Source organism: Ailuropoda melanoleuca, chromosome 2 (genome assembly GCF_002007445.2).
Source record: "Ailuropoda melanoleuca isolate Jingjing chromosome 2, ASM200744v2, whole genome shotgun sequence".
Taxonomy (NCBI): Eukaryota; Metazoa; Chordata; class Mammalia; order Carnivora; family Ursidae; genus Ailuropoda; species Ailuropoda melanoleuca.
This window is the reverse complement of record NC_048219.1, coordinates 107,472,868-107,716,817: the sequence shown is the minus strand read 5'-3', so window position 1 is coordinate 107,716,817 and position 243,950 is coordinate 107,472,868. Positions and strand designations below refer to the sequence as shown.

Genomic DNA, 243,950 nt, shown 5'->3' with positions numbered 1-243,950 from the left:
CAGAAAGAATGATTACCCGACATTTGCAACAACATGGACGGGACTGGAGGAGATTATGCTAAGTGAAATAAGTCAAGCAGAGAAAGACAATTATCATATGGTTTCACTCATTTATGGAACATAGGAAATAGCAGGAAGATTGGTAGGAGAAGGAAGGGAAGAATGAAGGGGGGGTAAACAGAAGGGGGAATGAACCATGAGAGACTATGGACTCTGGGAAACAAACTGAGGGCTTCAGAGGGGAGGGGAGTGGGGAATTGGTATAGGCCAGTGATGGGTATTAAGGAGGGCACGTATTGCATGGTGCACTGGGTGTCATACGCAAGTAATGAATCATGGAACTTTACATCNAAGGAGGGCACGTATTGCATGGTGCACTGGGTGTCATACGCAAGTAATGAATCATGGAACATTACATAAAAAACTAGGGATGTATTGTATGGTGACTAACATAATAAAAAATTATTATTAAAAAAATAATTTTTTTAAAAAGGAAGATTCCTTAATAGGAACATTAGGACACCAAGTGAGATACGTATTCACATTATAGGGTTCCCAGAAGAAGGGAGAATGGACCAAAAAATTTTTTGAAGAAATACTAGCTGAAAACTTTCCTAATTTGGGGAAGGAAACAAGCATCCATGTCCAGGAAGTCCAAAGACTCCCAAATAAAATGAACCTCAGGAGATCCACACCAAGACACTTAATTGCAATGGCAAAAGTTAAAGAGAATCTGAAAAGCAGCAGAGGAAAACAACTTATCAGGTATAAGGCTTTCAGCATATTTCTCAGCAAAAACTTGGAGGCCAGAAGAGAGTGGCATGACATATTCAAAGTGCTGAAAGGAAAAAATTTCCAGTCAAGAACTCTCTACCCACCACAGTTACTCAGAATTAAAGGAGAGATCAAGAGTTTTCCAGGGGCATCTGGGTGGCTCAGTCATTTGAGCATCCAACTCTTGATCTCAGCTCATCTCAGGGTCGTGAGTTCAAGCCCTATGAGCCTACTAAAAAAAGAGTTTTCCAGAAAAGCAAAAGCTGAAGGAATTTATCACCACTAAACTGGCCTTACAAGAAATGTTATAGGGACTTCTTTGAGCTGAAAAGAAATGGTATTAATAACAACAACAACCAAAAAAAAAAATACAAAAGTAAAAAATCTCACTGGAAAAAATATATAGTAAAGGTAATGGATCAATCACTTACAAAGCAAGTGTGTTAAAATGTTAAATGTTAAGTGCGTTAAAAGAATGTTAAAAACCAAGAGCAGTAAATTTACAATAATTAGTTAAGGGACACATAAAATAAAAAGATGTAAAATGTGACATCAAAAATATGAATCATTGGGAGTGACTTATATAAAAATTATATAAAAATATAAGGGTTTGGAATGTATTCAAACTTAAATTGCTAAAGAATAAAACCAACTGTTATATACACAGGATCCTGTGTGAGACTCACGTAACCACAAGGCAAAAACTCATAGGTAAATGCACAAAAGAAAATGAGAAAGGATTCTAAACATCACATCAAAGAAAGTCATCAAACCACAAGGCACGAAAGAAAAAAAGGAAGAGTGAGGAACTATTAAAAAGCCAGAAAACAATTAACAAAATGGCATTTCGAAAAATGGCAATAGGTACATACTTACCAATAATTCTTTTAAATGTAAATGGACTAAACTCTTCAATCAAAAGACACAGAGTGGCTCAGTGAATAAAAATATAAGACCTATCAATATGCTGCCTAAAAGAGACTTCATTAGACAGACACACTAAGACTGGAAGTGAAGAGATGGAGAAAGATATTACATGCAAATGGAAATGAAAAGAAAGCTCATACTGCTATCTTATATCAGACAATATAGACTTTAAAACAAAGACTGTAATGAAGACAAAAGAGGGGCATTTCATAATGATAAACAGGTCAATCCATCTAGAAGATATAACGTTCGGTCAATCCATCTAGAAGATATAACGTTCACACACACACATACACACACACACACACACACACACACACACACACATGATCACCAAAATATATCAAGCAAAAATTAACATACCCAAAAGGAAAAACTGACAACAATGCAATAATAGTAAAGGATGTTAACATCCCACTTACATCAGTGAATAAATTAACCAGACAATCAATAAGGAAATATCAACCATAAATGGCACATTAAACCAAATGTACTTAACAGATATATAAAGAAGTCCATCCAAAAGCAGCAGAATACACATTCTCAAGGCACATGGAACGTTCTCCAGGATAGATCACATATTAGGCCACAAAGAAACATTCCAATAAATTTAAGAAGATTGAATCATAAGCACCATCTTCTTTGATCACAGTGATATGAAGCTAGAAATCAAGTACAAAAATAAAACTAGAAAAAAACACCAAAATGTGGAGATTAAACAACATACTACGGAACAACCAGTGAGTTACCAAAAAAATCAAAGAAGAATTTTTTTAAAATAATGACAATTTAAAACAGAAATAGAACATGCCAAAATCTATGGGATGTAGCTAAAGCATATCTAAGAGGGAAGTTCATAGCAATACAGCCTTACCTCAAGAAGCAAGAAAAATCTCAAAAAAGCTAACTATACACCAAAAGGAACTTGAAAAATAACAAATAAAACTTAAGTCAGTAGAAGGAAGGAAATACAGGGGTGGAAATAAATGAAATAGAAACTTAAAAAAACTATAGAAAAAATCAATGAAGGGGCACCTGGGTGGCTCAGTCAGTTGGGCATCTGACCCTTGATTTCGGCTCTGGTCATAATCTCAGGGTCTTGGGGTCAATCTCCACTTCAGGCTCCATGCTTAGTGAGGCGTATGCTCTTTCTCCTTTTCCCTCTGCCCCTCCTGCTGCTTGCTTGCTCCTCCTCTCTAAAATAAATAAATAAATCTTTAAAAAAGAAAATATCAATGAAACTTAAGAGCTGGTCCTTTGTAAAGATAAATACATTTCACAAACCTTTACCTAGAGTAACCAACACATAAAAGGAAGGGTCAAATAAAATCAGAAATTAAAGAGGAGAAGTTACAACTGATACCACAGAAATACAAAGGATAATAAAAGACTACTATGAATAATTACATACCATCAAACTGGACAACCTTAAAGAAAGTGAAAAATTCCCAGAAACATGCAATCTTCTAAGACTGAATCATGAAGAAATAGAAAATTTGAATAGACTGATTACTAGTAATGAAATTAAATAAGTAATCAAAACCTCCCAAAACACAAAAGTACAGGACCACATGGCTTCACTGGTGAATTCTACCAAACATTCAAAGAAGATTCAACACTTGTCCTTCTCAAAGTCATCCCAACAACAAAGAGGAGAGGAGGGAATGCTCCCCAACTCATTCTATGAGTCAAGCATTACCCTGATATCAAAACCAGACAAAAACAACACCAAAAAAAGAAAATTACAGGCCAATATTCTTAACACTGATACAAAAATACTCAACAAAATATTAGTAAAAAGAATTGAACAATATATTAAAAGGATTATATACCATGATCCAGTGGGATTTACTCCAAGAATGCAAGGTTGGTTCAACATCTGCAAATTTTTTTTGACATTACACACCACATGAAGGACCAAATGAAGGACAAAAATCAAATGATCATCTCAATAGATGCAGAAAAAGCATTTAACAAAATTCAACATTCATTTATGATGAAAACTCTCAACAACATGGGGATAGAGGGAATATACCTCAATGTGAGAAAGGCTATATGGGACAAAACCACCGCTAACTTTATACTCATTGGTGAAAGCTGAAAGATTTTCCTCTAAGATCAGGAACCAGACAAGGATGCTTACTCTTGCCACTTTTATTCAACATATTTTAATTCCTAGCTACAGTAACTAGATAAGAAAAAGAAATAAAAATCATCCAAATTAGAAAGGAAGAAGTAAAACTGTCAGTATTTGTAGATGATGTGGTACTATAAATAGAAAACCCTAAAGACTACACCAAAATACTGTTATAACTAATGAATGAATTTGGTAGAGTTGCAGGATACAAAATCATTATACAGAAATCAGTGGTGTGTCTAAACAATAATACTATCAGAAAGAAGAATTAAGAAAATGATCACATTTACAATTTCATCAAGAATAATAAAATACACAGCAATCAAATTAACCAAGGAGGTAAAAGACCTATGTACACTGAAAACTATAAGATACTGATGAAGAAGGAACAAATAAATTGAAAGATATTCTGTGCTCACGGATTGGAAGAATCAACGTTGTTAAAATGTCTATACTACCCAAAGCAAACTACAGGTTCAGTGCAATCGCTGTAAAAATTCCAGTGGCATTTTTCACAGAGCGAATAAATCAAAAATTTGTGGGGAACCACACAAGATCCCCAATAGCCAAAGCAATCTTGAGAAACAAGAACAAACATGGAGGTATCATACACCCTAACTTGAAACTATATTGCAACAGTATAATAATCAAAACAATATGGTATTAGCATAAAAAAGACACACAGACAAGCTCAATAAAAGTGATACCCCATAAATAAATAAATAAGCCCACACATATACACATAATTAATTTATGATAAAGGCACCAAGAATATACAATGTAGGAAGGACAGTCTCTTCAATAAATGGTGCTGGGGAAACCAAAGAGCCACATGTAAAAGAATGGAACTAAACCACTGTCTTCTCCCATACACAAAAATTAAGTCAAAATGGATTAAAGACTTGAATGTAAGACCTGAAATCAGAAAATTCCTAGAAGAAAACATAGGCAGTTAGTTCCTTGACCTCATTCTTAGTGATGTTTTTCTGGATCTGACTCCAAAGGCAAGAGAAACAAAAGCAAAAATAAATAAATGGGACCACATTAAAGTAAAATGTTTCTGCACAGCAAAGGAAACCATCATCAAACTGAAAGACAACTTGCAGAATGGAAGATGTTATTTGCAAGTCAAATATCCAACAAGGGTTTAATATCCAAACTATAAAGAGAACTCATACAGCTTAACAACCAAAAAAACCCCAAACAGCCTATTTAAAAAAATGGACAGAGGATCTGAATAGACATTTTTTCAATGAAGACATTCATCAGGTGGCCAACAGACTCATGAAAAGATGTTCAACATCTAATTGTTAGGGAAATGCAAATTAAAACCACAATGAGAGATTACTTCACAAGGATTAGATTGGCTATCATCAAAAAGACAAGAAATGACAAATGTTGGTGAGCGTTATCTTCTTTTTTTAGTGATAATGTTGAAGTTCTGTCAGCAAAATTCCTATAAGAAGAGAACCCTCATACTCTTGTTAATAGGAATGTAAATCCTATCAACCTACTCTTGATAGGAATGGAAAACAATATGGAGATTCCTCTAAACATTAACAATGGAACTACCATATGATCCAGCTATCCACTTCTGGGTATTTATCCAAAGAATACGAAAACACTATTCAAAAAGATGTATTCTGATATTCAGAGCAGCATTATTTACAATAGCCAAGATATGGAAACCACCTAAAATGTCCATTGACGGATAAATGTATAAAGAAGGTATGGTGTATATATACATCTATGGATATAAAAAAGAGTGATATATGACCATCTGCAACAACATGGATCGGCCTTGAGGGCATTATGTTAATGAAATAAGGCATAAGGGAAAAGAGAAAAAAACAGTACAGTGTCACTCATATGTGGAATCTCAAACACCACAAAACAAAGAAACAAAAAATAAAAGCAAAGACACAGACACAGAATAGATTGTTGATTACCAGAGGTAAGGGGATTTAGAGGGTAGGAGAAGTGGGCAAAGGGGTCAGAAAAATCATGATGGATGGTAACCAGACTTTGTAATGAGTACAGAGGCCGAATTACAATGTATACATGAAACTCATATGATGTTATAGTCCAATTTTACCTCAATGAAGAAAAAAAAGAATCCTGCCATTTGCAACAACATCAACTTGGAAGGCATTGTGCTAAGTGAAATAAGCCAAAGAAAGACACTGCATAGTACCACATGTATGTGTAATCTAAAAAAATAATTTTTAAAAGTCTAACTCGTATAGGGGCGCCTGGGTGGCACAGCGGTTAAGCGTCTGCCTTCGGCTCAGGGCGTGATCCCAGCATTCTGGGATCGAACCCCACATCAGGCTCCTCCACTGTGAGCCTGCTTCTTCCTCTCCCACTCCCCCTGCTTGTGTTCCCTCTCTCTCTGGCTGTCTCTATCTCTGTCAAATAAATAAATAAAATCTTTAAAAAAAATACATGAGGTGACAGATGTGTTAGTTAACTAGATGGTGGCCATCCTTTCACAATGTATATACATCCATCAAATCACCATGTTGTGCACTTTATATATCTCACAATTTTGTCAATTATACATCAGTACAGAAAAAAAAAAAAAAACACGCTATAAGGAACAAGCATTTGCCACACAGGATATTGACTGGCCTATCTCTCTCCCTTCCTGCCATGTCTCAGGTCTTTGTGCCCTGCCTGCCTAATTGTTCTCTACTTTGCAGCACATGGGAAGTATTCTGGGACTGAATATAACAGTAGAAATCCATCTAATAGCAATGACCTGAGAAGGTAAGTCCTGTGATGGGAAAGAGAAGCTGCCCTCTGTTGTGCAAATGGACGGTTCCAATGGAAGGAAAGTATCAGGGCAAGTGGTGGCCCCTGTGTGTGGAAAGAAGGGCAGAGGGACCTCTGAGGAAGAGGACAGCGGCTCCCACACAGGAGATGGTGACTACATGGAAAACAGTGGGATGGGCAGATATGCAGAAGGGAGGATCCTGCTCTGGAAAGTCTCAGAAGTTACCCGGCACAGATTAGGCTTAGAAAAGAAGGTGCAGGGCGCCTGGGTGGCTCAATCATTAAGCGTCTGCCTTCGGCTAAGGGCGTGATCCCGACGTTCTGGGATCGAGCCCCACATCAGGCTCCTCTGCTGGGAGCCTGCTTCTTCCTCTCCCACTCCTCCTGCCTGTGTTCCCTCTCTTGCTGGCTGTCTCTCTGTCAAATGAATAAATAAAAATCTTAATTAAAAATAAATAAATAAAAACCTTTACTTAAAAAAAGAAGGTGCAGGATCTGTGAAACAAAAATAGGAATAGCTGAAGAATGAACCAGTTTATAATATGGGAGCTGAGAGAATATGCCTGCACAGAGAAACATGGTTGCACCCATCAGTGAGGCTGTGCCCTCGCCCCGGCCTGGGAAGTACAGCTGACTGGACCCCAGGCTGCTGGCTGCAGGGCTCCAGGACCTCCTGAGGAGGGTGGTTCCCGCCCCCAGACTACCCACAGCTGGTGTCAGGCTGAGTGACCTCAATCTCCAGACACTCTGATGACTGACGGAGCAATTTTGGTAATCCCAGAGCCATGGAGAAGATCTTACTTGGAATCTCTAAAGAAATCATCTCTCAGCATTAACCACAGCCTAATGTACATTTCTTGGGGAGATTCTCCTGTGACAAATGAATACCTTTCTGTATTTCCTTAACTGATCATGGGAAAAAGATTTTCTGCCCACGTGTCTTTCTAATAAAGCTTCAGATGCTTGAGTGAAACATTTAAAATACAGTTTCTTTGGAAATAAAAGTATGAAGCACTTTAAATTATATGTTTAAGAAGTCAACATTCTTGAGCTCTTCAGAATAAAATGGAAAAATTGTGTTTACTTAAAGGATACAGAATCATGGAGATTGAACATCGGAAATAGGTTGTGGAAATAAAATCTCATTTTCTGTTGCATGTTATTAATCTGTCTCTCATTCCACCTTTTATTCTTTGAAACTGGAAAATGTGAGCTCCTAGTCATTGCACAAATCTATTTGAATTATCCAACCACCAGAAAAATGGCCCATCGCCTCTCCAGTTTGTCAGCTGCTCTACAGTGGTGAGGGGGCTTTGCCACTGTGCTTGTGTTTGTATTTACTACTGAGAAATGTTACTGGTACTGAAATGAACCCTGGGCTCTGGACCGCCTCTCTGCTTCAACGGCTTCTCTCCTATCTCTTTGAGATTACTGACTTCCTGTCTCATTAGTAGATACCAGCTTTTTTTTTTTTTAATAGAAACCAGCATAGGGAACAACTTAAAAATACTGTTAATTGTTCTACATGTCCTAAAATGTCCATATTTACGGTCTCTCTGCTTATAGCCTGACTTCCCTATAATCAGAGTTCTTCATCATCTTACAGAAACCCCAAACATCTGTATCTGTGTGACAGCTAAGGTCTGTCTAAGAAGGATCCCAACAAGGTTTTGACTTATTCTACAAAATGAGCTTTAAAAAAAACACTATCCCAGTAACTGACCCTAACAATTTCTCAACAAGTGTAGTTTACACACAGATGCCACACATAAAGCCCAATCTTCTTGGCTGTAAAGCCAGACTACTACAGTCCACCTGTGGAGCCCCCTGTTCAACCCTAAAAAATGTTCTACCTGCTTTCCACAGAATACTCCCTTGAAGAACCATGTCTTAACTCCAGCCTCAGACTTCATCAAACGGATATTTTCGAAGGCCATCAAAATAAAAAGCTTCTGTACAACAAAGGAAACAGTCAACAAAACTAAAAGATGGCCTCCTAATGGGAGAAGATACTTGCAAATTACATCTCTGATAAAGGGTAAGTATCCAAACTATATAAAGAACTTCTACAACTCTACACCAAAAAACAACTGAATTAAAAAATGAGTAGAAGATATGAACAGACATACAGATGGCCAAGAGACACACGAAAAATGCTCACCACCACTCATGATCAGGGAAATGCAAATCAAAACCACAATGAGATATCACCTCACACCTGTCACAATGGCTAAAATCAAAAACACAAGAAACAAGTTTTAACAAGGATGTGAAGAAAAAGGAACCTCTTGCACTGTTGGTGGGAATGCAAACTGTTGTAGCCACTATGAAGAACAGTATGGAGGTTCCTCAAAAAATTAAAAATAGAACTACCCTATGATCCAGTAATCACACTACTGCGTATTTACCTAAAGAATATAAAAACGTTAATTCAAATATAAAAACATGTTTATTGCAGCATTATTTACAATAGCCATATTGTGGAAGCAACCTAAGTGTCCATCAACTGAGGGATAAAGAAGATGTGGTAGATGTGTAGATGTGTGTAAGAGCCTAATGTATTTGGAGGGCAAGCACAACTCCCTGAAACCCTGACCCACAGCCACTTGGCTTCATCCTGGGGACAAGAGAAGCATCCCTAGGCCTATCTTTAGGGCCTATGTCCTCAGCAATGAAAGTGGTAGAGCAGCGGGGCGCCTGGGTGGCTCAGTTGGTTCAGTGTCTGCCTTTGGCCCAGGTCATGATCCCAGGGTCCTGAGATCAAGCCCCGCATCAGGCTCCCTGCTCAGTGGGAGGGGCCTGCTTCTCCCTCTTCCTCTGCCTGCTGCTCCCCCTGCTTGTGCTGTCTGTCAAATAAATAAATAAAATCTTAAAAAACAAAAAGTGGTAGAGCAGAAAGCCTGTCTTACAGACAGACTAATCAGAGAGGAGAAAAGACAGGCCACTTTCATGCTCTATACCTTCTCCTAAATTCTCCAAAGTCTCTATCAGGGAGGAAGGACTAAGGGAGCAGAAAGGCCAAACATTTCCCCTTTTAGCAGAATCTGAGGTGTGAGGCATTGGTGTGTCATTTCTCATCATTGTGTACTGTCTTATGTAGCACAATGACAAACTTAGTTCCTAATGAATGTTATCCTGTCCCTGAACCCTGGAAATGTATTCACTAGTTCCTGAATTCCCCTTGGGCTCTGGAAGCCATCTGCCGCCCTGAAATTGATTCCTGCCCTTATGTGCATCTCTGAGAACCATTTTGTTCTCCCATGCCTAAAGCAGCTTCGAGGTAAGTATGACTCACTTTAAGTACTAGTGACATAGTAACAACATTAAGTTTTCCAGCTCATGAACACAAAATGTCTTTCCATTTGTTTATGTCTTCTTTAATTTCTTTCAGCCATGTTTAATTTTTTAGTTTACAAATCTTCTTTTCCCTTGCCTAATTCTTATGTATTATTTTTGACGCTATTATAAATGGGATTTTTCTTAATTTCCAGATTGTTCATTGTTAGTACATAGAAATGTAACTGATTTTTATAGGTCGATTTTTTATCCTGCATTTTTGCTGTATTCATTTATTCTTCAGATTTTTTAAAGTTTTAATTTAAATTCCATTTAGTAAATGTACAGTGTTATATCAGTTTCAGGTGTACAGTATAGTGGTTACACACCTCCATACATCACCCAGTGCTCATCACAAGTGCCCTCCTTAATCCCCATAATTTATGATACCCATCCCCCTCTGGTAACATCAGTTTGTTCTCTATAGCTAAGAGTCCGCTTCCTGGTTTGCCCCCTCTTTTATCCATTGTTCATTTGTTTCATTTCTTAAACTCCACATGACTGAAATCATATGGTATTTGTCTTTTTTTGACGTATTTTGCTTCAGTCATGGAACAGAATGAAATCTTGCCATTTGCAAAGACACGGATGGAGCTAGAGAGTATTATGCTAAGCGAAGTAAGTTTATTCTGTGTGTGTGTATAATCTTTAGGGATTTTTTTTACATATAACATCATGTCATCTGCAAATAGATCATTTTACTTTATTCCTTTCCAATACAGATGCCTTTTATTTATTTTCTTTGCCTACTTGCTCCAGCCAGAGCTTCCAGTAGTTGAATAGATGTGCTAAAATTGGGCATGTGTTCTTCCTGAATTGGAGGGAAACCCTTCACTTTCACCATGAAGAATGATGTTAGTTGTGGGCTTTGCTATATATGGCCTTTATGATGTTGAGGTGGTTTCCTTTTATTCTGATTTTGTTGAAGTGTTCTTATCATGAAAGGGTGCTGAAGTTTGTCAAATACTTTTTCTGCATCAATTGAGATGATCATGTAGTTTTGGTCCTACATTCTGTTAATATGGTGAATTACACTGATTTTTTTGTATGTTGAACCATCCTTCCATTTCAGGGGTAAATTCCACTTGGTCATGGTGTATAGTCCTCTTAATATGCAGCTGAATTCGGTTTGTTAGTATTTCATAAGGGATATTGGTTTGTAGGTTTCTCTTCTTCTAGTGTCATTGTCTGGCTTTGGTGTCAGGACAGAGGTGATTCCATAGAACGAGTTAGTAAGTGTTTTTGGAATTGTCTGAGAAGGACTGGTGTCAGTTCTTTAACTATTTGGTAGAATTTATCAATGAAAGCATCAGGTTCAGGGTTTTTCTTTGTCAGGAGGTTTTTAATTATATATTTCATCTATTTCCTGTTATATAGGCCTATTCAGATTTTCTTTCTTCTTCATTCAGTCTTGGTAGGTTTTTTTTTTAAGATCGTATTTTTTAAGTAATCTCTACAACCAATATGGGGCTCAAACCGATTAAACTGAGATCAGGAGTTGCATGCTGTAGACTTAGTAGATTTTCTGTCTCTAACAATTTGCCCATTTCGTCTAGGTTATCCAGTTTGTTGGTGTGCAATTATTCACTGTGCTCTTATATACTCTTTTTATCACTGTAGAATCAGTAGTGAATGAACCCATTTCCATGTTCATTTAGTAATTTGAGTCTTCTTTTTTTCTTAGTCCATCTAGCTAAAAGCTATCAATTCCACTGATCTTCTGAATAACCAATTCTAGGTTTTGTTTATTTTTTTCTCTATTCCCTATTTTTTTAAATCTCTGCTCTAATATTTAGTATTTCCTTTCTTCTGCTAGCTTTGGTTTTAGTTTGCTCCTCCTTTTCTAGTTCCTCAAGGTATTAAGTTAGGTTGCTGACTTGAGAAATTTCTTCCTTTTTTATGTAAGCATTTACAGCTATAAATTAACCTCTTAGCACTACTTTGTGAGATCCTGTAAGTTCTGACAGGTTATGTTATTTTCAATCTTTAAGTATTTCCTAATTTCCCTTGTGATTTCTTCTTTGACCCTGTGGCTGCTTAAGAGTGTGTTATTTAATTTCCATAATTTTTTTAGTTTCCTAGTTTTCCTTCCATTAATAATTTCTAACTTCATCCCATTGTGGTCAGAGAGGATACTTTGTGGGACATCCATCTTTTTAAATATATTAAGATTTGATTTGTAGCCTAATTTATAACCTATCCTGAAGAATGTTCCATGTGCACCTGAAAAGGATGTGTATTCTGTTAATGTTCTTTGTTAGATCTAGTTGCTTTACAGTATTTTTTTAAAATTTCTCCTAACAAAGTAAATGAGTCTTCTCTTTCCATGCTCATCTTCTGTCTGGTTGTTCAGTCCACTGTGGAGAGTTGGATATTGAGATCTCCCAACTATTAAAACTGTCTCTTCTTCCCTTCAATTCAATCATTTTTGCTTTATGTTAATAATGTTTATAATTGATATATCATTGATTTACTGAAACTTTTATTAATATATAATGTCCTTCTTTGTCTCCTGTAACCATTTTTTACTTAAATAATACTAATTTTGTGTGACACTAATTTTGTGTATTAGGTATTAGTATGGCCACTCCTGCTGTCTTTGGTTATTAGGTATAATAAGTATGCTTTTTGTCATTTTACTTTCAACCTATGTGTCTTTGGATCTAAAGTGAGTTTCCTGAAAACAGTATAAAATTGATCTTTTTTTTTATCCTTTCCCCAATCTCCTTTGATTGAAGAGTTTAATCCACTTATATTTACAGTAATTAATGATGGGGAAGGGCTTCTGACATTTTGTTATGTCTTTTCTATATGCTTTATAGCTTTTTTGTCCCTCATTCTTGCATTACTATATTCTTTTGTATTCAGTTGATTTGTTCTAGTGAGAATATTTTTTTTTTAAATAGGCTTTACACCCAACGTGAGGCTTGAACTCACGACCCTGAGATCGAGACCTGAGCTGAGATCAAGAGTCAGACATTCAACCAACTGAGCCATCCAGGCACCCCTGTAGTGAAACGTTTTAATTCCTTCCTCCTTTCCTTTTCGGTATATTCTGTAACTATTTTCCTTGTAGTTACCTAAGGATTACATTTTCTATCCTAAGGTTATAACACTCTAATTTGACTTTATAACAGCTTAACTTCAATAACATACAAAAAATACTTTTATACAGTTCCATCCCCAACTCCTTTCAGTTACTGATGTTACAAAATTACATCTTTATGCACTGTGTGTCCAAGAACATAGACTAATAATTATTCTATTTATTAATCTTTTATATCATGTAGAAAAAGTGGTGTTACAAACCAAAGTTACAATTTACCAGCTTTTATATTTTCCCATGTATTTATCTTTACTGGAAATATTTATTTCTTCATATGGCTTTGAGTTACTTTATAGTATCCTTCATTTCAACCTGAAGGACTCCTTTTAGCAGTTCTTGGGGCAGTTCCAGTGGTAACAAACTCCTTCAGCTTATGTTACCTGAGGGTGTCTTAATTTCTTCCTCATTTTTTAAAAAGATTTATTTATTTGAGTGAGAGAGAGACCATGGAGGGGAGGATCAGAGGGAGAGGGAGAGAGAAACTTAAGCAGACTCTGCATGGAGCCTGACGTGGGCTCAATCTCATGACCCTGAGATCATGACCAGAGCAAAAACCAAGAGTTGGACACTTAACGAGCTGCACCATGCAGGCGCTCCTCTCCCTTATTTTTGAAGGACAGCCTCACCCAATTTGGTTTCTTAGTTGATAAGATTTTTTTTTTCATGCAGCACTTTAAATATATCAACCACTGCCTCCTATGAAAAATATGCTTATAATCTTATTGAGATCCCTTGTATGTAATGAATCACTTGTCTCCTGATGCTTTCAACAGTCTCTCATCTTTGATTTTTGACAGTTTGATTGAATGTGCCTGAATGTGGGTCTCTTTGAGTTATTCTATTTGGAGTTCACTGAGCTTCTTGGGTATTAATATTTATGTCTTTCATCAAATTTGAGGTTTGGGGCCATTATTTCTTCAGATAATCTCCTTGCCCTTTTGTCTGTTCTCATGGGACCACAATACATACGTTGGCCTGCTTTATGGTACCCCACATGTCCATAGGATCTACTTCTCTTCAATCTTTTTTCTTCCTGTTCCTCAACTCAATCATTTCACTCATATTTTTCTCAGGTTTGCAGATTCTTTTTTCCAGCTCAAATCTACTTTTGAATCCCTCTAGTAAATTTTTTCTTTCAGTTATTGTACTCCTCAGCCCCAAATTTTCTTTTCAGTTCCTTATGTTACCTCTTTATTGATATTCCTATATTATTAATACATCATTTTCTCGACTGTGTCCTCATCTTCCTATAGTTCTTTGAGCATCTATAAGATAGTTGTGGTCTCTGTGTAGTACATCTACCTCTGGGCTTTCTCAGGGATGGTTTCTGTTGGTTTAATTTCTTTACTTTGAATTGGTCATTGTTCTTTTTTTCTTTGTCTCACGATTTTTTGTTGAAAACCGGACATTTATTTATTTATTTAAGATTTTATTTTTAAGTAATCTCTATACCCAACATGGGGCTTGAACTCACAACCCTGAAATCAAGAGTCACATGTTCTACCAGGTGCCAGCCAGGTGCCCCAAAAACTGGACATTTAAATTGTATACTGTGTTAACCTTGGAAGTCAGCTTCTCCACCTGCCCCAGGGTTTACTGATTTTGCGGTTGTTACTGTATAGTACCTCTGTGCCTAGGACCAGAGAGACATAAACTTAAGATCTTCCCAAGTCTTTTCTAAGCCTGCACTTTCCCTAGGTATACACAGTGAGTTTCTAAATTCCCTATCTATGCAATTGCTTTTGAATGACCTAGTCCTTAAGTGTCTAGCTACCAAAAGGGAGAAAAGGGAAAATGAATGGGGAAAGAAAAATAACTCTGAGTCTTTAAATCCCCTGGAAACTACTTTAGATGGTGGGGTTGGAACAATGAGTACGCACCTCTATGTCTACACCTCTGGAATCACAAGCAATCATCAGAACACACATCGCTGATATCTGGAGGACAAGGTCCTTATTGCTCACCCTGGCTCCCGCAAGCTGTGCACAAGCTGCTCCAGGTACATGTGCACGGCTGCCTATCCTGGCAGTGAGAATGGGGGATACATAGCCACTAATGTGCTAAAAGCTGAAACTGACCAAAATTAACCAAATTTACTGTCCAAGACTTGCCCTGGAAGTTTCAAGCCTTTGAACAGTCTACAGAGCTCTAAAGTAGTTACATCAGACAGACTGTGCTGGTACAATTATGTAGCAGGGAGATGGCTTCCCGGTTCTTCCTACTTCACTATCCTCCCCAATGTCGTGCCACATCTGTACTTTTAAATTTTATAGTAACCACTTTTAAAAGCAAAAAGAAACACATAAAGCCTCTAACAAATTTAACCCAGTGTATCAAAAATACAATTATTCAATGTAATCAACATACAAATTTTTATACTATCTTCAAAAGTGTGTATTATACTTAGAGGAAATATCAACTCGGACAGTAATTTTCAATGGTTAAAGTGAAATGTCATACTGCCAAAACAATAATAGGTTTAAGAAAAAAATATTTCATTTGCTTTTGTTTTACAGTTTAACCTCAGTCACAATGAAACAAAATGTAAAATCCCGTTTCCCAGCTGCAGTAGCCACATTTCACTTGCTCAGTAGCCACACGTGGCAATGGCAGCTCTAGACTCCAATCTCCAAAAAAATGAGATTTGGAGGTGAAGTTTGGTTTAGTTTACCCTCTGTCCTTTACTGAAGGGCTTTCTATCCCTTGCTTTTCCAGAATGCCCCCTGGATTAGGTTAGACACTTACCTTGGCAGGCAGTCAAGTAATCTACAGAAGGCTGGCAGGTTGCTGTCGCCCTCTTAACGGCCACAATGCAGCATAGGCATGAGTAGCTGTCTCTTCCAGGCATGAGTTTCCAGAAGGCGAGAGAGGTATTTGGTACTTGTCTTCCATTCTAGAAGCAGCAGTGCATTCACACTTAATTCAGCAAAAACCCACCAGCTCTGAAGAGAATAAGAGGGCTGGCAGCACCCCTGAGGAAGTTCTGCTCTGTTTGTGGGGATCATGCTGTGAACATCCATGTGGTGGATACCAGCTGCTTCAGGGAAAACTGTTTCTAATATTGCTGAATGAGTGTGACAAAAAGAACTTCGGCATTTTTCCATTTTTCGGGTTTTTAAAAAAAATTTCAGATAACTAACACAGGATGGTGAATGTCAGCAAATGCAGGTTAAAACCATAAGAAGATACCACTTCACATACATCAAATTGGTAAAAAAAAAAAAAAAATTATCTTTGTCAATGTCAAGGGCTGGCATGAACAGGAAGTAAAACAAACTCTCATCCAGAACTAGTGGGAACGTACATTATTCCAGCCACTTTGGAAAAACATTTTGCCATTATCTGATCAAGCTGAAGGCACAGATCCCTCACCAGTACGTGCAGAAGTCCCTACTTATCCATGGGGGCTATTTTCCAAGAACCTCAGTGGATGCCTAAAACCGCAGATAGTACTAAACCCTATATATACTATGTTTTTTCCTACACATGCATACCTATACAAAGTTTAATTTATAAATTAGGCACAGTAGATTAGCAACAAGAATAATAAAAGAGAACAATTATAACAATATACTGTAATAAGAGATGTGAATGTGATCTCTCTCTCATACTGCTTTTTTCCTATGCAGATATATCTATGATCAATTTTAATTTATAAATTAGGCAGATTACTAAGAGATTAACAGTAACTAATAATAAAACAGAACATTTATAATAATACGCTGTAATAAAAGTTTTGTGAATGTGGTCTTTCTCTCGCACACAATATTTTATTATACGGTACTCACCCTAATTCTTCTTGTGATGTTGTGAGATGATAAAATGCCTACATGAGGAGATGAAGTGAGGGGAATGACACAGGCGCTGTGGTATAGTGTTTGGCTATTACTGACCTTCTGAAGATATACCAGGTGGACCCTCTGCTTCTGGACCACAGCTGACCACGGGTGACTGAAATCATGGAAAGTGGACCTGTGGATAAGGGGAGAAATGTAATAATAAATGCACTTTTGTATCATCTCTTCTCCTTGTTCACTTAATGTCATATGTAGTGCAGGAACTTGATGGATTTGAGAAAGATGTAATGGTCCCCACCCTTCAAAACTGTGTGATCTAGCAGATTCAAAGAGCTTGCATGCCTGTTGCTAATGTATCCTGACAATCACAACTGGCCTCCTTTATGCTAGGATGAAGTAATTCATTAGATTAGCAAAATCGCTTTGAAGGGTCGGGTAAATGTATTGATGGGTAGCTTACAGAGGGGGGTATATAAAGAACGGGACCAACCGGGTGGCAAATTGGATGACTAGTTTAGAGAGGAGGATACGATTCTCAAATAGCAGGATTTCAAATATATGCTTCGTCCATTATATGGTTTTGCTGAAAATCAGCCCTAAATCTTAGGAATTATATGTCAAGTAAAAGGAAGATATCATTTCATTTTGCCACTGGAAGAATTGACATTTTCCTGCTTACCATGTTCAGAAATATATGGTGGTATTTAGCCAGACTAGTCAAGAAAAAAAAACAGTGGTCAAATAAATGAAATCAGATATGAAAGAGAAGTTACAAAGAGAAGTTACCACAGAAATACAGATGATCATAAAACGCTACCATGAACAATTTTATGCCATCAAATTTTGTTCAACCTAGAAGAAATGGATAAATTTCTAGAAACACACAGTCTTCTGAGACTGAATCAGGAAGAACTAGAAACCTGTACATAAACAGACTGATTACTAGTAATGAAATTGACTCTATAATCCAAAAACTCCCAACAAACCAGTCTATGACCAGATGGTTTCACAGGTAAATTCTAGCAAACATTTAAAGAGTTAATATCTATTCTTCTCAAATTATTCCAAAAAACAGAAGAGGAAGGAATGCTTCCAAAATCATTCTATGAAGCCAGCATTACCTAGATAGGAAAACCAGACAAGGACGCTATAAAAAAGAAAATTACAGACTAATACCCCTGATGAACGGAGATGCAAAATTCCTCAAAATTTTAACAAAGTTCAAAAATATATTAAAATGATCATTCACCATGACCAAGTGGGACCTACTCCAGGGAAACAAGGATGGTTCAATATATACAAATTAATCAATATAATATACTCCATTAACAAAACAGATAAAAGTCACACCAGCATCTCAATAGATGCAGAAAAAACAGTTCACAAAATTCAAAAACTATTCATGATTAAAACTCTCAACAAAGTACAGAGGGAACATACCTCTTTTGCCATATATGACAAACGCATAGCTAAAATCCTCCTCAATGGTGCAAAGCTGAAAGCTAATTCTCAGGAAATGCAGGTCTCCCTGGGTACCGCTGGCTTCCCAGCTTGCTGGGGGCTTCGTTTTGGAGCTGAACCCATTATTTTATTGGTAACTTTTTCATCTAGCACCCTACTTCCTACCCACCCCAACCCCCACCATCCCTGATTCTGATGGGCTGTGGGCCAGGCCCTTATACCTAACATTTACATGTCAATAAGTATACTGCTGAAAAGGCTCATTTCTTCCCTAAAAGGAAGCAATTAGGATAACTGAAGAACAAAATACCAATTCCAGTGCTGGGCAAATGCAATTTATAATCCTACTAAGGCATCTGCTACATGGATTGTTCCATTGATCTGAAATAATAACAACCAAATGAATTATCACAGTTACTTGGCATGATTTGTCTTCTTTTATTATTTTTATAAATGTTTTCCTTGGAAAGCAGCCTATTGTTCCTAGTAAACTTAATGGATGGTGAGTATCAACTCAACAACTTGGGATATTTTCCCAAAGTGTCTTCCAATTGTTCCTTTGAAAAACGAGGGAGCATTTGATTGCTAGTCCCCTCTCTTCCTTTCCAGGCTAAGCCACAAGAACTATCAGCATAGGTATAAATATCTTTCAGCTGATTAAATGGTGTCCTGGCAAAAGGAGATCTGTTTTGGTGTAATTTCTTGGACACTCTTCCAAAGAAAGCTTTTTCTAGGGCATCTGGGTGGCTCTGTCAGTGAAGCGTCTGCCTTCCGGTCAGGTCATGATCCCAGGGTCCTGGGATAGAGTCTGGCATCAGGCTCCTTGCCCAGCGGGGAGTCTGCTTCTCCCTCTGCCTGCCACTCCCCCTACTTGTGTTCCCTCTCTCTCTCTCTGTCAAATAAATAAATAAATAAATAAATAAATAAATAAAATCTTTTAAAAAAAGAATGCTCTTTCTACATGAGAATCCAATGACATTTTCCATTCTTTGAGAGGAGGATAACAAAGGAATTATCTTCCTGCTGAAATGGTTCAAGAGTTCTTCACTCTGTACCACTGACTGAGCCAGCCTACAGTTCCAGGTTGGGATTTGGCATCTTTTTCAGCTTAAACTGTCGAGTCCAGGCAGAATGAATCTTGAGGTACAACGTGACCTTCAGACTCAAGGCCAGCAACGTAGGGTCTAGTCCCATCCTCTCTCCAAATGAGTAAAAGTGCTCAAAGCTAGATTTTAGGGTGATTTGAACAAACAAATCCTCATTCCATAGTGAGAACATTCCCATCTGGTAGGAGCTGGGATCTGTGGCAGAGTCGGAGGAAACAGGCTACAGTGTGGGGTCCCCCTCACTCTTCTGGCTGCCCTGCTTCTCATCCTGACCCCACACTCGGGTCTATACTCACAGAACTTAAACATGCCATTCTTCTACTTCCACCAGGACCCTTCTGTGGAAGAACACCCGGCTGAGGTTTCCCTGAGAAGCCTGCTCCTTCCCCAGGGGAAGCCTTCTGCTAGAGGCATGCCTGACTTGTTTGTCAGACAGCAAGATCTGCTAACAGCCCAGTGACAGGCTCTCTGACTAATCTCTTGACACTGGAAGGAGATGCTAGGGAAGGTCTTTCTGGAGACCTTCTCACCATGGTCCACCCAGTCCTCACAGAAATACTTTCCTTGGATGGAGTCCAGGAAGGCTGGATTTATCCTGAAAGGAGGGCAAACTTTCCTGAGCTCTAAACGACTTCCAGCTCGTTTACAAACTCCAAAGCTTTAACCTGAGCTACAAGCAATCAAATATTACCTATGAGAAACAAGTCAAGACCATGGTAGATTTTTTTGCAACACTTACTTACCTGTAGGATCCATTTACTTGGACAGCGACAGCCCCCAGGAAGACACTCCCAGAAGCCACACCACCAGCCTTGCCCTCTATTCCATCTGCACATGGCTGCCTGAGTGGTCATTATAAAACACCTGTGTGACCTGTTTTTTTCCTCCATTATTGGGATACTCAATACTAGCTGCCACATCAGAAAAAAAAATCCAGTTCTCAATAGCTTCACAAAATAAGGTTTATCCCTTAACTTGTGGAAAGCCCAAAGTGGGTCAGGCAACCCTCCTCCATGAACACCCACCTACACCAGACAGAAAGGGATCTTCCTGGGCTGTCAGGCAGCGAAAGGGATGGAGGGGGCCTGGGGCCCTTGACTGCCTCCTCACTTAGCTCACAGACCACTGCCCTAAACACCCTCATCACTAGGGGAAGTTTTCATGAGCTCTAACTCCTGCCTTGCTCATGGAGTATCCTGTCAACTTTTCTACCCTAGTACAGTACCTCTAATGGCAGAGCAAAGGGAACAATTTACTGTCAGGAAGTCTGAGAGGGTATAGCCTTAAGGGAGTCCCAACCAGTGCACACTTCTTTAAAGTGTTGTAACACATCATGCATATCTGCACCCTGCTCCATGTTCATTTCCATATGAAAGTCTTTCCTGACATCAGGAAAATACTGCCTCTCAGTTTTGCAATCCTACATCTTACAGAATTGAAATGTTCAGTTCCCACGCCATATACTGTCTTTTTGAGTAGTAAAACGAGTAGCAATATACCCACCACCTAGTTTTTAAAACACAGGATCTCTCCAGCACCTTTAATGCTTGTGTGCTGCTCCCCAGTTACACCCTCTTGCCTTCCCCACAAACAGAAGCACTGTTCTGACTTGGGTATAAATCATTCCCTTGCTTTCCTTATAGGAATACTACGTATGTACATATTCCTGAACAGCTTCCTGGTCAAGTTGCCTGGTTTGACTTTTAAATAAATGAAATCACACTGCATAGATGCCTTGACAAGCTTTTTATCCCGAGTTTTGTGTCATCCATGCTAGTAATTGCATACTGTAATAGGATTATCCTTTCTACTGCTGAAGGGTATCAGCGCTTCTAGTCTGCGGATTTTATGAAGTGCTGCTCCTATCTCCTGGTATACCCACACAAACGTTTCTTGAAAGCAGGGTTCCAAGCTTGAATGTGCATCAGAATCACGTGCAAGGTTTGCTCAAGCACACACTGCTGGCCCCAGACCCAGAGTCTCTGGTTCGGCAGGTCTGGGTGGCCGGAGGAAGCACATCGTTAACAAGCTCCCAGGAGATGCTGACGCTGCCAGTCTGGGGATCACACTGTGACAACCACCCCTGAAAGCACACACCCAGGAACAAGTTACTACACTGCAGGTTATGTATGTGTTCACATTTTATTCAGAAACGCAAATTATATTTCCAAAGTTGTACCAATTCACTGTTGCCAGCACTGAAATCCTTGTCAACACTTGAATATTGTCTAACTTGAAGATTGGTGCCCACTGGTTCTGTGTGAAATGGTATCTCACTATGATTTTAATCTGCATTTCTCAAATTACTAAAGAGGATAAACATCTCATAAATGTTTTGCTCATTCTTTTTTCTCTATGACCTGTTCATGTCTTTTTCTGCCTGTTTTGCTAATAGGTTTTCAGCACTATTTAACTAATTCATGGCATGGGGGGGGATTTTTAAATCTGTTCTGGACACCAATTCATGTTGGTCGTCTGTGTGCAAATCCCATTTCCCAGCCAGTGGTTTCTCTTCTCATATTCTTTATGGTGTTTGTTGAAAAGAAGTTCTTAATATTAATGTAGCCAAATTAATCTTTTCCATTATGGTTTGTATTATTTGTGTTTCTTTTTTTTTTAACAGTTTATTTATTTATTTGAGAGACAGAGATAACAAGAGACAGCATGAGCGAGGAGTCAGCAGAGAACCTGACGTGGGGGCTCGATCCCAGGACCGTGGGATCATGACCTGAGCCGAAGGCAGACGCTTAACTGACTGAGCCACCCAGGAGCCCCCTTTGTGTCTTATTAAGAAGATCTCCTTACACTAAAATTTTAAAGCCACTTTACCACATAATAGTCTAAACATTGTATGTGGGGGTTTTTTGTTGTTGTTGCTCCTTGTTCTTTGTATTTACATAAAAGTCTTATATCTGCCAGGAATTGATTTTTGAGTAGGGAGTGATGTAACAAGCATCCAACTTCATTTCTCTTCCCTCTTGGGATACAAGGACAACCTCTTGTCTGAGCACTATTTACTGAATACCCCATCATTTCCCCACTGATCTGCCTTACTGTCTTTTCCAGAACCTATGTTTCCTTGTGTGTCTCGGGCTCTCTCTGTTTTATTGAACTATGAGTCAATACCATACTCTTAATTACCATAGCATCATAATAAGTTTTAATATCTCATAAAGCAAGACCTCCTAATTTACTGTTCTTTTTCAAGTTTGGCTGTTCATGGCCTTTTGCTCTTCCATATACATTTCAGATTCAACTATTTTAGTTCCACCAAAACTCAAAAAAAAAGTCCCATTTGGGATTTTATTAGGAAGAGTATAGGTAGGTCATTGTGGGGAGAACTGACATCTTTGCGATACCAATTCCTTATATGCAAGTACAATGGCGTATCTCTCAATTTATGCCTTTTAATTTGTTTCATTCAAGTTTTTTTATTTTCTCCTCTAAAAAGTTTGCATATCTTACCTAAACAGACATTTGTCCAAAGAAGACATCCAGATGACCAACAGACACAGGAAATGATGCTTATTATCACTCATCACCAGGGAAATGCAAATGAGAACTACGATATCGTACCTCAGCCTGTCAGAATGGCTAACATCAAAAACACAAGAAACAAAAGTGTTGGTGAGGATGTGGAGGAAAAGGAACACTTGTGCACTGCTGGTGGGAACGCAAACTGTTGCACCCACTCCGGAAAACAGTATGGAGTTCCCTCAAAAAGTTAAAAATAGAGCTACACTATGTCCATAGATTGCACTACTGGGTATTTACTGAAAGAATACAAAAACACTAATTCAAAGGGATACATGCATCCCTATGTTTATAGCCAGCATTGTGTACAATAGCCAAACTATGGAAGCAGCCCAAGTGTCCATCAATTAACAAATGGATAAAGATGTGGTATACACACACACACACACACACACACACACACACACACAGTGGAATATTACTCAGCCATAAAAAAGAATGAACCTTGCCATTTACAACAACATGGATGGATCTACAAAATATAATGCTATGCAAAATGTCAGATAAAGACTAATACCAAATTATTTCACTCATATGTGGAATTTAAGAAGAAAAACAAATAAGCAAAGAGAAAAAAAAAAGAGGGGGCAAATTATGAAAGACTCTTAACTACAGAGAACACACTGGTGGTTACCAGAGGGGAGGTGGGTGGGGGATGGGTGAAATAGGTGATGGGGATTAAGGAGCACACCTGTGATGGGCACCAGGTGTTATATGGAAATGTTAGTCACTGTATTGTACACCTGAAACTAATATTGCACCGTATGTTAACTGGAAATAAAATTTAAAAACTTTTTTAAAAAGTACTTAACATTCTAAAACAAAAAAAAAAAAGTTTGCATATCTTTTGCCAAATTTACTGCTAGGTAAATTTTTTGTTATTGTAAATTGTGTCTTTAAAAAATTAAAATTTGTATAATATACACTTTAAAAGACATTTGATATTTAGTATTTCAATTGCTTTGCCTATGGTTTTTCAGAAAATCTAGATGCCATTTTCTTAAGCTTTATTTTACCTGCATGATTTTGTCATATGCAATAAAAATAACAAAAGATCTCTACCATGTCTGATAGGGTTCAAATTTGAGAAAACATATCTCCTAAATCAGCTCCATACTGTACTGACAACTTCTTTCCTGAGAATTGACCCAACACAGCTTTTGTCATTTCTATCACAACACAGGGGGGAAGAAAAGTTAAGTGGGCAGAGGGGAGATAGAGACAGTCATTATTTCTATTTAACACAGATTTATTAAAAACTAGGCTAGGAAACTAAAATGGCAAAATATTGACACGGGGTGAATCTGCATAATGGATTTACAGGATTTCTTTGTACTATTCTTTCAACTTTCTAAGTTTGAAATGATTTCTAAATAAAACATTAGATAGAAACTTTAAGGAATAACAAAAACCATGAACATGACCATACTAGAGTTACTGCCACACTTCCTGCCAAAGGATTCTTTCCTGTTCAAGACCTTCCTAAGAGGGCAATCCGCGGACATCCGTGAACATTTTCCAGCTATAGTTGAAGGGATAACTTGAGGAAGTTAATCTGTTGGCTGGCTAGTGGCCCACAAATTATGCCTAACGGGCTGGATGAAAAATGAACTGGGCTGCTCAGGTACTTTACAGAACTGGAAAAGTGAGAGACTAAGCTAGGAAGCAAGAGAAGCTGGTACTGAAAGGTGGTGATGCGGAAGGGAAGAGAAGCTCCCTTGGACCCTGAGCAGGCTCATCGTCCACAGGAACCAAACTATGAACAAGAAGCAGAGGCTAGCCGGTACCAGGACAGAAAGATGGTCACTTGGAGCCACATCACATTCATGGTCATACACAAGCAGGGGGTAAGCTGTGAATTCCTGCAGCTAAGTTTCTCTAGAGCCAACCCAAATTTTAAAACCTACTCCAGACTCTAGACTCCATGAGGTCAAGTCCTGTGATGGCTCAGTTTCATCTCATGGCCTTCACTGCTCCCCATGAATCCTTACTTTGGATCTTTATTTGTTACAATCTAAAGAACCCAAGTAAATACCACTAACCAGTAAGTTTCCCTGTGAAACCGAAAAACGTACAACCTTTAATGATTCTGTAAATAGAAGCCCAAAGTCGTATACAAAGTTCTGCCACTAAATGCTATATTATATTCATTGATATAACTACGTCACTAACCAAAGCCATTCTACCGTGGTCAGCTAGGGCTGTTATAACAAAATACCATAAACAGGATGTCTTGCCAACAACAGGAATCTGTATCTCATGGTTCTAGAAGCTGGAAGCCTCAGATCATGGAGCCAGCATGGCCAGGTTCTAGTGAAGGCCCTCATCTGGACTGCAGAATGCTGATTAATATGGCAGAAAGCACAAGACAGCTCTCTGGGGTCTCTTTTATAAAGACACTAATCCCATTCATGAGGGCTCTACCCTCATGACCTAATCGTGTCCCAAAGGCCCCACCTCCTAAAACCATCACACTGGAGGTTAGGACTTCAACATGAATTTTGGGGGGACATAAACATTCAGTCATCCTCTTATTAGCTTTCTTCTTTTTCCTCTCTGGCTTTCTTCCTTTACAGGGTCAATATTCCACATTGAATCTATGTGAACACAGACAGTAAGATACTGGGTAGCCAGCCAGTTATTCACTAGCCTTCTTGCCTCTAGGCAGGATTCAAACCCCTGCACCAGCCAAATGACAAGTACCACATGTCATGGCTACCACATGCTACATTGAGACCCATGAGTGAACCGAACCTCTGACCTTTCCATGCATCTGGCCAGGCCCTTCTGGCCTGCAGCACGCAGCCTGGTTGGGCTTCCACCTCCTCGATTCCACCCATCACTAACCCTGGAGAGCACATCGGATGGTCACAAACTTAGAATTGTCCTCTGCACAGAGTTGGGAGGAGGCTAGCAGAACACTTGCACCCATGGGCCCATGAACATTCCTTCACAGGCAGGGAGCATCTTCCATACAGTAAACCCTTGCAGTGGATGTATAAAGTTTCAGCTCAGTGTTGTCCATTTAATCTAGGATTGTGGTTACTAAACAAGCTAATGTGCGGTGTTTCTACCTGGAAATGGTTCTACCACATCTGACAGGTTCCACAGACCTTTCTCCCATCACAGCAACTAAGGATATGGTCTCCAGGGTCTTTTTGAGCTCTGTGATGCTTCTTAAGTGTTTTGTTTTGTTTTCATTTCGGTGGTAGGCTAAGCAATGACTATAAGCTATTCTGACTCACATGAAGACTGGGGTGCCCACATTTACAGGTGAAATTGCTCTCACTGTGCTGCTAACCGATCCAAAGATAAATGCCAGGGTCCATAAGAAGCTGTGCCTTTAAGACACACCATACATTATTTATGGTTGAGAAATTCTGGGCATTAGTTTATTTAATCATGGGACAATTACCTGCTCTAAGGTCATATATAATTTGAATATCTGAAAAAGTTTCAGACGAAATCTTCAGTGATAGAGGGTCACCTATATCCTGACTTTCTCACAGGACTTGCTGAGCTGAACTATCCCCGTTAGCACCGAGCGATCCTTCTTGGGAGAGCCAGCCCCCCTGTGCTTGGAGGTAGCTCAGCTTTTCCCACAGGTTGGTCCTACAACAGCTTCCAGAAACAGTTTCCAACCAGGATACTCTTGGGGAATCCCCTAAACCCATGAAGGAAACCTGTCTGACTCTCCAGCCAGATGACGTCAGATCTGAAACTCCTGGACTCTTCAGACAAATTCATCTTTATAGGCCTTCTGTGGCTAGCCGGACACATCCAGCTGGGACTAAGCAAGCAACTTCCGCACAGACCCATTCCAGGGAAGCTGCCTTCTTAGGCCATATCCAATCAAGCAACACAAGCCTCCTGATGGCTGGCCAGGAACAAGGTTTCAAACGTATTCAAAGAGCTTTTGCTCTTCTGGTTTGGCCCCCACAGGGGGTTCAGCCTGTCACTAGACTGCTTAAGAAGAGTGTTTCATTTGCTTGTGGTCATTTTTTCCCCCAATCTTTTGAATATCCTGAAGCAACAGAAATGAGAAACAGCAATTAAGAGTATTCCTAGGCACCTGAATCAGCTGCTAAAAATGTAAAACTCTGTGCAGAGAGGAGGTCTTGCCATTTGGCCGGAGAGGGCAGGGCACTCAGGAAGTTTCCTGCCAGCTCGCAAGGACCAGGTTTTGGCCTCAGCCAAGGAAGACTGGGCCCTCTCCCCACTGTAGTCCTCCCTCCATGACGTTATGCCTTCGGGCCCAGAATAGTTGAGAACGTTTGGGAAATTCACACTCCAAAAATATTTCCTTTTTTCGTGTAGGCAAGATAACACAGGAGTGACAGTGGGTTACTAAGAATGCAGTTCCCTCATTATGTAACACAGACAAAAATAAAGAGTGTTCTGGACCAAAAATAGGGCTGAGAAAGAAGAATGTGAATAAATAGCACCAAGAAGTCATTATTTACTCAAACTGTCAAATGGCTGAAGAACTTAAGATTTTGATCTGTGTCCCATCACTTGCTAGCCAGGTCTGACTAGCCCCTGGAGGGAGCCGATGTCACTTTCCTGACAAATGCTTAACAGAAGCAAATGTGTGTGCAGAGGCCGCTTAAGGAAAGGTGAGTAACACCGGTGCTCGCTGCCCTTCCCTGTCATTAGCAAACTGGTAAGACTGAGGATTCCTGGACACTGTATGTAATGGGCATTGCCTTATAGACATTGTTCTACCATGGGTCCTGTAACAGAAAGGGTGCCGATCTCACCAGAGTGTGGACAGAGCGTGGTGAGGGGAGGGGTGGCTACATGGCAAGTGGCTATGCTTAGGCTGATGATGTACCACAAATCTGTGCCAGGCGCTGCCTGTCACGACAGAGCAGCTGGCCCCTCAGGTCAGAGCTGGGCATCCAGAACACATGAGCCTTCACTAACCACGCCCTGCACACACCAAGTCCTGACAGTGTCACCTGCTGGATCTCTCACCCCACCACCACCACCGCAACTCAAGGCTGCTGCCATCTGGTGCGGGGATCACTGTGGCTCCTAAGGGTCTGAGTCTAATCTTGCTCCTCTCTCTCTACTGAAAACCTTTTGAGCTCCTCCACTATCACTTGACAAGGTCCAAGTTCTTACACAAGGAAGGCAGGCTCTGGAACCTACCACCACTTCCTCTGCTACCCTGCCTTTCTTTCCTCTCACTCTCTGCCCTGGCCACACTAACACCAACACTGTGTCTGTAGGACTCGGCAGAGAAGCCCCACAGCCTGGAATGTTCCTCGACTCTTCCCAACTTCCCACCCTGGTCCCCTGACTTGACAGAGTCTATTCGGCTGTTAAATATAGTTTCCTCCAGGGAGGCTGTGACCCAAGGAGGGGAAAAGGGATCAAAAGAAACCAGTTTATGTGATGAGATGGTAGGCGATTTTGGTCACTCTTCTCGTGACGGGGCTATTTGGGCCGTCATCTCTAGAACACTGGCTGGGTAGGTGTGTTCTCACTTTAAACAACAGCTAACCATTCATTCGCCCACAGCTGTACCACTATCCAGTACAGTTCCTATAAACAGTTTGTCTTTATTAAACAACCTATCCCATGCTGGGCATTTTTTAGATAGTATCTTGTTTAATTTCATTACAATATGCTGGATACTTATTTTTGTCTCCATTCTGGCAGAGGGAGACATTAGGTACCAGCCCAGGATCTTGTGGCTAATCAAGGAAGGCAGAGAATGAAACTCCTCTCTCCGGTGGTGGGCCCGTGCTTTACACGTCAGGCTCCGTGGCCTGCCACCAACTAGATGGGCACCTGTCCAACCGAATGGCTTCTGAATGATGCTTGTATGTGCTGAGTTATGAGCCCCACTCCCTTCCAAAAAAGAAAGGCATGTTGGAGTTCTAAACCCCTAGTACCTCAGAATGTGATGTTTGAAGCAGGGTCACTGCAGATGTAAGAGGTTCAGGTGAGGTCAAGCCAGTGTCACAGGAAGAGAACAGACAGAGACACACAGGAGAGAAGGCCACGTGACAACCAAGGCACAGACTCAAGTTCTGTCGCTGCAAGCCAAGAACAGCAAGGATTTCCGGCAACCACCCGAAGCTGGGAAAAGGCAAGGAAGGATTCTCCCTGACGGGTTTCAGAGGGAGCATGGGCCAGCTGACACCTTGATTTCATACTTGTAGCCTCCAGAACCGTGAGACAATAAATTTCTGCTGTTTTAAGCCACCCAGTTTGTGATACGTTGTTACAGAAGCCTTAGTGAACACACACAGTGATGCATTCTGGTTTTTTCCCTGGGGAGTACTTTTTTCACAAGCTGAGGTACTGCAGATAAACTCACCAGCTGTGACCCCAGCTAGCAGCTCCTCCAGCATGAGCCAGCCCGGCCCACACAGGTCTCCCTCACAGGCCATGCATCCGCCTTATTCCGGGACAAGATGAAGACAAACCTGCAAACTTAAAGGATATTCCATCATGGTTTTACCTGGGGAAAGAATCCAGCCGTTTATCAACTGGAGAGGGAAGAAATGTAGTTTCCTTAGAAAGGCTCATCCAGTTGGAAAGCATCAGGAGTATGTGTGCCTCTGTGATGACATCAAGGTCTCTGCCAAGAACTGCCAGATGCCCCTGCTGCCGAGGAGGGCCACATGGCGGGACAAGAGGAGTGATGCCCACGGACCAATCAGAGACTGGCCCACACGACTAGAGGCCAAGTAGGGGCCTTTTGTTCAGCCACCTTCCTTGGCTGGTAAGCTCACCCCAGGAATGCTCCCTGCAACAGATGAGACTGTCCATTTGAGGGAGATTTATCCATGACTGCCTGTCAGACATCGCAAGCCGCCAGGGGGAAAACTGCTGGCAAAGAAGGCATGCTAAGACGAACTCGCTTTATTCTGTATTTCAAGAATTAGCCATGCCCCACTTTCAGAGCTAGAGAAATGCTGGCACCAGTGCCCTGGCTTCCAGAAGCTCATATTCTTAAGTATTCTGGTTTCATGGTGCCCAATGGCCAAAAATTAGAGTCCAGAAGATTTGAACACAACAGTGGGCCTCCCTTGCCATCAAGAGGCACTCATCCATTATCCTGTGTGCCCAGAAGAAGGGAGTTGGCAGCGGGAGTGGGGCAGGGAAGAGGGGTACAGTTGGCTTGGAACAGTGGCTTCGTGCTCTTGCCCTCTACCATACCCTATGTACACCCCACCCCAGGGGACCCCTGCCCTCAAGTTCGGGGCAATGAACTGTGCACGGCCACCACAGCCCCATCTGGCTTGAGTAGAAGTGTTAAGTGCACCCAGCTTCCCTCCAGCCAGTCACTTCTCTGCTCTTCCCCCGTAAGAATAACCTTTCTGTGTGCAGTTGCTACTCTGCACCCACAGGTATGCAACAATCCATTCTGAGTTCTCGTCTTATTTGACGTCTCAGTGGCACTTGACACAGTTGATCAACTCCCACCTCCTTCAAATATTTCCCTTCCTAGCTTCTGAACCATCACACTTACCGTTTTCTTTCCCCCCTAACACCTGTTCCTCCTTCGTCTCCTCAGGCAGTCCTCCTCCCCTTCCTGACCTCTGGCTCCATCTCCAGACCTTCTCTTCCCACTGTATTCACTCCATAGGGCTCTCCTACTGTCTGTGCTTAAGTACTCTCTATATTTAAGTTTCTCGATTTACTGCACAAGTTCTAACCTTTTCCTGAAACCCCAAAATGACTTCATCACTTGGGTATTTTGTTATTTTGCTGTGAAATAAACTGTCCCCAAACTTCGTTTAAAATAAAAACATTATCTCACCCCATTTCTGAGGGTCAGCAATCCAGGGGCAGTGCAGCTGGGTACTTCTGGCTTGGGTGCCTCAGGAGGCCGCAGTCTTCGGAGACTGAGGAGAATCCACTTCCAAGCTCACTCCATAAGGCTGCTGGAAGAAACCCTCAATTCCTCACCATGTGGGCCTCTCCTTAGGGTTGTTTCTGGCATGGAAGTTGACTTCCCCCAGAGCAAGCGATGAGAGCAACAGAGAGAGAGCATGCAAACGAGACAGGCAGCCAGAAGTTGCAACATCTTTTATAACCTAATCTTGGAAGTGACAACACTTTCTCCATGTTCATTGGTCAAAATATAGGGGGTGGGGACTATATAAGGGTGTGAAGACCAAGAGGCAGGGATCAGTGGGGGCCATCTTCAAGGCTGGCTACATCACAGGTATCCAAATGCTCTCTCAAAATTAACACATCCTAACTCAGAACCTTACATCACCCCCCAAAATGCTCTTCCCTCAGTCTTCCCACTTGAGGAGATGACAGCATCATTCACTCAGTTACTCAGGCCCCAAATCTTCAAGTCATCCTTGACTTTGCCCTACCCTCATGCATTCCATCACCAAATTCTGCGCATTCTGCTTTGAAAATATACACCGTATCTGCTCACCTTTTATCACCTTCATTGTGACCATTCCAGTCCAAACCATCAGCTCTCCTAACTAGTTTCACTACTTCCACCCCCACCTCTGCCGTGTATTCTCCATACTGCAGCCAGGGGAAAGTTCTATCAATGTCAGATCATGACACTCCCTGTTCAAAATCTCCACTGGTTTCCTTTTCAATCAAGAAGCAAACCCAAATTCCGAATGCTTTGTGAAATTTGGTCCTTGCACATCTGTCCAACTTTCTTCCCTCCACTCTCTTCCCTTCACTTACTCTAACCACACTGGCCTTTCATCCGTGTCTTTAACTTCCCACGTTAACTTCCACCTCAGGGCTTCACGTTTGCTATTTCCTGTCTGGAATCATCTCCCAGAGTCTCACAAGGCCGGTTTGCTCACTTCCTTCAGGTCTCTGCTCAAACTTCACCATCTCACAGACGTTCCCTTATTACCTATCTAAAAAAACACGCTGCCTCTCCTTAGATAATTCATTTGTACTTGGTGTCCCTGAAAGCAGTATCTATGGGGGTCTTTTATCTGTCCTGTTCACTGCTGTATCCCCATTCCCAGGACTGTAAGTACCTGGTACACATTTGGCATTCAATTAACATTTGCTGGACTAATGAATAAAATACAAATAGAAATGCTTAGAAAATCTGAATTATTATGGTGCTATAAGAATTTATAGGTGTGGGAGGCTCCCAGATTGAGGAGGCTTCATGTTGGTTCCACAAGCATTTGTTGGGCTCTTTACAGCACATTATAAAGCACAGAGGAGGATTAAAACAACAACAACACTGATACACTATGACTTTCCAATTTAGTACAAGATCCAGGATGTGTACATACTTTCTTAGCCGCTCCAATCCATTTGCCCTCCTACAGTGTGGTCTGAAACCCACCATGTCATTCCCTTGCTTAAAACTCTTCAATGACTGGGCTGTCTTGGGTGTCGTGGTCAGTTAAGCAACTGACTCTTGGTTTCAGCTCGGGTTGTGATCTCAGGGTCATGAGACTGAGCCCTGCGTTGGGCTCCCCGCTCCAGGCAGAGTGTGCTTAAGACTCTGTTCCCTTCTCCCTCTGCCCCGCCTCCCCTTACCCCTACTCTCTTACATACTTTCTCTAAAAATAAACAAATAAATCTGTAAAAACAAAACTCTCCATGACTCACTAATGCCCTGAAGATAAGGCCCAAAATTGTGGCTGTGCTTAACAGAGAATTTGTCAGTCTCACATCACATGACCTAACCAGCTTCATTTCTTGTCTCTTTTCACTCCCAGCAAACTGAAAGGCTGGCCATACTCCAAAGATATGTTTTGTCTCTGAGTTTCTGCCCATTCTGTTTTCTCTACCTGTAACACTCTTCCCATCCCCTGAAGCATGAAGGGCAGATGCTATGTAACAAATCACCCAACTCTCTCTTCCTACATCAGGCTTCTCTGCGCATCTCAGGGTTCCCAGAGGAAGAGAGGCCAAGGCCCAAGTTGCAAGTACTTTTCAAGTCTCCACCTGTGTCACAATTGCTAATACTCCAGTGACCAAAGAGGCACAGCTAAGTCCAGATGGGAAGACAAGTAATGTCCAAATATACAAAGTAAACTCCACTTCATGGAAGCAGCAGCAAAATCACAATAAATTATCAGCAAGTGTACAGGATGCAGTTCTTCTTTGCAAGCAATTGACTATACTTCCCCAACTCTTTATTAGCTCCTACTCATCTTCTGGTCTCAATCTAGAAATTACCTCTAAGGGACCCCAGGGTGGCTCAGTCAGTTAAGCATTTGCCTTCAGCTCAGGTCATGATCCCAGGGTCCTGGGTTGGAGTGCAGCATTGGGCTCCCTGCTGAGCAGGGAGCCTGCTTCTCCCTCTGCCTGCTGCTCGCCCTGCTTGTGCTCTTTCTGACAAATAAATAAATAAAATCTTAAAAAAAAAAATTACCTCTAAAAAGATTTTCCTGATCCCTAAAGCCTGAGCGAAAAATCTCTCTCATAACACATTATTATACACATTACTCTATTCCCTAATATCGCATGTATTACTCTCTGTTGCCACTGAATAAATGAATGCATTTATACAATAAATGTTGGACTTCCAACTCATTCACATGAGTTGACCGTACTCTCCATTTTATGGCAATGTAACATCAACCCTCCCTACATGACAGAAAGGTCACTGAAAAGAAGGGAGTGTTCTGGTGTCTGTTTTATCTTTACGGCCTAGTACAGTACCTGATATAAAGTAGGTGAAATAAACCAACACGTACATATAATAAAAGTAAACTGGGGTAACTGCCACTAAAAAAGAAGGCACAAAGAATGTTCTTGAGATCCCTGCAAGCCTCAGCAGGCTGCAAATATTTAGGAAGATGTGAGACAGCATAAAACAAACTGAAATAAGACCAAGGTGCCCACGAGAGGAGAGAAAAGAAAAGTAGTCAGAGAAAGCAAGACTTTCCTTTTTATTAGATTCACAATGCCGTTTTAAAAGTCCAACCTCTCTTTGAAAAATGTTTCTTTGCTATTACTTCCTCACTGCAAAGCAGAAAACTCCTGTCCTTGAAAGACACACTTTCTACCTGGTACAGCGCTCAGTACTCAGGCCTGCATCCATACAGTTTACCAGCAGCAATCAAGTCCAGCATCTCAGAGAAAAGCACTGTGAAGGCTGGGAGGTCACCACCTAGGGCCTCCCCTACTTCGTATATACATATATACATATATATGCGCATATATATACATATATATGTACACGCACACTTTTTTTTTTTTTACAAAAATAATATAATAGGGTATACACAGCTCTATTAATTCTTTAAATTACATAGGCAAGGTCTATGCTTCAGTATAACCACTTTTTGCTTTGGATTAAAATGAGAATTTTCGGCCTAAAATTGATTGCAGATTACTGAACAGAGGCCATACAGCAACACAGACTTAATAAATCTTGATCACCACATAACTGGAAGTACTATTACCCCATGCTAGGTGATGTACATCTGCATCGGTTATTTTCATTTTAACTAAAACACAAAAGCAAAATAGTTCACTGAAATAATCTCGCATTCATTACATTAGCACATACACCAAATTACACTAAGTGCATGATAATCTCTATGTTCCAAAGCTATATTTGTAGCATGTGCTCATCGCTATTCCATTAAATATAGTATCTAGCCAACGATCACAAAAAAAGGAATGCATGCTGTACAGCAGGGAAGAGAACAATTTGCAGGTGGATATCTTACTGCCAACCAAAAACAAAACAAGAGAAACAAACCTTACAAGATAAGATACAACACTAATTTACAGTGACATTTAATATATTGTTTTATCAGAAGGAATACATTTAGGTCATAGTTACATGGAAAAACACATAAACTATGTGAAATTCTAAGTTTTCTCCTAGAATATTTAAAATACTCATCAAAAGTTAATTAATACAATCAACATGGCCACTAGATTGAATAAACAGGATGTCATTCAGTATTTCAAAAACACAGATTCTGGGAAAAGAAGCTACCACCAAAATATCCAGAAATCTCAATTAACAGATACTCTGTTTCGCATACCTGATACTAACAAATGTAACAAGTGTGTTTACACGACGATGAATGTAAGGCGACAGCCTAAGGGAGAGTCACAGGAAAGAATAAATGAGCACAATCCCACTGGAGTGAGTACAGAGAGCTCCTGCTGTTTTTCTGGTCCCTGCACATCCCACCACCTCCTACCCCCAACCCCTGGTCAAACAAGGGCCATCTCTTTGGGGAACAAATCTTTCAACAGCTCAAGTCCATTCTCTCTGACCCAACGAAGATACAACAAAGCCCAAGTATGGTGCTGGAAAGTCTTTCAGATGCTGGTATGATTCCTGACCATTGGACCGGACAGGTCCTCTTCATGACCTCTCAAGTTCTGACTGGCACAACCTCCCTTCCTCTGAAGCCATAAATGAGTGGCTTTAGAATTAGAAGAAGGAGGTATCTGACGAAAAGGCACCTGCAAGTCTGAAATCCTCTTTGGTGAGAACACTGTACATGCGCTGAGGCAGAGCTCGGGAGTATGGAGCCGGGCGCGGCACAGTGGTGCGCAAAATGAGTTCCCGGCCGGCAGGAGGCGGGAAGTCTGACACCGAGTTCTGCCTTCTCTCTTCTGGAGAGCCCATTCTCTTCAGTTCCTCCTCCGGTGGAGCCATGGCTGCAGCCTTGAACAGAATCAAATGCTAAATTCAAGAGCAAGTCCAATGCTAAACTTAGATCACGTTGAAGGACAGATGAGTAAACATGACAAATACATAAAAAAATGTTCTGTATTACTCAGTAATGCAGTCAGCCATGTTATGATTACTCAAAAACCAACACGGAAAAAGCAAGAAGCTTGACACTGCATGAACTGCCAGAGATTACAAATAAATTGGTGACAGAGACAAAAGAGATAATGACTGCCAGGCAATCTGCTTTGAAAAGTGAGGGCCATATTCCAACATCTGACGAAGAGGGAAAATGTAGCACTGGTTTCTAAACATTTCTTCTAGCAACAACCCAAGTTCAAGTCTGATGTCCTCAGTCCAGTAAGGAGCTGCTTCTTCCCCAGAGTCTGGAAAGATGGTTTTTATCTCCACTCTTTCATTTCTTTTTAAGGTTCAACTGCCAAATTAAAACTGGGGACACTGTTTTTGTTTGCTGACCAGCTAAGGTGATAAAGAAATGATAGAGGTCCATGTATTGTAGCAATGGCCACAAAAGAGAAGTTCTCAATATTAAAGGCATCTATTTTTTGCATTAAAATTGCATAAAAAACATTCAATTAGAGCCTTCATTTTAACCTTGATCACTATGCTTCTTTCATTTCTCTGATTACTAGATTTCTTTCACAATACCATCAATTTAGAAAAAGAAAAAAAAAGTACTGTTTTGGCAATGGAAATATGAAATTATGTTATACTAAACATCAGCATGAAAGGTATGCCAAATCCAGACTGTTAAAGAGGTGGTTAGTCTTAATGACCTTATGAAGTTAGAGGAATGGGAAGGAACAAGGAACTATGAGGGACAAAGGCTATTTTGTTACCTCATCAGAAGATTCAGTCAGCTTGAGAAAAGGTGAGAAAAGAAACAGTGATGAAAAGGAAACAAGCAAGATGGTTTAAAAAGAGCTAGACAAGAGATTTCAAGATCATTTCAGAGACAGCATGCACTACATTAAGGAACACGATCCTATCAAAAGAATATCAAGACAAACACACACCACATAAAACACACCTAGCTGTTAAAACTGAGCAGACATATCCTACTTCTCATGCATCTGATGGTTCAACAGGCAATGTACAGTGTCATTTAATGGGCAAAACTGATAAAACTGAAGCAAAATCCAATCTGCAGTTTATTTGCTGAATTCCAGTGGAATACACCACTGACACATGTAATCATGATGAAGTTTATTAAAACATGTAATTTTAAGCAAAGAGTTCTAAATAAGTAAAATTGCTGCATGCTATACAAAATTCTCACTGAAATTTCATTACTTTCTAAAAAGGTAAAAATCTTGATTAGCAAAATTGATATAAAGTGTCGATTAATTATAAAAAGTTACATGAATAAACTTTAATGGTTTACATCAACCAGACATTTAAGGTCTGAGTTCAAAAATGTACAAACCAGGTACTTGTTATATGGATTAAAGTCTGCCAATTCCCTAAAAACATTCCCTACAAGGTTTGGAAGTTTGAAATCTTTTACAATTACATAATGCAGGAAAAATGTACAATTTCAGTACCCCTTCAAGGGGATTAGCTATATACAAGACCACTGAAAAGATGATACACTCCTGTGTTTACTAACGTAATAAGATAAGTGAAAAACAAGAATAACAAAAGTAAATCACAGAATATAATCCTGTTTCTGTAAAATATACATGTATTTATATATACTTCCTGTCAAATGTTGATGATGACTGTCAGAGGGTGGTGAGATTAATGTGATTAAGTTTTCCTTTATAATTTTCTGTATTATCCTATGTTTTAGAATGCGCCTTTATTGACATTCTGGGAGGCGGAGGGGGTACAATTTTCATTCTGGGAAAAATAATTTTTTTTTTAAAGATTTTATTTATTTATTCAACAGAGATAGAGACAGCCAGTGAGAGAGGGAACACAAGCAGGGGGAGTGGGAGAGGAAGAAGCAGGCTCATAGCAGAGGAGCCTGATGTGGGGCTCGATCCCAGAACGCCGGGATCACGCCCTGAGCCGAAGGCAGACGCTTAACCGCTGTGCCACCCAGGCGCCCCTGGGAAAAATAATTTTGCTTAAATATTCAGAACAAGTAATACTCTCAGCATTAAAAATAAAAATGCTTTAGATTTCAAGTCCTCTTAAGTTGTTAAAAGTGAGCAGAAAGGAAAGAACTTCGGCAATAGGAGGAAAATTCATAGTGATGGTGAAAAGGAAATGTGGTTGTTAGCTTCTGGCTAGTGAGCTAGTGAAAAATAAAGGATGCAAAAAACAAACTTGGTTCCTGATTTCATGCCAGAGACAAAAACAAATAAATCAAAATAAGCATCTATTGTTTTCTAGAACTCTACTTTATAAAGAAATAAAATAATTGGTTTTTAAATTGAAATTCTTAAAGTTAGGGAACAATCCCATAAATAATCACAGGTTTCAATTCTTGCTAAAAATTCAGGTCAGTACATTTGGCTATAAAATGGAATATATTAACTAGATATGCTCCAGACAGACTCAAAAGAGATTATATAGTTTTTATTTTATATGTAAACCCATGAAAATTCTTCTTATTTGATGACTTATTTGATGAGTCTAGAAGGACCCACTTTTGAAAGTGTAATTCTCATTCTGAAGTCATCACAGTTCCAGGGACACCCTTTTATTTACGTATCTTCCTTGACTTACAATTGGGTTATATCCCAAAAAACCCATCCTAAGTTGAAAATACATTTACTACACCTAGCCTACCAAACATCATAGCTCAGCCTAGCCTACCTTACCCGAGCTCAGAACACTCACTTAAGCCTACAGTCGGGCAAAATCATCTAACACAAAGCCTATTTTATAATCAAGTGTTGACTACCTCATGTAATTTATTAAATACTGTACTGACAGTGAGATAAAGAACGGCTGTCTGGGTAGAGTAGTTGTAAGTATATTGGCTGTCTGCCCTGGGGATCTCACAGCTGACAGGGATCTGCCACTGCCCCTGCCCAGCATCATGAGGGGACTGTGCCGCACATACCGCTAGCCCAAAAAAAGACCAAAATCTGAGATTCAAAGTATGGTTTCTACTGAATACATATTTTTTTTTCCATCAATAAAACTGAAAATCCTAAGTCAAATTATCGTAAGTCAGAGACTGTCTCTGTAGTACACTCTATAATATTTTTATCATAATCTTTCATATTAATGAGCTCTGCCATGAAAATCATCTTAACGAGTAAACAAGATCATTACAGACAGTATCCACACAAAGTGTAACTAGCATCACCTTCACAAAAATTCAAATTTTAAGAGTTTCAGAGTGTCAGAAAGTACTACATATCTTTTGAACCTTTACTTTCAGTAGTAGAGGTAATAGCAAAGACAATTTTTCAAACTGGGCTTTCTTTCTGAGCTGAAGCCTGTTTCCATAGTCCTAAACATCTGAAGTCTTGCTCTTCCTTAGATCAATTCACCGTGACAAAAATAGATATACTAACTTCACAAGCAAAACTGTGAATCCATTTGCAGTACATGGAGTTTAAAATTGGTAAAATGAACTCTATTCTAATTTGAAAGTAGTCTACCTTTTTTCCTACTGCACAGCACTGGCCATTGCTAACCAAGTCCCTATTAGATTCTGTAACAATAGATCTCAGACCTTTCTTACTTTGGAAATTTATATCCTAAAATATACTTATTATTTTACTCAAACATGTAAGAAAGCAAATGGATTTCAAAGACTCAAAAGTCACTGTTGAAAGTCATTGATTTTTTTAATGTTCAAACCCAACGCCTAGACTTACTCAGCAGCTATATAACCAGTCAAGTGTGGGAATCAAAACAGCATCTTACTGAGTAGAGGTCTGGAGAGATCATGATCAGTCAATAAGGAAATCCACATACCCTCTGAGCATTCACAAACAGCTTGTGAATGATTTTGCCAGCATGTCCTCTTCCTGCACCCACGACTAACACTTCAGGCTGTTCCAAAAGGCAACTCACAAACCTAGGAGAGAGAAGTAATGAAAGGACAGAAAGCGAGCTGCTCAGTTCACACTGTGTCAGTCCTCCCAGATTAATTTTGTAGACAAACTCTCAAACTGATACTGGCTAAACCTACTAAGGCTAGAGTAGAACTTTTATAACAGAGTGACACTGGAATTGAAGTAGACTGAAATGACAATCTTACTGCCTTGCAACTGTTTTCATAAAAATTTTTTTAAAAACTCATCTCCTGGGGTGGCTGCGTGGCTCCACTGGTTAAGCATCGGACTCTAGATTTCAGCTCAGGTCATGACTTCAAGGTCGTGAGATCGAGCCCCGTGTCAGGCTCTGCATTCAGTGAGAATCTGCTTGGATATTCTCTCCCTCTGACCCTATCCCACTCTTGTGCCTCTCTCTCTCTCAAATAAACAAATAAATCTAAAATTAAAAAAAAAACAAAAAACACCTCACCTCTGTCAAAGGATAAAAAGAAATACTGAGTCTATTTCTTTCAAACTAGCAGCTTAGAAAATGCACTGGGTGTTATACGCCAGTAATGAATCATGGAACATTACATCAAAAACTAGAGATGTACTGTATGGTGACTAACATAACATAATAAAAAATTATTATAAAAAAAGAGAAAATACTACAGTAAATAAAAGATTAAAACAATATTTTGGGGGTGCCTGAGTGGCTCAGTCACTTAAGCAAGCAACTGTTGGTTTCAGCTCAGGTCATGATCTTTGGATTGAGTCCCACATTGGGCTCCACACTGTGTGTGGAGTCTGCTTGAGATTCTTTGCCTCTGCCCCCCCTTTTGCTTGCTCAGGTGCTCTCTCTCTCTCCCTCTCTCAAGTAAGTGAATAAATAAAATCTTAAAAACAAAAGAGTATTTTTGGACAACAAAAACCAATTTATACATATACAGCAAAGCGATAATCCGTACCTCTCATTTTTTTCTTTTAAAGTGGGTGTGTGTGTGCGTGTGCATGCATGTATGTTTAAAATACACATTTTGCTGGCAAAGCCTCAACTGTGCCATTATGTGCTGGAAACGCTACACCTCCAAGTACATCACAGAGAACATATGTGGAGCTACCTGAGTCGAAGGCACCACGCCTGCACCACTAACTCATACTGCTATTTTAGAAATGATTCCTTTGATTAGTGCTTATTCTTCTCATTTAAAAAGGAAGGAGTTTTCAAGAGAGAAGAAGGCTAAAACTTCACTCAACACAAGATAAAAAATTCTAACAAGAACTTGTTAAAACGAGCTATTGCACATGCCTTGTTATATTATCTTAATTATTTAGCATCAATAATGCCATTTCATTTCTGAAAAGGCTGATGAAGAATTTAAAGTTAATTTAAGTTGCTGAGGTAACAAATTTGGAAACACTTTATCACAATTAAAATAACATTGTTCTTTCAAATACCACAGGCAAAAATGGACCAGGACTCATACTGACAGGTAATGGTGCCAAGTCTCTCTCAGGGGGAGGAAAAGATTGACCCGGTCATCTGTATCATCCATCCTGAAGAGGCCATCTGGTCACTCTCTCAAAACATGTTCACAGGGTGCACAGGATATGCACCTTTGCTTTCAAAAATCTTGTTTAAAGTTAAATAAATAAGTAGGAATACTGAGCAGAAATACAATTTCAGAACACCTCAGACTGTGGTAAAGGAACAGTGAGAGCTAAGCAAAGAGAGCAAGCAAAGCTCTGCGGCATTGCAAATAACAAAGAGTGCTAGCCCTTCCACAGGAAACTGCAGGCACATCTCCAAGCAACAAGGACATTACTAGAAAAAAAGACTTGGTAGACTTGTTTCTAAATGTGGAAGGAATGGAAATGCCTTGCAAATACCCAGAAATATAGGAGAGGTCAAAGTCTATGATAAATAAATATTTCTCTGTCTCTAGCTGATGCTCGTTATATAGGGTACCACAAAAGACTCTCAATATTCTATTAAAATGTTCTATAAGACAATGATGGCTTTTCCTACTGCAGACAAAAGTTACTGAAATATCAATTACCTTTCAAGATCTTCTTTTTCCTCCTCTTGTTCACATTTCTCAGTTCCAAACTTGGCTTTCAGTGAGCGGGCTCTGGCAATTATAGCTTCTACATTAGTAATTTGAAGGATGATTTCCTANAAAAAAAAAAAAAAAAAAAAAAAAAAAAAAAAAAAAAAAAAAAAAAAAAAAAAAAAAAAAAAAAAAAAAAAAAAAAAAAAAAAAAAAAAAAGCAGCCTTTTAAAAATTTATCTTTAAAATAATCATTGTCAACTAGGAAGAACACTTGGCAAGATCCTGACACTATAGCAAACTTACTTCCAATTTCTTGTCTTCTGGATTGGGGAAGTGCAAAACTTTACTGGAATGGGTTATTATCTGCTTTATAATCTTCTTAACTGAAGAAATGTTTTCCAGATTTTCTATTTTTAAGAAGATNTGGAGGAGATAATGCTAAGTGAAATAAGTCAAGCAGAGAAAGACAATTATCATATGATTTCTCTCATCTATGGAACATAAGAACTAGGAGGATCGGTAGGGGAAGAAAGGGATAAAGAAAAGGGGGGTAATCAGAGGGGGGAATGAAACATGAGAGACTATGGACTGTGAGAGGCAAACTGAGGACTTCAGAGGGGAGGGGGTGGGGGAAGGGGATAGCCTGGTGATGGGTAGTAGGGAGGCATGTATTGCATGGTGCACTGGGTGTTATATGCAACTAATGAAGCATCAAACTTTACATGAATCTGGGGATGTACTGTATGGTGATTAACACAATATAATAAAATAAAATTAAAAAAAAAAAAAAAAAGAAGATCAAAACCATCATTAAAAAGTCAGGCAAAATATACTTTCATTTCGGAAATGAACTAATGACTAATCAAATAAGACATTTACCTTCTTCTTTTACCTTGAGTACAGCTGCATGAATTACACAAGGTAACAGGTGCCGAGCCAGGTCTGCAGGTTTCTGTACTGCCAGATAGTGCAGCACCTGAAGGAGGCATAAAGTTACATGAATGATCAATGGAGCTGTCAAAGAATAAAGCAGCCATTTATGAAAGAAGAAAAAAATCCTCTGCACCACTAAACTCACATCTATAACAAGAGTTAAGAACTCTCTTCTCTTAGTACCTTGCCCTAGTCATCCAGGTAAGTAGCTACTACCCACAATGGTAAGAATGTTACTGAGAACTGATAAGGACTTTAGTATTTTATAGTGTGAATATACCCGTTTTTTCCCCCTTGTTTCCAGTACGTCTTTGCTAACACTTACTATTCAACTTTGGTTTTCCTCAATTTACAGCAAAACAAATTTGCAAGAATACAAAATATATTTATACCCTTTGCCTAGACTCACCTTTTACCTCAATCACACCCATCTCTTTCCTCTGTATAAATACACATACAATATATACACACATTTTTTCTGAATGTGAAAGCAAGTTACATACATCATGTCCTTTAACACCCAAAGATCTCAGTATTTCCTGAAATTCAAAATGTTTTCTTATATAATCAAAAGATAAACTATTATGATTATATAAACTACCTTTAACACTGATCAAATACTTTTAACCTTGCCTACTATCCTTATTACAATTTCATCAACAGACCAAAATAATGACTTTTATAACCTTTTCCCACCACCATACAGGATCTAGTTAAAGATCAAACATAGCCTTCAGTTTTCATACCTCTTCAATCACAACAAATCTGGAAGTTTTCCAGTCTGTCTTTTATAACATGGACATTTTGAGTACAGTGTCCCCCCACCCCTTTCTGAATAACTGAATTCCATACTTTACTCATATTTCCTTAATTTTAAAAAAATTAGATACAATTTACATACCATAAAATTCACCACTTTATAATATATACACTTCAGTGGTCTTCAGCATACTTATAAGTTATACAACATCATGATTATCTAATTGCAGAACAATTTAGTCATACCAAAAAGAAACCCATTACCCAATAGCAGTCATTCCTCATTCTTCCCACCTCCTTCCCCGTGGTAACTACTAAACTAACTTTCCATACTTTAAACTAATTTGCCTATTCTGGTATTTCATATAAATGGTATCTTGTAACATGTGTCCTTCTATTTCTGATTTCTTTCACTTAACATAATACTTTTAAGGTTCATTTGTGCTTTACCATGTATCAGAACTTCATTCATTTTTACGGCTTACTATTCCATTGTATGAATATGCCATACTTTACTTATCCATTCATCAGCTGACCGATATTTAGCTTGGTTTCACTTTTTTGCTATTATGAATCATCCTGTCAATTTCTGTATATTCAATTGCCTCAGTTTTTATTTCATGTCCTTTTCCCATTCCAGGATACATTATATTTAGTAGTTATATTTCTAGGCTCCCCTCCCATGTGAAACTTTCTTAGACTTTCCTTATGTTTTTATTTAAGATTTTATTTATTCATTTATTTAAAAGAAAGAAAAAGTGAGTGTGGAGCTCAACACAGGGACCCTGAGATCATGACCTGAAGTCAAGATTCAGACGCTTAACCAACTGAGCCACCCAGGTGCCCCTGACCTCGATGGTTTTAAGGAATTCTAGTCAGGTAGTTTGTAAAAAGTGCCTCAACTGGAACTTATTTAATGTTTTTCTCATGATCCAACTGGGGTTAGGGATTTTTGAGAGAAGGATGAGAGAGTTGTGAAGTGCTATTTTCATCACCTCCTATCAAGAATACAAGAAACTCATCCATGTTGCTAACCTTGCTTACCTGGCTGAGTCACTATTTGTTGGGTTTCTGCACTGTAAAGTTACTCATTTTCCCCAATCTGCAAACTGCACTCTTTGGAAGGAAGTCACTATGCACAGCCCACGCTTGCACAGTGGGGAGTTCTGCTCCATCTCCTTGTGGGCAGAGCAGGCTTGGAGTTCTTCTGCATAGATTTGTCTCTTCTCGCCAATTTATTCAATGATTTATTTGCAACACTACAGACTCAAGGATGTTTATTTTACACTTTGAGTTACAGTCCAACAGTACTTTATTTTGTTGCTCAAATTGTTCTAATACTGGCCACTGGGTAATGTTTCAGTTGATTCCTATGTCCGTTTAATATACTCCTAGAATTGTGTGTTGTGGATTTTTTTTTTTTTAGCTCTTTTTTAGAACAGAATGTTTCTCATTTTGGTTTTACCTAATGCTTCCTCATGATTAGATGCAGAATATGCACTCACGGATCAGGGCATAAGTGCTGCTGGATCCTTCAGGGTATCACATCTCAATGCAGATGATCTGCATCTACACCCCTTGTTAGTAATATTAATTTTGACCATCCACTCAAGGGATTGCCCCATTTCTCTACTACATAGTTATTATTTCTTGCAATTCTCCAGTTGTCTTGGAGAGACACTTTAAAACCATGCAAGAACGATGCTCCTCACCCTGATTTCCACCCAGACATCTACTGACAATTCTCACCTGACCAGTCTTTAGTATGAATATGGATGTAAAATGAAGAGTTTCCTACTTCAGCATATCCTCCATATTTATTGGTCATCTTTGAGCTAAAACACCTCCCTTCTCTCCCATTTCTTTATCTGCAAATTGTCAATGTGGACCCATGGGTTCCAATTTTTTCCCAAAAGTTTATAATTCATTACTGTCCTTAGTTATTTGCCATTCAAATTGTCCAGATTTGGCGAGTAAGAGTCCCTTCAAACTATCTCCTTATGATATACCTCTCTCTTTTTTTAAGCAGTTCCTTATTTTCTGGCAACATACAATGTTCCACACTCATCTTATACCTTCCTTCTCCCAATTCTGAAATCAGCCATATCTCTGAGGAAAGTATGGTTCCTTTTAATGAGAAATATTCTAGAAATCAATATATATGTGTGTTCACTGCTAAAGATGTCACTGTTTCTAGACCCCTTCAGAAAAAAGCTAGGAAATATATATACACATACGTACATACCCACATATCTATCTATGGGTTCACACCAATACCACCAACTCCAATGCACTGCCATTTGGTCTTCCTTGCTTTCCTCAATTCCATGTTCGCATCTCACTTCCACAGTGAGAATTCTGGCTTCCAACAATACCAACACATTTAATTACTCATTTGCTCAAATAATAATCCACCTAAAAGTTTAGGAATTAGGGGCGCCTGGGTGGCACAGCGGTTGGGCATCTGCCTACGGCTCAGGGCGTGATCCCAGCGTTCTGGGATCGAGCCCCACATCGGGCTCCTCCGCTAGGAGCCTGCTTCTTCCTCTCCCACTCCCCCTGCTTGTGTTCCCTCTCTCGCTGGCTGTGTCTATCTCTGTCAAATAAATAAATAAAATCTTAAAAAAAAAAAAAGTTTAGGAATTACATACCCAACACCACTACAAAAAACAAATATAGAATATAGAGTTTAGGATTTGTTTGCAGTGCTATCCCACCTCTCCCCATACCTAAGGGTATACAGTCAAACATGTCCTATGTGATCATAAATTACGGAATTAGATCCTCCTCCCAACCCTGACCCCGTTTCAGTGTGGTTATGTTATTCATTTAAAATACACCTGGACAGGGGGGCCTGGGCAGCTCAGTTGGTTAAGCGTCTGCCTTCGGCTCAGGTCATGATCCCAGGGCCCTAGGATGGAGCCCCCCATTGGGCTCCTTGCTCAGCAGGGAGCCTGCTTTTCCCTCTGCCTGCTCTGCCTGCAGCTCCTGCTGCTTGTGCTCTCCTCTCTGACAAACAAAACCTTAAAAAAAAAAAACAAAAAAAAACACACACACACACCTAGATTAATTTATCTCAGTTTGCTTTGGTCATTCCCCTCTTTCCATTCTTGCTGATTTAATTTTTCAATATATAGACAATTAACATTTTTCCAGGAGTCAAAAGTATACAGAAAGAATACTCTTTCCTAAATGTCATTCCCTCCCATATTCCTTTTACTCTATTTTTTCCTCCCCTTTCAAACATTTGGGTAACTAATTTCAGTGTTTTCTGTTTTGTGAAGATAATTTTCTTTTTGTGAAGATAAACAGACACATGTTTTCTTAATCTCCCTTTTTTACACAAAATGAAGCATATTATATATGTTAATTCGCACTTTAATTTCCTCTTAAAAACATATCCTAGAAATCACTATCAGGTAACAGATATCTTCCTCATTTTAACAGCTGCATAGTCCTCAGTTATGTAGATGAACCACAGTATTCAATAAAGCTCCTAAGTTTGGGCATATAGAGAGTTTCCACTATTTTCTAATTACAATTAATGCAGCAATGAACAACTTAGTACATCTTTATTTTTGTACTGTTGAAAATACTAGGGTAAATTCCTAGAAGTGGAATTGCTTTTGGGGGAAAGGGTAAATGCATATGTAAATTTTATTAAATATTGCCAAATTCCTCTCCACAGGCGGTTGTACCATCCAGCCTCTAACCAGTATGTATAACAGGTATTGCCTCAGGGCCTCATTGAGTATTAATTAAGCTGTTAAATTTTTACAAATGTGATGTGTGAGAAATGGTTATCTCAGTGAAGTTATTTAATTTGCATTTCTCTTATTATGAATGAAGTTGAATGTCTTTTGAAAAGTTTAAGGGTAATTATATTTTTGGGGGATGAGTTATCTCCTCAGACCTCTTGCCCATATTTCTAGAGTATTTTGGCCCTTTACCTGTAATACATATATTTCTCCCAGTTTACAAATATTTCTCTCAGTTTATCATTTGCCTTCTGACTTTTCTTTTTCAGTCCATTCTTGTGCGTGGTATAAGAAACAGATCTAATTTTATCTTTTGCCAAATGGTTGTATTCAGTTATCCCAAAACAATTTATTAATAGGGCCATCTAGGGGAGCCTGGGTGGCTCAGTCAGTTAAGCGCCCAACTCTTGATTTCACTTCAGGTCATGCCTGATCTCAGGGTTGTGAGATTAAGCCCCTCATCATGCCCCAAGTCAGACTCCACGTACAGCATGCTTAAGATTCTCTCCCTCTCCCTCTGCCCCTCCATCCCCCCCTAAAAAATAAAGTAAAATAAAATAAAAGAGCTATCTATACCAGTGATATGAGATGCCATCTTTATCATATACTAGATTTCCACGTGTGTCTATGGACTTTCTATTTGGTTTCACTGGGCTGTCTAGTTATGCACCATTATCACATTATTTAAATAGTGAGGCTGTGAACTATGCTTTAGTATCTGGTCAGGTTAGTTGGCCCCCCACCCACCAATTCACCTACCTCACAGCTCTTTCTTTTCAATCTATTCTTAGCTACTTTTGCATGCTTTTTTAAAGTAACAAATCACCCATTTGAAGTGTACAATCCAATGGTTTTAGGTATATTCAGAGTTGTACAACCAAAACCACAATCAATTTTAGAACATTTCCATCACCCAAAAAAGAAACCCATTAACAGTCACTCCCCAAACCCATAAGTCCTAAGCCTGCATATTTATTTTTCCAAATAAATTTGAGTATCAACTTGTCTGGCTCCATAGTAAAGACTTTTGGTATTTTATTGGGACTGCATTAAATTTATAAATTAATTTAAAGAGAACTTACCTTAATGATGTTGAGACTTCCTAACCAAGAATAAGCAATAGCTATTGTTCAAGAGTGTTTTACTTTTTTTATTCATATTTCTAGTATTTCTGGTTAAGTTTATTTCTACGTATTTAACCATTTTTTTCTCTTATAATGAAGAGAAACTCATTTACATCTTCAGAGTGGTTATTATTTGTGTACATGAATACTACTAGATATATTAACTTTACATCCTGCTGCCTTGCTGAATTCTTCTGTATGAATTACTTTTATCACTGATTCTTTAGATTTTTCCAGGTACACCGTCACTTCATCTACAAATAAAAAGTTCTTCTTTTCAAGTCCTATGCTTCTGCTTTCTCTTTTCTAATTATAGTGGGTAATAACTTCCGAATAACATTAAATGGAAATAGAGATGGTAGGCACCATTGCCCCACTCCTGACCTTAGTGAGAATAACTCTAGGGTTCCCCCCATTAAGATGCTGTGTTTAGAACTGAGGTCTACATATATTTTTCATTTTAAGAAAATATGCATTCTTATTTCTCAATTTTATTAGGAATGAGTATTAAATTTTATCAAAGATTTTTTGAGTATATATGGGAATATTTTCTGTTTAAACCTATTAATGAAATTAATAAGTAGATTTCCAAATAATCATTGTTGCACTCAGTCAACATGTATTATTTTCTTAAAGTGGTGAGAGTCTGTTCACTTAGGATTTTGCATTCAATTTCTTAAGTACTACTGATCTGTACTTTTTTTATATGCTACTTTTATCAGACTTAGGGACCAATGTTATAGTCAATGTTTCCAATAAAAGATTTTGGGAAATTTCCTCCAACTGCTACGAACCAAAACAATTTAAGCAGCACTGGGACAGTCTGGTCTCTCAACATTTAGGTGAATTCACCTGTGAAACCATCTAGGCCTGGTGGTTTTTTTATGGGGTCATTTCTTGGTTAACTGTGTCTATTTCTTCTATGGAAATGTCTGTTTACATTTTCTATCTTTAGTCATTTTTAATATACTGTATTTTCCTAGGATATCATCTGTTTCATCTTCGTTTTCAAATTTATACAAATTTATACATAGAATCATACAAAGTATTGTTTTTTCCTACTATTTACTCCATATCAATAGTTATTGGCACTTTTTGTCATTTCTTATTTTGTATATGCATGCTTTTCCCTCTCTTGTGATTAAAGCAGTCAACCATGTGTCTATTTTGATTTTAATAAAACCAGATTAATTTGATCTTTGTTCTCTACTTCATCACTCTTTGCTTTTATCTTTATCACTGCCTTCCTTTCATTTTCTTTTTGTTTTACTTTGTTCTTCCTCTAACTTCTTAAGTTAGAAATTTGTTAATTCAGTAATTTTCATTCTTCTGTTTTTTCTTGACACAGGTATTTAAGTCTATGGATTTTCCTTTGATGACTTCTAAAATATATCTGATAGGTTTGGGTGTATAGCGTTTTCATTATTTTTCAGAAATTTGTCTTAGCATTTCTCCTTTACCCAAGAGTTAATATAAGGCTTTTACATTTCCAAGTAGAAGGCCCAATTTTTTGTTGTTGTTTCATTTTTAATTCCTAGTTTTATTCCAGAGATCAGAGTACTGGTTATGTTTCTATCATGAATCCTATATTCTTTTGGCCCTAATATACTATCAGTTTTTGTAAATTTTCCCTGTGCACATGAAAAAAAAAGGTACAGTCTCTACTGTCAAGGTGAGTGTTTGGGATATACGTAAAAGATCAACCTTACTGCCTTGTTTTGATCTTTCTTTAGTTTTGTCTACTCAACTGTCTTGTATTAAGAGTAATGTGTTCACTGTAATGTGTTCAATGTCCTCTGTTATTAGTGTGTTTCAATCTGTTTCTACCCTTATCTCCTGTGGTTTCCTATTTTTATAGATCGCTGTGTTATCTAGTGTATAAACATTGACAAATGTTATATCCTCATTGTGAAATACCACTTTTAGATTATAAAGCATCTCTGTGTCATCATTTAATGCTTTTCTGTTTTACTTCTGCTTTATTTCGTATCAGGATCATAACCCCTGCTTTCTTTATTGCTCTCATGTACCTGGCAAATCTCTGTCCATTGTTTACTTCGTAACCTTTTGTGTGTGTGATAAAATAAAATTTAATTATAAAATTAAGCATTGGAAGAAAACTGAAGGAATAACTTGGTTATACCCTCACTCTGATCATATCCCTATTCTACGTATTTTATTTATTTCATTATTTTTTTGAAGCACAATATACAGTGTTATATTAGTTTCAGGTGTACAATATAGTGATGAACAATTTTATCTACTTCTCAGTGATCATCAAGATAAGTACTCTCAATCCCCTCAATCCCCTTTATCTATTTCACTCACATCCCCACAAGGGATCTTCCCTCTGGCATCTTCCCTCTGGCAACCATTTGTTTGTTCTCTATCTTTAAGAGCCGTCTTTTTTTTTTTTTCCCCTCCTTTTTCTTTGTTTCTTAAATTCCACTTATGTGAAAAATCATATGGTATTTGTCTTTCTCTGACTAACTTATTTCACTCAGCATTACATTCTCTAGGTCCATCCATGTTGCTGCAAATGCCAAGATTTCATTCTTCGGGGCTGAGTAATATTCTATTGTAGATATATATCACATCTTCTTTATTCATTCATCTCTCAATAGACACTTCGGCTGCTTCCATATCTTGCTATTGTAAATAATGCTGCAATAAACATAGGAGTGCATGCATCTTTTCAAATTAGTGATTTCATTTCCTTTGGGAAAATACCCAGTAGTGGAATTATTTGATCATATTGTTAATTGAGGAAACAATGGATGTACCTATTTGCATTTCCACCAACCTCGCATGAGAGTTCCTTTTTCTCCACATCCTTGTCAACACTTCCTATTTCTTGTCTTTCTTATTTTATCCATTCTGACTTTGTAGCCTTTTTAAACCACTGAAACCCTTGTTTGTAGCAGTTTGGGTTTTATATGACTTATTATTCTGGTTTGATTGTTATTACGTGTGTTTCTCAAGTTGGTATGTTCTCTGCTTTTTAAAAAAACTCTGTTGGTACTTCAGAAGGTTTATATTTTTACTCTAGTAGAGATCTTTACAGTAATACTTTTTATGCTGTCCTTAATTCCCTCACTTTAAGTGTTTTATAATCTGGTCTGACAATTTTAAATGGTATCCTCTGATTACCATCTTCTTTTTCTACTCATATCCTCACCTAGGTTTATTTAGTCTTAGCTCTAAAATTAAAGAAAGAAAATGCTCACCACTGGCCTTTTGTCAGTTTCTCATCTCTTGATTGTTCGATACGAACAAGGCAGAAACTAGCCACATGCAGCCACTTAAAAATTCAGTTCCTATGTTATACTAGCCACATTTCAAGTGTTCATTAGAGCCACAAATGGCCAGTGGCTGTAATTCTGAACATCACAGCTGTAGAATGTTTCTAACACTGCAGAAAGTTCTATTAGGGCAACTCTGATGGATTCCTCGAAAGGGTGCATGTGTACAAAATTTATATGTGCAAAACCTCAGAGAAAATATTCTTAGAGACTTATTTGGACACCTTGGTAGGATATAAATCTTTGGTTTGCACTTTTTGTTTACATTTCCTGAAAATGCTTTCCCATGTTGCCTTGCTTTTGAGAAATATGACACCTCTTTCCCTTGTAAGTTATTTTCATCTTTTTGCCTAGAAATCCTGAAAATCTTTTTTTCTTTAAATATTTAAGTTTTAGTAGTTTCACAATGATGTATTTTGGAGTTCATTATTTATGGTGCATTTTCCCTGCACCTAGTGAAAGGGCCCTTTCAATATGTAAACTCAGGTTTTCTTTTATTTCCAGAAAGTTTTCTTGGATTGCAGTTTCAAATATTACTTCTGTTCCAATGTTTTGGTTGTTCCTCTTCAAAGACTCTGATAAAATGAGTATTATTCCTACTTTCCCTGTCTTTCACTTCTACTAGTTTCTCTTCAACTTCTTTTACTTGTCATCCATTTTCACTCTCTTGGCTGTTTTTGCTGCTTTTCCTTGTACCTTTTATTAAATTTAAGTGTAAATCCATTCTCCTTTGGGCCCTTTGTAATTTAGTCTTTATTTTTGATATGGTTGGCTTATTCTTATACTTCTATCCTGGGTTAAACCAGCTGTGGTTTCATTTCTTTGTGGGGTTTTTTGGTACATTTCTGCTCTTGGCTTTAGTAATTCTAATTAAACATGATTTTTTATATCCTTCATGCTGGTTTGAGGACATCTGACTCCTTTTGGATTGTTACAATTTTTTTCTCCTTCATGGTCAATCTTCTGGGAAATGTTTTTATTAGCTCAATTAATCGTATCTGTATTTTCTGCTTTTTTATAGTAGTTTTGTATGGATATGGCTGCTCTTTACCAATCCTAGTCATATCACAGTTTAAAAGTGCCCTCTTTTGTACCATTTGTCTGGATGGGGGAGGGGGTGACAAAGGCCGATCCTGCATTTCTGCAGGATCCGTAATTTTCCCCTTATTCCTTTTTCCCCATCACTGCTTTATCTCAAATGGTATCATTCTGTCTCTATATATCTGTTTCTTGCCAAGGCAGTGTCTCTCCGAGTGTCCACTTATATTTCTGCCCACTTCAAGCCCCTTCTCTATAGCCAGTGCTGTGAACTATCAAGCCATATTTGCATTATTTTGCACTGAGTATTAATGTTAAGTTCTCTCCTTCTGGGGTGACTGTGCTCCATCTAAGTCTTCCATATCTTTTGGCTCTTTTTTTTTTTTAATAAAAGAGAATTTTATTTATTTTTTTTAATGTTTTTTTTTTTTATTATATTATGTTAGTCACCATACAGTACATATGCAACTAATGAATCATCGAACTTTACATCGGAAACCGGGGATGTACTGTTTGGCTCTTCTTTTTAAGACTCCCTGCCCCCACTCTCTATATACAGGCTTACAGCACTAGGAACTACTGAAATTTGGCTTATTTCTCTACTTAAAGTTAATTCAAAGGTCACTATAGTCTCTATATCTTAATGCTGAAGGCATAGATTTATCTTCTTACTAATATCATGGGGCTTAGGGGGAGCTGAGTGGGAGAGTGTGTAGGACAATTTGTTATCAGGTGGCTGCCACTATTCTCCAGAACTCTAAATATTTTTTAATAATTACAAAGCAGTCCACCAAATGATTATACCATATTTACTGAACCAAGCCTTATTTCTGGAAACTTTTGTTGTATCTAACTTTTCACTAGAAAACTTTGTTGAACATTGTTTTTACACATTAATATTTATGCATTTCTTATTATTTCCTTAATAAATTTTTTGGTAGTTGAACTGCTAGGTCAAAGGATGTGACCATCTTTAAGGCTTTTGACATATGCTGTAAGACAGTCCAATGGTAAGCATTTTATATAAAATATACACTTCTTATATTCTCCAGCCTATTTGCAAATAGTTCTAAAATCTTTTTTTTTTTTTTTTAAGATTTTATTTATTTATTTGACAGAGATAGAGACAGCCAGCAAGAGAGGGGAACACAAGCAGGGGGAGTGGGAGAGGAAGAAGCAGGCTCATAGCGGAGGAGCCTGATGTGGCTCGATCCCATAACGCCGGGATCACGCCCTGAGCCGAAGGCAGACGCTCAACCGCTGTGCCACCCAGGCGCCCCTGCAAATAGTTCTAAAATCTTACATGTGAATAGCAGATATATAAAAGGCCCATTAAATTTCAAAGCTTTGCTTCTCAAGTGTGTCCAAAGCTTTAACGTCTATTATAGTGAGTTTTTAAAATGCTAGAACAATTGTTAGCTTTTTAGTATTAGATACTCAAACCTCAGTTACCTTTTCTGCTTCCCGTGTATCATCAAAAAGTCTCCTCTGCCTTCTAGCAGGAATTGGCTTAGCTGTTTCCCAGGCTTCTACCCACATATTGCTTGGAATCTTCATTCGGGCACTCAGTTCTCCTTTCAGAACCATGTTGCCCTTTTCATCAATGACTTCCTCTTCAATATAATCCCGGGGTGAGTACCACCTCACAAAATCTTCCAGAAAACAACCTGGATTAGCTGCCTAAAATAAGGCAAAAAAATTCAGAAGAACCAAATAAAAATCAACAGGTAGTGATAAACCTGTTTACAAAATCATACTTTCACAAAAAGCTTATCTAATCTTTACAAAATCTAATATGTGACATAAGCCTGAATGTCACCTTTAAAACAGGTCAGATGTTCAAGTACCAAAAGCATTTTCTTTTGTTGTCTCCATTTTACAGAACAAGAAAACATTTGATGAATTTAGAAATAAAAAGTTGATGTGAAGTGAAAATAATTCTCTTAAGTGTATTATAAGTTACATAAATAAGTTTAAAATTATAATATAGTAACTACTCAATACTTGGAAAAGTATCAAATAAGCTCAAGTCAAGTAATTAAATAATATACAATATGATCAGAATAATAACACAATAATAGAGAAGTTCTGTTTTTTCCCTCAATAAAACAATACTGATATGCAATAACTATCAGCTAACCTCAGGAATGTTCTATTCAGTCATCTAATTCTTGTGCTTTATATAACAAATCACCATCACATGAATTGCTTTTGTCCTGTTAAGGAACTGGAATTCAAACTATTGCTTTTCAGGTTTCTGAAACCAACTAATGAAACTTTTATTTAGTGGATAAGTCTAGACTTAATGATGATGCATGCTAAAATTCTTCAAGTAATTCTACAGTCAAGCTTGGAAAAAAGAAGGGCCTTCACAGTCTTAGTGGTAAGGCATGGAGGTCTTTTTTGCAAGGGTCCGTGATGTATCAGTAGAGTACTGAAGATGGATACACACATACACACACACTCACACACACACTCAAAGGATATGTGTGCACACATTGAACACATACCTTTTTGGTTAAATTCTCTACCACAACATATACTTCCTGCTATGAGTACTATTTTATTTTCCTGATAAAGTTAAGTGATATAAACATTAACAAGGAAGTGCTAATAAGCAGAAGATCATTTTCTTCCTTTTTTAAATTAAATTAACCTCTAACCAAAATGAAAACGGACATGGTAAGAATAGTCAGTCTTTAATGTAAAGAGCAAACTGCCCATTTCTCCTCATTGAGCTCACTGTCTCTCAGCTTCACCATCCCCATCAATTTAGGAAATCCCCCTGAGGGATGAGGACTCAGAAGAAGGTCCTTAACTAAGAGTCAACAACATAAACTTCTAAGGGCTATGGCATCGTGGCAACAAAAAAATGCTGTGAACTACAATGGATCAAGATTGCTGCATGACTCAGGATTCATGTACAAAGATCTAGTTATTAACCCGGCAATAACACACCCACATAAAAACATCTTAGGACCTAGAGATAGACCTTGAGAGAAGAGAATGAACTTGAAGAAAAAAATACTGAACTCCTGCACTACTGAAGTTTAAAAAAAAAAACAACTTTTCACACAAAAATTCTTCCTTCTGCCTGGCCTTATTATACCAGGCTGAACATACAGCTACCAGGAGAAAGTCAAGGCTCACTTCATCTATGGCTTATCTTCTTTCTACTGTTAAGGTATGTACTTGAAGGACATGCTCGAGAACAGGCCCCGTCCTATTGCGAGGTGTAGGACCTCAGGTACGTACCAGCATTGATCCAAAGCTCTGCAGACTCTCCTAAGAGCCCCTAATACCAAGTCACCCTCATATAAAAAGGGAAAGGCAACCATGTCTATTTTAGAATGACTTTATTTCCTTAAATATATTAACTGATTCCCACATAGAGACAGATGTGTAACTTGGCTATGTGAAATACAATCTTTTTATTAAAACCATGTTTAAAGAGATTTATAGGTACTCAAGTTAGTCTAGAACAGTCTAATGAACCCAGTTTTACTGAGGTACAGTGTTGGAATTATACAGAACCTTCCCATGAGGAGCCAATATGTTTCTATGAAGAAAACTTCTATAGTTCCAATTTGGAATTTTGTCTTCTAAGTGCCTCTGCAAGGATGCTGTAGCAGGATAGGGACAGATAAATATGAAGACAGCTAGAAGTCAGGTATGAAAACAGCTACTGCAGCGGTCCTACTATGCACATACACCCTTTTCTACCTTTTTAACACATGCCCTGAGAGTCAACTGTCTTCTCTTTTTCCACTACACCACCTATTTGTTTTAAAACAATATGTCTCTCTTTCTTGTCTCACAGCAGAACAAAATGCACAGATTTTCCGTATCTTTTTAATCTCTAAGAAAAACACATACCTCTCAAGAAGCTTCCTGAAGATTTTTTTTTCTTTTGGTAAAGATGGGGGAAATAAGCAGAGAATAAAAGCATTCCCTTTTACTGTCACTAAAATCTGCTAACAGGGAAGATAAAAGTGACATAGGTTTTCAAAAGGTATTTATATTGAAAAAAAAAATCAAACCCAGGCTGGCATACAGCATGAAAGCAGGACTGATTGGAGGCTACGGAATGGGGAGATGGAGGCCATCACAAATAGCAGCAGGTCAAGGAGGAAAATCTGGGCATGGGAGACAATTCAGAGTATCAGCAGGAGGCACAAGGAAGGCCTATGGCCAAACAGACTACCGACTTGGTTGTTTTGTTGTTGTTTTTAATATACGTGGCTTTACCTCAGCTTTCAAGAATAAGTAATTCAAAAACAAAAGACCTTTCTTCATCCCTGGGTTTTTAAGCTAATAAGCTAAATGTCACCATTCTCTGAACCCTCTATGTTCTAATACAGGCCTATATCTAAACTTAAAATATTCTTCTCCAGGGAGCAAATGCCTACTCATCCTAAATGATGCCTCTTCTGAGAAACTCTCCATGACCCACTCAGCAGAGTCAGTCACCTTTTTGACACTGCCTTCATAAGTGAACGCATCACATAATTATTTACATATCTCCCTCCACAACCAAAATAGACTATAACTGAGGATAAACATTGTATTTCCTACTTATCTAATCACAGTACAAGTCACAAAGAAGGCAATCAAAAGGTTTGTTGAATGAAGCAGCCTATGTTAAATTCTAAGGGTTTCCTAAAAGTCATGCATTAAATTGGGTAAACACACACAAAGGAGAAAAACATCCCAAAGCACATAAAGAAATGATTCAATTCTCAACTTTCGACTACTATTCAAAGATTTGTTCTTTTTTTAAATTTAAGAAACAAGTCTGGCTATGACCTTTAGGAGATAAATGTAGGTTGCTGTAACTACTAAGAAATCAAAACGTTTAATAAAAAAGACATTCAGGCCTTCACACTACTTTAGAGAGTGACTTTTACAGCTTCATCCCAGAATAGCTCAAAATAGACTCCCAAGCTCTGACAGCGTGACCCACCTTAAAAGACTCCATATCTGAAAGCAGACAGGCACTCTGCATGCGTGCTCGGAGGTGAGCCCCTTCTGCTGATGTACCTAATTTAGCCAGAACCTCCGACTGCTCTTCTAGCAGATCTTCTGTCATAGGTGCTGGTTCCTGTGAAGCACAAAAGGACAAAGCTCATGAACAGCTTTTTTTAGAAAAAGCAGAACTATAAAAATAGAATAAGGACAACAATTATATCAGCTCTAGCAGTCACAAGATCTGTATTTAAAAGAATTTAGAGAAATTCACAAGTTTTTTGGAACCTACATTAAAAAATTAACAAATTAATAATAAATATGACTTTCAGGACCCCCCCCCACAACAAATAAGATTATCATGTTTCCCTTGATAAGGGTTAATAAAAGAGGAATTTGGGTGCACTGAACATTTTCCTGCCTATAAATGATAAGAAGTCCTAATGATATGTTTATGTATGCCATCTTTAGTTATAAACAGGTTTTTATTGTAACTCATAAGAGAAAAAAATTGATAAATATGAAAATTAAAATAAAGGCAAATTAATTGAATCCCAACATAAAGACCCCAAATAACTAAGTTTTTTTTTTTTTTTAAAGATTTTATTTATTTATTTGACAGAGATAGAGACAGCCAGCAAGAGGAGGGAACACAAGCAGGGGGAGTGGGAGAGGAAGAAGCAGGCTCACAGCAGAGGAGCCTTGTGGGGCTCGATCCCACAATGCCGGGATCACGCCCTGAGCCGAAGGCAGAGGCTTAACCGCTGTGCCACCCAGGCGCCCCCCAAATAACTAAGTTTTATGTTGGAAAAGCTGCTTGGAGTTTAGGTTCCAAAGATATTCTAATTACTAATTCCGACAAGAAGTTTTTAGATTTTTGTTTTGAGAACCAGAGACATTATAGATTTTAACGGTAACCCCAAATAAAAAAGAAGGTAAGGCAAATCTAAAGGAAGACACAACTGTAGAATCATTACGAACATTCCAAGCTGTTCAAAGGGCTTAGGAGAGTTCTCTAAGAATTGATTCCATTAGATTTTATATATGAAATATGAAGCACTCAACAATCCAGAGACTAACCAAAGTTTGCCTGCTTCATGTTAAAGCCCCAAAAAATGGACTTTTCTATTCCTAGATAATAAGATAAAGCCCAATAGAAATAAGTGTTTAAAGCATCTTGCCAATAAATACATTTCTTCTAGATTTTAAGAGCTTACTATAAACCAGGGTTTTATAGCTAGCCTCAGCACTACTGACATGTTAGACCGGGTAATTCTTTGTGGTGGGCCTGTCCCATGCATTGTATTTAGCAGGATCTATGGCCTCTACTATTAGATGACTATAGCACCACTCCATCTCATGACAATCAAAAGTGTTTCCAGGGGCGCCTGGGTGGCACAGCGGTTAAGCGTCTGCCTTTGGCTCAGGGCGTGATCCCGGCGTTATGGGATCGAGCCCCACATCAGGCTCCTCCGCTATGAGCCTGCTTCTTCCTCCCCCACTCCCCCTGCTTGTGCTCCCTCTCTTGCTGGCTGTCTCTATCTCTGTCAAATAAATAAATAAAATCTTTAAAAAAAAAAAAAAGTGTTTCCAGACATTACCAAATGTCCCTGTCAAAAATAAAGTAGGAGCATGGTAAAGCTATGGCATTCAAAACACAGAGCAACAAACAAAAGAAAATAGCTTTTTTCTTCTATCACGCTCATTTTTGAAACAAACCTAAATGGGGCATTTTCACACACTGCTGAAGAGAACATAATGTATAAGCTTTTCTAGATGACAATCTGGGAATCAATACATGGCATTAATGATCATGCCCTCTGACCCAATAACCCACTTCTAGAAATAGCACTGTAGCAGTACTTAGAATAGTGTGAGAACTGGAAAGAATCTGAATGTACAACAGTAGGAAAATTGTTTGACATAGGAAAAATGGAAAGAAACTGCTCTAATGGTGATTATCTGTGGATTATGGAATTAAGAATTTTTGTTTTCTTTTTTATACAATAAACATGCATCGCTTTTAAAGTCTCACACTGATACTCAGGGCTGAATAATAATAAGTAAGGCAATATGACATAGTGGTTAAGAGCCTGGGCTCTAGAAACAATGTGCCTGTGTTTGAATCCCAGCTCTATGACCTTGGACAATCACTCGAGGTTTTTGTGACTCTTTCTTGTGAAGAAAAAATCCTGGCACATACTCAATAAATGCTAGCAATTAGAGACAAAATAGTTAGGTTTTAATTGTAACCTCCCACTGATATCAAAATATCACAAAAAAATTATATGAAGCCCCAATGAAGCAGTACTCAAGAGCAGAGGCCTTCAGTCTTTTCATTAGGAAGGAGCTACTTTTCATTGTCCTATAGCCCTGAAATCTCAGGATGCAAGAAAGGAACAAGACATCGAAAAGATACTGATACCCCTTCCACCTGGAAATCTCAGGCCAACTACAAGTAAAGAAGAACATGATTAAGAGGAATATAAGCAGCAAGTAGCCCAAGGACCATACACTTTCGTATCTACCACTTCTAAATATGCCAAAGCTTTCTCATATACATGATCACACGTGATCACTGAGAGGAGGTCACAGCATTTTACAACTGATGAAACTGAGACACAGAAATAAGTGACCTACCCAAAATCAAGTGGCAAAACTACCAAGTGCCAGAATGAAGACAGAATCTCAGACATCTGTTGCTGACTTTGAGAACTGCTAGTTTGGTTCAATCCACTAGGTAAGGACTCTTGCTCTAACAGATTTCGCCACAGGTTACTCTTCTACCGCTGGCTTTAGAATAGTAGGTACAGTTCTTAAGCTTTTCCTAGCCACAAATTTTAGGTTGAACTAAGCCTACATGAAAGAAATATGAAAAGTGTGCTTCAGCTCTTACGAAGCAAGGATCTATATAGTCTTATTTTTGTGTGTGTGAAGTGGGCAAATGATTAATGGCACATTTTAAGCTAACTTCTAAAGTGCGAAATTTTAAGCGTTTCAACTGAGATCATTTTGAATTCCAACCATTTTATGTAAGTACATGTACAATGATTATAATTCAAGTGAGATTAACTTTAAAGTAAGAAAGTAAAATAGACTAAAAATCTGCCCTGATTTGCCTAAATGTAAGACATAAAAATGAATTTTTAAATACACAGGATGCATGTTGAGAAAAAAGTAAGTTGAAATTATTCCAGATTTATATAATAAATTTGAATGTAAAAAATGAAGCATCTAAAATGAATGTGGGGGGCATAGCCTTTTGAAAAAAAATAAAGCTTGTGCTTCCAGAGTAACTTTCTTGGACTCTTCATTAACCCAAACCAAGACAACATATATACAAAACTAGTTCATTAAAAATAAGGAATACTGTTAATTAAAACTTGGAAAGAGAAACGATATAATAAATTAACCTTTGCTGGATACTTACATTCCAAATGCTTTTCAACATATGTGGTTTAATCCTTAACAAGCCAGAGTAATACAAACTATTATTAGCTATTAAAGCATTTAATATTTGATTATTAAATTAATAGATAGGGCTTTCAAACTGGAGATATGTTAGAACAGAAATACTTTCCTTTTCTTCCTGTCAATCGCTGATCACAAAACCACTTAACCTTTTTAACTGCTTTTGTGAAGTATAATCTACATATAGTGATTTAAAGGGTACATCTGATGAGTATACACCCATGAAACAATCACCAAAATGAAGATAATGAATATATCCATCACTCCTCAAACTTTCCTTATGACCGTTTTTGGAATGTCCATTAAAAAATGAATGGTATATCCATGCAATGGAACACTACCAAGCAATAAAATGAACTATTTATATAAACAGCAAAATAATTATGCTGAAAGAATTCCTACACACACAAAAATAAAAATGAATAAAATTTACTCAAAATTCTAAAAAATCCAAACCGACCTATTATTGTTATTAGAGAGCAAAACAAGGCTCAGAAAGTAAACAGCTTGTACTAGCAATACTGGGTTGGTTTTTATTTTTTTATAATTTTTATTTTGTTATATCAGTCACCATACAGTACATCCCCAGTTTTTGATGCAACATTCCATGATTCATTATTTGCATACAACACCCAGTGCACCATGCAATATGTGCCCTCCTTAATACCCATCACCGGTCTATCCCAATCCCCCACCCTCTCCTCTCTGAAGCCCTCAGTTTGTTTCCCAGAGTCCACAGTCTCTCATGGTTCATTCCCCCTTCTGTTTACTCCCCCTTCCTTCTTCCCTTCCTTCTCCTACCAATCTTCCTATCTCTTATGCTCCATAAATGAGTGAAACCGTACGATAGTTGTCTTTCTCTGCTTGACTTATTTCACTTAGCATAATCTCCTCCAGTCCCGTCCATGTTGTTGCAAATGTTGGGTAATCCTCCTTTCTGATGGCTGAGTAATATTCCATTGTATATATAGACCACATCTTCTTAATCCAGTCATCTGTTGAAGGGCATCTCGGCTCCTTCCACAATTTAGCTATTGTGGACAATGCTGCTACGAACACCGGGGTGCATATGGCCTTTCTCTTCACTACGTCTGTATCTTTGGGGTAAATACTCAGTAATGCAATTGCTGGGTCATAGGGCAGCTCTATTTTGAACTTTTTAAGGGACCTCCACACTGTTTTCCAAATTGGCTGTACCAACTGGCATTCCCACCAACAGTGTAAGAGGGTTTCCCCTTTCTCCACATCCTCTCCAACATTTGTTGTTTCCTGCCTTGTCAATTTTTGCCATTCTAACTGGTGTAAGGTGGTATCTCAAGGTGGTTTTGATTTGAATTTCCCCGATAGCTAATGATTTTGAACATTTTTTCATGTGTCTGTCAGCCATTTGTATGTCTTCATTGGAAAAGTGTCTGTTCATATCTTCTGCCCATTTTTTGATTTGATTATTTGTTTCACATGTATTGAGTTTAAGAAGTTCTTTGTAGATCTTGGATACCAGTCTTTTATCTGTAGTGTCATTTGCAAATATCTTCTCCCATTCCGTGGGCTGCCTCTTAGTTTTTTTTGACTGTTTCCTTGACCGTGCAGAAGCTTTTTATCTTGATGAAGTCCCACAAGTTCATTTTTTCTTTTGTTTCTCTTGCCTTTGGAGATGTGTCATGAAAGAAGTTGCTGTGGCCAAGAGGTTGCAGCCTATGTTCTCCTCTAGGATTTTGATGGATTCCTGTCTCACATCAAGGTCTTTCATCCATTTGGAGTTTACCTTTGTGTATGGTGTGAGAGAGTGGTCAAGCTTCATTCTTTTACATATAGCTGTCCAATTTTCCCAGCACCACTTCTTGAAGAGACTGTCTTTTTTCCACTGGATGTTTTTTCCTGCTTTGTCAAAGATTAGTTGCCCAAAGTGCCGAGGGTCCATTTCTGGGTTCTCTGTTCTGTTCCATTGGTCTATGTGTCTGTTTTTGTGCCAGTACCATGCCGTCTTGGTGATCACAGCTTTGCAGTATAGCTTGAAATCTGGCAACATGATGCCCCCAGCTTTGTTTTCCCTTTTCAACATTTCCTTGGTGATTCGGAGCCTTTTCTGTTTCCACACAAATTTAAGGGCTGTTTGTTCCAGCTCTTTGAAAACTGTCATTGGTATTTTGATCGGGATGGCATTGAAAGTATAGATTGCTCTGGGTAGCACAGACATGTTAACTATGTTTATTCTTCCGATCCATGAGCATGGAATATTTTTCCACCTTTTTGTGTCTTCTTCAATGTCTTTCAAGAGTGATTTGTAGTTTCTAGAATATAGATCCTTTACGTCTCTGGTTAATTCCGAGGTAATGTATGATTTTTGGTGCTATTGTAAATGGAATGGATTCCCTAATTTCTCTTTCTTCAGTCTTATTGTTCGTGTATAGAAATGCAACTGATTTCTGAGCATTGATTTTGTATCCCGCCACATTACTGAATTGCTCTGTAAGTTCTAGTAGTTTGGGGGTGGAGTCTTTTGGGTTTTCTATATAGAGTATCATGTCATCTGCGAAGAGAGACATTTTGACTTCTTCTTTAGCAATACTGTTAATAAGTGGTAGTGCCAGAATATAAATCTAGTTCTGGTAGATTCCACAACCAAGGTCTATACCACAAGAACTCAATGCCAACTACATGCTCCAAAACAAAATTAGATTAACTATACACTTGGTTTCTAGAATTAGAATATTCTGTCCTAATACTAAAATTTAACAATGAAATACCTAAAGAATATAATTTACTTTTAAAAGCATATAATGAGCAAAAAGCATAAGGCCTGTCAAACAAAAAAAACTAATCTTGTAAATGATAGCCACCTGGCAAAGAAACAGTAAAAGCATGGATAATAGAGTTAACAGAATCCATGCTTAAAATCGTCAAGCAAACATCCCAATATCCAACTGTATAATTATTAAAATTAATCAACCCATTTCAAAATATAAAAACTGCTTACAAACTTAAGCAAATTCTTGCATCTTGAGAAGGAATATTCACCACTTATGTCTTATAAGAAAAAGTCCTCAGAAGAATAACAGCTAAAAACTGCGTGCTTATTGTGGACTAGACATTGTATTCACTTATCACGTGCTATTTTACTTAAAATTCACAATTAGCTTAATGCTAACCTCAATACGTAGAAAAGCATTTCATAAAATATAACACGTGTTCATGATAAAAACTCTCAAAAACCAGAATAGAAGAGAATTTCCTTACTATGAATAATGATATCAACATCAGATACATTCAATGATTATTATATGCTTTCCTCCTGAAACTGAGAGAACAGGGTCCATACACTAATCAACACTATACTGGTGGTCCAGTACAATAAAGTATGAAAAAGAATTAAAAAGTATAATGGTTGGAAAATCAAAATTCAAACTGTCTATATTAACAGAGAACATGAGTGTGTATACAGAAAACTCCAAATAATCTACAAACTGCTAGAAATAGTAAGTAAATGTACTAAGATTGCTAGGTCCAAAGTCCACATACAAAAATCGACTATTTCTACATAACAGGGAAAAAAATTTTCAATGGAATTTTTTAAATGCCATTTAAGAAATTAAACATTTAAGAAATTACGAAGCCTATGAATTAAATCTAATAGAAGATATGCAAAACCTCTACACTGAAAACTATGAAACACTGATAAGGTAAAGTAAAAGAAACCTTAAATAAAATGAAAGGTATTTCATGGTCATGGGACTTAAAATTGTTAAGACATCAATTCTCCCTAAATTAATTTATAAATTCAATGCAATATGGATTAAAATCCCAACAGGATTATTTGATATGTAGAAAATGACAAGCTGATTCTCAAATTTACAAAAAATGCAACGGATAGCCAAGATATCCTGAAGAACAAAGTTAGAAGATTTATACTACAAGACAGAAAGACTGTAAGTTACAATAATAAGTATCTTATTGGTACAAGGACAGACAGAGACTAACAGAGTGAATAGTCCAGAAATAGACCAACACACATACGATCATATGATTTACAACAAAGACGCCACTGCCATTCTGTGGAAAAAATCAGTTCTTCTGAATAATGGTGTTGGAACATAATTATATATCCTTTTTAAGATTTTTTTTTTTTAATTTGACAGAGATAGAGACAGCCAGCGAGAGACGGAACACAAGCAGGGGGAGTGGGAGAGGAAGAAGCAGGCTCATAGCAGAGGAGCCTGATGTGGGGCTCGATCCCAGAACGCCAGGATCACGCCCCGAGCCGAAGGCAGACGCTTAACTGCTGTGCCACCCAGGCGCCCCCATAATTATATATCCTTACAGAGAAAAGACAATCAACCTTTTCCTCATACCAAACACACTCAATCTGAGGTGGGTCACAAACATAAATGCAACAGGTAAAACAATAAAGCCTCCAAAAGAAAACATAAGAGACTATCTCCAGGACACCAGGATAGAAAAAGATTTCTTAAAAGGGAGACAAAGGACTATCCACGTAAGAGAAACACTGACAGCTCAGACTTTGTTAAAATTAAGAGTATCTATTCAATAAAAGGCAACATTAAGAAAGTGAATAGACAAGCCATAGACTGGAGAAATTACGTATAATACATACATCTGACTGAAAACTCACATCCAGAATATATGAAAAAACCCGCAAAGCAATAAGAAAAATAACAACTAACTTTAAAAAATAGGCAAAGGCTTTGAATAGGTACTTCACCAAGAAGATATCCAAATGGACAATATATTATGAAATACAACATATGAAAATGTGTTCAGTAGCATTATTTACCAGGGAAATGTAAAAACCTGAGATACTGCTACATACCCACCAGAAGGCCAAAAATTTAAATGACTATAATCAAGCATGCAGAGAAGACTCAACATAGCAGACTTCAGGCTGCTATCCTTTGAAAGGCCTGTTCGCAAAGTTGACCCTTCGCTGGCATCTAGAAACTTGGATTTTGACAGGGTCCCCAACATCCTCAGAACTCGTAAAAATGGCACACTGTGCCTAAATTATTTGTGCAAACAATATGGTTTATGCTGAACACCTGCTTTCCTTCCGGAAATCTGGAATTATGGTACGTGCTAGGAGCTAGGCAGAGGGTACCAATGTGACCAGCCCCCCAGTAAAAACTCTGAGCACCGACATTCTAAAAAGTCCCTCGGGTAGACAACATTTCACATGTGATCACTATTCATTGCTGGACTGAGAATTAGGCATATCCTGTGTGATCACACTAGGAGAGGACTCTTGGAAGCCTGTGTTTGATATCCTCCAAACTTTGTCCCATGGGCCATTTCCTATTCCTGATTTTGCTTTGTATCCTTTTACTATAATAAATTATAGCTATGAGCACGACTACATGCTGAGTCCTGTGAGACCTCCTAGCAAGTCATCAAACCTGGGAGTGGTGACACACCAAATGTTAGGGATTATGTGGAATAAACCACAATTGTTATATATTATTGGAGGGAATATAAACCATTTAACCATTCTGGGAGACCATTTGGCAATATCTACTAAGGCAAAAACATATTTCTATCATATGGCAAAAACAATTCTACTCTTAGAAATTTATCCAAAAGAAAATGAATGCCTATGTTCACCAAAAGACACTTAAAAGAATGTTCGTGTAACAAAATATTACAAAGTAATAAAACACACACACACAAATAATGATTCATGTAACAATATGGATGAATCTCACACATGGTAGTTTAAAAAAGCTCAACGCAAGAGTAGGAAATGTATGATTGCATTTATACACAAAAGAGTAAGCAGAAGATAATTCCATTTATGAGATTCAAAAACTGACAAAATTAACCCATGGTGATAAAGTTAGAAAAAAACTTACCTGGATGGGAGTACCAGGCTATGCTATCCAATACCTGGCTTTTTAAATTTCAATAAATTTATTAAAATAAAAAAATCAGTTCCTTAGTTGCATTAGCCACCCTTCAAGCACTCAATGGCCACAAATGGGTAATGGCTATAGTACTGGACAGGAGAGAGAGAAAATGTCCATTTCTATTTTCAGAAAGTTCTACTGATCAGTACTATTCTAGAATGATGGCAATTTTCCACACCTTATTCTGGATGGTAGCTGAGTTTTTAAAAATGAAAAAACTCACTGAGCAGAATACTTTAGATTTGTGCACTTTATATATAGTTTATAAATCAATAAACAGGCAAATAAATGTCTTCAAAATGACGGGAGAAAACATGCACAATATATATAACAAAGGATTTGTATCTAAAATATAAAGGACTAATATAAATCAATAAGAACAAGTCAGGAACCTGAAGGAAAAATGACAGGCAAGTCAAAGGAAAAGATGGCCAATAAATATACTAAATGATACTTAAGTTCATCAAAAATCAGGGAAAACAATCTAAAACATTGAGATACTACTTTTGTCCATCATACTGGTAAAAATATATATGACTGGGAACATTGATTGTTTATAAAAAATTAAGTAAAATATGAATATAAGTTCCATGAGTACAAGAACCTTACTGTCCACTTTACTCCTAAATTCCCAAGTTCTAGAACAGTGGTTGGCATATATTAGGCACTCAATACAGATTTCTGTGAGGAAGGAATTGAGAAAGGGAAGGCGAGCAAAGAATAATATTCCCTTATTCCTATATATTCACCAGTGACCAGAGTATAAAAAGGTAAAGCCTTTTTGAACATTAATTTTGTAATTTGTGTATCTGCCTATCCAGCAAATCCACTTCATATTTTCTTCCTTAAGAAACATTCAAACGTGGGGGTGTCTGGGTAGCTCAGTCGATTAAGCATTTGCCTTTGGCTCAGGTCATGATCCCAGAGTCCTGGGATCGGGCCACACATTGGGCTCTCTGCTCAGCGGGGACTCTGCTCTCCCTCTCATTCTCCCTCTTTGCTCTCCCTCTCTCTCTCTCCCTCAAATAAATAAATGAAATCTTAAAAAAAAACACATTCAAATGTGAACACACAATATGTGAAAAACTACAAGAATTTGTCCTGTAGCACTATAATAACAAAAACTAGCAAATAACATATACTGTGCATTAAGAGGGGAATGGTTAAATAAGCTATGTCTCGTCTATGCCATAGAATATTACACAGCAATTAAAAAGGAATAAAGTAGACCTACATGTAATGACATGGAAAGATCTCTAAGACATACTAAACAAAAAGTTATACACCAATGCACACACTTAAAAACAAACAAAAAAGGGGCACCTGGGTGGCACAGTCAGTTGGGCTTCCAACTCTTGGCTCTGGCTCTGGTCATGACCTCAGGGTTGTGAGATCAAGCTAAGCACCGAATCTGCTTTCTCCCTCTCCCTCGGCCCCTCCCCACCACTCTCTCTCTCTAAAATAAATAAATAAAATCTTAAAAAAGCAAAAAACAAAAACCAAACCAAAAAATCCACAAAACTATGTATCTTATATATACACATATATGTACATCAAAATACAGTAACAGGTATATGAAATTATAACCCAAACCAGTAACAGTGGTTACTTGTAGAGATGACAGTTAAACTAGTGGGTAGTGGCTTTTATTTTTTCTAGGTTGAGTATTTCACAATAAAAAGTATTCACATACTTATGCAAAAACAACCCAACAAAACTATTGCTCTTCCACAGGTGTTGAGTTGCTGCTGTTCTACTTCCTAATGGTGTGAAGTGGCTTTGAACTGTATTTTTGAACAGATAAAACTAAGCATATAAATTAAAGGATTTTTACTTTTGTTCTTTCTTTATTTTTGGATTTTTTCTTTTCTTTTTTTTTTTTTAAAAGATTTTATTTATTTATTTGACAGAGATAGAGACAGCCAGTGAGAGAGGGAACACAAGCAGGGGGAATGGGAGAGGAAGAAGCAGGCTCATAGCGGAGGAGCCTGATGTGGCTCGATCCCATAACGCCAGGATCACGCCCTGAGCCGAAGGCAGACGCTTAACCGCTGTGCCACCCAGGCGCCCCTATTTTTGGATTTTTTCTTAAACACCTGTGTACACACGACTCATTTTAAGAAGTAACAGATCACCTTAACCATGATGAACTACTATCTTCCTTAACTTCAAAACATTTCTCAGTTTCAGAAATAATACCTGAAAGCCCCAATAGTTTATTTAGATTTGAAATCTTAGACCTTTGACCATAGATTGTTTAAAGAATTGCTCCTACACAAAGCAAACATTTCCTACTAGGATGAAGATAAAAAAATTAAAACAATTAAAACTTAAAGAGCCAGTCCATACCCTACCTGGGTCACTGGAATGTAGAGAGGTTCTCCATTATGCAGCAGGGTGAGTTTTCCATGCTGATATAGTCGTCCTTCCGGTTTTAAGCTTGTCATCTCCTTAGGTCCTCCTTTCTTGCCACTCTCTTGTCCATTTCCCTTAAGTTCTTCAGTATCACTTAGGCATTCAAAAAATTCTTCTTCACTGTCACTCCAAGAATCCCAAGATTTTCCTACCTCTCCCTTTTCCTTATCCATATCTTTTAGATTATCTGGCCCCAGCTGGTCTCCAGCTTTTCCAGCATCCCCTGGATACATATCTGAGGTATTTGTCTTTCTCCCCTCATCACGGGCCTTCTTTCTTTCAATACAACAATTTAACATCTTAAGAAAACAGAAATAACAATTATATTTAAATTAGTTACAGTAAAATAAAAATCTATCCAGTTCTTCAATATTTAATTTACCTTCTCCACCCCTTCCCTGGACTCTACTGTGAGTAACAGTGACTACAAGTAACCTACAGCAGCACAATGAGAATAGCCCATAATCCATTATTACATTTAGTATTAGAATAAACTTCAATTAAATTAAGACCGTATTTAGATACTGTCAATGGGAAATCTTTACCTGTAGTTTCTGATGCAGTAAACAACATCTTAGATCTGGGGGTCCACTTGCCAATCTATCAAATAAAGCAGTGGGAAAAGTTAGTTTTAGTAAAATGGCTTCAGGTATGTAAATTTCTAATGCTACTATAAATTTTAGCCATTTGATAAGAAATCAAAACTAGATTTTAACAGGTAAGATAACTAAGATGGAGCAAATAAGACTAAAAAATCAAAATTTATTTTATCCTCCTAGTACACCACAGCAAATATATTTTTCAAAGCATAATAGAAAACTAGTAATAGCTCTCACGTTAATAGAAACTTATAATGAAAAAATGTCTCTAAATCCACCCCAGGGAGTAGCTAACAGACAGTATTTCACACCATACAAAACAGCTTAGATTACATATTCAGTTTTCAATTATTATAGAGGTTTCTCAATATAAAAAAAAACACTGATTTCCATATCTCTTTTGCCAAGAGGAGCCTGAACTGCCTCTAGTTCTAAACCACTAAGTTTCCCAAAATCAGCCAAGAGATAATCCAGCTAAGCAGGGACTGGCAAAAGTTAAGACTTTTGGCTTAATCACCAATTTATATTACTCATATCATAATACTGCTTTAGCATATGCAGATGAGCATGTAATCCATGCATTATTGAAATATATGGTAACTAAAGTTTTCTACTTATTAAGTGAAATGTCAACATAAATTCCACAAAAAAATTGCAGGTAATATTGAGTATCTGAACTTACGAACTCTAAAAATGTTTTTTTCTTCAACTATAAAAATTTATGTTCACTACAGAAGACTTAGAAAATACACAAATGTATAAAGGACAAAATAAAAACATAATTTCACACCTGGGAAAAACTACTGTTAACATTTGGCTTTATTTCTTCCCAATTATATTTCTATAAATATAGATTAATAAAACTGAAAGCACTTGGTATACAAAACACCATATTCTACTTTACTACAAATATTATGATCATTTTCTCTTTTTAGAGACTCTTGGGGAAAAAAAACAAACTTGTAATAGATTCATAACTTTCCACTGTAGACATATATCATGATTTACACCATTCTTTTATGTTTGGTACTTAGGTTGCTTCACCTTTTTTCCCCCTATTATAAATTTGCTACAATGAACACCTTTAAGTATAAATCACGTCCAAAGTTTCTTACCACTTTCTTAGGGTGGATTTCCTAGAAGAGAAGAATTAATGGATCAAAAGACTAATTATGCTAACAAACAAAAAACCTACATACACAAACAAAAATTGAAATTCTTACCCTGGAATCAGAAAGTTGTTTTCCCATCTGAAACGCATTTCAAGAACAAATTCCTGCCAGAGGTGTGCCACTCCTTTCAATCCTCCATGGTAGAAATTGATCATACAAAGACACAAAGCCAATTTGTATGTTAAACTGTCAGATGGTGCAGATTTGAACTGATTGTAGAGATTCTGAATTTAACAAAATAGAAACAAAGCAAAATTTGTTAACAACATATTTGCAGGTATAACCAAAAACTGTATGGTTGGGAAGATTTTAATACTAAAATTAACCTATCCTGCTAAACTACCGCTTATCAAATGCTTAATATATTACTGCCTAAATTGTTCTTAGGCAGTCCCATGTTTTCAAAATTTCTGCAAGGATCAAAAGACTGACACTACAGTTCAGAAAAGTTAAAGTCACAACGTGCAATTTCTTCTGTGGAATCTTCAAGATGAATTCCAAATATGTTGTTTTTAAAATCTTTTTTTTTTAAGAATTTATTTATTTATTTGAGAAAGACAACACGAGAGAGAGAGAGAGAGAGAGAGCATGCGCACGTGTGCACATGGGAACATGAGTGGCAGGGGGCGGGGAGCACAGGAGAGGGAGAAGCAGACTCCCCACACTGAGCAGGAGGCAGATGTGGGGCTCCACCCCAGAACCCCAGAATCGTGACCTGAGTGGAAGGCAGATGCTTAACCAACTGAGCCACCCAGGAGCCCCTTAAAAATGTTTTAATTATAAATGAGTATACATTTTTTATCAAATCAGAAACATAAAACCAGAACTGTATAAATTGAAAATATAAAGCCTCTGCTTTTCTCATTTCATGAAATCTACTTCCCAAAAGTACCTACTGAAAACAGTTTGATTTATCTCTATGCCTGTCATTTAAACATCTCATTTCTCAATTTATTAAAGACCTGGATAAGGAACACATAAAAATTTTGCTTCATTTTACGCATTTTATTTCATTAAAGTGTTCCACTCACTGTCTGGTTTTGAAATCCAGAGAGCAATCTATTGCAAAACATCAATTTGATAATTATATAAGAAGTCTAAAATGAGGGAAATCCTAAAATCATACACAATATACTTATTTTTTCACCGTTTCCAGAAAAGTTCTTGCTACAGAAAATACATATGTATGGCCAGTGTGTCATAATCTGAGTGGAGGCCATGATCTCTACTAAAGCTTTCCTGAGATGATTTTTAAAATAAAAAGATCCCTGGGGCACCTGGGGTGGTTCAGTCCATAAAGTGACCAACTTTTTTTTTTTTTTTTGAGAGCAAGAGAGAGAGAGAGAGAAAGAGAGAAAGAAGGGCAAAGGGGCAGAGGGAAAAGCAGGCTCCCCACTGAGCGGGGAGCCCGACATGGGGCTCGATCCCAGGACCCTGGTATCATGACCTGAGCCAAAAGCAGACGCTTAACAGACAGAGCCAGCCAGGCACCCCAAAGTGGGCAACTCTTGATTTCCACTCAGGTCATGACCTCAGGACCCTGGGATGCCCTGCATCGGGCTCCATGCTCAGCAGGGAGACTGCTTGAGGAGGCTCTCTCCATCTCCCCCCACCCTGGCCGCATGAGTGTGAGCCTGCTCTCTCTCAAATAAATAAATATTTTTTTAAAAATTAAGTTAAAAAACAAAAAGATCCTTATACTACTAAACTAGCAATATCGCAATCCCTTAGAAATTCAATGCACTTTAAATATTTTAATATAAAACTACAACTTACATAATCTTCACTCTCTGATACAGGATTATTGCTGTCTATGGAAGAACTTCCATCTAATGGTTTCTCAGAAGCAGCATCAGGGAATAAGAACTTGGGGAGAAGAAAAAAAAATAACCACATTTCAACCAAATTTCCTACTTTGTTGATATAGTAACTCATATAAACACTATTTTATTTTTTAGTGGTTTTGCTACTAAAACAATGGAAATGTGCTTATTGTACTGGCCAGTGGGTTCTACACTATATCATTTTGTTTTTCTTTGAAAATACAGAATTTCAGTGATAAGCCAATTTTAGAAACCAGAGATGTTTCTTAAAACCACCTGGGTTTGTAGACTACACAATGCAAAACCAAAATCTCTTCACTATGATCCACGATCATTAAATTCCTTAAATAGTATTAGGCAAAACCTAGGAGAAAAATGTTAAATATGCATATATTCATTAGGCTCTATGAAGTTACATAATCCACAAGTTTTCATATATGAAATATTAAGAATATGATATTTAAGACCATAACTTTCCAAGATACCCCTAGAAAGTGGGAAGCAGTCTAAACCTGTAATGAATGACCAGTTCATCTTTTCCATGTGGTTTCTGTATACGTGTGTAGGAATGGTTAAAAAAAAAAAAAAAATCCAGTTCATATGACAACTAGACTAAAATCTCTAAGGATATATTCTTAAGAAGGAGCCTTTCCCGGGGCGGCTGGGTGGCTCAGTCGGTTAAGCATCTGACTCTTGATCTCAGCCCAGGTCTTGATCTCAGGGTTGTGGGTTCAGGCCCTGCATCTGGCTCCATGCCAAAAAAAAAAAGACGAGGCCTTCTCTGCAGAAATTTATTTTCAGTCCTTTCATCACTGTTCTTCCCAAGTGTTCTGTTGTACTGCTGACTTGTGCAGTCAGTCAGTCTTTTACTATGCATACTATGCCACATATTACAGAACGTGCTCAGGAGACTTTTTTAAACTTAGAGGAACTACTCTGTACCAACCCCCACTACTAGGTACATTTACAAACAATACCTTAACCTAAAACCACTGTGTAAGGTAAATACTACTGCCTACTTCTTACAGATATACAAGCTGAGAATCTGGTTAAGAGTCTTATTCAAATTAATGGCTGGGATGAGATTAACAGTAAGTTTCCAAGTCCAGTATTCTTTTCATTGCACTACTCAAAGTTTGTTCCCAAGACTGTCTTAATGCACAAACTGCCAGAAATACGATTATACCTACAATTATAGTAAGAACAGCTATCATTTACCAGAGGCCTATTATATGTCAAGTAGTGTAACAGATGGTCCTTCCATCCTCCAAACAATCTAACAGGGTTTTATTAGCCTAATTGATAGAAGATAAAACTGGTATTAAATGACTTATTCAAAATGATATAGTAAGTCAGGATTAACCCTGGTGTGTGTGGTTCCGAGGCTGGGCCTGTTCCACAATTCTATACCTAGGAGACACTTTAACTCCTTCTAGTACTTACTATAAAGCTTTCCCTAGACTTTTGTGAAAGGAAGGATTCAAAAGCCCAATTCTGATGTTGACCTTAAAACAATATTAAACTGCAAGATGAAGCTCGGTGTTTCAGCACTGTTCCTATTTCCAAACCTTCTTTCAAGAAGCAACTCAAGTGCCCCTCTTTACGACACATTCCCTGATTCCCACTGCCTAGACAGAGACAAACACATTCTCTGCTGTGTTCTCACAGCCACTTTGCCAGACTTCTCCTATGCAACATAGTACTGTAACTACGGTTTACTTTCCTTCTTCCCGTTAAACTCGGGGGAGTTCTCTGAATGTGGAGACATTGTTTTACTCGTTTTATATTCCCAATCCAGTGCTTGCCACATAGAAGGGACTGGAAAGATAATAAATAAATGCGTATGCATACAGACATACATAGACACTACATTTAGTTACCAAGAGAATAGTATTGAGGACATCATTATTCAGTGGTGACTCTTCTACACCTCTGTGTTTTCGTATTTTCTTCTTTGCAGTGTGTACCATATTTGAAACTGATAATTTATGAATTGGAACCGGTGCTGGCTCTGTCAATTTTGACAAAGCATGAGTTATATCAGCAATTTCTATAAAAAGAATAGAAATGAACAGAAATTATATCACCAACCTTAGCAAGTTAAAGTGATGAGTAAACTGTAGATTGTATAAAATATTTTAGTCACCCTTTTCACTGGTATATGGTCTCAGAACTATAAAATTTTAAGACACACATTCAGCTTTATATGCATCCACAATGACAAAGGTATAACACAAATTATTTCTCTCCAGAAGTTTAAAAATAAACCCCTAAAACCCTGCTTTTCAAAATCTCTCACATTTTTGGTAGAAAGAACTTATTAAATGTGCTTAATTTTTAAGCTCAGAGTATAGCCTGGAAAGAAATGGTAGCAGTCCAGTCCACAAAACTTGTTTTTCCAACTCAATTCAAATGTGAAAACAGATGAAAAGTTACTGGAAAAATGCCAAAGAAGAAGGGTTAGATGTTTGAAAGTAAATTAAAAAAAAAGAAAGTAGGTCACCTCTCCCTTCTTCTTCAAATGTGGATCGTCCAAGAATCTCATCAGTTGACTCCTTTCGACGGCAAATTTTAAAGAATTCAGTGACAAAATCACCTACATAGAAAAAATGTTACTCATTTTTGACGCTTAACTAAAAGAAATCAGTCCTACAAATTAAAAGTACATGTCTTTACGCAAGTAACGAATCATGGAACTTTACATCAAAAACTAGGCATGTACTGTATGGTGACTAATATAATAAAAAAAATTATTATTAAAAAAAAATAAATAAAGTACATGTCTTTTCACAACAGCTGTAAGAAAGATATGGTAGAAAAAGAAACCATTCAGTTTTTCCACCCAAGACAAAAGTTAATCCTGCTTCAAAGGTTGCCTTGTTCTTCCCTTCTCTCCATGTCCCAGGATATTAAAAAAGTTTTTCCTTAGAATGCCTTCTAGAATGAAAAGTAACTGTACCTAGTAATATTAAGCACTTACTATGTGTGCCTGAAGAAGACAAATAATATCCCTTCTCAGTGAGTTGTAAAAGTATTAAGAATATCACTATATGCACATAGTGCCACCTTAACTGCCACCCTTCTAGAATTCTGGGTCCACTAAAAAAATTAAAATTAAAAAGAAATTCTGGTCCTTTCACAAAGATGGTGCCAAAGGCCAAAAGGAAGCCCTGTCCCTCCCAAAGCCAAAGCCAAAGCTTTGAAGGCCAAATAAGCAGTGCTGAAAGGCGTCCACAGTCACCAAAACAAAAAAAAAGATCTACATGTCACCTAACATTCTGATGATCCAAGACACTGCATCTCCAAAGGCAGCCCAAATATCCAAAAGAGCACCCCCAAAAGAAACAAGCTTGATCACTATGCCATCATCAAGTTCCCCAACTACTGAGTCAGCCATGAAGAAAACAAAAGACAACACCACACTTGTTTTCACTGTGGATGTCAAGGCCCACAAGCACCAGATCAAACAGGCTGAAGAAGCTCTAGGACACTGATGTGGCCAAGGTCAACACCTTGATCAACCCTGATGGAGCAAAGGCATTTGTTCGACTGGCTCCTGACTATGATGCTTTGGATGTTGCCAATAAACTGAGTCCAGCTAGCTAAATCTAATTGTTTTCGCCATTTAAAAAAAAAAAGAAAGAAAGAAAGAAATTCTGAAGATATGTTTCTAGAGGATTAAGAAATCATGTAGCATAAAGTTATTTTAGCTTCAGCTGCATATTAATGGTACACTTCCTGTCATTATTATAAGGGGAAAAGGTTTGATATCTTCTGAAGAGCTGCAATGAAATGTTTGTACAAAGAAATTAAAGTTTACCAGGAACCATCAGTACTAAAACTATTACACAATACAAGATAGCAAGTACATCTAAGTTTTAGAATTCAACAACTAGTTCTGAATAAATCTAGAATATTTTCTGGACTTCTTCAGAAAAGTAAGATAATCCTGTAATTCAATCATATAAACTATATGACTCTATATATAACTACAACATATATAATTATGCATGACTACATAATTCTTTAATCCCATCATATAAACATATAAAGTCAAAGAGATAGGGTGCGATCATGGAACAATAACTTAAAATGAGAATACTTTAAATTCTAAGGTCCTCTGCAATTATCAAAGCAGTCAGTGGATGAGAAACAATAAGGAACTAAGAAACAATTTAGTAAATAAATTTAATAATCCAATGATTAAAGAGAAACTATTTATTGAGCATTTACTATACAAAAGGCACTGTATTAAATGTGATACACAAACACACACAATCTTACTTGATCCTCTCAATAACTCTATGCATATACTATTGTCTCTATTTTACCGAGACTTGAAGAAATTAACGAAACTTGTTCAAACTGGCAGACCTAGGATTTAGAGTAAGGTCTCACCAATTCTAAAACTCTCTACTGTCTCCCTAATACCCCAAGACAAATTCACCAGTGGCAGGAATTTTACCTTATACATCTTTGTATTCACCATTACGTAGTTAGCAAAAATGGCAAGTGCTAATTAGTATTTAATGAACAGTATATGATGAATTTTAAAGAACTCAAGAAAATAATACTTTAGAGAAATGCATCATTACTGTCATCAGTAAATATTTAGTAACTCCATTAGCTGAATGGTAATTTAATATCAGGTTATATGGAGTGAAGGTGGCTGATATGAAAACAGAAATGAAATATCTTTATATGTAGTAAATATGAAAGAAAAAGATGGAAGGACACATTGAGGAGACTTCATGAAAGACACACATCTACAAAAATGATAAAAAAAAAAAAAAAAAGAAGAAGAAGAAGAAGTGCCAGATATGGGATACAATAATCTTTTCTCAAAGGCAAATCAACATTTTTCCAAATATTTCTATTTATGATATTTCACTTGATCCTTCACACTTCTTTCCCTCTATCAGAAAATAAGTTTGCAGATATGGTACAACTTTACAGAAGGGCTCTAAAGACTGTCAACAAGAGCGTTCTTCCCCTCATATACCACAGATCCAGAGGATGGCAAAAGGTAGAAAGTACTGCACTAACAAGACTGGAAGATGCAACCTGCCACAAGAAGAAAAAAAGGGAGTGACATAAAAAGCCTTAGAAGAATAAAACTCAGATCATGAGAAAATATGTGAGAATTCTGAGGGGTAGACTGGTTAAAACTAAAAGACAAGAAAGAAATCCTGCTAGTGCTATTCAAGACTTACTTTGCTGTTGGCAAAGATTTCTTTTTTAATGGTATTAACTGAGAAGATCACAAATGTAAAAAAAAAAAAAAAAAAAAGTATCCTTTTGATAGGTGAAATAAAGCATAACGAATACAGTCTCCCTAATCTGGAAGATGGGCAGATTGGTGGGGAAGGAACATAATTTCAGGAAAGGAACATAACCATGTCTTACCCAGCAAACATTGAGGGTTCTCAGCTTTTCGAACTCTAACAGACCAATGGGGAGCCTGAATAGGATCCAAATCACTAAAATACAAAACAAAATAGACATAAGATCCTAATTATGACAATCTGCAACCCATTAATTTATTAAAGTGCAATCTAACTAATTATATAAAAGGACAAGCAATCCATTTTGCCTCCCTTAAACTCACTGTTATTCAGATGATAAGGCCACTTGGATAAGTTTTTTAAAAAACCCAGAATCTTAAGAAATCAAAGTTTGTAGACAAACAAGCACAAAAAGAAAAACCACAATCAAAACAGAATAATCAAAACACAGAATATAAAAATTATTCTGAACAGGCAATGTACACTGATAATCTAATAAAACATTAATTTTAGAAATAATAAAAAAGCACACTGGGTGTTATATGCAAAAAATGAATCATGAAACTTTACATCAAAAACTAGGGATGTACTATATTGGTGACTAACATAATATAGTTAAAAAATATTATTAAAAAAAGAAAAGAAATAATAAAAAAGAAATGAGAAACAAGCAAGTATGCACAATGATCTTAATCAGTTTTTTTATAGCACTAATAGTAAAAACAGAGACTACAAAAATTTGCACAAGGTCAAATGTGCCCTATTTTCTCAATTATATAGATTATTATACATCCACTTAATGGGTTATGCAGAAATTTTAAAAATAACAATACAGATCTTTATTGGCATAAAATATGTAAAGATACATACTAAATAAAGCAAATATATAAATCTAAACTTTAAAAAGATACGTTCCCATAAAAATACTGAATCATTATGCTGTACATGTGAAACTAATATAATGTTACATGCCAATTACATCTCAATTAAAAAAAAAAGTATACACCCCAAAATGTTAACTGGCTATTTTTTATGTAACAGGATCGTATGCAGTCCTTATTTTTTTCTTTATACCCATCTAAATTATCTGATTAAGAAAACTCATGTTACTTTTATCATCAACAAATACAACCCATTTATTTTCTGATTAAGAAAGCTCATGTTACTTTTATCATCAGCAAATACAACACATTTATTTTAATTACAACAAAAGTGTCCTACTTCTCACTGTTCTGCCTCATGCATGAGAAGGTACTAAAATTGTGTTCCTCTTTCTCCACATTCCTCCTAGATAATATCTGCTATAATTTTTGAGTTGTTTCCATTGCACAGGAGTATATGACTGGGACATTTCGTTATTTATGACATTTAATGTTCAAATATTATTTCCACACATTCTAATGACCATCACCTCTTCCAAGTATTTCATGAAATGCTTCTTACTAGCTAAGTTCAACAGAATTATGTACTGTATCCCTACTTAGAGACATCTTTGCTAAAACAAAGTAAGACTGAGATTGTTCAGGGTAGTGGGGATGGGTTAAACAGGTGATGGAAATTAAGGAGTGCACCTGTGATAAGCACAGGGTCATGTATGGAAGTGTGGAATTATTACATTGTACCACTTAGAACTAATATAACATTATATGTTAGCTAACTGGAATTAAAATAAAAACTTAAAAAAGGAGAGCCTGTTCATCATCTCTGAACCAAAGACCACATCCCCAAGGTCAACAGCTTAAAATATATCTCTAACACATATCTGATCAGCCCAAAAAGTGACCTTTAAAAGTAAAAAAAAATCAACCAACCTAATCAGAAACTGATAAGAAAGAAAAAGGAAAGTTACTAATCACTTGGCAGTTAATTTATTCTACTGAAATGTTTGAATCTCAATATACTACCCTTAACATACTTACGAATAAACATCATTATCCACAACGATACCTTCAGTCAGGTGAGGCCATGTAGTTGCTAAATGGAGTTCACTAAAATAAACAAAACATAAAATATATCCAAAAGCTTTAATGTTGTATGTATATCCTCTGACTCAGCAATTCTACTTCTAGAAATGTTTTCTAAGTAAACAACCAGAAATGCACATACAAGTATATTAAAAGTGGTGCTATTTATAATATAGTAAAACAGGAGATGACTAGTTTATTAACAAATGGTAACACACCTATATGAAGTTAATGTCTTGCAGACATTAAAAACACACACTATACCTAAGAGCCCCAAAGTATAAATAACTCCAATATCTATCAGCCGATCAATGGATAAATAAAATGTGGTATTAGCCATATAATGGCATATTCTACATCAATAAAAAGCAATGAAATACTGACCATGCTACAATACAGGTGAACCTCAAAAACGTTTTGCTAAGTGAAAGAAGTGGGTCACAAAAGGCCACATACTGCATAACACAATTCATATGCAATATCTGGAATAGGCAAATCCATAAGGAAAGAAGGTAGATTAGTATTTGCCTAGAGCTGGAGGGCCTGGGGGGATCAAGGGGATGACAGCTAAGAGGTGAAGGGTTTCTTTTTGGGATGATGAAAGTGCTGTGGTAGAATTAGAAAGAGATGATGATAGCACAACTTTGGAAACACTAAAAACCACTGAATCGTACACCTTATATGGTGAATTTTATGGTACATTAATTAAATCTCAATTTTGAAAAAATCATGTTATAGATCAGAGGTTAGCAAACATTTTCTACAAAGGACCACACAGCAAATATTCTAAGCTTTTCAGACCATGTAGTCCCTGTTATATTCTTGTTTTTTTCTTTTAAAACCCTAAAAAATATAAGTGATACACTAACAGGCTACTGGCCAGATATGATCCACACATCACTAATCTCTTAATACAGATAAATTTTAAGTTTCAAAAAGTATTCATGTAAAATAAAGAAAGCAAGCCACAAAACATATAGAGGATGACATATATTTATAAAATATATAAACACACCGAGCAAAGAAGAGTTACCATAACAGGCCTGATACTTAAAAAAGGACAACCTGCAAGGTTCACCCTTGGCTTGCCATCTGAGAACTTGGATTTTTGAGGGTTCCTATCATTCCCTGATAGGGGTGGCTCACTGTGCCTCAACTACTGGTGCAAACAACAGGGTTTATACTGAACACCTGCTTTCCTTCTGGTACATGTAGAGAGTGCCTAAGTCAACAGCCTCAGAAACACACCATGCGCTGAGCCTCTAGTGGGTTTCCCTGGTAGACAGCCTTTCACACATGTTGTCACGATTCATTGCTGGAAGAATTAAGTGTGTCCTGAGTGATTACACTGGGAAAGGAAGCTGGTCTTTCGTTGGCTCTGGACCTACGTGCCTTTTCCCTTTGCTGATCTTTGCACTGTATCCTTTCATATGTAATACACCATAGCCATGAGCGCAATTAAATGCTGTAAGTCCTCCTAGCAAATCACTGCACTCGGCAGAGACCAAGTTGCCATCAGTGACCATCTATGAGTTGTGGGATTATGAATTCAGTAAATATTTTTTTTCCTGTCGAGATTTTGAACCCACTTCTTAAAGAGTAAAGTTTGGAGAGTAAAGAAGCCAAAAGAAACAATTACTTATTTTCTCTGATCTTTAGAGTTGTTCAACTGCCTGGCAACTCCAGTCTGGACTCTACATTTTAGAATTCTCTGTGGTAACAGGGCCAGAATCTACAACAATATAGTATAATCTTGGTTAATAACTGGACAACTAGCCACCCTTGGCTCAAGCCTATTTTCTGAGCTGGGTCCTATAATGGTCCCAATTAAACCTCTGTGTTACTAAATACCTCTTCAGTAAGTTGATTTTTTGCTTGAATTAGTCACAGTTGACTACTATAGTTTACAACTAAGAAACTTGACAGCAAACATAGGATTTTTGCCTCCTTTTACATTTTCTAAATTTCCCTTACTTTGCTTAAATTTATTACTTTCATAATAGAACAAACTTCTCAGGTAAAAAAATGACTAGACAGTATATGATATTAAAGGACATGAATGATTACAAGTTTAAAACTCTAAGCTCTGAAATAATTTTAGGTATTAACCTCAGATTCAGTTCCTAAGCTTTTATGACTATGTTCTCTCCTCACCCTCTAACTACAGAACAACTTCTTGTGACACTGAAAAATGCCTCATTTCCTCTACCACCAAAGATTCCTTTTCAAAAGCACAAGTATTCCCACAGCATTTGCTAATCACCATGCGATTTAAATGGTCTACCATATACACCATCTCACCCTCACATTATTTTTGTACTCTTCTTTGATCATCTATTTCTCTGATTCCTCATCATGATTTAAAATTAAGAAATATTTAGGGGCGCCTGGGTGGCACAGCGGTTGGGCATCTGCCTTCGGCTCAGGGCGTGATCCCGGCGTTATGGGATCGAGCCCCATGTCAGGCTCCTCCGCTGTGAGCCTGCTTCTTCCTCTCCTACTCCCCCTGCTTGTGTTCCCTCTCTTGCTGGCTGTCTCTATCTCTGTCAAATAAATAAAATAAAAAATCTTTAAAAAAAATAATAAAATAAAAAATAAATAAATAAATAAAATAAAATTAAGAAATATTTAATAACTAATTCCTTCACATTTCTATTACCAGGTCAATTTTATTCTCTCTCCCTAAAACTTTCTCTAAGCAAAATCTATGAATTAGGGGAGCCCGGGTGGCACAGTCGTTAAGCATCTGCCTTCGGCTCAGGGCGTGATCCCAGCGTTCTGGGATTGAGCCCCACATCAGGCTCCTCCGCTAGGAGCCTGCTTCTTCCTCTCCCACTCTCCCTGCTTGTGTTCCCTCTCTCGCTGGTTGTCTCTCTGTCAAATAAATAAATAAAATCTTTAAAAAAAAATCTATGAATTAACCAGCTGGAGGGCCACAAATATATCATTTCCCCCTTGTTTATGCCATGATGGCCACCTTCTTTATCCTTTTATAAACTTGCCAAACTCTTTCCTGCATCAAGGGCTTTTCACAGTCTCTTCATTCTACCTGCAATGGTCATTTTCTCTCTCTCTCTGCCAGGCTAAATCCTCCCTAACTGATACACTTCCTTTGAGAACACTTTCCTGATGGCATCCCAATCCAAACTAGCTTCTCATTTTACTGTTATCATAACTTGTACATTTCCTTCAAATTACCCCACAGCTTCTAACTGTACACTTATTTAGGTGATTATTTTGTCCATTCCTTCAATCAGACTGTAAATGCCAAGAAGCCAGAAAGTGTTTTATTCACTTCCGTATCTTCCTAATTCAGCATAGTGCCTGGGCAGGTCATGATTTCAGGGTCCTGGAATGGAGCCCCATGTGGGGCTCCCTGCTCAACAGGGAGTCTGCTTCTCCCTCTGCCCCTCCCTCCTGTTCCTGCTCCTGCTCTCTCTCTCAAATAAATAAAATCTTAAAAAAAAAAAAAAAGTAAAGTCCCATAAGTCAAATGATAGATTGAAATTCCCACCTTATAGGATCTTCACAGGCACCAAATGGCAACTTGCCAAACTCCAGGCCTCCAACTTCTCCTCCTACAAGGGCATCTATATCTAAACAAAAGAAATATTTTTCCATTATTCAGCAAAAAATGAAGAAATAAGATTTCAATTTAGTTAGGTTAGCTCTTTGGGAGATCACAGATCTAAATGTGCCTATATCAAGAGTACACATAGAAAGTTAGAGAGCAAACAGTCTTTAACTTGACTGCTTGTAATAAAAGCAGTTATAAAAAAGACAATGTTTTAATAAAAGAACAATTCTTATTTGTACAGTGTTTCATTCAAGCCATGCATTCTACATTTTAGCCTTTTGAAATATTCCTTAAATAATGCTTGAGAGAACATTAATCCTGTATTTTTTTTTGCATTTTCTAAGAATATGATTACTATCATCTAAAAGATTATCCAAGCATTAAAAATTTTGATCACCAACCTACATTCATCTGTTTTGCTGTCAATAATTTCTGAATAGCAAATTAGTTATTAATAAATTTTTATTTCAGTTGGTAGTACATGGAAATATTTTCAGTTCAACAAAGAATAACCTTTCTGTTATGAATAGTATCTGAGATTAGAGGAGAATGTAGTGGGTAAATCATTCCCCTTAGCTCCACCCCTCTTAAAGAACTAATAAACACTTCTAAAAGACATCAAAAAGATTTATTTCTCTTTGAAATAATTCAGATGGTTGCTTTTCATAATTTGCACTATACTGGGAATTCCACAAATTAAAGTTTATTGTTGAGTTATGAATATAACCCAGATTTGCTAAAATCATGTTTGAAAATTATCTACAACCTAACTAAATTAAAATTAGTCATTAAATATGGCTCAATTACTTGATTCAGTAAATTTTCTCAAGTCAATTTCATTCCATTTTTCCAACTAAAGAATGCTTATAATAATAAAGATTACAATAACTAGCTTTATTACAAGATGTGAATTTTTAAGACCTTCAAAATGTGTAACAAGCATATTTTATAAATAAGCTAAAAATTATTACTAGATCATAACTGTGCAAAAGTTTTAATTCAATTAAAAGTTCCAAAGCGGGGCACAAGGGTGGCTCAGTCAGGCATCCAACTCTTGATTTTGGCTCAGGTCACGATCTCAGGGTTGTGAGATTGAGCCCCATGGTGAGCTCCACACTGGGAGTGTAGCCTGCTTAAAATTCTCTCTCTCCCTCTGCCCTCCATTCTCTCTCTCTTTTCTCCCTCTGTCCCTCTCTTTAAAAAAAAAAAAAAAAACAACCCACACACACACAAAGTTCAAAAGCAAAACTGTGGAATGAAAGTATCATGGGATTTGGAGTTTGACCAGTGTTTGAAAGCAAATTTTATCATTTAATGACCATGTGACCCTGGGCCAGTTACCTATGTTTTCTAAGATACATACGTTCTCTAAGAAACATGAGACCTATCTCAAAGATAAATGATAAATACATGAAATAACATAAAATGCCAAGCACAATTTGTGGCCCATATTACATATTCAAATCCCTTCCTTCCCTTTATAGGAGAAAATATTAAAAACGTATATGGCCTTCAATTCGCTGCGGAAGACGGTTAATATTTTGGTCACCATTAAAAAAGAATTGGCAAGAGAACATTAACAAAGGCCTTACTGGCAATCAAAATTATAATGCTAACATTTCTGGCTCTTGGGCTTCCTCTCAGATCACCACAGACTGTATCATCTTGGGAAATATTTAAAATTGACTAATATATAGAGCAGCCTTGGAAAAAAGGAAAAGGAGGGCAGGAATTGAAACTTTCACAGAGAAGCTGGCTACGAATTGTCTAGAGGGTATTGTCTGGAAACTAAAATTACCAAAATGAACATCTGAGTCTTTCTCCTAATTCTCAGCTTAGCTTTTATTTCCCTTTGCTATAGTTTAGTTGCAATTCTTTTATTGTACATTAGAATTTCAAATTATTCTGTGGTACATAAACAAAATACCAATAGCATATACAACTACCAAAGGCTAAGGATGTACTACATTAATTCTAGTATCATTTCAAAACTACCAATTTTCCATCCTATAAATAACCAACTACTTGGAACAAAAATAAAAAGTAAAGAATATTGTTCAATTCTAATTTATTCTTCTCTGAGGAGGTAGACTGAAAAATGTTTTCAGGCTAGTAAAATCCCTGTAATTATTTATAAGTTTGTATTATATTTCTTATTAGAGATACTGAATATAATTACACTTCTATGTGAGAGAAACACCCAGGAACCAAACCCTCACTTAATTAGGCTATATGTCCAGTAGGCTGAACTTTTCCAGAACTTACGTAATGTCTTGTTCACACCTGCAGCCCAAACATCCCAAGCTGGCCCATTATAGGCTAATAATTAATGATTACTGAATGAATCAGTATATTAGTATATATTGCTTTATGGCTAAGCGGGTAAATTGATTTTAATTACATCAAAAGCAAGTTAAAGTAAAATATTCTAGAGCTCTACCCATCATAAATATATGTGTATATACACTTTTTTTTTTCTTTTCTGCTTTCCTTATTTAGCACTCTTCTTCAATCTCTACTTTCCATAAGGTTCTCAGCTTATGAGGGTGGCTTCCGTTATTACATTCTAAAAACAGACATTTTAAAATCATTCACTACATACTAATTTGCAGCACATGATGTTCCACAGTAGAGGGACGCTTTATAAATAATGTTAGCTTTCAAAGACAGATTGTCACATATAGGGTAATACTGTTTCTAGAACAAACTTCAGAGCTTTTTTCAAGAGAAAAAAAATGATAAAGGCAACGAAATCAGCAATATTGCATTTAGAATGAATTACAAACATTTCAAATTTAAAACACTTGAAACACGCTGTTTAATTTCTGAATATATTTTCTTTTCCGTTTATATTTAGTAAGTTAAATATACTCTAAATTATCTCACCTGGAGGTTGCTGAGGCCAAAAATACTGCTGCCAATCCTGAAGTACGTACGTAAAGCGAATAGCAATACTAACTGGAGGCAAAGGAGTTAAAGGACATCCCTAGGAAATAAATACAAAGACAATATCGTAAAACTTTTTAAAAAAGTGGTTTGTTTTGTTTTGTTTTGGTAACAATGCAAATTACATGAATATGAAGCTGTTTAAACTACTAACTGGAGGTACGCCTAGGTGGTTCAGTGGTTAAGCCTCCGACTTAATTTCAGCTCAGGTCATGATCTCAGGATCCTGAGACTGAGCTCCTCATGTTGGGCCCCACACTGGACTGTGTCAGGTCCCTGGGTTCCCAGCTTGGAATGGAGGCTGCCTGTCCCTCTCCCTCTCCTTCTGCCTCTCCCCCAGCTCGTGCTCACTCGCACTCTTGCTCTCACTCTCTCTAAAATAAATAAATCTTTTTTAAAAACAAATAAATAAATAAACCGCTACCTGGAAATAAAATAAATGCTCCTTCAAAATATTTTAACAATTTTAATTATACAAATATAATTTCTTACTATTCTGTTCAGCCATAATGAATGTGAAAAAAATCGGATTCATTTTTTTAAATAAGTAAAACTATTATAAAGTATAAGACAAGGATTGAGGAGATAATGTCTTTTCTTTCTTTCAAATGAAAATAAACTCGAATTAAAGCCAGTCTTGAATATTTAATCATAATTTTAGACTAAGACAAATGGTCACTCATGCAAAATATATTAATGAATCAGTTAACAGAAAATTTAGATTCATCTTTACATTTATTAAAAATCATGAAAATTAATATCTAAATATCCTATGATCTCAGCTTGCCTTAATAATGGTTAATGTGGAATAGGACTTAAATATAAAAGGAATCACCTATGGAACATGTGAAACTATAAATTCAAGAGTATTCTGCATATCTAACCAGTTACCAAGTGTTGCTCATACTGCTGATCAGGAGGAATAAGAGACATTTAGCTCAGTAGCAGCATCTATAAATGTCACTAGTAGCTTTAACCAAATACAAACTCAATCTAAAGTCACAATACAAGGTGGCTGCCCAAAAAAAAGATAATTCAGTTTTGGACTGCTGTGTCCTAGACAAGCAAGGTAAGATTCTGGCTGGTTAGGAATAATAGATTTCTCAGTCAAGTGCAGACATTAAGTGAGTGTTCAACCATAATAAGATACAAATAGTCTAAAAACCATAACAAAGTTGCTTTGACACATAATCTCTGCTTAGTAACATAGCAACATAGATAAATACAGAAGAGATAACCAGAAGGGAATAGCTAGGATCACACATGACATAAATATATCTTTGTGGGCCCTAGAAAAGGTACACAAAATCCAAAGTTTTAAATGGGGCTCAAGGCACATGCCTGTTGAGTTCCAGGTGTGGAGGAAGGCAGTGACAGCCTAGCATTACAGACTGTATTAAGTGGAACTGGAAGTTCAACTCTGCGCAGAGTGAATGCACTGCAAGGCTCTGCTTAAGGCAGACACTGGGGCAGGGCACACCGGCTTGGTACAGTAGCTTTGTTGGAAGTCATAGGCTGGGGAGAGTTACTGAGTGACAGGGGGAAAAGACACTGAAAATCTAAGCAAGCAGTCCAATAATTCCAAGACCAGACATGCAATACCCCTAATATCACCACAGAGCAAGAGACTCCAAACACCATTTTAAACCCCAATTCTAAAATTTTCTAGGTAGCAACCACAAAATTACAGAGCCACAAGGGAGGATGGGAGAGAAAGTTAAAAATTTTAGATATAACATTCTTTCTAAATGAGCCGGCAAACAAAATTTCCACAAAACATGAAGAAATGTAGTTTTTTTTTTTTTTGAAGAAATGTAGTTCTAAAAGAGAAAAATATCCAAATCAACATTCAAGACTATAAAACCATGATATATAAAGAACATCTGAAAGAAGGAAGAATGTCTAAATGAAAAAGACTAGAGTATGAATTTTCACAAATTTAGAGGATTATGGCAGAACTTAAATTTAAATTTTAGGTACCCCAAAAGGCAAAACTGATCCCCCCACCCCTACCAGAAGGAAGCCTTTTCTAATAAACCAGATCTATGCAAAAATGAAATAAACTTCCAGTGAAGGGTGAGTACTCTGGAACATTGCAAGCAGGTGTTAAAGAGTAATTTTTATAAAGACAGCTTTAGAGAGATATTACAGTAAAGTCACATACCAGGTACCCTTAGCTATGTAAAACCCCTAAAGTACCCAAACAACTCTCAATTTTTATAAGTTCAACTCTTAACAAATCAATATTGAGGGGCGCCTGGCTGGCTCATCAGTAGAGCATGCGACTCTTGATTTCAGGGTAGTGAGTTCAAACTCCACATAGCACTTGGAGCCTACTTTTAAAAAATCAATTCTGAGAGATGTCTCATATCTAGATGAGTGAGTATTGTGAAAGTTCTGCCAGATGATGTGATGAACTGATGAAGAACACTTTTTTTAAAAAAGTACAACTAGCAAACTGTCATAATCTAAGTTAGGCTCTAGAGATCAAGTTGGTCCCTAGTTTCAGTACAGAAAAATTCAGCTACATAAGGGACATAAAAGATCCATGAAAATAATGTACACTAATGTTTTTGAAGAGGGACTAAAGTATTAATATTTGCATCTGACCAGAAACCTGATCTGACCAGAAACTTGATCTAAAAATATATAATCAAGACTTCTGGTGAGGGAGCAAAGGGAAACAAATGGGACAGAAATATATACATTATTTATCTTTTTCAATTATTTCTCAAAACACCACATGTAGAATGAAGCAGTACTTAAAGCTTTTCAAAGTTTTTGAAAAAAAATTACATACCCTCATGGAACTCTCTAAAGTGTATGCTTCTATGATCTTTTAGTGGAGATAAACACAAGAAACTACTAACAGTAGTTATTTTGGGGGGAAGAGATTGAAAGATGAAGGAAGCTTTTACTTCACTTAAATTTCTTAACATGGTGACATGCATTACTTTTTAAAGAAAAATGTCAAATGGATTTATCTGAGTGTAAATAATCCTACCACTACACTATTTAGAGCCTCAACACTGAGAACATTTTTATGAAATTAAGTTCTAATCCTAAATATCTACCATAACTATTAAAAGAGAAATTTCAGCATTTTTCTCGTTATTTTTCCCTTTTTAAAATTTTCCAACCTTCAGAAAGACTGCAAAACTAGTATAATTAACATCCATGTGACTTTCATTAAAGTTCACCAATTATTAACATTTTGATAGATACATACACACACATATATATAAATAATTTCTTGGGTGAACCTTTTGAAAGGAAGTTGTAAGTACCATAACAATTCACACCTAAATACTTCAGTGTATAATTACCATAAAACAACTGCCATTCTCAAGAAGCTTAATACTGACTCTATTTTCTAAGACACAGTCCATACTAAAATTGTCCCAATCATATCCTTTTTGGCTATTTTGTTTTGGTCAGGGATCCAATCAAGGATTATGTATTGCATTTAACTGTTATGTCACTTTAGTCTCCCTTAATTTAAACAGCTTCCAGTCTTAGTTTTGCCAATCATGGCACTGACTTTTTTGAAGAGTCTAAGCCAGTTACTTCGCAAAATATGGCTCATTTTGGAAATATGAGATTGTTCCCACATGTTTTGACTTATGTTAAGCATTTCAGGCAGAATGCAATACAGGTGATAATATATTCTATTCAATGTATCATACCAGGAAACACCTAATATCAGTTTATTAATAAAGTATGATCACTTTAGTGAGATGGGTGTCAACTTAAGCACTTAAAGGGAATATTTCCAAGTAGAGGACCCAATCCACCATTCCCTCATCTGGCTTTGCTCTAATAGCTCCTCAACTTAAATCCTAATTTTCTTCCCCCAGAATAACATAGGCAAGTCCTGAATATCTGTGTGATAGTGTTTTTATAGAACACCAAGGATGTACTAAGTACATTCCATTTAGCTTTATTGCTCTCAGTCATAAAATGTAAGCCAGATTAATCCTAAAAATCAAATACAATGAATATTTGGGGCTGGGGGAGAGGCAATTCAGAACCCAAAGTGCTGAGACCTCAAGGAACTCACAGTCAAAATCCCAAAAAAGCAGCTATCTGAAGCTGGGGAGGCTGGCAATTGCTGACCCCTGAACATGGGTGTGAACTATGCAAGTCCACTTAAAGATGAGCTTCTTACAGTACAGTACTGTAAATGTTTTCTCTTCCTTATGATTTTCTTAGTAACATTTTCTTTTCTCCAGCTTACTTTATTGTAAGAATATGACATATAATACATATAACACACAAAATCTGTGTTAATCAGGTGTTTATGTTACTGGTGTGGCTTCCAGTCAACAGCAGGCTAATGATAATCAAGTTTTGGGGGAGTCAAAAGTTGTAAGTGCATTTTTGACTGTGCACAGGGGAGGTGGGATATCAGGGCCCCAAACCACCATTATTGTTCCAGTGCCAACTGTTTTACTATTAGAGGAGAAGGAGTAGAAAGAGATAACACGGTAACTAAATGTTAACAAACTGAACAAAATTAGTTTAATTTTTGTTCTCTAGCATTAATACACTAAAAATCTAACTGGATACTGTTTCTTTGAACATACATAGTAATTTATGTAGTCAATTATATCTTTCTTCCATGTAATTACATTATCGATATTATAGAGAAATGTTTCTACATACTCAATAAAATTACTAAATTGCTACTTTTATCTGGATCCCAGATAAGGCTGACAATATCAATACAAACTCACAATCTTTGATTTGAAGATGTCCAGCAGACCTGATAAATGAGTGTACTGATTTGGCACTTTCCGAAGATGAACCATTTCAAAATCAGTTCGGACACCATGACCCTGACATTCGCCCACATACATTCGTCGCCATTTGTGATGAATTTGCACAAAGAGTGGCACCTGGCTGTAGGACATAATTAAATAAGAACAGACTTTAAGTTCATTAAACACTGAGTAATTCCTAAATCTAAAAATTTCCCCATTATTTTAATCTCAAATATTTAAAAACACTAAGCAAGGATCATTCATCAGACTTATAAGAGACACACTGTTAGTTTCTTTTCTCCTTACTAATAAGCTGAAGAAATGATCACCTAGTGGCACTTTATATGCAGAAAATTGTTTTAACATAGATGAGAGTAAAAAAAGGCACAATGAAAATTTTCTTGAATAAAAACAATCATTGAGATAGGGAAACTGATGGACTCCATAAAAATCTGGTTTTTGCTCCCTTTTCTGCTTCTATTCTTGCTAGGACCTGCACCCCCACTTTACACATGCCTCAGTAGTTTTTGTCCTTCTTGTAAGAGACAAGGAGTTAACGATTTCTCTAGAATAGATAACATCTAAGGGAGGAGCAGGTGAGAATGACCACACAAAGCTATCGCATGTGCATTCCAGACCACCAGCACCAACATCTCCATGCCAAGACACCCTGGCTCCAAGGAGTCACACCTGGGCCCTCGCTTTTGTTCTAACCAGTTCCTGGATGCCTAAGAGGACACATACATCAGACCATAATCCTCAATGAAAACCCTCAGACCCCAAGCAAAGATGAGACTTCCTCCTTTCCTGAGTCTCTCAGATACTGTCTGTACCTATACTCTCTCTGTGCCTTTAATTAACACTGCTTTCATCTCCTCCTGGTTCACATTTGATTTCTATCCTGCATGCATCCAGGGACCCCCTTGGTTGGTCCTGAGGGACCCTCTCTGGGTCCAGATCAGGCCTGCTGGCATCAGTATCATATTAGCCTTTCAAAGGCAAAATAAAATTTGATTCACAAGTAGGAAACAATACAAATCAAACCAAATTAGCGGTGAAATATTTTTTACTTGTCATTTGTAGAGCCAATCCTTATTATTCACAGATTTGCATGTTTACAAATAAGCCTACTCCCTAAAATTTATTTGTAACCCCCAAATGAATACTCTCAGCACTTCCAGTCATTTGCAGACATACATAGAGCAGCAAAAAGTTTCAGTCATCTGACATGGGCAATCTCAGTTGAGGTCGAACAACACAATGGTTTCTTTTTAAGTGTCAAAATTAGATTTTGGCACATATTACATGGTGCACTGGGTGTTATATGCAAATAATGAATCACGGAACATTGCATCAAAAACTGGGGATGTACTGTATGGTGACTAATATAACAAAATAAAAATTATTTTAAAAAATTAGATTTTGTAACAAAATTTAAATAAACTAAACATTTGAAAGCAAAACACAAAAAGAGTACAATTTACTCTTCATTTCAAATATTCACTGAATATTTCAGTAAATTCCCCTTTAGAAATGCACTCACTAAAGGTTTTGAGTTTGTCCTTCTATATGATATTCCAATATAATAATGCACAACTAGGAACCCTAAGAATTTTTTTAAAAAATCTAACTTAGGAACCATTTTCCTTAATAAATTATAATTAAAAATAGTTTTTAATTCATCATCTAGGTTTTTCCAAAATGTTCACCTACCAGCCAGTGTTTCCCAAAGCAATAGACACAGAACTCAGAAGAAGATTGCACTTAGATTCACTGAGAACTGCATCATGGTTTGCAGCAGGGGCAATCACCACAAACTCCCGCAGTCCATACCTTTAAAAAAAGAATCACTGCCATTAAACAGGGAAAATCTCAGAATACCAAACCATTATTTAAAAACTTGAAAAAATCTCCTTTAAGTTTAGCAACTTATGTCTGAGATACAGGTGTTTCTTTTTTCAATGGCAATTGAACTGATAACATAAATTTCCTTCATTTAGTAAAACACTTCCATTATTCACCTAATTCCTCTCAATTCTTGACAAATTAAAAGCAATTTGCTGAAATCACAAAAGAAAAAGCATTAACAGTTCTGCCTTAAAAGTTAAGTTTCCAAGACTGAAATTTTGCTTTAATTAACTGATAACATTAAGTCCACTGATGTGTAAAGATAAAGTTTGGTAGATTTCCTAAATGGGAGGAAAATAATTACCAGCCATCATGTATTTGTGCTGTCTAAATGTGAAAACATGGTTTACTCAATTAAATAATTATTATATATATATAAATATATATATTTATATAAAATATATAATTTTTTTTAAGAGGGGGGAGAGAGGGTAGGCGAGCAGCGGTGGGGGGGCGGAGAATCTTAAGCAGGCTCCACCCACAGCACAGAGCCTGAAACGGGGCTCAATCTCACAACCCCAAGATCACGACCTGAGCCAAAATCAAGAGTGGGATGCTTAACTGACTGAGACTTGCTGGCATTCCAATGAATTCTTATATTCTTTTACTCAATAACACATATCAGATAGGAGTCACAAAATTATAAGAGAATGGCTTACTCTTGCTACGATATCACACAAAAATGAAAGCTTCTCATTAGTTGTTAAGTCCTTTAAATACCATAAATTTGTGGCCAAACTTTATAAAAATATAAGGTCAAGTTAGTGATTTTGCCTATTTGAAATTCCTGTTCTAGTCACTCCTACATGTATTTTTATTTAATATTTTTAAAATTAATTTATGAAAGGCATTACCCATTTGCCTAATTTATTTTAACACTGGATATGTGGAGTTGTAAAGGCTTACTTTTATGAACATTCTCAAGAAATCCCACAATGATAAAGATCAAAAATAAAAACAGTCCAACCCATAATCTGTTTATTGCTTAGATGACAAAAATTTAGTTCATCTTCTCACCTTGCCTCCATCCTCCTACCCCTGAAATCAAAAATTAGTTATACAGAAATGGCATTAAATACTTGAAAGAATCCAGGGCTATGAATTTTAAGCTCTAAAGGTCTTTAAAAATACCTTTCTCTTTTTTTAATGTCCTTGGAAAAAAGAAAACAAAACAAGTGAACATTTTTCCCCATGCCATCACCCACAGTAGAGTGAAGCCAGTCAACGGTTCTTGGTTATTCCTCCAGAAATAATCTATGTACTCATCCTACCCTCTAAATAAGATTATAATACATATGCCTTCTGTACCTCCTTTTCAAAGGGTAATCCCCCACTGATCTGATCTCTCTCTCCAGTTTTATGCCACTGCAACAATACTACTACTGTCTATTTCTACAAATATAACTATAGGATAAAGTCCTATAAGTTGCTGGATAAAAGAACTTCTGTATCTGTTATAGCTGCTGCCAAACTATCTTCTCCCTCTCCACACACAAACTGTACCAGTGTATACTCCCACTAGTTACAAATAAGCCAAACTGAACTGCTTTCTGTATATATGCAATAAAATTAATTGTGTCCTCTATGTCTTTGTTTCCTCTAAGTTGGAATGTTTTCCCTCATTCTATCAGTATCTGATTGATACTTTCTTTGAAGATTTACCTCAAATACCACCCATTACTCCTGTTAAATATGCTCGCTTCTCTGAATTCTAATGCATTTTTCCAGGCACTATTATTATCTTTGAAGGATCAATATATATCACTGATTTACCATCTCTACTAGACCTACTTGAGGCCTGAGACGATGTCTTGAACTAAGCAAACATTAACTGGAGGCTTTAAAAAATGAGAAAAATCAACAACAAAAAACAAGCAACCAGATTAAAAACTGAACAAAGAACCTGAACAGGCATTAGTCCAGAAAACGTATACAATAGGAAAACAAGCACGTGAAAAGATGTGATCAACATCACTAATTAGGAAAATGTAAATCAAATCCACAATGAGATGACTTCACACCCACTAGGATGGCTACTGTAACAAGCAAAATAAAAACATGTAACAAATGTTAGCAAGGATACGGGGAAATGAGAACCACTGAGCAGGAATGGTGCGAATGTAAAATAGTACAGCCACTATGGAAAAACAGTACAGTGATTCTTCAAAAACTGAAACATAGAATGACCAGCAATTTCACAACTGAATATATACCCAGAAAAATTAAAAGTGGGGACACAAAGACATACTTGAACATGCCTGCTCACAGCACCTTAATCCACAACAGCCAAAAGGTAGAAACAACCCAAACGTCTATTAATAGATGAATGTGATACAGGTATACAGTGAAATATTATTCTGCATTGAAAGATAAAGAAACTCTGATACATGCTAAACACAGATGAACCTTGAAGACTTGATGCTAAGTGAAATAAGCCAGTCACAAAAGGATGAAAACCATATGATTATACTTATATGAGGTACACAGAGTAGTCAAACTTAGAGACAGAACACAGAATGGCGGTTACAGGGCCTGGCGATGAAGGATTGAGGAATTATCATTTAATGTGTACAGAGTTTCAATATGGGATGATGAAAAAGTTCTGGAGATGAATACTGGTAATGGCTGCACAAAAATATGAATGTACAATGCCAATGTACAATTAAAAATGGTTAAAATAGTACATTTTGTTATGTTTTACCACAACAAAAAATATTAAACAAATAAATGAGCAAAACTGATACACACTTTAAAGAATAAGAAATATCAACAGCTAAGAATTTTATTCAAAGATATTCAACCTTATTGGTGATTAGGAAAATAAAATTAAAAGAAGATAATCACTATTTACCAATTAAATTGGCAAAAAATACAAAAGACTGGTAAGACCCAGCATTGGCAAGAGTTTAGAACATGGTGGTATATATAAACATGGTTTATACCATAGGTGGTGGTATAAACTTTCAAAACATTTTTGGAGAATAAAAAGGCAGGATATATCAATATTTAAAATTCACAAACTTTGTACTACTTATATTTCCTTATATCTATTTTACAAAAACAGTCATACAAATGCCCAAAGCTATATAGACACACCTTGAAGATACTGCAGGTTCAGTTCCAGACCACCACAATAAAGCAAATATCAAAATCAAGCACACACGCCTTTTTTGGTTTCCCAAATTACATAAAAGTTATTTTTATAGTATATTGTAGTCTATTAAGTGTGCCAACAGCATCATGTCAAAAAAAAGGAATGTAAATACCTTAAATAAAAAACACTTTATTACTAATAAATGGTAACAATCTTCAGAGATTTCAGCAATCACAGATTACAATAACAAATAGAATAATGAAAAAGTTGGAAATACTGAAGGAATTATCAAATTATGACACCTAGACCAGAAGTGAATAAATGCTACTAGGAAAACAGACTTGCAGGTAGAGACTTGCTCAACACAGGGTTGTTATAAACCTTGAATTTGTAAAAGATGCAATATCTGCAAAATACAATAAAGCAAAATACAAAAATGAGGTATGCCTTTATGCATAATGATGTTCATTGTAACAGTTTAATTGTAAAAACTAAAAACAAACTAAATATCCTTTAATGGAAAAAAATGGGTACATAATTACAGAATCCTCTCATACTACTTGATACTTGACAGTCATTAAAAAAAAAAAAGGTATTAGAAAAAAGTTTACTGGGGTGCCTGGGTGGCTCAGTCTTTAAGCGTCTGCCTTCGGCTCAGGTCATGATCCCAGAGTCCTGGGATCGAGCCCCACATCGGGCTCACTGCTCAGCAGGAAGCCTGCTTCTCCCTCTCCCATGCCCCCAGCTTGTGTCCCCTCTCTTGCTGTGTCTCTCTCTGTCAAATAAATAAAATCTTAAAAAAAAAAAAAAAGTTTACTGACATAAAGGCAATCATGAAATGCTAAGACATATATCAGAATATGTAATCTAATTTATGAAAAAAGTTCACAAATCAAAAGCACAAAAATACATATACATATAACTGACACACTCATAAAATATCCAGATGGACATATCCCATATTTCCCATGATTTCCTGCTTGGTTGTCCAAAATTAATAAGTATGAGATGTTTAAGCCTCCTTTTTTATATGTGTATAGAAAGGGAAGGATGGGGAGGGGAGAATGGGAAAAGTGAAGGGGGAGTTTAATGGTAAGGTAAGCTTCATTAATAAATCCACATGTATCCTACAATATCTAGTCTAGTAATTTAAATTTATGAGGCACTCAAACGTATCAACACAAATAAAAATCCCACTAAGGCAATTTTTAATAATAGAACTGCTTTATCTAACAGATTATGTATGTACATGCTAAATACTAAATTTAAATATAAATGTGCCTTAGCATCACATTCTCCAACTGAGAAAGGTAGGACAATCATTCATTTTTATCTATTTTGTTCTAAGATATATTTTTCTTTCTTGCTCCAATAAAGACTGAAAGCAACAACAAATAACCAATATCTGTTGTTCTTATTGTTTATCTTGCATAGGAAAATCATAAAAACACACCACGAACTTCGAATGCTACCATTTTATATCTCTTACATGTAGAGTTTCTTTCTTACTTTAGAAAGAAATATATTCAGGGGCACCTGGGTGGCTCAGTCAGTTAAGCATCTAACTCTTGCTTTTGGCTCAGGTCATGATCTCAGGGTTGTAAGACTGAGTCTCACGTCATGCTCTGTGCTGAGTGTGGAGCCTGCTTAAGATTCTCTCTCTCTCGGGGCGCCTGGGTGGCACAGCGGTTAAGCGTCTGCCTTCGGCTCAGGGCGTTGATCCCCGCGTTATGGGATCGAGCCCCACATCAGGCTCCTCCGCTATGAGCCTGCTTCTTCCTCTCCCACTCCCCCTGCTTGTGTTCCCTCTCTCGCTGGCTGTCTCTATCTCTGTCGAATAAATAAATAAAATCTTNCCTCTTCTAATAGTATTAGAATATATGCATAAAATACTGTATCACCAAAAACAGTAATGATAAATAAAAAAATTTCTTGGACATATTTATACCTAGCATGTACAATATACCTGAGAAAATGGAGGTGTTCACCACCCAGGCACCCCGAATTAACAATTTCTTTTTTCAATTTCACCCTCCCAGACATCCTCGGATATTGCAATCTGTACCTTTAACTTATGATCTATTCAGATTAATTCTGGCAAAAATCTAACAATTTACACAGTATAGCTCCATTTCTCCCCTCTTCCTTTGTACAATACTGTCATATAAATTACATTTACATATGCTATAAACCCAACAGTACGGTGTTATAATTACTGCTTAAGCAATCTTAAGGGCTTTTTTGATTAAGAGAATATCCCTTTTGAATTTACGAGAGTATTTCCAATGCTGTTCATTCCTTCCTATGGATCCAAGTTACCATTTCTTTCTTTTAATACTGCCTATAAGGTAGGTCACCTGGCAATGAATTCTCTTTGTTTATACAACTGTGTTGTTATTTCATCTTTTTTTTGAAAGATAGTTTTGCTGGATATAGAATTCTTGGCTGGCAGTTTTTTTCTTTCAACACTCACTATGTCATTGCCATTTCTTTATGTTGTTGCTGCTGAGGGAATCCTCAAAGTGTGGTTGAGCTGAAGGTCCAAAGACTAGGCTGGACAAAGACAAAACCACAGAGCCAAAAATCGTCATGAGTTAAACTCAGCTATACTTTCAGTATATTTTTCCAATCTCAGTAGAGCGTCCCAGGCATATAGCATTTATGCCCTCACTTTCTGTGTTATTTCCATACTGTTGCTGTAACAAATTACCACAAAAATGCTGGCTTAAAACAAATGTATTACCTTATACCTCTACAGGTCAGAAGTCTAACAAATATCTCACCAAGCTAAAATCAACTTGTCAGCAAGGTTGTGTTCCTTTTGAAGCGTCACAAGCGGGAATTCATTCCTTCCCTTTCCTAGTTTCTAGAGGCTCCCTCATTCCTTAGTTCCTGGCTACCTTCTTGAAATCCAGCAATAGCAGGCCAAGTTCTCATATTACGCCACTCAGACACTGACTCTCTTCTGCCTTTTTTTCCACTTTAAAAACCTCTTATGGAGCACCTGGGTGGCTCAGTCAGTTAAGCATCCAACTCTTGAGTCAGATTCTTGATTTTGGCTCAAGTCTTGAGCTCAGGATCATGAAAGCCCCGTGTTGGGCTCCACGCTGAGCGTGGAGCCTGCTTAAGATTCTCTCTCTCTCTCTCTCTCTCTCTCTCTCTCTCTGCCACTACCCTCCCCCACCCCCAGCACACACAGGATCTAAAACAAACAAAAAAAGAACTCTTGTAATTACACTGGGCCCACCCAGATAATCCAGGATAAATCTCCCAATCTTAAAGTCAGTTTAATTAGCAACTCTAATTCCATCTGCTCCCTTGATCCCTTCTGGCCATGTAACCTAAATTCACAGGTTTTAGGATGTGGATATGTTTAGGTTGTAGAGAGGTTCATTATCCTGCCTACCATTCCTTTCTTATGTAAAACCTCTGCTCAGTAAAGATCTCACAAATTTACATTTGGGCATAAATGTCTCCTAGGTTAATGTCCATACCATTTGCAGGACTACTTATTCTATAAGGAGTAACAATCAAGGGAATAAATCTCTACTTATGGTTTCAGAAATCTGCCATTAGAAGATAAAGGATAGGTATATAAGGAGGTAGAGAGAAGTATCCAACCAATCACCACATAAACATCAATTACCTTGCCTAGACCATAAAAAATGATCATGCCCACATGTCTTTTAAAGACCAGTTTTATAAAATACCCTTAAAAAAGCTAAACAGGCTTAGAGCTTATCAGCAGGTACTTAAGATAAAAAGTGAAACTACAAGATTTCAAAACAGATGTAGATAGATCAACTATCAAAACTGAACACTGCCATAAATGCCAAAATTCTATTTTCTAAAGTTTGATTTGAAAATTTTAAGTTTTTTTTTTTTTAATATTTTATTTATTTATTTGACAGAGATAGAGACAGCCAGCGAGAGAGGGAACACAAGCAGGGGGAGTGGGAGAAGAAGAAGCAGGCTCATAGCAGAGGAGCCTGATGTGGGGCTCGAACCCATAACGCTGGGATCACGCCCTGAGCCGAAGGCAGACGCTTAACCGCTGTGCCACCCAGGCGCCCCTAAGTTTTGTTTTTTTAAGAGATTTTTTTATTATTCATTTGAGAGATAGAGAGCGCACAAGCGATCAAGAGCACGAGCAGGGGGTAGGGCCCAAGGGAGAGGGAGGAGCAGATTTCCCACTGAGCAGGGAAGCCTGGTGGGGGGCTTGATCCCAGGACCCCAGAATCATGACCTGAGCCAAAGGCAACTGCTTAACCAAGTCACCTGGGTGCCCTGAAAATATAAGTTAATCATACATTAATTTTATCTCATTCCAACATGAACAACCTATGCTAATTGTGTATGTATGGTATAAATGAATACTTTGCATAATAGTTCTCAAATTTTCAATGTCATTGTTATAGTATTAATTTAATTTTTTTAAAAGGCAATGTTTATAGGGGAACACTTCTGTGTTATGTTATTCTTCAGGGCTAAGAAGCATGGCAAGTAATTTATAACCTTGAAAATTGTAAAATTTTAATTTGCAACAATTATAATATTAAAATTCTATTTAAAAAACAAGTATAAAAACATTATGGGAGCACCTGGCTGGCTCAGTCAGTTAAGCATCTGCCTTCGGCTCAGGGTCCTGGACTGAACCCCACATTGGGCTCCCTGCTGACCAGGGAGTCTGCTTCTGCCTATCCCATTCCCCCTGCTCATGTTCTATCAAATAAATAAAATATTAAAAAAAAAACATTATGGGGGAAAAATTATGAAATATTCTTAAAATCCCCAGTTCACATTAGGCCCAAAATACACAGACATCCTCTCATCTTTTGTCATTCTCAACCCTCTGATGCTATACTCCAGGCTTAACCAAACTACTTGCAGGTTTAAAACTCTTAATTTAAGCATTAATATCTCTATCAATGCTCTTGTTTTGCCTTGAATATCTTTTGACGTAACTTCACTTGGCTTATTCTCACTTGTCTCTCAGGATTCAAGTGAGGTAATGCCTCCTCTGAAAATAATTTCCTGATTAGATCTATATTAAAAAGAGACACCTCCTTTGAGTTTGCATCAAGCCCTGTGCTGTCTTCCATGAGAGCATTTATCAACAGTGCTGCCATTGTTCCCTTATCTAGCCCCCTACTAATACCAAAGTTTACTGAGCCAGGGATCATATTTTATCCTGGTATCTCAGTATCTCCCTCACAGAAAATGTTTAAAAAATGATGCCTGCTGGATAAAAGAGAACACATATACCTTTAATATGGTTAATTGTCAAATAATTATCAAAAGTTTGGTTGCTGGCCTTCTAATCTTTAAGAAAGATCAAATTTAAAAAATGGAAGCAACATGGCTGACTGGCATGACACAGACCCACCCCCCAAACAAACTGAAACACTTATAAAATGTAACAATGTTTTAACATACATAGCTGAACTTCAAAGAAAATAAAAAGGAGATAAAAAGGGTGACAGAAAACAAAGAGGGAACTGAAAGGCAGAAGTAAGCACACAAGGTGAGTCTGAAGAAACCCAGGGGATTATCAACTCTGGATTACAGGCCCTAATAGCTAGGAACTGGGGATTGGGATTTTACAGGATAAGCCTTTTAGCTGCTAAAATCCTGTTAATATGACTCACAAAGATGTGTGCAAAACTGACCATGCTCTGATAGATTCAAGAAACAGAGAATTGCAAAAGAAAAGTCTGTTTATGTCTGCAAATACCACGTATTTTAGACTGGCAGTGGTAAAGTGAATTATAATAACTCTGAGATTGATAAGGTATACCCAGCCCCGGGGAGGTGGTCTCTCGCATGTATCTAGACAAGGCTATGTCCAAAATTATCCCAGCCTCATAGTAAATATAAATAAAGTGAGATCTCAAAACTATGATTCCAGAAGCATATCACTCAGGTTATTATCATCCACCATGCCCTTGCTTACAAAGCACCAGGAGTAGGAAGCTGCCTATCTTTTCAATGATGTCACCAATCTCTCCAAAGACCAGCTCTCTTCTATATCCTTTAGATTTATTCAAGCATTGCACACGGATTTCCATCAACCCAAATTAGGAGAGGCTGTAACGTTCTGAATGGCTCCTCAGGGATATGGGTGTACACATGAGGCAAGGAACTGTAACTGAGACTTCTGCTTAAAGCCTACCTAGAAGGGACTACTACTTCAATGAAATGAAAACTCCAGACCCCGATCGTTTTAATGGCAAATTCTACCAAACATTTAAAGAAGATAACATCAATTTTACACAATCTCTGCCAGAAAACAAGAACAAAATACTTCCCAACTCCTATTATAAGGCCAGTATTTCCCTGATATCAAGATAAAGTACAGCATTCCATCCTTATCAGTGGGGGACATGTGCCAAGACTTCCAGTGGATGCCTGAAACCACAGATAGTACCGAACCCTACATATACTGTTTTTTCCTATACACACATACGATGAAGTTTAATGTATAAACTAGGCACAGTAAGAAATTAATAACAATACCTAATAATAAAACAGAACAATTATAATACACTATAATAAAAGTTTTATGAATATTCTCTCTCTCAAAATATCTTACTGTACTGTAATCATCCTTGTGATATCAGATGATAAAATGCCTACATGATGAGATCAAATGAGGTGAATTACAGAGGCACTGTGACATAGCACTAGGCTACTACTGACCTTCTGATACATCAAAAGACCATTTACTTCTGGATTGCAGTTGACCTTGGAACTGAAACCATGGAAATCAAAACTGCAGAAGGAGGCAGATGGTGGGTAGGAACTACTGTATAAGAAAATTACAGACCAATATTCCTCATGAAAATAGACACTACAGTCCTCAACAAAATAATAGCATATTAAATCCAGCAATACATATAAGCACAAATACAAACTATAACACAAAAAAAGGGGGGGTTATCTTGGGAACACAAAAGTACTTAGATATCCAGGGGTGCCTGGGTGGCTCAGTCGTTAAGCGTCTGCCTTTGGCTCAGGGCGTGATCCCAGGGTCCTGGGATTGAGCCCCACATCGGGCTCCCCTGCTCTGCTGAGAGCCTGCTTCTTCCTCTCCCACTCCCCCTGCTTGTGTTCCCTCTCTCGCTGGCTGTCTCTCTGTCAAATAAATAAAATCTTAAAAAAAAAAAAAGTACTTAGATACCCAAAAATCAATGTAATCACCATATTAAAAATCTAAAGGGGCACCTGGGTGGCTCAGTTGGTTGAGCGTCTGCCTTCAGCTCAGGTCATGATCCCAGGCTGCTGGGATCCAGCCTTGTTTTGGGCTCTCTGCTTAGTGGGGAGTCTGCTTCTCCCCCTGTCCCTCCCCACACACTTGAGCACTCTCTCTTCCAAATATTTTTTAAAATCTAAAGAAAGAAATTATCATATCAATTTACACAGAAAAGGCATTTGACAAATTGAACATCCACTCATGATAAAAACTCAGCAAATGAGGAACAGAAGGGAATTTTCTCAACCTGATAAAGAACACCTATGATAAATCTACAGCTAACAGTACACTTAATGGTAAAGGACTAAATGTTTTCCCTCTGAGATCAGAGCAAGGCAAAAATGTCCACTCTCACCACTCCTATTCAATATTTTAATGGAAGTCCTAGCCAGTTTAAAAAGGCAAGAAACAAGGACACCTAGGTGGCTCAGTCGGTTAAGCACCTGCCTTCAGCTCAGGTCATGATTTCGGGGTCCTGGGATCAAGCCCTGCGTCAGGCTCCCTGCTCAGCGGGGAGCCTGCTTCCCCCTCTCCCTCTCCTTCTGCCTCTCCCCCTGCTTGTGCTCTCTTGCTCACTCTCTCAAATAAAATCTTAAAAAAAAAAAAAAAAAAGAATTAGAAAGNAAAAAAGGACTAGAAAGGAAGACACAAAACATTCCCCGTTTCACAAACAACGTGCTTGTTCACCTACAAAACCCAAAAGGCACTACAAAATTCCTCCTAGGATAATTAGATTTAGTTAAGTCATGGAATAGAAAGTGAATGCACAAAAATCATATTCCTAAAGACTAGTAACAAAGAGCTGGAAAAGAAAAAATTTTTAATAATACCATTACAATAGTACCCCCCAAAAAGAAAGCAATAATCAGGTACAAATGTGACAAAACAGGGAGAAGGAACTAAGATGGTAGGGTAGTAGGAAAACCCTGGGCTTGCCTCGTCCCTTGAACACAGCTAGACAAATATCAGATCATTCTGAATACCCAAGAAATCAATCTGAGAACTGACAAAACACAGAGACAAGAGGTCACATTGTACAAGGTAGGAGGTATGGAGATGTGATTTGGGGGAGAAACAGATCACAGGTGCTAAGGAGGGGAGGAAGGCCTGATCAGACAGAGAAGGAGAGGGAATACCAGCGCAGTCAGCTCCTTGCCCAGAAGACCAGCACAAACCTCCCACACAAACCATGTCTACTGATCACAGAGCGATGCAAAGCTCCAGCTCTAATGGAAATACCATCAGGTCTCTCTCTTTTTTAAATTCTTTTTTTTTAAAGATTATTAAATTTATTTAATTGAAAAGAGAGAATGAGAGAAAGAGAGAGAGCACAAGATGGGGGCAGGTCAGAGGGAGAAGCAGGAAGCCCAATGCGGGCCTCAATCCTGGGACTCCAGGATCATGACCTGAGCCAAAGGCTGTCGCTTAACCAACTGAGCCACCCAGGCGCCCCCACCAGGTCTCTTTTAACAAGCACTCCTGAAGCCACCAGGCCCTGAACAGTACATGACCTCCTCTTTATAAATCTGTAACTCTCAGGAGCAGGAAACGTAACAGGCTCTCCTAACACAGAGAAGATAGAGACCTAGACAAAATGCCAAGACAGGGGCGCCTGAGTGGCGCAGTTGTTAAGCATCTGCCTTCAGCTCAGGGCGTGATCCCAGCGTTCTGGGATCGAGCCCCACATCAGGCTCCTCTGCTAGGAGCCTGCTTCTTCCTCTCCCACTCCCCCTGCTTGTGTTCCCTCTCTCGCTGGCTGTCTCTCTCTGTCAAATAAATAAATAAAATCTTAAAAAAAAAAAAAAAGCCAAGACAGAGGAATTCGGCCAAAAGGAAGAACAGGAAAAGGTTATGGTCAGGGGTCTAATCCAAACAGATATAAGTAATATGTCTGATCCAGAATTTGAAGCAACAATCATAAGGATACTATCTGGGCTTGAGAAAACCTTAGAAAACAACAGGGAGTCCCTTACCGCAGACCTAAAAGACCTAAAAACTAGTCAGGCTGAAATGAAAAATGCAATAACCAAGATTCTAAACCAACTGGATGTAATGAATACAAGGATGGAAAAATCAGAGGAATGAATAAGTGACACAGTAGACAAAATTATGGAAAATAATGAGGGTGAAAGAAGACGGAAAGATAAATATTAGATCAGGATGTAGACTTAGGAAACCCAGGGGTTCCATAAAGCATAAGGACATTCATATCATAGGTATGATGAAGAAGAAAGAGAAGAAGAGAGGGAAAATGTATCAGAAGGTTTATTTGAGGAAATGATAGTTGAAAACCTCCCTAACGTGGGGAAGGAAACACATCCTAATCCAGGAGGCACAGAGAACTCCCAAAATCAACAAAGGCAGGCCAATACCAAGAAATACCATAGCTAAATTTGCAAAATATAAAGAAAAAAATCCTAAAAGCAGCATTATAAAAACAAGCCCCTAACTTACAAGGGAAGACAAATAAGGTTGGCAGCACATCTCTCCAGAGAAATTAGCAGGCCAGAAGGGAGTGGCATGATACATTCAACATGCTGAATGGGAAAAATACGCAGCCAAGAATACTCTATCCAGCAAGGCTGTCATTCAGAATATAAAAAGAGACAAAGAGTTTCCAAGATAAACAAAAACTAAAGGAGTTTCTAACCACTAAACCAGCCCGGAAAGAAATTTGAAAGGGAACTCTTTGAGTGGGAAAGACCAAAAGCAACAGAAACTATAAAGGAACAGAAAATCTTCAGAAACAACAAGAAAACAAGTAATAAAATGGCATTAAATTCATATTTATCAATAATTACTCTGTATGTAAATGGACTAAATGCTCCAATCTAAACACATGGGGTATAAGAATGAAAAAAAAAAAAAAGATCCATCTATATGTAGCCTACAAGAGATTCACTATAAACCTAATGACACCGGCAGATTGAAAGTGAGAGGACAGAGAACCATTTATCATGATAACAGACATCAAAAGAAGACAGAGTAGTCATATCAGACAAACTAGATTTTAAATGAAAGACTGTAACAAGAGATGAAGGACAGTATATAATAATAGAGGAGACAATCCAATAAGATCTAACAAGTGTAAACATTTATGCCCCCAACTTGGGAGCACCCAAATATATATATATAAAACAATTAATAAACATAAAGGAACTCATTGATAATAATATCATAATATAGGAGGGAACTTTAATACCTCACTTACATCAATGGATAGATCATCTATGCAGGAAATCAACAAGGAAACCAACGGCTATGAACGACACACTGGACCTGACAGACTTAACAGATACATTAAGAACGTTTCATCCTAAAGCAGCAGAATGCACATGTTTTCAAGTCCACAAGGGACATTCTCCAGAATAGATGACCTACTAGGTTACAAATCAGGCTTCAATAAGTATAATAAGACTGAGATCATACTATACATATTTTCCAACAACAACGCTATGAAACTTGAAGTCAATCACAAGAAAAAATGTGGAAAGGCAACAAATTGAGGTTAAAGAACGACTAAAAAATGAATGGGTTAACCAGGAAATTAAAGAAATTAAAAAATACATGGGAACAAATGAAAATGAAAACATGACAGTCTAAAACCTTTGGAGTGTAGCAAAAGTGGTCATTAGAGGGAAGTATACAGCACTACAGACCTACCACAAGAAACAAGAAAAATCTCAAATACACTCCCTAACGTTCACCTAAAAGAGCTAGAAAAAGAACAACAAAGGAAGCCTCAAGCCAGCAGAAGGGAAATAATAAAGATTAGGGCAGAATTAAATGATGTAGAAACAAATACACAAAAAACCAACAGAACAATGAAACCAGGAGCCGGTTTTTGACACAATTAATAAAACTGGTAAACCCCTAGTCAGACTTATCAAAAAGAAAAGAGAAAGGACCCAAATAAATAAAATCATGAATGAGAGAGGAGAGAAATCAACACTACAGAATATAAAAGACTATTATGAAAAATTATATGCCAACAAAGACAGCAATCTGCAAGAAATGGACAGACTCCTAGAAACTTATAAACCACCAAAACTGAAAAAGGAAGATAAAGAAAATTTGAACAGATCAATAACCAGAGAAGAAATTGAATCAGTAATCAAAAATCTCCCAACAAACAAAATTCCAGGGCCAGATGGCTTCCCAGGAGAATTGTACCAAACATTTAAAGAAGAGCTAATACTCTCAAAATGTTTCAACAAAAGAAATGGAAGAAAAACTTCCAAACTCATTCTATGAGGTCAGCATTACTTTGACTCCAAAACCAAAGAAAGACTCCACTAAAAAAGAGAATTATAGGCCAATATCCCTGATGAACATGGATGCAAAAATTCTCAACAAAATACTAGCAAATTGAATCCAATGGTACATTAAAAGAATCATTCAATTAATTAATTAATTAACTTAATAAAAGAATCATTCACCACGATGAAGTGGGATTTATTCCCAGGATGCAAGGGTGGTTCAGTGTTCGCAAATCAATCAAGGTGACATACCACATTAATAAAACAAAGGATAAGAACCATATGATTTTCTCAACTGATGGAGAAAAAGCATTTGACAAAGTACAGCATCCATTCCTCAACAAAGTAGGGATAGAAGGAACATACTTCAACATCATAAACAAAAGACCCACAGCTAATAACACTCTGAATGGGAAAAAAACTGAGAACTCTTCCTCTATGGTCAGAAACAAGACATGGATGTCTACTTACTACTGTTACTTAACACAGTATTGGAAGTCCTAGCCTCAGCAATCAGACAACAAAAAGAAAAAGAAGGCGTCCAAATCAGCAAGGAAGAAGTGAAACTTTTACTCTTCACAGACAACATAATACAGAAAACCAAACTAGAGAGAGAGAGAGAGAGAGAGAGAAAGAAAGAAAGACAGACTCCACCAAAAAATTGCTAGAACTGATACACGAATTCGGTCAAGTTGCAGGTTACAAAATCAACATACAGAAATCTATTGCATTTCTATATACCAGTAATGAAGCAACAGAAAGAATAGATCCCATTTACAATTGCACCAAAATCCATAAGATACCTAGGAATAAACCTAACCAAAGAGGTAAAAGATCTGTACTCTAAAAACTACAGAACACTTAGGACAGAAATGAGACAACACAAAGAAATGGAAAAGCATTCCATGCTCATGGACTGGAAGAAAAATATTGTTAAAATGTCTATTACTACCCAAAGCAATCTACACAGTTCATGCAATCCCTATCAAAATACTACCAGCATTTTCCATACAGCAATCCATTGTTTCAAAGAGCAAAGAATCCTAAAAATCCTAACAGACCCCAAATAGCCTAAACAATCTTGAAAAAGAAAAGCAAAGCTGGTGGCATCACAATTCCAGACTTCAAGTTATATTACAAAGCTGTAGTGATCAAGACAGTATGGTACTGGCACAAAAAAGACACATAGATCAATGGAACAGAACAGAAAACCCTGAAATGGACTCAACTATATGGTCAACTTATCTTCAACAGAGGAGGAAAGAATATCCACTGGAAGGAAGACAATCTCTTCCACAAACGGTGTTGAGAAAACCAGTCAGCAACATGCAGAAGAATGAAACTGGACCACTTTATATACCATACACAAAAATAAATTCAAAATGGATAAAAGACCTAAGGAAACCATCAAAATCCTACAGAACACAGGCAGCAACCTCTTTGACATCGGCCGTAGCAACCTTTTCCTAGATATGTCTCCTGAGGGACTGGAAACAAAAGCGTGAAAGATTCTGCACAGTGAAGCAAACAATCAACAGAACTAAAAGGTAACCTTCAGAATGGGAGAAGATATTTGCAAATGACATATGTGATAAAGGGTAGTATCCAAAATCTATAAAAAACTTGTCAAACTCAACACCCAAAAAGCAAATAATCTTAAGAAATGGACAGAGGAGGGGCGCCTGGGTGGCTCAGTTGTTTAAGCATCTGCCTTCAGCTCAAGTCATGATCCCAGGGTCCTAGGATGGAGCCCCTATCCAGGTTCCCTGCTCGGCAGGGGGCCTGCTTCTCCCTCTGCTGCTCCCCCTCCTTGTGCTCTTTCCTCTCTCTCAAATAAATAAAATCTTAAAAAAAAAACAAACTGACATCCCAATTCCTACTTTAAAAAGAAAGAAAGAAATGGGCAGAGGACATGAACAGACATTTTTCCAAAGAAGACATACAAATGTCTAACAGACACACGAAAAGATGCTCAACATCACCCATCATCAGGGAAACGCAAATCAAAACTACAGTGAGATATTACCTCACAGCTGTCTGAATGTCTAAAATTAACAGCACATGAAACAACAGATGTTGGTGAGGATGTAGAGAAAGAGGAATCCACCCACACTGTTGGCAGGAATGCAAACTGGTGCACTCACTCTGGAAAACAGTATGGAGGTTCCTCAAAAAGTTAAAAACAGAACTACACTACAATCTAGCAACTGCACTACCAGGTGTTTCCCAATTCGAAGGGACACATGCACCCATGTATTTATAGCAGCATTATCCACAATAGCTAAATTACAGACAGAGCCCAAATGTCCACTGACTGATGAATGGATAAAGAAGTTGTGGTTTAGCGGAGCCTGGGTGACTCAGTTGGTTAAGTGTCTGCCTTCAGCTCAGGTCAAGATCCCAGGGTCCTGGGATCGAGTCCCACATCGGGCTCCTTGCGCAGCGGGGAGCCTGCTTCTCCCTCACCTGCCTCTCCCTCTGTTAAAAAAAATAAATAAAATATTTAAAAAAGAAGTTGTAGGGCATACACACACACACACGAATATTATTCAGCCATAAAAAGGAATGAAATCTTGTAATTTACAATGACTTAGATGGAGCTAGAGTGTATTACACTAAGCAAAATAAGTCAGAGAAAAGCAAATACCATATGACTTCACTCATGTGTAATTTAATAAAAGAAAAATGAACATGGGGGAGAGGAAGAAGAGAGAGGAAAACCACAAAACAGACTCAACCACAGAGGACAAACTGAGGGTTGCTGGAGGTGAGGTGGGCAAGGGTATGGGTTAAAAGGGTAATGGGTATCGAGTGCACTTGCAATGAGCACTGAGCGCTGTATGTAAGTGATGAATCACTAACTTCTACCCCTGAAACATTACACTATATATTAACTGACTGGAATTTAAATAAAAACCTGGAGAAAAAAATCTGACAAAACACATATAGGATCTTTATGCTGAAAACAGTAAGACACTCATAAAAGAAATCAAAGAAGATGTAAATAACTGGAGAGACCATGTTCATAAAATGAACAACTCTGCATAGCAAAGAGGTCAATTCTCCCTAAACTATCCAGAGATTTAAGGCAATTATAATCAAATTTACAGCAGGACTTTTTGTAGATATAAATAAACCAATTCTAAAATGTAAATGGAAAAGCAAAGGAGCTAGAAAAGTCAAACAACTGTGAAAAGTAGAAATAGAGTTGGAGGAATCACACCACCTAAATTAAAACTACAGAAACCAAGAGCATCCAGACATATACCCAGACAAATATGGCCAAATGATTTTTGACAAAGACATAAAAGTCAGTCAATGGAGAAAGGAAGCTCGTTTCAACAAATGATACTAGAACTGAACATTCATTTGCAAAAGAAGAACCCTGACCCAAAACTCTCACCTTATACAAAAATTAACTTGAAACAGGTAACAGATCTACATACAAAATACAAAACTTCTAGAATAAAACACAGAATTGGCCATATGATCAAAATTAACATCACTAGTGATTAAGTCATGTTGATAACATGACCCTCTGATATGATGTGATGAAAAAGGCAATTCACCTCAATGGTATTCTCTCCAAAATCCCACAATCCAACTGTTATCAAAAGCAAAACAGAGACAAACCCAAACTCAAGGACATTTACAAAATACCTGACTCAAGCTCCTCGAAACTGTTAAGGAGATGAAAAATAAAGACTGAGAAATTTTCAAAGACCAGAGACGAAACAAACTAAAAAGACATGATGACTAAATGCTTGGATCCTAGAACAGAAAATGGACTTTAGTGGAAAAACTAGTTAAAGTTAAGCTAATAACAACACACCAATGTTGGTTTCTCAGTTTTGACACATATATCATGGTTAATATAAACTGCTAACGGCAGGGAGAGCTGGGTGAGGATATACCAGAACACACTGCACTATCTTTGCAACTTTCTATAACTGTAAAATACATCCAAAAAAATTTAAGTTTATTTTTAAAACATAGGAGAAAACTTTGGGACCTGGTGCAAAGGGTTCTTAGACATGGCACCAAAACAGGACCCATAAAGTAAAAAATTAGTAAACTGACAGAACACCACACCTATTACAATGGCTAAAATAAAAAACACTGGCACCAAGTGCTGATGAGTAAAACGAGCAACTGGAACTCTCATACATTGCTGGTGGAAATGCAAAATGGTTCAGTCACTCAGGAAATCAGTTTGGCCATTTCTTTTTTTTTTAATTAAGTTTTTAATTCCAGTATAGTTAACAATGTTATACTAGGTTCAGAAGTACAATACAGTAACTCAACAATTCCATACATCACCCAGGGCTCATCATGACATATGCACTCTTGAATCCCCATCACCTATTTATCCATCCCCCCACCCGCTTCCCCTCTGATAACTGTAAGTTTGTTCTCTATAATTAAGTCTGCTTCCTGATTTTTTTTCCCTCTTGCTTGCTTTTGTTCCTTAAATTCTGTGAGTGAAGTCGTGTGGTATTTGTCTTTCTGACTTATTTCACTTAGCATTATAACCTCTAGCTCCATTCATGATGTTGCAAATGGCAAGATTCACTTCTTTTTTAAGGCTGAATAATATTCCTCTCTGTGTCTGTGTGCATGCACATGCACACACGTGCCATATTTTCTTTATCCATTCATCTATGATTGGACACACTTGGGCTGCTTTCCTATTTTGGCTATTGTAAATGATGCTACTATAAACACAGGGATCCCTTTGAATAAGTGTTTTAGTATTTTGGGGGTAAATACCCAGTAGTGTGATTATTGGATCATAGGGTAGTTCCATTTTTAACTTTTTGAGGAACCTCCATACTGTTCTCCCCAATGGCTGCACCAGTTTGCATTCCCACCAACAGTGCAAGAGGGATCCTTTTTCTCCACATCCTCGTCAACACTTATCATTTCTTGTGTTTTTGACTTCAGTCCTTCTGACAGGTGTGAGGTGGTATCTCATTGTACTCTTGATTTGCATTTCCTTGATGATGAGCGATGTTGAGCATCTTTTCACATGTCTGTCTGGCCATCTGGATGTCTTTTTTGAAGAAAGGTCTGTTCATGCCTGCCCATTTTTTAATTGGGCTGTTTTTTGGGTGTTGAGTTGTATCAGATCTTTATATATTTTGGATGCTAACCCTTTATGGGATAGGTCATTTGCAAATACCTTTTCCCATTCAGAAGGCTGCCTTTTAGTTTTGTTGACTGTTTCCTTCATTGTGCAGAAGCTTTATATTTTGATGCAGTCCCAGTAACACATTTTGGCCATTTTTTATAAAGCTAAAAATAAAAATTCCCATATGACCAGCAATCTCAACTTAGGTATTTAGACCAGTGAACTAAAAACGTACTTTGACACAAAAATCTGTTCACATATATTTGTAACAGCTCTATTCATAAACGCCCAAACTTAGGAACAACCCTAATATCCCTCAACAAGTGAATGAATAAACAAACTGTGGTACACCCTTACAAGAGAATACTACTCAGCAATAAAAAGGAACAAGCTGCTGATACAGAATTACTTAAAAGAATCTTGAAAGCATTACATTGAAAGAAACGAGTCTCAAACAGTTACTATAACATTCCATCTCTATGACATTCTTGAAAGGACAAAGCTATCAAAACTAAAAATATATCAGTAATTGCCAGAAATAATGGACAAGAAGAGTTTTTTGGGAGGTTACACAACTGTTGTACATCCTGATTATGGTAGTAGTTTTAAAAAACCTATACATACGTGTTGAAGTTCAGTGAACTATTCATTTAAAAAAAAAGTCAATTTTACTATATGCTAATTTTTAAAATAAAAAATGTTTAAAGGTTAAAAAAAACTACAAACAAGTGATTTTCATTAATATAATAAAGAAATATATCACTAACAAATACTTCATTAATACATAGAAAGGTTTATTTACTCAACAAATATTTTTCAACTATGGACTATGTGTCAAACCCAATTTTTAGGAAATAAATATTAAAAAGCTGAGAATGAGTATGTTTTGTCTGTGGAATGGACATGAATTGGGGAAGAGTAGATGTCAGACTGTAGTGGGTTACATAATGTTCCCTCAAATTCATGTCTATCTAGAAGCTCTAAAAAAAAAAAAAGAACAGAAATTATATAACAGCATTTAAAGTTTGATAAACATGCTATGTACAATTATCTTACTAACTCCTCACAGTTACTCTTAAAGGTGCATATTATTTATTATTCTGTCTTTATCAACATAGAAACCAAATCAGAGAAATTAAGTAATTTGCCCAAAGTTGACAATAAGTACTTGAGCTAGAAATTAAACACAAATGTGTCTAATTCAGTGTCTGGCCAAACAGTAGGCATTCAATTAATGTTGAATGAAAGACTACATGCAAAGTCATGCTCTATGGTATCATACTGCCTTCTGATGTATTCTGTCATTTTAAATCTATATATTCTTATTTTAAAAGATCAGAAGAGAATCTGGATGGATTAAATTAAATGGCAATGTACTAAATTCTCTTATATTTGTTTAAGTTGTTTAAGTTCACAGTTTTTAAAAGATCACACTAAAATGACAGGCATACTTATGAAACAATATCCAGTTTATCTGCATTTGCAATTAGTTTTTTTTAGTGTGCTACAGTCTACTTGCTATAGTATCCACACTAGAATGAAGAAAAAAGAAGCAAAGATACCGTTTTTTCCTTTCTTAGAAATTCTTTAATAAAAAATGAAGGGTGCCTGGGTGGCTCAGGTGGTTAAGCATCCGACTCTTGATTTCAGCTCAGGTCGCGATCTCAGGGTCCTGGGATCAGGCCCCGCAATGGCTCCTTGCTTAGCCGGAAGTGTGCTTGAAGGCTCTCTCTCCCCCTCTCCCTTTGCCCTTCCCCCCACTTGCACATGCATTCTCTCTCAAATAAATAAACCTTGAAAAAAAAAATCAAGAGACCAACTCACACCAACAGACTAAATACAAATTTATTTTAACCAGGTCTCCTTTCTTGACCATACACATGTCACACTTGAGACATTTTGGTGGTGGTATGCTTCAGCACCACCCCTACCAAAGTAAGATAAAGACCTTTTAAGTGTGATGTACTTCTTATATTAATTTATCACATTTATAATTTACATACAACTGAGTCATGATGTTATCATGTAACTGAGATCAACATTTTATTTCAATTCAATTTTCAACAATACCTATTAAGTTTTCTATGATATGTAAATGCTCTATGCTAGTCCTCAGAATTATAGTTAGGCTCCACCTGAGATTATGAAATATACTGTGCAGAAAAGAGTTAACAGCAGGCCTGTGACTACTATCCTTAGAATGGCCTGCATGCAAGGCTGATCTTTGGCAGGCTTCTAGGAATTTGGATTTGGACAGGGTTCTCAAAAAATGCTCCGATAAGAGTTAACTGTGCTTAAATTGTTCATACAAACAATGTGGTTTATGCTAAACACCTGCTCTCCTTCTGGGAGTCTGAACTTTTGTTATGTACCAGTCACAGGGTACCAGCCCCAAAATATAAACCCTGAGAGCTGAGCCTCTATAACAAGCTTCCCTGGTAAAAAACATTTCATACGTGTTGTCACAACTTGTTGCTAAGGATTAAGTATGTTCTGTGTGACTCCATTAGGCAAGGACTCAAACACGAGTTCCTCCAAACTTTGCCTCAGGCACTTTTCCCTGTGTTGATTCTGTTTGCAGACTGTCGCTGTAATAAATCGTAGTTAAGTGCAACCATATGCTCAGTTTTAAGCGTCTTCCTAGCAAATCACTGAACCTGGGGGAGTTGTTGGGGTCTCCCCAACACACATACTAAAAGTTACCTGAGTAAAACGTATACCTACCATCTTACCAGGCAATGTGCTCTTGGAGGAAAGTCATTATTCATACACAACAAATCCTGCATAGATTGTGGAATAACATCTACAAAAACATTTAATAAGGAAAAAATTAGTATGTTCATTCTAAGGCAAAATTTTGTAACATGACTGAAAAAATCACATTATGTAACATGTCTTGCTAGTCCATGTAGTTTTGCAATTGCTTAAGGATTTATATCTAGGACTAGCTATAAAATTTGGGAGTGAGACAGATGTCTCTCTCCCATTGTCTTTCATTTTTAAAAAGCCAGCCTCTAAAAACAAAAACATTATTCCTACATGTATAATATTTTCTTTTCTTCTAAGTCATGACTCAAACGTTTCCTCATCCTTCCTAGAAAGCCATGTTTTATCTGTTCTTCTTGGTTTGCTCTTGTCTCTAGTTTTCTTCAAAATTCTACTTAAGAGTCCTGTCAACACCTTATCACCTCCTATGGCTAGTCTTTGCTGGCCTCTGGCCATCTTCAGTGTTCTTATTAAATCACTTACCAGCTTCCCACTTACTACGCATGCATCTTTAAGCACCTGTACTGCCATTTATAATAAGATAATGACATAAATGATCCTTATTTATTCATAAATGCATAATAAATTCAAAGCATAAAGAATATTTGTTCATAAAAAAACTTCCTTTTGCTGTATAGACATAATTCCTTACAAATTTATATTTTGTTAATTTTCAAAAAGAATAAATAGGAGAACACTGATAACTTGATGCTTTAACTGAAGCAATGAACAACCCCAACAAATAAAAGATCAGTGCTCAAATCTTCTGACCACTGATGCTATAGTTTTAAATGTGTATCTCCAAATTAAATGAGTTGATGGTTTACGTGTAACTTCTACCGTTAGGTACAGCTTTAATCACAACCAAATTAAAACTGCACAATACATATACACATGCAATAATGACTTTAACTAACTTAAATGCATTCATCTTCTTTCATATCACAGTCCCCTATGTGAGTTCATCTCAGAAACACTGATTCTTAGCCTCATCATTTTAACAGCTCTCCTTAATGTATGATCTTTCCTCAAATTAACAGCACTCAAGGGGCGCCTGGGTGGCTCAGTCCTTAAGCGTATGCCTTCAGCTCAGGTCATGATCCCAGCATTCTGGGATCCAGCCCCGCATCAGGCTCCCTGCTCAGCGGGAAGCCTGCTTCTCCCTCTCCCACTCCCCCTGCTTGTATTCCCGCTCTCGTTCTCTCTCTCTCTGTCAAATAAATAAATAAAATCTTTAAAAAAAAATTAACAGCACTCAAGATTTCTCTACCTTTAACAGTTTCTTCACATTGGTCAGCAGAGTGTTGGACCAGGAAATCTCTGGGCTATTATCAGACATCCCACCAGTTGCACATATTTCCCTCATCCCCTTACTCCTAAAGTACACATGTTCATATTCTAGTGTAATTATTTTATTTTACTGTATAATTGTCTTACATATGTGTATAGATGGTCAATGCTATCTGTCCTAGTTTATGAATCTAAATGCAGATGCTAACTACTTTATTGTTTCTAAGGAAAATGCATATAATACAAAAGGTAATGTAATTTTATTCCTATACAAGAAAAGGCACAAATATTTCAGGCCTACACTTAAAAATGATCATCTGTTTTGACGAGAAAAACTTTTTTTTTCTTAATTTATTTTTTCAATTGAAATATAATTGACATTTAACATTACATTACTGTCAGGTATACAACATAACAACTCATTAATCGTATACACTGCAAAACGATCACCATAAGTCTAGTCGAAATCTGTCACCAGTTAACAACAAAAATTTCCTTGTCTTAAGAACTTTTACAATTTACTCTCTGAGCAACTTTCAAATACACAATACAGTACTATTAACTACAGTTACCATGCTGTACATTAACTACATCCCCATGACTTATTTATTTTATAACTGTAAATGTGTACCTTTTGACCCCTTTCATCCATGTTGCGCAACCCTCAACCTCTGTCTCTGGGAACCACCAATCTGTTCTCATAAATATAAGCCTGGTAAGTTCAGTTTTCATTTTTGTTTTTTTTTTTTAGATTCTACATATAAGAGAGATCATACAATATCTGTCTTTCTCTTATTCCACTTAGCATAATGCCGTCAAATGCCCTGAAAAACTAACACATCCTGCATATTTATTTTTTGAGTGAGGGAAGAAGGGTATTTGACCGACAGCTCCAAAACTCATATTTTTTCAACACCCTGCTCTCTCACTATTATATGCTACTCTATCTCAAGACAAATTTTGGATGATTTGACCTATGAACAACTTTAAGAGCACCATTCAGAGATCTGGAGCAATGTAACCTATTAATAACCACAAGCACCATGTACTAAGTACCTAGCACAGGCCAGGTACTGATATAGGTGCTCACATACAGTATCTCATTAAATCTTCCCATTAATCTTCCAGATGTTATTACTTCATTTTACAAGTAAGATAATTCAGATTTAGAAAGGTCAAGTAACTAGTAAGAAGAACCTGAATTTTAATCCACTTGATCTGACTACAAACTCGGGGGTAAAACCAAAACACTACACTGACAAATCAGATAGTAACTTTTATTTTTACATCCTTCAAATTCCAGCTTAATTGCTTAATTCTTCATTACATCTTCTCTGCTCTCTCTCAATTAGAACTGATCGTTTCTTCTCCGAACTTCAGTAGCACTTTTTCTGTGCTCTGGGATGGCACTTTTCATTTTCTATCTTCCACTACTGTTAGTTATTTATAGACCATACCTTCCTTACTGGACTGTAAATTTCTTTTAACTCTGGGTTAAAAGTGCACTCAATAAATATTTGCTAATCTAATTAATTTTGAAATGAATGCTACTATGATTGTTCCTCTAAAAAGTTCATACTCTGTTTCATATGTAGTGAAACAAGTTGGCAAATATAAAACATCTCCAGGGGACACTACTTTTAAGTAAGAGAACTAAATTCATAATTCAAAATTATAATCACTCTTACAGTTCAAGAGTTTCAAAATATGTAGTTAACAACTTACCTTCCAATACTTCATCTTTTCCCTCTTTATCAGTGGAGTCTTGTACAAGATAATGATGAGTGACTGAGAACTTGAAGTCAGCAAAGGAAATTTCATCTGATTTCTCTTCCCATGTGCCAGAAGTAAATATACCCTATATTTAACAATAAAATGGGAAAACATCCATGTTTAAAAAGAAAATTCCCTTAGAATATCAACTATCAAGTGACATACAAAATTATAATTTTTGAATAATTTTTGTGAGACAAATATATAAAATCAAGATGATACAGTAAGTCCCATGCCTTACATACCATAAAAAAAAACCTCCCTACCATTAGCAAAATCTGACTTACTTTTAGCTGAAAATGGTAACATTTTATAAATTTTAAAATTTAGAAAAAAAATATGGCAATAAAATATACTTTCATTATAAAAATCTCAAATCCAGTAATACCACTACATAGTACAGAGCATTACTGGACATCAGAAATTGCTTAATAAAAAAACAGTTTGTAGAATCAACTTGAGTGACATGACATTTGTAGCATGTATTTGCTTAACATGTTTTTGCAACCATCTTTATCAAGCTTTGGTATTCAAATATTTTCACTTAAATAGCAACTCTGTGAGTGGAAAACATTTTAATTAAAAGTTCCAAAGAGTCCCCTCACTTATACAACATAATCATAAAAAAGGATTTTTCCCATGGGCCTCTGATCTCCCACAGCAATTCCTTCCACTAGAGAGGAGGAATATTATAGTCATTATAGCATAGTACCACTATGAGGCAGGAAATACCAACCCAGCAACTTGCCAAGCACAGGTAGTCCCAAACTAGACAGAAAATATGTAAGGAATGATTCTGTGAGTTGCTGGGTTTTTATTAAAAGTGTTTTCATGACCATACCTAATGTAGAACGCTCAAATTTTTTATACTGTTGCTGACAAAGTATTTATAATTCTGAATGGAGTTAAACCCTATTTTAAATGTCCTAAGGGTATCTTATTATGTTAATATATCAAATAGCAATCTTTTTATTAAGAGAAAAACCACCACGTATGATACATATCAAAACCAATAATTTTATATTTTGGGTTTCTCTAAAACGAGGTTAACCTGTATTGAATTAAGACATATATGGCCCATACTAAAATTCTCAAATTGTAATAAGCATTATAATGATATACCTAAGAGCTTGGTGTGCTACAAGGAATGCGCACTATAAAGCAGTTAAGGCTAAAACTAAGGACAAGGTCAAAGCCCAGAAAATTAGAGAAAAGCTCATTTATCAAGCTTGCAGAAAAGCTGAAATACTCTAATTAAATGATACAAAGAAACATTACCTGACCCTAATTTTGGATTCTGAGAACAACTGTCAACCTTACCAATAGCGATCTCAAGGAGGATTTGGTTGTATTCGATAAACAAGAGGTATCCAGGATCAGTCTACCAAACAGACTTTTAAAGATAACTAGTTCAACAGAAAACAACACTCTAATCTGCCTCCTTCGATTCCATTATGACGCAGTCCTTTGATACCAAATTTCAGTATGGTGTATATTTACCATCAGAATCAGAAATGACAAGACTAGTTCAAATTAATCTAGTGATTCATCAAAAATAACCTCTGTGGGCCCCAATCAGACAATAAAAAAAAATAAGCATTTATAATGGAAAGAAATAAAACTGTCTGCATTCACAATGATCTGATATGTACTAGAATATCCAAAGCAACCTACAAACTACTAAAACTAATCGACGAGCTTATGAAGTTGTGGAATTCAAGGTCAATATACAAAAACCATCTGTATTTTTATACACAGGCAGCAAACACTTGGAAAATGATTCTTTTTAAATACCACTCTTACAACATCAAAAATAAATTAACTAGAAATACATGTAACAAAAGATGAGCAAGAATTCTACCTAAGAATGTTTCAAAACATTGATGAGCAATTATTAAAGACCTAAACAGAGCTAAACGTACACAACAGCATTAAGATGTCATTCTCCTCAAACAGATCTATAAATTCAACACCATCCTAATCAAAATCCCAGCAGGCATTTTGTAGAAATTGACTAGCTGTTTCTAAAACTAATATGAAATCCAAAGGACCTAAAATACCTAAAATAATTCTGATGAAAAATATACTACCTTTTTTTAAGATTTTGCTATAGTAATTAAGACAGTATAGTAGTGGCATAAAGACAAATAAATCAGTAAGACATAGTAGTCCAGAAATACATTCACTCTTATACTCCATTTTACACCAGAGGAGCTACTGCAATTCAGTAGGGAAAGGGGAAAGGATGGTCTTTTCAACAAACACTCCTGGAATAATAAGATATTCACATAGAGGAAAACGGAGAACTGTCTTTACAACCTTGAGATAGGCAAAGGTTCCTTTGACAGGACACAAAAGGCACTAAGAATAAAATTTAAAATTAAGAAAATGAGGAACACCCAAATACATAAAATAGCTAATAACAAACATAAAGGAACTAATCAATAATACAATAATAGGAGGGGACTTTAACACCCCATTCACACCAATGGACAGATCATCTATCTAAACAGAAAATCAACAAGGAAACAATGGCTTTGAAAGACACTGGTACAAATGGATTTAACAGATATATTCAGGATATTCTATCATATGACAACAGAACACACCTTCTTTTTAAGTGCACATCCAACATTCTCCAAAACAGAGCACATAGTAGGCTACAAAATAAGCCTCAACAAATTCAAAAAGACTGTGAAGTCATACCATGCATCTTTTCTGACAACATTATGAAACTAGGAGTCAACCACAGGAAAAAATCTGGAAAGACCACAAATACATGGACAATAAATAACATGCTAATAAGCAATGAATGAGTCAACCAGGAAATAAACGAAATAATAAAGTACATGGGGAAAAAAAGAAAATGAAAACATAATGGTTAAAAACCTTTGGGATGTACCAAAAGCTCTTTTAAAAGTGAAGTTTGCTACAGGTCTACCTCAAGAAGCAAGAAAAATCTCTAACAATCTAACCTCACATGTAAGGGACCTTTTGTAAAAAGAATAATTAACAAAACCTAAAACCCACAGAAGGCAGGAAATAATAAAGATTAAAGCAGAAATAAATGAAATAGAAACCTAAAAAAAAAAAAAAACACATTAGAACAGACCAATGAAACCAGGAGCTGGTTCTTTAAAAAAAAAAAAAAATCAATAAAATTGATAAACTTCTAGCTAGGCTAATCAATAAAAAAGGACTCAAACAAATAAAATCATAAATTAGGAGAAATAACAAACATCAGAGAAATACAAACAATTATGAAAGAATATTATGAAAAACTATATGCCAACAAATCAGACAACCTAGAAGAAATGGATAAATTCCTAGAAACATATAAACTATCAAAACTGAAACAGGAATAAATAGAAAATTTGAACAGACAAATAACCAGCAAAGAAATTAAATCCATAATCAAAACCCTCCCAATGAACTAAAGTCAGGACCAGGCTTCACAGGTGAAATATACCAAATATTTAAAGAAGAGCTGGGATGCTTGGGTGGCTTGGTCATTACTCGTATGCCTTTGGCTCATGATCCTGGGGTCCTAGGATTGAGTCCCAAGTTGGGCTCCTTGCTCAGCAGGGAACCTGCTTCTCCCTCTGCCTGCTGCTCCCCCTGGCTTGTGCTCGCTCGCTCTCTCTCAATCTCTCTTTGACAAATAAATAAATAAAATCTTTTTAAAAAATTAAAAAACAAAAAATAAAGAAGAGTTAATATCTATTATTCTCGGGTGCTTAGGTGGCTCACTCAGTTCAGTGTCTGCCTTCAGCTCAGGTCATGATCCCAGGGTCCTGAGATGGAGTCCCTTATCAGGCTTCCTGCACAGCAGGGAGTCTGCTGCTCGCTCTCCTTTTGCCCTTCCCCCTCACTCATGTTCTCACTCATTCTGCTCTCTTTCTCCCAAATAATTTTTTTTAAAATCTTTAAAAAAAAATCTGTTCTTCTCAAACTACTCCAAAATACACCAGAGGAAAAATTCCAAATTCATTTCATCAGGCCAGCCTTATCCTGATACCAAAGCCAGACAGACACCACAAAAAAAAGAAAAATACAGGTAAATATCCTTGAAGAACACAGATGAAAAAATACAGAAGAGAATACTAGCAAACTGAATACGACAATACATTTTAAAAAATTATTCATCTCGAGCAAGTGGGATTTATTCCCAGGATGCAAGGGTGGTTAAATACTCACAAATCAATCAAAGTGATACATCACATCAATAAGAGGAAATATAAAATCCTTATGACCATTTCAAGAGTAGAAGAGTAGAGAAAAAGCATCTGACAAAGTACAACATCGACTCATAATAAAAACCCTCAACAAAGTAGGTTTAGAGGGAACTACATCAACATAATCAAGGCCATATATTAAAAACCCACAACATCATCCTTAATGGGGAAAGCACAAGATAAGGATGGCCACTCTCACCACTTTTACTCAACATCGTACTGGAAGTGCCAGCCACAGCAATTAGACAACAAAAAGAAATCAAAGGTTTCCACATCGGTAAGGAACAAATCAAACTTTCACTATTTGCAGATGACATGATATTATATCGAGGAAACCCAAAAGACTCCACCAAAAATACCCCAGAACTGATTAATCAATTCAGTATATTTGCAGGATGCAAAGTTAAGGTACAGAAATCTGTTGCACTTCTATATACCAATAGTGAAGCAGCAGAAAAAGAAATTAAGAAAACAACCCCATTTACAATTACATCAAAAATAATAAGACACCTAGGAAGAAACCTAACCAAAGAGGTGAAAGACCTATACTCTAAAACTAAAAAACACTAATGAAAAAAAAACCGAAGATAGAAAAAAATGGAAAAACATTCCGTGTTCATGGACTGGAAGAACATATATTGTTAAAATGTCTACACTACCCAAAGCAATCTACAGTTAATACAAATCTCTATCAAAATACCAACAGCATTTTTCACAAAACTAGAACAAATAATCCTACAATTTGTATGGAACCACAAAAGACCCCGACTAGCCAAAGCAATCTTTTTTTTTTTTTTAAAGATTTTATCTATTTATTTGACAGAGATAGAGACAGCCAGTGAGAGAGGGAACACAAGCAGGGGGAGAGGGAGAGGAAGAAGCAGGCTCCCAGCGGAGGAGCCTGATGTGGGGCTCGATCCCAGAATGAGGGGATCACGCCCTGAGCCAAAGGCAGACGCTTAACGACTGAGCCACCCAGGCGCCCCCCCCTTTTTTAAGATGTATTCATTTATTTTAGAGAGACAGCGTGTGTGTGCGTACAAGCAAGGGAGGGGGCAGAGGGTCAAAGAGAATCTCAAGCAGACTCCCCTCTGAGTGTGGAGCCCAACATGGAGCTCAATCCCACAACCCTGAGATTATGAGTTGAGCCAAAATCAAGAGTCAGACACTTAACTGACTGAGCCACCCAGGAGCCCCTAAACGAAGCAATCTTGAAAAAGAAAAATTAAGCTGGAGACATCACGATTCCAGATTTCATGTTATATTACAAAGCTCTAATGACCAAAACAGTATGGTCCTGGCACAAAAACAGACAAATAAATCAACAGAACAGAATAGAAAACCCAGCAATTAACCCACAACTGTATGGCCAACTAATCTTCAACAAAGCAGGAAAAAATATCCCATGATAAGAGATTGTCTCTTCAACAAATGGTGTTTGGGAAAAGTGGACAGCAACATGCAGAACAATGAAACTGAACCACTTTCTTACACCATACACAAAAATAAATTTAAAATGGATTAAAGACCTAAATGTGAGACCTAAAACCATAAAATTCCTAGAAGAGAACACAGGCAGTAACTTCTCTGACGTTGGCCATAGCAACTTTTTTCTAGATATGTCTGCTGAGGCAAGCGAAACAAAAACAAAAACAAACTACTGAGATTAAATCAAAATAAAAAGCTTCTGCACAATGAAGGAGACAGTCAACAAAACTAAAAGGTAACCTACTGAATGGGAGAAGATATTTGCAAATGACATATCCCACAAAGGGTGAGTATCCAAAATATATAAAGAACAGATACAACTCAACACCCAAAAAACAACCCAATTAAAACCGGGCAGACATGAACAGGCAATTCTCCAAAAAAAAAGACATCCAGATGGCCAATAGACACATGAAAAGATGTTCAACATTGCTCATTATCAGGGAAATGCAAATCAAATCCACAATGAGATACCACCTCACACCTATCAGAATGGCTAACGTCAAAAACACAAGAAAGAGTTAAGTGCTGACAAGGATGTGGAAAAAAAGGATCCCTCTTGCACTGTTGGTGGGAATGCAAACTGGTGCAGGCATTGGGGAGAACAGTATGGAGGCTCCCCAGAAAGTTAACAATAGAACTACCCTAAGATTCAGTAACTGAAGTACAGGCTATTTACCCAAAAACTACAAAAACACCAATTCACGGGGATACACGAACTCATGTTTATATAGCAACATTATTTACGATAGCCAAGATACGAAAGCAGCTCAAGTGCATCCATCAATAGATGAATGGAGAAAGAAAATGTGACATACTCTTAATTAATGAAACAGACTCTTAATTATAGGAGAACTGATGGTTACCAGAGGAGAGGTGATTGCAGGGATGGGACACAGAGGTGATGGGGATTAAGGAGTGCACTTGTTGTGATGAGCACCAGGTGATGTAGGGAATTGATGAATCACTATACTGTACACCTGAAACTAATATAACACTATGTTAACTAATTGGAATTAAAATAAAACTTTAAAAAAGTTTAAGAAAATGAACTTTATTAAAATAAACATGCTTACCCAAAGACAAGAAGAAAGTGTTTGGGAAGCCATGACTGGAGGAAAGACTCAAAATACATGTATCTGACAAAGGACTCACAACCAGATGATGATGATAATTTAAGAAACAAAACCACCTCATTTAAGGGAAAAAAAGGAACAAATGACTAAAACACTTAGCAAAAGAAGATATAAATGACCAATGAGGGTGCCTGGGTCAATGAGTCAATTAAGCATCAGCCTTTGGCTCAGGTCATGATCCAGGATCCAGGGATCAAGTCCCGCATCTGGCTCCCTGCCCAGCCCTGCCCAGCCCTGCCCAGCCAGGAGTCTGCTTCTCCCTCTGCCCCTTCCCCTGCTCGTGATCCCTCTCCCTCATGTGCACTCTCTCTCTCTCTCTCAAATAAATAAATAAAATCTTTTAAAAATAATAAAAATAGGGGCGCCTGGGTGGCACAGCGGTTGAGCATCTGCCTTCGGCTCAGGGCGTGATCCCGGCATTATGGGATCCAGCCCCACATCAGGCTCCTCGGCTGTGAGCCTGCTTCTTCCTCTCCCACTCCCCCTGCTTGTGTTCCCTCTCTCGCTGGCTGTCTCTATCTCTGTCGAAAAAATAAACAAAATCTTTTTAAAAAATAATAATAAAAATAATAAAAATAAATGACCAATGAACAGTTAACTATGATGAATTAGCAGATACTACGACATATTAGTCATCACTGAAATCCGAATTAAAAAACCACATTGATACACCACCTCATACCAAATGGAATGACTAAAAATAGAAATCTGACAATGCCACATGTCAGAAAGACTGGAATAACAAATCTCATACATTGCTAAGAACATAAAATGGTACAACCAGTTTAGAAAAACAGTTTGGCAGGTTTTTTTTTTTTTTNATACCCCAGAACTGATTAATCAATTCAGTATATTTGCAGGATGCAAAGTTAAGGTACAGAAATCTGTTGCACTTCTATATACCAATAGTGAAGCAGCAGAAAAAGAAATTAAGAAAACAACCCCATTTACAATTACATCAAAAATAATAAGACACCTAGGAAGAAACCTAACCAAAGAGGTGAAAGACCTATACTCTAAAACTAAAAAACACTAATGAAAAAAAAACCGAAGATAGAAAAAAATGGAAAAACATTCCGTGTTCATGGACTGGAAGAACATATATTGTTAAAATGTCTACACTACCCAAAGCAATCTACAGTTAATACAAATCTCTATCAAAATACCAACAGCATTTTTCACAAAACTAGAACAAATAATCCTACAATTTGTATGGAACCACAAAAGACCCCGACTAGCCAAAGCAATCTTTTTTTTTTTTTTAAAGATTTTATCTATTTATTTGACAGAGATAGAGACAGCCAGTGAGAGAGGGAACACAAGCAGGGGGAGAGGGAGAGGAAGAAGCAGGCTCCCAGCGGAGGAGCCTGATGTGGGGCTCGATCCCAGAATGAGGGGATCACGCCCTGAGCCAAAGGCAGACGCTTAACGACTGAGCCACCCAGGCGCCCCCCCCTTTTTTAAGATGTATTCATTTATTTTAGAGAGACAGCGTGTGTGTGCGTACAAGCAAGGGAGGGGGCAGAGGGTCAAAGAGAATCTCAAGCAGACTCCCCTCTGAGTGTGGAGCCCAACATGGAGCTCAATCCCACAACCCTGAGATTATGAGTTGAGCCAAAATCAAGAGTCAGACACTTAACTGACTGAGCCACCCAGGAGCCCCTAAACGAAGCAATCTTGAAAAAGAAAAATTAAGCTGGAGACATCACGATTCCAGATTTCATGTTATATTACAAAGCTCTAATGACCAAAACAGTATGGTCCTGGCACAAAAACAGACAAATAAATCAACAGAACAGAATAGAAAACCCAGCAATTAACCCACAACTGTATGGCCAACTAATCTTCAACAAAGCAGGAAAAAATATCCCATGATAAGAGATTGTCTCTTCAACAAATGGTGTTTGGGAAAAGTGGACAGCAACATGCAGAACAATGAAACTGAACCACTTTCTTACACCATACACAAAAATAAATTTAAAATGGATTAAAGACCTAAATGTGAGACCTAAAACCATAAAATTCCTAGAAGAGAACACAGGCAGTAACTTCTCTGACGTTGGCCATAGCAACTTTTTTCTAGATATGTCTGCTGAGGCAAGCGAAACAAAAACAAAAACAAACTACTGAGATTAAATCAAAATAAAAAGCTTCTGCACAATGAAGGAGACAGTCAACAAAACTAAAAGGTAACCTACTGAATGGGAGAAGATATTTGCAAATGACATATCCCACAAAGGGTGAGTATCCAAAATATATAAAGAACAGATACAACTCAACACCCAAAAAACAACCCAATTAAAACCGGGCAGACATGAACAGGCAATTCTCCAAAAAAAAAGACATCCAGATGGCCAATAGACACATGAAAAGATGTTCAACATTGCTCATTATCAGGGAAATGCAAATCAAATCCACAATGAGATACCACCTCACACCTATCAGAATGGCTAACGTCAAAAACACAAGAAAGAGTTAAGTGCTGACAAGGATGTGGAAAAAAAGGATCCCTCTTGCACTGTTGGTGGGAATGCAAACTGGTGCAGGCATTGGGGAGAACAGTATGGAGGCTCCCCAGAAAGTTAACAATAGAACTACCCTAAGATTCAGTAACTGAAGTACAGGCTATTTACCCAAAAACTACAAAAACACCAATTCACGGGGATACACGAACTCATGTTTATATAGCAACATTATTTACGATAGCCAAGATACGAAAGCAGCTCAAGTGCATCCATCAATAGATGAATGGAGAAAGAAAATGTGACATACTCTTAATTAATGAAACAGACTCTTAATTATAGAGAACTGATGGTTACCAGAGGAGAGGTGATTGCAGGGATGGGACACAGAGGTGATGGGGATTAAGGAGTGCACTTGTTGTGATGAGCACCAGGTGATGTAGGGAATTGATGAATCACTATACTGTACACCTGAAACTAATATAACACTATGTTAACTAATTGGAATTAAAATAAAACTTTAAAAAAGTTTAAGAAAATGAACTTTATTAAAATAAACATGCTTACCCAAAGACAAGAAGAAAGTGTTTGGGAAGCCATGACTGGAGGAAAGACTCAAAATACATGTATCTGACAAAGGACTCACAACCAGATGATGATGATAATTTAAGAAACAAAACCACCTCATTTAAGGGAAAAAAAGGAACAAATGACTAAAACACTTAGCAAAAGAAGATATAAATGACCAATGAGGGTGCCTGGGTCAATGAGTCAATTAAGCATCAGCCTTTGGCTCAGGTCATGATCCAGGATCCAGGGATCAAGTCCCGCATCTGGCTCCCTGCCCAGCCCTGCCCAGCCCTGCCCAGCCAGGAGTCTGCTTCTCCCTCTGCCCCTCCCCCTGCTCGTGATCCCTCTCCCTCATGTGCACTCTCTCTCTCTCTCTCAAATAAATAAATAAAATCTTTTAAAAATAATAAAAATAGGGGCGCCTGGGTGGCACAGCGGTTGAGCATCTGCCTTCGGCTCAGGGCGTGATCCCGGCATTATGGGATCCAGCCCCACATCAGGCTCCTCGGCTGTGAGCCTGCTTCTTCCTCTCCCACTCCCCCTGCTTGTGTTCCCTCTCTCGCTGGCTGTCTCTATCTCTGTCGAAAAAATAAACAAAATCTTTTTAAAAAATAATAATAAAAATAATAAAAATAAATGACCAATGAACAGTTAACTATGATGAATTAGCAGATACTACGACATATTAGTCATCACTGAAATCCGAATTAAAAAACCACATTGATACACCACCTCATACCAAATGGAATGACTAAAAATAGAAATCTGACAATGCCACATGTCAGAAAGACTGGAATAACAAATCTCATACATTGCTAAGAACATAAAATGGTACAACCAGTTTAGAAAAACAGTTTGGCAGGTTTTTTTTTTTTTTAAGATTTTATTTATTTATTTGACACAGAGAGAGAGCACACGCAGGAGGAGTGGCAGAGGGAGAGGGAGAAGGAGACTCCCAGCTGAGCAGGAAGCCCAATGCCAGGGAGCCCAATGCGGGGCTCGATCCAGACCCTGGGATCATGAGACCCCAGCCAAAGGCAGACGCTTAACCAACTGAGCCACCCAGGTGTCCCACTAATCATTTTTTATGTATTTATTTTCTCCAACAGATTGTAAAAAGGAAAGACTATGTTCTATTCTGCTTTGCATCACAGAACTCAACAGTGCCTACATACTTAACAAATATCTTAGGAATTACCTTAATATTTATAATAACCCCCATATGTCCCAAAGATGCTAGGAAATACGTAATACATTTTAAATACGTGACTATATTTAAATATGCTTATAAATATTTGTGGATGTATTAGAAATATGTGATATATTTGGATAACATATACACTGGGATCTATTCTAACAACCTGAAATAGCACACAACCCAGTTCAAAAGGTATTCTCTCTGACTGGAACTGACATATGTACATCAGAGTTCCCATGCTGTGTTTTTTGTGAAATTTATGTCCTCATTGCATGGGCTAAACACAGATGAGTAAACTCACTGCCTTTCTGGATTAAGAAATTTTCTCTAACACCTAAACACAAGTCATCTTTAGGATTTACTTGTTACCAGAATCTAATTTCACCTTAAATGGCCTATCGTGTAAAATATAATCCTTCATTTAAGAAATACAAATTTAACGAATTAATTGTTTAGCAAATTAAAAACCGTTTCTTGGGGCGCCTGGGTGGCACAGCGGTTAAGCATCTGCCTTCGGCTCAGGGCATGATCCCGGCGTTATGGGATTGAGCCCCACATCAGGCTCCTCTGCTATGAGCCTGCTTCTTCCTCTCCCACTCTCCCTGCTTGTGTTCCCTCTCTCGCTGGCTGTCTCTATCTCTGTCAAATAAATAAATAAAATCTTCAAAAAAAAATATTTTAAAAAAATAAAGTCTAATTAGGTTGAGAACCATAGCTATATCCTCCTTAAAAAAAGAAATGGAAAAAAATTCACATTTTTTTAACACTTTACTAAATTTTCTCCCTTTCAATAATGTGTTGCATTTGTCAATGGAAGAAACAGTTTTTATTTTTTTTTATTTATTTTTTTAAAATATTTTATTTATTTATTTGACAGAGATAGACACAGCCAGCGAGAGAGGGAACACANTAAGATTTTATTTATTTATTCGACAGAGATAGAGACAGCCAGCGAGAGAGGGAACACAAGCAGGGGGAGTGGGAGAGGAAGAAGCAGGCTCATAGCGGAGGAGCCTGATGTGGGGCTCGATCCCATAACGCCGGGATCACGCCCTGAGCTGAAGGCAGACGCTTAACCGCTGTGTCACCCAGGCGCCCCTCAACCTAATTAGACTTTAAAATCACTGAAGAGGCTTTAAAAAATATACTGATAACTAGGCTCCACAACAGACCAATTAAATCAAAATCTCTGAGGTTGTAGCTTAAATACCAGAATTTTTCAAAAGCTCCTCAAGTGATTCCAATGTGCAGCCAAGGCAGACAGCCACTTGATATGGAGCTAAAATTAAAGTTTTCATCCACGGGTATAAGAAATCCTTCTGACCACATACAGTATTAAAATATAAGCCATTAAAAAAATCATCTGTGCTGGGCGTGCCTAGGTGGCTCAGTTGTTAAGCATCTGCCTTCGGCCCAGGGCGTGACCCCAGGGTCCTGGGATCGAGCCTCGCATCGGGCTCCCTGCTCCACTAGGAGCCTGCTTCTTCCTCTCCCACTCCCCCTGCTTGTGTTCCCTCTCTCGCTGGCTGCACCTCTCTCTGTCAAATAAAGAAATAAAATCTTTAAAAAAAAAAAAATCATCTGTGCTGGAACAACTGGATATCCACATGCAAAAAAATGAAACTGGCTCCTGGGGCGCCGGGGTGGCTCAGTCGTTAAGCATCTGCCTTCAGCTCAGGGTGTGACCCCGGAGTCCTGGGATCGAGCCCCGCATCGGGCTCCTCCACTGGGAGCCTGCTTCTTCCCCTCCCACTCCCCCTGCTTGTGTTCCCTCTCTCGCTGGCTGTCTCTCTGTCAAATAATAAATAAAATCTTTTTAAAAAAAAGAAAAAGAAAAAAGAAAAGAAACTGGATCCTTTCCTTAGACTTGACATGAAAAGTAACTCAAAATGGATCATAGATCTAAATGTAAGAGCAAAAACTACAGATACCATCACGAAAGTTAAAAGATAACCCCCAATGATACATGCTACAACATGAAAAATAGGGGGAAATATCTGCAAATTATATAGCTCCTAAAGGACTTGTATCCAAAATGTATAAGCAACTCTTACACTGAATAATAAAAACACAAATAATCCAATTTACAAATGGGCAAAGGATCTGAATAGACATTTCCCTAAAGAAGATATAAAAATGGCAAATAAGGACATGAAAAGATGTTCAGTATCAACAGCCATTAGGCAAATGCAAATCAAAACAACGAAATACCACTGCACATCCACTAGGATGGCTATAATCAAAAAGATAACAAGTATTGGTGAGGAAGTGGAGAGACAGGACAAATACACTGCCGATAAAAATGACGCAGTCACTTTGGAAAACAGCCAGGCAATTCCTCAGAAGGTTAAAAATAAAGTTACCATATGAACCAACAATTACACTCAAAAGAAATGAAAATATCATCCACACAAAAAAACTTATACATGAAGGGTCACAGTAGCATTACTTATAATAGCCAAGAAGTAGAAACAATGTAAATGTCAATCAGCTGATAAATGGATAAGGTGAATCCTTACAATACAATAGTATATAGCAATAAAAAGAAACGAAAGACTAATAAAAGCTACAATATGGACCAATCTTTAAAGCTTTATGCTAAGCGAAAGAAATCTAATATACCAAAGGCTACATATTATATTATTTCATTTATACGAAATGTTCAAAAGAGACAAATCTACAGAGACAAACATTAAGTTAGTTGTTGCCTCAGGAAAGGAGAAAATAGTTAAGTGACTGCTAACAGGTATAGGGTTTCTTTTGGGAGTGATGGAACTGTTCTAAAATTGACTGTGGTAATGGTTGTACAGCTCAGTCAAATTACTAAAAATCACTGAATTATACACCTTAAACTGGGTAACTGTATAGTATATAAATCACATCCCAATAAAAAATTTAGACTGAGAAGATTTTCTTTTAATCGTATTATCTTACATCTATCTTCCTGAAAAAAATTCCAAGAAGTTTCAAATCTGAATGCACAAGAATTTTCTTTAAAAATAAAGAGGAGGTGCATGGATGGCTCAGTCGGTTAAGCGGCTGGCTCTTGGTTTCTGCTCAGGTCACAATCTCAGGGTCCTGTGATGGAGCCCAACGCCCAGCTCTGTGCTGGGCAGGGAGTCAGCCTGGGGATTCTCTCTCCCTCTCCCTCCACCCCCTCCCCTGTTCACACCCGCAAGCTCTCTCACGCTCTCCTGCTCTCTCTCTAAAATAAATAAATATTTAAAAAATAAAAATAAAAAATAAAAATAAAGAAGATTAAAAAAAAAACTCAATGAACAATTCATCCATTTACGGAATAAAACAAACCAAGTATTTCTCTAGTCACAATTGACTCTAAAACTATACGCTTTTCAAGTAGCTTTCCTAAAACAAAACAAATATGCTAATATGCTGGCAAAGTAGCATGCAAATAAACACCTAGTAGAGCAGTCGCCCCTCACCCGCAGTTTCACTTTCAATGGTTTCAGATAACCACAGTGAACGCTGGTCCAGAAGTAGATGATCCTCCTTCTGACATGTCGTCAGAAAATCGGTAGTAGACTAACACTACGTCACAATGCCTATGTCATTCGCTTCACTTCATCTCATCACGCACGCGTTTTATCATCTTACATCATCACAAGCAGGAAAAAACGGGTGAGCACAGTACAATACGAAAGACACTTACATAACTTATTACGGCATATTGTTAGAATTATTGTTTTATTATCAGTTGCTGTTAATCTCTTACTGTGCCTACTTCACAAATTAAACTTTATCAAACGTACATACAGGAAAAAATATCTATAGGATTCAGTATTATCCATGGTTTCAGGCAACCACAGGCATTTTTGTAACATATCCCCCATGGATAAGGGGGCACTACTGTAGAACTCAATTCCAAAAGATATCTGATGATTCCAAACAGTAACTCTAAAAGACAGCAAAAATGTGAAAGAACATATTTAATCTAGAAAACTGACATTCCATTCTCCATGTATTTTGTAAAAAAGGAGAGGAATTTGTGAAATGGATAGAAGTATGTAATATGGTTTGCAACAGTAATCAATGTTTCACGGCAAAGTTTCCAGTTCAGTGTATTTATTATAGTCATGGATACTGGCCATGACACCTTGAAATTAATAAAAAATTACATCTAATCTCATACACACACACACACACACACACACACACACACACACACACACACACAAGAACAGTCATCTATAACCTTCTACTCTTCACAGGTAGCCTAGCTGGCCCTCAGCCTGGATCAGGGTCATCCCACTAAAAGCACAGAAGTAAAGAGGGGAATGATATTAAGGAAAATCAGAAACAAAGGGGAACTTGACATTAGTCCCTCTTGAATCAATAAAGAGCCACAATTCATCCAGAGAACATTCAACTACCTAAGAACTCTAACAGTAAGATCTCCTAAGAAAAGGGGACACAGCCAACTACAAGTGAACCGTAACAAATATAACAGGCTAATCCTCAGGGAAAAGAACCAGCCAGCAGATTTATTTAAGTATGCATAAGACACACTGGTTGACACAAATAAGTCTGCTTTACAGGCAACAAGTACTCTTTACGACCACCTCAGGCACTCAGCTAATAGGAGTTTGGGCATACGTCCACAGCCAGAACTTAAAACTCAGATTCTGAGTCAGCATGGCTTGTAATTTAAGCCCAAGCATTTTATCTCTTAATCCGACCTCTCCATCTATAGAGATGACCTTCTCATTTGTTTATACAGTATTTGTTTAAACAGTGGCATAGGCCCTATACCAAAGTTCAAAATGTAATTCATGACGTACACTGAAAATTTTACTTCACACTGAAAGAATGTTGTGCTGTAACTCAATGGCAAGCAAAAATCTTTTTAAAATATACAAAAGAAAGAATTAGGAAGTAATAGAACTAAAAACATCTGAAGACGCCTCTAATCTATCTCAGATTAAACCTGAGTTTTTTCAGCCAGAATACATTACATAAAACTTCATTTCTCCCCAGCTGGATGCTAAATTTTTAACTTCTAGAAGCTCTAAGGGATCAGTGAATCAATTTTATTGCAAGAAAGTGTTAAGTAATTCTATGTGTTTATACTCTACTCTGCTTAAGCAGCTACCATTTTAAAGCCTCTGGTGAATACTGCCGGAGAGATGCAGCAGCAGCAGCAGCAGCTAACACTGGCTGAGAGGGGACAGTGCCACATGGGGTTACGGTAAGCAACGGAACTAGACTGCCAACACAAGAAGTATAGAACCCAGACTCCTCATCAATCAGATATCTCTTTAAAGGTTCCTACGGACATTTTATATTACAATACAAACTTTAACACAACAAAGAACTCCAAAAACTTTCAATTTGAAAGAAAAGGAAATATGATAAAATGCTAATTTTTTCCTTCTGTATAATATTCAGAAAAGTAACATACACTATGGTTTTTTTTTTTTTTAAAGATTTTATTTATTTATTTGACAGAGATAGAGACAGCCAGAGAGAGAGGGAACACAAGCAGGGGGAGTGGGAGAGGAAGAAGCAGGCTCATAGCAGAGGAGCCTGATGTGGGGCTCGATCCCAGAACGCCGGGATCACGCCCTGAGCCGAAGGCAGATGCTTAACCGCTGTGCCACCCAGGCGCCCCAACATACACTATGGTTATTACTGAAAGGAAAAACAAAAATGGAGGGGAAAAAAAAGACTATAAACCTTACCTTTAATAATCCTATTCCTAAAAACATTAAAGGCAGCTCAATGTTGCTTTGGTTTTGATTTACTTCATTTTAGAAACACTATTCTCATCACTGACTGATCCTCAACTGTCTAATTTCCAAAAACTTTGTCTTTAAAAAAGTCTAACCCATAGAACATTTAAATGTTCTGAAAGAATGCAAAAAAAAGGAATCTAAACTGTTTATAATGTTTCTATAAGTCTTAAGTTTGACCTATTGCTATAACGTAAGTTTAGAAGTTTCTCACACAAGAGAAAACCTGTAATTCAAATTTATTTTATATTTGCTAAATGAACTTTAAGTACTGAAGTGTCACTCCAATCTACTAAGTGGGTATGAAAAATCTGAACTCATTTCAATACGATTATAGTCAGTACTCGTCTTTTAATATTCTAAAGTAATGATTCTTCTACCATAAATTTTTAGTAAGAGTCAGTCATTGACTAACCAGTTCAATTACCAGATCATGCTATACCTAAACTTAATATCTCACAATAAGTACTTACAATTTTTGCTGGCTACATACAATCATAAAATTACAAGGCTAAAAAGAATTTAAAAGGTCATTTCTTTAAATACCCTGCCTTCAAGCAGATCATACTCATACCACCAAGACTTGTTAACTATTTTATTAAGCCCAAGACACTAAAAATTCCAAAACCTGCTTTAGAAACTTTTTCTAATACTTCCTCTACCTAAGTTTACATTTACTTAAATCTCTAAAACCAAAAAAGGCAGAGTAAAATAGAAACAACATGGGTTGTTGAAACAAGTGTGACCTTGGTGTAATCCTGTTTAAACCAACTACTGGCAGAAAGACCTTGAGAAAATTACTACAAGAATCCAAAGCCTTATTTCTTGTCCATAAAATGGGGTAACACTTAACCATTAAAAACTGCCTAAGAATTAGGATTAAGTAAATTAGCAGACACATTCCCTATTATATTGCATGGCACCCTAACTGATGCTCAGTAACTGCCATTTCCTCCTCTCTTAAAATCATTTCCCAGCACTTCAGGGTCTGTTATGGTAAAATAGCTTGGTCAGATTAACCATTCTTCAGATAAAAATTATAAAGTCTGGGGGCGCCTGGGTGGCTCAGTTGTTAGNATAAAATGGGGTAACACTTAACCATTAAAAACTGCCTAAGAATTAGGATTAAGTAAATTAGCAGACACATTCCCTATTATATTGCATGGCACCCTAACTGATGCTCAGTAACTGCCATTTCCTCCTCTCTTAAAATCATTTCCCAGCACTTCAGGGTCTGTTATGGTAAAATAGCTTGGTCAGATTAACCATTCTTCAGATAAAAATTATAAAGTCTGGACAAAAACAATTCAATTTTTCAAGGCTCCGAAGAGTGACCAAATGGAGGCAGAAACCAGGGTATCCATGGAAAAAAAGGAATTTTATCTGATGAGATGTGCCTGTTTGTATGCTTTTGTCTAAGATAGCAGTTCTCAAACTTTTTTGCCTCACGACTCCTTTGCTCTTTACTCTTAAAAATTACTGAGGAGGGGCACCTGGGTGGCTCAGCCGTTAAGCGTCTGCCTTCAGCTCAGATCGTGATCCCAGAGTCCTGGGACTGAGCCCTGCTTCAGGCTCCCTGCTCAGCGGGAAGCCTGCTTCTCCCTCTCCCGCTCCCCCTGCTTGTGTTCCCTCTCTCACTGTGGGTCTCTGTCTGTCAAATAAGTAAATAAAATCTTAAAAAAAAATTACTGAGGAGCCCAAATTAGAAATTAAAAAGGAAAAAATTATAAATTTTTTAGTTCATTTAAAAATGATAATGAACTTATTATATGTTAATGTTCTACCACTATTTTCCAGAACAAACAAAAATATGAATGAGGGGGGTGGCACTTCACATTTTGTAAATCTCTTTAATGTATAGTTTAAAAAAGACATTTCAATTTTCGTTTATCTGTACCTTCATGCAAGCTTTGCAATCCATTATTCTGACAGAAGTATATGAAGAAAACTGGCCTCAAATACATAATGTAGTTAGAAAAGGCTGGGCCTTCTCAACCACTGAAATGGTCTCTGAGACCAACAGGGGTCCTCAGGACACACACCATGAGAATTGCTGATCTAAGGGCACTCTATCCTGTGCACAACTCGGTTGCAGAATGATGGAGATTTACTGGATTTCAGGCAACAGAGGACAAACTTCGAAGATGACAGGAAAGTTCTAAAGTTAAGACATAAATTCTGGAAGGGAAGAAACCAATAGGGGATAAGCCCTGAAATTTGTATATAAACTCTGCCCCAAATTTTGGTTATCTGTTAAACCAGGCATAAACAGTTGAGACTCCACAGTACAGTGACAAACTAAAAGAAAAGATTTCAGGGGTGTCTGAGTGGCTCAGTCGGTAAGCATCCAACTCTTGACTTCATCTCAGGTGTTGATCTCAGGGTCATGAGTTTGGGCCCCACACTGGGCTCCACACCCAGCATGGAGTCTACTTATAAAAAAAAATATTTCAGTGGTGTCACCGATGAGAAGAGAGTGGAGTTTCAGTGCAGTCAAGTGAACTGCTTGCTATAACAAAAAAAATTACTTTTCAGAGGAACACAACAGAATCTAGACTCTACATTTCATTCAAAATTCAAGCATATAATTAAGAAACTACTGGATATGCACATGTACAAGACAAACTAAAAAACAACAACAAAAATACAGGAAAATATGACCTATACTCAAAAGAATATAGTGACTAGAAACCAACCCCAAGAAGGCCTAGATGTAGCAATTGGCTTTAGACTAGCTATAATAAATATGCTCAAGGACTAAAGGGAAATATTTTCAAAATAAATTTAGAGAGGAGGAACCTCAGAGACCTGGAAACTATGAGAAGAACCAAATGGAAACTCCAGACCTAAAAAGCACAATAACTAAATTGAGAAATATATCAAATGGTCTTAACAGCAAATCAGAGACAGAAGAATATCAGAGACAGAGTAAATGAATTCAAAAACAAACCAAGAGATATTACGAGAGAGAAAAAAAAAAGAGGACAGCAGAACCTCAGAGACCTGTGGAAAAGTATTAAGAGTTCAAATATAACTTAAGTCACAGAAAAAGAGTAGAGAATGGGGCAGAAAAGTATTTGAAGAAATAATAGCCAAAACTTCCCTAGTTTGGTGAAAAACAAAAATTTACATATCCAATATTAACAAATCTAAGAAAAATGATAAGTAAATACACCTAAGTACATAATAGTTACATGGCTTAAAAAGAAAACTGAAGGAAAAAAGCTTACAACCAGCCAGTGAGAAAAACACCAAAACAGAAAAAAAAATATGAACGACACCTAACTTGTAATCAGAAAGTACTGAAAGTAAAAACCAGAATCTATCTTTAAAGAACTGGAATGAATGAATGAATGAATGAATGATAAGTAAATGTCAAGCCAGAATTCTTCAGCAAAACTATCCTTCAAAAACAATGTAAAATAAAGGTATCTTCAAATAAACAAAACAGAATTTGCACACAGCCAAGAGTATAGCAATTCCTCAAAAAATTTAAAAAATTATCATATGACCCATCAATTCTATCCCTGGGTATATATACAAAAGAATCGAAAGCAGAGACTTGAACAGATATTTGTAAAACCACATTCACAGCAGCATTATTCATAATATAATTCATAATAGCCAAAAAGTGAATATGTTATTCATAATATTATTAATAGCCAAAAAATAGAAACCACTCAAATGTCCAACAGTTGAATGACTGGATTAACAAAATGTGGTATATACATACAATGGAGTATTATTCCATCCTTAGAAAAAAAATTCTGACACATTCTACAACATGAATGAACGCTGAAGACATTATGCTTAGTGAAACAAGCGAGACACAAAAGGACAAATACTCTATGATCCCAATTATATGTGATACTTAGACTACTCAAATTCATAGAAACAGAAATAGAATGGCGGTGGGGCGCCTGGGTGGCTCTGCCGGTTAAGCATCTGCCTTTAGCTCAGGTTATGATCTCAGCATCCTGGGATCAGGTCCTGCATCAGGCTCCCTGCTCAATGGGGAGTCTACTTCTCCCTCTCCCCCTCCCCTCTGCTCATGCTCTCTCTCTCCCAATCTCTCTCTCAAATAAATAAAATCTTTAAAAAAAAAAAAAAAAAAAAGAAAGAAAAGAAATAGAATAGGGGTTACCAGAGGCTTAGAGGAGGCAAGAGGAAGCTACTGCTTAAGGAGAATGAAGTTTTCAGTTTGGGATGATGAAAACTTCAACAATGTCAAAGTACTTAACGCCACTGAGTTTAACACCTAATGGTAATCTTATATATACTTTACCACAATAAAAAAAATTTTTTTAAATCAACATGATTTACCACATTTAGAAAACAAAAAGGAAAAGCCACGATTATTGTGACACAGAATAAGATTTCAAAAAATTAAACATCACTCATGATCATAAAAAAAAAAAACTTTCAGCAAACTAAGAAAAGAATTTCCTCAAAATTATAAAGGACACCTATGAAGAATCTATGACGTTCCTTATGTTGAAACACTGAACATTTCCCCCCTTACGATGGAAGAAGGCAAAAATGTCTGCTCTCAACAGCTCTCAACATGGTACTAAAAGTCCTGGTTAGGGGCACCTGGCAGGCTCAGCTGGTAGAGCATGTGCCTCTTGATCTCGGGGTCATGAATTCAAGCCCCATGTTTGGAACAGAGTTTACTTAAACAAACAAACAAACAAACAAAAAAAGACTGCCCTGATGACACTGTGCATGACTGTGTATAAGTGACAGGGGTCACTAGCTGTTTTAGTTGGAAAAAAAAAAAAAGTCCTGGTTAGTGCAGTATCAAATAATAAAAAGGACTAAAATTGAAAAAGAAATAAGTTTCCTATTTACAGGCAACATGATTATGAATGTAGAAAATGCAAAAGAATTAACAATAAGATTATGAATCTTTACTTTAGCCAGGTCTGAGGATACAAAGTCAACATACAACCTATAAATACAGAGAACAAACTAATGATTGCCAGAGGGGAGGTGGATGGGGGGATGGGCAAAATAAGTGAAGGGGAGACACGGTATGGAATAAGTCATGAGAATAAAAGGCACAGCATAAGGAATACAGTCAATGAAGCTGTAATAGGCTATATGGTGACAAATGATAGCTACATGTGTGAGCACAGCATAAACTCATCAAATCACTATGGTGTACACCTAAAACTAATATAACATTGTGTGTCAACTGTACTCAAAAAGAATTTTTTTAAAGTCAACATACAGGGGCGCCTGGGTGGCACAGCGGTTAAGCGTCTGCCTTGGGCTCAGGGCGTGATCCCGGCGTTATGGGATCAAGCCCCGCATCAGGCTCCTCTGCTGTGAGCCTGCTTCTTCCTCTCCCACTTCCCCTGCTTGTGTTCCCTCTCTCGCTGGCTGTCTCTATCTCTGTCAAATAAATAAATAAAATCTTTAAAAAATAAATAAATAAAGTCAACATACAAAATTTTATTGTATGTCTATGTGCTAGCAGTAAACAAAGAAAAATGAAACTAAAAAACAATTCCATTTACAACTACATACAACAGAAAATACTTAGTAATAAATTTAACAAAAGATATGCAAGGCCTCCACCAAAAACTTTAAAGCACTGCCAAGAAAAACTAAATACTTAAGTAAATGGAGAGATGTGCCATTTTCATGACTGGAAGCATCAAGACTGTCCAAATGTCACTTCTCCCCCAAAGTGTCCTATAAATTGAACACAAACCCGTTCAGTTCCAGCATAATCATAATTCTTTCTATAGAAACTGAGAAGCTCACTCTAAAATTCATAATGGAAACATGAAGGACCTAGAATAGACAAAACAATCCTGGGAAAACAACAAAAGCTAAAGAATTTACATTAACCTCAGGACTTCGTATAAAGCTCAGTTCTCAACTGACAGCAACTTCGTGTCTCAGAGGACATGTGACAGTGTCTAGATACAGTTTTGGTCGTTATCACTGGGAGAGTGCTATTGGCGTCTAGTAGTTAGAGGCTAGGGATACTACCAAATATTCTATACTGCCTGAGGCAGCCCCATAACAATCTGGCCCAAAATTTTAATAACGCCAAGGTTGGGAAACCCTAAACTACAGAGTCAAGACAATGTGGTAATGACATAGTAAAGTCAAACAGATTAATGAAACAGAATACAGATTCCAGAAGGTAACCCGCTACATCAACTGTCTGACAAATTTAATGGAAAAAGTGTTTGCAACAGAGGGTTCTAGAACAGAATCTCCACACGTAAACACTAAATGGTGATTCCTCACTTCAAACCATATCCAAATATTAGTTCAAGATGGATCACAGACCTAAAGGCTAAAATGATAAAGCCTGTAGAACATAAAAAGCTTATCTTCACAACCTACAAAACTACTATCTGAAAACACTTAAAAGCAGAATACATAAAAGAACTAAAAGACTCCTAAAACTCAATAAAAACTCAAACCAATTAAAACACGGACAAAAATTTGAGTATACATTCCACAAAGAAAGACAAAAGGCTAACAAGCACATAAAAAGTAGTCAATATTCATCACAGAAATACAAATAAAACCAGAATGAGAAATACAAATAATTCCACAAACTATACCCACTCCAACGACTAAAATTTTTAAGACTGAAAAACAAGCAATTGGTGAGAATGTAGAGCCACCCAAACTCTCATACATGTATTGCTGGTAGGTGAATAAAATGGTATAAAAACCTTAAGCAGTTCCTTAAAGTTAAACATACACCTATCCTATGATCCAGTAATTTCACTCCCAGGTGTTTATCTAAGAGAAATAAAAACATACGTCTCCAAAGGCCTCATACAAGAATGTTCTTCTTTATTCATAGCCAGTATGTCTGTCAACAAGTGAAACAAACTGCAGTATATTCATACAACAGAGTACTACTCAGCAATAAAAAGAAATAGTGATTCTCGCAGGCACAAAGAAGCCAGGCAGAAAGAGTATATACTGTATGATGCCATGTACATGAAATTCAAGATCCAGGCAAAAGTAATCTACAGTTTAAAAGAAAAAGAACAGCAGATGCCTGGAGAACATGAGTAAGGAGCACTGGGATTAACTGGCAAGGGTTGCTAGGGACCTTTCTGGGGTGACAGCAATGTTCAGTATTTGGAGTGAGGCGTGTTGTTACACTGATAAAAACATTTGTCAAAATTGACCAGTTTTGTGCATTACAATATATGTAAATTTTATTTTAAAAAACTATTAAAAAATCTAGTGGGGGATGGAGTTGACTGAGGTACTACTGAAACAAGAAAATAGGAGAACATTATTGAAACTAAGTGATGGGCACATGGGGGTTAATCATACTATTTTGTCTACTTAACAAATTTTCGACATTCTTCATAATTAAAGGGGTTTTTTAATTTCTCTAAATTGGTAATCCCGGTACTTCACATGAATTAAAATCTCTTCAGTCACTAAACTTTCTTTTATATGCTCAATAATCCCTGTCCTTTATACTTCTTTAATCCTATTCATCATAATTAACAGCTCACGGTTTATCTTCGATTAGAATTAAGAATCTTAATATCCAGCAATATCTTAGATTAGAATCAAAGTTCTACCTCAATTTTGAATGATTTCTTCATTCTTAAATTCCCTCAAAACTTCCATGAAGTTGAAAATCTGCTCATGTTTTACCTAACTCACTTATTTACCACTATCTACAGGGAGGAAAGGGTTGGAGAGTTAACCTTCCTTTAGCCCATGCCAGGCAGTATGCTACACACTTTGAATACATTATCCAATTTATATCCCAAAATTGAATTTAGCATCTAAAAATTTTAATCTTATTTACTTATTTATTACTTCTCTCCCTCATCAGAATTTATGCTCAATGGCCACATGGATCTTGTCTTGTTCATTATTTCTTCAGATCTGGCACACAGCAGATAATAAATATGCATAAATCCAAAGTATTAAGGAATACAAATAACATTAGAATTCACAAATACTCAGGCTTTTTGGTGCTGCAAATCATTTCCCATTCCAGTTATAGCTACCTTGTTTTGCCCTTAATTTTACTGTCATCTATATCAATTGTTGTTATGTATTTGTTTCAAGCGGAATAGAATGATGTGTTCAAAAATGTTTCTCTTTATTCAAAAATGTAATCATTAAAATATTTTAATAAATCAATTTATATTTCAGCATAGCTTTAAATGACTTTTAATGATGTGTGATTTCTATATGCAGTGTTACTTTTTCTGCTTATTCATATGAATAAAGAAGAAAATCCTAATGCTTTGATAATCTCAAATTCCGGTAACTTCACCATAAAGCTTAAAAACCCTCACAAATATTGAGAGTTCCTTACAGAGGGATAAACTGCAGTTAATAATAGACTTATAATAAAAATGATCACTTTTACTTCAAGATGATTATCTAACAAAACAAAGCATACATAAGCCTAAAATCAAATTGTTAATTCCCTTTAGTGAAAAACAGAAAATCTAGGTTTGTTCTGAGTATTCTTTGGTAATTATTTGGGGCACGGTTTATCTTTGATTAGAATTAAGAATCTTAATATCCAGCAATATCTTAGATTAGAATCAAAGTTCTACCGAAATTTTGAATGATTTCTTCATTCTTAAATTCCCTCAAACTTCCATGAAGTTGAAAAAAAGGGGTAAGGGGGGGACAAATACTATTCATGGTATTGTAAAATAAAAAACTTGAGTGAAATAGCTGCTAGTAACAGCAAGTCAGTTAAGACCAAGATTTTTCCTCGTTAGTTAAGCAAAATATTCTACCATGAAGTTGGTAATTGCAACGTTTCTCTGAAAACTTTTAAAAAGATTTTCTAATATTCCAAGGGGGAAGGCAAGAGAGAAGTAAACATCAGAAGAAACAAAATCACTCACAAAGAATGACATTATACATATAAAATTTTATTTAAAAACAGTTCACAAGTGTCTTACATACGTTTTTTGCCAGATTCAAATCCAAGTTCTTCCAGACGCCACTTTATGTTCATAGACCATACATAACTTGAAAAAAACATTTAATTCAAATGTACCGAATGCAGCAAAGGGCTTAAAAAAAGAAGCTTCAACATAAATACTTATTTAGAGACACCAGCAAATAGATCTGACCTTTTCAAGTGGTTTTCCCAAAGAGTTTCCAATCAGTTTCCAGTCATTTAAGACTTCTTCAACTTTGGAAATAAACCTAGGGAGGAACAAAAAACAAAAACAAAAAAAACTTTCTCAACGTTTAACAGCTTTTTTTTTTTTTTAAACTATTGTTACACAATTTCTTTAAAAAAGTATTTTTTAGGGGCGCCTGGGTGGCGCAGTCGTTAAGCGCCTGCCTTCAGCTCAGGGCGTTATCCTAGTGCTCTGGGATCGAGCCCCGCGTCAGGCTCCTCCGCTGGGAGCCTGCTTCTTCCTCTCCCACTCCCCCTGCTTGTGTTCCTCTCTCGCTGGCTGTCTCTCTCTGTCAAATAAATAAATAAAATCTTAAAATAAATAAATAAAATAAAAATTAAAAAATTAAAAAGTATTTTTTATATTTTAACATTTTTATCAGAGATAGCTCAATAAGTTTAGTATTAATAGTCTAATTTATGGATGTGGAATAAATGTGGAAATAATCTTCTCTAATCCAAGAATTCTTAAATTTTGATTTTTTTTAAATAAATTTTTTTTAAGTAAACTCTACCCTCAACATAGAACTCAAACTCACAACCCCAAATCAAGAGTTCCAACTGAGCCAGCTGGGCACCCCAAATTTTGACCTTTAAAGTCTACTGCTGGGGCGCCTGGGTGGCACAGCGGTTAAGCGTCTGCCTTCGGCTCAGGGCGTGATCCCAGCGTTATGGGATCGAGCCCCACATCAGGCTCTTCTGCTGTGAGCCTGCTTCTTCCTCTCCCACTCCCCCTGCTTGTGTTCCCTTTCTCGCTGGCTGTCTCTATCTCTGTAGAATAAATAAAATAAAAAAAAAAAAAATCTTAAAAATAAAGTCTACTGCTTACCCAACAAAGGCATTCTGCTTCTATAAAATATAAATTAAGAATTAATAAATCTCTCTATATATTTATGAATATAAATTTGGAACAGAAGTAAAAACTGACAGACTAAAAGGATACTATTTAAGGTAACTATGAAACTGGGACGCCTGGGTGGCTCAGTCGGTTAAGAGTCTGCCTTCGGCTCAGGTCATGATCCCAGAGTCCTGAGATCAAGTCCTACATCAGGCTCCTTGCTCAGCAGGGAGCCTGCTTCTCCCGCTGCCTGCGGCTCCCCCTGCTTATGCTCTCTCTCTGACAAATAAAATTAAAAAAAAAAAAATTATGAAACCAATAATCTTTTCCCTAACCTCAAAATAACTAATCTATTTAAATTAACTTTTCCTTTGAAGACACTTAGGAATTGATTTATCTCCCTCTTCTTCCAAAAATAAAACATTCAGGAACTTCGCTCATTAAAATAAACCATGTTTTGGGGCACCTGGGTGGCTCAGTCAGTTAAGCATCTGCCTTCGGCTAAGGTCATGATCCCAGGGTCCAGGGATCTAGCCCTGCATTTGGCTCCCCGCTCTGTGGGGAGCCTGCTTCTCCCTCTCCCTCTGCCTGCTGTTCCCCCTACTTGTTCTCTCTCTCTGTCAAATAAATAAAATCTTTAAAAAATAAACGTGAAAATGAAAATAAAATAAAATAGTGTTTTAAGGTTTGCTGGCAAGAAACTACAAGCAGATTTGTCAGCAATAAGGAACTGACGGATTTTAAAACTAATCACCATCTAATCTTTAAATCTACTGATGAAGCTGACCTATTAAAAAGAGAACGAATTTTGACTAATGACATAATATCAGCAAATTGAAAAGGTCAAATCTCAGTAGTAGCATTAAAAGACTCTTTCAGAAGGCTTTTATTACACTAAGAAGCTAACTTATATAAGTATGATGCAGTCTAATAGCAAAATTGCTCTCCTAAAACACCTACATCATATTGCTAGAGCAGTAGAGTTAATTCTAGTCAAAATATATTCACAGGCATCAGGTTTTTTCCTTCAGTGACATTCTAAGTTAATATTTACATCTGTTGTAAGACAGTAATGATAGTAATGATAAATCAGAGTTCTTATGATTTAAACGAACCTTCTAATTAAGTCCTCTTTAAAATTAAAGGCAGTATTAATAAATATACTAATTCACTGCTGTGTAGTTCAGTCAAAAGGCAATTACTAGTTATGAAGATAGAACACTCTAGAAATAAGTCAACATGTTTATCAAAAAAAGTAAGTAAAAATTTTAAATGCATCCACATGAGAGCAAAAATGTGCATGTGAGGGGGGCCTGCATGGCACAGTTGGTTAGACTGCCGACTCTTGGTTTCAGCTCAGATTGTGATCTCAGCATCCTGAGATCAAGCCCTATACCAGGCAGCAAGAAGTCTGTTTGTCTGTCTCCCTCTGCCCCACCCCCACTCTCTCTAAAATAAAAAAATAAATCTTTTTTTAAAATGTGCATGTGAAATGTACACTGCATTTAATAAGGTAAAAAACTGGAAGCCACCTAACTGTCCAATTGCAGCAAGTAGCTGTAAATTAAGGGTATATCCACTGAATGGATTAGTATGCATCCATTAAAAATCATGTTTGAAGGCCACTTGAGGAAATAAGAAAATGCTCATTTCATATATGAAATGAAAAAATGGAAGCTATAGAAATAAGTGTTAATATGTCTTGATACAAAACGTTTACAGTACACAGATTAGAAGAAATTTTCTCAAAATATCAGTAGTACCTACCTCCTAGTGGTACAATTATATAGGTTTCTGAGATTTTCTTTTTTCTTCTACTGTGAGGTATTATAATAAAAATCATTTAAAATAATACTGCTTCCACAGTAAAAGGAGCATATCAAAATACTTATTTTATGGTTTCTGTTGGTACTAGCTAAAAGAGAAAAATTGGAGTCTAGTGAAAGTATTAAGATTTGACAAGGAAATTAAATAACTATCCCTGAAAAATCTCAAGATCACAGCTGAAGGGTCATTTCCTCTGACTCCTCACTCTCTATCAGGTTACTTTGTTATATGCCCTTGTACGACCAGGTGTCTTTCCCTTCTCAGCTCTTATTTCAATTGTAATTACAGACTCATTTGTATTATTTGATTCACGTCCGTCTCTTCCACTAGACTATGTCAAGAGAAGGAATTGTCTATTTTTATTGACCACATCCCTACGTCCTGCACTGTATTTGACACATGGGCACTCAATAAATATTTCTGCAAAGGACAAAAGATTAAAAAGAGGGGGTTCTATTCAGTCCTCTCAATAAATTGTACGGCTCCTAACATATCAACAAGAACTTTCATTCACACATTAAACTCAAGGTTTAGTGAGACTCCAAAGTGTTAACATTTTCCTATGAGCTGTAAAACACTACTTTAGCTCTAGAAACAAGAGCATAAAAGCCAAAAACCAAATTTCCTACTTTTTGGTAGTTCTCATAACTGTGTTAACAATTATTTCTGTATCAGGAGCTACAGGACTTAATATTGCACTTCAGGATATTTTGAATATTTAACTAAAGGGAAAAAAATCCTGTTTCCATTCCATACTCTTGCTGCTTCCTCACCCCCACCCTCCAAGATTCAGGTTACATTTTTCTATCTACCTTCAAGACATCAAGCTATTATTTCAAATTCAACAGGTCTAAAACTGCGCTCTTCCCACTTGCCACCATATCTTCACTCTTTCAGGCAATGAACTCCAGTTGCATGTTTCTTTCTACTCTAACATTTCATCAAGTGTATCTATCTAAAAATCTTCTTTGCAATGTCTTATAATCCTCCCTCCTGTCCTCCCTTTCTCTCCAGTCTCCAAATTACCAACCTATTGATCAAAGTAAGTCACCTGGCTTCATTTTATCTAATCTCCTGAAACAACTCCCATGCTATCACTTTGCCACTCTAAAATCAAGGGTCTCTCACTACTGTTATTTAATGGTTCTAAGTGTGGTCTCCTGACCAGCAACATCAGCCTCACCTGAGAACTTGCTAGAAATGCACATTTTTATGTCCAACTCAGATATGATCAGAAACTATGATTCTGATACACACTAAAGTTTGAGAATCCCTGGTCTTAAAGCACAGAGTCTAGAGATTCCTTTACTCAGCTTTGGAGGCTGTCCATGACCTGTTACATTTTATTAATCTTATGTATTTCTCTTCAACAGATAGCCTTCACTCCAGTAAAGACATCTTCATGAAGTCTCAAAGGCTCACTTTTCACCAGTCTCTGCTCATGTTAATACCTTCTCATGTCTAACCAACCACCTCCCACTTTCAAGGCCCAGCTCATTTCCTATCTTTTCTATGAAAATATCTCCCTTAATTGTAATCCACAATATCATCCTTCCTTAAACTACTGTTTTCATAGTTAACACCAGCTGGCTTACAATTTATCCATTTGCTATTCTGTTTAACAAATGGATCAAAGGTTTTGTTTTATTCTTTGTTCTTTTCCCTTAGTTTAACTCTGGACACAATACCTGCTCAATAAAGCCTTGCCAGTATGGCTATGTCTTACTGACTTTTCTTTTTTGGAGGATACCACAAGTCAAACTATTATTCCAGCAGGGACTTTTTTTTTTTTTTTTAAAGTACGGGCCACATCCAGCATAGAGCCCAACACAGAGCTTGAACTCATGACCCTGAGATCAAGACCTGAACTGAGATCAAGAGCTGGCCACTTAACCAACTAAACCACCCAAGCGCCCCTCCAGCAGGGATCTTCTTTTTATATTTTCCTCTGTTATCTAATGACATAAAATGCACAAATTTCCTCTAAACCAGAAGGATTATAAAACATCGCAACAAGCTAAATACTGACCTCCATACCCAGAAGGGTCTCTGTGACACCGACCAGAAAAATTTCTCAATCTAAGGTATCGCTCCTTCACAGTTGGCTTTCAACTAATTTCAGTGATACAACAATTTCACTCAGCTGTTCAGTGAGGTTTAATAGTCACAGGAAGACTGGGCACATTAGGCACTGAAATGTAACAACTTGAATCAAAGAGTTCCACAGCCATCTGCAGCCTATCCATCTTAAAAGGTTATTCTAAAGGACAGAATGGAGATGGTGGGAGTGTGGCAGATGGACAACCACCGAAATTATGAAGGCCCCCTCCTAAAAGGGATATGCCAATGCACACGAGAGGAAAAAAGCAACTGCCAAGTTTACTGCTTATGATAACAAAATGAGTTAAACGGAAATGAGACCAGGAACGGAAGTGGTAACTACGGAAATTGTTTCCGTGGGTGGGCAACAACCAAGGTCTGAGGGAAGTGGTCTCAGAGTAAACAAAACTTTTTCTGAGAGCCGCATCTCAAGGGTTTGGCTGACGGGGTCGGACCGGGGCTTGTCAGACGCGAGACGCGGAAGAGGCTTGCAGCAGACTGGGGACTGGAGAAGACGCAGAGCCGGGGGTTCGCCGGTCTTGCTTTTCCCGCAGAAGTAGCATCACATGTGGTCTGCGTTGGGGAAGCGGCAGGGGGGCGCCGGGGCCCACGGTACTGATAACCAATGATATGACTCACTCACCTTTCCCATTCCGAAGCAGTAGTGAAGTCCGTTATCTCAAATACCTCGGACTCGGGCTACGGTAAAGGAAAGGAAAGAAAAAAAGATTGAGCCCCGGGCGTTGACACGAAGGAGCGAACTTACAGACAGGGATAGGTAGGGAGGAAAGACCTCACCTCGCTGTCTGCCGCCATCTTGAGGAGCGCCGGGCAAGGCGCTAGGGCTGCCGGGAAGAAGGGAAGGAGGAAAGGAGGGCGGGCAGGGGGCGGGGCCTCAGAGCAGACCCGTCTCGGAGGCCCCGCCCCCTAGTAGTTCGTCCGGCCTGGAAAAGTCCTCAGGCTGAAATCATTTGATTTAAAACAAACAAAAAAAGAAAAACTTTGAATTTGAAATTTTCCTTTAGAGTAATGAATTCCGGAAGAGAACAGAAGCAAGGAGGTAAGACAAGGCCCTAGATTCCTGTGGATAAAGTTGTATTAAAAAACCTAAACCACATTGAATTTGTTTTCATTCAACCTCTATTGACTGCAAGGCACAAAGCTAGATGCCGTAATATCCACCCTCTTCCGCCCCCCTCAAAGAATTTAGATAGTTTGGTTAAGTCATGAAATAAAATCGTTGTGCTAGTTATCTGGTTTCTGGGAAGAGCAACATACTGTTCAATGAACACTTCACTTTTTAAGCCGCTGAGAAACAGAAGGGGTAGCAGCTAGCACTTAATAATTATATCTCATACATACTGAAGTATATATCATGAAATGATACCGCATCCAGGATTTGCATGAAAATAATGGGGGGGAGGAAGTGGGCAGGGCTAGGAATAAAACCAGATTAGCTATGTGTGGGTAATAGTTTAAATTAGTGATGGTACCTGGGTGTTTATACTATTTTCTCTACTTCTGTTAGGTCTGAAAATTTTCATAATTAATTTGGAAAAAGATTAAATCTCATTTAATGAGTTTTGCAACCCACAGGAAGGAATTTAGTGGTAAAGGACTAAGAAATTCAGCTTCAGTGATTAAAAAAAAAAAATTAATCTTGTGGCTCAGTTGGTTAAGTGTCCAACTCTTGGTTTTGGCTCAGGTTATGATCTCAGGGTCTTGAGATTGAGCCCTGCTAGGGGTTCTGCACTCAGCATGGAGTCTGCTGGAGATTCTTTCCCTCTCCCTCTCCCTTCCCCTCTGCTTCTACCCCCATCCCACCCCCGCTGGCATTCTCTCTCTCTCTCTCTCTCTCAAGGAAATAAATAAATAAATAAATGAAGTCTTTTTTTTTAATTTTTAATCTTAAAAGGTTAGAGATATCAAAATTTCAGTGATATAGATAGGGCAGATGAGGAAACTAAGGTCAGAAGAATTATGACAACAGATAGTTATTGCTAGTGCCAAACCTTGAACCCCTGTGTTCTGATGTTCCTTCTAGTATCTATCTACTATACTAGTGGGGGACTGTGAGTTACTACTGCAGTAGTCTTTCCCAAGAGGTCTCAACTTGCATCCTCCACTCCACAGTTAGCTGTAAACAGCTAACTATAAGCCAATCGCTGTGTAAGCCAATACACAGAAGTATTGCAGATATAGTCCCTGACTTTAAGGAATTCAAGGTCTAGTAGGGAAACTGGAAATTCACTGCACAACAGAATGAAGAGGTACTACATGTATCGGCTTTAGTATTAGCAATGTAGAGGTTAATTGTAATCCTGACAAGAAGAATTTTGAAGGAGAGCTGAAGGATAAGATGGGGCAACCAGGTTGAGAATGGGGAAGGCTTCTAAGCATGTCTAGAGGCTTGAAGGTGGGAAAGTCTGATCCATCCAGTGAACAAAAAGGGGGCACTTAGAGCACAGTGTTTGTGATGAAGTTGGAGAGGTACAAATTGGCCAGACCAAATAGAGCACTTTGGCCAGAGTTGGACTTTATTTGAAGCACAACGAGAGTCACTGAAATGTTTTCAGCAAGAGAGCAATATGATCCAATTTACATCTTGCAAAAGTCTGGGTACTGTATGAACAGATTGGGGGTGGGGGCATTGCAAAAGAAGTAAGGACAGCTGGTGACTATTAATGCATCCAGTGAGAGATGATGGTGTGGAGTCTCGGACTGGGGTGGTCAGCTGACATGGTGAATTTATTTGACATGCACTTTGAAGACACAATATATGGGACTTGATGCTGGATTAAATGTAGAGATAAGGGAAAGGTAGGAATCAAAGATGATTTTCAGGTTTCTGGCCTAAGCAAATATGTGGGAAATGATGCCATTTCCTGAGATGAGCAAGACTGGAAGGAACAAGGAAATTAGTGTTTGGTTTGGGTAGTGTGAAGTTTGACAGGTTTGTACCCAAAGATACTCAAGGAGAGGTGTCCAGGAGAAAAATAAGTATAAGACTAGGACTCAGAGACAAGACCTGATGGGGAAGATTTTTGGGTGGATTTTAAATCACAAGAAGAGATGAGGTGATTCAAGGAAAAAATATAGAAAGAGAAGAAAAGAGCCTCATCTAAAGACCTGAGAACATTTTATATTTAGAGAATGAATAAAGGAAAAGTATCCAGTGAAAGAAGGAGGAAAGGAATGGCTTGAGAAATAGGAAACCAAAGAAAGAGTGATGGCACAGAACCTGAGAGAGGAAAATATTTCACGATGGTAAATATTGACTGCTGCTGAAAAGCGAGTGAGAGAGGAATCTAGGATCAAGGGTGATTGATTGTTGTTGTTTCTGGGGTTTTCCTTTGTTTGTCTTTAAGGCAGAGGAGAACAGGTATGTTTGCGTATGGGTAATAATCTAAGAGAGAGAGACCGATGATGAAGGGGAGCTGGGAGAGTTGAAGTTCCTGATAAGGTCAGAGAGGAGGAAATCCAGACCTGGTGATAACACAACTCCAGGGGGCACCATTCACTTTGCACTCAGCAGTCTTGCTTCAGGAGGTGCCCCCCACCCACTGAGATCACCTTTCGAGTAGCACTCCCTGGAGTGAGAGAGGAGCCCCATGCAGGACTCAATCCCAGGACCCTGGGATCATGACCTGAGCCGAAGGCAGAGACTTAACTGACTGAGCCACCCAGACATCCCAAGTCTGTAGATCTTAAGGTCAGACAAACCCAGGTTCAGCCATTTATTAACTACAGTGTATGACTTGGGGCAAATTACTTAACTCTTCCAAACCCCAGGGTCTTCATTAGTAAAATAAGACTTCTAAGAGCTCGTATTGCAAACGATTGTGGCAAAGCTTAAGTTCTAAGAACCCAGGTAAAATGGTTAGCACAATGTCCTGGCACGTAGTAGGTGATTAACTGTGGTAGGAACATTTATCATGAATTTACTATGCAAACCAGAAAATGCTACTCACATGTAAGGCGTTACTTTTTCTTCCTCCCCGCTTAGCCATGAAGAAGTTTCAGTATGTACCAAAATGAGAAACTAAAAAATCACAAACACTTTGCTGCGTGAAGTTAAATTTTAGAAACTGGATGAACAGCCTTACTGGGTTGCTAGGTAAAGTTTTCTTCCAAGATATTTTTGGCTTCTTGTCTTCTCCCTGGAGAGACTTTTAAAATAAGTTATTTGTTAAAGCAAAGTGTGAAGCCAGGATGTTAATGATGTAAAGTACCCAGGGGAGACACACTTTTATTAGATTTTCACTGGTTCACAAGGCACAAAAGATTTTGTTTCTTCAGTATTAAGAGCTCTTTGGCTACACGTCCAAAGGCAAGGGTTTTCCTGTTGCAAGCACGTTTCCTCACTGGCATAATTTTCAGTTATTTCAAGGTGTTAACCAATAATAGCCATGGGGAGAATTTTGACACTTAGGCAATTGAAGAGATTAGACGCCTGGAAAAAAAAATCACCTTGGCTTAGTCCTCAGAGGAATGTGGGGGCATAACAGTTTAATGAGGTCTTAGTGAAACAGCAAACATTGTGAGAGGAGCGACAGCAGTGGGACTAAACCATCCTCACCTGCCTGGGTGCCTCTGTGCAGGGAGAGCAGCTGTAACAGAAGGTACAGCTGGAAGACAAACACGTACTATGAAAAGAAGAAAGTCTTTAAAGTGAAATCTCTAAAGCAAAATTCTCCGACAGCATTTTTGCATGCATTCAGTAATATTTATCAAGTCATAGTATGGTGGTCAATCCTATGGAGGGATTCAAAGGATGATCCCTGCCCTCGAGGCGCTCACCGTCTGAGAAAAGACCTAAGTATGATACGGTTTAGGAAGAGATGCATGATGATTAATCCAACTTCAAACTCTTTTCAAAATCAGTAGTAGGAAAATATCCAAGTGACCTTTCAGAAAACACACACAATATTTTTTTAAGATTATTAATTTATTTGGGGGCACCTGGGTGGCTCAGTCGGTTAAGTATCTGCCTTCGACTCAGGTCATGATCCCAGGGTCCTGGGATGGAGCCCTGCATCAGGCTTCCCACTCAGTGGGGAGTCTCCTTCTCCCTCTGCCTGCTGCTCTCCTTGCTTGTGCTTTCTCTGTCTCTGTCTCTCTCAAATAAGTAAATAAAGTCTTCAAAAAAAAAAAAAGATAAAATCACTAATACTAGTTAAGCATGAATCCATCCTCTTCCTATGTTTTACATATGTGTTTATATATATGAAATATATAGTTTTACCTTCTTTTTAATCAATTTTTGCACAAATAAGAATGTGTAGTATTTAATATGCACGAAGTATTCTTCTGAGTGTTTTACTGGTATTAACTCATCTAATTCTTACAATTACCCTGTGAAGTTGATACTGTTCCTATCATATACCCTTACTTTACAGATGAGTAAACTGAAACAGACCATGGATAATGTGACCAAGCTCTACACTCCTAAGTGGTCGGGCTGGCTCCTGAGAGTGTGCTCTGAGCCTCATCATACCAGTACCATCCTACCATACGTGCATTATTCAGCAGCCCACTTTGTTTTACTGAACTATATAATTTGGAACCCATTCAGCACATGATATAAAGCTCTTTCTTCCTTTATTGAACTGTTGCACAGCATTCCAGAATTCAAAGTACAGATGTACTACTTTTCATTTAATTGTCTTCTGTGGCTTGACATATAAATGATCTACTATTGAAAGTTACTAATAATATCCTTAAATGGGTGACAAGTACATGGGCGCTCATTATACTATACTGTTTACTTTGCACATTTGAAGTTTTCCAAAATAAATTTTTTTAAAAAGTTTTCTAAAAAAATTCTAACTTCTCTCTAAAGAAAACAACAAACAAACAAAAAACCCAAAAGGGGTGCTTGGGTGTCTCAGTTGGTTAAGTGTCTTGCTCTTGATTTTGGCTCAGGTCATGATCTCAGGGTTGTGAAGTCGAGCCCCGCGTGGAGCCCTGCATCGGGCTCTGTGTTGAGATTGGAGCTAGCTTAAGATTCTCCCTCTCCTACGCAAACAATGAATCATGGAACACTACATCAAAAACTTATGAAGTACTGTATCGTGACTAACATAACATAATAAAAATAAAATTAAATTTAAAAAATTGAATAAAAAATAAAAAAAGATACTCTCTCCTCCCTCTGACCCTCCCCCCCACCAAATAAATAAATAAATAAATAAAATTTAAAAATAAAAACACTTTTAAAAAATAAAAAATTCTGGGGCGCCTGGGTGGCACCGCGGTTGGGCGTCTGCCTTCGGCTCAGGGCGTGATCCCTGCGTTGTGGGATCGAGCCCCACATCAGGCTCTTCTGCTGTGAGCCTGCTTCTTCCTCTCCCACTCCCCCTACTTGTGTTCCCTCTCTCGCTGGCTGTCTCTGTCTCTGTTGAATAAATAAATAAATTTAAAAAAAAAATAAAATAAATAAAAAGTAAAAAAAATAAATAAATAAATAAAAAATTCTAGGGTACAATTTTATTATACCTGCATCTTTGTAATCACCTGTCAGAATTACTCTAGGGTGAATACTGAGAAATGGAAACCAACTTGAAGAATGTGTGTGTTCTAAAAGGCAACAGATGGGGCGCCTGGGTGGCTCGAATGGTTGAGCGTCTGCCTTGGGCTCAGGTCATAATCCCAGGGTCCTGGGATTGAGATCCCCATTGGGCTCCCTACTCCTCGAGGAGCCTGCTTCTCCCTCTCCTTCTACTGCTCCACCTGCTTGTTCTCTCAGTCTCTCTGTAAAATAAATAAATAAAATCTTAAAAAATCAAATAAAAGGCAAAAGATAGCATGAGATTGCAATGTACAAAATGAGCATTACAAATGTATATACCCTCTAATAGTGTATAAGAGTTGCCATTTTCCCACACACTTAATATTATAAGTCTTTTAAATTTTTGTCTGTGTCCTAAACAAAACATGGTTTGATTTACATTTTCCTGATTCCCTAGTGAGGTTAATGTGTGATTTAAATGTGTTTCCTGGCCATTTGTATTCCTTTCCTATAAAGACTGATTTCAAATCTTTTGCTTGTTTTTCTGTGGTCATTTATCTTTTCTGTCATTGATTCAGGTTATGACTCCATCATTTGTTTCCTGACCCATTACAATAATCTTTTAACATTTCTTTCTGCCCCTTCCTTCAATTAATTTTCATTCCTGCTGTCAGGAGGATCTTCTTAAAATACAGATTTGATCATGTCTCCCCATGAATAAAATCTTCTAATGTCTCCCAGTTCAGCTGGAAACAGCCTCAATTTCCCTCTGCCCCTCTGCCACCCCCACGTATTCTGTGTTCCAACCGCACACATACATGCCAAACACAATGTTGTCAACATTTCCTGCTTTTATCTTTCCTCTTGTACATGCAATGTCCTTCTGTCTGTGGTTTACCTAGTGAACTATTTGTCCTTCAAATTTCAGCTCAGACAATTATCTCTTCTCTGAAGATTCCCTGTGCTGTTATGGGCTGAACCGTGTTCCCCCAGAATTCGTATGTTGAAGCCCTAATCCCTAGAACCTCAGCATGTGTTTATATTTGGAAGTAAGACTTGCACAGAGGTGAATAAATTAATGGGGCCATCAGGGTGGCCCCTAATCCAATCTATTGGCGTTCTTATTTTTAAAAGGAGATTACGCCACACGGAGAGACACCAAGGGGCTTGTGCACAAAGAAAAGCCCCTATGAGAACAGTGTGAATCAGCCACCTGCAAGCCGAGGAGAGGGGCCTCAGGAGACACCAAACCTGCCACCACGTTGATCTTGGATTCTTAGCCTGCAGAACTGTGAGGAAATAAACTTCAGTTGCCTAAGCCACCCAGTCTGTGGTATTTTGTTATAGAAGCCCTAGCAAACTAATATACCCCAGCACTTCCAACTGAGAAAGTTCCAGGCTTCCCTAGAGCCTTCTACATAGCTCTGTGGTGGCCTTATCACGTCATAGAGGAGTCCCCCCTCATACTCGGTGTCCATAGCTTTAGTTCCCCATGGTCAACCACCTTCAGGAAGCAGACGATCCTTCTGACAAATCCTCGGAAGGTCAGCAGTAGCCTAACTCTACCCCACAGCGCCTGTGTCATTCCCCTCACTTCATCTCCTCACGTAGGCATTTTATCATCTCACAGCATCACGAGAAAAAGGGTGAGTACAGTACAATAAGTTATTTCGAGACAGAGGAGACCACATTCAAGTAACTTTTATTACAGTGTAATAATGTCATAATTGTTCTAGTCCATTAGTAATTATTGTTGCTAATCTCTTACTCTGCCTAATTTATAAATTAAACTTTATTCCAGGCACATATGTAGAGGAAAAACCAGTATATAGAGGGATCGGTACTGTCTGAGGTTTCAGGCGTTGTCTGCAAGTCCTGACGCTTATCCCCTGAGGATAAGGAGTGAACACTGGATTCTCATTGTTTTTCATGCTTATCTTGCCCCTGCTTCTGAAAACTTAGGTTTCTTGAAAACACATGATTTGAATGAATGACTATTTCTCAAAATGAGAGACAAGGGGAAGACTGCTCTTGGAGGAACCAATAGAAAGATTCATGGATTGCAGACCAGCCTGAGCCCAAGGGTAACCCTGCAGAAACCCTAAACATCAGAAAGTACAGTACTTACAACTCTCTCTTGACATAAAAGCTAAGAAAGAGCCCTGTTCCTCCTGGCAGCAGAAACACAGAAGTCTGTAGAAGGTGAAACCGAGCAACAGCCTGCCTGTGCTTGGATTAGCGTGAAAGCGCTTCAGGCTGAATGCGGTGATGAAAGAGTGTACAGAAACCCAGCAATCTCTGAGTGGTCCTGTATCCTGAAGTGTTCACTGACTCGAGAAGTGTGTGAGTGTGTGTGTGTGGTGTGTTAGCATCATAAAAGTGGTGAATACTTCAACATTGCAGTCAGGCTGCTTTGGTTCAGTCCCTAGCTCTACCATTTATTAGCTTAAAATTTCCTCTAAGCCTCAGTGTTCTCATCTGTAACATGGGGAATGATGGTGATTACAAAATCAACTCCTTAGAGCTGTTGTGGGGGTTAAATGACATCATTAACGTAAAGGACTAAGCTAGTAAGAATTTAATGAATGCCACCTGTTGTTACAATAAAATATTTGCGCCCTATGCAGTTGAGTATCTATAACAAGTACATCTTTAGAAGAAAATCTCCTGTATCCTCCAGTAAGTGGCATAAAAAAATCTAGCAGTGCACAAATGGCAGACGACCCTATGTTTTAGAGGGCCTTGAGTCTACTTCCTCGTGAGTGTTTTTGTAGTCCGCAATTTAAAGTCTCTTTCGGCTGGGTTATTTAGCTTTTATGACTGAGACAAAAATACAGTCCATTTCCTAAAGACTTTGCTTGGGAATATCCCAAGTCTAGATAAGAAATATGTTCATGGGGCGCCTGGGTGGCACAGCGGTTAAGCGTCTGCCTTCGGCTCAGGGCGTGATCCCGGCGTTGTGGGATCCATCCCCACATCAGGCTCCTCTGCTATGAGCCTGCTTCTTCCTCTCCCACTCCCCCTGCTTGTGTTCCCTCTCTCACTGGCTGTCTCTATCTCTGTCAAATAAATAAATAAAATCTTTAAAAAAAATGTTCTGATGGAAGAAATTCCATTTACTGGTACTTTTTCAAACATGACTCTAAGAATACAACCAGTTTGGGGGGTAACCTGTTGGATTCTCCTGCTCTGTATCTTATATTTAGATTTGGAAAGAGATCTTTCTAGTACATTATGGCAATAACAAAGGTATGGCTTTCCTGGAGAAAGTCTCACTGGATAAGATGATAGCAGCAATTGTGCCAAGCATGGAAGTAGACTAGGGTCCAACTCTTTCAAGCACTTAAACAGCAACTTTGAAGAGTGTACAATGCTTGTTTTGCTTCCTGGATGAGACTGTCCTGCCTTCAATTCTCAAAGCTAAATGCACAGTGGATGGTTGCCTGGGTGACAACCCGTAAACTAAGCAGTCTCTTTGCAGCTAACTGAAGGGTTTGTGCACACAGAACCAGCTTTAATTATATTTTTAAGTTCTTTGAGCTGTGCAACATTGGGAAATAATCAAAGAAAAAAATCTGTATCTATGCTGCTTTTCAATGGATCCTTTACTGAAGTGTGGGTTGACAGCTGTCCCAGAAATCAGTGCCACAATAAATTAGGATGATGTTGACTGCTGTTTTTCTTGGTCTTTCTTCAACTGTGTATCGACTCCCTCGGCAAAACGCAACATAGGTAAGCCAAATCTCCACTTTTCAGCACATTTTAGGTATTGCCCTATGTTGCAACTTTTTTTCTTCTCCCTAAAGGAGGTCCCAGAGGAGGAACATCAGGTAAACTGAGAGAGGAAACTCTGTCCTAATCTCAAATAATTATATCCTTAGAGTTGCTGTAATAAACTATCTTTGATTTTTTGAATATCAAGACAATCCTTTCTAATACTTTACGCAAATACCTCTAGATCACAGGCTAAACTGGTAAGGGCAAGAAAAGTATACAAGAATACTTGCTTCAATATAATTATACCCAGGGACATCTTTTATTTCAGTTTAGTCATCTAAGTATGTGTTAACTCTAAGTGGTAATAGTCTTCTTGTAAACGCTCAGTACTGTATATATGTGACCTGGCCATATTTTCTCAACATGAAAAGGGATTCCCATTACTTTAAGTCTTAATTAACATAAGATTCCAAATGAAATGTACAGTGTAATAAAATGCTTGTTTTACAAGTAGACTAACCACGCACACAGTAAAAGATAAAACACACTGGCTTTTACTAGATGCCAAACCGGAAATCTTTGTGGAATGAAATACTGCTTAAAAATCACTGATCAAAACAATCCTGAAAGGAAAATTGAGAAACATTTTCTTACTAAAAACAAAACAAAAGCAAAACTAGGAAATGTGCAGATTGAAGATCAGAAGAAGAAATGGAACTCACTGATAAAAAGCAATGGGGGTCTGTCCATGTTAATTGAAAGAGCTTACCTGTGTATGGGCATACTGCTGTATGCTGATCCAATCTTCATGGTCTTCTTCCAGTCACAACTGAGTGTGTGAGACAATGAATGACCAAATAATGACCACATTGCCCAGTACAGTAGTAATTTGATTTGATAACTTTCAGGTTGCAATTTGGTTTAACTCTTTTTTAAAAAATTTTAATTCCAGGGGCGCCTGGCTGGCTGTTGATAGAACATGTGACTCTTGACCTCAGGGTCATGAGTTCAAGTCCCACGGTGGGCATAGAGCCTACTTTAAAAAAAAAAGTTAATTCCAGTAGAGTGAACATTATAGCCTTACAATAGTTTGGTTTAAATCTTAATGTGTATTTTTTATTGGAATGACAGATACTACTTGCGAAATGCTCTCACTTAAAGGTAACATTAAAGAATTAAGGCACAACTTCTGAACATCTGTCGTCATTTCATTGCTGGGGGTAATCTTGTGAAGAAATATCTTTGGGGTTTTATTCCCACTTTATGAATAAACTGGTGATATAAATATATATTTCTTGCCTAGTCATTATTTGAGTATCTGATTTTCAGCTTTGTTTCTGAAAGTGTTTCTTTTACCTGTGACATTGCAAATACTGTTGCATTTTCAAAAAGAAGTATATAAATCCAAGTTTCAAAGCCGTTTGCCAGGACAGATGTGTATGCTGATTTTAAATTTTTCTATGGCCTAATTTCGAGTGTATCGTTTGATCCTTCAGCCCCTAGCAATGTTCCAAGTACACTGCTTAATCAATGTTAATGATAACAATAATGATGATTAAGTGACAGCAATCAACTAAATGTCTGCTTCCCTCAGAAGAGCTTAAGGAAAACAGGCACTACTGGTGGGAGTATAAATTGGTGCAGCCATCCTGGGGAATAATCTGGCAATATTTCGTGAAATTAAATACATTCGACTCATTCACCTTAGAAAACAAGGTTTTGCACGGTTCGTAACAAGGCCTGAACAGGGATATTTCTTGCAGTGTTGTTTATGGAGTGGGAAGTTGGAGACAGCTTAGATGTCCATAACCAAGGGACAGGATAATGAAGTGTGGTGGAGGCATGCTATGCAGCCATTAGAAGCAAACAGCCAGAAATGCATGTAAGTACAAGGTTAAAGCTTTAAAACAAAGTATTAAGTTAAAAAGTAAGTAATAGTACCATTCGTGCAAATTTAAAGCATGTACACATACATAACAGCACTATATGCTTTTAAAGCTATCTACCTATCTGAGGATACCTCTTGGGCACATCAGATTGGGTCCTGTGAGGCAGAGGGGAGTGGGAGAGATCAGAGTTGAAAAAAGAAAAAATAAAGCAAGAGGAAAACTAGACCCCCCCCCCCAGTACTGCTAATGGGTAAGATTAACCCACCCCTCTCTACCTAGGATCCAAAGAAATGAAAATAGGCTTTTTTTTTTTTTTTACGAAAGTTCCTTTAAATACCACCTGTATTAAGTCTTTTTTGAGTGCTAGCACCCACATGTCTCCCGGGTGAGAGCCCATTTTGCCAACACCTATGCCTAATTCTCCTCATCTGTAAAATACGGATAGTAATACCACTACTGTTGTTAGGAATTAAATAGATAAAATATATGTAAAGCATTTAGAATAGCATATGGCATGTAGTAAACATTCAATAAATGTTGGACATTACTGCTGTTATATTATTATTATTATATAAGAGCGCTTTGAACAAGACTGGGGAGAGACTTAAGGAATTGATTCTCTATTTCAATTTATTCTCTTAGAAATTTAGGGGGGAAACCAGTATTTATTCTAAGAAATTGAAATCAAAAGAAATAAGTGGTAATGTTAAATGTCAATTAGGAAATAAAACGAGGGGCACCTGGGAGGCTCAGTCAGTTAAGTGTCTGACTCTTGGTTTCAGCTCAGGTCATGATCTCCTGGGTCATAGGATCAGCCCTGTGTCAGGCTCTGCAGTCAGTGGGAAGTCTGCTTGGAAATTCTCTCCCTCTGCTCTTTCCCCCACGCGCTTGCTCGTGCGCACGCTCTCTCTCTCTCTCTCAATTAAATAAACAAATCTTTAAAAGAAGAAAAGAAAAGAGAACAAAACGAATTGCAAGAAAGATTGTAGATTGGATTCTAACCACTAGGTCAATGTTTCCAGAAGTCTAATGATAGAAATCACCTGAATGCTTGGGGCGCCTGGGTGGCGCAGTCGTTGGGCGTCTGCCTTCGGCTCAGGGCGTGATCCCGGTGCCCTGGGATCGAGCCCCACATCAGGCTCCTCCGCTGGGAGCCTACTTCTTCCTCTCCCACCCCCCCTGCTTGTGTTCCCTCTCTCGCTGGCTATCTCTCTCTCTCTGTCAAATAAATAAATAAAATCTTAAAAAAAAAAAAAAAGAAAGAAATCACGTGAATGCTTGAGCAGAAAAAGGGGTGTCCCAGGGACAGTAAAAAGATAGGTGGGTGCCAGGGATTGAGGGTCAGGGGGTTGAATAGGTACAGCACAAAGGATTTTTAGGGGAAACTACTGTGATTAATAGTATTAAGGTGGGTACATATCATTATACATTTGTCCGAACCCTAGAGTGTACAACACCAAGAGTGAGCCCTAAGGATAAATGCTGAACTCTGGATGATAATGATGTGTCAGTGTAGGTTCATCAGGTGTAACAAATGTATCAATGTGGTGCTGGATGCTGATAATGGGGAGGCTGTGTATGTATGGTGTCAAGGGGTATATGGGAAATCTCTGCTCCTTCCACTCAATTTTTTGTCAACCTAAAACTACTCTAAAAAAATAAAGTCTATTTAAAGCAAGTCTATTTAAAAAATAACTAAATAAAATAAGTCTATTAAAAAAAATTTTAGGGACGCCTGGGTGGCTTAGTGGGTTAAGTATCTGTCTGTAGCTCAGGTCATGATCCCAAGATCCTGGGATCAAGTCCCGCATTAGGCTCCTTGCTCAGTGGGGAGCCTGCTTCTCCCTCTGCCTGCTGCTCTCTTTCTCTCTTGCTCTCTGACAAATAAATAAATAAAATCTTTAAAAAAAAATTTTTATTAAAACAAACAGTGGGGGAGTCTCTAGCCTCATTCCCTAGACGCTAAATCAAAAGGAACCTGGGAATCTTTATTCATAACAAGGGAACGGCATAACTCTTTTTTTTAAGATTTTTTATTTATTTATTCGACAAAGATAGAGACAGCCAGCGAGAGAGGGAACACAAGCAGGGGGAGTGGGAGAGGAAGAAGCAGGCTCATAGCAGAGGAGCCTGATGTGGGGCGATCCCATAACGCCGGGATCACGCCCTGAGCCGAAGGCAGATGCTTAACCGCTGTGCCACCCAGGCGCCCCGGGAATGGCATAATTCTTATGCTCAAGCTGGTTTAGGAAACTGCACTCGCCTACAGCCACATTTCTTGGAGACCCAAGGAAACAAGACACCCTACTTACATGCTGGCTCTGTTTCTGACCTCGTTGATTATCATTCTGCAAAGGCAAATGGCTGCCTACCCCAGCGTCAGGTCTTCCCTACTTGCCCAAACACGTCCTCTTGGACCCATTTTTCATTTTCTATGGCCAGTCAGTCACAAATCCTTTAAGCTTTACTTTCAATTTCTATTTTTGCCTTTCTATTCTCTATCATAATAATCTTCTCAAACTACCACTGTCCCTAAAAGGCATTACTCAAAACTCTCCATGGGCTTCCCAACCTGTTCAGAAGTAGTGTAAATTCCCATCTGGTCCACTCTCTCCCCATTGATCCTGTTTATGGGCCTCATTCATGCCCTTCCCCTTGTGAAAACTGTCCTTTCCTCTTCACTCCAGCTCTCCAAATATTATTGATACCCTTTTCCCCATGGAGTGCTCCAGTCACATGACCATCCCATTTCTCTGACATCATAAGATTCATTATTCATTGCTTGCTTTGACAATCAAATTTTTTTCTCCCATTTTGTCTTTGCTATTTTATGTTGTTTTCAATTGTGACAGGTAAATGAAAGCAACTGAAGGACATAGTATCCTCTTAAATGAATGGATGAATGTATGAAGTAGTACTATTTCTAGGGTGAAATACATGTTCTCTTTGAAAAAGAAGGCTCTATATAGTATGGCCTCTGATTTCTAAGGCATTTGTGTGTGTAGAAATTAAAGACCAATTCTAGACATTTTCTTGTTTATTTTTGTTAACTTTGATCCACAAAGTTGTACTATGAAATGGGCTTTTTGTTTTCTTGCTTTCAGCAAAACGCCAGTTCATTGCAAGTAAATTGCCAGCTCAATGAAATAGCATGTGCCTACACGCAGTGACTATGGTGTCAGAAGCTAAAGCTGGAGTACAGAGTCTGACAAACGATTTTGTGCTGTTTCCAACAGCAAGAGGCTCCATGGGGGAGATAATCTGGTGACTTCAAAAATTGCACTTACGATATTTCAATGATTTGGAAAACCGAGATGGCATATTTAAAATAAGGACTTTCCCAGGAAAGCTGAAGTGGTGGCCACCACGCTCTTCAATGACTCACATTGTACTAGAGCTATTGAGAGTACTAAAGTGTAAGGCATGGAATGTTCCGGCTACTGAGGAGTTTATGATATTGTTAGGAAAACAGAACTTCCGTAAAGAAAATAGTTACAGGGATTTTAATAAACAACATTAGAGAAAATAAAATCCTACAAGAATTTTCACCAATAGAATGTGCCAAAGCTTTTTTTAAAAATTATTATTATTTATTTAAATTCAATTACCCAACATATAGTACATCATTAGTTTCTGATGTAGTGTTCAATGGTTCATCAGTTGCACATAACACCCAGTGCTCATCACGTCACGTGCCCTCCTTAATGCCCATCACCCAGTTACCCCATCCCCCCACCCACCTCTCCTTCTGCAACCCTCAGTTTGTTTCCCAGAGTCAAGAGTCTCTCATGGTTTGTCTCCCTTTCTGATTTCTTCCCATTCAGCTTTCCCTCCCTTCCCCTATCCTTCTCTGCACTATTCCTTATGTTCCACATATGAGTGAAACCATATGATAATTGTCTTTCTCCAATTGACTTACTTCACTTAGCATAATACCCTCCAGTTCCATCCATGTCGATGTAAATGGTGGGTATTCATCCTTTCTGATGGCTGAGTAATATTCCATTGTATATGTGAACCACATCTTTATCCATTCATCTGCTGAAGGTGTGCCAAAGCTTTGTATAGTTATTTCAGATCCTCACCAACCATTTGAAGAAGTTGTTACTTCCATTTTAGAGATGAGGAAATTAAGCTTGGAGAAGTTGAGTGACATGCTCAAGGTTACACAGTTGGTAATCTGTGGAGGAGGGATTCAAACCCAGGTTCTTTCTATTCTGGTGTTGACCCATCCTTTCTTCTGTACCACAGCAGATCTCACAAAGTGATGGTGAAAATTGTTATTTATAGTTTAAAACATGTGCATAGAATCAAGACTGATGGGATTACTGAGTTTCCCCCTTTTCCAAATTGTCTTTAAAACTGTTATAATATTTTATACACAAGAGAGGAAAAGAGGTAACACTAAAGATAGAATATGTTACATGTGAACCACCCATGCTTCGTTGGCTCTCATTTAATTAAATTGTTTCTCTTCTTTGGCAGGCAATTATATGGAATTAACAAGATGAATAAAAATAAACTCATTCATGATTTCCTGGAAGTAGTTTCAAGGGGTGATGTGGAATTAATCTGCGACTATATTACTAAAGTCTATTCCATCCTTGGAAACCTTAACTTTCAGCATCCGAAGACTGGGAATACACCTCTCATTACTGCCGCAGAAGAAAATCTAACAGAGGTAACATGTGATGTCCTGGGGCCCATGGGTAATCTTCTAAGCTAAGGATTCCAAGAATGAGATGCTTACAAATAGCATAATCACTTACCTCCATGAAAGAACACCTGAAGGCAGGCTTCAAAGGGAATAGGAAAGGGCTTAGAATGGGGACACAAAGATGAAAAAGACAAATTTCACTCAACTGAGCATGTCGATGCCTCTGTAAATTCTTGAGAGTCTAAATGCAAGTGGACCCTCAATCCTGCCTAGCCATCTCAATAGCTTCTCTCTTGACTATACTCTTAGCTTTTTTCTCTTTTGATTCCTTTCTATTAACACTTTTTAAATAAATTATAAAATGTAACATATATGCTAAAAAATGTATATACAACTTAGAGAAAAATGGCACTAGCACCTATGTATCTACCATCTAAGCCAAAAATTAGAATGTTGCCATGCCTCAAAAGCCTTTTATATGCTCCTCCTGAATTGTGTCCCCCCCCTTCATAATCATTATCCTGAATTTTGGGTTAATCATTTTCTTTGTTTTGCCATCTCTGCTTATATTCCTAAATAATGCATTATTTACTTTTTCCTGTTTTTGAACTTTATAGAAACAAACTCATACTACATGTTTTCCTTTGTAACTTGCTCCTTCTCTTCATTTTTGTGTTTTTAATATTCAACCATTTTGAGACACGTAACTGTGGTTTTTCGTTTTTACTGCTATCTAGTATTCCATTTATGCCACAACTTATCTGTCTGTCCTACTTTGAAGGACACATGGGTGCTTTCCGTATTTATGTTATTACAGACAACAATGGTACTTTCCATTAGAACTCAAAATGCTTAGATATCTCCTTTCTGATGACACATAAATTAACGAAACCTCCACTGAACTCACATCCTCCTCCAACCACATTCTTTCCTCTCTCAGACTTCTTCATCTGCAGATCTATGTCAAGAACTATGAAAGACCTAAGATTTACCTTGCTTACAAGCTGACAAGTTAGCTTGCCTCAATTTTTTAGATTCTCGACATAAGAAACAAAACTGGGTCAGAGACAAAGGGCACTTTATTATTCATAGTAACAAGATTACCAGAGTATTATCAGTTTTGTATCATCTTCCTCATCCTAATTCCCACAGGATGGTAGGAAGAGGACCAGATGACCCCTGTTCAGACTTGGTTGGATTGCAGGAGAGGAACTGTAAATTTACGGGGCCCAAATCTTTTATAATGGGTAGTAAGCAAACCTACTCCTTTCTTCCAAGACTGTTCACAATACAAATAAGCTTGAAAAGAAAGTCTGGGGCAAAGGCAGTCAGTGCCTCTAATCATAAGACTTGTAGAAATGTGAGAGACCCAGAGAGTCTTGTTTCCTAAAAATATCTACCCTTCATTTGTACATTGTCTTGGCTCTTGGTGAATTTTCCCATGCGCACACCACTCTGATTAATCTGACCAACAGAGACTGGAACCACATCCATTAACTTGTCTCATACAGCATTCCGTTAAAGCTACTGTCAATAGAACTCCAAGCAGCAGAATGAGGCCATATTGTAAACTAGTGTCAACCATGCCATTCATGGTCCTGAACCCCTCCCGCTGAACAAATTCCACCAACCAGATGGCTTTCTCCTTAAGTTTCTCTGTTGATTGTCTCACTTGGTCCAAGGCATCAACCCAGGTATAGCAGTCTGTAATTATTGATTGCACAGACTTCACCTTCACCCACAAGGAGGAAGTCTAGGGCAGTTCTATCATTCATAACAACCCTGGCCAGTGATTTGACTGCTGACCTGAATGTTTTTGCAGGGATGAGGTGGTATCATTGATAACTTCAGCTAAAGGCAGAAACAAATTTGGTCCTACTTTTTCTAATTGGACATCTGTCTTATGGATAATGGCCCACAAGGGGCCCATCAGTGACATGTCAGCTATCCCTCTGGGAAGCTCCCTGAAGTGACCAATGGTAGCTTCATTTTGGGGAAAACTCTGAAGTCATCTGAGGCTACATCATCTACTGACAGTATTTACTTAAAGAATTGAAGGTCTCTTATGACCACCCCTAAAGCATAAGTCATTCTGTTTTCAGGGGACAAAAAGGTGGTGTTCTCAATTGTTGGGCTCCTCTGAGTGGGACCTACAATAGTCAGGGGGCACAGGTTGGCAGTGTCTCCATGTGATCTCTGAGCTGGCTGGTTGGACTTAGGATTCCCAATTCAATCTGAAGAGTCTTGTCCTTGATTTGGGAGGATTATCAGTCCTGTTTGTCCTTGCCAACAGCCAAGCAGCATTCATCCACCCCCACAGAATGAGGAGTGATGACTGTGGGAATGAGGGTGAGAAGAAATCTGGAGGTGTAGACAAGTGTTTTACATGGAAGGTGCAAGAGGTGGGGCTGTCGATTGTAGTTAGTAATAGACTTCTTGGTAAAGCTAAAGGAATTGGCAATCAAGTCACTATCAGGGCTGCCTGGCAAGGGATGGAAGACCCAGTAATCAGTTATATGCAAGGTGCTTTGAACAGTTTGGGAGAGACACTCGAGGACATTTTCTCTCATGAAGAAAATTTCCTGGGTGGTTCTAAAAAACAAAGGTCATCAATGTCCCTCCCTTCCCTGTACTTCATAAGATTGAAGATGCTCTCTCTTTAGGTACCCTCAACCACAACAAAGTGCACGTATCCTATTTCAGTGGCTACAACTTCACCCCATAACAGTTCTCTACTTTGTGCCCAGTCTGTGTTGGTGGCTGTGTTGCCATGTCTAATATGATGATGGATTCCGGCAGCAGTGGAGGAAATCTGGGTTGTATAGCATCAATCAGTAGTTTTATTCCAGTCTATCTCATCAGAGAATGGACTCTTGCCATGGGTTTCTACATGAGTTGACCCAGGCAGTTTGCTTCCACAGTTCACGACCCTGAAGAGAAGTGTTTTTAATCTGCCAGTCTGCAATTTTCTAAGTGGCAGACCCAACAGCCAGATCATTGGCAGCAGCCCAAGAATCAGTAAAATTATAACAAAGCTCATCAAGGGGAATATTGGCCAGAGCTACAAGAACAGCCTTGAGTTTTACCCACTGAGCGGAACAACCATGTCCATTGTCAGTTCTGCATAGCTGGCACCGAGGCCGACCAGCTGCAGTAGCCCAGTGCACACATCAGGTTTCATCTTGGCTGAACCATAATTGACATAGGCCCAGGCCCTTAGGGGAACCCCTGTGAAGTGAAGTACCCTAAGCCAGCAGTTTTGCTTCATGTGGTGGAGTGAGGGGATAGAATTTCCAGCAAAGGGAAAGCTATCATTTTTTCATGTCAAGCAGACTCCAATGTGCCCAGGCTGGTTACATTCTTAAATACACCATTTCCGGGGCGCCTGGGTGGCGCAGTCGTTGAGCGTCTGCCTTTGGCTCAGGGCGTGATTCCAGAGTCCTGGGATCGAGCCCCACATCAGGCTCCTCCACTGGGAGCCTGCTTCTTCCTCTCCCACTTCCCCTGCCTGTGTTCCCTCTCTTGCTGTCTGTCTCTCTCTGTCAAATAAATAATAAATAAAATCTTTAAAAAAAAAAATACACCATTTCCATTTGACAAATAATGCTTGTTGGGCCTTTCCTACCTTGTTAGTCATTGAGTTCTGGTTTCCCCCAATGGAAATATTGGACATGAGAGCCACAAGATCTCCTTGGAATAAGCATTCAGTTTTGACAAAAACCCACTAGCAAGCTAATATTTGCTTTTATTTATCTATTTATTATTTTTTAATCTACACCCAACATGGGACTTGAACTCACAACCCCAAGATAAAGAGTTGTATACTCTACCGACTAAGCCATCCAGGCACCCCTAATATCTGCTTTTTAAAAGTGGTATTCATAGTAGATATGCTGAGGAGGCAACAAGTCCAAATCCCCAAGAAATACCTTTGACAGAAGCTCCCCAGTTGGCAAAATTATCAGTCATAGGGACTCAAAAGGATCAGGAATTCTAAAGATACTAACACCTCTCTATGTACTAGCTCATCATGATGAGAAGAATCCTCTTGATACTTAATGGGATGGGGAAATATACATAATACATTAATTCCTATTACACATTCAGTTAGAAGCCACAGCAATAATCCATTGAACTGGCCCAAAGGGCCCCACCTACAGAATCATATTAGTTTTCCTTCCCTACTGCAAACTTTGCTCAAACACCATTAACTGAATTCAGACACCCACTTTTCCCAAGGGACTAGACAGGATGGTGACTTGAGAATCTGAATCTAAGCCATAAAAGTTTGAGTCTCTCCTTCCCCAATGTTCATCAACATAATCATGTCAGTGGCTATGATCTTCAGGCCCCTTTGAAGACTGGGTGTCCTTGGCCCCACGTAAAATGATCTTTCTCCTTAAAGCGGCTGAGGTCAAGGTACAGGGGGAGGGAGGGATTAGGAGCATGGTAAAAGAGAGTGGCTCCAGACCAATAAGCAGAGGATATTTACTTTTGGTTTCCAGAAGCATTGAGGCTTCTTGCTGTTCAACAAAATGAACTTCCAATGTTTTTGGTCCATACAAATTCTTTATCAGGTGGCAAGGTCATTATTACCGACATCATCTATTTCAGCCTCAGCGATCCTCTCTCTCCAATGGGTCATCTTCATCAGTATTATAACCCAATCCAGGCCAGTAAGAACCTGAACACCATTTCTATCATTATCATGGGAATTTGTCTGTCTCTACGAAATCTTCCCAGGAGGTTCAAAGCTCCCTTACAGTAGCTGAAACCCACTGCAAAAAAATTCCGAGACCTTTAGCATCATTAAATAGATCTAAGCTTGTCAGCAGGAATAGATCTAAGCTAATATATTACAGCTGAGCTGTAATATAACTATTATCACTCTTCCTTAATAAACGTAATTCATCTCACTACCCAGGTCCCAAATGAATGAGCCAAAGTTCAAAGTTTGCCTGGTTTTTGCCTGTATCAGTCATGAATTTTCCTTCTTTCCTGCTCAGTGGAGATATGCATCTCTGTAACCATTGTTTGAAAGGGAGTAGAATCTTCTGGCCACCCAGGACAAATCTTGTGTTATTTTGTATAGTGGCATGGACCTGAGTTTGACTGCCAGATTGGTGAGGAAGATAGTAGCTATAGAAAAATTATCAAAACCAGGGAACAGTTGTTTTTTGAACTTATTTCCTGGTACTCAGCCTTTAACTACCTCTCAGTTCCTTAAAGAGGCATTGGTAGTCAATAAAATGGAGGATCGTTTATTGCCCAATTGACCATACAATTTGGTCAACATATTTGCTACCACTTCCCATGAACTTTCTATAAATCTCATTAATTACCCCCATGAAGCCCTCATTCTTCCTCTGTCATTTCTGTCTCTCTCATCATCTCATCTTTTGCAAAAATTCGTAACTGTGAAGCATCTGAGATTTTTCCTTACTTGCCACCCATTAAGTTAGCCTACCACAGTTTTAGAGTCTGGCAGAAGACACGAGATTCGTGGGTCAGAGAAAAATGAGTTTACTATTCACAACAGAAATGGTCAGAGTATCAGCATTTGCTTCTGTTCCCTTAGCCCCAGTTGCCACAAGGCAACATGAAGAAGTGATACCCGTACATGCAGTGGGTTGAATAAAAAGAGGAGAAACCTGAGCTTAGGAAACCTGAGTTTTTTGTAATAGACAGTAAGCATGTTTTCCCAATGATCCAGAAAGAGACGCTAGCTCTATCTTGCAAAGTCATTCACTATATAAACATCTTTGAAAACATAGTCTAGAACAAAGGCAGTCAGCACCTCTGCTCACAAGACCTACAAAAATACAAGTTCCTGGAGTTTCTGGAGAGTGGTCTTTCAATAGTTCCTCTAAAGAGTGTTCCTCTGGTCAATCCTCACTGCCTCTATTTTCTCACTTCTTCCAACTACTGCAGTCTGGCATTGTTCTCTACCAGTCTATTGAAACTGTTCTTGCTGATGTGACCTATAATATCCTTTATGACCATTCAGGTATTAGCAGCATTAGACACCAATTTTTCTTGAAATGTTTTCTTCCACTAGCTTCCTTCTGATTTTTCCCCCACCTCCCAAACAATATCTCTCCAGCATCATTATGGATTCTTTCTTTTCATCCATTAAATATTTGCGTTCCTTAATAATATGGGGATGGCTCCTAATTCTGTACCTCATCCACCATCCCTCACCTGTATATAGATATATACCTACATACACACACACACACACAGAGGAATATATATATTATATATATTATGTTGAGTTTTCAACCATATATCTCCACTTACATGTCACAGATCTCAAATACAGCATGTCCACATTGTCTTCATTGTTTTTCTCCCCAAATCTAATTCTCCTGAGGAACACCAGCATCAGTGCTTTCTGTTTTATTAAATAGCATCAGCATCTATTTATCATAAATCATTCATTGCCTCATTCCTAAAACATTTATTCATGTGATAAGATCTCTTGCAAAGTGGACTTACATTCTAATGAAGGTGAAACACAACAAATAAGGAAACAAAAAGCACCTAATTACATTACAAATTGCTGTTAGTGCTTTGAAGTAACCAGTAGAGTGAATCCTCTTTTGATAAGGTGGTCAGGAAAATCCTCACTGATGTAGTTACATTTATGCTAAGACTGAAATAATGATAAAGGATGACATTGGAAGAACAGTTGGGAAAGAAGGGATAACAGAGATAAGCCTCTTGATTAGGAAAAAACTTTCATATTTGAGGTAAAAAGGTGACTAGAACTTACAGAGGAAGGGGGAAGAGTAGCATAAGATGAGGCTGGAAAGGAAGGCAGGGCCAAGATCCTGCAGGAACTAGGCATGCAAAGATATTTTTAAAAACTGCTTTAGTGAGATATAACTCACACATCATACAATTCACCCATTTAAGGTGTGGAATTCAGTGGATTTTAGTATATTCACATGAATGTGCAATCATCGCCACAGTCAATTTTAAAACATTTTCATCATCTCAAAAAGAACTACCTACCTCCCTGCCCCCCAAAAGAAACCCCAAACCCTTTAGCTATCACTTTCTATCTTTCTTCCTTTTCCCTGCCCTAGCCCTAAGCAACCACTAATCTACTTTCTGTCTCTACAGATCTTCCTATTCTGGACTTTCATATAAACGGAATCATACAGCATGTGGTCTTTTGTGATTGCCTTCTTTTACTTAGCATACTTTTTTCAAGGGTCAGGTTGCAGCATGTATCAGCACTTCATTCCTTTTCATAGCTGAATAATATTCCATTATATGGTAAACCACATTTTATTTATTCATTTGTTCATTGATGGAAACTTGGGCTGTTTCCATATTTTGGTTACTATGAATAAGGCTGCCACAAACATTTGTGCGTAAGTATTAAAGTGGTCATATGTTTTCATTTCTCCTTCATTCCACTTCAAGAATTCCTAGGGGTGGAATTACTGGGTCATATGGGAACTCTATGTTTACTCATTTGAGGAACTTACAGAATGTTTTTTAAAGTGGCTATACCATTTACAACAGTGTATAAGGGTTCTGATTTCTTCACATCCTTGTCAATAGTTACTATTTTCTGACTCTTTGAATCTACCCATTGTAATGGGTTTCAAACAAAGGTATTTGGAAATGGAGAGACCTATTAGAAGGTTGTTGCGTTGTTTCAGGCCAAAGATCATGGTGGCCTGGTCCGCAGTGGCAGTAGGGAAGCTAGACAAAAAAGGACTGAAGTGAAAAACCTGGGAATTATCTTGATTTCTGGCTCACCATCAACACCCACATCTAATCAGTTCTACCTTCTAAATGTTCCTGGATTATGCCCTCAGTCACCTCATTTCTACTACCACTTCCCTGATTTAGTCACCCTTTTCTTTCCGTGAGGCCACTGAGTAATCTCATTGGTCTCCCAACTTCTGCTCTGCCCAGTGATTTTTTTGAGGTGCTGATATGATCATGTCTTCTCTTTGTTTAAAATCTTTCACTGGCTTCCCCTTACCCTGAAGATACAACTCTAATTCCTAGAGGGAGTTGGTAAAGCCTTTCAGGATTTAGCTACTGTTGACTTCTCCATCACATTTCCTTGCCCTCCATCCCCCATCCTGAGCTCCAACCATGTCTAATTCTTTCCAGAATTTTGAATGTTATTTGTTCTTTTATCCTCCATATTAGTCACCTTGGGCTTTCCATAGCAACATACCATGGTTGAGTAGCTTAAACAATAGGAATTAATTTTTTCCTAGTTCTGGAAACTGGGAAGTCCAATATCAAGATTCTGGCCAATTTGATTTCTGGCAAGAGCTTTTCTCATGGATTGTAGATGGTCACCTTCTCTCTGTGTCCTCACTTGGCAGAGAGAAAGAGAACAAGGTCTCCTATGTCTCTTCTTATAATTACACTAATCCTATCAGATCAGGGCCCCATTTCTAGAACCTCATCTAACTTAGTTACTTCCTAGAGGCCCCCTCTCCAAACACAGTCACATTGGAGGTTAGGGCTTCAACATATGAATTTTGGGGAGATATAATTCAGTCCATAGCATCCACAGTACTTCATTTACACTATATCTTTGCTTGAAACAATCTTTCCCCTAGTCTTTGCCTAATTAACTGAGTCTGATCCCTCAGTTCTGAGCTTAGACATCATTTTCTCCACAAAGTCTTCCGGACTCCCCAAGACAGCTTAATTCATTTTTTTCTAAGTGACACCCTCAGTCTCCTATATATCATTGCAATTCTCACATTATGCCACAATTGCCTTTTTACCTGCCTTTGCTCCTCATTAGTGTGTACATGCCTTAAAGGCTGGTCTCTGCCTTGTTCATTGGTGGAGTCTCAGCACCAAGGACAGTTCTTGACCCTCACTAATCACTCAATCCTATTTGTTGAATGAATTATGCATTCAACATTTTGAATAGCATTTATTTGCTCCCTAGAAATACTTGTGGAAATACTTGCAACATTCAAGAATGTATGTCTAAATTTGGGGGGTTTATACATTTTTAAAAAGGTTTTATTTATTTATTTCAGAGAGAGAGAGAGAAGAGCAAGAGTGCAAGAGCAGGGGGAGGGAGAAGCAGAGTCCCTACAGAGCAGGGAGCCCGACACAGGGCTCAATCCCAGGATGCTGGGATCATGACCTGAGCCGAAGGCAGACGCTTAACTGACTGAGCCACCCAAGCGCCCTGGGTTTTATATTTTAAATTACAGATCATACTAATAGAACTTGGACGCTTTATGTGGGTTTAACATAATATACTCACAGACTTCTAGCTTTAAGAAAAGAATAGTATCAGTTGGTAGAGCATGTTACTCTTTTTTTTTTTTAAGATTTTATTTATTTATTTGAGAGAGAAAAAGAGAGAGAGAGAGAGAGAGAAAGAGAGAGAGGCAGCACAAGCATGGGGGAGGGGCAGAGGAAAGGGAGAAGCAGACTCCCTGCTGAGCGTGGAGCCCAATACAGGGCTCAATCCCAGGACCCTGAGATCATGACCTGAGCCAAAGGCAGCCGTTTGACCGACTGAGCCACCCAGGCACCCCAAGCATGTGACTCTTGATCTCAGGCTTGTGAGTTCAAGCCCCATGTTGTGTATAGAGATTACTTAAAAATAAAATCTTAAAAAAAATAAAGAATAATATCCCCAAATCATCCATGTCATGGAGATTTTTGTTTTCCTAATTTAAAAAAGGCAAATAGCAGTTTTCTGCATTCAAATCAATTCTTCATTTTTATGTCCCTCTTATTCTCCTTTCCTACATCATGAATCAAAGCCATGTCTAACTAAGTTTTCTGTGTAGCCCTGAAGATGTTATTTGCACTCAAAAATGCTAAATAAGAATGTTGTGGTGTTGCAGGTTGTTCAATTTCTTCTGGAAAAGGGAGCAGATATCACCCTTTGTAATTACAGCAATCAAACGGCTGTTCATGTGGCTAATTGCGATGTGCAAAGACAACTTTTGGCAATCAGTGGAATCCAGGCTCCCCAAATGCAACTTCTACAAAGTTCATGGCAAGGCGATCTTGAACAACTTCAACACTTGCTGGTCAGTTGAATTGATGTTTGCTTCTGCCTTTGGATCAGTGGGTGGGTAAATGGTAAGAAAAGCACGGACTACATAGGACTCCTTTTAAAGAAAAATAAGTTCTTTTCAAATGCAGTCCCAGAAAGTTTCAGGAAGAAAATAAGAGAAAGAAACAGGATCTAAAGAGGACACTGGGGTGGAAAACAGGGCAATAAAAGAAACAGCAGCAGCCTATTTCCACCTTCCTCCAGCTGGATGCTAGAAGTCACGGAGCACCCATGGGAAATGATATGCTCCCAAGATTCCCCTAGAGAACTGCTGTCAACTTGCTCAGAGGAGTTCCCTTGACATCATTGCCATTTGTACAATTGCTGTTTAGATCCCTTTGGACCAGCTGCACTTATTATCTTTATCCTGAAAAGGGAATCAGAGAGCCTATGCTTCGCATAATATTTAGTCGTAACTAAAGGAGTTAAGAGGATGTGTTTTTCAAGTGCTTTCTTCTCAAGGTATTGATCTTCCTGTTTAGATCGTCTAGCCACAGATATGCTTTCCCAAAGTAACTTACAAAATTATATGCATAACCAAGGACTTTAATTATTAGTGACCTGCAACTGTCTACTCTTGGTATTTACCTTCAGAGATACTGTCAGATCACATGACCTTCTAACTGAAAGAAAATCAATTGCTGCTAGGAAACAGTTTCTTCCAGTCCCTTACGGTAGAGACACAAACAGATAAAGAGAAAGTGAACAGAATTCGGGTCACCTAGAGTTCAAGGAAATCTACAACAAAATCCAAAGGACTCTTTGAATTCTTTTGTTTTGTTAAACCATAGTCTAAAATTACCATATGTCATAACTGAAGCTTAGAACACTTTTGAAACACAATAATTTTATTTCAGTGATATTTGTAACAGTTGTTATAATCCAATATGTTTTTATAACCACATTTTTCATCCTAAATATTAGCAGCCACTTTCTAACAAACTGGTGCCTATATCTGAATCCAAAACTTAATAAATAGATGCTGAATTAATGTGCTATTGCAAGACTATTCTCAGCTCAAACCTTTCATGTTGGTTCTAACTAATAATAAACATTGATATAAGAGGTAGTTTCTTTTCAGAGACTGAAAAAAAATATTAACTAATTAATTCCCACAGCACCCCTCTGAGGTAATATCATTATCTCTAGTTTGTCCCTAGAGAAACTGAGGTAGAGACATTGACTATACTGACATGGCATAAAGTGAAATAGAGATGGAAATTAGTGAGTTACTTTGGTTTATAAAATAAGCAATTTGGATAATTTGGCCTTACAGTGGTTTTTCAGTTCTGAATTATCCAAATTAAGTTTTACTTTCATTAAAAAAACAAATATCATCTATATACCCACTTCCATTTGACTGTATATATACAGTTAAATGAGCTACCTTATTATTGTGGATTATTCATTCATTCCACAAATGTTTATTAAGCATGTGTCCAACTCTACTCAGTGCTTTTCATATTCTATCTCCAGTCATCAAAACAATCCCGCAAAGGTGCCTGGGTGGCTCAGTCAGTCAAGCATATGCTTTGGGCTCAGGTCATGATCCCGGGGTCCGGGGATCGAGTCCTGCCCCCTGCATCCAGCTCCCTGCTCAGCAGGGAGTCTGCGTCTCCTCCCTCTGCCTCTCCCCCAGCTTGTGCTCTCTCTCTCACTTGCGCTCTCTCTCAAATAAATAAATAAATAAATAAATAAATAAATAAATAAATAAAATATTCAAAAAAAGAAAACGAAAAAACAACCCTGCAGAGAAGATACTGTTATTTTTACAGCTGAGGACTCTGAAGGTCAGTGAGTAGGACTGCCAGTTTGCAAACAAAAATATAGGACATTCAGTTAAGTTTGAATTTCAGATAAATACCAAACAAATCTTTCAATATAATTATGTCCCCATTGAAAATTATTCATCGCTTAACTGGATGTCCCTTATTTTATCGGGTGATTTTATCAAGTGTCGTTGATATAACCCTATCAGGGAGGTTAAAGAATGAGCTTAAGGAAGTAAAATTCAAACCCAAATCTGTCTGTCTCTCAGGCCTGCGTTCTTTCGATTCATCTACTCCTCCTCAATAGAGATACTGAGAAAGAATGTATTGAAGTTAAAATGGAAATTTGGCTAAACAAGGAAAATGCAAAGATTAGTATAAATAGTCACACGATAAAAACATAACGGAAATAAAGCTTCTTGTTTTTAAAGGCATCTGAAGAGTTCCTGGATATAAATTTCCCAAACCAACATGGCTTGACCCCTCTGATGCTGGCTGTGAGGGATGTGGATCTGTTTGAGGGTCTTGATATGCCCACAGTCTACAGACCTGTGGAGGTTCTGTCTGAGCTCCTCAGGCATCATGCGTGAGTATTGAGCAGTTAGTCAACATCCTTGGAAGAGCGCCTGTGTCACTGCTGTTTTCAGAAGTCACTTGTAAACCTAAACATATAGATTGCTTTTTAAAATTCTACCTATTGGGGCACCTGGCTGGCTCAGTCGGTAGAGGGTATGACTCGATCTCGGGGTTGTAAGTTCAAGCTCCGCATTAGGTGCAGAGAATGCTTAAAAATAAAATCTTAAAAAAAATTTTTATATTAAATTGAATGCACATGCATGTTCATAAAAGGGACTTAGCAGTTTCAAAGTGATGTACAGATGTTAGATGTTGCTATCTATTATTCTTATGATTTTGACCATTTGTTTTATTTGTTTAAATATTCTTTTGGGGGCGCCTGGGTGGCACAGCGGTTAAGCGTCTGCCTTCGGCTCAGGGCGTGATCCCGGCGTTATGGGGATCGAGCCCCACATCAGGCTCTTTCACTATGAGCCTGCTTCTTCCTCTCCCACTCCCCCTGCTTGTGTTCCCTCTCTCGCTGGCTGTCTCTATCTCTGTCAAATAAATAAATAAAATCTTTTAAAAAAAAATAATAAATAAATAAATAAATATTCTTTTGGTAGTTATGAGGAGGTCGAATATTTCTTGAGTATACAACTCCCTACCCCTGAGATGTTACTAATTATTTCAGAAAGCATTGTCAATTATCAAAAGCAATTTGTAGTAATGATTTCTAGCTATCTAAAAATTACTATACGCCAGGGGCGCCTGGCTGGCACAGCGGTTAAGCATCTGCCTTCGGCTCAGGGCGTGATCCCGGTGTTGTGGGATCGGGCCTCACATCAGGCTCTTCCGCTATGAGCCTGCTTCTTCCTCTCCCACTCCCCCTGCTTGTGTTCCCTCTCTCGCTGGCTGTCTCTATCTCTGTCAAATAAATAAAATAAAAATCTTAAAAAAAATTACTATACGCCAAAATGCTCTTTAGGAGGAAGGAAAGTAAACAATTAGCTTTAAAAAAAAAATCAGAGGGTTAATAAACAGTTTTTCGTGTTGGAATTTCAGTTTCCTAATGCTGTCACCTAGATATCTTGTCATTAAATAAGAACAGATGGCCCAAGTTCATTCTCAGTATTTCATATGAATTTTGTTCTGGAAATAAAAGAGGAAAAGGGAGCTTCAAGAACAAAAGTATAGTTAAGAACACAAGCTATTGTAAAAGGATCAGTTAGTATAATGGGATAAAAACAGAAGTTTGAAGCTACCTTAGACTTTAGTGTTAAGAAACATGGAGCACTCGGTATTATACACAAATAATGAATCATGGAGCACTACATCAAAAACTACGGATATACTGTATGGTGACTAACATAACATAATAAAAAATTATTTAAAAAAAAGAAACAACTAAAGAGATTGTTTAACATGGAGATTACCAGATACCATTCTCGAGATGGTGTTCAATAGGCCTGGAGTGGGGTCCACAATGCAGGCAATCAGAAAATGCCACATCGAGGGGCGCCTGGGTGGCACAGTGGTTAGGCGTCTGCCTTCGGCTCAGGGCGTGATCCCGGCGTTGTGGGATTGAGCCCCACATCAGGCTCCTCTGCTATGAGCCTGCTTCTTCCTCTCCCACTCTCCCTGCTTGTGTTCCCTCTCTCGCTGGCTGTCTCTATCTCTGTCAAATAAATAAATAAATAAAATCTTTAAAAAAAAAAAATGCCACATCGAGAAACACTAATCAAGACAAACAAGCAAACTCAACTTCCAGTGAGTTAAGTGACTTGCTTACAGCCACATATCAAGGCAGTGGCTGTCCCCTGATTCTTGGTCCTATGCTATTTTTTTTTTAATCATGACCTTTGATGGAGAAAAGAGATTTTTGTTACAGATGATAAAACAATACCCTGTCGCATAGCAATAAGGAGATTCAAATTCAGAGCTGTTACATTAGAGACCATGACTAACATGCTTCTTGTCCCAGATTGTGACTAGCGAAGCAAGTATAATCATTGTTTCCCTCACCATAATCTGTCTATAGGGCTCTCATCATTTACCTTCTGGATCTCTCTGAGCTGATGTCTAATCCTAGGATTCAGCACAACACAGAGAGGATATTTGTACTGTTAAAGGAGTGCTAAGTTCAGTCAGTTGGGCTTAACAATCACAGAGCAGGGCAAAGAGAAATGAAAAGAACATGTAGAGCGATTTTATGACAAGATCGCTCCATTCAACCAGAGCCTGTGAAAGAAATATAGCAGCCTAATTTTAAAGAGAGATTCCATGTCATTATACTATTTTGTACGGTAAAAAGCTAGCGGTTACTACTAGAAAAAAGAACTATCAAGAAAATAAGCAGTTAGCTAAATCATTGGAAAGAAAAAAATCAATCAAGTCAGCTATTTGGAATGATAAGACTACAGTTTACCAGGATGTTTCAATCTTTACTTGATTTACTCATCATTAAAGAACTATGAAAATTTTTGCCCAAAGTTGGACATTTTCTGCAAATATTGGAATGTTTTTAGGATGGGAGTGGGAATAAGATATACAGCATATTCCTTTTACTTAAAAATCTTGAAAAATTGTCACTCTCTCATACATTTTGAAGTTATTATTGTCAGCTCCAAACTATGTGATTACTTTTATTTATTTGATGTCAATGTTTTTCTTCTCATATTGGTTTTTTTCAATAGATTTAACTAAATTACCTTTGATGTTGATTCTATTCTCCCTAGAGATCCTAAACTCTGTGATTTTAGTGGAAAATCAGCAGTACATTATGTGTCACAAATACAAAGTTTTAGGAAACAGCAGTTATTGGACATTCTAATGAATTCTATGCCAAAACCAGGTAAATACTCCTATTCCACTTTCAAAATTCCCCCTACTGAAAAGTCTTATTAGAAATTGTTCTTTTTCTACATGTATTTGATGGATTCATTTAAAGATATTAAGGCAACAATTTATTGAGCAGTGACTATATACAAGGCCCACGACTAGGTATTCTGGGGGATGCAAAGAAATCTAAGACATGGTCCAAACTCCTGAAAGTGTTCATTATGGTCAGGGACACATCACATAAGTCAGGAGAGAAAGAGCTTGTTGTGAGCTTGAAAGGGGAAAAGGGACATACCATGGTCCTTAAGTGCTAGATAAGATTTGGAAGGAAGAGAGGGGCACCTGGGTAGCTTGGTTGGTTGGGCATCCAACTCTTGGTTTCTGCCCAGGTTCTGATCTCGTGGGCTGTGGGATTGAACCCCACCTCGGGGTACTTGCTTGGTGGGGAGTCTGCTTGAAAGATTCTCTCCCCCTTCCCCTGCTTGCTTGCAATCTCTCTCTCTCTCTCTCTCTGTCTCTCTCTAAAAATAAATAATAAATTCTTAAAAAAAGATTTGGAAGGAAGAGAAAAAGAGACAAGGTTTAATATAGGTGGGAAGAAAGAGTCTAAGCAAAGACATAGAAGAATTCACAGAACTTAGTGATGGAAAGCCAACGGAGACAAAAGTCGAGAGAGTTCAATCAATATGATTCCAAAGTTTCAGCCCTGGGAAGGGGGGAGATGGAAAGACAATCAACAAAAGAGAAGACCACTCTGGTTTGGTGAGAATATCGAAGGTAATGGGTTCTAAAGCATTGCATTTGTTGGAACCTTGGGACTTTTAAGTAGCGATGTTTTGTAGGACAGGGCAGTGGGAGGGGGATGAGTTGGTATGTTTGTTTGGGAGTTCACTACAAAAAGGAGATTATGAGGATCTGGAAGTGGGTAAGATCACTGGAGGATTGCAAGGGGCTGAGCTGAGGAGGCATACCCACAGTTAGAGAGTGGTGTGCACATAGGGACCCAGGGCAGTGAGACAGAGATGAGGGAACTGGGAGAGAGTTGCAAGAAGTAAGGAGTGGGAAAATGCCAAATTGAAAGGAGGTTGCAAAGCAGATATGGTAAGGAAGTGTGAATTTTCAATGACAGGATAGAGGCAGAGACAATTTCAAGGAGTAAGAAATGGAGGATCTGAGTAGAGATAAACCATGTGCAATTTTGTGTCAGTTACAAAATAAATGGAAGAGCCACTGGAAGAGGAAGAAGTTTTCATCGAAGAGTCTGTCCTTATTTGAAGAAGTCACAACAGCAGGAAGGGGATGCATATGAGAGCACAGTCCCTCAGGAGCTAACCGGGAGTTCACCATTTGGTGTTCAGAACTCTGCCAATTCAATGTGGCTTCAAGTGCTAGACAGAAAATATGCCTGGCCTTGGTAACCATGGAATAAATGTAATTTCCAAGCCCCTTGTTAGGGGTTTCACTTGGCAACTTTGCCTAACATTTGTTTTTTAAATAAACAAAAAGCCATCCATTCTGTGGACTCTTGTCCTCACATCCTTTCCTGTGAAAATTATTGCCTGAAGCTTCGTCAGGATCCCAGACCATGATTTTAGGAAAATCTTTGACAAAATGGAACTGATTTTAGAACCAAGAGCTGGATCTTCCTATGAAATTGATAGAGATGAGTCTTATCAAAACACATTATTCTGTTTCTTTTGGCAGAAAGACATGCTGAATCATTGCTTGACATTTGTCATGATACAAACTCTTCTCCAGCTGATACGATGGCAGTTTCTACAAACCAGAATATAATCTTGCAAAGCATCAGCAGCAGTGAGGTAAGATGTTCTCTTTAAAGAACCTGATAAAAAATGGATAACCTACTCCATCTACAACTTCATTTGTCTTGCTTGAATATTTTATAACAATCATATATTATAATATATTTCAATGCATTCACAAAGTAATTGAAAGCACAATTAATAAGACAGTGTTCCACTAATTAGTCAACTCAGTCTTATGCATTGTGTATGTACATAACACCACAGAATATTGAACCCATACTAAATAATAAAATATAGCTTGTGTTCATGTGTGTTAATGTAGAAAAAGAGAATACCATGAATCTGATCATGTCAAATCCATCAGAGGTCACCACAAAGAACGTGCCTCTTCTTGGCCCCAGTCACCACCATCCTCTGCCATGATGCATGACTCCCCAAAAAGTCCCTCACAGTACAGGAACAGCACTAGAAACAGTGCAATCCATAGAAAACTGTGGGCTGATAGACAATAAATACAACAAACTGGTAACAGTGGTTGCCTAACAGAGAGAGAACTGGAGACGAACTTTGCACTGTGTACTCATTTGTACCTTTTCTTTTCTTTTTTTTAAAGATTTTATTTATTCATTTGACGGAGAGAGAGACACACAGCGAGAGAAGGAACACAAGCAGGGGGAGTGGGAGAGGAAGAAGCAGGCTCCCAGCAGAGGAGCCTGATGTGGGGCTTGATCCCAGAATGCTGGGATCACGCCCTGAGCTGAAGGCAGACACTTAACAACTGAGCCACCCAGCCACCCCTCATTTGTGCCTTTTCAATTTTTATGAAAAAATATTGCTACACTACATATTGTTGGTAAGAAAAAAATATGGCCAGAAATTGTTTATTATTAAAAGTTAATGAGGGGAGTGCCTGGGTGGCTCAGTGGGTTAAGCGTCTGCCTACAGCTCAGGTCATGATCCCAGGGTCCTGGGATGGAGCCCCATGTTGGGCTCCCTGCTCAGTGGGGAGTCTGCTTCTCCCTCTTCCCCCCCCACCCTGCTTGTTCTCATTCTCTCAAATAAATAAATAAAATCTTTTAAAAAACTTTCTTGTTTTGAAATAATTATAGATTCATAGGAACTTATAAAAATAGTACAAAGACATCCTGTGTAAACTTCACCAGCTTCCCCCAATGGGAACTATTATCATAACTATAGCAGATTGTCAAAACTGGGAAGTTGACATTGACACATTACAATTAACTAAACCACAGACTTTGCTTGGATTTCACTAGAATTTGCATACATTCCTTTTCCTTTCTTTCTCTGTTTGTGTGTGTCTGAGAATACAATTCTGTGACCTTTTTTTTTAAGATTTTATTTATTTGTTTGTTTCTGAGAGAAAGGCCCCATGCTGAGCGGGGAGCCCCCTGGGGCTGATTCCATGACCCTGAGACCATGATCCTAGGTGAAACCAAGACTCGGTCACCCAACCAACTGAACCACCCAAGCACCCCTGGTTCTGTGACATTTCATTGCCTGAATCCCCGGAATCAAAATATGAAATTGTCACCACAAGGGAATCCCTCTCTTCCCTCTTTATAACCACACCTTCCTCTCTTCCCTAACCCCTGGCAACCACTGATCTGTACTCCAGCTCCATAATTTTGTCGTTTTGAGAAGGTCGTATAAATGGAATTACTATACATAAAAACTTTTGAGATTGGCTTTTTCTACTCAGCATAGTGCTCCTGATATAGATCCAAGTTGTATGTATGGTGACTAACATAATATAATAAAATAATATTATTATAAAAACAAGTCATATAAAGTTTCTTTACATTGCTAAGTAGTATTCTATGGCACAGTTTACTTAACCATTCACCTGTTGAGAGACATTTATGTTGTTTCCAGTTTGGGGCTATTAAATATAAAGCAACTATGAGCAATTGTGTATAGATTTCTGTATAAACATACATTTTCATTTCTATAGGATATATGTTCAGAAATCCATTTATTGGGTCATATGGTAAATATCTGTGTAATTTTTACAAAACTGTCAATTTTCCAGAGTGGCTCTATCATTTTATGTTCCCACCAGCAACGAATGAGACATCCAGTTTCTCTGTACCCTGACCAGCATTTAGCACTATCAGTATTTTTTATTTTAACCTTCTTAGTAGATGCGTGGTGGTATCTTATTGTGGTTTTAATTTGCATTTCCCTAATGACTAATGTTGAACATTTTTTCATGGGTTCATTATTCCCCATCAGCATAAATTGTTTGAACTTTTATCCATTTTCTGATTGGATTGTTTGCTTTCTTACTGTTGGTTTAGAGAATTCCGTATATATTCTGGATATGTGATTTGCAAATATTTTCTACTAGTCAATAGGAAGAACTGGCTTGTCACTTTCACCTTTGTAACATGGCTTTCATCGAACAAAAGTTTTTCATTTTGATGATAACCAGTTTATCTATTTTTTATGGGTCTTAATTCTCATGTTGTGTCCAAGAATTCTTTTGCTTGATCTGGGTCCTGGTTACACAAGTGTGTTCAGCTTATAAAAATTTATGAATCTATGCACTTTTCTGAATGTACACTACACTTATACTGAAAAGTAATGGCAAGGGGAGGGATATGCTTTCAAATATCTGAGAAAAGAACTGTTTTCAACCTAGGATTCCATATCCAGACAAACTATAAACCAAGTATGAGAGTTGAAGAAAGACATTTTTCAGACATACTAACACTCAAGCATTTTACTTCTCAAATACTTTTTAAGGAAGCTACTATGTGCCCTATTAAATTAAGGAAATAGAGGGGAACCTGGCTGGCTCAGTCAGTAGAGCATATGACTCTTGAAATTGGGATTGTAAGCTCAAGCCCCATGTTGGGTGTAGAGATTACCTAATAAATAAATAAATAAAATAATAATAAAATCTTTAAACAAAATAAGGGGGGGGGGGGCGCCTGGGTGGCACAGCGGTTAAGCGACTGCCTTCGGCTCAGGGCATGATCCCGGCGTTATGGGATCGAGCCCCACATCAGGCTCCTCCGCTATGAGCCTGCTTCTTCCTTTCCCCTTCCCCCAGCTTGTGTTCCCTCTCTCTCTGGCTGTCTCTATCTCTGTCAAATAAATAAATGAAATCTTAAAAAAAAAAAGGGAATAGATAAAAAGAAAGAAGGAAAATTGGACCCATGATTGAGGTGATCTGAAATCTAACACGAGAGAGAGAATCATTGGTATAATGGAGAAGGTAAGTTCCAGGGTGTCAGCCATGTATGAAGTCTAGGGAACAAAAAGCTGAGATAATTTGGGGGAGAGAGGGGAGAAAAGCAGGATAATGGAGATTTCCAGGAAATGAATGGAACTAATATATTATCTGATATATTTAACAAAGTAGAGAAACCTCTGGAGGTTGGGAAGATTTAGGCATTAAAAAATAGATAAGAAAATGAGGAAAATGAAACAAAAATAAAAATGGAGGTATAAGAATATGAAATTGTCTACTATAATAAAAAGTCAGTAGGTAATATTTCGCTTTCATGACTCAGGAGATAGCAGAACAGTTGTATTATTGAGACATATGGAAGAAAATACCAAAAGAAACAATTAAAAAGCTGGAAGTGGTTACTTCAGAGGGAAAAGGTGGGGAAGGAAACTGATGACCTTTTCATTAAAAGTTTTTTTACCATTATTTGACTTTTTAAAAATATGCAAGTTTGATAAACATTGAAATTAATTTAAAATTAAAATATAGAAATGGTTGGGGGTGCCTGGCTGGCTCAGTTGGTAGAGTATGTAACTCCTGATCTTGGGGTCGTGAGTTCAAGCCCCACATTGGGTGTAGAGATTACTTAAAAATAAAATTTTTAGGGGCTCCTGGATGGCTCAGTTGGTTAAGCATCTGCTTTCAGCTCAGGTCATGGTCTTGGAATCCAGTCCTACACCGGGCTCCCTGCTCAGGAGGGAGTCTTCTTCTCCCTCTCCCTCTGCTCCTCCCCCTGCTTGTGCTCTCTCTCTCTCTCTCAAATAGTAAATAAAATCTTTTTAAAAATCTTTAAAAATATACGCATAGAGATGGTTAAATCAGGATTCCTTTGGGGCATGGGATGCGGTGAGGTAGAATGGAAATATTTATTTTTTAATACTATTATTACTATTTTTTAATATTAAAAAACAGCATAGGGGTGTCTGGCTGGCTTAGTTGGTACAGCATGTGACTTTTGATCTCGGGGTTGTGAATTCAAGCCCCACTGGCTATACTTAAAATTAAAAAAAAATAAAAAACAGCATATTGAATACTATTTGAATATTTCCCTTTGTGAATTTATAGCTTTTTAAAAAAAGATTTATTTATTTATTTGACAGAGAGAGAGGGAGAGAGCACAAGCAGGGGGAGCATCAGGCAGAGGGGGAGGGAGAAGCAGTCTCCCCGCTGAGCAGGGAGCCCAACGTGGGCTCAATCCCAGGACCCTGAGATCGTGACCTGAGCCGAAGGCAGACGCTTCAGCCACTGAGCCACCCAGGTGCACCCATTTATAACTTTTTAAAACAGGTTAAAAACCAAAAACCAGCCAAAGTTGCTTTAGTATATTGGTTCTCCACTGGGGGGGATCTTGCATTTGGCAGCATTTGGAGACATTTTTCGTGTCGCAACTGGGGTGGAGGTGCAACTGGCATCCGGCGGGTAGAGGCGGGTGATGCTAGAGTGCACAGGATAGCCCCCACCATGGCGAGTTATCCAGCCCCAAATGTCAGTAGTGGTGAGACCGAGCAACCCTGCCCAGCAGGAGGGTTTGTCACAACATTGAAGTTTGTCTTGGTTTTGGTTACTATTACATAGTAATTGAAATAAAATACCTAGAGACCAATATTTAAAGCGACGATCATGCATTAGAAACTGATTTAAAAAACACATCTACTTTTCATTTTTTATGGTATGTTTAAGTAATTTTCTTCTGTAAAAGGACAAACATCGCTTTAGAGCAGTACATTTTTTTCCACACAATTTAAAAACATTTTTTGAGCCTTCACTCTATATTTTTCTTATTATGATTGAAATAACTTTGAACTCATTGCTGAGGGAGAAATAGACTGACTATTGAACTTGCCTTTTCTATCTCGTGCTTTCTCTAGGGTTTAAATGGTAAAATCCAAGGTCATCCTTCACTTCTTTTCTCTGAATGAAAGCTTGCTTTTCTTTGGCTGTCTGCAATAGGTTTTTCTAGTTTACGAATATAGACAGCTGCCTTGCTTATGGGATTGCCCCCTGAGAGACTTTACAGCCTCTCCCAATCTCCTTTCATCTAAGGAGAATCTTCCTTCCCAATTTAATTACATACGATTTCTCTGCCTCTTTTCTCTTCAGTATGTTTGGGATTCTGTTGTTTGCAGATTAGAATGCTATACTCTTTTTCTAGTGTATTGTTATCTCCTGCATCATTGTCAGTGGTTTATGAAATCCATTTATGTTGGGGATGTGCTCTTCTAATATTTTCTCTCCTTCACTCATGACTGAGTGTCATTATTTCAATTATCCTCCTTGTGGCACTCAAGTACATCAAAGTCTTTCACATTTAGCGTTCTAAAGGAAATTAGAAAATTCAGAACTGTTCTGTTTTAGAGTCTTCATTCCTGATAACCTTCAAAGTATATGTTATTCCGTACATCCTTTTTGTGTATGTGTGATGTTTACGGTTTTTCAGTTTATTCTAAGGAAGAAATTGTTGTCAGGTACTTACAGGTATCACATATCTTTTATTTTTTTTTCTTGTGCAAAACTTACAAATTGGGTTTTGGTATCCTTTCTCTTAATTTTGCTTACAGTTATCGATTCTTTTCTTTCTGGTCCTTTTTTTTTTTTAAGATTTTATTTATTTATTTGAGAGAGAGAGAAAGAGCATGAGCGGGGAGAAGGGGCGGGGGGGCAGGAGAGAAGGACAAGCAGACTCCCCGCTGAGCATGGAGCCCAACAGGACTCAATCCTGGGACCCTGGGATCATGACCTGAGCCAAAGGCAGACACTTAACTGACTGAGCCACCCAGGTGCCTTCTGGTTCTTTTTGAGATTCTTTATTTCAAATGTTTCATGGTAGCAAGAAAGCAGAGGGGTTAAGAGCTCTGGAACCAGACTTCAGAGTCTGAGTCTGATTCCTGGCTCTGCAATTGGCTAGCTACATGACCTTGATTAACCTCTCTGGGCCTGTGGGTAAAAAGAAAACAATAGCTCTTACCTTTGAGTTGGTGTGAGGATTAAATTAGCTAATACGTGTAAGTGGCATAGAGGAGTGTCTGGCACTGTATATGTAAATGCTAATCATCATCATGGATTTTTGTAGGTAGGTGTGCACGCACTCTGCATCTGATCGCAGCTCATTAAACAACAAAGACACCTGATGTGAGAACCCGTTGTGTATTAAGACTTCCATATGAAGGCTGCTATTTTCCAAAGTTTAGAATAAAAATGTCACCGAATCACTGTAATTATCTGAAATTGTAAAAATATATTTTGAGGTCTCATAGAGTGTTCCAGACTAAGGATCCAAGCAAAAACTATATATATGAAACATTTGAAATATATATATATATAAAGGAAAAATTCAGTAGTCAGTAAACATGTGAAACTATCTCTAAACTTTTTTACTAATCAAATTAGGCACATTCAAAAACAATAAGATGACCAATTCCATATATTACATCACTAAAAATGAAAAGTGAGGATAATTGATACGGGTGAAGATGTGGTAAAACACCCTCACACCCTGCTGGTGGAGTGTAAGTAGTAAGTGGAAACTTTACTTCTGAAGTAATGTGCAGGGGCGCCTGGGGGGCTCAGTTAGTTGAGCGTCTGCCTTCGGCTCAGGTCATGATCCCAGGGTCCTGGAATCTAGCCCTAAGTTGGGCTCCCTGCTCAGCCGGGAGTCTGCTTCTCCCTCTCCCTCTGCCTGCTGCTCTGCCTACTTGTGCACTCTGTCTCTCTCTCTCTATCAAATAAATAAATAAAATCTTTTAAAAATTTTAAAAATAAAGTAATGTGTGTAAAACAACTTAAAAATGTTCATACTCTTTGGATCAATAATTCCATCTCTAGAAATTTACTCTGAAGAAATAATACAAAATTCGGCTATTCGTTGCAAGGATGTTTGCAGCACTATGTGTAATAATGAAGAGTTAAAAACTGCCTAATAAGCATTATGGGCTTATATTGTAAGATGCATGGGGTTAACTAAACATTTTTATGACCCTCTGATAGATATTTGTTGAGGGAAAGAATTTACAATTACACTAAAATAACGTTTACTTAGTAAAATGCTATGTAATTTGTACTTGTCTTCAGTGAAAAAGCTGGATAAAACAATGTATGATGCAACTGTATTTTTAAATACTTAGGGAAAACGAGTAAGGAAATATTATTTCCATGTTAATAATGTTTGCTTTTTATTTGTAGGATGATAGGAGATTTTTTTTCTTCTGCATTTTTAAAGATGCTTTTTTTTATTTCTATATATTAAAAAGAGTCCCCTGCTCCCCTTTGTAATTGGATGGGAAGGAGAAGAAATTCTCCACATAGTGGTAGAATTTTTGAAATGCAGAGATAAAGCAGTGAAATTCACAACAGTCTAGTATCGGGATGAATCAGCCCACATCTCTTATTTGCCATTGACAACCGCGGTGGTCTGAAACAGGGTGCCTAACCTTTGCCAGGAGATAGAAAATGCTTTAAAAAGCAGGTACTGCTGAGTAAGGTATGACTATGAAGTTATTATGATTGAATACCTAAAACATTTTAATGGCAGTGTAAATAAAGGATTTTACTTTTAGTATTTTCTGTGATAATTAAAATGAACAAAGTGGGAAAGATTCCCAAGCTCGATTGGGAATGAATGAATGACATATCAGAGGCTTTGTGATAGACTGCTCACCTGTGTGACAGGCATCTGCGCTTAGGGCAAAGACTTTTTATCCAAGAGTTCCATATATGGGTGGCTCACCCACATAATAGAAGCCAGAGAGCTAATTGTAACTTCTGGGTTAGGAGGGGATATTTTAACTACTACTTGCCTCAATCACTGTTCTAGACATTAAATAGGGCAAAACCACCGGCAGCAACAATTTCTAAGGAAGGAACCAATCGACAACAATGAATTCTAATAAGAAAACACTTCTCATTTAGAGAGTTAGGATTACTTTTCATAAATCAAGCTGGTTTTCAACCATGGTTCTTAGCATAATGATTACTTTCTACAAGGTAGAAAGGAAGTTTTTCCTTCCTTGAGAGGTTGCATGCCATGATTAGATCAGAAAGCTGTCATAGTGAAAACTTTAATCAGCTTTGCTGCCTCCTTTCAGTCTAGAGTTATATCTGTAGCTTCCACATGGGGCAGGGATTTCCATCCTCACCAACTGTAAACGGTGCCCCAGGGAGGCATTACGGAAAAGATCATGTTCCTTTGGGGCTGTTCACTGCTGTGGCCAAAGGATTCTTTCCAGTTACCCCCCCAGATGGAATTTGTGGCGGTTTAGCAGCCTGGATGCTGACACAATAAAAAGTATAAGATATTGAATTTCTACGTGTCTATGTGATTTCAGCTTTGATCTTCATTTTTGATTATGCAATTAATCATGTCTATGTCTGTCTGAGCCTGGTGCTCCAGAAGGAGATACTTTTCCCATTATTTTAGTCTTTCTCCAATTAAAAAGGAATCCACAGTGTGTAACTTTAGCTTAGAAAAATCACCATTCATTTTGTCAACAAAGTAGTACATTGAATAACTGAGTTGCTATTTCATGATATTGCAGGAGTTTGACCAAGACGAGGACTGCAGTCATTCCATATTGGTTAGTGAAGGAGGAGATCCGAGTCGTGATGGACAAGATTGGCAACCCAGGACAGAAGGTATCTGGCTTCTGTCCTTGATGCGTTCACAAAGATAACACTGATTATTTGGCTCCCCCCACTCCCCGCCACCCCAATTTCAGTAGTGCTTGGTAGAGAACTTTGAAGACACAGAAAAGCACAAAGGTCAAGAAAACCCGATCACAGTCCTATCCTTTGGTCCTTACCTCAATCAGAGTCTTGGCCACTTGCCAGCCAAAATGGCCATCTCTCTTATGTCTCTCTCTTGACTCACCCCACTCCAGCTCAGCCAGCCATTCTCTTCCCCTCTCCCTTTTGTCTGATAATATCTTTCCCCCCATTTCTTTCCCCTCAGAATCTTCCATCAATTCCAGGGATCTGTTCTCTTCCAGAACCAAGCATTTCTCCATCAGCTGTTATCCCAGAGCTTCTCTCTTCAGGAGAAGATGGGGACTGAACAAGGCACTAAAGCCCCAAGTCTCAGTCTTTTATTCCGTGAGGACATAAGTCTGGAATTTTCCAGAACAACACCCATTCTAAATATGTTATCCTATCATATCCACAAGTGCCTTTGCATTTAACAGACCACAAGGTATTTGCAGATTCTCACTTCAGAAAATAGTCTCCACAGTGATCACAAGGATGTCATCTACTCACCTATACATTTCTTCAATTAAATGTTTATTCACACTGTTCCAGTTTCTCTTTGGCAATTTTCTGGCTTCTATTTCTAACTCTACAGGGAGGCTGCCCTCTTGGATTCTTTCCTCCGCAACCCTGTGAACCTCACCAAACACTGCAGTGCCATCCCAACCGCTACCTCCTTTGTCTCCCTTATGCGATGCTGCCCTCTCCTGGGGAGCTCCTGCCTCTCTCAAACTCCCTTGGAATCTTTCTCCAGGCTGAGGGCGGAGAATAATTTAGTAACATTTGAAATCATTAACACCATGAAACCTGAAAAACCTCATCAAAATTAAAGAATCCTGGCCCTCTTCCAAACACCCCTTGTGATCTAACTTTGGCTTTCAAACACTTCAAAGCAGAGTTCTCAGAACAATTGTGTCCCAAGTACATTCCAAGAGGTTAAATAATGTGTTTATTCTACTCAATTTGGAGATGACCTGCCATTTGAGGTGCAACTAATTCTTCTAAAATAATTTGGAATTTTTATAATTTTAAAATATATAGAATTTTCTTTGTATAGGAGCCATAGCACATATGTAGCAGCTCCACTAAGCTCTTGCTTAAAAATTCAGCTTTTATAAGGGGTTCCAAATTTGAAAGAAGCAGTTTTGTTTCTGATGAATTTTCTTCTCATAGTTGGTAGTCTTTACTAGTTACTCTTTTAAGTCACAAGTCTGAAATAAAAAATTTTGGGCACTACTGGGCACTGTATTCATCTTAAGAATCAATAAATCTCTTTAACCCCCATTTACGTGTTTCTAACATATTTGAAGCTGTTGATGTTTCAGTGCTTGAACACTTTATACAGACTTTATGCATATGCCATATGAATATCTATCCTGTTGTAGATATACACAGTTAACCGTTTCGTTTATCTCTGTTCACTGTATTCCATTCAAAAGAGAGCATCACTAAAGTATATATAAACACCCACAGACTTTCACAGCTAAAGATCCCTTCAGCATGCGTTGGCTTCATTATAGGATTTTATAGATGGTAATTTATAAAATACAATTTATGGCCCCCCTAAAAAAATCCCTCATCCTTTCCCTTAGTATAAAAATCTTCTTGCATTCGTCCATCAACTATGTTCTTGGAACAATTATCAGATGCAAACCTTGAAGACTACGTTGAGCATGTAAAATTACTCTTTTCATAAATGGAACAAGAACTTATTTCCTAAAATTACTGGGCTTAAATTTTTTTTAACAGTGTGTATCCTTCAGGATTCTTAGTTGTAGATAACAGAATCTACCTTAGTTGAGGCAGAAATGAAGGAAGTTTTTAAAAATATTAGAAAGCTCACGGACAGTTGAAAAGACAAAGGAGAAGAACAGACTCTAGGTTTGATTGTCAGGAGGAATTCTGGTACCCACATCTCAAAACTGGCTACTCACCTTCATATCACACTGCTCTGCCATGGCCAGGAAGTTGCTCTGATATCAATCTTGGAAACTCATTCACCTGCTGACAAGCACATCAGGAAAAACGATGACCGCATCTTTTTTCATGTAATTCACATGAATCTCTCTCCCAAGTGGGCTTTCTGAACTCTGGTGGCAAATGACACTGGAAAATGTAGTTTAAAAAAATCTGTGCTGAGATTCACAATTTAGGAAATTATAAAAATGTGGAGAGGGTGTCAAAATATTTTGAACTTTGATGCCCATCAATTTAAACAGAACGAGCAGAAAACACAGGAAAGAAAGCCATTTCTGGAGACAATAATTTTTCATCACTGAATGAATTAGACTGGGCCAATTTTCAGTTTCATTTTAATAATGGCTGGACATTAGTTATTTAATGACCATTTTCCCACTTTGAATATCATTTTCACCTTTTTTGCGAAATTACGTTTCTGGCTATATTTAAATGTTGCCTCTTAGTTTCTCTCTACTGTAACATTTTCTGGTGGAGTTCCTTTCCCTCTTCTTAAGTGAGAAGCAACTGTTTTACTTCTACATGTGACAGTGCCTCATCTTTTCTGGCCCACTGGGCAGGTTCAGAGGATCCCACGTCCATTCACGCTATTCCAGAGACAAAGCAGAGAACATTCATATGTTACCAACTAATTACAGACTAAGCAGGTTCTATAATCCCTCCCCACCCCCATTGAGGACCAACAGTTAGGATGGGGCCATTAGCTTTTAACAATTTCCACAAAGGCAGGTATTTCTTTTTTTTTTATTTTTTATTATGTTATGTTAGTCACCATACAGTACATCCTTAGTTTTTGATGTATTGTTCCATGATTCATTACTTGCGTATAACACCCAGTGCTCCATGCAATACGTGCCCTCCTTAATACCCATCACCGGTCTATCCCAATCCCCCACCGCCTCTCCTCTGAAGCCCTCAGTTTGTTTCCCAGAGTCCATAGTCTCTTGTGGTTCATTTCCCCTTCTGTTTACCCCCCCTTCATTCTTCCCTTCCTTCTCCTACCGATCTCCCTGCTATTTCTTATGTTCCATAAATGAGTGAAACCGTATGATAATTGTCTTTCTCTGCTTGACTTATTTCACTTAACATAATCTCCTCCAGTCCCATCCATGTTGCTGCAAATGTTGGGTAGTCGTTCTTTCTGATGGCTGAGTAATATTCCATTGTATATATGGGCCACATCGTCTTTATCCATTCGTCTGTTGAAGGGCATCTCGGCTCCTTCCACAATTTAGCTATTGTGGACAATGCTGCTACGAACATTGGGGTGCATATGGCCCTTCTCACTACGTCTGTATCTTTGGGGTAAATACCCAGTAATGCAATTGCTGGATCATAGGGTAGCTCAATTTTTAACTTTTTAAGGGATCTCCACACTGTTTTCCAAAGTGGCTGTACCAACTTGCATTCCCACCAACAGTGTAAGAGGGTTCCCCTTTCTCCACATCCTCTCCAACATTTGTTGTTTCCTGCCTTGTCAATTTTTGCTGTTCTAACTGGCGTAAGGTGGTATCTCAATGTGGTTTTGATTTGAATTTCCCTGATGGCTAATGATTTTGAACATTTTTTCATGCGTCTGTTAGCCATTTGTGTGTCTTCATTGGAAAAGTGTCTGTTCATATCTTCTGCCCGTTTTTTGATTTGATTATTTGTTTCTCATGTATTGAGTTTGAGAAGTTCTTTGTATATCTTGGATACCAGTCTTTTATCTGTAGTGTCATTTGCAAATATCTTCAGCCCATTCCATGGGCTGCCTCTTAGTTTTTTTGACTGTTTCCTTGGCTGTGCGGAAGCTTTTTATCTTGATGAAGTCCCGCAAGTTCATTTTTTTCTTTTGTTTCTCTTGCCTTTGGAGATGTGTCATGAAAGAAGTTGTTGTGGCTGATGTCAAAGAGGTTACAGCCTATGTTCTCCTCTAGGATTTTGATGGATTCCTGTCTCACATGGAGGTCTTTCATCCATTTGGAGTTTTTCCTTGTGAATGGAGTGAGAGAGTGGTCAAGTTTCATTCTTTTGCATATAGCTGTCTAATTTTCCCAGCACCATTTATTGAAAAGATTGTCTTTTTTCCACTGGATGTTTTTTCCTGCTTTGTCAAAGATTAGTTACCCATAGAGTTGAGGGTCCATTTCTGGAGTCTCTATTCTGTTCCATTGGTCTATGTGTCTGTTTTTGTGCCAGTACCATGCTGTCTTTGTGATCACAGCTTTGTAGTATAGCTTGAAATCACACAACATGATGCCCCCAGCTTTGTTTTTTCTTTTCAACATTTCCTTGGTGATTTGGAGTCTTTTCAGGTTCCATGCAAATTTAAGGGCTGTTTGTTCCAGCTTTTTGAAAACTGTCATTGATATTTTGATCAGGATGGCATTGAAAGTGTAGATTGCTCTGGTAGCACAGACATTTTAACTATGTTTATTCTTCCGATCCACGAGCATGGAATGTTGTTCCATCTTTTTGTGTCTTCTTCAATGTCTTTCAACAGTGATCTATAGTTTCTAATATAGACCCTTTACCTCTCTGGTTAAGTTAATTTCGAGATATCGTATGATTTTTGGTGCTATTGTAAATGGAATGGATTCCCTGATTTCTCTTTCTTCAGTCTCATTGTTCATGTATAGAAATGCAACTGATTTCTGAGCATTGATTTTGTATCCTGCCACATTGCTGAATTGTTTTATAAGTTCTAGTAATTTGGGGGTGGAGTCTTTTGGGTTTTCTATATAGAGTATCATGTCATCTGTGAAGAGAGAACAGTTTGACTTCTCCTTTGCCAATTTGGATACCTTTCATCCCTTTTTGTTGTCTGATTGCTGTTGCAAGGACTTCTAGTACTATGTTGAATAATAATGGTGAGNAATAATGGCAAGAGTGGGCATCCTTGTCGTGTTCCTGATCTTAAGGGAAAGGCTTTCAGCTTTTCCCCATTGAGAATGATATCCACTGTAGGCTTTTCATAGATGGTTTTTATCAAGTTGAGGAATGTACCCTCTATCCCTCCATTCTGAAGGATCTTAATCAGGAAAGGATGCTGTATTTTGTCAAATGCTTTTTCTGCATCAATTGAAAGATCATATGGTTCCTGACTCTTTTCTTGTTGATATAATCTATCACACTGATCAATTTGCGAATGCTGAACCACTCTTGCGTCCCAGGGATGAATCCCACTTGGTCGTGATGAATAATCCTTTTAATGTACTGTTGGATTCTATTAGCTAGGATCTTGTTGAGAAATTTGCATCCATATTCAACAGGAATATTGGTCTGTAATTCTCCTTTTTGATGGGGTCTTTGCCTGGTTTGGAGATCAAGGTAATACTGGCCTCATAGAATGAGTTTGGCAGTTTTCCTTCTGTTTCTATTTTTTGAAACAGCTACAGGAGAATAGGTATTATTTCCTCTTTGAAAGTTTGGTAGAATTCCCTGGGGAATCCGTCTGGCCCTGGACTCTTGTTTTTGGGGAGTTTTTTGATCACTGCTTCAATCTCTTCATAATTAATCGGTCTGTTTAGATAATCTATTTCTTCCTGCTTCAGACTTGGTAGTTTATAGGTTTCCAGGAAGGCATCCATTTCTTCCAGGTTGCTTAATTTATTGGCATATAGTTGTTGATAATAGTTTCTAATGATTGTTTCTATTTCCTTGATGCTAGTCGTGATCTCTCCCCTTTCATTCATAATTTTATGAATTTGGGTCCCTTCTCTATTCTTTTGAATAAGTCTGGCCAGTGGCTTATTGATCTTATTTATTCTTTTGAAGAACCAGCTTCTAGTTCTGTTGATCTGCTCTACTGTGCTCCTGATTTCTAATTCATTGATCTCTGCTCTCATCTTGATCAACTGCCTTCTCATGCGTGGGTTAGGCCTGTTCTTTTGTTCCAGCTCCAACTTCTTGAGGTGGGAATATAAAAACTGCATTTTAGATTTTTCTATTCTTTTGAGTGAGGCTTGGATGACTATGTATTTTCCCCTTAGGACTGCCTTTGCAATGTCCCATAGGTTTTGGACTGATGTGTTTTCATTCTCATTGGTTTCCATAAATTGCTTAAGCTCATCCTTAATTCCCTGGTTTACCCAATCATTCTTAAGCAGGATTGTTCTTAGTTTCCAAGTGTTTGAGTTTCCTCCAAATTTCTCCTTGTGATTGAGTTCCAGTTTCAGGGCATTGTGGTCTGAGAATATGCAGGGAATTATCTCAGTCTTTTGGTATTGGTTGAGACCTGTTTTGTGACCCAGTATATGGTCTATTCTGGAGAAAGTTCCATGTGCATTCGAAAAGAATGAGTAGTCTGTTGTTCTGGGGTGTAGTGTTCTGTATATATCTATGAGGTCCATCTGGTTCAGTATGTCATTCAAAGCTCTTGTTTCTTTGTTAATTTTCTGCTTAGGTGATCTGTCTATTGCTGAGAGCAGAGTGTTGAGGTCCCCTACTATTAACGTATTATTATCTATATGTCTCTTTATTCTGGTTAAGAGTTGGCTTGTGTATCTAGCTGCTCCCCTGTTGGGGGCATAGATATTTATAATTGTCATATCCACTTGTTGGATACATCCTTTAAGAATAATATAGTGTCCTTCTGTATCTCTAACTACAGTCTTTAGTTTAAAATCTAATCTGTCTAATATGAGAATTGCTACCCCAGCTTTCTTTTGAGGTCCATTGGCATGAAAAAATGGTTTTCCATCCCTTTTCTTTCAGTCTGGATGTAGCTTTAGGTTCAAAATGAGTCTCTTGTAGACAGCATATGGATGGGTCATGTCTTTTTAGCCAATCTGCAACCCTGTGGCGTTTTATGGGAGAGTTTAAGCCATTTAGATTGATAGAGATTATTGACAGATATGATTTTAATGATGCCATTTCTCTTTAAAGTCTTTGTATCGGTTGTNGCCTGTGAAGTCTGTTTCTATAGATTGTAAATTTCTGTTCTGTATCACTCTTGGGGTCTTTGTACTTTTATAGAACCCCCCTTAATATTTCTTGTAGGGCTGGCTTGGCAGTCTCATATTCTTTCAGTTTCTGCCGGTCTTGGAAGGTCCTTGTCTCTCCATCAATTCTGAATGACAGCCTTGCTGGATAAAGGATCCTTGGCTGCATGTTTTTCTCTGAAAGAGCTTTAAAAATGCCCCCCCAAGCCTTTCTCTCATTCCAGGTCTCTGTAGACAGGTCTGACGTAATCCTGATACCTTTGCCTTGGTACGTGAGAAATTTCTTTGCCCTGGCCGCTTTCAATACTGTATCCTTGGATCTAATATTTGCGAATTGCACTATGACATGCCGTGGCGTAGGTTTGTCCTGNACCACTTTCAAGATTGTATCCTTGGATCTAATATTTGCGAATTGTACTATTATGTGATGTGGTGTAGGTCTGTTCTCATTGATCTTGGGAGGGGTCCTCTCTGCCTCTTGGACATGAATGCTTGTTTCCCTTGCTNTCTTTGGCAGATTAGGGAAGTTCTCAGCTACAATTTGTTCAAGTATCTTCTAGACCTCTCTCTTTCTCCACCCCCTCGGGGATGCCGATGATTCTGACATTGGAACATTTCATTGAGTCAGTAATCTCCCGTAATCTACATTCGTGGGCGTGGATTTTTTTAAGACCAGCTTCTATTTTCGTTTTTTCNCTTCCATTTTTTCCTTCTTTTCAATCATCGCATCTTCCAATTCACTAATTCATTCTTCTGCCTCATTTACCCTGGCCGTCAGAGCATCCGGTTTAGACTGCATTTGATTCATAGCATTTTGTTGTTGTTGTTGTTTAAAGATTTTATTTATTTATTTGACAGAGATAGAGACAGCCAGCGAGAGAGGGAACACAAGCAGGGGGAGTAGGAGAGGAAGAAGCAGGCTCATAGCAGAGGAGCCTGATGTGGGACTCGATCCCATAACGCCGGGATCACGCCCTGAGCCGAAGGCAGACGCTTAACCGCTGTGCCACCCAGGTGCCCCTGATTCATAGCATTTTTAATTTCTGTCAGATTCACTCTCATTTCCACCCTTAGAGATTCTATATTCTCGTTAATATTTCCGTTAATATTTTTTTCAAGCCTACACATCATCTTGACCATTGTTACTCTGAACTCCATTTCTGACAATTTGGTTATATCCATATTCATTAGTTCTGTGGCAGAGGCCACAGTCTCTGTATCTTTTCTTTGTTGGGGGGTATTTCTCCTCCTCGTCATTCTGATGAGGAGAGGTTGTGGGGATGCACAGAGCCCAAATTATTGACCAGGACCCAAGCAATGGGCACTTGTTTTATAAGGACCTTCGGATGTGGGCTTCTTGATTTTTCAGCCTGCCTTCTGGGGGAGGGACCTGCCGCACTGATATTCGGGCAACCCTGTTTGGGTAGAGTCTCCGTGTCCCCTGCGAGGGGGGATGGGGATGGGCACACTGAGAGCCAGTATTTCCAGGCTTTTGTTCTCTGGCAGCTTTCCCTGGCGGTTTGCTGTGCCTCTTCTGAGAGTCAGAGCAGCAGTGGCCGTATCCTAGCCTCTGTCTCAGAACAGAGAGATCACAGTCTGCTCTCCACTGAGCTCTCTTGGCCTCTTTAACTCTGTTTCTGTTGGTGCTGCTAAAAACCCCACAGCGTCCCGGGTTGTGCGCCCCGCGGCCACTCTCCCAGTCCTCGTTCCCAGGGCCTGCACGTCTGTGTCCTTTGTGCTTCTAACACCGCCAGCCGCCCCTGGTTCCCACGTGCGTGTGCTTCTGAGCTCTCTGTTTCAGTGTGGTTCGAGTGTGTGCTCTGGAGCGCCGGTTTTCAGTCAGGTCTCGCATGCGCTCCCGAGTTCCCAGTTTCAGTCTGGTTCGAGGGAGCGCTCTGGAGCGCAGTCTGCTTTCTGGCAGCTACTGGTCCGAGAGTCCACCCGCTCCCCCGTGCAGGTGGCTACCGCTTCCCAGCGCCCAAGCAAGGCAGCTCCCTCCCCCTTCCGTTTATCTTCCGATATCTTTACGCAGATTCACGGTTCCCCGCTTCGTACCTCAATTCTCAGCGCTGGAGATGTTCATTTGTAGAGATCCAGAAGTATCTTCCTGCGTCTCAGGCTGATTTTGTGGGTGTTCAGGATGGTCTGGTAGATATCCAGCTCGACTCAGGGGACCAGGTGAAAAAAGGTCCCCTACTCCTCTGCCATCTTTTTTCTTCTCCAAGGCAGGTATTTCTTATACTTGGTTATTCTTTGTTCCTTGGTTTGAAAAAAGAAATCAACCAATGAACAAACTAGTGAACACATTACATTTGCTTAAAAACATTCTGGGTTTATGAGTTCTCAATAACTATAAAGTCATTCTTATGAACATGTTCGCATGAATACAGCAAAGTACTAACTGCACTCAGCCTTTGTGTAGAATATCCTTTTCATTGATGGTTTAGTTATTAGGAATGTACGCGGTATGGTTTTTCTCACTTTAACGTGTCAGCTAAGTTTTTGCACTCAGAGATGTTGACAAAAATGTTATGAAAGACATCCATCTTCCTTTCAAGTATGAGAGTGGCCTGAGCATGTCACATAACCTCATGGTTGTGTTTCCTTGTCTAGAACATGAAGGGCTTGGATTAGATGAGCTCTAAATTCCTTCTAGCTCTGTAATTCCAAGCCTCTCATTTTGTGCTGATAAATAGTGTGGTGGTAGGATCTTTGAAAAATGTTTAAGAATATATTGACCATCCCAGGGAAACCTCACTTTTAGAGACGTGCTCCTTGCTATTTTATTAGAAAATATGCAGTCATGTCATCATATTTGGAAAACATGGGGAAAACCGAAGGTAGGTCATTCAGTAATTTTCCCAAGGTCACCCATGAAGAATATGGAGAGATGTAGGTCCAGATCTGTCTGATTCATACCCCCTTTGATCTTCTCTGCTCTACTTCTTTCCTACCATTCCATCAGTGGGGCTGATTAAAACCATAGCTCCTCGGGGCGCCTGGGTGGCACATTCGTTAAGCGTCTGCCTTCGGCTCAGGGCGTGATCCCGGCATTCTGGGATCGAGCCCCACATCAGTCCCCTCCGCTATGAGCCTGCTTCTTCCTCTCCCACTCCCCCTGCTTGTGTTCCCTCTCTCGCTGGCTGTCTCTATCTCTGTCGAATAAATAAATAAAATCTTTAAAAAAAAAATAAAAAATAAAACCATAGCTCCTCTAGGCAAGGGAGACTCACTAAATGGCCCTGAGAAATACAGAGATAGAACTGAACACTGTGACAAACACTGGATTGTTCTAGAAGGATACGCCTCACTGTTCCCACAACACCATTTGTACACTCCTATCACAGTGTTTAACTTGATATACTCTTTGCTTTCTTATTTGCTGTCTTTACTAAGGTCACATTTGCACCTTGTTTATTTCTGTGTCTTGAGCACAGTTAGGTTTGGCATATACTTAATAAAAGTTTGTTGAATGGAAAAACATGAACAGATGAACAAACCTTAAAGTAACATGGTTCACACTAGTTTAACATAATTTAACATGTTCTATTGTAACCAAGCATTGATTCTACAAGTTGGAACTTTCTTTCTTAAAGGTTATACTGGGAATCATTCTGTAGAATCAGATAGAAGTTGACCAAAATTCATATACATGCAAGTTCCCATGGGGTAACATAAAAGATCATTTAAAGTTCACAGTGGTGGTGTGAAGATGTCATTAGCTGCACTTTACAAAAGGAGGTCTTGTTTTCTCCATCCGGGGAGAACGCATTGCTCATCACAAAACTTTATTTTGTACCTGGAAAGTTTTGTTACACACTTTGCTCAGGTATCTGTTAGTCTTTTGTATGTCTTCTTTGGAGAAATGTCTGTCTGTTCATGTCTACTGCCCATTTTAATTGGATTATTTGCTTTTTGGTGTTGAGTTGTATACATTCTTTATATATTTTGGATACTAACTCTTTTTCAGATATGTCATTTGCAAATACTTTCTCTCATTCACTAGGTGGTCTTTTAATTTTGTTGATTGTTTCCTTTGCTATTTGGAAGCATTTTGTTTTGGTACAGTCTCAATAGTTTATTTTTGCATTTGTTTCTTTTGCCTCAGGAGACAGATCTAGAGAAATGTTGCTATGGCCAATGTCAGAGATATTACCACCTGTGCTCCCTTCTATGGTTTTTTATGGTTTCAGGTTTCACATTTAGGTCCTTAATCCATTTTGAGTTTATTTTTGTGTATGGTGTAAGAAAGTCATCCAGTTTCATTCTTTTGCATGTAGCTGTCGAGTTTTCTCAACACCATTTGTTGAAGAAACTGTCTTTTTTCCCATTGCACATTCTTGCCTCCTTTGTCATAGATTAATTGACCATATAATTGTGGGTTTATTTCTGGGTTTTCTATTCTACTCCACATTCTGGAATTATTAAAAACAGATTAGCTAAATAACCAGAAATAAAATACTCAGTTTCCAGTTGCCACTGAAATTCATTACTTTCTTCTTTTTATTATTGTCATGTGTTTCTATAGGTGTTGAGATTATTGTTACTTTTCCAAGAGATGTCAGTTATTCCCAAGAAATGAGCCAAGAAGATTTACAAGAAAACAAGTAAGGAATATTCTTTGAAAGGTTAGACTGAAATTTAAATACGAAGTGATACTTGTGTGGTAGCCCCCATTTTAGTAATTCACCCCCCAAAAAAACAGGGATCATAATAGATATGATTGTGGCAGTAGCAGGATAATACATATTTTAGGCTTTATGGGTCATATGGTTTCTATTGCAATGATTCAGCTCTGTGATGGTAGCTTCAATGTAGTCACAGACAATATGAAAACAAATTAGTATGGCTGTGATCCAAAAAAATTGCAAAAACAGACTGAAGGCTGGATTTGGCCCCTAGGGCAGAGTTTGCTGACCCTGCAGTGGAGCTACTTAATATGCGATTCTGGGTCCTTCTGTTACTGGTCCATGATGAAGTCAGGACAGAAGGTGAAGATGTAAACATTTAAAAGGTTGTATTATAATTTGACCAAGTAATTTTAGGTTCACTGATCTGATCATGAAAAAACTGGGGTTTATTTTCATGGTTTTGATTTTTTGTTTTATTCTTCTAGTAATTCACTTTTATTATGAAAGTGCTACAAAAGTTTCATTCCACAATAGATTGGAAAATTTAAAAACCGGTCCTTTACCAAAGATAGTTCGAGAAGTCCTGAGCTGGCTAATGCCTTTAGAAAAGGAAAATAGTGCATCCCTTATGCCTTCACTTTGCTCCTCTGATTTCTCTGCTCAAGCAAATAGAGACTGGGGAAACTAAACTCTGGGGTGCAGAAGGCAGATGATGTGGGGGATGAGTTGGAGGGTAGAGAGGTCTTGCCCTTTCAAGAATACAGCTCTTCTACTCAGCAGCACCACTTGGAAATATTCTCCAACTTTTCTGCTGATGTCAGGCTGGACTGAGATGTAGAGATCAAGAAGACACAGGGAATGAGTTTTGAATGAAACTGTGTCCTCCTCCCTTTTAGTCAGATAACCCCAGTGCGTCGAGAATGGGCACAAGCCCATGCTATTTCTCTCCCAAATGAAATTGAGATGGAGGACTTCCGGACAAAGACGTTCACCATGGGGCCTTTACTTCTGAAGAAAGAGGAAAGTTCCAAGGAGCTCTGTGATGAGAATGTGGGCTTTTTGTTGTCAAGACCTTGCTTAGAACCAAACATCTCCACGTCTGTAGCCAGAGAAGATGTTCCTCACTTTCTGAAGGGGCAGCAAAGAAAATCTGAAGGTGAGTTCATTTAATTACAGTGATCCCTTTATTCTTCTGCCAACTCATATCTATCTATCATCTATCTATCATCTATCTATCTATCATCTATCTATCTATCTATCTATCTATCTATCTATCTATCATCATCTATCTATCATCTATCTATCATCATCTTTTTCTTGAATGTTTGAAAAATCTTTACCGTGAACTCATATTTAGTTGATGTTTACCTGTGGGAATCTTGGGGGCTTACACGGAGGATGCCTTCCTCCAAGATTTGAGTTTGCTACTCTTTTTAGCCCAAGACTTATTTACCAGATAGCAGCACCGTGCCAGTATTTTCCCTTAGGGCAATGCTGTCTTTGATACTTGCTTGCCGCTGTCCTCACTAAGTTGGCCTAAACCTCCGGGGACGAACCTATAGTCCAACAAGATGCATTGATTGGCTTACTGCAATAAGAGAGATCACATAGCAGAGAAACTCTTAGGGTAGCATTTTTAGTGCATTTCCAGTAGCTTCCTGAGAAAATGTGCATAAATTATATTAATGATAGTTTTTCATTGTCTCTGTTTCTTTTGAACTCTGTTCTTTTCATTTGTTTTCTTCTCTGTATTTTCACATTACAGGCTTTTCTCACGTGTCCATTGTTCCTTGGCTATCTCTTTGTATTTCTTGGCACTAAAAAGTGCTGTGTGCTCCAGGGAGTGTGTTGAATGGGCAGAGAGAGAGATCTAGATGGTTGAGTGAAGGATTCCCCAAGTGTCAGTGTGCACAGATGGGCTTTTCTCTTGGTCAGTTTTTCCTAGACAGGGATAAGCCAAGTCCCTGACTATGGGCTAAAAGGCTGGGACTCACCTGTCATTGTGCAGGCTTCACTTCATCCTTTTATTTTCACTTCAGCACCGTTTCTGCTCTCAGCTATACCTAGCTCCTTAGTATCTTTGTCCCAGACTCTCCGGAAAGTAATCTTCCAGCCATCTGCCAGGAACAGAGAAGAGCAACTCCTGATGAGTGGCGCAGGACAGGGAATCTGGAAACTACTTCTTCCACAGACTTACAAGTAACCCCTTGTTTCATCCTCACCTTCAGACGTACCTGGTATCTTCAACTCCCGCTCCTTTCTGGAGTTCTTATTTCTTATTGCGTTCTCTCCCTGCAGGCACTGAGCAGAACACGGAAGGCTGACAACCAGTCAATTATTACTCATCCACAAAGTTCTCATATCTAAAATTTGTTGACTTTGCTCATCTGCTGTCTTGTCCTCTGGGCTTTTGCTGTTGTTGCTGTTCCTGTTAACTCCTTTTTCATTTCCTTTACTATCATTTTAGTGAGGTTTGTGGAATGTAGAAAAGCTGGCACATTTCATCTTTTAACTGGAATTCTATACACATTGTAAAAGGCTTTCAACATATATTGCCAAAGTACCTACCAGAAAGATCTCACCTCTACATTCTCACCAGAAATGTTTGAATGTTTTTCTACCTCATGTCATGCATTCCCAACACTGGATAATATTTATCCAAATATTTATAATAGGTTTGGAAAGGTTTTTTTCTTTTTAAATCAGGGGGTTATATATATGCACCCAATTATACATTATATTCAGTTATATTTCTGGTATTAACTTGTAGAATCTTCTCAACAGGGAAACCTCAACCCCTAGAACATGACCTCTCAGAGGGCAAGGATTTTGTCTTTGTTTTTCACAACTATATTGCCATCTTCTGGGATGGTATCAGACAATCATCAGGCACTCAATAAGTATTTGTTGAATAAATGCATAAAGATTATGGGGGTGGTTTTGCTAGCTGTGGCTAAGGGGAATGCTCAAATCCCTCCTTTTGGTATTCTCTTCTTAGGTACCATTTTTCACCTGCTAAAATCTTCTTTACCTGTGTTACACCTAAGACAGGTTTGTTTATAAGTCAAATTTCAAAATGGCAGCCTGTGCCATATTGACTTGCACTATATTTTGTTTGACCTTCAAAGCACTAAAAAAAGAGGGGTGTGAAGGAAATTCCACATAAAGTCTCCAGCTCTCTGGCTTCTCTTGACAAGTGGAGAATCTAGCAGTATTAGATTATCCATCTGGAATGGACAGCATCACTTGGAACTGTGTAATGGATGCCTTTTTAGTTGGGGCACATAATTTCAGCTCACTACTGTCCCTATCTAACCCACTTCATCCATTTATGTGACCTGCTTTGACCCTGGACACATGGGAACTTTTGGCTTCAACTTCAAGCTGTGGTGGTGAGTGGAGCTTTAGGGGCCATTCTGACTTTTTGGTAAAAGGACAACAACTAGGTCTACACTACCTGGTAAATCCCATCTATGATCTACCCCATGTTTAAGTTCAAACAACTTCTCCTATCATATATGAACATTTATTTTCACATTTCTGTATGGCCCAAGCTTTATGAACAAAAAGCAGTAGGAAACTAGGTTAAAAGATGATTGAATGATAAGCATGTCTTGGAAATTAGAGTTAGAACACTGCTCCAGAGAGATTCAGACATTTATTTCCTCAGGAGCTGTTTGCTTACATTCTAGGATAATAAAACCCAGAGATACATTTCCCCTTTCTCCTGGAGACATTGCTTGCATTTCATAGTAAAGGTCTCTTAGGAGAGAAAGATGGGTCGAAGTACCAATCACTCTGAGTCTCATAATTTCAGGGTTCATTTTTGCGGTACTTCCCCAGAGGTGCTCACTGTGTTGCCCTGTGGGGAATTGGGGTGTGGGAAGCTGGTGCTGTGATGCTTTGTGAGTAACGAATACTCTGTTCTCTGATTCAGAAAGCTTGTATTTCCTACCAGAATGTAAACATAAACATGAACATAAATATAAGTATAATTATGAGTATGAATGTAAATATACAAATATAAGCATGTATAAAAATGTTATATGTATATCTATTTTTTAAAAAGATTTTATTTATTTATTCAACAGAGATAGAGACAGCCAGCGAGAGAGGGAACACAAGCAGGGGGAGTGGGAGAGGAAGAAGCAGGCTCATAGCAGAGGCCTGATGTGGGGCTTGATCCCATAACACCGGGATCACGCCCTGAGCCGAAGGCAGACGCTTAACCGCTATGCCACCCAGGCGCCCCTATATGTATATCTATATAATATACATTCACAGTTGGCCCTTGGACAATGTTGGGGTTGGGGACACTGACACAGAAAATCCATGTATAACTTTTGACTCCCCAAAAACGTCACTAGTCATAGCCTACGGTTAATTGAAAGCCTAATCAATCATGTAAACAGTCAAGTAACACATATTTTGTATGTTCTATGTATTATATACTGTATTCTTAGAATAAAATGAGCTAGAGAAAAGAAAATGTTATTAAGAAAATCATAAAGGGCACCTGGGTGGCTCAGTTGGTTAGGCATCCGACTCTTGGTTTCAGCTCGGGTCACGATCTTAGGCTCCTGGGATTGAGCCTGGTGTTGGGCTCCATGCTCAGCACAGGGTCTGCTTGAGAGTCTTTCCCTCTCCCTCCCCGTCTATCCCTCTATCTGCTCTCTCTCTCTCTCTCTTAAATAGATAAATAAATAAAATCTTTTTAAAAATCATAAGGAAAATACATTTACAGTACTGTCTTGTATTTATTGAAAAAATATTCACATATAAGTGGATGCACGCAGTTCACACTCATGTTGTTCAAGGGCCAACTGTATATAAAAAACAACATTATATATAAAACAACATCTCCCTTCAGTGGTGGTAGCCTTAAGTTTTGTATAATCATTCCATACTCACCTCCATATGTATTACACCTCGCAAAGCTCTTAATTTTAACTTTTCCTCACACCTTAGCACCACAATCACTCCCGCTTCAACTCTGGCTTACGACCTACTGTGTTCACTCTATTACTAAGACTATCTCATTATTTTATTTTTTCTTTTTATAGAGTTTTCTATTTCTGATACGAAGTACAGTAACCGAAGAATCGAGGTAAGATTAGTTTTAGCATTTCTGACTTAAGATTTAAAACCAAAGAACTTCCGTTGTTAGAGACAAACTCTATCAAAGAACTCATAACTAAAATCCTCAGCAACCATAGCTTGGAAAACAACAACTCACAGATAGTTTATAGAGTCGCAAATGACTACTGGGAGAGTTATACTTTGCCATCTACATTTCTTTTCTGGGGTGTTTTCTGGTCTCTACATACTGAGGTAAGTAACTCTTTTAGACATATTTTAATTTGTCTTCTTTTAACATGTCTAGAAATTAGGTAAAATTTTTCCCCAGTGGTAGAAAGGTTTTCCTAATTGTCTAGTTTGTAAGTACAGTTTTTGGAAAGATTCTTGTGAACTTCTCAACTGTCGGCCTCTTCTCTTCCCATGAGTCTGAGAAAGTGCTCAGTGTTGTAAAAGGGAGTTTATTGGCCTTAAAAACAAATAACAGCTGCTACTAGGGAGATGTTTAAGCTCTGGAAGAATCTGTCTTTATTTCTGATGTTACGTTTAAGTGATGGAAGAAAATCATCTAGACAATAGAAGCGGGGGATTGCACTGCATTTCATTATTTCTAGTGCCTAAGTCTCTAGTGTTGGCTTCTTTCCCTTTTTACGCACAGATAGCTGTACAATGACAAAAAACATATAGCTCTCAGTTGCCATGCACGATCCATGCCTGTAAGTATTCTAATGTAATTAGGTACCAAACTGGTACCAAGTGTGGGAAGAGCCACGGTGGAAAGTTAGTTTATAGCTTAATGACCATAAAGCTGAATTTTATATATTGGGTTACACTGACCTCTAGAGGTTGCTGATAATAAAAACTAACTTCATTTGAAAATAGTTGAGAGGGCAGAGAAGTAAAAATCATTCAGGGTTGCTAGCTTTCAAGTGTATAGTGTGGCAACTTTATAAGCCCCCCTCAACAAAGCAATTCAGCGAAACATTAACGAGTAGTGCTCCAGATACAAATTCTGAGTTAGTCTGTAACCTAATGATCATTGTTAAAGTAACAGAATTTTTTTTTTCTTTTTTTTAAGAGAGCATGAGCAATGATGGGGAGGATCAGAAGGAGAAAGACAGAATCCCAAGCAGGCTCCATGCCCAATGTAGAGCCCAAGACAGGGCTCGATCTCACAATCCTGATATCATGACCTGAGCCGAATTCAAGAGTCATACACTTAACCTTAAGACTGAGCCACCCAGGAGCCTCTGTAACAGAAATGTTAAGCTGTTCTAAGTGGGTGTTTATAAAAATCTTAGATCAATTCTATGGAAAGGAGAAAGAAAAGAAAAGAGAAATAAAATTTATCATATTAAAGTTTTTGTTTATATGGGGCGCCTGAGTGGCTCAGTTGATTAAGTGTTGGACTCTTGATTTCGGCTCAGGTCATGATCTCAGGCTCCTGGGATTGAGCCCCACACTGGGCTCCATAATCAGCGGGGAGTCTATATCTCTCCATCTCTCTTCCTCTGCCCCTCTCCCCGCTCACACTCTCTCTCTCCCTAAAATAAATATTTTTAAATATTTTAATGTTTGCATTATAGGGCCCTTATTTTATTTTAAATACATAAACATGAATCTTTATAGCTATAATAATATTGGTTTTTATTTTTTATTTATTTATTTTTTAAAATATTTTATTTTTAAGTAATCTGTACACCCAACATGGGGTTTGAACTCACCACCCCGAAATCGGGAGTCGCATGCTCCACCAAGTGAAGCAGCCAGGCACCCCCAATAATCTTGATTTTTAGAAGTATTGTTTTACCAAAAATAATAGGAATGAGCTTTTAGTTTTTAAAATTGGGATCTCTAGGGGACGCCTCGGTAGCTCAGTTGGTTAAGTGTCTACCTTCAGCTCAGATCATGATCCCAGGGTCCCGGAAGCAAGTGCCACATCGGACTCCTTGCTCAGCGTGGAGCCTGCTTCTCCCTCTGCCTGCTTTTCCCTTTGCCTGCCACCCTCCTCTGCTTGTGCACTTTCTCTGTCTGTCAAATAAATAAATAAAATCTTAAAAATAAATAAATAAATAAATAAATAAATAAATAAAGTTGGAATCTCTAGGATAGCCTTGTAAAGCCCTCTCTAAAGAGAATCTTAGGATCTCTCTGGATTGGGTGGGGGGATGGGGTAACAGAGTGATGGACATTAAGGAGGTCACACGATATGATGAGCCCAGGGTGTTATATGCAACTAATGAATTGTTGAACACCACATCTGAAACAAATGATGTACTATGTGTTGGCTAAATAATTTAAATTGAAAAAAAAAGAATCTCTTTGGATTAATTTAAACCAGTTAAAATGATATGCATGTATGTTGCTGCATTCATTAGCCTTTTCTCTTTCCTTTTAGTTTCCTCTGCCACCATTGTCACTCTTGTCCATGAAACCTGGTCGTCATACGATCCCCCCAAGTCACAAGGATCAAAAAAAGAGAGAAAGAAATATTCTGAACTTCATATCCTTCGTACCTAAGCTCTCAGAGCCCGGAAGTCGATCTGAGGAGTTTAGACCATCAAACAGGCTGCAGGAAGCTCCATTTAAGGTGTTTGTGGATCAGACGCTCAGGTCCTCTGATAGCTCTATTTGGTCCAGAAACATGTGCTCTTTTTGGAAGGCTAGCCATCACAGACAACACATGGAGATGGAGGAGAACAGGAAATCCAGGGAAACAGAAGGAAGTGACGAAATTGCCATCTCTCACCTCGAGAAAGGACAATCATTGGTGTCCTTTGAGAATTGTAAGGAAAGCAGTTTTCCTATGGATAGGGAAGTGGATATGGACTGCCTTGGTCGTGAAATGAGAAAAGCAGAAGAAGAGAATTCTCAACATCTTTCATCAGGAAAGAAAGAGGATTCAGTAGCCAGAAACTGTAAACAAGGTTGTGAAGTTGGATGTACCATGCCAGTCAAGTTCCAAGAAGGCCAGCATTCAGAAATAATTCTCAGCCATAATGAAGAGACTAGAAATGATCAGGCCGATTCCAAAAGTGCTTCAGTACATACAGGTGAAGCTGTCGAGCCGAATCGTATTTTAGAAGAGCATACTGTACTTAACAGTTTGTCCAGTGTGGTCCCTGATGGCCCCACTGAAAAGCTCCCACAAGGTCACAGAGGCATGGACACAAACATAAAAATATCAGTAGCAGAGGCCACCAAACCAGATATGAATGGAATGGTGCCTCTTATCCGCATCACTTTCCCTGGACATGGAACGCCCAAGGAACCGTCAATAGCCAAACCAAGCCTCCCAAAAAGAAAGGGTACTCTTCATAACCACAATAGCTTCAACATACTTGCACACCCAGAAAATGACGGGCATAAGATGAAAACCCACAGAAATAAGTTGGAGTCAAAGACCAAGACCAGTAACAGGACACCCCAGAATTTCACGATCTCCACTGAAGGTTCCATTAAGCCTACCATGCATAAAACCAGCACAAAAACTCAAGTGTTCCCTGCTTTGGGGCTTGTTGACCCCAGACCTCGGCAGTCACCCAAGATTCAAAGGCGAATTCCACAGGTGGAAAAGAAGCAATCAACTTACCGGGCTCTGAAACCTAAAATGCAATCTTTTCCTTGCATCTGTAGGAATCCAGGAATAAAAAAGTCTTCTGTTCCTTTCTCTGCTCAACCAAAAGAACCAAGACTAAATTACTTAGATCTTAAGTATAGTGACATGTTCAAAGAAATCAATTCAACTGCTAATGGGCCTGGAATCTATGAAATGTTTGGGACTCCTGTTTATTGTCACATGAGAGAGGCTGAACGTCATGAGAACAAATATTACCGAGAGATATGCTCAGCTCCATCTGGCAGATGTATTACCAATAAATGTCGATCTTCACACAGTGAGAGAAGCAGCAATAGCAGAACAAGATTTTCTCAGAAAAGACCACATATTAAACCTGCAAAGGCTTCGCTTGGCATTAAACAAAAGAACAAAAGTTTAATTTCTAAAGAAAAGGGTTACAAGGCCATAGGTAGCAACTTGCAAGGTGTCGAAAACGGTGATGGTATTTCAGATCCAGAGTGGCAGATAAAGTCTTCAGGAAATGACTTTCTTTCTTCCAGTGGTGAAGGTCAGCCCATGAACTTGGCTCAGCCTCACAAGCGGTCCACTGCACAGAATGAACTCCTTCCTGTTTCAGATTTGTCCACCATTGAAGAGGTCTCTATGGAAGAGTCTGCTGATGAAGGACACATTTCTAACAATCAAATACTTGCCACAAGCCTCAGAGATCTGCATAAACTTGAAGAGCTACATCACCAGACCCCCTTTGTCCTTTCAGAAAATAGCTGGGCAGTGCCCAGTGAGAAGGGTTCCAACAAGCATTTATTGCCAGAAAAGCAGAGTACAGCATCTCTTGGTAAAATAAATGCCAACCAATTTTTAATTAACGATATAGGGATCAAAAGTATTTTAGATAAGTCTGAAACACTTATGAGTTTCTCTTTCCAAGAGAAACAACAGAGGGCATCTTCTCAAGCAGATCAACATTGGGCACATTCTTTGGATCATGATAGTTTAGCTAATGAGTCAATTACGTATCACACATACGGACAAACTTTAAGTGGTGCAAATTCAATTTCCCAAGAAATTCTAGATTCTGTGAAGAATGAAGAATTGACTGATGAACTGTTAGGATGCCTAGCTGCAGAATTATTAGCTCTTGATGAGAGAGAGAACACCTCTTGCCAAATAATGGCAAACGAAACAGGTCCTGAAAACCTAAGTCTTGTCTTCAGTAGGAGAGGAAAAACCACGCCAGAATTGGGCGGAGAGACAACAAATGTTAAAGTACAGGTTGGTAGAATTAGAATCAGTGATTCATTGAGCAGGAAGGGACCTCAGTCCGGTTCAAATTCCTTATTTTCAAACGTGGTATCAGAAACCCTAAACAACTAAACAGTTTTGTCAAGGTCTCACTCTTTAGTTGCAAGTTCGGAATCCAGATCCCCTGACTGTCAGCCTAAGATGTTTTCACTATACTGCCTTACTTCTGGAATTCAGCTAGCCCAACACTGCAATGGCATCACTTTGGATACATTAATATAGCAAAACTATTTATTAAAGTTGGTCAATATTTTATTCTGTGAAGATGTTTTCAATCAACGAGTAGCAGAGAGATAATTATGGGTAAAACACTGCTCTAGTTGGTATGTGAGATAGAAAGAAATGCCCATAGTCCCTGAAGTGGCTCACCAGCTAATTCCAAAACGGATATGAAGACATGAAATATGAAAACTTTAACACAGAAATATTATTGGTGCCTACTGTATTCCTGGCACTGGGCTAAGAACAAGAGACAAGATGGGGTACGAGACTTAGCCATTGCTCTCAAGGAAGATAAGCAACCATCCTGAAAAATTTTTTAAAAAGCAAACTTGTTTTGCAGGGGCGTGGGGGTGGGGAAGAAGAATATCAACAGGTTATTGGGTTTTGTTTTGTCTGTTTCAATTCTCACTGAATTACATGAGCTTCCCGTTCTACTCAAATTTTAAAGACAGAAACGGTAGGTTTAGCTGAAATATTTATTGAGCACTGACTCAGGCTGTAACAAACTATCTCAGGATCAGGAACAATTATTTTAGTCAGCTGATCGAAGGATACACAAGGCAAATAGTTACATCATATTTGCTAGGTTTATTGAGACTTACCATGTAGGAGCAAGATATGTTATATTGTCTTTTTTATATGCTTCATAACAGCTCTATGACACAAAAAGTCCCCATTTGGCAGATGAGAAAATTGAGGCTTAGAAAGTTAACAAAGTGAGTGCTGGGGCCAGGCATTCTGCTTCCCGCCCACACCCTTAGTCACTACACAGTGAGCTGAAAGGCCAACTCTGCCCTCATGATGAATCTGGTTTCTGTTGGGGTTAGGTAGTGATTCAGGGAGGCTTCCAGGCTTGGGTAGGAAATGGGGATATGTGTGTTCACACCTGTGTGCCTGAGATGAGTCCACCACTCTGCCATATTAATTTTTTTTTAAAGATTTATTTATTTATTTATTTATTTATTTGAGAGAGAGCACGAATGCATGCAGGGGGAGGGGCAGAGGGAGAGAATCTTTGAGCCGACTCCCTGCTGAGCCCAGAGTCTGACTTGGGGCTTGATGTCACCACATATGAGATCATGACCCATGAGATCATAACCGGAGCCAAAACCAAGGGTCGATAGCTCAACCGATTGAGCTACCACTCTGCCATTTTGAATTTAAGCAAAGCTAACAAGCTAGTAAATATCATCAGCCCATAACCCCATCCTGTAACGATGAAGTCAAAACTGACTTTTTGCAGTCTTTTCCTTCCCAAGCAGTCCTTAAATTTAATTTGAATATAAACATGGAAGGAGGGGGCGCCTGGGTGGCACAGTGGTTAAGCGTCTGCCTTCGGCTCAGGGCGTGATTCCCGGCATTATGGGATCGAGCCCCACATCAGGCTCCTCCGCTATGAGCCTGCTTCTTCCTCTCCCACTCCCCCTGCTTGTGTTCCCTCTCTCGCTGGCTGTCTCTATCTCTGTCGAATAAATAAATAAAATCTTAAAAAAAAAAAAAAAGAAACAAGGAAGGATGGGGAGGAGGAACCCAAATGGCCTTTTCATTCTTGAGGAAGGTAAGCTCGCAAGGAAGTCTGGCTCCTAATGGCCTTCACCAAGCGTCTGTGTCACCATCATTTATTTTTAAGAACTTGTGGAGGAGATCAAAACAAAGCATTTTTGGCCCCGATCAACCAGTTGGAGAACACGGTCTAAGTTCTACAGAGATTCTTGTTCACTGCCTTCTAGGGCAGGGCTTCTCAAAGTTTACGTGGATGCAAATCACTTGTGGATCATGTTAAAATGCAGACACTGATTCAGTGCGTCTGGGGCCCGAAATTCTGCATGTCTAACAAGCTCCCATGTGACGTTGATACACCTGTCTGCAGAGCCTCCTTTGAGTAGCAAGAGTCTAAAGGACCATGGATCTTCATTCTATTGCAGCTGGTCTTGACCACCCTTACTCATTGTGGCTGTGCGTGAGGGAGAGAGAGTGTCTCTATGTATATTTGTGTATGAATATGTGTATATAGGCTTATGTATATATGTGTGTGTTTGAGTGTCTGTGTTCGGGAAGTAATTGAAGAACAGACAAAAGCTATTCAGAGCTCACTATAGCAAATGAGTCAGCCACTATGACTTGTGTTTGGCAGAGACTCAAAGGCAGGCAGAGAAGTGGGAAACCTTCTTAGAGGGAAAAAGGCAGGCTTCAGTATGCCCTGATTGGAGGCTTTTGGCATGGGGAAGCTGTAGGTGGGCTAACAAGCAGCATCCTATATGACTAGTTAGGGTTGCATATTTGGCTTTCTCTAGTTGATCCCAAGTTAGAAGAAAGGAAGACTCTACTTTCTAGCCCTCCCCTTTATCCCAATGACTCAGAGTTTAATTGTGACTTTTCTTTTTGTCTCATTGTCCCAGAGATATAGTAATGGGTTCAGGATATACAACAAGGAGGAGAAATTTCTCAACTCAAATGAAAAGAAGACATTTTCTGAAAATAGTTCAAATTATGAAGAATCTATCCTGTGGACAAAGGGCGAGATCCTTGGGAAGGGAGCCTATGGCACAGTAAGTTGAATGGGAAACCTGATGAAACCCCAAATTCCCACTCCTCCTTGACCCACCCTTTCCTCCCTAATCCTTTTATGCCCTCCCAACCCCGTGAACTCTTTTACTTGGAACTCTTTCAGTTGAAAGTAACAGGAAACCCAACCCAAACTGGCCTGGGGGAAAGGATGTTCAGTGGTTTATGTAACTGAAGGTCTGGAATAGGTGTGGTCTGGGCATAGCTGATTTCAGGGGTCAAACAATGTCACTAGAGTCTGGACTCTCTGTATCTCTCCTAATGGGTCTCATTCTCGGGGTCTATGTGGTGGGATAATGGCCACTGTATTTCTAGCCTCTCATTCTCCTGGGTCCAAGTCTGGCAGGAGAAATGTCTCACTGTTCAACAGCTCAGGAAGTTACCAGAAGTTGGGGGAATCATTGTTGAGTGGCAAAAACAAAAGGCGTTCCTTACATTTTTTGAATTGCATGAAAGACCATCTAAAATCCTAGCACCTTATTTACAATCTATTTACATAGATTGGTAAAAAGAAGACTGATCCCTAGATAAGGCAGATTATGTTTCTAGCTGGGGACATATCAGCGAGAAGATGGAAAGACATGAAACTACTGAAGGCGAATGATGAGGTCACTGCCAAATTACCCCAGGACCTGTGTTCCTCTTTCTCCTTAGAGCTTTAGTACTGAAATAGGCATTTCACTTATTTGGTGGGGAGTTCTCCCAATGTAGTCATGTAGATATCTGTGAGGTAAGAATTATTACCTCAGTTTTATAGATGAGGAAAACTGAAGTCAAAAACATACTACTTACCCAAAGTTACATAGCTGGGGAATGGTGAAGCCAGGGTTCTAACCAATCCAGGCCACTTGACTCCAAGCCAGTTTGATATCCATTCACCATGTTACTCATCCCCATTTTGGCCTCACTGAAACATTGAATTTGCTTAAGTACTTTGCATTTAGGTAGGGATGTATCCAACTTAGAAAAAGCCAAGGGTTTGGGAGGAGAAGGCAAGACAAGCATGACCTGAGGCATTTTGTGAACAAGTTATATCATTTATATTTAATAATAAGGTTTGCTTCTAGGTATATTGTGGTCTTACTAGCCAAGGACAACTAATAGCTGTGAAACAGGTGGCTTTGGATACCTCTGATAAATTAGCTACCGAAAAAGAATACCGGAAACTGCAGGAAGAAGTAGATTTGCTCAAAGCACTGAAACATGTCAATATTGTGGCCTATTTGGGGACATGTTTGGAAGAAAACATTGTAAGCATTTTCATGGAGTTTGTCCCCGGTGGCTCAATTTCTAGTATTATAAACCGTTTTGGGCCATTGCCTGAAATGGTGTTCTGTAAATATACAAGACAAATTTTGCAAGGTGTTGCTTATCTCCATGAGAACTGTGTGGTGCATCGAGATATCAAAGGAAATAATGTCATGCTTATGCCAACTGGAATAATAAAGCTAATTGACTTTGGCTGTGCCAAGCGTTTGGCCTGGGCTGGCTTAAATGGCACCCACAGTGACATGCTTAAGTCCATGCATGGGACTCCATATTGGATGGCCCCAGAAGTCATCAATGAGTCTGGCTACGGAAGGAAGTCAGACATCTGGAGCATTGGCTGCACCGTGTTTGAGATGGCCACAGGGAAGCCTCCATTGGCTTCCATGGACAGGATGGCAGCCATGTTTTACATTGGAGCACACCAAGGGCTGATGCCTCCGTTACCAGAACACTTCTCGGAAAACGCAGCAGACTTTGTGCGTCTGTGCCTAACCAGGTAAGAAACTGAACACAGGAGGAGGAGAAATCCCCAGAGTCCAAGATTGCTGACATTTCCCCTGCAGTTTATGGCCCACAAAAAAATCAAGCAGGGAGTGATTTTGTACTGAAAGGAATCATGATTAGCCATACTGGGTGACTGTGCTCCTCATTGCATCACGGTAGGGGATAATGCTTCAAGTAGCAAGTGTCTCAATTAAGTCTTATCAGGGACAGACAAATCAATGGGCGTGAGAACATTGCCAAAGATCTACTTATTTATGAGTGGGACGTCTTCTCAGGGACTGGTCACGGTGCAATGACATCACCTGTGCTTAGATTTCCCTTTCCTGAGCTGCCTTTCCTCTCAAGGAACCAATGTTCTCACCTCCTTCCTAAAACTGACTCTCAAGAAAGTATGTGAGAAATTTATTCATATTGAGGGATTGATAGGAATTGACTGATTGATGACTGACAGATTTAACGTATCGGTCTCCCCAGAAATGCTTGCATTCAAAATAAGGGGAAACATTTGAGCCTTTGAGCCAAAGGAACAAATTTCTAATTGAAGCATTTCATGCATCAGGTGTGGGGAATAATTGGGGAAGGAAAAAAGTAGCAGAAAGTTGCCTGTTTTCTCCTGTTCTGATGCTCCCTAGTATCTGTGGAATAAAATGTTAGAAGGGACCTTAGAGATTACCCACTTGTGTGGTTTTCAGACTTTTTTTAGCCAGGCACTCTCTACTCATATGAATTTTTTTTTCTTTCTTTCTTCTTTTAAGTCGACTTTATGCCCAGCGTGGAGCCCAGTGTGGGGCTTGAACTCACAACCCTGAGATTAAGACCTGAGCTGAGATCAAGAGTCAGATGCTTAACTAACTGAGCCACTCAGGCACCCCTCATATGAAATTTTAATTCAAAGAATAAAACATAAGAGCGGAGAGATGGCTCTGGTTAAAGTATGTGTGTATGTGTATGGTGAGGGAGAGCTAAAGTGTCGGATGGGGTGCCCAAACCCACCCGACCTGGCCTCCATCCACCTCGTGAGGCTCAGCATTTGCTTATACATGCAGGACAAGGAAGGCTTTTTTGCTTTCAAAGAAATGTGTGTTCTTTTTCCTAGATGAAAAATTCTAGTGCTCCAGCTTTCAGCAAGCCTACGTGGCAACCTCCAACTTCCAGAATGGGTTCATTTTTTCTTTCTTAATGAAATCTCAAAACCCACAGTTCTCCCTGCCTGCTGACAAACGTGCCTCTCTCTCTCAGACTCTATCTCTCTTTCCCAGCATGTGTATCAGAGCGTCCTGGTTGATTTCAGGGGATCGCACAGGACAAGGCAGGAACACAGACTCCATACTCCGGTGCTGGGCCTCCCTAGATGTAGCACCACAGGTGTTCCAGCGTGGATTTTGTGGACAGAGCCCCAGGCACAGAGCTGCCCCTTGCTCCCCGCAAAAACTTCCCACAAGAGACATAAAGGTGTTAGAAATATCATATGAACCAGTACTAGTTTTGAAGTTGGTCTTAGCTCTTAAGACTTCTGTAGTTGCTCTGTTCTGAATTGAACGATTATCTATCATTGATCCACAGAGACCTACATGTTATTTTCATTTTCTTTCAAGTTGTCATTACTCACACACACACACACACACACAGAGAGCTTTAAAGAGAAAGGGTGAAATCTTTTTTATGGCTCTCCTTTTGAAACATTGCTTCATAAACTAAGCAATACACAACTCACACCATTAATATCAATTAATATGGTTGTTGTCAGAGTTAATGTAATTGCTTAGCGGAGTATGGGGCACATAATTAGGGCTCCATAGTTATTAAATGTTTGGGAGAATATTAATACATCTTACCTAATTAGCATCATAAATAAGCATAAAATTACCTCTTGAAATTCAATGGTGAAAGCCCTAAGGACTCTAGAATCTTGCCTTATGACAATATTCCTTGGAGATGTGGACAGTCAGAAATAAAGTGGGGGGAGGCACTCCTAAAGATTCAGAAGTACAGAAGACTAAGTATTGACCAGGAACAAGTACTGAATAGAACAGAAATGAACTTTGGGCCGCAATAGGATGTGTGAGTGGGGGCACTCCTATGGGCAGGTTGAAAATTCTGGGATGGGGCACCTAGGCGGCTCAGTGGGCTAAGCGTCTGCCTTCCACTTGGGTCATGATCCCAGGGTCCTGGAATCGAGACCCACATCGGGCTCCCTGCTCAGTGGGGAGCCTACTTCTTCCTCTGCCTGCTCTGCCTGTGGCTTCCCCTGCTTGTGCGTGCTCTCTCTCTCTGCCAAATAAATACACAAAATCTTAAAAGAAAACAAAACATAGTTCTGGGAAGTCAGGCCAGGGAAGTGAGCTTTGTTGCAATAGGCAGCAAAGAGCAGGGGACTGCAAAGAATGTGGGGCAGATAATGCTGTAAAGAAAATGGCCTCTGGGAAAGCAGGTTGGACTGCAGTGCACCGAAGGACTTCACACGGAGGCTGCTTGAGACTAGAAGGCCAAGCAGGAATCCAGAGCTTGGACTTGGATGGTGGTGGAAGCAGTGGGACTGTAAAGAGAAGGGTTCCAAAACTTTCCAGGGGAAGGTGAATCAGGACTCGGTAATGGGGCATGATAGGACTGCATGGTTTTGAGTATGGATAATGGAAGATATAAGAGAAAGTTGTGAAAGAGGGGCAGGGCAGGGAATTGAAGAAGGCCCACCATTTAAGGAAACTGTCGAAGCTATGGGATTGGAGCCCAGGAAAGCAAATGAAATTGGAGGTACATCTTTAGAAACCTGAAGGTTGGTAGCTATAGTTGGTAGTTGTAACTGTAGTTGTGAACAACTCAAGAGAGGAAAATGTTCTTGAAAATGCTCAGGGGAGAAGTAACAACAGACACAGCATCAAGTCTAGCATAGGACTGAAGGAAAGGAGGGACGGAGGGAGGAAAGGAGGGAGGCAGGGAGAGAGGGAGGGAGGTGGGAGAAGAACCAAGAAAAGTTTCCTCCAAGCCTATGCGGAGATCGTTTTGAACGGAGGGGGTAGTGCATGCTTCAAATGCTAGTGCAGAGATGACAAGGAGGATGAACTCATTACAGCTGGTGATGAGAAGATCGCGGTTAACTCTATGAGGGCAATTTCTAGACAGAGGAATGGGCCAAAGGGTAAGGGTTTGGGATAATGAATGTTGAAAAAAAAAAAGTCACTGAGTTTGGCTGTGTTAAGGAAAGGATTTTTGGAAAGGAGAGATTTCTGCGTATTTTGAAGACAGGAGAAAGGCCTTCCAAAAGGTGAGGTTTTATTTCAAAATAATTTAATGGTCACTTTATTTTCAAGTCCATTTTCACCTGGGCTATTACTGGTAGTTATCCCCCCCAAATCTCCCCCCACACCACCCCCGCTCCCCAAATTATCAAAAGATAGACAATTTAGCCAAAATAATGTCTTTGGAATAGGTCATTGCAGATAACTATCGACTGGCTCACTGCTTCATTGACTAGTTTATTGGTAAAAGCTTAATTTGAGGAAAAATAACCTAAACCAAAATAGTACTAAGTGTAAAACTCTCTCCCATTACTTCATGCTCACCCAAGAGTGCTCAAAATGGGACTATTTCAATTAATCACATTAAAATGTCTACTTCTTTTATTTTTAAAAGACTTTGAGAGAGAGAGAGAGAGTGAGCACAAATGGGGGGGAGGGGCAGAGGACAAAGGAGAAGCAGGCTCCCTGCTGAGCATGGAGCCCAACCTGGGGCTCAGTCCCAGGACCCTGAGATCATGACCTGAGCTGAAGGCAGCCACTTAACCGACTGAACCACCCAGGCGCCCTAAATGTCTACCTCTTAAAGGGTTTAAAAAAAAAAAAAGGTTTTAGATTTTATTTATTTGGAGAAAGAAAGAGAGAGAGAAAGAGCAGGGGGAGGGGCAGAGGGAGAGAGAGAAGCTCAACCAGATTCCCCATTCAGCACAGAGCCCAACACAGGGCTTGACCTCATGACCCTGAGAACATAACCTGAGCCAAAATTAAGAGTCAGATGCTTAATCAACTGAACCACCCAGGCACTCCCTTAAAAGCTTTTCAATTCTGGTTTCCAGTGCCTCTAAACCTTAAAAGTAAATTTAATGCTAGTTAAAAGTGCATTAAACTGTACATCTAAAAGTGTGGATTTTACTGCGTATAAATGACACCCCAAATAAACTGAACAAAAGTACAATGGCAAAGTCAGGCCTAGTTTTTAATCACAATAGCAACTACTTTTTGAACTATCACTATGTGCCAGACCCTGTTCAAAACCTGACTATACATTATTTAATTCTCCAGTGAGTTAGGTGTTATTGTTATCCCCATTTTACTGACGAGAAGGGTTTACATCACTGACCTAAGCTCACAAAGCTAAAGGCTTAAGTGTGGACTCAAATCTGTTTCGCCAAGATTGTGCATCCATTTTTATTTATTTTTAGTTTTTTAAAAAGATTTATTTTAGAGGGAGTGTGCACATAAGCAGGGTGGGGAGAACAGAGGGGGAGGGAAAGAGAGAACCCTTAAGCAGACTCCCCACTAAGTGTGGAGACTAACTAACGCAGGGCTCAATCCCACGACCCCGAGATCATGACCTGAATCGAAATCAAGAGCTGGTCGCTTAACCGACTGAACCATCCAGGAACCCCTGTACCTTTTTTAAAGTTGGCATTTTGTGTCAAGTAGATCCAGTTGGGAGGCACTTATGGGGTGCTGTTTCTAAACTGTTTTTCCCTTCTTAGGGACCAGCATGAGCGACCTTCTGCTGCCCAGCTCCTGAAGCACTCCTTCTTGATGAGAAGTCACTGAATGTACACCAGCTTTTGTCTCCAGTTCCTTTATAGGCACTCTGTGACTGCTTCATTGTGGGAATGATGATTAAGGGACTTTTGTTTTCCTACTGTTAAGTCAACTCAACCCAATTTAACCAGACCCTGCAGTGTCGCTAACTAAAAAGTTTTTACATACTAGGCTCCTCAAGCTTCCAGCACGGTTACACGTGTGTATCAGAAAGTTTTCTTCAACAGTAACAACAAAAAACCTATTCCAGTGTTTACAGCTTGGACTGTCCAGGAATTACAATCTCTATTGCTTTATAGGATTCCACCTTTTATTTTTGGCCTATCAATTTTAATGTCTTTAATTTAAAATAAATTATAAAAACAAAAAGAAAAAAATTTATTTTGGCTTAGTGGGTAAAGACATTTATTTCTTGGAAACTAGAGGAAGGTGAGAAATGAAAAACTAGAGAGATGTTAGATTCTGTTTACTTTGGAGCAATCTTAACTTTGCAGACTACAGGAGCCTCAAAGTTAACGGTTAGAACTAAGGGCCTTGGCATTTCATTATCAGAGGGTCGGTCCCCTAACTCCGTTTCCACCTACAAGAAAGCTGTACTGTTCAAGGTGGCTCCATACACTTCGAGCTGCTCTCCCTGTCATTTATGGTATAACTTGAAGACTTCACTTATTTGCAGGGTGAATTAGGCCATGGCACATCTAGAACTAGCTAACCCAAGCCGGCTAGGAAGACGAAAGCTAGATCTGATCAGGGGGAGTGAGTCAGCATATAAACTTTTTCAGGGCACTTTGCTCACATCACCTGAGTGAAGGACATCCCCAGTGAGGTCATTTTTATTTTTTTTAAGTATTTATTTGAGAGAGAGAGAGAGAGAGTGGGAGCACAGGGAGGGGCACAGGGAGAGAAAGAATCGTCAAGCAGACTGCTGAGAAGCACGTTACCAGGAGCCTGAGATCATGATGTGAGCGAGCTGAAATCGAGTCAGCCGCCCGACCTACTTAGTCGCCCAGGTGCCCCCTGAGGTCACTCTTCATTTCCATTTCTAGAACATTGGTAAACCTCACTAGAAAAGGTGGACAAGTTGTCAGAATTCTTAAAAGGCCTTGTTTTTAAGGTGGTGGAAGCAGCATTGTTGATAAGGTTTCTACTGCTGTGACTCCACTCATCTACCAAATTTCGATCTATTATTTCTAGAGAAGCTTTTCACTGGCCGCTATCATTTCAAAGTGGCACAATCACAAACTAACTTTAGGTGTACTTCAATACCAGCTGTCAGGCTTTGTCAAAATCAAGCTGGTTCTTCAGAAGTTTTTGAGAAGCAACTGAAATGTAGTCAAGCTGAGAAAAGATTTTACTTCGGCCAACATGTTTAGATAGGTCTTTGTGGGTTATACCCTCCTTTGTCTCCAATTTGTACAGTTCTTTTTCATATTTGATGGTTATTTTAGAGATATGTCCCTCATTTACTTGTATATCAGCATGACCTGACAAAATGAAATATCATTTTGTTAAAGAAGTGCTTTTTAAAAAAAATTTAGTTGGGATGTTAAGCATTCTTTAAAATCTGGATGGTTGTATCTGATTTAGGAGCAAATAAACTACATATGGGGAAAGAACGAGGGAGGAAAGCATACTCTGTACACATGTATCACAGCAATGGACACATGAAGTTGGTGTTAACAACCCTAACCGTCTTCTATTGATAGAATACTGAATACAACTTTGGAACATTAAACAGAACCTTCAAAATTTTTGTTTTGGATAGGTGACCCTTGGTCCTAAGAGCTTTCTGTTGTTTTGTCATTGTGCTTAAGACACAACAGGCTGGAATTCTGCTCTTATCACTGCCCAGATGTTTGGTCCCTTTTTATCTTCCTTTGGGAGGAGGAGGGTCTGAAAGGAGATTGGGAGTGCAGATAAGTGGTGGCTGAAAGGACTAGCATTTACTGAGCTCTTAATATAAAAAAGCATCTCATTTAATTCTGTTGTTTGGGTTGGTAGTATTATTCTCATTTTATTAATTAATGATAGGGTTGAGAGCTAAGTGACTTTCTCAAGGCGTTGGACTCGTAGGTGGAAGTTGGGACCATCATTCAGTTATCTGTGTGACTTTACAACCTGCTGCCTCTCAGATGGGTGGTTTATAAATAAAATTACATTAAGTTTGACCCAAACAAAACCCCACTGGGATGCTGACACACAAATTACACCAGTCCAGTTAGTGAATTTGATTAATGATGTGAAATGCTTTTCGTTTTTCACATAGCAACAGCTCCCTTTTCACCACACACAAGGTTTATTTCTAATCATATTCAAAAGTACATTTCACTAGGTACTCAATCTTCCTGTATGCTCCACCAAGGAAATCTAACTCCTCAGGTAAAATTCTAAGAGTAGTTCCAACTCTATAGCACTTCCCTACCTTGAACCTACTTTAGCCCTTGTACGGTAGACATTTCTCAGTGGCTGAGGAGACTGCCCAAGTGGGAAAGAGCAAGCTCTGGAGTATGGGACTGGGGTATACACGGCTCCATCACCCACCTCCTCCCGCACGAAGGCTGCAGCAGTCTGCCGCCCTCTATACTGGAATGAATAGCTCCAAGATAAAAGCCACTTCATCTGCTCAATGAGCCTCCATCACCTGCCAGGCCATCTTTATTCCTCATACGTGTTGCACTTGCAAGTACTAATTCAGCTTAAAGCCACTATGTAAGGTAGAAACTTGCACTTAAAAAAGCTTTCCGGGAGATTCTGTCAATGTTAAAATACCCAATGTAGGCAGTCTGTATCTGCACTGGTGATCAGTACATTTAACAAGAAAAAGAGTGGAAAACTAGAATAGCAAACAGTTCTGAGGAAAAGCTGAAGTACTTTGTCCTATTGCCATCACTTCTCACTTGTGCAAAACTATGGCTGAATTCATCTGTAGAGTAATCGCTCTTATGGATTATGACTTGAAAGACTAAAAACCCAAACCAAAAACTGATCTTGGGTATATGCCCTGACACTCGTAAAGGTCTAAAAACTCTTTAATTTCATGGCAATAAAATAAAAATCTTTCATCAGTGAGGCTCTTTGCTGCTTTGGGAGCTGGTCCTGGGGAGAGGGAACAAGGCAGATCATACAGCAGAGCTAGGACAAAAATGTACAATTGTTTTTATAATGAGAGCAGGGCAAAAAAAGAGGGAAGCAACAATGGGGTAGGATGGACTACAAAACGTAATTACTAACTCTAAGTGGAACTGACAGACTTTGTAATGTTCCTAAATAAAACTCGTGCAATTTATTATTATATGCTAACACAATAGGCCCTTACTGGTGTTATCAACAGAAGATAAAGACAACTCTCTTAATTGATTTCAAAACATTTATTTTACATTTAGGCTTAAGATGCATTTTAGAGAAAGTAACTTTTCTATCCTAGTTTTATTTTATTAAAGCCACTACCTGGGTTCAATTTTCTTTCAAGTGGAAGGTGCGGGCAAATCGGTGGCGAAGGCAAAGGGTTGGAGAGAGCAGCAATAATAAAGCAGTTTATGATTAAATATTTTTTCATGGATAATTCCCCTTCCAGATAATTGCAATTCCTCTTTGCTTTTTGGGGAGGTGATGCAACAGTTAAACCAAGAAAATCCCAAAGTATAAATTAGAATGAACAACTTAAATTCTGGAAACAGTAGGCATGCAGTTTAATACACACCCAAGTTTAATGCACCTGGACTGGCTTTCATCGCTCCAATAGCTAAACTATACCTCTGTCAAGAATCTCATCAATGCCATCTATTCTATTTAGCCTTCCCTGATCGCCCAAACCTTAAACCTCACAACCCTACGAACAGGTACGGAAATCAAGGCACAATGTCAAGGAATTCACCCAAGGACATCAGCTACTAAGTGGTGGGCCTGAGACTAGACTACAATCTGAATGAACTCAAAGGCCAGACTCCTAGAAGATTCATGAAGTTACACAGATAAGGAGAAACTTACATTAAGACCTTATGTCCCATATTCCCAGGGCCTGAAAGTTATTTCTGATTCACATTAACAAGACATGTTAGAGCCTTGGATTTACATTTTCAATAAACAAATTTTATTAATAATTCCTCATAATAGATACTGCGCTGAAATTCAGTAACTAATCAAATTCGTGCCACACACACACATTCCTGTTTTGGATTTTCTATCAGCAAACACCCTATTCAATAGTTCTTGTGGGTTCTGAGTATACTCAGAAAACAAAATACCAATCGTTGCAGACAACAAATAAGTATATGTGAAGTCTTTCAAACCAAGTGAAGCTGCTTGAAAAACACACCTTAAAAGTAAGAAAGTACTCATTACTTAACGAACAATAGGCAAATCAAACCAACTACTAAACAGGTTATAAGAGAGGCTTTCTCCCAAAAGTTGGAAATAAGGGAAATTAGCCCTCAATTTCCTTTGGGGTTAAAGGATCACAGCGAATGGGTGAACTCACCTTTATGAAAACAGAATTACTCCCAGCCACCCAACCTTCAATGTACCTTGCTTATCAACCTATTCTACAGAACCTGTCAGGCGAAAACAGATACTAGTAAATCATATGGAACAGAAAAAGAGTCGTCACAGAAGCAAAAGCTGGCTGTGCCCAAACTGACACTGTGGAATAAAAAATGGATGCATGGCCAATCAGACCTAAAACACTGAGCATTCCAGACCCACTGGCAAGATCATCTCTATTATAAAGGCAAACTTCCCTTACAAAATAAGCAGTCTTCTAATTTGGCTGACAGCAATCAAATTTCAGATATATTAGAGTAATTGTGAATTCTCAAATTAATACATTGGTTATCATAACTTGGTACCCTAGGAGGGCAGAGACAGAACGTGCTGTTTTCCATTGCAAAGATCCCCATCTAAATCAGCCTATCATAAATACACAGGCACACAAGATCAGCAAGTATCATTCTGTGAGCTCAGTTAACGCAAGTCTCCTGGGTGTGGGACTCACTGATCCTTCATCTGGGTAAATGCAGTTAGTGAACCCTACTGCCTCCCAAGAAAGCCTCCTGAGCAAGAGCCTGCTAAATCAAAGATTCTTCACCAGAGCTCTAAAATTTTTCTCAGCACAGATCTTAAAAGTCACCTAGCAATTTAAGCACAGTAGTAGCTAAGAACTGCTTACTGTTTATAGATAAAATTTGGGAAGGGTAAGATATTTTGAGAATATGACTGTCGTCCTTTAGAGCTACTACCATGTTAAACACACACACACACACACACACAAACCTTCCTTACTTACTTTCACAGTAAATGCAAAACACCCTAAAATGTCTAATCGACCCAAGATACTTCTACAGTACCCAAAGTCATGCATAGTTATGTAGTGGTTTATTTCTAAGGTTGGTTAAAGAATAAAAATCAGCAATTTAAATTCTCAAATATAACCAAAAAATGTGCTTAAAATGCTAGGAAAGGCAATTGGTAATTAACAAAAAACATTTAAAATTTGGTTCTCTGAAGTAGACCAGTCATTTCTTTAGTTCAAGGAAGACAGACCAAAAAAATAAGGTATTCTACCTAATTATAGTCTGTTGGTACAAAGTCATGCAAGCACCTTTCATGACATTCCACACAAAACCACTGATGTATCACGGTAGAAATCTGGACTCAACAACTCCAACCAGAATGCACCTGCACACACAGAGAAAGATCAAGATGCACCTGTGATTGCTTTCAAAGACAAATCTAAGAAACGAACCTCAGGTTCAACAACAAAAAGGAACTGGGACATTTTGCAAGGTCTTACCACTAAAGGATACTACCACCAGTTTGGTACAGCAGGCCTCCAAGAATGTTTCAGTGAAAAAACACTCTGACTTTTGGTCCTGAAAACATGTTTTAAAGTAGCTAAGGCAAATATTTAGGGGGCACAGCTCAATACTGGAAAACTACTTAAGAGGTAGAAGTAAAGTCTTTCTATGAAATGTGCTTCTGCATAAAGGTAACAAAACTACGATCTAGGGAAAAGACAACTGAAAAATGAATCACTCTTTTAAAGGATGTTTAAAGATAATGCTTTTTAATATTTCAAATATTAAAAAAAATCTCATCAAAAATGTAAATCACCTTAACAGTACTTTGCACATGTGGAATTTCATACCTAAATTTGATGATACTATTTTGGTTTATTTATGGCTACTTACAAGAAGACTCAATAATAATGTCCATTCATTGGAGTCTTTTTCTTTGGTTGAGCCTAATGGGACCAGGCTGATGAACTATTTTATGCAAATGAGATGGGGAAAGCAAATTAATAGTAGTATGAGTAATAAGGGTTTTCATTTAATGGAAATGAAACTTAAGAGGATTTTCATATTCATCCCCATGGTGGTTTTAGAACCTATAATCCTCTTCAGAGGTTAAAGAGTTTGAATAGCTCACACAATCCTGTACAAATTACAACTGGCTGCCCTTTAATAAATAAAGTCATTGTAAAGAATTACATTTACAGAGTGAAAAGTGAATACATAGCATTTCAAATTCAATTTTGGAAGTACTAATAAGTACTGACCCATAACAATATATACTAGCTACCTTTTAAACTGTCCATCATTAGCACCAATAAAGATTCAACAAAATTACCTTTATTCCCACATCTCAAAACAATTCTGCAAATTCTTAGTGAAGTTTAAGTATAGTCACAGACCTTAAATATTCACATTGTTTTCTATGTCATACTGAAAATAAGTTCACTACTTTTTTGAATATTCTTTACAAAATCTTATTAAAATTCCTGGTATTATCATCCCCAATTATACAGTAGCACGACCACCCTATGTCGTTTCACATGATAGCTCCTTAGAAGTTTCACATCTAAATTACCAAGAACAAAACCCTTCCCCGCCCTCATTTTGCACTCAGCTTAATTCTATACTAGTCCTCGGATTATGTACCACTGTAAAAGTATAACTGTATCAAAATACCATGTTTATGGATACAATAATATGCCATACAGAGCAACAAAGTTACATGTAATGACAAAGATTACTAAAGTTATGCAAGACAAAGAACAAATGTTAGGACATGCTAGCTAGGCAAAGTCCCTAGAAAGAGGCTCCTAGTATCCTAAGTTCAAATAACATTGACAAAATAATGAACAATTATCTTTAAAAAAATTACAAAGCTACTGGCAAATTAGGTAATCGCTAAATAAAGGTAGAGCACGAGATTAAACTCTCTAATATTTACAACTGCAACATACTTGAGTAAAATTACAATTGTGCACATATCAGTGGCTTTGTAACAAAAATAATTCATATACATAGAGGAAAAAATTAAGACAGTTTTCAGTTCAACGAAAGTTGAATTCACCCCATCTAAAGACACTCAACAGCTCAAAGATTTACCACAGAATAAATTCAAGATTAGCTGATAAATCGGAGCCACATTACTGGTGTTTAAGACAGATTTTAAACAAGTTAAAGTCTATTGTTTGTTCAGAAGTTAGATGACTGTGCAAACTTGACCTCAACAGGACTATACTGAGATGTGCAAACAAATGTAAAACCTCCACTAGCTTGTTTACCTGGAGGCTAAGCCTTTTTTTCTCACAGAGCTTCCTGATAACAACCATAAGCTATAAATACAGGTACAATGCACAGTCAGTGATCTTTTCTTTTTATTTATTGTTAGAATATAAAAGAACTGAGAGAGCAACAGGTTTAATTTCATTTCTAGAAGGAAGACTGCATTTACCTGAAAAAGAAATATGGCATCACACACAAACACACTTCAGGGGAGTATGTTTAAGAATACGGTGTCATTCTGAACACTAAAGGAAAAGCAATCCCTGTTTACTGTTAAAATATGTAGTGTTAAAGTTCTTTATTTAAGGAAAAAACTTACTAATTCTTCACTATATAAGTTTTGTGGATTTAGTTTTCAAATCACAGTAATCTACATAACCATTATTAACAGCTCTGTGTTTATAGTACTGCAACAAGCCAACAAACATTTCGAATGCACTTCACATCAAGAGTATGTAAACTTTATTTTTTCCTCTTCAAGCCTTCAGAAAATTAGGGGCTATTTCAGCAGCCAACCTGGTCAGAAGCTCTGAAGGCAAAAGCTCAGTGCCTCACAGTGTAAATAAATGACCATCTGTGGCACTGCATACCCATCTGTTAGTGAAGTGTCCCCCTTCAGTGGCTTCCAGTAAGGCCTAGAGTTTAAGGTTAACATGAAAAAGTGCCACCTTTGTTTTAGATTAGTGATGGACTCTGACAAGATAAAATAAAGTTATATTGTTATACTTACAAGCAGCTCCAATCCTGAGTATTTATGGTAATATCTAAACATACAAAAATGTATGTACATTTTTCTCCACTTTCTTGTAAACAGTTGTCAGTATACTGTTTTATCCCTTTATCATTGAAACATGCAAATCATACATACAAGTATAAATACACAAAAGAAAACAATTTACACTCATTCAAAAGCCAAGCAACAACAAAAAATAGCTACAGTATTCAAATTATAAATAATGAATGCTTGAGGCATCTTATATTCCTAGTAGCAGCCAGCCATTCATCCTAATGTTCTTAGCTGCAATTGTAGAAATACTGAGTTTTGCACCTTCCATGCTTTTACAGTATTTATAACACTATCATATGTGGAGATAAAGACTTGTTTACTATAATCTCTTCTTTTCAGAATGAAGAATAAAGCAGCACTTACAAATATTGATGCAGTGGCAGCAACAGCAGGCGTTACCACTGCTAGATCAGGAGGAAGTTTTCCATTCTAACAATTTTTAAATTAAAAAAGTAAAGGAAAAATTGACCTAAACAAATGATTACATGTTCATTCCTTGGGCACTTAACAGCGAGTCCAGCATGTCGAATGTGTCTTTGTAGTCCATATGCTGGCTGTTTGTACTGTACTCGTGATTGACATCAGGACCGTTGGTCTCCACTGGCTTCTTGTCCAGTTTCACGAGGGTGCTGAGATGTCCGTAGCCCACCTGGTATGTGACAGGGGGAGGAGGGGGTAAGGGATGGTTAAAAACAGAGTTGTGAGAGGATATATACTGCTTAACAGAGGAGGAAGAACTAGATGAACTACCTGAACTTTTGGAACTTTTGCTCATTTTGGAGTGATGGTTGTGAGATGCATCATTGACATGCAGCTTCTTCCTTGAAGAGCTGGAACTAGAGGAAATGCCATCACTGCTCAGGCCGACAGGACTCCTCAGAACAGTGGGTGGTATTCCATCAGCACTGTGTTTACTGCCACCGCTGCTGCTGCCACTATGTGAGTGGGAATGCTTGTGACTGCTGGGGTGGTGGCGGTTTGAGGGATGGTCCTTGTGCTTCTCCTTATGGTCTCTGCTAATATGTGGGCTCGAATGCTTGCTCTTCCCACTGCCCTCATCAGAAGAGCTGTGTCTTTCTGAGGAAGAAACTTTTATTTTCATTTTCAGTTCTTCTTTACTAGCACTCTTATCAGTGGGTGGTATTGGAATCCGTAATTTCAGTGATCCACTCTTTTCCTTCTTATCCGCCACGTATTTTTCAGGTTTTTCAGTATTTGTGATGGGAATTTTCATTTTAATGGGAGAAGTGACAGAACTGCTGCTGGCTGACTGTGACTGCACGTGTTTGTGTTGCTGTTCTACTTGGGCAGCTATATAATGATCTCTTACATCCAGGTCAAGGGTTTCTAGCTTACGTTTTTCTCTATATTTATCTAAAGACATTTTCTGAGGAATTACTCCAGGAGTAGCAGAAATTGGCCCATGGTGTTTACTGCTCCCTGCTTTATGAGTATAGTCTTGCTTCATGGATGAATGATCGGACATTTTGTCAGGTCTGTGATGTAATCCTGAATGCAGTGATATAGAAGGTCCCTGCTGGAAGTTGATGTTGTACTGGGTACCAGACAAAGATGTCTCTTGTTTCTGTGAATATATCTGTTCTGTCCTTGCTGATTCTTGATGTTGAGGCCATTCTTGGTGTGACGATAAACCGTAGGAGGTACTTGGCATTCCTGTTGCTAGCATTGACAAATTATCAGATGTATGGCTGTCTTGAACAGAAATATTTCCCGAATTTAGAGGTACTGGTGCAGGGAATGCTGATGTAGATGGTTTCTGAAAACTTGGGTTTGTAGGCACACCAGTAACACTATCTACTAAAATGGAATTCTGGACCAAAGATGAACCAAGAAGTGGAGTTTCTGAAACTTGTCCATCTACTTTTGGTTTCTTAGCCGCCTGATTAGCCTATTTAAATAAAACACAAAAGAAGCAATGACAGCAGAAGAATACAAATTTCCTTGCTTTATAAAAATCTGTATTAAATATATGCAAACAAAATCACCTGGGGTTTAAGGCTTTATGTTGCCAGTAAATAAATGTCTTATTTAGAGGCACAAAAGAAGGCTATAAAAAGTGGACACCACTGGTTTCGGAGTTAGATACAGCTTAAATCCTAGCCCAGCATTTGAGAAAGTAATTTAACTTGTCTAGGCTTTAATTTGCCCGTTTGTAAAATAAGGAGAATATTTCCATTATAATCACTGTGAGAATTAAACAAAAAATTTATAAAGTACTTAACAAAGTCCACTGGACACAGCAGCTGAATAAACTATGAGTGTATGCAGCTTACAATACACTGTAATTATTTAGGAATACTGGAAATAAGGATATTTAACCAAAAAATTCAAACTGGTTAGCTATGTAATTGTTAGATAAGCGACAAACTGATATTCTATTAAACCCTGCCAATTCTCTTACCCTCCAGTTTCGAATCCTCTTCAACCTACTAGGTGTTTTCTCCAATATTTGTAGAAACTCATGTGTTAGCTCTAAAAATAAAATTTAAATTTAAAACTTAGAAGGTGTCTTTAGGATTTATATTTCTCTCAAGTGGGCAATATTAAAAAGAGGCCTCAAGAGTTTATGTACTTCACCGTCACCCTTCTATTCAACCTTCAGCAAATACAGAAGTAGCACAGATCTAAACTATTTTCAACGATGAATCCTTTAAAAAAAAAAAAAAATCACTCTCCCCCCACCCTCAGGCTTACTCAGAATCTGTGGAAAATTTAGTAGCATTGAAAAAATTCCCCCCAAATAGAAAATCTTCATTAGGCAAACATCATAGTAATAATTATTGCAGGCAAGATCCATTAATAGATTCTTTAAAATTAATGGACAAAAGTTTGAGGAAAATGAAGGTATCTGTATAATCCTAAAATACCTTCCTCAAGATAGTTAATTACGAAGAGTCTTACAACGGAGAAACCCAGCAGACAGATATCACCATAACCAAGTGATCATGGTTATTATCACCAGTAATAAGGTATACCCTTTGAGAAAAACAAAACAAAACAACCACCCTTGATACATGATGTAGCCCTTGAGAAGTTACACAGAGTAAGGTACAACCCATTTCCCATTTCTGTGGTATTCTTGCAAAATGCATAATTTCAATCTAATATTGAGAAACATCAAACCCCAACTGAGAAACATTCTATAATATAATTAACCATTATTTTTCTTTCTTTCTTTTTTTTTAAAGATTTTATTTATTTGACAGAGAGAATGAGTGCACACGAGCAGGGGGAGCGGCAGAGGGAGAGGGAGAAGCAGGCTCCCTGCTGAGTAGGGAGCCTGATGTGGGGCTGGATCCCAAGACCCTGGGATCATGACCTGAGCCAAAGATATACTTAACGGACTGAGCCACCCAGGTGCCCCTGACCATTATTTTTCAAAGTGTCAAGGTCACAAAAGAAAATGAACGGTAGAAAAACTGACATAATTTAGAAGAGATTTAAGGGGCATTTCAAGCAAATGGAACATGAGATCCTAGAACAGAAAAACTGAGGACATCAAATAAAACCTGTGGTTAGGTACTAGTACTGTAAACAATGTTAATTTCTTGGCTTTGATAATCATGTACATAAGATGTTAACATTAGAGAAACCAGGTAAAGGGTATATAGAAAGTGTACCATTCTGTAGTTTAAATTTAAAATTATTTCAAAGTTAAATGAGAAAAAAAATTCCTCCACCTATACTCATAGACTCATAGTAGTAATTACTACTATTAACAAAATAGTAAAACCATCCTGGTCATATATTTTTACCTCACTTTTTTGTTAAATTTCAGATTACAGTGAGATGACTCCCTTTTCCAAGGTGGTGTGGTTATGATGAATTCTATTTTCCTACTCCAAAATAGTGCCATTAATAAAGCTATTGACCACTCAAGACAAATATTCATACCAGTCAAATGAATTATAATATTATGTAATACCACTAAGACCAATTCAGTAGAAACTACATAGATTCATTTATTATTTTTTAGCATACACAGTAAGCTTCTCCATAAACGATTCTAGGCAAACAAGCCAAGACTGATAATGAAAATTCAGACAAATACAAAATTTTTCTTGAAGCAAAAAATATGCAAGAACTCAGCACTTATTGTACGCTCATAAGCTGTGACAACTTACACCTGTTCAAGATTCATGAACTTTCTGATTCAATTTGAGTGAAAACAATCTAATGCCTGGACTACTAGTCTTCCTAATTAGAAAAACCCCTCACCTTTTAATATTTGGACACTAAGAATCTGTCAAATAATCACTGTTAATATTTTAGTTATGTGTACAAAAATCATAGTATGATGCTTAAAATAAGCCTTTCTTCCCTTCAAAGCTAGTATACAGAAAAAAATTCAAACTGCAAAAAACACATGAGGGTTTGTTATTTTTCATAAAACAAAACTCTGCAAAACAACGACAAACGTTACAGGTAGGTCAAGTCCAAGTCAATGCTGTTTTTGCCATAGTCATTAAGTGAATTATTTTAGTGAACAATGATGCTTAGACACCAAGCTAAAATTTAGATATATATCTTAATATCTTAAACTGTTCTTTCTTTTTTTTTGTGATTAAAACAGAGAAAGACTGCTATATGAAAAGCTGAATTTGTCCATGTCTTAAATGTCCCAGATTCCTACTCAGTGGCTCTCCAAATAAATAACAGACTTGAGCCTTTTCATAATGGAAGCAGAAGGATTATCTGGGGTCCCTATTGTGTTAAAAAATCAACTTTATAACTTAAGAGCAGTGTAAGAGGCAGATTACTTGCTTTTTGTGAACTCTAGGATCATGTATATAAACTATTTTTATTTGGATTATACCTACTTTATCTTGTTAACTGCTGAAGTTAGATGGTGGCATAGATAACCTAATTTTCAAGTCGTAGATGAAAAAAAGCCCACACTGGCTTTTAGAAGATGCCATTTCTACTCATTGAAGATTTCCTTCCCTTTTTTTTTTTTTTTGGAGAGATTTTAATTATTTATTTGAAGGGGGGTGGGGAGAACACAGAGGCAGAGTGAGAGAGAGAGAAGCAGACTCCGTGCTGAGCAGAGAGCCTAACATGGGGCTCAATCCTAGGACTCTGAGATCAAGACCAGAGCCAAGGGCAGAAGCTTAACTGCCTGAGCCACCCAGGTGCCCCCCCTTCTCTCCTGTCAAACTTCAAAACCTCTGGTGATTTAAGGAAAAGAGCATGATCATGTGGCAGTAATACAGCATGAGATACACACTCTGTGAGAAATTTTTCAGGGAGAGAAAAAACCCTCTGAAATGAAGAAATCTAAAAAGGAAGCACATTTTACCAGAAAGGTAGGCAATATTGCAATTATGACCTGTACCCCGTGTTTGTAAACAAAGTTTTGTTGGAACACAGCCATACCCATTCATTTACAGATTGCCTATGGCTGCTTTCCAGCAATAGTGGCAGAGACGTGTAGCTGGCATAGAGAGAAGGGCCCATAAACCCTAAAAGAGTTACTATTTGGCCCTTCACAGAAAGCAAACATCTAGGTTACAGAAACATGTTGAGATTTTATTGGAAGATCACATTCAAAACCCAAAGGGGTCTCTATGTAACAGACGTCGTCAGTAGCAAGAGATATAAATCCCATCTTCCCACTAGCTTCAATTTTGCAACAGAAGTTAGGGAAAGCCCACAAAAAGAGTAAGCTGAAAACCTACTATACCAGTTAGGTGTAATCTATTTCCTTTCTGAAATCAACAGCATTTGGTTAAAATGTCTTAATTCCCAAGAATCTCTCCTACCTCTGGTCAGCTTCTCTTATCTCTTACCAGAGAAATTTCTTATTAGGAGACCCAATTCCAGGTTCACAATTTATAGAATTTGCACCCTGATTTTGTCACTTCATATTTAATAATACAAGGCAATAATGACACATGTCACTATCAGTGGAACTACAGAGCAAGGAATGTTACCCTGAAATAGCTTTAGCTCACTACTTCACATATTCTACGGTAAGTTATAACTGACTACCAACCTACAGCATTACAAATCTTTTTTTTTTTCTTGGAAAGTCCTGAAAGGGCTTTATATATTCATTGGCAGTTAAAACATGTTCAAGGTTTGTTTGTTTTTTGTTTTTTTTTTTAAGTTTTTTTTTCCTTTAGGCTAATGAACCCTTATTTTCATCCTGTTCATTTGACCATGTAATTATACTTTTTATTTTTTATTTATTTATTTATTTTTTTAAAAGATTTTATTTATTTATTTGACAGAGATAGAGACAGCCAGCGAGAGAGGGAACACAAGCAGGGGGAATGGGAGAGGAAGAAGCAGGCTCATAGCAGAGGAGCCTGATGTGGGGCTCGATCCCACAATGCCAGGATCACGCCCTGAGCCGAAGGCAGACGCCCAACCGCTGTGCCACCCAGGCGCCCCTGTAATTATACTTTTTAAAATTCTACTACCAGATTGTTAAAATGAAATTATAGTTATGCTTTTAAGGGGTCTCTTATCTCTTAAACAAAAACTGAAGTATTAACAGTTGAAGAGATATCTGGGATTAATATCAAAGTAACTACAGAGAGAGGGGGAAATGGTGGAGCGGCCAGAACTGGTAACTGTTCACTTAAGTATGAGTCTATAGGGTTTCACTTTTTTTTTTAAACCTATACAAAAGCAGGCACACTTTTCCCATAATAAAAAAATGTTTTCAAAGTAAAAAAAAGATTTTTCTCTACTTACCATCTAGTAATTCTAGAGTAACTGTAGGATCCACATATTCCCACCAATGTTTTCCATCAGTTGACACAGGAATCTCCCAATTGGACCATTTGCAAGCCAAATGAATACATACACATGCTATCACTGTTGGTTTGTACTGAAGACAGAAGGTGGTAAGGTGCAGACTGTTGTAGAGCAGGTTTGAAAACGAAGAACCATAGTAATTCAAATATGTAAAACAAAGAAAAATATTTACCAGTAAGATTAGAGCAAAAACATAAAGGTTTTTTTAAAGTCTACAGTACAAAACCTTATTAAGTTAAAAACTAGCACTATAGTTATAAAATTCTAATACTAAAAAACCTACATAGATTATGAACATTTTCCACATTCTGACTCCCCAGAGCATTATATTAATATTTTATTAATACTAATACATTAATATTTCTAAATTTTCAAGTATTTTTACTTCTTTATAAAAGGAGGGGAAGACAGTATATTTCCAATAATCAACATAAACAAATACAACATTTTAATTTTTTTGGAGTATTTTTGTTTCTTTGTAATGTCATCGCAAAGAAGTAAAGAAAAAGCAGGAGACTCTGTAAAACTGACAAAAATTTCAATACCACATTATAGAATCAGGAATTCTACCATTTGATGTGGGTTAACAAACATAATTCTCAAGTAAGTCAAAGAGAATCTAACACTTATCTATGTAAACCTCTGTCTTCTTTTCAGCAAAGCCACAGAGAAAACTTACCTTTTGGTGAACAGCTTCAAGGCCCAATGTTGCTAAGCACTAGAAAAATGCTACTTGTCTCCTTCTACTATTTGCCCAAAACTGGGCATGTAACATGTTACAGCTAGCCTTTTCTAACCAAAGTTTTATATTTAGTACTTTCTTTTTGTTGTTCAGAATTCCTAGGGATAGAGGTTAAATCCCAACAACAAATACCTAAGAAAATATATTGGTATTTGCCAATCCAAAGCTTCATATAAAACTTAACAGTGTCACAAGAAATTAAGGACCCCACAATGCTAGTTTGGTCCCCTCCTCCCGAATGACCCATTTAAAAACAAATTTAAGGCATTAATAAAATCAACCCAGAACGGAATAATGTATTAGATATTAAAGGTTTTAAAAAATTATTCTTCCAGTTCAGTTCAGAACTGATGAAAAATGTTTATCAACCGCAAACCCAAACCATTTTTTCTTTATGTAAACTGAAAAGGAAGTAAGTTTTTTTTAAAGTAAAAATCGTACTTAGTCAAATCTAGGCACTGGACTTGGCTACTTCTGATTTACAACTAGTGGGTATTATCTGGGAAAAAACCCAAGTTATATAAATTTTATTAAAAAAACTTTAATGATTATTTTAAAGTTAAGATTGGATCAATGTGAAATTTTTAAAAATTGTCATTTAACTATAATTGTAAACTAGAAATAGCTTTATACTTACCAAGTTGCTCGAATTTCTACGTTAAGTTTAGCTCTTTGTAATCTTTAGCTGCTATTCAGGCTACCAATTTTAGACTTATGCACTCACAAATCGAGAATATGTCATCAGAAAGCACCACTACACTTCACAATGTGCATTTAACCCCTCTGTGCCAAAAGTCCCTTGTACAATACACCGCAAAGCAGACAGGAAGGTACCACCACAGTAGATGGTCCAGTCTCCTGTTGCAACAAGGGTAAGAGACACATTGAGGGGGCCCTGCATTAAAGGAAGCTATAGTGTGCTACAACAGTGCAACAAAGAGGGTCAGGATAACAACCTGTTGGTAGCCATGAAATAGGATGTCTGTGCCAAATCCTTGCTTGCTGTAAGAAAAGAAAAGAAAAACGAAGACAATACTATCAGCTTTAATGTGCTACCATCAAAAAGTTCTCAACACAACAAAAACTTCAAAGTTTTGTACACAAAAAGTAAATTTTACTTACTACTTACAAATATCACAAGAGCGCCATCATTTTCTATACTACTGAAAATCTTCAACAACATTCACTCAAATGTTTCTTGCTATCCCCCAAAGATCTGAGAAACAAGCCGATTTGCTTTTAGCTAGCCAGTTACAAGGGCTAAACTTGTTACTAAGTTAAGCATCTAGTCAGCTAAAAGTTGCAATAAAGCATTCTCCTGGATTTAAAAAAAAAAAAAAAAGAAGAAGAAGAAGAAGAAAAGATTTTGAAGTCTAATACAAAATACAAAGAGTTGCCTGCCAGACTTAATCCTCAGTCATCATATTTAAGTTGGCTTAAGTACTTCCATTCAAAGAAAAGAAAACAAAAAAACCCCCACCCCCCCAAACTCAAGAGAGCACAAACTGCTCAATTTTTCATGCTACTAAGCATCAACAAGGAATAAGGAACCTAGAAACATCCTAAGGGTGTAGATAAAGAAAACTCCACTGCATATATTTTTCTTACAGAATCCAATTGTCAACTTTAGAAAAAGATATAAGTACTCTAGGGAATCAGGATGCTTCAACACTGGTCCCCAAAGGAAAAGCAAATTTTAACAACTAGCTTTTAAGACAGTGAAATTGAAAACAGTACCCTCTCACTTTATCTGCTTTCTTATTCTTCCCAACAGGGATTCTTTTGCTATAATTTCCCTTTTACCCCAATTACATTCATAATCATTGATGTATCTTTCCCCTCTGCTCACCTAGATCAGTTCACCTCAACTCACCCCTCTCTAACAGGCCTCAAATTTGCCCTCTATTTTTTTCATGGCACCTGTAATCCCTGCTGCCCCATGTGGATCACCAACATAAGGTATACAAAAGGGATTTGGGCTTAGCAGAGTTGTGCTAAGGAAGAGTGTCAAAGCATCAGATGTCTTGGAGGCAGTGTGACTTATGTATGGCATTCTTTCCTGGTGGGGAGGGAAGGAGAAATCACAGAAATGAAAGGTCCCTGTAAAATGACATTAGCCAATTCTGCAGCAAAGTAGCATATTATCAACTTTCTCATCTCCAGAGGGGGCGGGGGGGGGACTTTAAAGAAACCAAACCATTTGCCACCCTCCATCCCCCCAAAGAATCAAAATATACAGAGAAGTAAAAATAATTTTAAACTGCCATAGCAGTTTTTACCTCAGAATATATCTAAATTCAATAACCTATTAACAATGTGCAACAGAGGAAGAATGTAGGAAAAATGTTCTTTTGTTAGCTGAAAATTTTAACAGAGCATAGAAAAACAGACACCGAACATGAAAGAATGTTTTTAAATGGAGTGAGATGTAAATTATAGTTACCTGAAATGTTAGTCAGACAAAACGGAAGTTAAACATATGTAAGATTTGTACTAAAATTTAGAATTGGTCACATTTTAAGCATTAACAACAAAAAATTATATATTCTGCTTTGGATAAAACATCAAATTTGTAGTTTTTGTCAATTTTTAAAAACTTACTATTCAACTTTGCAAATGAATGGACTTGATGTCTCTAGCTTTAGATACGGGGGAACATGTACAAAAGCTACTAAACTCTAAGGATTTTTAAAGAGGACTCAAATTTCACAACGATACTAAGCTGAAAATCCAGTTTTATCTCCTACTAGGTATATACATTTTAACCTATATAAATATCTTTTTTCAATACTTTTTCATTAGGCTTAGTTTAAAGGAAAGTTACATGGCTCCCCATTATTCTTCAAAACAGCTTATTCTTTCAAGTTTTCAGGAAAACTACTCTAAAGCTTTTTTTTCTTAATTCAAACATATACACTAGTTATCTAATATATAATTCTATGCTATACTGTAATTCTGGGATGTAAATATGCTCTAAATTATATTCCGACAACCATGAAGTACAGGAACTGTGATTAAATATGTTCTACAAGTCATAACATGTACTAGCTATTAGAATTTAAAAAAATGTAAATGGGACTTTCAGAAGTCCATTTCTTAATCATGATACCATGATAACAGGTTTGTTTGTTTTAAATGTAGCCATTAACACAATAAAATCCTACCAGATATATGAATTCAATTTAGAATGAATAAAATCTGAGAATATTCAGGTAAATACTAAAAAACAAAGCAAAGCCTTTAAAAGTCTTACCCATTTTGTTTAGAATAAACCTAAAGAAAAGAAGTCTGGGGGCTAAAAGTTTGAAAACTGCAGAATTTTGTTTTCAAAAAGTAACAGAAAAAGGCACAATGAAAGTTTCAAGTAGTTGCTTTTAGTACATTAACACTTCAAATGGAAAACAGGAAAGCAGAAGTAGGAAGTGTAACAACATGCAACTGTGTAAAGAATATTTCTAGGGATAGAAGAACAGATACATAGGATTCATTAACAAGAGTAGAAAAATGTATACCACATGCTCTAGAAGCAGCAAAGCAAAAAATACAAAAAGTTCCTACTCCTTTTTAAAAGCTTTAATAGGTACATCACATGCTGTCTGTAGCATACTATGTATTTCCCCACTACACACAAAAAGGAAACTGTTTTCAGTAATGCTGAAGAACTCTGAAAAATGTATTAAATCAATTTTGTTCACATGAACATGGGGAAAATATTTCCAAAATGGCAAATCTGCTAAGACAATTTTTATCTGAAAGATCTGAGGATGGTCTCCAAATTCTTAAAGTGTAACCATTTTTCTAGAAGTCAATGAAAGCTTGAGATAGACCAGAAATTTTCTGCATGTATGTGTCAATGGCCAACCTCTTAAATATTAAATGAAATGGGACTGGCTTAGCCTAAAGGGGAGATGGAGAAAGTCTTAATATTTGGAAGCCCTCCAATTTTTTAGTATAAGGAGATTCTCCTGTAAGTTTATAAAGGAAGCTAATTCACCAGATAGAACCACATACAGAAATAGATGAATAGGTAGATATAGGACACCAAAAGATGTTGCTTCAAAACGACATTTCCCCATTTTGATAAAACTCATTCAAATCAATTATAGACAATAAAAAGCATTAATACTTAATTTAGAAGTTTCAAAGATCACTTACCTCTTACTAACTGGGTACATTTCACCACATCTGTGTGTGGATGTTCAATGGTGATCTCAAAACCTGAAATAAAAAGCACTTTTTTCCCAATCACTTATCACACTATAATACTTGCCTGAGAAATGCCATTCGTCAGCACAACCATAAATGTATAATATATTGTTCATTATTAAAAAGATCCAAAGACAAAGTTATTTTCTATCACTGACACGCTCATTATACCTTCAATGACGAGAAATAATTTCTTCTCAAAAACAATGTTCCACTTAATGAAAACTGGTTAACAAAGCTATTTATCAATCAGATTGGGGTGATATTTACTAAAAATTCTGAATTATGATTAGTTTGAGATTACCCTCAGGTTAAAAACAAACTAAAATTATGGAAAATACAACTATTAAGCAAAGAATTCAACTATGTAACATATTTTTAAAATGTATTACAACTCTTTTAGAAGATGTAAAAAGAGTATTTTTCATAAATATAATCCCTGGGCCATAGTGGGAGAAAAGACCTTTTAATGATTTATAGCCTTATTTTCTCAGCATGCCTTCGATGAAAGGGTTTCAACCAGTTAGCTTATAATTACATTTCACTGATAATAAAGTTATTAAGGCAGGTGAACCTTGCAGCCTCAAGATTCTTTAAATCACGGT

At 38.0% G+C, this 243,950-nt stretch overlaps 3 protein-coding genes across 18 annotated transcripts in view; 1 reads left to right on the top strand and 2 right to left on the bottom strand.

Moving 5' to 3' along the window:
• Positions 1–15,617: 15,617 nt before the first annotated feature.
• On the bottom strand, positions 15,618–150,496 carry RAB3GAP1 (RAB3 GTPase activating protein catalytic subunit 1). 5 transcript variants are annotated; one of them, XR_004623449.1, is made up of 25 exons: positions 150,439–150,496; positions 150,284–150,339; positions 144,823–144,898; positions 118,826–118,958; positions 115,769–115,847; positions 93,114–93,233; positions 91,374–91,539; positions 86,578–86,677; positions 83,629–83,710; positions 80,070–80,138; positions 78,272–78,345; positions 75,369–75,461; positions 74,746–74,915; positions 72,819–72,908; positions 71,094–71,266; positions 69,817–69,871; positions 69,211–69,570; positions 57,469–57,606; positions 53,958–54,185; positions 42,471–42,567; positions 41,895–41,998; positions 41,598–41,713; positions 39,476–39,578; positions 16,949–17,027; positions 15,618–15,948 (listed from the first exon to the last, which is right to left on the bottom strand). XR_004623449.1 is itself a non-coding variant. In XM_034654475.1 (24 exons), exons 1-24 carry the CDS (start codon positions 150,454–150,456, stop codon positions 17,013–17,015), a joined length of 2,715 nt encoding a protein of 904 aa, XP_034510366.1. In that variant the 5' UTR covers positions 150,457–150,496; the 3' UTR covers positions 16,861–17,012. The 5 variants fall into 5 exon arrangements, 3 of the variants coding, with proteins under 3 accessions (XP_034510366.1, XP_002920767.2, XP_034510365.1); XM_034654475.1 differs by lacking the exon at positions 15,618–15,948 and having other exon boundaries at positions 16,861–17,027; XM_002920721.4 differs by lacking the exons at positions 15,618–15,948; positions 16,949–17,027 and adding an exon at positions 33,798–35,566.
• Positions 150,497–181,645: 31,149 nt separating this feature from the next.
• Positions 181,646–223,476, top strand: MAP3K19 (mitogen-activated protein kinase kinase kinase 19). 5 transcript variants are annotated; one of them, XM_002920719.2, is made up of 10 exons: positions 181,646–181,667; positions 183,359–183,474; positions 192,208–192,304; positions 203,843–203,921; positions 204,842–205,101; positions 209,009–209,052; positions 211,420–213,873; positions 216,525–216,674; positions 217,758–218,455; positions 223,199–223,476. In XM_002920719.2, exons 1-10 carry the CDS (start codon positions 181,646–181,648, stop codon positions 223,263–223,265), a joined length of 3,987 nt encoding a protein of 1,328 aa, XP_002920765.2. In that variant the 3' UTR covers positions 223,266–223,476. The 5 variants fall into 5 exon arrangements, with proteins under 5 accessions (XP_002920765.2, XP_011225157.1, XP_011225156.1 ...); XM_011226855.2 differs by lacking the exon at positions 211,420–213,873 and having other exon boundaries at positions 216,525–216,642; positions 217,870–218,455; XM_011226854.2 differs by lacking the exon at positions 211,420–213,873.
• A 5,824-nt stretch (positions 223,477–229,300) lies between these two features.
• Positions 229,301–243,950, bottom strand: part of CCNT2 (cyclin T2) — a 37,776-nt gene continuing 23,126 nt past the window's right edge. For 2 of the 8 annotated variants that reach the window (XM_034654453.1, XM_034654454.1), the window contains 6 exons: positions 243,295–243,357; positions 240,096–240,141; positions 238,335–238,498; positions 234,034–234,104; positions 232,362–233,520; positions 229,301–232,260 (listed from right to left, as the gene is read on the bottom strand). In XM_034654453.1, coding sequence (XP_034510344.1) covers positions 232,193–232,260; positions 232,362–233,520; positions 234,034–234,104; positions 238,335–238,498; positions 240,096–240,141; positions 243,295–243,357 — 1,571 coding nt within the window. In that variant the 3' untranslated portion in view covers positions 229,301–232,192. Of the gene's footprint in view, positions 233,521–234,033; positions 234,105–238,334; positions 238,499–239,776; positions 240,142–240,261; positions 243,358–243,950 lie in introns of those variants that run through there. The other 6 variants (XM_019801245.2, XM_034654452.1, XM_019801246.2 and 3 more) reach the window with 5 other exon arrangements.

Bases quoted from the DNA above. Each gene is read 5' to 3' on its own strand.
- MAP3K19 (XM_002920719.2), top strand. From the start codon at position 181,646: ATGAATTCTATGCCAAAACCAG. The intron at 203,922-204,841 runs GTAAGGAATATT...CCTCCCTTTTAG, and splicing joins GAAGATTTACAAGAAAACAA to TCAGATAACCCCAGTGCGTC. The intron at 216,675-217,757 runs GTAAGTTGAATG...GTTTGCTTCTAG, and splicing joins GGAAGGGAGCCTATGGCACA to GTATATTGTGGTCTTACTAG.
- RAB3GAP1 (XM_002920721.4), bottom strand. The intron at 115,848-118,825 runs GTAAGTTGTTAA...ATGTTTTTGTAG, and splicing joins AAAAGATGAAGTATTGGAAG to ATGTTATTCCACAATCTATG. The intron at 80,139-83,628 runs GTGGGAATTTCA...TGTTTATTTTAG, and splicing joins GCCTGTGAAGATCCTATAAG to TGAACTCCATTTAGCAACTA.